Source organism: Diprion similis, chromosome 13 (assembly GCF_021155765.1).
Source record: "Diprion similis isolate iyDipSimi1 chromosome 13, iyDipSimi1.1, whole genome shotgun sequence".
NCBI lineage: Eukaryota > Metazoa > Arthropoda > Insecta > Hymenoptera > Diprionidae > Diprion > Diprion similis.
This window is the reverse complement of record NC_060117.1, coordinates 8,045,519-8,323,300: the sequence shown is the minus strand read 5'-3', so window position 1 is coordinate 8,323,300 and position 277,782 is coordinate 8,045,519. Positions and strand designations below refer to the sequence as shown.

General features: G+C 35.9%; 7 protein-coding genes, 1 long non-coding RNA gene and 3 other non-coding genes across 14 annotated transcripts in view; 4 read left to right on the top strand and 7 right to left on the bottom strand.

Moving 5' to 3' along the window:
• Positions 1-22,849: 22,849 nt before the first annotated feature.
• On the top strand, positions 22,850-32,289 carry LOC124414056. Its single transcript, XR_006929918.1, has 3 exons — positions 22,850-23,060; positions 24,704-24,710; positions 32,278-32,289. It is a non-coding gene; the product is annotated as an uncharacterized LOC124414056 (long non-coding RNA).
• A 66,058-nt stretch (positions 32,290-98,347) lies between these two features.
• Positions 98,348-104,903, top strand: LOC124413838. Its single transcript, XM_046894625.1, has 10 exons — positions 98,348-98,447; positions 99,461-99,660; positions 101,947-102,051; positions 102,135-102,299; positions 102,581-102,829; positions 102,906-103,048; positions 103,364-103,510; positions 103,613-103,896; positions 104,535-104,699; positions 104,800-104,903. Exons 1-10 carry the CDS (start codon positions 98,348-98,350, stop codon positions 104,901-104,903), a joined length of 1,662 nt encoding a protein of 553 aa, XP_046750581.1.
• A 5,059-nt stretch (positions 104,904-109,962) lies between these two features.
• On the top strand, positions 109,963-129,318 carry LOC124413812 (dynein axonemal heavy chain 6). The gene is made up of 51 exons (XM_046894592.1): positions 109,963-110,040; positions 110,900-111,028; positions 111,110-111,790; positions 111,875-112,021; positions 112,157-112,333; positions 112,616-112,936; positions 113,001-113,111; positions 113,212-113,348; positions 113,438-113,628; positions 113,686-113,801; positions 113,910-114,055; positions 114,169-114,314; positions 114,376-114,508; positions 114,604-114,742; positions 115,237-115,314; positions 115,433-115,567; positions 115,654-115,839; positions 116,014-116,215; positions 116,421-116,602; positions 116,714-116,937; positions 117,081-117,292; positions 117,435-117,690; positions 117,810-118,001; positions 118,352-118,576; positions 118,699-118,954; positions 119,020-119,182; positions 119,365-119,517; positions 119,587-119,770; positions 119,856-120,027; positions 120,108-120,269; positions 120,380-120,556; positions 120,638-120,834; positions 120,892-121,137; positions 121,217-121,454; positions 121,528-121,830; positions 121,905-122,090; positions 122,637-122,809; positions 122,899-123,259; positions 123,328-123,561; positions 123,637-123,777; positions 123,869-124,059; positions 124,139-124,581; positions 124,656-124,856; positions 125,876-125,974; positions 126,074-126,216; positions 126,426-126,596; positions 126,985-127,164; positions 127,245-127,340; positions 127,458-127,658; positions 128,767-128,884; positions 129,029-129,318. Exons 2-51 carry the CDS (start codon positions 110,972-110,974, stop codon positions 129,256-129,258), a joined length of 9,813 nt encoding a protein of 3,270 aa, XP_046750548.1. The 5' UTR covers positions 109,963-110,040; positions 110,900-110,971; the 3' UTR covers positions 129,259-129,318.
• A 146-nt stretch (positions 129,319-129,464) lies between these two features.
• On the bottom strand, positions 129,465-139,567 carry LOC124413814 (nurim homolog). Its single transcript, XM_046894597.1, has 3 exons — positions 139,322-139,567; positions 130,698-131,181; positions 129,465-130,513 (listed from the first exon to the last, which is right to left on the bottom strand). Exons 1-3 carry the CDS (start codon positions 139,452-139,454, stop codon positions 130,390-130,392), a joined length of 741 nt encoding a protein of 246 aa, XP_046750553.1. The 5' UTR covers positions 139,455-139,567; the 3' UTR covers positions 129,465-130,389.
• On the bottom strand, positions 132,337-132,455 carry LOC124414372. Its single transcript, XR_006930010.1, has one exon. It is a non-coding gene; the product is annotated as a 5S ribosomal RNA (ribosomal RNA).
• On the bottom strand, positions 132,545-132,663 carry LOC124414360. The gene has a single exon (XR_006929999.1). It is a non-coding gene; the product is annotated as a 5S ribosomal RNA (ribosomal RNA).
• On the bottom strand, positions 132,753-132,871 carry LOC124414289. Its single transcript, XR_006929934.1, has one exon. It is a non-coding gene; the product is annotated as a 5S ribosomal RNA (ribosomal RNA).
• A 290-nt stretch (positions 139,568-139,857) lies between the features above and the next one.
• Positions 139,858-147,491, top strand: LOC124413813. 4 transcript variants are annotated; one of them, XM_046894596.1, is made up of 5 exons: positions 139,858-140,232; positions 142,912-143,016; positions 143,243-143,551; positions 143,760-145,344; positions 147,259-147,491. In XM_046894596.1, exons 1-5 carry the CDS (start codon positions 140,050-140,052, stop codon positions 147,270-147,272), a joined length of 2,196 nt encoding a protein of 731 aa, XP_046750552.1. In that variant the 5' UTR covers positions 139,858-140,049; the 3' UTR covers positions 147,273-147,491. The 4 variants fall into 4 exon arrangements, with proteins under 4 accessions (XP_046750552.1, XP_046750551.1, XP_046750549.1 ...); XM_046894595.1 differs by having other exon boundaries at positions 147,228-147,491; XM_046894593.1 differs by having other exon boundaries at positions 143,760-145,490.
• A 4,109-nt stretch (positions 147,492-151,600) lies between these two features.
• On the bottom strand, positions 151,601-239,119 carry LOC124414148 (protein eva-1-like). Its single transcript, XM_046895094.1, has 9 exons — positions 238,964-239,119; positions 220,940-221,175; positions 186,965-187,003; positions 186,560-186,710; positions 183,689-183,838; positions 181,772-181,933; positions 171,002-171,211; positions 168,111-168,351; positions 151,601-152,108 (listed from the first exon to the last, which is right to left on the bottom strand). Exons 1-9 carry the CDS (start codon positions 239,034-239,036, stop codon positions 151,937-151,939), a joined length of 1,434 nt encoding a protein of 477 aa, XP_046751050.1. The 5' UTR covers positions 239,037-239,119; the 3' UTR covers positions 151,601-151,936.
• A 21,243-nt stretch (positions 239,120-260,362) lies between these two features.
• LOC124413837 (single-stranded DNA-binding protein 2-like) lies at positions 260,363-261,764 on the bottom strand. The gene is made up of 2 exons (XM_046894624.1): positions 261,366-261,764; positions 260,363-260,560 (listed from the first exon to the last, which is right to left on the bottom strand). Exons 1-2 carry the CDS (start codon positions 261,762-261,764, stop codon positions 260,363-260,365), a joined length of 597 nt encoding a protein of 198 aa, XP_046750580.1.
• A 15,902-nt stretch (positions 261,765-277,666) lies between these two features.
• The window catches only part of LOC124413836 (single-stranded DNA-binding protein 2-like), a 1,399-nt gene continuing 1,283 nt past the window's right edge, over positions 277,667-277,782 (bottom strand). The window contains exon 2 of the mRNA XM_046894623.1: positions 277,667-277,782. This exon is cut by the window's right edge and continues 82 nt beyond it. Within this exon, the coding sequence (XP_046750579.1) occupies positions 277,667-277,782 (116 nt within the window).

Below are 277,782 nucleotides of genomic sequence, written 5' to 3'. Positions count from 1 at the left end.
AAAAAATTGCAACAACAACAACGACATCGGAAACGAAAACGAAAACAGCAACAACGATAATAATAATAATTCCAGTTTCAATATAATTCTGACGTGCATTTCACAGAGCTGCGAATGCTTGCGAAATGTTAAAAAATTTCCAATACATTATCGATATTAACTTAGGGTTTACAGGGGAAAGTGAATCGTGTCAGTAAAAATCTGCTCAGCTCGTTTCTTTGCAGGGAGGGAATAATTCGACCCCCCCCCCCCCCCTCCCCCAGGCTCGTACTTAATGCCACCCTATACATGTATAGTATAAAATAATCCTCAGAGTTCTCTGGGATACTGAAAAATAGCCCCGGACTTTTTTCGTCCAACGGAAAAAGAACAAATCGCTTAGGACGTGCAGTTTTTTAGTCGTTAAGACCTTTGCTTTAATTAATTAACTAAGCTGACTGTTATACTCGCGCCGTTTCCGATAATGATACAAAAAAGCACTCTGAAAAGAATCAGATTGAAAACTTCGAACTCAATGTTTCAAGACTTAATAGGGGTGGGGGTCAGAACTTGGAAGGGTCAATATTGCGAATGACTGATACATATATATATATATCGAAATTTCAAACACGTGAAAGTAAAATAACGAAAGATGAATTGTTTGAAATCTTAAGTCAGTGGTGAGTAGTCATTCCAATCAGCGACACTTTCGAAAATCAAGATTTCGAACAATTCATCTTTCGTTATTTTCAAGTTTTGACTCCCACCCTTTATTCGCTCTTTCTTTCACTTTCCTATAGCTTTATTCTCATTTTATTTTCACTTCGGGAGGGTTAAAAAATATTCGTACGTCAATCTAACTGTTGGAAAAAGAATATTTTCAATTTATGGAATTTGAAATTCGAATCGGTTCCAGAGAGGAATTTAACGCGTACATTTGTTTTTTTCCCCTCAGTTTCTAGTATATTTTTCCAATAATGTACAAGAAATTTTTGGGATTTGGGTTTTCGCGGTCAATAATGTAGAATTTAAACTATCTTTTTAAAAATTTTATTGTTTAATATTACAAAATGGCGCCTGGAGGCTTAACATATGGGCAGAAAAAAGTCGTGCCACTTTGGACCCATGACACATATGTGGGCATTCGAAAAAAAACATGTTTCTACTACATTTATTTTTTAAACCGCCGTTTTTGAGGTCGCTGAATCCGAATCTGAAATCGGATTTCAAAAATTCAAAATGGCAGATCCAAATTCGAAAAATAGTTTGAGTTTGACGAAAGTGAGTACCTCAAAGTTCTTGAGGTCCCTGAATCTGAATCTGAATTCAGATTTTCAAAACCAAAAAACTATTTCCTCACATTTTTCAGTGCAAATAATTCGTCATAAATGGTTTGCTAAATTTTTGTTTGTCATGATGGATCCGAGCTTCAGATACTTAGAGTCAGTCACTCAAATTCGGAATTCGCGACCACAAACATCTAAAGATAGAAATTTTTGTTGAAACTCAACTACTTTTCAAATTTTTTCCCACCATATTGGATCCGGAGTTGTAAGTTTTGACATTCGATATCAGATTCGGATTCAGCGACCTCAAAAACCATTACATACTCGCTTTTGTCGGAATAAAACTATCTTTCAAATTTAAATAAAATAATTGAAACTTTAAAAATTACGTCAAACAGCAAAATAAGCAAATTTTTTACCCTATTAATCCTACAGCCGTCATTTTGCGATATGTTGCAATGAAAAAATTTGGCAATACAGTTCAAATTCAATATTGCTGCCGACAAAAGCCCGTATCTCAAAATCCTTTGCAGACTTTTAGAAAAAAAATTCTAGAAAATGAAGTAAAAAAAACAAGCACTTGCACTAGAACCCTCCCTTAACTCAGAAGCTATGCAGCAAAAATTTGCAACCAGTTTTTCAAATTTATATTGCAGTAGCTTCTTTCTTCTTGTACAATATATGGGAGAGTGGGGCAAAGTGGGCTCCTTATGAAAATAATGCTTAAAATCAGAATAAAATGTTCAGTTTTTATATGAACAATTACGTTAAACTATTATCTAGCTTTTCCCGAGAAAAAGTAATCATAAATTCAAGTCCAAAAAATTACTTGTCTTCGACGAGTTGAGAGTAAAGCACAACTTGAAACATTTCGCGTTATGAAGTCTGCAATTACTCGAGTAAATGATTTCCGAATAATTCATATTTAATAAAAAGTTTAGGTGGTTGATTTTATCCGTAGTTATTTAAAAAACATCAGGGATCCACTTTACCACCAGATTTTTTGACATATCAAAAATTTTAAGGTGCCCACTTTGCCCCACTCTGCCCTACATGGTGTTGTATTTTTTTTTTTTTTTTTTCAACTTTCGGAAAAACGTGATAGATCATCAGATTCTATGCCAAAAACACGAAAAACTTCCCCTTGAATTTCATGCCAGGAATTTTAACCTCGTCGAGTACAGACAACCTGAGAGAACATTTCGATTGAGATTAGAAGATAAATAAAAAAAATTGACGATGAGTCATTACCGATATTCGATACATGGAATACCTGTATTATAATCATGAGCATAAATTGTGATGACACATAACTTATAAGAACAATGTTTCGCTTGAACTATGCAGGTAAAATGTGCGTGAAATTTGCTCTCGATTATATTTTACGGCGCCTTTGTCAGTCTAGGTAAGAAACCCTTTGAGAAAGTTTAAGTCGAAGCGATAAGTTGAAAAGCGTTGCATTACATCGTATAGATGATATTCTTCCTCACCAGGCTATGAAAACTCCACAAAGGTTTAATCCCAGTGAAATACGTTTGCCATTATAATTTAGTCGCTTTGAAAGAAGATTCAAATTCAATTGCGTAGCAAAAGATGTGCTGGAATTCTGCAAAAGAATTGCACCGAGTGCAGTCGGTAGATTATAAATGGCAGGGATAAAAATTACTAGACACTTAAAAAGTTCATTTTGAAGCTTTATGAAGCTCTTTGAACACCGTCAAATATTCGAATAATACTGTATACATAATCCAAACAAGTTTTTAAAAGTTGAAAAAAATCTGATGACTGAAATTTTGAACTCAGGGTAACATGATTTAGACTAAAAAAAAACAAACAGAGAAATAATGAAACGTTTCTTTGAGTGCTGTGCAGAGGCTTCTGTCGGGAATATTTTCGATCGAGAATAATTGAATAACATTTGTTTAACTTAAGTTATTTTATCCATAATTGATCGAGTTATCAACTACGTCCCACAGCTGGTTTGCATTACGTTGGCAATTTAATGCGTACACTCTGAAGGTTGCAATTTTGATCTGAAACCAACGAGATTAAACTTTTTTTACTGTTTATATTATTTCTGAGAACATGAACCTACTGTTGAGATAATTGAGTTGTTTAAAACACCCTTTTCTGATTGCAAAAAGCTGTTAACAAATTGTAAAAAATTATACTTTTTTAAAAACACATGTGAAATACTCAATTTTAAACTCTAATGAGTTGATTTAGGTGGATGTTCATAGAGATAATTTAAACAAAGACCGGCTGGGGGACTTAGTTGATAACTCGATCAACTATGGTTCAAGTGACTTGAAAAAATCACCATATGTAGTTCGAACGATTCACAATATTAAATCATGTGAATTATTTTTCGGAAACAGTATATATATATAATCGAAAGTCATTCTTCTGTATAAATAAAAATATATGAGAACTTAGCATTAAAATACATTAAGTATCATCGCCTTGTTTTTTTCTCGTTGCGTCATTTCAATTTTCAAAATCTCGCTCATGATCTCTTATCATTTTCCAATAAATCTACTGTTGCAAAGGTTTTTTGAGGTCCTTTTTAGATTTTTCACCTCAGATAACTTTTGAAAGAGTAGATTTATCGTAAAATAACAAAATACCTTTTTTGTAGAGCGCTTTATTCCCTACAAAAATATGCCATTGAAGTTTCTGTACAATGCGTCGATAGCTAGTTATGAAAATAAGAAGGAGCAAAAACCATTTTTCCCATGTTTTCTTATAAAAAATAGAAAACCACGATGAGGCACCTCTAAATATTAATATTTAAAGCTAAAATTTGGACGGGATTCTTTTTTCCTTATTTGGAACAATATTTTTAAGATATTTTTTGAAAAAAAAAATATTCGATTTTTTTTATACAACATTTTTTTCTAATTTGATTAGTATTTTTGGGAGGAAATGATTTTTCATTTTTTCTGTGAATAGATAAAAGATAAATGAATCCACATGTCAAATTTCGCATTGATCAGTTGAATAATTTCTTCGCCAGAAAATTAGAAAAGAGCGATAAACTTAGCGAAAGAAAAAGTAAATCCTCCCTTAAAAATTCACGAAAATCTGTGGAGCGGATTTCAAGATTATCGAATAACAAGCGACCAAATGGTCTCTCCTTATAACGTTCCGGAACGACTTTTCACACTTTGCGAGTCTCAATAACCGAACGCGACAGGGCAAATCCGGCTGCTGAACCATTTTACACAAAAGGTTGTAACGCATTTGCGTGTAACCGAGTGCCTGCAGATTGGCTGTTGGTATAGAGACATGCAGTAATGCGAACCCCGTAGGATCGCGGAGACACGGGTGTCGTTTTCGAGGTAATGGAGTTCACGTGTCGTATGTGCCCGACACCGCCTAAATGTTTCCCATTAACTCGCATTGCTTAGCCAGATTTTTATCTATTCACACGCTGCTGCAGCACGTGCGACGGTCACTCGCCCGATTTTTCGTAATTTCAATCCCACCCTCGTCGTAATCCGCGAATCCTTCGTTCTGCAGACGCCGAATTACCCCAACCGCAGATAATCGCGAAACGGTAATATGCTAGCTTCCTCTACGAGCGTTCATGGCTGGAGGGTTTCTTCATCCCCCGCGGATGAAACTTGCCTCTGATAATTTCCCTCCAGAATATAATTTCGCAAAATATCCTTCGTGCGAACATCCTCCATTTATGGGGGAAACAAAAAAATTAGCCGGATTTTTGGACGACGAATTTTTGTGATTTGTACTCACTTCTTTTCAAGAGTGGAAATATTTTTTAGCTTGGAACTATCACCGTTTTTCATTTTTTTTATTATACCCACACGTACGGATTAAAAAATTTTTTTAGCGTGATGATAGGTTGATTTAATTGTACGGATTTCGTATTCGTCGCTGAAAAAATGTCTTACTCGCGTGAAATTGATTTATTTATAACAAATTGGAAAGATAATTGATGTGATTAAAATTTATTTCGTCGGAAAAAAAACTTCGAACAAACAGTTTTCATTTATTTAACATTTTGCAAAAGTTTAAATGCAACTGCATGATAAATGGTCCAAATATTTGCAACATTCGGAAAAATCCGAAAATAGTTGTTTAGAATCAATACAATTGGGGAAAGGATCCTGGAGACTGAAAAAAAAAAAACACTTAGAGAAACCAATCAGCAATTTAACAAATTTGAATGAAAAAATTTTGATGAATATTTTTACACTGCTCTCAAAACTTGACTGATTTTCTGAGAATTTTTCGTGCACATTTTTTCTCCTTCGCTTAAATCTATTTCTGTATATTTGCTGAAAAAATTTTCACCGTCAGCTGAAAGATACGTAAAAACCATTTGATTGATCGATTCTCGTAATTATTTATCTTTTATACGTACACAGATGGGATTTATTGATCAAATATTGGACTGTTTATTTTTCATCTTTACATGTTATATGCATTTCGTGTAGGTACAGGATTTTAATATTTATTTTCTGTTAGGATTAGGCGAAAGCGTGTTTTATTATTAGTCTGTAGAATGCATAACTCATTTATGTATCCAGAAATATTATATTTCATGAAATTAAGATTTTAAGTTAATTGAGATTAAGAAGTTAAAGATTCGCAACGTATTTCGTCTAATTCTGTTTAGCAGGCTTCGTTCACAGTAAAGCTTATAATTTTTTTAGGTAACTAAAAAATGAGCGAAAATGTCTTTTTAAACTAACAATGAAATATTATATTGTTTCAAGTTCAACTGACGATTTCCGAATGATTTGTTCGTTTCTGTGCCATCAAGAATTCCAACCATTCATGCTTCTCTGGATACTCAAAATTCTTTCTCCTATAGCCCGATAAAATTTTTTCTCGGCTATACGAAGTTTGGGCAAATTTATGAAATTGAACTTGCAGACGCGTACGTAAAAAGAAGCGATGAAATGAAATACTTCAATAGAAAATTTCTGATGCAAACCTCGCGGGGCTCCCGCTCTCAGTCTTTTGATTTGAAAGTGTGAATTTACCGCAAGCTGCCTCTCTCGCGCGTGCAGACATCAGTTGAAAGAACTTCAAAGCAGGTGTAAAACCTTTGACGAAGTTGAAACTACATATCCGTGCAGTTGTACGTATGTGCAGAATCATGATGTCGGCAGGTTTCTGATGGAATATAACCGAGAGCTGTGGCTTCGCTTCGTCGACTTTTAGCCATCTTTTACCCCATACGTGCATGAGCCAATACATCAACTTCCGGCCAACTTTTTAGGGCTGAAACTTCTATTTGGCAGCAATTTTTTTTATACCTTTGGCATTGTCGCTTACGAGAAACACGATGATCAATTTTATCACGTTTTTGAAACGAAGCTTCGCCTTTAAATTTTTAGCATTTAGTGCTGTCGGAAAATCTTTCCGAATTTGAAACTATTTTGAGGTAGATTCCCAGAAACTGAAAAGGAAACACGTGTTTCGGTAACAGTTTCAGTTCTGTGCATGCAAAATGAAGTGTTAAAAAGTATCCATTTTAGAATATAACCTGAAAATTTTATCGTTGAATTAAAATGGGATGATAATTGAATTCATGTAAATATTTCAAGGATATAGAATAAATTTAGAAAATTTAAGATCGCGGAATATTTTTATCAATTCAATTATGATCCCATTTTCACCCCACTTTAAAACTTTCGGGATATACTCCAAGCCCCTGCTTACTCTTCTCTTCCACCCTTACGCTGGTATTTACAAACATAATCCTAATAAATAAAGTCTACAGTTTCCATTAAAAGGTCTACCTTTTCGCACAAACAGGACCGATATTGAAAAATATGTTTCTGAGCAAGTATCTGAGATCTACTTCAAAAAGAATTTCGTATTCAGAAAGATCGGACGTTTTTACACAGATAATACATCAGGTTAAATTTTTTGCCTCCGACAGAGGGTATTAAAAATTCAAAGACTACTAAAATGTTCAATTCAGAAACGTGATAAAACTGGCCAATGTCTTTCTCGTAAGCTTTGAAGCTCAGTGGTCTGAGAACTTGAGGATTTTCAAAACTTAGTATACGTCAAGACATATATAAATTGCAGCTAAGTCGTAATTCCGAGCGTAAAAGGTTGGCTGGAAGCTTGTGGGTCCAAATCGAGTGGCAAGAAGTTTTTCTCCGTGAGGATAGTGTGACCAAATCGTTATTTACACAAACATCCCGCTGCCTGTACATAAATAAGTACAGAATGTTTCCAAGTGAACGCCGCAGTATGTTGGGTTATCTATCACTAAGGGGAAAAGATATCGGTAATACAGGTCTACCGAGTTATCGGTAAGTAGCGCACTTAAAGTTCTCGCAAGTGAGTTGGAACTGCTCGTGTTGCCAAATTGTATGGGCTTGACCACGCAGTTGTTTCGTTCTTTATAACCTATTTTAAAACGTTCAGTGATCGCCTTCCGGAATTACGTTGAAGTGATTATATGACTTGACTTGACTGCAGTGATCATGACTCGTAGATCTGTTTTACTGATATTTATTTCCCCAATTGGTATACAACCCGGTATACTGTGGTGTTTACTTGAAAGTATCCTGTATAGCTGAGGAAAGAAAACGAAAACCAACAACTTACTTACCCAGCGCTTTGTTGGGTTTGTCACGTCGCTTCGCTTTGTCATCGCCGCATGGTTAACCTTCAACAATACACAAAGTCCGCTTATGCACATACACACATCCATTTGCCCGGTGAGGATGGGGGCATGAGACTCCTCGCGAAACAGCCATTAAGATTTCACACTTCATATATCAACGCTGCCGGATATGTAACCACTAAATTATACTCTCTCAATGAGAGTGGAACGCATCTGACTCAATTTACTCACTGGAATGTAACTGTGGAGTTCATTCCGCAAACGTGACGTGGAGAAAAGTATTACTGAAGTCGTGATCACCACGTGCATTAACCATCCTTTCACCATCGGCCAAAAGCCATGGATCTGAACAGTGACGTAAGTTAGATGAGCAATTGGTGACTCTAAGTAAGCAATGAACACCGCAATAATTCATTCTCTGAAGGTAACTTCCTGTGTTGGTTAATTGGTGGCCTCACTCTTTTGATAGCTTATGTAAGCACCAACGAATCACCACTTTTAAGTAAAAGGGACCATGACTCTACTGTCTTCAGGTTCCGAAGACCGTGTAACGTCAGGTGAACAGCTTTGCTGAACCGGCTGCTAGACATTGGGTTCATAAAATTTCTGAAATTACTTAGTTGTTACGTTACAGAAGGTCCCCGACAATCCCCAAGAGCTTGGAGCAAAATAGGCAGCAATAAACCCCCAGGGGAGAGTACAAGGGTGCAAACTATCCTACTCGTACCTACGAACCTCATAAGCTTGGGGGAATCCGAGAAACATACGTGATTTAAGATCGTATCCTGAAGCAGTTTCCGGAATACATACACGTTTTATACACAGGGTGTTCTATAAATCCCGCATAGTAAGCTTGTAGAAAAATAAGCGTCGTAGATCACTTTATAGTATCTGGAATCAAAATTCAGAAATTCAAAATGGCTGACTCTGGACTTGTAAGTTTAAGTTTTTTAAGTATAGTTCACACATGTAATCAACATTCTCACAAACTCCCGACTACCAGGCTGTGACCTGACCAAGAAGTAATTTCCGCCATTTTAGAACATCATGGTGGATTCGGTATTTTGAATTCGAATTTCTAATTCTCTGGCTAAAGCTAGCTCTGATGGATCATATGAGCTTCGTCTATATGTGCTGTAGAAAAATTTCACTTAATCTTCACTTTCCTCGTTTTTAACGCCCTGTATATCGGCCTCGTTCCATTTTACGATTCTCCAGATTTTCTAAACGTTTACGTGGCACATGAACGAATCCAATTTTTTTTGCTGTTCATCTAAGCCAACCTTCGACGTAAAATACGTTATGGATTAAAAAAATGTTGAATGCTTTTCCCGGGTAATTGGATATATTTTTAATTAGATTACGATGTTTCACTGCAGTGAGGAGAGCATCGAGATGAAATAAGCCGAGTCCATTATTTACGATCAATTGAACTTCAGGCTCTTACGCTTCTGCTGCAGTAGCTGCGTGGGGAACTGCGATGCGAGTAACTTCTGTACATGATTTTTCAATGGCGCATATCAGCTTGAGTGATAGCAACCCTGCCACGAGCACTGCACAAACTCCCTGCATCGTTATTTCGATATCGAAATACATACCTTGATTCTGGAAATGCAATGTGTGCTCGGTGACACGTAATGACTAACGATGACAGGATACGAAATACCCTCGAAGTTAAAAAGTGCCAACTCCAGCTCTGCCTTGAATGTTTCCAACTAGCTCGTTCGCGCAACTTCTGTGCTCTTTCGTAACTGTTATTTTTTTTTTTATTTTTTATTTTTTTTAACGCAGCTGTCGTTCTATCGGGTCTATTTTCGACGTTAATTTGAAGAACTATAAATCTCTAAGCAGCTCATTACGAGCTGATCTTTGGAGACTTGAAACCATGTCAGCAAATAATTCGGTAGAAACGCAGCGTTAAGTGCTTGTGTCTCATGAGTTTTCATCTCATGTCTGATATCGAAAGCGTTGAATGTAAAGGAAATGGAAGGTACGAGAATTCAATCGAAACTGAATATTATAAGATGCAAGCATCCACTTTTTCCTGAAATATAATGGATTTTGACGATTTTGAAAAAAATCATTGATCTTGGCTGTTCAATCGTCAAAAACTACGTTTTACGTAATTAGTTCGTCTGTCAGCACATGGGTACGCTTTTCCGAAAAATTAGTTACATGTCGCCATGTTGAAGCTACAATCTTAGTCGAATTTGACCCAGCAAGGCACTGTCCACTTCAGCGAACATACCATAAAAAATTGATTCCAAAGAATACATGTATTATGGAGAGAACAATGCCCTACGAAGTCAAATTGCACGAATCTTCGACCTTCCATCTGGCGACAACTGACTGGTTTTGCTGGAAAATAAGTCTTCATGTTGACCATGAATTAATTACGTAAAATGTAGTTTGTGATGTTTGAAGAGTAAAAATCAACTACGAATTTTCCAAAACCTCTCGAAAATAGAGAACTCGAATAATAATAACTTCATAAGTTTCTACGACATTGCGATCTCCTTAAGCGTTCCTTTCTCACCTGTCTCATCTTCTTCACTCAACTTTTGTGCACTGTCCGCGCAAACATTGTGAGTCCATTTGCAGAAAATTTTATTCCTCGCAACGTCAAAACCGGTTCAACGCTCATCGTTCAACTTATAATAAGTTATATCCGTACCTAAATTCCCATGAAAAACTTTTCCAATGATTGCGGTATCAATGCTGTATGAGAAATATGATTGGAAACGCGAGAAAAAAAAAACTCCATCCACGGATGGAAAGCAATTTCGTCTCGTATATGAACAAGTTACATTGATTACTATTTCCTAACTTTTCGATTGAACTTTACTGGAAATATTACTGTATTCAGTGGATCTGAACGTGGTTAATAAAACGGTTTGATTCACACTGATACATTATTTTCAAAGTCATTCACGAGAGCAAAATATTCCGTGTTTGAAGAAATTCGTACTTTATGATAAAAACTGATAATGCAACAGAAGCAAATCAAGATCCGAGATACTTACTTCTCCGAAACGGAAAGTGTATGAGTTGTCGAGTCTTAAGCTGGAATTCTATTGTAATTGAATGAACGCAATGTGGAACGAGCTTGAGTCAGCCATTCAACATTTCTTTTTGAACACTTGGTGGATGGAACAGAGGGTCATTGATGATTAGCTATCGGTCATTCCACGTAAAACTCATTTTTGTCTGTAGGCCTCCACCTCAAGAGAGCTTTGATTCCGTTGCTCCCTATGCAATGGTCATAGTCTCGTGATAACAAGCCTTACTTTGTTCCCAGACATTTCTTCCACAACTGCAGAAATGAAATCCCTGCGATTCGGATCATCGAGGTCTAATCAACTTGAGTTACACTTGAGGGTGCCTTGCGTCAAGTGGAGACATCTTGACATATCCAAGAGTTAAAAAAACGCGATAATAAGGAAAAAAATCCCAAGTGTGGCCCCGATATTTCCCCGCCTCATAAGTCAGCTCGGGTTTGTTATTTCACTTTTGCTGTTCGCTTACGTTTCGGTACCTATATTTTTCAAGGGAACCTCAAGCTGCACTGGAACGCTTACACTATCGCCTTAGTACTCGAACGTTGACCGCCATCATGATCCAATATTCACCCTTCTCATCAGTCGTCTTGGCAAGAGGATGTGAAATCATGGAACACGCGCATTCAGTGATAACTGTTCAGACAAGCCAGTCGCGGTCAAAAGGGGCACGCGGGACGACGAGTCGAGTATGTTGGGGGTTTACGGGATGGGCGAACGCGGAAGGACGAAACGAAGGCAAAAGGGGTTGAAAGAGGTCCAGAAGGGCGGTGTATGAGAGGTCGCAAAGGGACGGGGCTACTAGGGGGAAAGGGGGGATACGCAATTAGCTGGAGACAAAGGAGGTTGTCCCTCGTAGCTCGCGTGCTCCCTTGTCGTCTACCCTCTTCAGATAGAAGTGCTGGTTTGGTCAGCTACTCAAAATACACGGATGGTGCACACACGCGCTGCCAAATTAACGTCACGGCTTCAGGCGGAAATAGGTATAGACCGTATAACTTCGACATATAGAATTTCGGTGAGCGACCGATGCTTCGTTACATACCTCGCAGATATCAGTTTCGCGTGCCAAAACTCCTGCTGATCCTTTTCCCCCATTACTCTCAATGCCAATCATCCACTCGCATTGTACCCCGAGTTTTCTGTGGAACATCTCCGACCAGCACCAGCAGAGCGGCACCTGAAGTTACATTTTGTACGTTTGACGATAAGTGGTTTGGATTTCTAACGATATACAGGGTGGTTTGCAAGTAAACAGTACAGTACGTAGGCAGACTCATCTCAGAAGGCTACTTGGGCCTCCTAAGTCGCCGTTATACCTGTCAGTTATAATAAATGTTACGTGATCAATGTCTGAGCTGTGTTTCCAATTAATCAACCCATTTTGAGACGAAATTGCTTTCGTGTACCGAAATCTATGCTACTTCGTTATTCGTTAGGTAGATACAATAAAATGATAAAAGCACGTTATATTTATTCAATAGAATACAGCTCAACGGTTATTCTTGATGTGGTTTCATGTCGCAGGAATTAAAGTTCCCGTGAACTTTTGTGGAATCGTAACTTTGCCATTTGGGATCAAATTAATTTGTAAACTTGCTGCTCGGAAACTTGGGCAAAGAAGAATCACAAATTTACGTTGTGTTGTTCGAATTCCAAAATGTGAGACAGATCAGCTCAGAAGCAACTAGGATGAACACTAATAACTGAGGTATAATACAAATTAAGTTGCTCCGCAGAGAAATGGTGGGGGGAGATGTAGATTTATCTTCGCTATCAACCAGACCAAGGCGCTTGAGTTTGGACCAGATGCTGGAGGCGACTTTTTGAAAACCGAGCTCGTCCGCGTAAATGTGACAACGGGCACGTTTGGCTGCGAGAAGTCGGGTTTGAAAATCAACTCACGGCAATGGCACGAAAATTAATGGCGGCTTGTCTGTGATCCTGGTGCTCTTCCTGATGACCCCTGTGAGTGGTGACCAATAGAAGACCCATGATGGAGCGAAATATACCAGGTAGCTCTTCGTTAGGCAGTTTAGGAACACCTGCGATCACTGAATTACTTTTGACCTGACTCAGAGCAGCACGTTCCAGGGTCGTAATCCTGTCCTGAAGCAGGGATAATTCAGCGGCGTGAGCAGTTCGGCCCACCTGAAGTTCGTTGGTTCTTGCAGTAAGCTTTTGGTTCCGTGCAGTGAGAGCTTCAATCTTAAAAGCTCGTCAATTTTATTGTTCAACTGCGCGGAACTAGCTTGAACCGTTTCAACGATAGTGTCCATGCTGGGAGATACGGAGGGCAACAAGTTGGTGTTCTTTTCTCGAATCCACCCACGTCGATCACAAAACAGTGGGGTGACAGTAGCTCAATCGAATCTTATTGGAACAGAAGCGAAGGCATCGTAGCCAGAGTAGCAATAACAGCCATAGAAGTGGTAGGCAACATGGAAGTACTTGGACCAGCCGGAACATAAAGCAGAGAAGAGAGACCTACTAATCACGTTAGTATCAGTATCACCAACGGTAGCAGGGCTGACAGCGGCGGAAATAGTGGCACAAAAATAGCTATTTATGTGGCATGCTCGTAAACCGCCTGTTTTTTGGCAAGGATAGAGATTTCAGGACGAGCTGAAGGCGAGCCGGAAGCGAGTACTGAAATTATCCGAGCCAAAAAACGGTTTACGGGCATGCCACATGCAATATTTTATACGGTATGGGCATTGAAAAGCAAAACGAAGAGTGAGGTTATGTCGCGATCTGTTCGACGAAGCTACTTTATTCGGCAGTTTGGGATGCGCACTTCGAACTGCGCATCAAAACTGCGGAATAAAGACTTTATTCCGCAACTTTGTTCGCTGTCGTATAAAGCGTCACTTTACGGAACGAAAACTGCCACAAAAAGTGGACTTTTCAATATGCCCATGCCGTAAAAAATACTATTATTGATCTAAATTGCGGGAGAGTAAATTTTGTTGGTCATAATTTTATGTCTTTTCTTGTTCAATTCGTTATACGTGTTTCTCCAAAAATCGGACAACGGGTCACGTTTGTACTTCGTTCGTGCAACAATTCTCCACTGCGGGTATAAGAAAAAGAAGTGTGAAGGAACGAAAATGTTTTGGTTAACATTGCGTCAATTCCAAGCGATTACATACCTATTTTTTAATTTCTGAGGTTATACAACTGCAAAGGAATGCATCAACATAAAGCGTAAATTCGAAAGGCAATTCACATCGGTTTTGCGCATGCATGTATAATTCACGTCAAAAGGATTCGAAATTGATGATTGACATTTTTTTGGGTATGATAAAACGTTGAATACTGGAAGCACGTGCCTCGTTTCGAATACTACGAGCTGTTTTATCTGGGCTCCCTCAATTTGATCCTGTATACGAGGCCGAACTGATTTACTAGTTATCATGGCGCGGCAGCTCGTCCGCGTAATAATTACACCGTGACTGCTGTAACCCCTTCAACAAAAATATTGAGGGTGAATACAATTTCGCATGGAATCCGATCGTGATGAAAGGCACGTTCAACCACTAGCAATACACTAGCAGTGATGTGCGAACTCAATATTCTGTTATCCCCGCAGAAACACGTGGCCTCGATACTGTGATTGCCACTGGGATGATTTCTGCAATTGTTATTAGACTCAGCTTCCATGTGATGCTGGATATTTTTTGCTCTTTGATAAAAAGGTTTTATATACAGTGTGACCAAATCTTACTAAATGAAGGTGAATATGGTTGATTATTAGTAGAAGTGACTTAAGGGTGTATTCTGGTCTAGAGGTTTGATTTTGAGGTGATTAGACGCAAAAATAAAAGGAAATAATAAATATTGTTAGTATCAATTTTTTAATCAGTTTTTTTATTGACATTTTAAAAGTATAAAGAGATAGTTGTAAAAACAAATTCAAAACTGAAATTGGTACAGGCCAGCAAAGTGCGGACTCAAAAAAAAAAAAAAGTATGTCGTGGTTGACGTGATTCTAACCCTCCTGGTGATCTGAAACATAAATTTTTGGTGAATTCTTAAAAAAGAAGATGTAGAATTAGTTGGACGTATGCAATTTGAGAAAACAAAAATTTCTCGCAAAATGGCGTTCATGTAAAAAGTAGGTAATTTTTTTGCGTCATTTTTTTAACTTTGGGAGTATTTTAAAAATAGTAGAAACAAAAAAATTTCTCAAATCCTTACGTCGGACTAATTTTAATAGTATTAAGAAGGTATACTAAATATAACAAATTTCAAGTAAATCGGTTCATTAGAACTTGAGATATCATGTCATCCGCATCGAAAAAATTAGTTTTTAAAAAATAATTCAAATTTCCAAAAATCCTCTCAGAGACTTATTCTTAAAGGTTTAAACTTTAAAAATATGGAAAAAATTTATTTTCTCACATTTTTAGACCAGGACACCCCCTTAAAATGATTCTCAAGATCAAAGTAGAACAATAAAAGTAAATTCAACGTATAAGGCATATAATTTGTTTCACTCAAAATATATTTCCTTTATTTTGCCTTCTGATAATTTCCTATGCAGACTCGAGGTAAAATTGACTATAAATAGGTTAGCCTTTACGTTATAAAATACTAGAATCACACATTCATGACTTAAATTGACTCGTTTCATGTTCCTAGACTTATGTCACAGTTTTTATGTTTCGATTACGAACTCGTTTGACGGTAATAACTATCCGTCCATATGTCTTAACCCAAACAGGATGAATACATTTTTTATAACAAAACCGTCACTTTATGTATAAGAATAAATCATATAAAATTGTGAAAGGAATTACAACTAAAGGTCAAGTTGAGCGAACACGAGAAATTAAATTAACAGTCGGAAGTCTTCTAGTAGAGTGTCGTCTCAGTTAAATAGATTTCTCCTCCTACCTGCCCATCTTACTTCGGTTCCTCAACCCTAAATCCGGTTTGGCGTGATCATATATATTTTTTTTTTTTTTTGCTGAATGAACTGTCATTTTCTTTCACAACAAAAACAAAAACAAAAAAACAATGAGAACAGGAATTGAAATTTAAAAAAAAAGTAACCTATTTCCGTCGCTTGCATACGTTCAATCGGTAAATTTGGTCAACACAAAAAAAAAATCCTGTACGTAGCTGCCAATAATAAGAAAAGCGTGAACATCATTATGTTGCAATCCGCTTTGTATATAATCCTGATCATACACGAACAAGCAATGATGGACTAGACCACCATACCTACAACGTTTTTGGACATGCTCAATCCATCATCCCCAGATTTTCAGTACCCCTGCCTGTAACATTCGTTACGATTTCAATCATTTTATTGAGAACAAAGTATGATAATAAAAAAAATCGGTATCGTGACAAAAAAGATAAATTATTTTTGAGATATCGTGGGCACCATAGATCATGTCACCGAGCGAAATCGTTGACGGTATTTTCAATAACAAGTTTTCCTACCAATTGATTTTGATAAGATGATGTGCAAATGGAACCTGGCCTACTTAATTTTCAATAAAGTAAACCCCGATTTAATTAAATCATTGGTTATCGAGACTTTATTTCTCATGATTCCCTGACTATTTCAACCGTCTACCCGTGCATAACATATAACTTCGTACGTCAAAGTCGTTCAAGGTAAAAACTGCAATGTGCTTGACATGCTGAAAAAGTAGAAATAGCGTCGATAGCCTCTTGCTTAGGCTGCAACAGTCACAGTCACGGACTTGCAAACGATAAAAACAAAACTTGGAAAGTAATTTGTTGCTCCAGAAGGCTTCCGACGGTGACTTCAGCAAAAAGGTAAAAGACCTGAGTGTGTGTATCTCACGACAGGGATTCGTATGCAAGCTATATCTCTAGTAAAAGAAGGACAAAACGCACTTAGCTAAATGACGCAGTTTTTATGCGCTATCGGTGCCAGCTCAGACATCTTGGCGCTGAAAATAACAACCCCAAACGTGGAAATGTGCAAATATGCACCTCGGCAAGAATTGAGATTTGTTTGTTATAATAAAATTAGGCGAAGATTGAAATTTACTGGTCACTGAATTTTTCCCCACTTCCTACGCCGGCAGCTTTACGTCATGTGTATTTCACGCTTTACTCGCGGCGCAATTTTCTTGGCAATTTGGGTAAAGGATTAAGGGGACCGAGTACAGTAGGTACCAAAAAAACGTGGATTTTTTTTTGTCTTTTGTTCTAATTATATTGCAATTATATGTGAATCTACGTATCTTCACGTGTATATGCAAATTTTTTTATTAGCAGATATTCAAAATGGCGCCCATGGCAGCTGGTTGAATGAAAGTCCTTTTCTTGGCGGTCGACAGCCTTTCGGCTAAACGGCTTGTGTGAAACAAAAAAAATCAAACGTCATTCTGAGGTTGAAATACGAAACTAGAACTTCAATCAAACACATCTTTCATTTTCTGAAATTGAAAAAAATTGCGATCGTATAAACAAAAAAAAGGCAACAATTCATCACCTTTTTGCACATTCGAGTTAAAAGCGTGAAAAAAACATTTATCACAAGTCTGGCCGACTGAATTCCAAGATAAAGGAATGAAGCATATGCTGTCGAAATTTCAAGTGAATCAGTCAAATAGTTATCACGTTATAATATCCAGCGATTTGAAAAGCTTGGTTTCGAGAAAAACGCAGTTAAGGTTTCAGCTACTATGGGCGCAATTTTCAATATTTTATAATGAAAAATTTTTGTATATATACCTAAAGATACGTACATTCATATAAAAAAACTGATCGTATAAATGCAAGAGAATTACAACAAAATAGGAACATATCTATGTTTTTTTCAGCCTAGTGCACCCGTACCCCTTAACTAGACTAAAAAATTCCTACAGCTACTTGAAATAACCTGAATAACAATCATAATCTCCATTTAAAAGTGCAGTAAATTCGTCGCCGCGCCATTACCTTCTATCGATAAAATCGCATCGCGGTTACCTCCAATCGATAAAATCACACCGCGTTCAACTTAGCATTCGCCCAACCCTCTTGTGCGTTGTTTAATATGGGCAAACATACCTCGCTCGGAGTAGAAAAAGATATTGAAAACATAAATTCGCAGTTCGTTCTACCCCTGTCAAGCGGCCACATCCTGTGTTACAATGCGGTTTAATTTACTCTCCTCATACATACATGCATGTAATACAACTCCCCGTCTATACGACGGCCATGAACCAACCACCGGATGTAGAGCGACCGTTCGTCCAACCGAATTCACGGCCTGGGAACGTACCTTCGTTTACCCCACAACCGAAAACCGAGTAAATTATTACCGATTTTAATGCGATGTCTGCTTCCTTTACCGATACTCTTTACCATGGCGTATGGCGATCTCGCGTTCAACAACCCCTTATATCAATTACAAAAACGTTCAGTTTGGACAACCGAAATTGTCTTGCCGTGAGTGAATTTTCGGGTAAATTATCTTATGACCTGAGAAGCGTTGTGTTGGAGCGTCTCCAAAAAAATTGATTCAGACTATTTTGCACAGGAAAGGAAAATATTTTGGTTTATTATATGGAAAGTTTTGTACCACGATCTGGAAGATTTTGTTACCATTGCAAAATCAGATCCATAAAGTATGATCATTTTGCGCAGATTGCAAGACGATTGTAATTGAAAAAACTTCTTAAAGTAATTAATAAATCTTAAAGTAATTACTTGATTAATTTCGGACATTAGCGGCGAAACATTGTAACTCCTTGAGAATGTTTTCTGCAAAATTTATCTTAGCTTACCGCTGCCTTTTGCAACACACAATCATGCTGCACTACTTCATCTTCAGTGACCACGAACAGACTCTTTTCTCCTCCCTCTTTCCATCTTAGCTTTTGTGAAATGTACACTTTGTGATATTCGCTCCTCTGACAAAGGAACATACGAAGCACGATGAAATCGTGAAAACCTTTCTCCTCCTGACACTGCAAGGATTGAACTATATTGATGCCGATCGCTGATCGATCCTTAATCGAGTGTGAGCCAGGCTTCTGCCAGACGCGCATATATACCTTGTGATTCTTCTGTTTGTGCTCCAGATAACTCTCGACCTGCATCCCACTGACAGGTTCATTCTTGAACGTGTGTAACGAATGGAAAGCTTCGAATGTATAATGCTTCCGAAGTCGTTTTTCACGGGGCAATCGATCACCCTTCCATCATCGGCAAAAGTAAACCGGCTTTCAAAACTTGGTCACCTACACGGATAATAACATTAAACCCCGCTGTATTGGACTGCTGAGAAGTTTCGATGGCTTTTCAAAGTCCGTGGTCACTTCGTGAGCACAGCTAGCCGGATCATTGCTTTGAGTTTCGCGGCTCGAACGTGTCTTTGGAAGTTCAGCAACACTGTTGAAGGGGTGCCTGATGGAGGATAGCAGAGAACCCTGAGCGAGAAGGAAGTGGCGGGGATGCTTGCGAATGAGCTGGCTGTGGCCAACAGCTAGTTTACGTTAATGCGCTAAGTTTCAAGTGTTTCGGAAACAGGAGCCTGTGACACATTGTTGGCACGAGCCACCATCTCGTCGCCAATGTCCTCCGGCAGGCGTTATCTGACAATGAGCAACGGTCAACGGGAGACTTTCAGGATCCTTTGAATCTCGAGGCGTCTTAACAAGAGTCATGAGTTGACCCTGAACCTTTTGAATGCTCTGTTAACCGTATCCATTGTACGCATCTCTGGATATAAAGATGTAATAGTCTTAGGGTAAGTAGACGGTATTCAACTTCATGTGCTGGTATTTATGTCGGACTGCTTGGAATGAGCTTCAAGTGCTCGAGGACATTTTATGATACACTGCATTGGATTGCCGCTAGAAAGGATAGTTACAGGTACAATACTATCCTAGAACTAATGTTCAAGCTATACGTACGTATAGATAAAAGACTTTTCGGATATAAAAAAACCATCTTAATTATCTTCACACTTGGCAACTACAAGGTGACGATATCGATTTCATGGAATCACGCAATTGTCCAGTTGAAAATAGTGCCTTATGGGAATAGTGAAATTTTTTTTTTTTAAACCTAGTGCAATGCTCGAAACTGATGTTATTCTGATGATATAGATGAACACAAAGTACAAGAAATATACTTTGTACATTGATCAAAATATTGTTTAAAAAAAGTGAAAACTAAGAAGGTTGACTTACTATTGTATTAAAACTGGGGATACTACTGAAGTAAAAATTGAAGCACTTGAATGAAAATAAAATAAACTGATGTTTGTAGACGAGTGCAAACTATAAAAAACGAGTGCAAACTATAAAAAAGAAACTGACGTCCGCTATAGAGTTTGCAAGCAGTAATGGTGTGCCATCAAAACAACAAGTCCAGAGACTCCACCGCCATTCATCATTTTACAATGTAGGTATGTCTGTATAGAAGAACTACCCGCATATATTCTACTCCAGAAGATTGATCGAGATATGTCTGTCAGTTTCACCTCATCGTCAGACGGAAAAACGATCAGAGAACATTTCAACTTCCATTTATAATACCGACCTCCGATTTCAACGGTGAGAATTGTATTTTTTATTTATTAGCCACATTCCAACAGCTGGTGGGTTATAAAAATTTGAGTCACAAACCGCATCAGCGTAAACAACTTTTTTCTTTGAATTGTCAGCGTAAGCCGTCAGAACTTCCATCTGCTCAAGATAATCCTATCCAACTCTGGCGATGAAGAATATCGTCTCCACCTGTGAAAAATGTTAGATTCAGTAGAGGGTGGAACGTATCTTCGAGTTCAACTCCCGCACCCTGTTTATAATCACAACTTGTCACTGTGTCTCAACTTCAGACGCGTATTTAACCTTTTATCCGAGACACCTGAAGTATGTGTTCATTTTAATATGCAGATTTAGACAATTTTTTAAATCGAGGACAGTTGATTGCAAAAAATATCCATCATGCTTGCATATCTTACACTGTAAAAAAAATTCAATGTGATTTTCTATATTATAAACTACAATTTAGTGGCAATTAAACTCCATCTGATGTTAAATTGACTACAAAAATTGATCTACATTTCGGCCAATTTTGGTAAATTTATGGATGAACCAAACGAAAAGTACAGTCTGAGAGCTTCTGAGACAGAAATATGATGTATCGAAGGTTTGAAAGGGAAACTGAAGATAATCGAATTAAATTTTGTAGTTGAAACAATAATCTTCTACCACAACATTTTTTTTTAAGACCATTCATTTCAGCTACAATAGCACAATTATTGATGACTTCAAAGAAATCACATTATTTAATCATTTGTACGATAAAAATTCTCAAAGATTGTCAGAATTATGCCTTTTCAACATTTTACACTTTCAAAACTTTGAGCCTCGGGTTTCGGACCATTTGGACCTTCGAGATTATCTCAAAGTTTAATTTCTTTACTTTAAGGTGCTTATAAAGAGGCGTTGTACACCTCGAGAACGCAGTGATGCAAAACTCCTATACCGCTCAAGCGATCAGAGTGAAATTTGAGCAATTATTGCCTTATTTTGGCAAAAAGTGGATCGTCTTTTTACTTTTTCAAAATTTTTGAAAAAAAATTTACAGATTGGTTACCACCTACAGAAATTGGCCAAATTTTTACAGTTTCACTAAATGGATCGAACTATCCGGTATGATGCCACTCGGTGGTGATGAAACACATATTTTGAGCCCAGTGCCATGAGATTTGATAGTGAAATGACGAAATGGCAGCTGATCTGGTTTTCGATTACGAAATATACCGAAATCTAATTTTGGCGACATTTGTTACCGACCTTTCATGCATGCCGGTAATTTTTTACCGACATTACACGCATACATTACCGGCATGCGCGTAATGTCGGTAATAAATGTCGCCAAAATTAGATTTCGGTGTTTTTCGTAATAGAAAACCAGATCAGCTGCCATTTCGTCATTTCACCATCAAATCTCATGGGACTGGGCTCAAAATGTGTGTTTCATCACCGTCGAGTGCCGCCATATCGGATAGTTCGATCCATTCAGTGCAACTGTGAAAATTTGGCCAATTTCTGTGGGTGGTAACCGATCTGTAAAATTTTTTTCAAAATTTTGAAAAAGTAAAAAGACGCTCCACTTTTTACCAAAATAAGGCATTGACTGCCCAAGTTTCACTCTGATCGCTTGAGCGGTATAGGAGTTTTGCATCCCCGCGTTTTTGGGTCGGTACAACGGGTCTTTATAAGCACCTTAAGTTCCGCGACAAAAAAAAAATTGACAATTCGGCGTTTTGGGAATTTCAACCCACGTGTATGACGAGCACGATAGACGGATGCCTGCATTTTCTATGAGACGTGTGTTCCCGTCACATGTCGCGTTATCGAGTGATTGGACACGTCTCGGTGGGGTTGGTATCCATCAATACCAGACCCTCGATTGGGCTCGAAGACGTCTATTCACTCTGGACGGAAAATGACCCTCGACTTCCGTCATCCCCGTTTCCGTCTGGATTCGACAATGGTGAGACTTTCCTGCACACGAAGAAGAAATGGATAGGCATAGGAGTAAAAGAAGAGCGGCGAAGGAATACGACGGGATTTCCTCTGGCGGAAAACTGCAGATTATATTTCCGTCTCTGCGAATCGTTCAGCCGGTTTGTAAACTCGCGTCGATATTTTCCTTCAGGTGCATCTCCTCAGGTGTACAAGGTGTATGTCACACGTAACATGCCGGGGGATGGCCTGAATTTCAAATGAGAAGGCTTCGTGCTTGAAATTTAACCCTTTCGGTCACAGAAGCCACACTATTGGCACCGTTTTTTTCTTTTCCCTTTTTTCTTTCTCTCTCTTCTTTTGTCATATTTTTTATATTCCATTCGAAAGCCTGATTTTTTTTTCTATTTTCAGGTGAAAGAATATTTAAAATTTGGAATGATTGGCGATTTTTTGTGAATCTATGATTGTTTACAATTGTTATAAATGAACATACGGAAAAAAGGTATTATTGTGAATGTAATTCGTTAGCGGAGAAATTTGATTGTAAACGTATATTAAAAACCTTTTGGAATTCATTGGTTGACAAACAGAGATCTCAAAATGGCCATTAGATTTTCAAAATTCAATGCATAGGGGTAGTTTTCACCCTCTGTAGCGGTGCGTTTGCACCTATTCTCGAGCCTAAAATCGTACTGTCTGAAAATAAATATTCATAAACATCTCATTCAAGAACACTGTCTAAAACAATGTTGATAATTCACCCCGTTTTCACCTCTTTTCAGGGGTTGGTTTTTACTTTAAATAAGTTTTTAACATCAGATTCGCATTCAGTATCGGAATGTTTATAGGAAATGTTTAATTGTAATTCCATACCGAAAAAAAAACTCAATTGCGTGACTGAAAGGGTTGAAACGTTGATAAAGTCGAAATGTTTATTTTTTATTTTCTAATAAAAAAATAAAGAAAATGAAACTGAAGAAAAACTTATTACGATTCACTGTCAACAGTTCTAATATGGCAACCGCAATAATTTATTGCTGTTTTTCCTTTTTCCTTTTCGTTATCGAATAAAAGATTGTTGACGTAAAATACACGCGTTCGCCATATTTGATCACAATATTTGGGATGGTCAAATAAATATCAGTTGCCTGAACAAATCTTTTCTTTTCCTGTACATACGCTGAATCAGCAAAACAGAATTCTTTAAACCCCAGTTATTTCAAAAATTTTCGTCAAATACGGTCTTTGGATTGAAGAATCAATGTTGAAATTCGAAAAGTAGGCGAGGATTCAAGTCTGCAGTAAAAATCCGGATGTGTTATAGAATTGTTATACTTGTTACTATGAAGCGAAATTTCTGGCGTCAATTGTTCAATTTATCACCCAACAGATCCATAATTGCATGTACAATCAGACTGTCCCAATTTTAGGCAATTTTTTTATTTTTTTATTTATTTTGCTGTTGGAATAAAGTTTATTTACTATTTTTTTTCAGAATTAAACCAATGCTTTGATCTGGTTCCAAGTGAAATACAAAAACTATTTAAATTTTCCAAAGAAACAATCTATTACAAACGTAACGAAACCTCGACCTAAGAAATCATCATTTTTGAGCAATCTAAAAACGATTTTCAAAAAGTTGGCAGTTTTCAAAATTAAAGTATATTTTGTTTATACATATAATGATTCACAACGAGATGCGAAGTAGCGATTTTTCTTAAACATCTATGAATTATACAGTAACGTCACTAACTTCATCCTCATTTTTTATATTCCTACATACCTACGTTACAAAAAAAATAAAAATATGAAACTTAGGCTTATAACAATTTTGATTACATTCAAGTCGAGCAATAAAGTAGGTGATAGACGCCCCCTAAAATATGACTTTGAAGACCCCCAGGCCGAAGATAATATCACGCCTGAACTAACTTTCTCCCGATCTACATCCCTTCATCTTCTCCCCCCGCCCCCTTCTCACTCTCTCTTTCTCCCTCTCTCTCTCTCTCTCTCTCTCTCTCTCTCTCTGTCTCGTTTACGCCCCGTGACTTTTCTCCATCAGCGAAGCGACAAACTCAAATATTTAACAATTTAACAGCAAGCCTCAATTTCAATATTATACCTACATCTTCTGCCATTTGTTTAGTCGAACCCTGAACGTGAGTGCCCACGCAATGTATCTCATCTTCGTCTGCACACACTTCCAGGCTCTCCGGCCGTCCTGAAATCCACCACAAAGAGTCGGGGAACCGAATCCTCAAGACGTAATCAAAGAGCTTCGCATCGATGCTTCGAGTGTAGCAGATATCGGGTTACTTATGTTCACCGGAAGATCCTCGTAGATCCCGTTCCGCACAAGACTCTGGCACAGATACACACGTTCCCTGTTAACATGTGTCGCATTCTTATGGGGGTATCGAACGTACAGTCAATTCGAAAAGCTGTTCCCAAGAAAGTGTGGCTGTTTAGAGGTTAAATCGAAGACGATCAAATCGAATTTAGATTAGAAGTTTGTCGTTTTGAATAGGAACACGCGGCTTCGAACTGACCGTGACCCAGCATTCAAACTTCTTAGTTCACGGAACAAAAAAACATTAATATGCAATTCGAATTTTTAAATACAAATTCAGATTCCTGATTGACGATTATTACATGGAAATATTAGGATTTTTTTTTTATTTTGAAACACTATAATGGATCATAAGTTTTGGAATTCTGACCTTGGATTCGTTATTGGCGACCCAAAAAACCTCCGACTCTTAATTTCCATAAAAATCTGAATAATTTTATGTTTTTTCCACCATATTGGATTCGCCATTTACGATTTCACAATCTGAATTCAAATTCGTGATTGGTGACCCAAAAAACCTGACTGTACCAATTTTCATTCACATCCGTTCATCCATTCTCAAGATACCATTTTTATTTGACTTTTTGGAATTTTGTTACTTAAACAATTGAAAAATTACTTTACCGATCAAAGCTTAAATCTAATCAGTTCTAAGTTTGGAAAAGCCACGTCAATCGAGACCAAAATCATTAAAATCCAATCATTACATACATACATACTAGGATAGCACAAAAAAAACCGACTTTTTTTTCGAGTATCGTGTGACAAAATGTTAGTTTTTGATGTTTTAAGAGCCCACTCCAAGGGACAGCTCAAAAAAAAAAATTTAAGAGGTCGCTACAAATTTAAAAAAATTTCAAAAATCGTCCAAAAATTAAATTCAAAAAATTATACTTCCAGTATTTTGTTTGATTTTTAATTCATGTCGTGGTGTATTTTTACTGATTCCTTCTTACTAAATTAAAGAAAAAAAATTTATGAAATTTTAATATGAATATTAAAAGGTCGCTCGAAAAGATCTAAAGAAATGCACCAAAAAATTGAAAAGAAATTATGAGCGACTTTCCAAAATTCAAATTTAGAACTGAAACTTTCGGAAACTTATTTTTTTTTGTCTATAAAATTATACCATAACGAGAAAAAAATTTAAAAAAAAAAATCGATTTTTGACGATTTCTGACGTTTTAAAAAATGTGGAGCGACCTCTTAAGATTTTTTTTTTGAACTTTCCTTTGGAGTGGGCTCTTAAAACATCAAAAACTAACATTCTGTCACACGAGACTCAAAAAAAAAAAATGTCGGTTTTTTTGCGTCACCCTAATACATACGTTCATACACATGCAGAGACGTCCATCCAAAAGTGGTCGGAGGTGAGTTTCTAGATCTTGAAACGTCGAGATCTAGTGAAAACTCAAATTTTCATTTTCGGAGTGATTGCAATAACTTTCTCTTTTCTCCGAAAACGGAAAAACGGGAAGTTATAAAAAAGTAGAACCGTGAATTTCAAATGGAATGACACAATTATTGCGATATGTAAACGATTATTTGAGTTTCATTTAAAAAATATTTCAACAATGGGTTTTCTTTCAAATCAAAATTCATTCTTTTCTCGGAAAGAGGGCATTGTTTTAACTCGATGCAAATCGATTAACTTCAGGTTCACTCTTGGACCCTTCATCTGATCGATACGACTTGTCATGACAGCTCTTGGATTAGGCTGTATGTTTGATAGATTCTTAAGGGGGAACATCCACCGTCAATATTTCGAACCGCCATAGTTTTCTCCATAATTTATGATACGTAGAAATAAATCCACACTCGAAAAGACTCATTTTTCTCTAAATGAGCAATTCCACCGATTATTATTAGCAAACGATCCGATGCAAAAATTACGGTTTTTCTGCAATTTTTATACCTTAAACTATGTAAGTATCAAGATACGGAAATTCTCCAATTCTGCTTATTTCAGCTATCTCTTATGGCTTAGAAAAAAAAACATTCATCAATTTTCACACTGAAATCTTAATCGTAACTTTATCGCAAAAAAAAAAAATAATAAACAAAAGACTCATCTCTCCTACCACGGAATCCATTTCACATGTTAGATCCTCAGGAATCATAGAAGAAAGATGTTTTACTTCGTAAAAAAAAAGTTTCTTCAATGGTCCTTAATATATGTTTCGACAATTTGATCTGAAGGCTCACATTTTTTTTTTTTCTCTCGAAACTCGTACTTCTATAAGGTGATGAAAATTGGCTGATGGGGTTAGCTGCAATTAATTTTACAAGGCATGACGTTTTCTTTCTCTACGAAGTCTGATAAAATAAAAATGGCACAGTAGTCAGCCCTTTCAATAGGGCCTCTCTCAATAGGGCGTCTCACCCTAATCCTCGCTTGAGCACTTTACTCACTACTTTCCATTCACGAGTATTTTTTCAGTACCCTCTGCACAAGGCCGCAAATCGCTTTAAATCACTAATTTATAATCCATCATGTGATTTTTGACATATTTTGTTCAAGCTATTCTCGTACTCGTAAACATTTATTCTCAGAATCGTATTAAGTAACTTGAATTATTTCACTCACAAATAATGAAATTTTGAAAACCTCCAAACACTTTTTATTTAACGCAGGCTATTATTATTGTACGGATACACGAAAATACAAGTGAGTTCGAATTGAATTGATTCGTTTCGTTTGATCAATACAAAATATATCGTCCTTCGTTCGAATATATTTTCTATTTTGATTTTCTTATATGAGACGGTTAAACACTCGAATTTTATTGCGCGTGATATTTTTATAGCTTGAAGCAATAATTCTTACATGAAATTGTATACCCATTCATTCACTCATATCAAAATATCAATTATCTGTTCAAAACAAAACGTATTTACAGTTAAAACTGAAATTTATTGCGATAATGGTGTAACTTGACTTGCTTAATTTTGCGCTGCTCTTCTATCGAAGAACTTCAATGGCGATGGTTTTTACATTTTCGAAGGAATTTTATAACCTTTGAAATATCACTAAACCCTTTATTTTATTATCTTGAAGATACTTCGTATAAACACTTTATACTAGAGAGTTGTTATAGTTAATATTCAAATTATAATTCAGCAAGAAATTTCAGTAAGAAATGATTCAGCACGTCATGCTTCAAAGACAGCTTAATAGAGAGAGAGAGAGAGAGAGAGAGAAAGGGAAAAAGAAATTCGGTGAAGGTGTACTCCATCGGCGATCGTGGTGTGCCTAGAACTCCTACGATAAGCCCTTCTCTTCGCGGTCAAAGCCTTTAAGTGAGACGTCTAACAACTGTCTAAAGAAATCCCTATATTTTTAGGGAATTATTTTTCTGTTGAAGGCTACCCAGCGCAGTAATGCCAACATGTATCGTTGTGTTGTGAGTTGTTTAAAGTCTCGCTTATTTTGTCCCTACGCAAATACAACGTCACGACAATTAATCACCACCGATCTAGGGTATTTTGCCGCCGTTGGTACACATCTTACTTAAGTCCAGTCCAGCGCGAGAAAGAAACTTTTTTGGAGAAAGAAGCTACACTCCGAGGCACACTACGCTGGCGATTACTGTACTTCGGTGTCCCCTAATAAAATTCAGTCAACTTTAGAGAGGCCGATTACAAAATGCCTAACTTTGGCGTGACGATTATAATCCAAGTAATCCTAGGGATCCTGATGAAAATCGTCGCGCCAGAGTTGGCTCTTTTATAATCAGCCTCTCTAAAGTTGAATGATTTTTATTAGAGAACACCGATTTAGTTTTTGACTCAAAGCTTTGATGTATGGTCGAAACTACATCGAAGTTCGAAAATTGGGAACTGAAATAGGCGCAGGGTAAACGTAATCGCATAATGCTAAATGCACTGTGTTTAGACTGGGAACCGTACGTTGGAGCTCTAAGGTTGTCACAACTCGTGCAGCTCGAAAGGCTCCCGGGCTGGTAGCTTAGCCAGAGGCAACGACCCATTTCCAGACACACCCGCGTCGCAGGAGGTTCGTACTTCGTTTGAACCTCCGTCTAACTGATCCTGACGCACATAATACCGTACGTCTCGATCGGTTTAACTCTACCAACAGTAAAGCCGGAGACTTCGCTTTCCGTGAACCAAGTCTAACGATGGATATGAGACGAATCACTCGAGCCGACGTCACAGCGGTTGTTTCAATCGGTTCTCCAGAATTTCTTTCACATCTGATGAGTTTTATAAAATACTAAGCTCAGTTCAAAATAACGATACGCAGAATACTAAATACACACGTTTTTTTATGTCTTATATACCTGTGAAACACGTGCCACGTGGATAAATTGTAGAATCTTGGAAACGTTTGACATTGAAACGCGGCCTCAGCTATTGAATATTTACACAATCCAGATAACAATAGATGTTTGAGTCTGGTGCTAGATGCTTGATACAGATGACAATAAATTGAATTACACCGCCATCTATGAGAAATTTATGGAACTCGATTGATTAACTCACAACGCCATCTATCAAAAACTTATGGAACTTGTAAATGAATTACAACTCTTTGGATATTAGCGTTAACGAAGCTTATCCTCCAATTGGAAAATGTCCTCAGGTCGTCAGAGCCTAGTTGTCGCTGCCATTTTATGACCACATAACCTAAGTTTTCAATTTTAATGGAGGCAAATCATAATCCTTGGGGTTTAAACTACTCATGTAACATAAATTGATGAAAGGTACTCAATAATATACCTGCTGTATCATCCACACGTGAAAAAACACGATCAACGGTCAGCTGTCGGCCTGGTTGCATTAGTTTGGTTTTTTCCCACCAGATGACGCATTACGAAATGATAATCCGAACATTCGCTTATTGAATCAAATTTATCTTGTGTCACTAAATTTTTAGTAAAGGCTTGCAGGGGCGAGATTGATGTTCCGAATTTGAAAAGTTTCGAAAGCACCTAGTTCCGAATTATTTGGTGGCCAAACCTGAAGTAAAGCAATCAAAATTTTACGAAACAACAAAGTTTCGAATTTTCAGAAACCCGACGGTTCAAAGTTCCGAAATGCAAGATTCTTAAAATTCGAGTTTCGTGAAAAATCATAAAAACCGAATATCAGAATGACCAGAATCCCGAACGTAAGAATGCGGAAAATCGAAAAAAAAAACTCTCCGATCATTCGGAATGTCGACGTTTCAGATTTTTAATTTTTCTCATCTTCGAATCTTTCGAAACTTCCATGTTACGTCAGAGTTTAATTTTTGTACCTTCAGTTTGTCTATAAAAAATTCTGGAATTCGGCGCTTTCGGAACTTTTCAAATTCAAAATTTCAACCGCGCCCCCATTCGCTCAAACAGAGTTTCAACGTTATAAGTTAGAGAACTTGCCGATCTCGCGAGATTCTGCGATAATTGTATACCTATGTATAACAATTTTATAATTTCCGCGTCTATTCGACAAGGGTCGTTGGATTCCTCGGAGGCACGTTACGCAGTAAGCCGCTCGCCATCTAATTAATTCGTAGCGCGCGCGAGAAAGGATCAATGAGAACAACGAAACAATTCACCCCGGAGGCATCCCTCGGGAAAACGTATTCCTCCGCTAATTAGAAACTAAATCTGGTATCTCCAGGCTGGATTGACCCCGGTTGTCTCGAACTCTAATTGCTGCAGACTTGTAGCTACTTGGAACAATTCGGAAGTATATATACTTATGTCGGAACGTAATCGGGGGATGAAGCCAGGATTACTGGAACCATAAAAGTTGAATGTAGCAAGCACGCACGTTGAATCTTATTTGCGTCGACTTGATTGATCGATAACAGCTGTAATGACTTCAGTCCGAATCCAAACACGTTAGGAAGTTTCTAATGATAAGGTCGATTTTTTTATGTACTTAGAAGAATGTTTCGAAATTTAAAATTGACTTTTTGTAACGCCTAGCGCAGAATTTTTACAGTTTAACCGATTTCTTTCTCTCCGATCAACAGTTGTTCTTTTACATATACTATTACGTTTTCTTCGGGTAAAAGCACTATTTTTAGAAAATTTTTGTACAAATGTATAAATTCGTGTTAAGATATAATGAAAGATGGTTTCTTGTGAAATTCAGTCAAAGAAATCGTGCGAAAGATGTGATTATCGTCAGTTCCATCGGTGATAATCGGAAAGTCAACGGTAAAAACGGGAGATTTTTAATAAGCTGGAAAAAAAGTATCGCTGATTAAACAAAATGTTCGATTGCATATGACGTAAAATGTGTTTTTGCCTCGAAGAATTTTTTATTGATGCCAAAAAAAATGAATTTTAAACAATGAAAGATTTGGCAAGACAAACTGAAAATTATTTTGAGCAACCAAATATATTTTATAGCTATCAGTAGAGAAATATTTGTTTAATTCAAACAATCCTTTCTTTCAGTTTAGTCGATCACGAAGAGATTTTTTCATTTTTGTTGAATTATTTATTTTCACAGTCTTTGAATCGGAATAAAAGATAAAGATAAACTACAGAAAATTCTAGACGAAAATAAAATATGAACTAACCTCACGTTATCTTTATAAGATGACAGATGAGGCTAATTTACCTCAGATAATTATCCTGAATTAAAATGATTTAGATCGCGCAAAATACTAATAATAATACATCTTAGGACCCAAGTTCAAGCACTTTAAGGTTTCACCTCATCGTTGAGGAATTTTAAATCGTTTTGCCTGCGTAAAACAGACCAGAAAGCATTCCCCAAGGTACGATTGATGGGCTAATAACCCCGTTATATAATACATAACCACTCGATATACATATACGTACATAAGTATAGGGCATGCATGTACATGCGGAGGGCAATGCTGACGGATGGGCCACCGGGAGAAATAAAGGGTTTATCGAACCACAAATGGTTTCTGGGAAAGAAAAAAAGCCTAAATAAATTCTCGCATCCCCCGGCGGTTCCTTCTTTCCTTCCTTCCTTCCTTTCTTCGGAGAAATAAGGGCGTCAACGAAGGGCGTTGAAATATGGAAATGTCTGGCAATCCGAGTCAAAAACAAGACGGGATCTGGATAGTTATGCATAATGGCCGAGCCATATCCCACTTTAAAAGTTATCCTTATTTATTGCCCCGTGCACTTTACAGCTGATCTTATATTATTCGTGATACGACGTGTTTATCACTCGGGTTGAATAAGACCATTAGCGCATTATACTCCGTTCCATAGGATTATCCGATTTGAAACTTTACGAAACTACGAATCTAGTTACTAGCTATAAAATTGCTTGGTCAGATGTTTTTTCTTTCGAGTCAACAAGCTCGGAAATCATCGTTCTTGATTGTCTTCTCTGAAGATCATGGCTTCATTTTATTCCTTTGGAAATATTCAGAAGGAATTGTACCTAGAGGTTTGATCTTGACATTTTTTGAGGAGGTTGGTTGCCCAAAAATTAACAGTTTTTAAGAATTTTCTTACGAGATAGTTGTACTTAGAGTGTGTATCTAATTTTTATATTTCTTTACGAGCTACAAGGATCTCTTTACAAGTACTGAAATCGAAAATGTTAAAATTACAAAAAAAGTCAATTTTTTTTTTTTTTGATCGCTTAAAAATCTAATAGATTCATTCAATTTCATTCTACGTTTACTTACTTTATCATCAACCAATCCAATATTGTCGTTATAATTCTAGTGTTTCTATTGTCCTACCTGAAACGTGATCTTCGTAGCTTACAAATATAATAATTTGATCAATAATCAATTTACAACTATCTTCAAATAAAATTATCAAAGTGTGTCGATACGTGGTAAAAGAAACTTTTTAAAATTCATTTGATGAAGTTGTCTAATGTGAAGTACAGAAGATGTGATTCTGTTCCAACCGCCAAATTGCCAGAAATTTGTAAACAGAATGAATATGAGACACTAATTGAATCCATCAACTGGCTACCAAATGGTTGAATAAATTTTCTCTACAAAGAAAGAAACGGTTGACTAAAATACAGCAGAATCTTCTATCGGAAATTTTCTCCATCAGATTAGAATTAACATTATCGTTGAAGAAGCCGGGTGCATAAAAATGATCTGAACTGAAACTAGATTCCGTGAACCGTTGCTGCTATCTGTATACAGACTCGCAAACATCAACCTTTACGACGTAGTAAACATGCAAATCCATTACTGTCTACCGCTGTGGCACATTTGATAAATCTAGCTACTGTAATACATAATCCTCTCAATAACTTGATGATATTGTGAATGTGATACATCAATGCAGACGCAGACATCCTTCAGGATTCACCATCGCTTAGTCAAATAAGTCTCGCTCGAAAAATGATAAACCAGAGTATCGGAGGATGCGATTGTTGCATCAAATTGACGTAAAACGGACTGAATGTCAACTCTTGACTGTAAAAAGAATTTTTGATCCCCAATGGGTTGTACAAGGTATTTATAATAAACTGATGCTGCGCTCATTGTTAGTCATCAGTTGCCACTTTAGAGAGATGTTAGAGTGTGACGATCTTTTTAACGTCAAATATATCACACAGTTTGCGCAATTTCGCCAACCACATTCAAACTGAACACCTTAGACAATGAAACGCATAAAGGTACATTTAAATATGAAAACCTTGAAGAAGAACTTCAAGAAGAAATTGTATGGTACAAAAATTCCCAAATGAAATTTCATACTATTGCAATGTTTCCCTCATCCTTTCACCACAGGCTATGTAATTTGGCTCGTGAATAGGTCATAAAAACTTACCAGGTTCACAATTATCCCAGATGAGACCGTACCTTTAACATAAACTCTTTGAGTCTCTTAAAAGATAAAAACATAATAACCCGAAATTGGAACACTGAAAAGTATTGAAATTCTTACTCGTGTGGCATTCAGTAAAATTTGAATAAGCCATAAGTATTTACAAGCAAAGAACTAAAGCTGACCAACCCTTGGATCTGATCCCTTGGAAACTTTCTTTAATGACCTTGAGGTGTAACTGCTGGTACATTCTTTGTAAATTTGATTATTTCACAAGACGTGTGTGATGACCAGACCACGTGAGAGAGTATTTCGTTCCAAACATTCAAAGGACGATGAGCGCCAGTGGCTGAGAGACATCCGTGAGGTAGACGGAAGGATTGATTCCCTTGTTTCCGGCTGTATAAACACGGGTCGCATTACTCTGGCTTCAGGCCAACGAGGTAACATTGTGTTGCTCTAATCACTATCGAGTTCGAGCCAGTCAGTATTGTGGTTGCTACGTGAGGATAATAATTATCCAACTCTGACAACCTGGATCTGAGGCATCGGATCCTCGGATCATTTGCTCAAAGACAAGGTAACCATCAAACAGTGCGGAATTGAGCCAAGCAAAGCACCGATATCGCTTCTCGATGTGAACAATTGAATAGCAATATACTTATAATTTCTGTAATAAATTATTTCGATACTCGGTCGTCATTCTGATCCTCGTCTTCTTTAAAGTTTGTGATTTCCAAAACCTATCCTCCTCAAACTTGTAAGTCCCAATACTGATTTTTTTGTCCTCATAAACATAAGAATAATTCACTCGTTATGAACTTTATTATTTAAAAATTGGTGTTTTTAATTGGAAAAACCACATGATTATCCGAGTAAAATGAATAATTAAATTAAAAAGGATAGGAATTTCTTATTTATTAATTTTCTACGAAGCATGCCTTACTGGCCTTATTTATGTCCTGGAGATCACCTTCAGGATACTTTGTGTCCCATGAGTTTTGGAAAAAATAATTCTCTCACCTGACTGACTCCTTGTTTGCAGCGATCAAGAACGTACCTATTTTCTGCGTGAAGTTGACAGATTTGCCACAAGGGGGCGGGCGGGAGGGGTAAGATTTACGTGTCCAGGTTGCCGATAGAGACCAATATTTGTGTAGCGGCAGAAAGAGCATAGATATTTGTTCGCCCTCTAACTGGAGTCGTCGCGAATGTTACAGCAGAAAATCACAGCGCTCGTGAAGGGAGATTCGTGTGTGGTTGTCGGGCTCTCGCACCCTTCGCAATCGTATTCTCGATCCTTTATTTGATTTCATATGGTCTGGAGGTCCGACCCTTATAAATATGCGGTATCCTTTCGAGATTTAACCTAATTGTTGGAGAGGGAGTTTAAACCTGATGTGAGGTTAGGATCGTCGTATAAAGAAGCCAGCTGCTGCTTTTCCGATTCCGGATTTTCTCCGCGGACGTGTAAATACTCGAGATTACGAACCGTTGGAGGAATCGAGGAGAAACTTTATTTCAACGATCACAAGGAGGGTCCAAGCGTGCGCGAGACGCCCGTTTTGACAAAACAAATTTGACACACTCTTAGGAGAAAACCAAGAAACGTTTGTTTCGCCGTTTCGCTGAATGGACGTTTAGCGGAGAGAAGGAAATATTGAAAATCAGTATTTCACTTTTTTTTTGTTAACGTTTGTTATCTATACATATATCTATTACAGCGGTAGCAATATCTCACGAAAAGAACAACCCGTGACCAAAAGTCTTCTATTTTTATCGAAACTTCCGCAGATCACTCTGAACCCATTAAGATTAGTCCTACTTTATCGAATGAGGTGACCCTACATTATCCAATGAGGTGAGGTAACTCTGCATTACCCAATGAGGTGAGATGACCCTACATTATCCAAAAACCTGAAATGAAATTATCTGACATACATTTATAATTGACACAAACCATGTCAAAAGTAATAATATCAAATTAATGTGAAAATCGTGTTTATTATCCTTTTCCAAAGGTCTCAACGTCCATATCAATTATCGTGGTTTTGTACCAGAGGTCCACCGGTTACAGGATATGATTGATAACCTCACTGGCCAGAAATTTTCGGTACATGCAAACAAACCGAGCAGATAGCTAATTCGTTTGAAAGGAAAACCCGAAGCCAGAGAGGTCGTTATGGAATTACCAGATGCACGAAAAGTTCCGACGCGACGGGCCTCGCAGCTTGCCTGAGAATTAGTGTCTCCGACCTCGACGCACTCGGGCGTGCGTCTTTTGTCTGATAACGATTTTCCCTCAGGCCTAGCGGTACGCACCAAACGAAGAAGAACGGCAGGCATATCGCGCGAGTAATCAAGTATGTATATATTTTATGCCACCCCGCAGAAAAGTTCTTAATGAAGTCTTTTGTGTTCAAAAATGAACCTTCTGCGTCACTTTAATGCGCAGGGAGGGAAACAAAAGTTTACCAGAGCTTGATGCATGTTCAATATAATCGGTAATAAATTATTTATTACATCGTGCTGTTATACAGCTTTGAGTTGAGTGCGAGAAATGTTTATTAAGTTGTTAAAAATTCCACTTAATATAAGTCACTTGATGAGGTTAATTGATTTCCAAAAACTGTTCAAGTTTTCACTCAAAGCTTATATCACACATATAACCTATAAGTTCAAAAATGATATTTCGTAGTTTTAAATCAATCTATTTATAGCTAAACTCGACCGAAAAATTGAACCAGAAAATCCGTTATGTGTTTTGTTATATGTGACGTGTGAAAACGTGAGAGGAAAAGTTTACGTGGTTTCATTTAATTTAATTTCTTGTCCCATCGTCAGAATCATCCGAGCTTCGTGCTAAACAATTTCATGTTTAATTTCAACGACGGTACGTGATGTAATAACTCAACTGCAATTCACCAGAGGAAATTACGAATGATAATTATGTCCCCTATAATGTTCGTCCTATCCTTATTTATCCTTAGCTCCGTGTCTCGTTACTCTTGATAAAATATTATTCGCTTCAATTATTGCGGAATGGTAAAAAAATTTATGTTCTGATGACTTTTTTTATTGTTATAGGTATCATCCAATTTTTTTTCATCCAACCTTCTTAGGCTTTCCACAATAATTAAAAGACGTATCGTTTTTATTTTCTACCATTTTTATAGTAAGGATATTCTACTATAATAATAAAATAATTATTACAGACCATTGCAATAGTACTTTTATGGGGTCCCAAAATTTTTTACGGGATTTAAAGAATTAATAAGTAGGTCTTGCATCGAGATTTGAGTGAAAGTTATTGTAAAGTATTTCTATGGATCTTTATTGGATTTTCGGAATTTTCATAGGAATTCCTATTGCAAATTCCATGGGGTTTCAGGAATTCTCACGGGATTTGAAAAATTGATAAAAACGGTTTTTATGGGGATTCTGTACCGAAAGTTACGACAGGGTTATTCTTACGTTAATCTTACGGGGTTTCTGGAATTCTTATGGTAAAAGAGGTATTCGTAGGAATTTCTATGGAAAGTTGCAACAGGGAATGCTTGCGTAAATACTATGGAGTTTTTGAAATTCTTATGGCTATCCTTCATGAGAAAACCATAAATTTTCAGGAATATTTATGGGGCTCGAAAATTGAAAAGTTGTGTTTTCCATGGAGGTTTTGGCCAGAATTATTGCAAAGAATTTCTATGGTAACTTTATAAGGTTTTTCGAATTGTTATGGAAATTTCTTATGGAAATGTCATGGATTTTCTGCAATTTTTACGTGGCATGAAAAGTTGCGAACAGAGATTTTCATTGGAATTCCGCGGAAAGTTCTGGCAGGGTATTCGTACGTTGATCTTATGGGAAAATCACGAGATTTCATCAGGAACATTTATGGGGTTCAAAAAATGATGATTGGAGTTTCATAGAATTCCTATATCATCTCGGATCCCAATTTCTTTGCACAGTCATACCTCCCATGGAAATGGTTCTCCTTACGTTGTTCACCCTTAATAACAACCACGTGCTCGTTATTGCATGGGGTTTATACGCTTCTGCGGTAACCACTGTTTATACGTCTTAGGCATTAACATGTGTGCGGTGCCGTCTTGCTTCCGAAAATTTATGTCGCAAAGTTTTCACTTTCAATTTCCGGAGCCAGGGCGAAAGGGCTTCTAGTGCCAAGATTGAATGTCTTGAAATTAGAACAAAGACCAGACCGCCAAGCCTGTGCAGCATGTAGAAATCAATGACGCGAAGTCTGAGTGTTTTCTTCTTTTTCTCTTTTTTTTTGTGTAGCTAACAATAAATTACTAATTTGACCTAATATTTAAATTAATAATACAATATAAACGGATTTGCAATTAATATTTCGTCTCTATAAGATTCTTTCGACTTATTGTTTTCGATTTATTCAATGAATTTCAATTCCAGTAACACGTGACCCCACAAACGGGGTAAAATCAGGACAATTCCCAGTGAAGCAGAATTGCACTTAGTGTATGAGAAATGACGCTTCGTTTTATTTTGCAATTCTCACCTAAAATGATTGAGCTATAACATAAACCAGCGATTTTCAGCTTCCCGATAAAATGCCCATTCCATTGCCTGCTGAAGCGCACAGATTTCAATCATAGTCTGGATTGGAAATCTCGAGGGGAAAACTTTGTTTGATTCTTTTTTTTTTCTTCTTTTTATCTGATCCGTAGACCATGTTTCTGGAAATTGCCGCTCGTCTAGGAGCACATCGATGTGTGATCACACGTTATTCAACCATTCGCTTTGACACAGCGGTTCGTTTTGAACGTTATGTGCCGCATTGATCGAGAGGCGCGAATAACCTCCGAGTAACGTTCCTTTGATGCAGCTTGTGCTTGATTTTACACCATTGACGAGTACTTCCTAAGTTCCCCTAATTTAACGCTTACAGTGCCAAGTAAAAAAGCTGAACCCTTGAAGAATTGAAGAAATTCCAAGTATCCACGCCAGTATTTTTGTTCGATTTTTATCACAGGGCTGATTATCTTTTTAGATTTTATTCAAATGTAGAATTATAGGAAAAATTTATCGAATTAGCAGTCAATCTTTCGTTTTAAATTAAATGAAAATGTATTCATACAGGCGATATAATTCCTATCGTCAGATGAAGTATAAATCGTTGACGAATCTACTTTGCATGCACTCCGGCTGATGCATATCGCGACTGCATATAATCATACCACCCATCCCGAGTTTGCGAAAATACCAAATCATGCTAATGCATACAAAGTATCGGATTATCTTCACCTTAAGTCGTTTCGGCCACGTCGAGACGAATCGACGTAATGCATGCAGAGTTCCCAGCGACTCGATCCGCCCGATGACGGTGAGATGGGAAAACGTGAAGACCAGAGGAGAGAAGGAGACGGATGGAGATGCTGGGATTCTAACTCATTACCTGCAGAAGTACTCCAGGATTTTGAATAAAACCTGATAAAACGCACACGAGATTATCACGATGTGTACTTACAAGCTTTAAATTATTTCATGCTTTATACGATATATTTCAAAGATTTCACGAGACTTGGCAGAATGTGATAACAGATTTTAGCCCAGTCGAATTAGGATTTGACCCAGAAAAAATTGTGAGTAGCAATTTTCTTTTGGAAATCGTTGGTGGGGGAGGGGGGGGGGGGGCACTGGCAGTCTACATTTCAGTTTTTGGGATTCGCACCCTATGTTTTCAGCCGCCATCTTGAATTTGCTGAATAACTCGTTTATTATCAATTTCCCACAAAAAATGGTAATTACCAAATTAAATTTCATACAATTTTGGTTCTTATCAATTTTTCTCTAGAGTCGATATTTTTTGATTAAGGCCCGAAAAGAGGGGGTAAAATTGTATTATTGCATTATCGCGTTTATTTTCAATTTTATATGAAAAATGTTTATTAACGAAGTGGTTTGGAATAAAAAAAATTCATTCGGAAAAAAAATTCACCCCCTCTTTTCGGGTCTTAATCGAAAATATCGATTCTAGGGAAAAATTGATCTGAAACAAAATTGTAGGAAATTTAATTTTAAACAATTTTAGTGATTACCATTTTTCGTGTGAAATTGAAAATAGACGAGTTATTCACTAAATTCAATATGGTGGCTGAAGAAATGGGTTGCCAATCTCGAAACTCGAATTCTAGACTGCCAGTGACCCCCCCCCCCCCCCCCCCCCCCTTCTCCACAATGATTTCCGAAGTAAAATCGCTGCTTACAATTTTTTCCGGGTCAACCCCTTTTTTGGTATAATTCGACTGGGCTATTCATGCGTTTTGTGAAAGTTGATGCGATTTTATGATATTTCACGAAGTCCCAAAGGTCTGATACGCGGTCTTCATTAGCTTTATGGGACTTCAAGTACTTGTACTTGTCCTACTTCAACTGGCAACAATCTTGAATTTTATTCTTGCCGTCAGTTTTCATTCTCCTAGCTGCAGGTTGTGATAATTTTGAGAATTGGAATCATCCCCGCGTGCTTTTTGTTTGTTCTACTGCTTATTATATTTTTATGGCAAGTGAACAAGTAAGAAAATCTGTGTAAGCTATGCAAGTTTAACAAATTTTCATAGTTACGCCTTTGTGAAGTTGGACAATTGTAGATTGAAATTACAACACTCAGGTTTCTAGAAAGAATGCAGGCATTGGGCGAAACGAGGTCAAGCTGGGCTTTGTGACGCACAACAATGCAGCAACGATCGGACTGCAGCGTCGAAATGTGGTAGAAACGACTCTAAACCGAATTAGTGACAAAAGGCCGTCAACGAAGTGAAAAGATTAAGACACAGTGGATATTTTGAGGCAGAATTTACTACTTTCATGAGAATGAACTACATACTTAACAGTTTCGCGAACATTTGCAGGGTCGAAAAATGGGAAGAAAGAAATGAAAAGTGCGAGTCAATGGTATTCAATATGTTAAACGACCTGAATTTAATAATAAGACGGACTCAATTTTTGCTGGTATTAGATTTTAGTCAATAATTGGATCCACGATTCGATAGCTTTTGGAGGAGTAGTAAATTGTTTAATAGGTTTAAAGCGAATAGTCTGGTATCATAGAGACTCAGAAGAATTATTTTTTTATTATGTGTGAATAATTTATCCCTGATTAGTATTTATTTTATTCATCATTCATTCATACAAGGTGCTACCAATTCAATGCCGCAGTATGTTGGGTTGCCTACCACTCAGGATAACAAATGTCGGTAAAACAGGACTACCGATTATCAATTTAGTCAAGTCAAGTCATATAAGTACTTAAATCCTTTCATGCGTACATTTTTCCTTACATGCGATTCACTTGAAATTTTGTACATATGAGCTTTCGAGCTTAGTGATTATGAATCTGAACTCGAAATTCTAAAATTCAAAACTGCAGTCCCAATATGGTGGACAAACAAAAACAACGAGAAAAAATTTGGCGTGTATTACATTTGTATAAAAATTGGCATTCGGATTATCATGCTAGATTAGCGGAAAATGCTTTTTTTCGTGAAAAAAGTACGAGTTTCGACCATTTGTTCACATGTGTTATTTTTACAATATTTTTTTTTACTCTTGGAAATATTTCAGGGACCATGTGGAACCAAAGAACTCGGCAGTTGTTACCAGAAATGTAGTTTAATAAATAAAAAGTAGTGAAAAAAGGCGGGACACACTACTTACCGATAACTCAGTAGGTCTGTATTACCGATATTTGTTCCCGTCAATGGTAGGCAACTCAACATACTTCGGCGTTTACTTGTAAACATCCAGTATGTATCACTGCAAGTATAGGTATGTTGCATTCAACTGTGTATCGTAATTGATTGCATAGATTTAGAGTTTCCATTTTGAAACGATAAGTAACAAAGACGATAATGAACGGATGAAATATATGAGGTGAATATAAAGTGCACGTCGTTCGTAAATAAAAATGATGCCAGTAAAATAAATAAGCAGCAAAATAAAATTTCTGAACGCCCGGATGTCGAGCACCGTGTACAGAACCCGGAAATGACGAGCCATCAAACCCTGAAGCTTCACGCTCTTAAAGATACGACGCGACGGTGGCAGGTGTTTCGAAGGCGGAAATAATGCTTGTCACGTTTTCTTCGACGCGTCGTCAGCTACGTAACAGAATCATTTTGCATGCATTGCAGGTATGTGCATATATGCATAAAACACGCCCGTTATCATTCGAAAAAATTATATTTCCATACAAACTTTGGACAGCAGTTTCTACAGATGAATCGCATTTATCTTAATATCGACGATATGACAAGTTTAAAAATTTATTAAAACTTCAACAGTTCATTCGAAGAAAGAAATTTATTCCATTCTTGTGAAATTTGCGGAGATCAGTTAAAATCTGAATTTTTATATTTATCTTCGTAAAGCCATTTTTTCTTTTTTTCAATATGAGGTGATCGACGATTTATTGCAAAAAATTTGTGAAACGTAGCCTGAAGAAATCCAAGAACATCTGAAATTCGGTCTATTTTTTCACTTGTTGGAATAAACCAAATATAAAAGACCACGCCCAGTTTGCTTAGCTGACAGCTCAGCTTGTGTCAGTTGATTAATTGCTAATGAATTCCCACCGCCGCGAGTGTAATTATACAAAACCGTAACGTCCATTACCGCGTGAATACCCGCCGTTGAAGACACATGAATCTCTATGTTATTGTAATTACTCCGTCTGCCCAAAGCCATGTAGTTATAATTATAATCAGTTAGTGATGTAACGAATGTGAATTTTTTAGTATTCAAGAATGCAAATACACATTTTTGAATCTCGCGCTATTTCTCTATGGCTAAAAGTTGACAATTGATTGACTTAAATGGCTGACACCATGCAAGTCGCACGCACAGATTAGCGTCGATTGCATCTTATTCTAGAAATTGCCGAGCTGATCCGAACTCAGGAGATTTTTTGTTTGATTATTTAACGACAAATTGATCACAGAAACAAATTCATTTTGAGGTTAGAGTGTGATTCAAACGTGAGGACAAATTCTTATAATAAAAAGTGGTTATCAAATTAATGTTTATTGTCTTATTTGATATTACATTCACAATTTTTGTAAGCAAAATATGAAGCATTTTTGACAGTAACATTCGCAAAATATTCGTTACATAACTATTACCAGTACGCGAAACTCTGATAAATTCCTCAGGTCCCTACATTATTTCAAATTTTATTCTGCTAAAATGTGGTTACTTTGTGTAAATTGCCACATTTCTTTATGCAATAAACAGCTGATTTTCAATCACGGAATTGATACTGACTTCCTAGCAATCGATTCAAGCGTTTCCAACTACTTGAACGTTACGTGATTTAATTACACGATTGCACTTCCTGAAACTCGATAATTGAAACGCGTTTGCTAGCTTCAAAAGCTGACTGAAACGACATTGAAAGTGTAGTCGAAATACAAACTAGTCAATAGTTTCATTACAGCAAATCTATATGTTTATTAGGATGGACCGAAAATCCGCTGTTTTAGAAATTCTTTTATTAATACCGAAAATTGTGTTCATCATGCTTGGAAAAATATAATATGTGCAAAAGCGGAAAATTTTGGGTCAAAGTTCTTACTTTGTTACTGCTAAATATTTACTTAGTTACTTTTACTTTACTAAGTAAATAATATTTACTTCTAAAAAAAAAAAAAAAAAACAAACTGTTATTAGTCGTCTGCATTCTGTTAAATATCTTAGAACCTTTATAAAATTAAGCTCAAGAAGTCTTTTGTAGAGAATTTTATAGAAAAAAAACAATAAGAAATTTGAAATAACCATTTTCAGTAAAATTGAGATTATTTAAAAAACTGTCAATGTAACGTGATTTGATGCGAGGACTTTTTTTTTAATAGAAAACGAAATTTTCTAAATAAAACGCAATTTGTTAATTCATTTTCGGCTGTAAAAAATATATTAATTAGCGGATTAAAATCGCAATTTTTTCATTAAAATTGCGATTATCACAAAAACTAGCAATAGTAAACAATTTTATACGCCGATGATTTTGTAGATAATTGAATTTCTTATAAAATGAATTATTTTTCCATTATTTTGCACCCATGAATAATATATTTGTGAACGAAAATGACAATTTTTTCACTAAAATTGCTTGATCAGTCCGACATGATTTGATATGAGGACTTTTTTTTATTATAGATAATCAAATTTCCGATTGAAATAAATTAGGAAAAAAATTTTAGAAAACACTTTGAACCTCGATAAACTTTGGCGAGCCTAAGATGTCGACCCAAAATTTTTCGCTTTTGTACAGATTTTTTTTTCAAGCATAATGAACAACATTTTCGACATCAATAAAAAAATTTCTCAACAATTGGATTTCCGGCCCACCATAGTGTTTATTTCCAATTGTTTGAATTTTTCATGATTGCACCCTAACTTTGTCGTTAAATATTGTATTTTTCTTACTCGAACTATCACTCAACAGGGCGTGAAAAAAAGTTTTCGAAAACTTTTTTTTACACGTTAATCAAATGGGAATTTTTACTTTTTTGGAAAACTTTTTTTCACTTTCGAAAACCTTATTTTTCTTTCTAGAAAACTTTTCCTCATTTTCTGAAAACTTTTTGTCCCACCCTCTTGTGGCGGAAATCGGAACTAAATCCAGAACCGCCGAACTGCCCTACGTATCTCACTATTATTAGTCTTTCACTCGATTTGTTCCTCGCCAACGTTCCCCAACACAGAAATACACGTCACACTTTGTTCCTTCGCAACTGGTATCGCGACAGCTTAACTAATGACAATCTAATCCGTTACACGGTTCGATAAATAATTTATCGATTGAGTGAAAGGAATCGGAAATAAACTATGTGTTAAATTTTTCTCACTGTCCAAGGTTACAATAAAGGCAATCCAATAATGTCAGTCGAATGCCTATAAAAGCGGTTTTTTCCTTTTTTCTACCCTCCCCCCCCCCCCTCTCCGCCCCTCCATCCCTTCCCTCATTTTATCCGCCCTTCTTTAGTTACAGCTCGATAAATACCGGAGGTGGAATAAACAAGAAAAAAGCGAAAATTAATGAATGAAATCAAGCTTTAAAATCACCGATTTCGTAGACTACTTTCGATTCGAATAGTTCTTTGTATTTTCTCATCGGTTTTCGTTTATTTCCTGTAATATACACGGAGTGAGAAGGAATTCTTGAACGAAGAAAATAGATTTTTTTGGAATATTCACTTGAATCTGGTATCCTTTATTTGTTCTAAATATGATTTAGTTAGTTTATCAAAATGATTTGGTCAAGCGAATTCCTTGATTCAACGAAAGTCTTTCTCGTCGCGAACGAGTGAAGTATTGATTCGAGTGAACGAGATTTAATGTGTTTCCGAAATTGAATCAACTAAACATTATTTCATTTGAACTTTATGTATTGTTTCACAACAAACTCGCATGTTCTGGTCCAGAGGCCTAAATTTAAGGTATTTTTTGAAATAAGATAGAAAAAAAAAGGAAGAACATTTTTACCATCCATTTTTTTATATAATATTTATTGACATTTTAAGCACACAAAAAAAAATCAAAAACTTGCTGAGTCATAGGATGGTGAAGTGGGGGGTATAAAAAAAAGTAGTTTGCAGTAGCCTGGAACAAAAAAATTTGAAAAATTCTTAATTAGTAAAGAGGTGGCTATGGTTCATTCCTTGGGAAAAGAAAAAAAAAGAAAAATTCACAAAATGGTGACAAGATGAAAAAAAAATTTTCTAAATCCTAGGGTCAAACTATAGAGGGATATGTGAAGAAGATTTCCACCAAATTTCAAAAGAATCGTTCGAATAGAACTTGAGATACCATGTCGACCAGTTCAAAAAAAGTAGTTTCGAGAAAAACGTGTTTAAAGATTTGTTCCGGCTGGACCGATTTACTTGGTGCGTCAGAAAAATAACTTTAACTCCGAAAATAATTTGAATTTCCAAAAATCTTCTCAGAGGCTTATTCTCAAAGGTCTAAACTTTGAAAATGTGAAGAAAAAAAAACGGATTTTTTTCAAATTTCTATTTTGTCAGCATTTAGTTGAATCAAACGACTATAAGTTGACCGAAATAATCCCATTCCTTCGTGTTTAACTGATTAACGGTTTTTTTTCTACTACAAAAATCATACGACATTCCAAGTTGCTGAACAAGTACGAAACAAGCATTCGGACTTGTCAAATTTCGCGGTGGATTCAGCTACCGAGGGTTCAAAGTTTACTCTCAGAAATTATACTTTGAATATTTTTCCAATTTATCTTACTTCCCGGATGTAGAGTAGAGCTCTTGATCCGTGGACGAGACCGCTAAGGTTACTTCGAAACGGGGGCTTAAGGGATGTTTGCGGCGTTTCTGACCACGCCGGAAAATCCCCATGACTATATACATTCACGTGTGTACATGTGTGTTCGGCCTGTCAGTGAAATATAAACTGTGTTGCATACACACGTAAGGTCACGTTTATTCTTAATCGCCAGTCTTCCCTTCTCGTGTTTGTATTATACGTATGTGGCGGGTACCTACAAGGTTTGAACCTTCTCTAAACCCTCGCTCGACTGTACCTTCAGAAGATCAACGACCCCCGACGAGTTTTTTACCTGCCAATTAGCTTTTGATGTGTTTCTACTTCGAGTTTATACCCAACCAAAGCCTTGAACTCACTACACAAATCCAGTGAGATTAAACGTTTGTTATACCGAATGAATTCGGGACACATCTTTTCAAACGATTGCTGCGCAATATTGAAAAAACATTATTTCAAACAACAGATTTCTTTTTTTGAGGTTATGAAAATATTTTTATTTCTGTGATGGATGGACAGTTTTTTCTATTCCATTCGAGCTACGAATGTTGGTGGAATGTATGATACTCGTATAATCCTTAGAGCAAACGCAAAACTCTGGCAATTAGATCTCTGAGCTTGCGGAAATAGGAGAAAATCCAAAGTGAAAAACTTGCGTGAATAACTTTTCATAGAATCCTGATTAATAATAGTTTGCTGCAGTAAGTTTTCAGAAACTTTCGTTGATTAGGTTTTTCTATAAAAATAATTACCGTAAATCTCTAATTCACGCGGTGATCCCGCGACATCCACTCGTCCATCCATCCATCCACCCATCCATCCATCCGTCACGTCGCTTAATCAATTCCTCTGCGGTTCGTGTCACGTTGGTAAACCATTCTCAGTGTAAACACTGTCGCCACAACAAGCAATAAAGTGACCAAACAAACAGACGATCAGGATATTTTTCTTCCTTTCCCTCTCTTTCCAAGGATTGAGCTTTTTAAGGCTCGGCTCTGTTCGAATCTACTCGAACTTGATATCATTGCCATGGGTTAGAGGCCTGTATCGACCAAAACTATTATATAGCATTTTGTTTTTCTTAATCTGGATCTATTTTTTTCCTAGGTCGTTAATCATAGTTGTTAATTCTAGTGTCTTAAAAATATTGTTAATATTTTTGGCTAATTAAGGGGTAACACCGCTCTAACGGCCATAAAAAAGGCCTAAATTTGACCATTTATTCTAGGAGTATGGAAAAAGGAATGGGATTTCATATTGAAGTATGGAAAAAAAAAATTTTCTTCATCATTTTGATGCAAAATCGCGCTGACAGAGCCAATCTGTGAAATCGCTTTTTTTCAAAACTCTTTCACGGAAGGACGGATTTCTCGTAAAGTATAAGACCTGACAAAAGAAACAAATAAAATAATAATCCATGTACTGTTGCCTATAAAAACTACGTAGCGTTTTTTTTTTTTTTTTGTAAATCTAATTTGGTAGAAATGGTGCAATTTTCAAAAAATCACTCGATTTTTGGCCAAAAAATAAGCGGTAAATTGTTTATAACAAAAAAAGTTTACATCAAATAAAAAAACTGCTACCTAGTTTCATAGAGAATGTAAGCGTTAAGCTACTGTAGAAAATTTAAATCGATCTATCTAACAGGGTTCAAGTAATCTGTCCTTCCAGTTTCAAAAAAAGTGATTTCGCGAAGTGAGCCTTTTTAAAAAAAACTTTTTTCACTATAGGATCAACTGGATATTGTTTACATCACATTAAAATATTGTTGCAGCAAAAAGAATAGAATTTTCCAAAATCCTAGAGTCGTATTACCCCTTAAACCCAGATGTATATCAAGTGTTTTGTTACTGTCTAACTATGTTTAATAGTGATATCATGAAATGGTCATGCTATTGACTAGTGTTTTGTATTTGTTACGTATTGTGATCCATGGTACAGTGCTTAATACGGGAGCTTATTTAATTGAGTCATTTTGTACTAGGAAAATTATTAAAAATTCAAGTTTCAGTGAAAAGCAAAAGTAGTTATTATCTAGTATTCTAGTTCGTCATTACTATTTCGACTAATGGTTCTGTTATTATTAATTTAACTGCATATTTTGTAGCACTGTTTTTAGGTTAAGTACTGATTTTTGTACAGGCTCTTTCAGTTTGCCCCAACGTTTACTAGTAGGGCATAAAATATTGTAGTAGTACAAAGTAAGTCAATTAAAACACCGGAAATGGAAGGAATGGACATCAAAGTAAGGTCAGAAGTCTAAATGTAGGTAACCACTATAAATGAGAAACAATAATGAAGATGACAAGATGACAACAAAGGACAGACGACAGCACAAAATGTCAATAACTAGATTCGTTTTGTCTTGTCTTGTCATCTCTCACTCGTTGTTATATCGAGACTTCATTTCTCATTACCACTGAATAGCTGTATATATGTAGACTTCGAACCTTACTTTGATATTAAGACAACTAAGCTCCTCCCATTCTAGGAGTTTCGATTGACTCACCCTGTACATCACATCATATCTCTCCTCCACGTTTCTTGTGGCACTTACAACTTGTTAGTTGTTCGGAGAGACAAAATTGTTGCCAAGATCCAAGCCCGCAGACTGCAATCCATCGGGTTTGACAGCCTTCGAAGTCACGGTAACTCATACCCTCATACCAAAGTTCCGCAAACTTGAACTATGCAGGTCAGAATTACAAGCATCTGCTACTTTGTGGCAAAATGAACCATGGAGGTATAGATATTATAGATATCTATATAGATATATTTTTTACAGACAATCTACGTTACCTGAATTTCAATTTTTTTTTTTTTTTTTGTCACTTTACTCGCTGGTTTTACTCGAGGTACACGAAACCTCATGAAATACTTGATTTGGTCTTGAAAATATAATAATTTGGAAATTTAAATTTCATGAAATTGTCTTATGAATTCTGTAACGTTTTGTACAATTTTAGAATTGTGGACTAAACGAGTCTCATGAAATCTTTGTAACACAGACGGGTGACTGAATTCTTTCAAAATACCTTCATTCAAGCATTCAAGTTAAAGTAATGAAATCTTACGATACATCGTCTGAAATGTTTTGACGTAATTGGTATTTTGAAATAAACTGTGCGAAATCCAGTGAATTACACATAAATATTTTTACTCAAGTGCTTTCGGAATTCTTCGGAAATTAATTAAAAGTCGTTGAGTTGACATTAAAATGGGAAATTCTGCTGTACCTGAGGAGTTTTTCTTTTTATTGTAGGCACAAACGACACTCAAATCCTTTCACTTTTTGTTTCTATGATTCATTCGAAAGGGATGCAAAATATCATTAGAGGTGATCTGAAAACGAGAGTGTAAAATTGGACATAAAAAATGTTTTTTTACCGTGATTCTTAAACCGTTTAAAAACGATTCGTAATGAAAAATACAATTTTCATATTTCGCTCGCTTGAATTCTTGGTGAAGTAATCATAGCTTGCGAGAGTAAAAAAGTAATCAAGTAATCTTGAAAGCTCGACTACCAATTGACTGATTAATTAACTTTAACTTCGAGGTTTCAAAAGACAATGATTTTCGGTAATTTTTTAAATAACGGCATTGAAACGGGCGAGGAAAATAAAAATTTGGTAAAATTTTCAATCTTTATGAATACGCGATAATTTCACTCGCTTTGTACGTATGGAGGTGAAGTATGATTTTGAATAGAGTCAATCACGAAACGTTATTAATACCTCCATGCAACATCGGCATGCCTCTGGCGCCAGTTGAGTGAAACTTTTTCCCGTTCCAATTCCGCGTCAAGCGAACAGTTTCGTAGTTTCACTTATCCCCGTCTCGCAAAACCGGACTCAATAAATTCCCCCTGGAACGAATTTCGATCCCTGACACGCGCGATTCCTTCAAGTAACGTGAAATCCCCAGGTGCACGCCTGGCTGACACTTGCTCTCCTCTGAGATGTACGTCTATTCGATGTTCCAATTCCGATTTGGTCTAATGCCCATACGTATTGACACAAAATTATTTAATCGTGTGAAAAAGAATGTTTTAAATGTTTTCAAAATTTTTGGATCTTATTTTGTGGAGTTTTTAAAATTTTAAAATTATCCCGAGTACCGTTATATCTTGAAAGTATACGTAGTATTGAGCAGAAAAATGTTTCAGACAAAAAAGGTTTTAGTTTTATATAAACTTTGTGAAAAATGTTGTTTTTTAATTTTTCGAAGTGAAAAAATAACCATTTCCATCAAAAATATACGAAAATAATTTTTTTCGGTCGGTATGTCAGTTTTGATTGATCTAAAAAAATCACAAATAATACTCTGAAGTGTGTACAATAGTTACGTTTTTTTTTTAGATGGTTCGATTAGTTGTTCCAAAGCTATGCTCTGTTTTGTTATCATGATTTTTTTTTCAGGAAAATCAATTATTAGTAAAAATTATTCTCTCAAAAATTTTCAAAATAATCGAGCCACCTAAAAAAATACGTTTCTATTGTACACACTTCAGAGTATTTTCTGTAATTTTTTTAGATAATTCGAAACTGACATACCGACCAGAAAAAATTATTTTTGTATGTTTTTGATGAAACATTTTCACTAAGTTTATGTTAAACTGCAACTTTTTTGTCTGAAACATTTGTTTTCAAGATATAACGGTAGTTGGAAAATTTTTAAATTTTGAAAAACTCAAAAAAAAAAACGATCCAGAAATTTAAAAAAAATGTACACTACTTTTTTATATATAAATAAATAATTTGACAAAATTTCAGTTTTTTTGAGAGTGGACAACTTTTTTAACCGTTCAAAACTGCATGGAAGCCTCACCTACACTGCCGTCAAGTAACGAATCACTGTTTTTTGGATCCGAAATGAAATCTGATACAAAGCGAGAAGTATTCAAAGTGAGTACTTCATACACTTGAATCAATACTTTTCTAATTCATTCCATACGCAATAATCGCATATTATATATCATTGAGCTAAGAGAATTTCCTCTAAATTTTTCGAAAACAAATCGCCAAATTCACAAACGATAAGTTAGATATGAATTTCTCATTTCAAAGTGTTCAAAAATTTTTTAAAATCCATCAGATTCGATCAATTTCATTGTACCAAAATTTTTTTTACAAGTTTTTTTTGTCCAATATTCAATTGCCTAAAATTAAATGCACATCGATTTGTATAAAAAAATGGCAGTGTTTAACCGAGCATTGGAAGAAAAATTAATTGTTACTGTGAATTTGTAGAAAATAGTTGGCTAAACAAAATAAGTCAAGGCATAGCGGAACCGATCAAATCTGATGGATTTTTTCTTTATTTCAAAACACTTTCAAACGAAAAAATAATATCTAAGCTACTGCTCATAATTTGAAGATCTTTTGTCACATTGTTATTTATATCGAATATGCGATTATCACGTATGAAATTAATGAAAAAAGTCCTGATTCAAACGATGAACTGCGTGAAAAACAAAGGATGCTGCCAAATTTGCAACTAAACGATTTTTAAAAGATTTTCACGCTATTCTTTGAATACCTCTTTTTTCTATTCAGACTCTTTCACGAAAATCTTACAGACATGAGTCACTATAAGAAAATCAATTTTAATTATGCGTTTCACTTAAACAATATAATATATAATAATATCTGAAAAAATGTTTATTTATTGGCTCCATCAATTTTTTTGATTTTTTTTCTCCTATTTCTATTTACTTATGTGTGTTTTAGATGCGACGTAGATAGTGAAATGTGACTGTAAAACACTGTAATTCCATGGGAAATAATTAAAGCTAACTTTTCTAGTTATAACGTTTATTAGACCTCGCACCAGTGCTGAGCTTCGCTTTGATTATAAAATATTATCAGTTACTCTATAATCAAACCTAGATTGCGGTTTAAGAAACAAGATCACCTTTTCACCTGGCAAAAATATTACTCTAAAATTTTCCTAAAAAAGAAAAACTCTGCATACGTTTTTAAAGATTTTCAGAAATAATTACGGAAATGAAGAGAAGTCTAGAGAATATGGCACAAAATGTAGAATTCTTTGGAAAATTCTTGCAATTTCTCTGCACTCTTTGGTTAAAATTTCTCAAAGTATCTGTGATTTTCACGAAAATTTACTGAAACAAATTCATACTGCAAGCATAGAGTTTCCTGTCAACTTTTAAAATTCCTTGTAAATATTTTTCCTTTTTTTTTTCTTGAAACTTTTTAATTTTTCATACGATTGTCTGAAAATTTCTAAAAACGATAAATCATCGCCATTTCTCTGGACTTTTTTGAATCTTATAGCATGAGATGGTTTTTGGGGTGGCTGATCACCAATCTCGAGTCAGAATTTGATAATTTCTAAATTCAAGATGACGGATCCAAAATGGCTAATGTAAAATCGAAAAAACTCTAAAAATTTGATGATCCTGGCAGAAACTCGTTACTTAAAGATTTTTAGGGTTATACGAAGTAAAAAAGGTCATTTAAAGTTTTGAATAAACTGTGATAAGACTAGGCAAGGAAACGTTGATTGAAAGGGTTAAACGTTCTCCATTACAGACAGAAAAATTCGGAAGTGAAAGCAAAGCGATAATGGAATAATCGTGTTTTACATCCACCCCAATTGTCAATGAAAATCGCCTCAGCAGCGTTTATCCTGCATTTGTAGCACCCCTGATTCCCACGAAATATGAATTCCCGGAAGCTGGAAGACGAACCAGGAACAAAAGGCGTCTGAAAATGCAATATGCGTGTTTACACGTACAGCTGGGGCTGCGTTTTGCCTGCAGCCACTTACGCTGAGCGTAGAAAACGAAGGAAACTGATTGTGAGATGCGAACCCTGGGGGTTTCTCGCTTCCAGGACGGTCCCTTTGCAGCTTCGAATCCGGACATATCTCTCCTGAATCCGGAACATATTGCTCCCGAGGGAGGCTCGGCAGTCCCGACACGAGATCCATGGGGTTGATTACCCCAATCCCCCCTTCCTAGCCACCCCCCCCCTGTTTTTCTTGCCATCGTCTATCGTCTCTCTCTCTCCCTCTTTTACGGAAAGACTGCAGCAGGAAACTTGTTCAGTCTACACCACCTGCCCGACTCGCTGATCGTGAGCCAAGCTTAAGTGTTTCTCACGACGAACCGACTGATTAATCGATCGAGGAGACCGGATCTGATTCACGCCGAAGAAAGGTTCGACGCTGGATATTGCTGAGAGTATTTTTCAACCACCGGAATATTAATTGGGAAGTATTCTCTACCTCGTGCCAATCTCGTTAATGATCTTCTCGAAGTATGCCTCGTAAGTACCACAAGGCTGAATGAGCCGTCTGAATCAAGAGTTAAGGATAGACAAGAATAGCTATTTATGTGGCATGCCCGTAAACCGTCTGTTTTTTTGGTAAGGATAAAGATTTCAGGACGAGCTGGCGAAGGCGAGTACTGAAATTATCCGAGCCAAAAAACGGTTAACGGGCATGCCACATACAATATTTTTTACGGTATGGGCGTTGAAAAGCAAAACGAAGAGTGAGGTTATGTCGCGATCTGTTCGACAAAACTACTTTATTCGGCAGTTTGGAATGCGCACTTCGAACTGCGCATCAAAACTGCGGAATAAAGACTTTATTCCGCAACTTTGTTCGCTGCCGTATAAAGCGTCACTTTACGGAACGAAAACTGCCACAAAAAGTGGACTTTTCAATGCCAATGCCGTAAAGACGATATGTTTATGCTATAATAGTAGCGGACGGCAATAAAACAATATCCTTAGTAGGGGAGGTGGGTAAAACGGGGTACTTAGGGGGGGGGGGGGGTAAGGGTTTCAGCGCAAGAAAAAACACTTTTTTTGTGAATTTTTTTTGAGAGTATCGATTGAACAAATGTAATTAAACCTTTTGTACATTATTAAGCATACTTTTAACAATATTCTGTAATTTTTTCATGCAGAAATATTGCAAAACAAGCCGGTGACAGAGCTTGCCCCCGAACGTCTTAGAAAAAAAAACCATTTGCGGTGTTCACTATATCTCGGTCGGAAATCATCTGAAATCAAAAACCATTAAAATTCAGTCAAAGTATTATCAAATCCCCCCCCCCCCCCCCTCCCAACGTTCTACGATTTTTTTTTTTCATTTAAAAATATTTGGTGGCCATCTAAATTGTAAACTGCTATTTTCCACGAAAAATTCCGCTATTTTGTGGGTGAGGAAACCTCTTAATGTTAAAAAAAAATTTCAACTAAACGTTGCGGGAAGGTATTTTATATGTAGAAAATGTGTACCAAGTTTGGAATGAATCGGTCAAGTAGTTTGTAAATGGCAGTGAACACGGACGCGTTTTTCTCAAAACTACTTTTTCAAAGTCCGTGTTCACTGCCATTTACAAACTACTTGGAATCTGGTGTTTTTTATCCGATTTTAATGTCTTTGGGACTATTTTTATTGCTTTCCAAGTCACCGAGAATTGTATGCAAAATATTAAAGAGATCTTTCATTATTCTATTATTATAACGCGGTAATTTATTAGTTGAAAAACATCTGTTGTACAGTATTTAGACAACTCCATTTTTATTCACTCTAGGGACAACAATTTGCGACATTGTTTTCAAGCAATCTGTGCAGATTTCTTTGGCGTAGATAAGAAATTCAACAAAACTAGAATTGAATATAAAAGAACAGAGTTAAATTATTTTTAACGATCCAATTATAAGACCTTTTGCTGTCAGGTGTGCAAAAAAATTGGGGATTTTGGAGATTTTTTTACCTTTAACCCTCAACCTTGAGTACAGAATTTTTTAGAAATGTCTCACGATTAGTTTCAATGAATAACTAAATCAGAGCTCAACGAGTATGATGCTCAAGTTATGTCTGCCTTGAATTTTATCAAAAGAATCTCTCCTCAATATATAAAAAAAAATCAACAACAAAAATATTCAATTAAAAAGGTTCGCAACTTAGCTATTTCAAAAAGGGCACATTAACGGTGTAATTTAGAAAGGAATTCAAAAACGGTATCAAAAAAAAAGCAAATTATGAATACGATATCTTTTCATGATTATCGTCAAAGAAAATTACTTAACTGTAATTAACAGTCTTAGATTTTTTTTCTTATTAAGGAGAAATTTTTTTCGTAAGATTCAAGTCAATAAACTTGAGCTTCACTTTTGAACCCTTGAATTTATCATTTTTTTATCTACACAAACACTCAAAATTTGTCGAGAAAAAAAAATTCTCTTCATCGCGGAGTCTTTCAAGGGTCTGAAAGATGAGCAATTAACGCCCTGCGATCGATCTCAGTGCAATTACTGAGCGTCGTTTGTCGAATTTTTTTCCTCCCATCTATTGAGGTTTGAAAAAATTGCTCCCTATCCAGAGCATTTCCTCCCTAATGCTAAGGGATGAAGAGACAGTTAACGGCATGATACATCCCTGCAGGACTCGTGCCGTTCCCAAGATTACCTATTCAATCAGATCCGTTTCGGAATCGCTGACTCGGGGATTTCTTGGGCTTTCTTCCCTTAGACTCAGCTGTCCGGGCGGTCAAATTTTTCAATATCCACTTTACTGCTCGGAAAAAAATATACCGTATCCCTACGGTGATGATAACTAAGTATGAACAAGCATAAAAATTCACTCATATTGATCTTCCACCAAAATATTGCGGGATAAAAAAACCAATATAGTTGCTCAGGCTCCAAATAGTTGGTTAAGAGTCTTCTAAATAAGCTTTCAAAGATTTGGAAAATCGAAGGTATATAAATTTTTTTAAATCACATTTTCGTAGCTAAAACTTGATTCGAAAAAAAATAAATTAATATTCCGACAAGTTGGATACGTTTTTTGTTTTCTCGTGAAATTCTTTGGGAATAGTAAATAATTTAAAGTCGTTATTCGAAATCGTATCTTTGATGGTTGAGAAAAGTAACTTTTTCAAAGACTCTAAATCACCATTTATCTTTTGTTGAGGATTTCAAGAGACAAGTGCTTTTATCTTTGTATCCTACAAATATATGTATATACGTCAAAAAGCCTCCTTTACTAAGCTTTTTTTCACTCATCGTCTTATTTCATCGGGTACAAATTTCAGGATGAATTTACTGTCGGTATAGTTGATCCATCACGTGTGTATAACTCGCAAGAAACGTAATACAAATGTTAATATAAGTAATAAAAGCAAGAGTCACTCAACTCAGTCGATAAAACAGCACTATCAGCTAATTTCGGCAGGGTGTTAATTCTTCATCACAGAATTTCAAGAATGAGTCATAAATCAGTACGTCATAAGAGAAATGTATGTCTTCTGCTACGTGTTACTCATATTTCGCTATTCCTGGATTTTTTAGGGAATAAATCCCATATTTTTGAAACTATTTTCCGGATTTTATGATGACAAATCAGTCCTCCACCAAAATTTCAACACATTCCATATAATAGTCTACCAATAAAAACGAAAAATCAGAGTCAGTCGACTCAGTCGATAAAACAGGACTATCACACACCCTTAAAGTCGACTCCGAGTAACTTCCTGCGCGTAACTTTCCACCTTGACACAGATTCGTGGTTTCTTACAGAAAAGGGGTCCACCCCGGTTGCAGGAACTTAGACGGAGTCAAGTTTATTCGGCTGTAAAAAAGTATATATGGAATTTGCTGCCGATATACTTGATCCAGCTCGTGTGTATGATTCGCAAAAAGTATAATACGAGTATTAAACTTCGTGCTCGTCGTTCAGCAGCTGGAAATATTGCTGACATACAACAAGGACTGCGAGCAGATGTAGGCGCATCGGCGAACAACTTGGGAAGAATTTTTGTCTCTTTCCCGAAACCGGTATAACATTGGATCCCTCATCTCCCAACTCGGGAAAGGGATTACTCACGCCCCAGATATTCATACATCGAAGACAGAAAAAGGATAAGGGATTGTTCCTGTAGCTACCCTAATTCGATTTTCTCCGATCCGTTTGTCATTTTTTTCTCCCCTCTGTAATCCCTGCTGAACATTTTCCGTAAAATAATTCTCCGGAAAAGCAATTGGACATTTTAGTCTGAATCTTGTGATTTCAGGAGGTTTCTTTTTGGGAATAATATCGTTGTACAAATTTTCTACTTTTTACTGTAAAAGATACATTCAAGCTATGACGATGAAATATTTCATCATTTTCGATAAAAAAAAATTTTCAACATTTTTTGCTAACGCAGGTTTTACCTTTGAAATGTGAAAATCGTCAATTCACCGCAATTTTTACGTTCTTTGAATGAAAGATATTTCAATAACGAATCAATTATATCGAAAGTTTGACCGACTTTATGGTACGATCGTGGTTAATTTTCGATTGCATTAATCTTCTTATACATCTCTTTTGGAAGGCAAGCGAAGTATATTGAAATTGGCTAATTTAGCGATTAACTGACCCGAGGGATCGAGAGGCCGACCTGAATCTAAAAACAGACGTTTAAAACGTCCCCTAGGGGTTTCGCTCGATTAGAGGCAGCCCGTCACGTCAAATACAGAGAGGAGTAGTTCTTCCCCAAAGATAAAATAAAAGATATCTCCCCGTGTCCCGCGACCTGAAATGCGATTCAAATCGTCGAGGTTTGCTTTTTTTTTTTTTGTTTTTTGTTTTTTTCCCTGCTCTTTACCGTTCTTTTCTTTTATTCCCTTGGGAGGAAAACCTCGCCGAAAATGCAGATAGTAGGAAATGGGACGGAGGGATAGAGAGGAGAGGGAAACTGGCAAAGATAGCTCGTCGATCGGCAAAAGCCACGACGCTATGTATGATAAGTATGCAAATCTTCCATTAAATTCCTGGCATGCAGATCAAATCTCGTGGTTCAAGCTTATAGCTGCTAGCTATCTCTCCAGTTGGCGTTTCACGATCGTATCCTCATCTTACAATATATACGATTTCGATAACCGGTTAAGGAGATTCGTGAGTCAAGAATCAATACTTTTTCATTCCTTTTATTAAGGGGTCTATAAGCCAACTGACGAACAAAAAAAAAGGTTTTTTCAACAATTTTTTTAATAAGTTTTAACTGTGAATGTTGATATAGGGTTTATAAGGCTTAATGAATACACTCTCGAATTATATGAAAAAAGTTTTTTTTATTGAATTTAATCACTTTTTAAATACGAAAATCGTAGTTGAAAATCAGTCTGAAAAAATGTAGGTCTGCGGTTATTGATATTTGAAAAATTATCAAAATGGAGGCCATTCCTCGAAAAAGTTGAAAAAGAGCGCGTTTTTTGCCGTTTTTTTTTTTAAATATGGTTTAAATCAAAATTTCAAAAAACGTGTGATTCATTCCAAGGCCATTAACATTCTGAATCGAAAACCGTTCGATTTTTTGTTTTCAGGTTAACCATCTCTGAAAAATCATCAAAACCGCAAACCTACCTTTTTTTAGACTGATTTTCAAATACGATTTCCGTGTATAAAAAGTGATTAAAATCAAGAAAAAATTTTTTTCGTGTAATTCGAGAGTGTATTTACTAATTCTAACAAATCCTGTATCAATATTTACAGTTAAAAATTGTTAAAAAAATTCTTGAAAAAACTTTTTTTCTTGCTTGTCAGTTTGGTAGACCCCTAGAGATAACCTCGCACGGAGTATTTATCAAATTATTGTAATAATCAGCTGCAAAGATTTCTTGACATCGATGCTCCATCTATTAAAAATTATGAAAAATAGTTTTCCGAACAAAAATCGAATTAATTTGAAAGCGATTCGACATACAAAATCAATATCAATACTCTTACAATGTTTATAATTTTAAGATTATTTGTCTCGTATGTTTCGGAAAAACCTTGAACTAACGGATACGTGTGTATTAATTTGGAGCATTATTTAAAAAAATACCAAACTTTTGCGTGCTTTTTCCTTTATAATTTATCAACTGTTTTTAGTGAACACGTTTAATGAAACTGAAGCATTAAAAGTATCCATCTTTCTCTGTCGTTTATAGAATACTGTGCAAAATAAAAAAAAAATATTTCTATGATATTTGTTGACAAAAATCGAGGTCAAATATATCAGAGAATCGTAGTTCAGAATTTCCTAGAATGCCAGTTTTTCGAAAGAATAAAAATGAACGCATATATCTTGAGAAAAAATTGTTGCAACGAATCGTCACTTGATTTAACGAATCCTTATTTTCAACCAACTAAATGCGACTATTCTCGTTAAAAAAAATTCTATACTCTTTTCTTCTGTTACGTAAAAATGCAAAGTGAAATCTGTAAATTTTCCTTACACAAAACAATTTCATTTTACATTCTAGAATTATATCAAAGCATACATATATGCTGCATGTGGTATTGAATTTTATGAAGAAATTCTTATACTCTGCAAATTCTTGAGACATGAAGGTGCGAAAGAAATATATCAAGAATGCATGTAAAATTTTTTTTCAACAAATTATATATCCTTTAACGAAATTCTTCACGTCCCGTCAAAGTGCCAGGTGCTGGAATATATAAATAGCAATGATTCGGAGCTGCTTTTCAACCCTCCCATCTATTGTATATGTATGAAATACATACATGTATGCGATATCAGAGCGACCCAGGAATACACATTAGATACCGTTTTATCGATCAGGACAGTATTTCAAATTTTCAAACAGTCATACCGATTTATACATTCTGTGAAATTCATTTGATTAGTTTGTCATCGGAAAACTGAATGGAACTTATTATCTTTGATTTTTTATCTGTTGTGTTCAGAATTAAACAGTCTTATTTTCAACAATCGATAATGTATTCGATCAATGAAAACAATTATTATTAAATTTTTGTCTAAGAAAGAAATTTTTCTCCACTCGAATATATTTCGGGGATACAGGGTGACAGAAGGGTAGAAACGAGAGATTAAATATCTAACGGAAGAACCGGGTTGACAAGAATTATGTAAAACATATTTTGGGTCATTTTTTTTTTTTTTGTTAAAACAAAAAAATGTCAAATTTTTATGAATCACAGCTCGATCTATTTGTAAGTAAATCTGCTCAGTTTCTCGGTTGAGAATGATGAATTCCAGTAACAGTTTCTAAATCCACGTTCATCGGTTTTTCGTTTCTCAAAACTTCTTGAGCTACATGCAAAAATCGTATGATCAATAAAAAAAAATACAAATTAGTTTTTTCCGATCCCACGTGTAATGCATTCAACGAGAGTTTTTAAAAATTTTTGAGTATGTAGGTGAATCATTTCGTTCGAATCAGAAATTATCTGAACGTGCAATTCGATCTAGTATTATCTATAATTTTTATAATTGTAAATTATTTTACTTATTCTAAAAATGTTTAGTGTTTGATTTTCGCATCGTGTGAAATGCGCTCGCGTACAAAACGTATACCTGCAAATATAAATGAATATTATTGATATTAAAACTGTCGTTTTTATACATGGTATGTAGAGTATATATGTATAATACGCCTTTACGTACGTTATAACAAGTTAAGAGTATCGTAAAACTTTATCGCAATGTGCCTTTATTACACCAAATGTAAACGTTACGCGTACAGCTATACAAGATATTTATATACGTATAATATATATGTATATGTATGAACGCAGGCAAGCGTGACACGGAATCAAATTGTAAATTTTATGCCGGTCATAAGAATATTATCACGTGCCAGTGCGAAATGAGCGGCATTCATCTTGACGAGGTTATATCTCGACTCATCCCTTCGATTTTCTCATCCCCGGCGCAGGCAGTTGTTCATCGGAACTTCCTTTTCCCACTCATTTTTACAGTGGTAACCCTTTTCTTCACTTACCATCAGTCGGTAAGAGTCGGTAAGAGAGTTTCAACACATTTTTACAACGCGTTGCTGTATTGGATTACAAATTTGTTTTTCACGCTTAATTCTCAATGCTGACGACAAGTGTGAACGATGAGGCGGAATTATGGGGGTGTGAAGGTCCTTCTTTATCGATCGAGGCCGCTGGGTTCCATTTGTCGTTATCATCGAGGAACTGGTGAATAGATCCGTTCAAAATCGGCAAAGTGTTCATTTTTCGTTATACAATTTGAAGAATGAGTCATAAAATAGTACGTCATAAAAGAAATGTATGTCTTCTGCTACGCAGTACTTATATTTCGCTATTCCTGGATTTTTCAAGCAATCAATCTCATGAGTCAGAGAGTTTCCGTAATTCTGGGTATCGTTAAAATCTAATCCATGGCAAAAAGCAACACATTTTTCAAACTACTTACAGAACTTTATGATGACAAATCAACCCCCCAGCAAAATTGCAACACATTTCATTAGGTAGTTTACCAATAAAAACGTAAAATCATAGTCAGTGGATTCAGTCGATAAAACAGGACTATCGTATACTCTTAAACTTGACTCCGCATGACTTCCTACGCGTAAATTTTCCACTGTGACACGTTTCCTCGCCATCCAACGTCCAGAATCGTGGTTTCGCACAGAAAAAGTCCGTCCTGGTTCCAGGAAGTTAGACAGAGTCTAGTGTATTTGGCTGTAAAAGAGCATATAAACAGCGAACAGCGACTGAGTTGTGTAAAAATCGTTTTCATACAACTCGCTTCGAACATCAAACGAATGTCCGGAGTAAATTTCCGACTTTATTATGTACAGCCTGCGGAATACCAGAAGCAGTACTAACTTTCAGCTTCACTGACTACTCCGAGTCAGATCTAAACTTTTATCGAGATACTCAAGCCTCCCTTGATATCGCGCCGTTATTACAAAGTCATTTTACTCCTTACGATGCTTAAATCGAATCGGTCTCGTCGTATATATGAGTATATATATATATATATATACCGTATCATGTTTTTATTCATCCGTCGAGATATCTCACTTTTGGAGACGTAATACTGAAAGCAGCTGCAAATTTTACCTTTGCAAAATATGTTGTTGTTTTAAAAATATTATTTTGCGAGATTAATCCGACTATTTGCCAATTTCATCCAACTGTATAGACTATATTAGAGACTGACTTCTTCGACAATGAAACGCTGAATTAGTAAGCCACTTGAATATTGGACATTTTTACCGTTAAATTGCATTCGTTTATTCATTTTATTCATTTACTATTTATTTGAGTTAAATCGATGAATTGGTCCTATTGAAAAAAAAACAATTACTAGTTAATAAACTATTACATTACGTATTATACTGAGGAGTTAATCACTGATCGATTTGATGTACACTGGATTTCAAGATAACAAGGATTTCAAAAGATTACAGAGTTCTCAATAAATTTCAAAAAATTACAAATAATAACAGAATATTCAGGGGATTTCAAAAGATTTCAAAAATTACGAAAGATTTCGGAGGGTTCCGAAGAAATTGAGCTTGTCAGCACTGTAATTATTCTTATGCCAATCATTAGACATTTGAATGACAATTTGGAAAGTACCATTTACATGAACAACAGTAAGCCAAAAATCCGCAAAACAGATATTTTGGTGAGAATGGTCACAGAGATATCTAAATTTCAATTCTCACCATCCTTGATCCTATAAAATTGGAATCATTATAAATTTGGTTGATTGAGGGATGAAACTTGCTAATGAGTGTGACCATAAAAAAATTTTAATCCTTGATGTTTCGTTACGTTAACGTTACTAAATTCAGCCTCCTTTAAAGAATGATTAATTATCTAGCTAACGTACTAAACAAAACTATAAAATCTAGATGTCGGAGAATATTTGGTCCTGACAATAATAACAATTGGAATTTAGACGATGAAAATAATTTGTCATGTTTTATTGCAATACCGTTTGTAGCAGAGTTGTTTGAGTCATTAAACAGAACTTTCAGGAAATATAAGATCCAATGCATGGGTAAAAGTTTGAATGACTTGCGTTCGTTATTCGATTCTGTTAAAGATATAATACCTAAAGACAAGCATTCTGATATAGTTTATAATATTTCTTACAAGGATTATAAAAAAGCCATACATTGATCAAACTAGTAGACACCTTTCTGTAAGGCTGAATGAACATATAAATAACATGAAAGATTACGATGACCATTATGCGGCTTTAAGGTGCTTATAAAGACCCGTTGTACACCTCGAAAATGCGGGGATGCAAAACTCCTATACCGGTCCAGCAATCAGAGTGAAACTTGGGCAGTTAATGCCTTATTTTGGCAAAAATTGGAGTGTCTTTTTACTTTTTCAAAATTTTGAAAAACATTTTACCAATTGGTTACCACACACAGAAATTGGCCAAATTTTCAGAGTTGCACTGAATGGATCGACCTATCCGGTATGATGCCACTCGGTGGTGATGAAACACACATTTTGAGCCCAGTCCCATGAGATTTGATGGTGAAATGACGAAATGGCAGCTGATCTGGTTTTCGATTACTAAGATCACCGAAATCTAATTTGGCGACATTTATTACCGACATTACGCGCACGCCGGTAATGTATGCGTGTAATGTCGGTAAAAAATTACCGCCACCAACAAATGTCGCCAAAATGAGATTTCGGTGTACTTCGTAATCGAAAACCAGATCAGCTGCCATTTCGTCATTTCACCATCAGATCTCATGGGAATGGGCTCAAAATGTGTGTTTCATCACCGCCGAGTGGCATCATACCGGACAGTTCGATCCATTCAGTGCAAGTGTGAAAATTTGGCCATTTTCTGAAGGTGGTTAAATTTTTTTTCCAAATTTTGAAAAGGTAAAAAGACGCTCCACTTTTTGCCAAAATAAGGCATTAACTGCCCAAGTTTCACTCTGATCGCTTGAGCGGTTTAGGAGTTTTGCTTCCCCGCGTTTTCCAGGTGTACAACGCTTCTTTATAAGCACCTTAACTAAAGATGTTGTTCAATTTCATCACGTGTTTGATTATGATGATGTAAACATTTTGCACGAAGAACCACGTTATTAAAAACTCTTGATCCTGGAACTGTTTAATATCGCGAGTCATGTTGGCTCGGTAAATCTAAGACAAGATCTAGAAAAATTGAGTGACACTTACGTGGAACTCATTACCCATGCTAGTCCTTAGGATAAGTTACCGACAGTATCTGTCAGCTTACTTTGATCGTATATCGACAGTTTCTGATCTTTGATCGTATATCGACAGTTTCTGATCTTTCTTCCCTTGCTTCGTCTTCTTCCTCGTACTCTTTTCGCTTACAACCTCGTAACGAGCGACGTATTCGTTTTCTGGTGCCTTTGATTCTATAAGTTTAAATTAATTGCGGATGGAGAAATGGATGAGAAGGAGGATGAGAGATCGGAGAGTTCTCATGTTCGATGTTCGCAATTAATAATTATAAAATACTAATTCCAGGCATGGATTTTGTGACATTTTTCTTCGTTAAAAAATATCAATATAAAAAATAGCGAAGATACCCGAATTATTTAGTCCACATGAGACATCATTTTTTATCCAAAACTATTCTTCACGCTTCGTAATCCTCTTCGTTTCCTCGTACAAATTTCACTCGATTCGTCGGAAAATGCGATTCGGAGGTCGAAGAAAATGACTGTTATTGAACATTTTATATCAAATCCAATTCACTTGATGTGTTGTCTGCTCAATTTTCTCAAACCATATTTCTGTTCACATTCGAAAATCAAAGCTTTTCTGATAAAATTCGATTGAGATCGATTTCCCGGAGTTTTAATACTCTAAAACTCGATCTTTTTATCCATTTTCGACTATTCTTCACGCTTGGAAATCCTCTACGTTTCCTCCTACAAATTTCACTCGATTCATCGGAAAATGCGATTCAGGGGTCGTAAAAAATGACTGTTATTGACTATTGTCAGCTGACGCATCAGGCGGTGTTCGTTTACACGGTCACAACGCGGTGCACCCGAGTTGGGGTTCACTTTGCAGGACGCACCCCTGATATTGACAAATTGATACACATCGTGGAGATCGCAGAGCGGGGTTGCGGCGCGCACGCAATCGTTCGCAAGTTAACAGTTACGCGCCCCGAGCCCCGACCAAACTTGAGCTTTAAATGTTATTTACGATCGGATCAGGGTGCGTAAGCGATTGCCGAGTGATTTGATTCGCCGGTTTCTCATTTTCCCGGATTACGCGAATCACGCCACTACGAGAGAAGCTTTAATCCGGCGTCGCGACGCCAAGCTACCTCTTTAATTATTCCGCTTCCGCGGAGCCGCCGATTTTTCTTCAATCACTAATCCGCTCAGCCTGATTGGAAAAAAGAAAGAACGAATCAGCTTGAAATCGTTGCTCTCGTTTAAACTGGTTGGTGACCTGAAAATCAGTACCTTTACTTCAACTTCACAGCTAAGTATAGTCACGAGGGTCCTTCGTTTGAGATGATTATTTATTTATTTTTTTTATTTTTTTACTCCCGACCTAAAATTTTATCGAATATGTTGAAATAAAAATTCCTGCGAAAGTTACAGCCCTCAAAATCAACATTTAGTATTTTTTCTTGGCGTGAAAGAGTTTACCATCTAAAAAACGTGAAAAATATTTTCAATAGTCACACTTCGATTGTTTATTAAATTATTACATTTTTAAGCTACGATCGTTTCCTAGAAAATTCAAAAACAGAGAAATAGTAGAATTTTAACTTCTAGCTGGTACCTTCGGGTCATTCGTGTCTTAAGGGTTTTTTCATCGAGACTTTCGTAACTTGAAAGTTTGAAAATTTGACTTAAATATTACAACCTTAAAATGAAAAATCATTGCTACGATCTTTTTTATCTTGTATAAGACACTTGAGTGAATAGCCAAGAAAAAAATATTTAAGTCAAAATATTAAATTGCTTTGTTACAGCAAACAATTTTCAGATGGGGTCCTTAACGACCCCGAGGTGCCAGCTGAAGATTAATCTTTTAAATTAAAGCTATAAGTATGTAAAAAATGAAATACAAGACCTGATATAATCACTTCAAAATTTTCAAAAAATTTTCTACTTACTTAATTCATTTGATTTCTTTCTGCAATTATTAATTTCATTCAGAAGATTGTAATTTCTTACGATCTCGCTAAGACACTTTTTCTACCATCTTGGTATCGATGAATATTCTATATTTTAGGATCGCACCGAAATTCATTTAAATCAACAATAATTGATAGGGCAACGTCGAATCCATTATTTAGAAAAAAAGATCATTTTCATCGAATTTGTAAAAACAAATGTTTCAAAACAAAATCAGTCAGACATCGTGGAGTCGAATCGATCAAATCTGCCAGACTTTCAACGATTTTAAAATGGTTCGCAAGGAAAAATCGATATCTCAGTTAGTGCTCATAGTGTAAGTATAATTTTTGATGTTTTCTTAAGGAAAATCATCGTAGCTCCCTAATATATTTATTCAATACATACTCGATATACGACCATCTCGTACTAAAATCAACAAAAAGGATATTCAATGTTCAATTCACGGACCTCCGGAATTTGATTCAGTCATTGAGAATAAGATGTGTTTCGATGGGGACTCGGTTTAATTCAACAAATTTGTTTTTCTCTCATGCGTTTACATTATGATAGAAATCGCTGACCACACACTTTCACAATTGTAGGATTGAACTAGAGGATATATCAATTTTTTACAGCATGATCAATGAAAATTGACAAATTTTCTTACGAGTACCGATCAATCATTGCTTTCGGAAATTTCACACATAATAGTATTTAATTTAAACACCTTGTGGAAAATCTAAATTTGGTAGAAAACTGGATCAATAGACGGATTTTTTTTCCAAATTCTAAGACCCGTTGCATCGAATCCTAACCTATAGATCTCAAATTCTTTTTCAATACTCAGAAAATTATGAGACGATTAATAGTTTAGAGAGGTGTTTCTTTGTGAATGTTGGACTGTATAAATAAAACCACTCGTAACTGGTAAAATAATACATGAAAAACGTTTATTTTAGTCGTTACATCCTTTGGTGTCACATAGCAGCCATATTAAGGTCATGTAGTTCTCCTACCCTTACCGACCGAGCAAACTCACGCTTTTTCTTCCTGTATTGAATAAACAAGCGAACAGAAAAGGTTCAATTCTCGACGGTGCATCGATTTTTCGTAGACATTTGAACCCTTTCCGTCAGTTTGTTTATTTAATGTAGAAATAAAAGGGATGAGTTTGCTCAGTCGGTAGGTCTGAGAGTGCTGCATTACTGATCGATCGAGTGTATCGATATGCGTTCGGTGCGCCATCTGCCAGCAGCAGAGAAGTGACGTGTTGACCCGCTTAGTTTGAAAGCACGTCTTCAGGCAGTTTCTAATTTCACTCGGTAAGATTTAACAGTGAATCTAGATTTTCATCTTCCATCTGTTTCAAATGGAACGAAAATCACGGTAAAAAACTCGGGTGAAACGAGGCGAGCGGAAAAACTGTGAGAGTCAGTTTTCTCGGCATTAAACGTTCTCTCGTCGATCCGTCCGGATCCTGAATACGATTATAGCCGTGCCCCAGCGCTCGTAATTCATCCGGATGCCCAGTTGGATAATGGCCAGGATTATACGTGGCGTGAAATATTATGACATTGAGGATTCCTCTCGCGAAATGACGCCCCTCAGCGATCGATAGTTTCATACTTTCATCGCGGACACGGATTACTAGTTACATGTTTGATTCATTTTTTTCTCTTTTCATGTTATAAATTTACTTTGAAAGTGATGAGAGTCAGTGATAATGAAGCGCGGCTTAAAGTCCGATTTTGAAAAGTTCTGAAAACGCCCAATTCCGAATTATTTGGTGAGCAAACTTGAAGTAAAGAAATCAAACTTTTATAAGAAAAAAAAAAAAAACAAGTCGATATGCAAGATTCCGAAAATTCAAGTTGCGATAGAGTAAAATTTCTAAAAATAAAGTTTCACTAGCATAAAATTCCGAAAGTTAGAATTTACTCATAGCATAGTTTACTCAAAGAGTGGATGTAAGAAATCACAAAAACCAAAAACCGAAAATCGGAATGACCGTGATTCCGAACGTAAAAATATCTAAAATCCAAAACAAAAAAATATTAAAGTGGTGAAATCTTACCAAGCCAGAAATCCATCGCACTGAGAATTCTCGATCGTTCGAAATTTCGACGTTTCAGATTTTAAATTTTCTCATTTTCGCACTTTTGGAGCTTTGACTTTTCGGAGTTACGTCCTTATGGAATTTTGTCCTTTCGAAACCTTGCACTTTAGGAACCTTAAGCGTCTGGTTTCGGACCATTCGAAACTTCGATGTTTTGTAAACGTTTGATTTCTTTACTTTAAGTTTAGCTACCAAAAAATTTAGAATTTGGCGTTTTGGGAAGTTTTCAAATTCGGAGATTCAATCCCAGCCTGTAATAATGACTTCTCTTAAAAACTATCGATGAAGATTGATGATGAAACTGATTTTACAATGTAAAATATTACAAGTCCTGGTCTTTGGATAAAAATTATTGTCTGCAATTAGGAAGCTACCGTTCGATCAGAGGCCAGTGTGACTAATTGTGAGTTTATTTTCATCAAACTGAAAAATTGCACTTTCAGGTATTTTGCTAACAGTTCAGAAATATATTGTTTCGAAAATTTATTTCTCTCAAATTTTTCTAATGCAATTAAGGGAATCATAATTTGGAAGTCTTATTCCAAAAACACTCTTCTTACTTTTTAATTTCTCAGCTATTTTGGAAAATATTTGCTAATTCTCAAGATAAAATCCTTATATTTACTACAGTTTTATTATATATTGAAATATTCTCTCGTACATAGTTTTTTTTTTTTTAAATAAATTTAAAGATTCCCAATTCAAAGAATTTTTCTTGTTTTGAGTTTTCCAAATGATTTCAGAAAATACTGTGCTATTCTATGTATAAATTACTGATTGAAAAACAACGGACAAAAAATAATTAATTTCGTAATAGATGTATTGTAATACCATTTTTTGAGAAACCCAGTAATTTTGGTATGCTAAAATTGTCTGAAAATTATTTTCAGCCATTCAACCACCACGCTGTACACAAAGATGTTTGAAATTTTTTTTAAAGTTTTCTGTATGCAGCCCAGATTTCAAATTTGAACGCTACCTCAACTTTGGTTTTATATATCGTACAAATCTTTGCTGAACCGTTGATAATTCAAAAACGGTTCGGTAATAAATTTAATGACTAATTAGCACAAGGCTAACCCGAAAATCGAATCGAACCTACTACACGTTACAAGGGGCAAAAACGAACGCAGGCCGAGGAGCATGTATAGCGTAGGTATACGATAGGTGAAATAGCTGCGTTCGACGGATATCCGTTTAATTGCCCGTATATCAGTGCGGTGGTAATTCACTTGGCAATATTACTCTGGCGAGCCGAGCACATATACACAGACACGTGGCACATATACACAAGGAGTAATTCACCTCAAAGCGAACCAATCCTGGCTCTCACCGTCTACGAATCGATTTTCGATTTTTTACACCATGTATGTTGGCGACAGGAATAAGTCTCTGTGGACTATTAGAGATTTTTTCTGGCTACCGTTACACAGCCAATAAATTTTTAGGCCGTTGTACAGTATGTGAGAAACTTTAATCTTAGTCACATTGATTCTCAAATTCCAAAATACCAGCTGACTTTGGTTTACGTAAGGGCCCTACCCAACTGACGAGCCAAAAAAAAAGGTTTTTTCAAGAATTTGTTTGATTAGTTTTTATTGTAAATATTGATAGGTTCAATGAATACATGCTCGAATTACTTACAAAAATTTTTTTTATTGAATTCAATCGCTTTTTATACGCGAAAATCGTATTTGAAAATCAGTCTGAAAAAAAGGTTGATCTGCGGTGTTGATGATTTCTCGGAGATGGTTAATCTAAGATCAAAAAATCGAACGGTTTTTTATTTAGAATGTTAATGGCCTTGGAAAGAATTCGATTGATTGAAATTTGACGATTTTGTCACCGATTTTTTCAAAAATAAAAATTTTCTTTTCAAATTCACGCTGTTTTTGTAAAAATCAATATTTCTAAAAAATCTTACATACTTCACTAGATTTTGGCATCTGCTTTCAAAATCATCTTCGTTTTTTGTTCTAGATTGAAAATTGCAGCCTGCAGGTAGTCGCCGGTGGAGATCATTCAAAAAAAAGTTTTTCAAAGTATTTAAAAAACTATGCCCTTCAATGCCCTGCAATGATATGCAGGACATATTTTGATTAAAAGCAAAATAAAAAAAATACGGTTTTCGAAACTATCTTCTGAAAGTTTAATATCAATCTCTGCAACAGGTATTAAGAAAAAACTTTTAGATTTTTTAAAACTTTTTGCTTACAGATGGTGCGGCAAAAAATTATATCGTTCTTTGAGAATTAACGTGAAGATAAGTGGATCATTGCGGTGATTTGATATTTCATGTCCAGTCCTGGTTTGTTATCTGATTCCTGGAAAATCTCGTCGAAAATATTTTCAAACAGATGGATCTTGGCCTTAATCTTAAAAGCAATGTGCATTGGTGGTGCTTTCGAACCCATGTTTATGGCTTTGAGCTTTCCTCAGATCTTAGGGTTGTATCAGTCGTTGATATCGGTGCTCGAATTTAATTCCACGAACTTCGTTTGATTCTCCTTCACATTTTATCGTCCTCGACGTTGGTCTTTGCCATTATTTATCTTATACTCATTTTTATTCTTATTTTCATTTTCACAAGGCGTAATACGTTGAATTTTCCCCTTCCCGTTCGTCACTCGAGGGGAATCTTTATTTTATACCAAAGCTGATTTCTCCCAAGTCTCAAATCTGAAGTCATTTTTGAGTTGCGTACCCTTGGTATCGAGCAAACGGACAAACTTGACATTTTTTCCAATTTTCATCAAAAACAGCTACTTATAAATAAAAAATAACTTGACCATCGTGTAGAGCGGAAAATTCTACATTGAATTATGTCCTTATATGACGGGAACGGAGTTGTATTAAAAAATTAAGAAAAAAGAAATTATTTCACCAAAATTCCCCAGATTCCATCGATAAGTAGAAGTCCTTTTTTTTAGTTTGTTAATCTGATTCGTTTCCGATATATGAGGGAATAATTCGATGCAGCATTTTCTGCACTACACGTTGGTTAAGTCACTTTTCATCCATCGACAGCAGTTTTTGGGAAAAAAATGAAAAACAACAAATTTGGTTGTTGTTAGTGAACTCATTTGCGCGAACTCACCTAGAACACTAGAAGACTTTATTTAAAACTCTGTATCTTGACTTCAAAATATTGTAAATAATCCTGCTAATAACACAAGCTACTGTAAGATATCAACAAATTTGCAAAAGATTTTATAATGAGAACGTTCAAAATGATCAAAGTCTGATGTTTTTTATTCGATTCCTAATATATTTTGGGCTCATTTTTCTCGCTGATTAAATTCCGAAAAACTGTCTGCAAAAAATTCAAGAATTCATTCATGAGTCTATTTCTTATCCAATCAGAATTTCACTCTTATGTGAATTTTTTTATAGGTGTTTTTGCAGATTATTACAGAGATGAAAGTGAGCCTAAAAATATTAGAATTGTACAGAAAAACACGGGAGTTTAATTATGTTGAGTGTTCTATCGACGAAAACTGTTCTCAAATTGTTGGTTTATTAGATTTTGTCGTTCGAATTTATTTTTAACTAATTTTATGGGCCAATGACTAACGACGCAAGTGACAAAAAAAAAAAAAAAACGATACGTTTATCATAAACTGAAATAAAATTTCTGTATCAAGAAAACTCGTTTCGGTTTTGATTCCAAGAAAAAGAAAAAAAAAATAGCGAGCCACTGTAAACCTATAAATGAACATTACTGTACACGTGCACATTATACAAGATATTTTTAACGTTGGCAACGCTGAAAATAATTCCTTACGCCAGTCGGATCATCGACGCGTGCTGAAGTTTCGGAGGGTGGCGTTGAAACTGCTGGATGGGATTTGAAGAATGGGGAATTCAGGATCGGTTTCAATGGCAGAGCGCAGCAGGCGCGAACGGGAGCTTCTTCACGTTACGCAGCGCGAGAGGAGGTGGTGAGTAGGGGGGGGGGGGGGGGGGCTGAAACTCGGCGAGCTTTCATTTACCGCGTACTTTACCATGGATATTGCGAGCCGCGCTTTGTGCAAACGATGAAGAGGACTCGAGCCGGGGACCAGGGGATCATCGGAGTGCCGAAGAACCAGAGAGGGAAAGCTCGGGGCCGGATGTGACAATAGACACCTGCACTCAGCCCCGTCGGTAACTCACCCGCAGAGCAAGAGGGCGCGACGCACCTCGGCTCCTCTTGAATACATTTTTATTTAATGACCAAATATGAGCGTTCAAGCGTCGTCTGGAAGTAACAAGGATTCCAAGCAGACATTTTTAACCCGTGTCAGATGTATGTACATACAAGCAGCCCGCCGCGGCTCAGTCCGTACACAAATTCAATGGAATCAAATTTAAATACTATTTAGATAAAACAATCTTGCTTACAGTGAAGAATATTTGAACGGATATGAATGATATCTAACCTAACCTTACTTAACCCCGTTTAACCTAACCTAACCACTTCTTTCGGGAGTGGAAATCTCCAAAGACCTAACCTAACCTGATCTAGTCTCATCTAACTATTTTCTTTCTTAGTAGGGGAAATCTTAAAAAAAAATAACCTAACCTGACCTAATCTGGCATAACCTAAACCAACTTCTATCTATGAGAGTTCAATAGGCGTTCGTATAAGTTTGTGATGCCGTTTAGACTTGGCTTACAAATATCGCTATCTCTCGAAAACTATCGATCTACATGTAATCCAATACAGCTTAAGACCTGGCCAGCGTTTTTAGCTGTCCACAGAGACACAAAGAATTAAAAGCGGTTCAGTAGTTCTGGAGTTATAAGCGAACATACGTCAGAAAGACTTGATATGTCTGTATCTGTCGGTAGAGACGAGACCTACAAGGTGTTATAGGTACGTGAGAACGCGGAAACGGTTTAATTAATCCGGCGCACTTCAAATATGAATACCCACAATGTGGTTGGGTTTTTGCGCCCAGTGTGGGTATAAACCTGTGATGATGTGCGAAGGTAGGGTATTTCTCGCGGTAGACTCCATTGTTTATTGCGGGGGTGAAAAACCTTGTTACCAAGATCACTTCTGTCAGCTTTACCGGTAGACACGTGCAGGGTAATTATTTATTATCTTTGAGTGGTCGTAACCAGTCGACACCCTTCAGAATCTCTGCAGAGACTCGATCAGGCTACACTTTGAAACCGACTGGTACTTTGAGTATGTGTTGAGCTTAGAAAACACAGTATGAAAGATTGGGTGCGGGGGGTTAGGGGAGGGTGGGGCAAAGTGGGCACCTTAAAATTTTTAATCTCTTAAAAAATTCGGGGGCAAAGTGGGACCTCTGAAATTTTTTAAATAACGAGGGATAAGATTAACCAGCTCAACTTTTTGTTCAATATGTCATAACGCAAAACGTTTGAAGTTTTGGTTTACTCTCAACTCATCACAGTCAAATAATTTTGTGAACTTGAATTTATGAATACTTTTTCTCGAGAAAGCTGGATAATAATTTGACATAATTTTTCATATGAAAACTAAATATTCTATTCTGATTTTTGGCATCATTTTCTTGAGGGACCCACTTTGCCCCACCCACTCCTAATTGAAATTTATCGAAGGATAGGAAAATGGATGGAAGAGTTATAATACCGAATTTTCAAAGACGCGAAGATTTTGTATGTGGGATTTCGGAGGTCATAAAGTTATAATACATAGAAAAATCGAAATGTAAAATCGGAAAAATTCTGCGATGTTTTTAAAAATTCTCAGAATCACTCTATGATACACAGATATTGAATTGTCGATACCACGAAGGCTTATTTTATGAAATTTCATTGTAGAAATTCGAAGTACGAAAAAGTCAAAATGTGAAATCTTCAATATTCTACTACATTTCATGTTTTGATTTGCTATATTTTTATTCATTCCAATGATTCGATAGTTTTTTTCCATACTTTAACCTATCTACGATCTGATTTTTCGCTATTTCAAATTTCTGCATTTCAAAACACTGCAATTTAAACAATTCTGATCCTTCTGTATATTTCTACCCTCGCTCAATTTTACCATTAGAAATTTCAATTCATCCTATTTCTAACGTACAGATATTTCAGTGTATTGCAAAAATTGTCTCAACGCTACAAATTTCAATGCAATAAGATCTTTACGTGTGTTGATCGAAATAAAACAATATTCAAGATGTTGAATTTCAAATATCTATGTTTCATGAATATCGAACTATTTTTTCTCGAAAAGCAGACACCCAGTTCGAAATTGATCTGTCATGACTCACAAGGATCATCAGTTTGGTGTCCCCCTCAAATTTCGTTGAAACTCATGTATGTCGTAGAAAATTGAAAACTAAGAGACACGAATTTTTTTTTATCTGCGGAAAAACGGTTTGAAGGGGTGAAAATGACCCCAAAGATGGGCATCCAACGAGGTGATTTCTTGACGCGCTTGATGGATTTGTATGAAACCAACACTGAAATATTTTATTAATGAATAGAACCATTTCAGAGTTAGTTTCAATCAAAAACATCAAACGCATCAAGAAATCATCTCACTCGGTGCCCATCTTTGGGTGTCGTTTTCACCCTTTTAAACCGTTTTTCACAGATAAAAAAAATACGTGTCTCTTAGTTTTCAATGTTCTACAACATACATGAGTCTCAACGAAATCAGAGGAGAACACCAAACTGACGTTCCTTGTCAGAATTTTCTATGGTTTCTTTACATCACCGTGACTATATCTTGAAACTTATTTTTTTCAAAAATGACAGAGTTTCAAAATCAATTAAAAATTAGAGAACAAATACTTTTGCGTGTGTATAAAAAAATCACATTGAAGAACAGAATTCGATAAAGTACTTGGCAAAACTGAAAATTAAGAATACTTTTCTCGAATCTTACACATTGACTATAATCCATCTCGGTGTTTTTTCAAGACTTTGTCGAAAGCTTTAATCACCTGACTGGGAATTGAGTGAAAAATGAATTTCGTATCGCGAATCAAGTCCCCCGAAAGTATCTCCAATATCGTATTCCGATCGGGCGAACACGCGTAGATATGTACTATATATATGTATGTGTAGATACATACCTACGGGTATACATATATATATGCAGAGTATATACTTGTGCTAATTCAAAATAGATATATGTATTATGTATAATATTATACGTATAAGAAACGATACAACGAAATTGAAAGGAAAGAAAGTAAACAAGGCGGGACCCTCTCTGAATTTAAATCAGGGTCTTGTATTAGTATGGTTTTTGGGGATTTCTGACGTAAATGGATACACGAGCTCCAGCCCTAAGGGATCTCAAGCAATACGCGGAATCTCTTCTAAAATATCACCGAGATTCAGTGAATTTCTGCGAGCCCCGCATCATGTTATACCAATGAATCTCGAACGAGCTTGAAAAGCAATTAAAAAGTTCTGCGGCATCGACGAACGCGACAAAACGCTGCTGTTCATGACGTTTTTACGCGGAAATGAAAAAAATATTTATTGATAAATAAACAATTAAATGTATTACGAAAAACGCACGGCACTCAAAGCTTTCCTACACAAGCGCTACAGAATTTTTTAATTAAATGTCGGCAGGTACTGTTTATACGTGAAATTCATTTTCGATTGATTTTCTTGCCTCGTTTTTAAGTCTGCTGCTGTTAAAATTAATTTGTTTTGCTAAAATTATATTCAGATTATATTTTCTTGATAGATTTGGCTGAAGAACCTTTTCAAGAAGTCGGAAATTTCTTTATTGCAGTATTCGAAGTTTTTTAATTAATACAGAATAACCTAGAGTTTCATTTTCTAAAAAAATACTGCCACTGCTAACGATATCTTGATTCATTTATTTTTTTTTTTCTTGTATTTTTTTTCTCTCAAATCGGCAGACAAGATTGATAATTGTACCTGTAAAATTAATTGAAATCAGTACCTACAATTTAGACGTGTCTATATCGTGACTGGAAAAGTGTAAAATCACTTGAAATCGACAGGAAATGATCAACAAACCGAATTTGAGATAATCCGATATGACTCGTATTTAACGAAATAATTTTATTTCGTTCTAGAAATCAGCAGAACGAAAACGCAATCAAGGTTGAAATCTTCTGAATTTATTTGAGGATATCATAAAAATTTGAAGTATTTTCAAAACATTTAAAAAGTGAAGAAGAAAATGTGACAAGACGTCGAAATTGAAATTAAATAACTCAAAATTACAGCAGAAGAATATAGAAATCGAATTTTCAAATCGCAAAAACGATGTGAAGAATAGCAAAAATCGAAATAGTCAACTGAAAATTAAGCGAAATCGCTTGGAATGTGAAATTTAAGTTTTATGTGCTGTAAAATCGGAGAGATTCGGATTTCGCGAAATCTTTTGAAAGCTTACGGAATCGTCTGCCAACAAGATTGCCTGAAATTTCGAAATCGCGTGTTCGCCGTTAAGGGTATGTAGTACTCCTACTCTTACCGACCGAGCAAACTCACCCTTTTTCTCTTTATATTAAATAAACAAACAAACGGGAAGAGTTCAAATTCCGAGGGATTTTTTTTTATTCAATTATTTAATATAGGAAGAAAAAAGGTGAGTTTTCTCGGTAGGTACAGGTAGGAATACTACGTAACCTCAATATTTAAAGTGAATGGCCAGCAGCTAGTTAAATTCCACGCAGAGTGAAGTTTGCATCGGTACAATCGGTATTTTACATTCCAAAACCCCTGCCACTTAATGTAGGAAGAAAAACGGTGAATTTTCTCGGTCGGTAAGGGTAGGAATACTACGCAATCTTAATATTAAAGGTGAATGGCCAGCAGCTAATTAAACTCCGCGTAGAGTGAAGTTTGCATCGGTACAATCGGTATTTTACATTCCAAAACCCTTGCCACTTGATATAGGAAGAAAAAGGGTGAGTTTTCTCGGTCGGTAAAGGTAGGAATACTACGTAACCTCAAAACTACAAGTGAATGGCCAGCAGCTAGTTAAATTCCGCGCCGAGTGAAGTTTGCATCGGTACAATCGGTATTTTACACATATATGATTTTACATTCCAAAACCCCTGCCACTTTCGTATGCATTATTACTGGCCACCGCTATAACCTACAACAATCCGAATTTCGAGCGTTGAGCGTTATCTATTATATCACGCCGCGCTTTCGCGCGATAACGATTTCTGGTTTTAGTAAATGTAACGCCTGTGCAGCTATTGAATTTTTTGTGAAACATTACTGCGCGGTGGATTCCAGCGCTGCAATTACATTCGAAAATTTAACTGCAAAACGCTATCGGAAATAGCCTGAAGTTTTACAAATATATTGCAATCAATGTTTTTCCGATTCTACAATTAGAAAAATTTCGTACATTATTACAGATATACTAGAAAATTCTGGTGCAATCGATATTATCACTGCATCAATGGTTTATTTTTATATAATTTATTCTTTTATCAACTCTCTATTGTAGTATTGTAGCGACAATTTATTGGCGTTATGCAAAAAAAATATCCAAACATATTCATTTTATTTTTTTATTTTGTATCTAGAACTGTTGGAGCAGTCAACTAACCGATGAATTTTTTAACCAAACCAGAGAAATTCCTTTCGACTGTACAATAACAATATCGTTTTTTTATTATTAGGAACAAATTTCAGTTTTCTCATCCAGTCAGTGCGACGTCCAATCACTGCTCATCGTTTTCCAGAATCGTTGGAGAATGTTCAATCTCTCTATTCCGCAAGGATAACCGCCGTTATCAACTTAAATTTTCATGATTTTCTCCCTCGCACGTTTCACGCCATGAAACGTAAGCCCACGTAACCCCTTTTTTATAGAATAAATTTGCCGCATCCGTGTAGCCTCCCTGCATACCAAACTCCCTCCCTACTCGATGTTATTCGAATAATAAAACGCTTTTGAACAGTAAAAAAAATGAGCAGTGTTAAAGATCGTTTCAAAGCTCACCCGACTTCGTCAATTTTCGGTTTTTTTACTTGCAAAGTCCGCAATTTTTTTTCTTTGTCATTTTTTCTCTCTTGGAATCCTTCTCCTGTCGTGATGTACCTGCAGTTTACTTTAGCACAAATTTTGCCAGATTTTTTATTAACCGCATTTTTTAGAAATCAGCCAGGGCACGTGGAAGGAAGTAACAAAATATTTAATAATTTCGTATTAGTTGATTAGGAATGGATGAAAAAAATTCGCATGACTTGTTTGGACTATGCAAATGTGCGAAAATCAGCTCACATGTTTTGATTTTCTTAAAATTTCAGAATTTTTATGTAATCGATCTATTGTCGTATTGTACAAAATTGAAATCATACGAAATTCAAGTGTGATTTGAAGAAGCAGAAGAAATTGACAGGCGCGAAAGGACCGGTTCAAAAATTTTTACACAAAATTTGCAAAACTGACTGACGTAAAATTAAAATATCTGTTCGGAGTCAAACGAAGCCAAACCAATGGACCAAATGTCATCTAAATCAATTTTTCGATTTTTCAATTATTTCCGAAACAAGGTTCTGAAACAACAATTCTCACTATCTCAAAAAGTCATGTCTCAATTAGAATTGCTACTAACTTTGGATTGCAAAATTCCTGGAATTTTCCATGTCTCTCATTCCGGAAATTGCAATTTTCAAGTCATCTTCTGTACTTTCCAAAATTCAAATAACGAACAGAAACATTGAGATATTTGAAACGAAATAACTTTTAGTTTCGCATTTTTGTTTGTCAAAATATTTGACAGAATTCCCTGACTTTTCAACCACATCTTCGGTTTCTCGGATAAACAAGCAACCCTGAAATCAATTTGGGTCCCTGCTTACGTCTGTTTCGATTTCGAGTGAAATCGATAAACTTATTTCTAAGTTAATTGTAATGTAAAATATTTTTTGGCTTACCGCAACTCGATTTCACTTCTTACGTAATTTGGTCCTTTGACTTGAAATGATTCTATTCATTTTCAGAATCGATTGAATTTTGAGCAAAGTCGGTCGAGAAGATTGTCCGAGATTTTTTATTTACATCCAAGATTTGTCTATATCTAATCTGATGAAACAATTTCAATCCAAATATATCAATATTTAGATCTACGAATTGAATCTACATAGATCCAGACGAAAATCCCGATCTAATAGCAGATCGATCAATTTAATGCCGAAAAATATCAGCCGATAATGTACCGACTGTTCTTTTGTATCAAATTTTCTGCAATGTGAAAAATGATGAAAAAAAAAACATGGAAAAAAATAACAGATCTAATTAAATCCAAATTTTGTCTATATGTAATCTGATAAAACTATTTTAATCCAATTTTACCAATACTTAGATAATGACAGATCGATCAATTTAATGCCGAAAAATATCAGCCGATAATGTACCGACGGTTCTTGTGTATCAAATTTTCTGCAACGTGAAAAAATATGAATATGGCAAATCCACGAAAGCAATGCATTGCGTGGCTCAATTGCGAAGATGAACCAACTTGCATCTCGCATCTCGGTTGAATTCGCAGCCGAGTATATATAATTTATCAACATCTCCGCTAGACGCTTTAGGAATTTGCATATTATCTGCAGAGGAAGGAGAAGCAGTTCTCAAGGAGCATCGCTCGCCGCTCTGAGGTAAAAAAAATATGCGCCACTGCTATTGAAGCTTATCGGAGTGAGCAGAGATATCCCGCGGGAGAAGAGAAACCGACGGGATGAACTCGGTGTCGGGAATTCTGCCGCCGTTCTATATCTCAGCGCTTAAACACACCGACTCAGGGTATCAACGTGTGAGACAGACGCGTTGCCCATAATTCATAAGTATATCTGATCACATGCTCTCATGTTGAGCTCCCCATCTTTCGAGATACCGACACGTATCTTCGCGCATTTGCAGACACAATCGGCAAAAGAGTTTTCAACGCGGTTACGAGATTCAAATGTTCCGCGCTAAATTAGATTTTGGATCTAGGAGTTAAGGTGCTTATAAAGAAGCGTCGTACACCTCGAAAACGCGGGGAAGCAAAACTCCTATACCGCTCAAGCGATCAGAGTGAAACTTGGGCAGTTAATGCCTTATTTTGGCAAAAAGTGGAGCGTCTTTTTACCTTTACAAAATTTTGAAAAAAAATTACAGATTGGTTACCACCCGCAGAAATTGGCCAAATTTTCTCAGTTACACTGAATGGATCGAACTATCTGTTATGATGCCACTCGGCGGTGATGAAACACACATTTTGAGCCCAGTCCCATGAGATTTGATGGTGAAATGACGAAATGGTAGCTGATCTGGTTTTTGATTGCGAAGTACACCGAAATCTCATTTTGGCGACATTTGTTACCGACCTTTTATGCCTGCCGGTAATTTTTTACCGACATTACACGCATTCATTGAGAAATCGTCAGATTATCCCGAAGTAAAGACCCTGTTAAAATATGAGCCCTTAATATTATTACTTAAAAGTGGTGATTCGTGATTTTATCTTTTCTTTTAAATAACGTGGAAAATTTTTTTTTCCAGCTTTGGAATTTTATTACTCGTAAACGAATCACTGTACAATAATAAACAGGATGTATTTTTGTTGGAAATTGAATGGTCTATAAAAAAGATCTGAATCAAGATTTGCATGAGGCGAGTCGTTTCGAAGTTATCGAGCCTCAACCATTGAACTGTTTAAAATAATATTATTTCTTACAAAAATCTATCTTGCTTATTATTGTGCAATAATTCTTTAACGAGTAATAAAAATTTTCCCATGTTATTTAAATGGAAATAGAATATTAAAAATCGTCACGTTTAAATAATAATATTAAGGGCTTATATTTTAACAGGGCCTTTGTTCAGGGCTTTGACAATTTTTTAATATTCTTTTAAAAAAAAAAATTACCGATTTTTTTTAAACGCTCTAATCTCTATGCAGTGTCCGAATAAATTTTTTTTCACCCAACCCCGAAATCGGCTCCAAAGAAAAAAATTTCGGCTCACGTTTTCCTTGACGGGGGATGTTTTGTGTCATTCACTGGATTTTTTAGAATTTCAGAATCGACTTCAAATATTTATAAACAATAAACGGTTCAACAAAAAAATTTGAAAAAAATTCGGGGCACGTTTTTTACCGAGTAGAATGTTAGAAAAAAAATATGAAAGGATTTCGAGATGGTCAGGGTTTAACACTGGTTAAGTTGGAGTGGAATACCCCATATGTACATTGTACTTATTTTCACATTTGTTTTAATATTTTTTGTCAGATATTTTATTGCAGAATTAGGAGGGTGAATAACTTCGTCTCATAGAATTTATCAGAATTCTAAAAAAATCTACGTGTGTATGAGTATTTTATTTGTTATTAATCTAAACACAGTTTTTGCAACCCTAATAATTATAATACTTTGCATAATCAGTGCAAAAAAACTTCAATTTCATAAAAAAAAGTGCACTTACGTATAAACTGATGTGATTTTATTTCATGAAATCGCTAACTTTGAACTCACAATGAATACATGATTTATTAGAATAAAAAAAAAACATTTTTTAATTGATTTGACTGAATGAATCTTCACCAGATGCGTTATTTTTTGCAGTCCACAGTCGAATAAGTTTGCTCAGTTTGCTAAAAATTTTTCTTTTATATCATCTAACGAAAAAAAAGTGTACTTAAGAGAGAAGATGTTTACTTATTGTTTGTAGTTGAAGCTTTAATCTCTGATCTTTAATGAGCTTTTCATTATTTTCTTAATATTTCTAATTCGTAGGTAGGTAGAAGAAAATGTAACACTTGAATTCAGATATTCGCGTCCTTGAATCCCAAAATTATAATTCTTCAATTATTTGCAAGCTTCTTACTCTCATTTTCTTAGACATACTCGTAAATAACGTATAATACCTGCGAAATTTTTAGAAATTTGAAAATTTTTCACAAGAAATGCATACCTGAAACATCTTCACGTATAAAATATTCGAAAACAGGGAACAAAATTTGAACTGTGTATTGATATATCCGTCATGGTCATGGACATGGTCAACTGCACGATTCGATGGATTTTACGATCCCATTTGGTATAATGGGAGGTTTTTGTTGACCATAAATTGATTGATATCTCGAAATACAATTTCCGGGAAAAAGCCATAGGAATAACCTGGATCAAATCCATAACGGCTTTGGCTCAACTAACAATGGCAACGCGATCATCGATCGCAATCAAACCGGCCTGTAATATGCAGGATATCCACGGAGTTTACCAAGGAAGGGATATAAGAGGTTACACTCCATTCCAAAAGCACATTGCATCTAAGATAAAATATTTTTGGTAGAAAATAAAAAGATGAAGTGAATAAAATTAACTCCAATATAAATTAAAATACTTTCTTATTTTGATAAGATTTTTAAATTGAATTTTCTTACACGTTTTATTGGTTTTTCCTTTGTTTAGATTGATTTTTTCTTCAATAATTTTGATAAACTCTATAAATTGAATTTTTTTTGCACGTTTTATTGGTTTTTATTATGTTTAAATTAATTTAATATAAATGAACAATTAATAACAAAAATAATCTCGTTACAAGCTTCATCCGTTTACTCGGAAGTCTTCAGAGAAAACATTTTTCTACAAAAAAAACGAAAAAAGATTCGAGACGGTATGTAAAGAAAAATTCATAGTCTGTTGACTGACTCAATAATGGAAAAAAAAAACAAGCGGATGACATATAGAGATATTAATATCAAAATATTGTTCTTTCAACTTTGCATATGCCACTTTCATTATTGCAATACAGTCAGAATAATAATTTCACTTGTGCTTCAGGATCGTTATGTCCGACTTGTTTCTTTTCAATTGTCAATACACTTGACCAGAATTATCACATAACGATCTAAATTACAGAACTTCTGGTTTCTTCTTCTGGTACGGTTCCTTCTGATTGAATAAGGAGTAAAAAAAATGGTTAGAAAAAATTAAAAAAAAATGCATGTCTCACAAAAATTTTATTTTTCATAAATATGCATTTATAAATTGAAAATCGTATGTTTTGAATCCTTTTTCTCCTTCATTATCGACAAATTTGAAAAATCAAATTTGACTTGAGTGCGTTGTTTAGGCGATAATTTCAGACATTATTTGGATTCATTTTTTGAAACAAACTGGTTCACTGAACTAAATAGGGAAAATGTGAACAGAATAGACTGAATTTCATTCCACCCAAATAAGATTTTCAACCGACTTCGTACGCGCAGATTTTTTGGCGAAAGTATTGAAAATCCGCAATGGAATAGAATTCCTGTGAAAATTTCCCGGATTTATTTGCTCGTCTTTGTCTCTTCTTCCTTCCTTTTCTTCATCCAGAATTCGATTTGATAGCCCGCAGCTCGTAAACGGTTCTCAGCTCCATTGCGGAGCCCTTGAAAAGAAAAGTAGAATAACACCCCAGCTATTTCGCAGCCCTATAGATTTATGGCTAAACTGTCCAACCTGAATATCCAAAGCCCTGCAACTGAAAGGAGAGAAACGACGAGCCGAACGATTTTAGACGATTGGATAAATTATACCTACCGGCGCTGATGTCTGGAGGGGACTTTGCGAAATGGAATGGCGATTGGCGAGCTCCGGGCTACGAGGGGGAATCCCGAACGGAGTATCTAAATATTCAACGCCGATCATACTCACTCGATTAATTCCAGATTTTATACCACTGTTATACCCGAAGGTTTGTTCACTGTGCGAAAATTGCGTACACTGATTAGAACTACAAATATTACAAATTGATTACAATGATTACAGGGATTAAAAAAAGATTGCAGAGATTGCGACAAGGTTTTATACATAGATTGCAGCGAGATTACAAAAGATTGCAAAGGATTGCAGACATTGTAATGATTACAAAAAAAAAAAAAAAAATACAAAAATTGCAAGGATTACGTGCAGGAAGGTTACAGAGATAACAGCGAGATTACAAAGTATTGCAAATGATTACAGAGATTGCCTGGATTATAAAAAAAAAATACAAAAATAGTAAGGATTACAGGATGGTTACAAAGATTATAGCGCGATTGGAAAAGATTGCAAACGATTACAGTTATTGTAAGCATTATAGAAAAATATCTATCTAATATCTAATATAAATATATAAATAAATATAAACTGAATGTCTAAATACCGCTGTATTCGCAGATCATCTATACCGGAGAGATTAATCACTGTACGAAAATTGCGTACACTAATTACAACTCCAAATATTACAAATTGATTACAATGATTACAGGGATTAAAAAAAGATTACAAGGATTGCAGCAAGGTTTCATAGATTGCAGCGAGATTACAAAAGATTGCGAAGGATTGCAGACATTGTAATGATTACAAAAAAAAATACAAAAGTTGCTAGGATTACAGGATGGTTACAAAGATTGTAGCTGGACTACAAAAGATTGCAAACGGTTACAGAGATTGCAAAGATTATAGAAGAATACCAAAATTGCAAAGATTACGGGAAGGTTACAAAGATTACAGCGAGATCACAAAGTATTGCAAGCGATTGCAGAGATTGCATCGATTACAAAAAATACAAAATTTGCAGGGATTACAGGAAGATTACAAAAATTACACCGAGATTCCAAAAAAATACAGAGATTGCAAGGATTATAAAAAAAATTTTTAAATTGCACACATTACAAAAGATTACAGGCATGACAGAAAGATTACAGATATAACCTGAGATTGCATAGAGATTGCAATCAGATAAGAGAAAATTATACACAAGTTCACAAAGAATACACGAGTAACTTGTGTACACCAGATTACACCAGTGATTAACCTCTCGTCTTACACCTGAATTCTGTGTAAACGTAATCATTAAAAAAATTTCAAAGAAAATTTAGAATTTCTGACACATTTTTAGTACAAAATATATTTTTCACTAAACAAGCAAAACTTCTGTTACTAAAAAAAAATGCAACAAAATATGAATCGATTTCTGATACCTTTCTATGCCAAATCACCGAGTTTTGAAACCTTGTCATATACGATTTAATTTAAACTTTTTCAGGCTACGTAGTAGTATTTTTTTATTTCATTGCTTTTGTGTTATTGTACAACCAATTTTATTTGTGAATTTTTTAATCATTTTATAACCAATTTTTTTTTTGCAATTTGGCACTATTTTAAAAAATCGCATTTTGTATTTTTATTATTTGAGATCAACCCTATACGGTCATCTGATGGGTTCATTTTTTAACCTCACTTTAGAAATAGTTTGGATATTGTCAATTTAAAAACGGTCGCATGAGAAACTAAAATAAAATGAAACAACAGGGGAGGAATCACAGTTTGAAAATTGTGAGATTCAAAAATCGACGAGTCAAGGTAGTTCTTTAGTCAATCCAAAGACCTTGGCTGTAATTGAAACTTGGAATGATTGTTAATTGGAATTAAGTGAACCCCGCCGTTGAATATCAGACCAGATTACTGGCCAAAAACGGAGAGCTAACTTTTTAAAAATTAGATTTTGAACGTAGCACTTATGGCTGTTTCAAAGTTTTTTCGACGAAAAAGCTGTCACAGTTATTTCACAAAATCCATAGAAGTTGACTAAAAACGAAATCACATGATTGTTGGAATAATGATCTTTCCAAAAATACGTTGAAAAGTAAACGTTGCTGACCGTTTCGAAGTTTTTTATCAATCAGCACGACGTGTTTACGTTACGGTGCGGAATTCGAATATCATGAATCGTATTTTCACGTAACCTTGTAACGGATTTTTCTGCCCCTTAAACCTAACGCCGAATAATATAATATAATTTCTATCGTCACGATTTTTCCCCTCTTCGTTATCCGCTCCGTATTTACAGCTAAGCAACGTCCGAGTGTCACTTACCGCAGATTTAGGCGAACCAGCTTCAGTTTCGGACATATCATTCGACTCATATCGCATGTGTCGCGAATTCACGCAGTTCAATTTGCTGCGCTTTTCATCTTGCTCGAAAGGGGTAAGTTAATCATATTTTTCAAATCCATCAAGCGCATCAAAAAATCACCTCGTTGGGTGCTCATCTTTGGGGGTAGTTTTCATCTTCTAAACTGTTTAAATAAATGTAAATAAATAAAATCACTACAACCTGGATTGATTTATTACTAATAATTAAAAAATGAAGGATAAAACGTTTATATTTGATTGAAAGAAATCTATTAAATATTGAAATGGTAGAAAATAATGGAACTATACACTCGCTTTTAATTGTATCTGATGATAACGGTAGTCAAATGAAAAACTGTGATCAGAACTTTATCAATAAAATTATAATAAACTATGACCGAAAACGTTCTTAAAATTCACGAATTTGATTTTCTTGCATTATTCCAACAACTTCAATTTCTTGTAAGTAATTTTATAGCTATTAGTCCTATCCATGGGGTCTTATAAAACCATAAATATCTTGGCAACGCGTTGATGAAGAGTATACGTTCATTATTTCAGCAGATCTCCCGATTTCGATATATATGTTCATGTGTTTGTTATAAATAAATTGGTTGTCACGCGAAACTCAGAAATGTAGGATCCAAGTTTCCGTGGATTTACCTTGCTCCACACAATTTATTGCTGCTCGAACCAGTGCACGGTTGAAAACTAAAATCCCTTGGAAATTACTCCTTACTCATTTAATTCCCAATTTCCATGACTGCCGATACGTCGGATCGAAGCACCGAACTACAATTTGAATTTTTATTTACAACAATTTTTGTAAATTTCAAAGAACTTCGTACAACGTCAATTTTCTTCTCCTCAAAAAACCGCGGTTAAATTTCTACATTATAAATCGGAGTTATTGGAGTAGATGAAACCTAAATTTGAACACAGTGACACAGCTTACGAAGCAATTCGTTCAATATCAATCGCTGCCGAAAAAAGTGGTCTGTTTTAATTGACTTCCTAATTCGGGACTAATATCGCTACGATTTGTTAAAACGCTATAATAACTCAAAAATGAAAATATTACGCGATGAGTTGATTTGCAGTTAAAACGGGTCACAGAATAATTCGCAAAAAATTATCAATGGTCGAAAATTAGAGACAATTAGAATAGGGGACATTTTTTTTATTTTGTTTTTTGTCAAATTATCGTAAATTTGATGTATTTGCACATTTTAAGGCCAATGCGAGACATCTATGGCGTAATAAAACACCCAAAAAAATCGGGTCAAAATTTTTTTTCACGTTTTTTTCATTGTTGTAAAATCAGATTATTCATCCACTTCGGATATTTCAGGCCAATTTACCATATCCTGGGAAAAATGGACCTTTGAAACAAAAATCGTTGACAAAATTTTTTTTTACCATTTTTATTAGAGGGGCGCCATCGTGGCCCAAGAAATATTTTTTTTTTCTACAGTTTTGGTAAAATTTTAGTGAAATTGTTCAAAGTAGATCAAAAATGAATTAATTTGATGGTAAAAAACCACTAAAAATAATAACCAGCTCAGGGGCGCCATCGAGCCTCACCCTCTACTATAATCAAACTTGATTGTGTCAACTCGATATCTATAATAAAAGATAAATCGAAAAATCTGGTTGTCATTCGCTGATAAATGACAAATTTAGTAACCTCGTTATCGCAGACAGAGAATGTAATCGCATATCGATACTAGCTGCCATCCGTGATTGAACTATCGGTGCATAGGTGGATACTGGGAACCTACCATTGCACATTTAATTAGGCAGATCGCGTTTGATACATACATATGAGGCATTCCGTGTTAAACCAACGGGTCATCGCTCCCCCCCCCCCCCCCCTGCGATTTTGATGACCAACAGATTTTTTCGTCTGCTTAAGTAAAAAATTATGCCTTCAATTATTCGAAATTTTTCCACCTTTTTTCTAAAAATGTGGCGACCTAATGAAGTGAGAAATTATCTTTGACACGGAGATAGGTATTTTTAAAATCGATGTAACTTTTTTGTAAAATCAAGGACCTGAAAAGACATTTTTATGTCATGCCTCTAAAATGGGATGAGAATAATAAAAAAATTTTTTTTTCAACTTTTGTTGTTCAAAAAAAAAAAATCTAGGTATTTGTTCTTAATGATGGTTTTTTGTAGTAAAAGATAAAATGAAAAGAAACTCCATTAGGGTAAAATTCAATTTTCTTTTTGGTTCACGAGTAAAATGAAACGAAGAAAACGATGCTGAATTCAATGAAACACAATTCCGTAATTGATTACGTAGGTTTATTTTCATTTTAATTTTCACAACACGAAACCGCCATTTAAAGTAGATTGAAAAAAAATATATTACGAGAATTCAAATAAAACGAAAAAAAAAAAAATTCAGCAATCTATCCCATTTTCGAATCACAAGAAAAAGAAGTTTTTAAGTCCGTGATCTTACAAAAAAGTTTCATCAATTTAAAAAATATGTATCTCTTCATGTGGAAGATATTTCCTGACTCCGTGAGGTCACAACACGTTTACAAAACGGTGAAGACATTTCGAAAACTTGCAGGTACTATTTTTGTTCAAAACAAAGCAAAAATCCATTGAACTTCAGTATCCCAGGGGGTCAAGGCCGGTGACCCGTTCGTTTGACGTGGAATGCCCCATATGTATACCAATGCAAATTGGAAATTCCAAACTGCAAATTGGCGGATGATATGAGTCACGTGCCTTGTACAGGCGACCGTGATATTGCCGTTATCATTACTGTCGTAACCCTGTTGTTGTCTCTGCGGCACGTGACAAGGGTGAATGGGGGTGATTGATTAATGATTGCCGGTATGTACACCGGTATTCGCGTACGTCATGCATTCCCCCATCCACGACGAGCTTGCCCAATCCATCAGTCTGCACAAATTACCCAGATAATTTCTGTGTATTCAATATTTTTTCGATCATCTTTTGTTATCAATCCACTTTTTCCTTGCGGATGAGCCAATTTAACGACTTTTAAACAGCTTTTGAGGGTCAATATTCCATTCTAACTGTACTTCAGATGTGTTGGAGTATTTTGGTCTGAAATATGAAAATTCTCAAATTTTTATGCACCTTTTACTCAAATCTTTTACCGATCATGATCGTGCCTACTTATACTTACCGTTCGTACTTACCGTTTGTCGGTAAGTCACGTCCCAGTCGATAACTTACCGACGTTCGATTACCATTAGAGCTGCACATGCTCGTACCATAGTTTTAAGATCCATATCGATCTGGATCTAGCATCGACAATCTGCAACACACCGTCTGTTATTTCACAACCGAGGTTAAATTCGTGTATAATGCTATGCGGTACATATAATATTCATTCTTAAGTTCATATCTTTAACCTCAACCCACGCATAGAATACATGGTCTTCAATAGAAATTCGCAAAACTCAGGTTCGTTACCTCGCTGGCTGAACGCAAAGAATGTGAGAAAAAAAAAGATGACCGGTACACAAAGCGTCATTTTCAAAATGAGAAAAAGTATTCTTGCAATTAACTATCTTGTCAGCACTGCGCTGATTGGCCTCTTCAAGATCGATCGCCCTTCACTGACATAACCAAAGACCAATCAGGAGTCTTTCCGTAACTCCTACTATTGAAGATCCTTTACAAACGAGACTGATGCGACAGAGAATCACTTTGGATAACAGAAGAAACAGGACTAAATTGAACGTAGAATCAATTAAGACTTCAGACAATTCGGAATACATCAAAAATACCATAAACCGCTCATATTCAGAAACTTCGAACCTGAATGTATAACTAACGTGATTCTATTAGTGAATCACATATAAGTGAATAACACCAACGTGAAACCAAACCTAGAAAATCGATTGAAAGAATTTTTTATTTTTAATTAATGTGTACTTAAATTAATGTTTTGTAAAACGAATTGTTTTAATCACGCATAGTGATACTTGACACAACCTTCAACAACATAATTCCACATTGGGAAGGCTGAACGAGAAATCAATACGAGCGGATAATCGAAGTTCGTGAACCTGGACATAACGAGGTCTGTAAATGGAGCATCAGTCAAAAATCACCCAATGAATCAAAGATTTTTCACGACGTTCTTCCCAGAACGTATCAACATCAGCTTTTTAATTAAAATGTTGTTTTTAATTAAAATTCATGTCGTCGATAAAATTAATGTGACTCAATGCGTTTTATGAGGGAAAAAAAAGTTTCATCTTTTCAAATATGAAATTCGCTTTAAGGGGACACGTCAGTGAAACTCTAAACTTTTTTGATTTGCTTGAAACTTGAACCTATAATAAAACTCCATAAAACTAGTGGTTTTCACTTGGTTCCAATCGGTTGTGTTCCAAATGTGACCAGTTATTATATAAAATAACGTCAAAAAGTGGTGTTTTTTGAAAAGCTCCTTGCGTCACAATTCTCATCGGAAAAATCTGAAAAAATTCCACAGCCATTAGAGGAGCGTAGAGAAAGTTAAGTTAAGTAAAGTATGTATATCTATTATGTCCACTTCTCCAGGATAAATCAAAATAGTTCAGAAATTTTCCAGGACTCGAGGGGCAATTTTTGTTTCCCAGGATAATTCCGGAACTTAAGCATATCTAAGGATCAGAATATACCTTGTTTTTGGTAAAATTACGCAGATACGTACAATTACATCTGGTTATTATCACTGTTCTAAAAATTCGATTTTATTACGCAAAGATTCTTTTTTTTTCAATTTTCTCTTGTCTTCATTTCACTCGTAGTTACTACTTACTGAATTTTTTCATCTTCTTTTCTCTTACTCGAAAACTTGACGAAAACTCGAAGTGATTGCATATCTTGAAACCTCCGAATATTCTTCCTATACACTTAAATTGCTTGGCTATAAGCGAAGTAAAAACGTATTTCCGTTTTACGAAATCCCACACCTACCGACAGATACAGAACGCGTTTGGTGAAGGGGCTGAAATTAAGAAGGGACTTCGGTGAAATTTCGGTGATATCGTGTTTTTTGTTTTTTTAATGAATGAAAAAGATGCGATCAAAAATTCCTCCCAACAAAATTTAGATTATGGTAGTGAAATTTTTGGGAGCAGCACGGTGGAAATTTTCTGCCAAAAGTTCCTCATGCATACGCTTTCATCACAGGAGATTGAAATTTTTTTTCAGGACACATCTTTTTTAGTCATTTCAAAAATCAAAAAACTCGATATTATCAAAATTTCACTGCGGTCCCCCCTTAATGGTGCATTCTGGTATAGAAGCTCGATTTTGAGGTGAGTTTATCGACGTGATCTAAAAACAAAAATAAACATTTTTTATCAGTTTTTATTGAGATTTTAAAAGTATATAAATGTATTTAAGAAAAAAACAATCAAAATTGAAATTGATAAAGACTAGCGAAGTAGCGACTCAAAAAAAAAGTGTCTGGTTGATGTGATTCCAGCCCTCCTGGTGATCTGAAACATCTGGTGAATCCTTGAAAAAAAAGGATGTAGTATTGGTCGAACGTAAGCGATTTGAGAAAAAATAGAAAATTTCACGCAATTGCATCCACGTAAAACAGAGGTCTTTTTTTGCCTCATATGTTCAATTTTGAGAATTTTGAAAAAAAAGTGAAATTTTTTTTTTTTTCCGAAAATCCCTTCGTCAGACCAATTTTAGTAGTATTAAGAAGGTTTGTACAAAAATTCAAGTTGACCAGTCCATTAAAACTTGAGACATCATGTCAACCGTATCGAAAATAATAGTTTCGAGAAAAACGTGTTTAAAGTTTGGAGTCTCGTTTCGAGCCTGAGTCGTTTAATGGTATTTTATGCTTGAATTTTTTCAATCATCGATCCCTGTCTCATACAATATTCCTTCTTCCACTTCAAAAGCGACATTTTCTTTTTGGAGTTACTTGCCTTCTACTATTGATTCGTTCCAAGCGGACCGGTTTAGTTTGCGCGTCAAAAAAATAACTGTAACTCCGAAAACAATTCAAATTTCCAAAAATCCTGTCAAAAGCTTATTCTCAAAGGTCTAAACTTTGAAAATATGGAGAAAAATAGAATTTTAAAAATTTCTAGACCAGCATTCCCCCCCTTAAAGGCTAAAAAAACTGGACAATCGAGATTTTGAAACTCGGCTGGTTCAGATCGTCCGATGCTGAATGACCTTAAAGAAAGACTCTAAACGATGTGCAAGACGCGGAAACCTAGGAGGGATCCGAAAAAGAGATGCCTGGGGTAAATTATGGCGGGGTGAGTGAGGGGGAGGAGGGTGGAGCATTAGTTCTGCACTGAACACGGGTTGCAGGAATTGATTGAACTTTCAAGACCGGAGCTTTCTGAGTTATTGCCAAAATCAGGGAAATTAACGAAGTCTTATCGCTCCCTCGGTAGTGACACGAAAGGCTGCAAATATGTCTCTGAAAACTCTGAAAACGTGGACCTGTCGTGTGATTTATTATATTATCGAGAGTATGAAGGAATCGCATCTTTCTTATCTAGAATTAGCGTGACGGAAATTTTCGACGAAAACATTTCACCCTCATAGTTATTATTGCGATTTTTAATCATTTGAAAAACAGAAATTAGGCACGATTCGCGTTTGCAAATTTTTTCAATCCCAGCGATTGCTGCTGGCGGAAGGATCCGAAACCAGTAAAACAAATGATGTTTATTGCAATAACGGTTCCATGTTGTGGATATTTTATTTAAACACCCAAAACCTTTAGTGTAAGAATTCCAGCAAAACAATTGCACACTTTTGAGATATTACAAAGTATAAAAAATCTTGCTATATATTCCAGGAACGAGTGAACGAAATTTCATGTAATTCTCTGCTTGTGAAAATGCATTTGGTAACCAAAAGTCGATAATATTTATTGATCTGATTACGATACAGTCACTCATACGGTATTTTTCAGATTAATATATTTGTAAATTACGGAGATCTATTTTAAAATACAAATATTTGAAATACTAAATTTACTCAGCAATAAAAGCTTACCGCAAATCACTTCGATACGATTGAATCTACAGTAGATTGGTTCGATTCGGCTATTCTACAACGGCTGTTTTTATTAAAGACAATATTTTCTAAAAAGTGACCCAAACGAATTTTCATATCTTTTATCAATGAGTTCCATATAAGGTACCATTTATAGATTGAATCTACTAGATTTTAACCAATTTTGAACTATTTGAAACGAAGCATCGTTATCTATAAGCTTTCGTTCCCAACAGCAGTATTTTCTAATTTTCAATTTTTCAAGACATCATCGCAGCTTACAAATATATTAAATGATTGATATATATATATATGGGTCATTTCGCCAATTATTGGCACAAGTTGTACCGATTGGTCGATATTTTAGAAAACTAAATTTGCCTTTCAAAAGACAGTACTGAAAAAGATATCCATGATTTTTTTTTAAATTATTTTCGGCCAACAGTTTTTGAGCATAACCGATGAAAAATTTTCAAGTTTTCAAAATTATGGAATTCTCAACTCAACATATTTTTTTTTTTTAAAGAGATAGAAACAAACTTTTCAGACGTTTTTTTTCTTCGTAAAACTCTGAATTATTGAACAAAAAATCTATCAATCTCCACTATTATGATTATATTCTCCAAAATCGAATGTGAAATATGAAAATCAATTTTTCTGCCCTTGCCCCCAGGTTTTAGAATGTTTGGAAACATTTTTTTCAAAAAATTTTGAGTTTTTTTTACATAAAAAATGACCTGAAAGAACTTGGGATCTTCATAACGTACATACGTTGAACAAAAATTTTATTTTAGTAAAAATTATGATTTTTTAAAAAATGGCAACAATTTTAACAAAAAGTTCATTTCTTGAGGTGCTAAATTTTTGGTTTTTGTGCTATAAAAATTTTTTTTTTCAACAAAATTTAAAATCCTTCGTTCAGGCCCAAGCCAATACAACATACTGATAAAATTTTTTCACATTCTGAGTTCAGATGAACTGTTTTTCAGTTACGATGTCCACCGCAACTGATGCTCAAAAAACGGCGCTCCTAGAATATAGCTGTACTTCCGCCATTTTGGAATATTTTTCAATGAAAAAAATTATACAAGTACATGAAAACATTTACTAATCAATGTTGTTCATAGTTTTACAATAAACATTTATTATCTTGTCAAAAAAAAATCAAGTATATAACCCATTGAGACTCATGTATGTTGTAGACTAATATACCATTGAAAACTAAGAGACACGTATTTTTTTTTATCTGTGGAAAAACGGTTTAAAGGGGTAAAAACGACCCCTAAAGACGGACACTAAACGGGGTGATTTCTTGACGCACTTCATGTTTCTGAATGAAACCAAAACTGAAATGTTTTTTTAATGAGTAGGAAAACTTTGGCGTTAGTTTCATTCAAGTCCATCTAGCGCATGAGAAATCACCTCGCTGGGTGATCATCTTTGGGGGTCGTTTTCACCCCTCTAAACCGTTTTTCCGCAGATATAAAAAAATACGTGTCTCTTAGTTTTCAATGTTCTGCAACGTACATGAGTCTCAACGAAATCAGAGGTGAACACTAAACTGATGTTCCTTGTAAGAAGAATGAAAATTAGTACAAGATGTGAGATTTTTTCGTTGGCCGTAAAAGCGATCTTCGTTTTTGTAGAAAAAAAAGGGAAAACTCTCTCGGAAACCAGTTTGCGGCAATCGAGTTCCACTCAGTCAGCCGGAGGGCAGCGCCTCGGTTTCCCTGCGTATTAAAGGGCGTCGCGACGTCGCCTCCGGCGAGAACTTCGTTTCTTTCCATCTCCATCCTCTACTTAGCAGAAGGGGGGTAGAAAGGAAATCTTCTTTTTCTTTATTTTCAGATTGTGAAAGTGCTCAAGCTTTATTGCAACGAAGTTTTATACTACATTATGCCACGGCTTATCCCTCCTCGTTTTTCTCACTCCCATTTCACTCATTGCGTAGTTGTATGGAATTCACCCGCGTCGAACGCGTCCGCAGCGTTATTCTTCGTGTAAGTGAATCCCGTACAGAAGTTCTCCGGAAAGTTGCAGAAAAACTCGAGAACTCCAATTAAGGATGTGTTAGCCGTACAGTCTGGTCATAAAACTGTCAAAACGGAAACAGAGACTTAAAATCGATAAGTAAATTCAATACTTCCTTTGGTTTGGGGAAAATATTATAAACCACAAGTCTTACCCCTTAAAAGCATAAATTTTTCCTTGCACTCGAAATCCTTGAAAGTGAGTATATAAAAGTTCCCGAGGTCACTGATTTCGAAAATGAGGTCAGATCTGAGAAATTTTCAAAATTCAAAATGGCGGATCTAATATCAGCGGATAGGATCCATTTTTGTATTTTCAGTTCGCCATATTGGACCTGCAATACTGAATTTTGAAATTTTGACGCTGGATTCGTTTTTAGTGACCTCGCAAACCCCCGGGTAACAAAACACAAACGAATAGAATCAATTTTTATATTTTGAGGCCACCATATTGGATCCGCCATTTTGAACTTCTGGAATTTGAGCTCCAATTCGTAATCAGCGACCCAAAAACATCTCTGAATTACCACTGAATACCTGTATGTAGACTTCGAACCTTACTTTAATATCAACACAACTGATCTCCCATTCTCGGCGTTTCAATTGACTCACCCTGTATAAAGATTTTGCATAAGACTGCGTGTAAGAAATTTGCAAACCAAGTGAACAATATATGTTTTTCAGATCGTACCAATCCTAACCTTTCCCATGTCCGCGCGTACTTTTTATCCCATCTGATACCCAAAATGTCTACCGCTCGTACCGCTACCAACAAGCCGCGGTAAGTTTAGGCGCGATCGCGGGGGCACGCGATTGGGTGGATCGTCGTTAACCGCAAAGATGGCGCTGATCGTTGAAAGAATAAATAACTGACCGGGAATCGATGCTCGGTTAGTCAGTCTGATTCGAGTCTCCGGCCATTACAGTCGCGCTCGGAACTCTCTTGTTCTCTTCCTCTCCTCTTCAATTTAAACAGCAAATTCTCGCCAGCCGATCGAACCTCCGTAGATCCACGCCTTCGGCCTCTGAATCTCACGGCAGCTCTCCGCTTGCGAGACACAACCATTGATCGTACGCTAACACCTCATACACTCTTGACACAACTTTACTACTGTAATAATAAGGGGTTTTTATGCCTCAGCGGCTTTTCCCCTGTGAGCCAATAAATTGCAACAATTTCCCTTGGCTCAATTGAGTATTTAGACAAATTTATTTCGTTCCATATTTTATCCTCCGATCCTTATTTCTTTTCATATATAGAATCACGGAAGCCTTCCATGTTGAAAAGTTTTCCGACGCTATATATGTTTTTGTAGCTTCGAATAATTGTAACCTCATTGATTATTGACTTTATAACAACTTGTCAACATTAGCACGATTCATCTTTTTATTTTAAACAAATTACTTGTAATTCATTTCGTATATAATTCTATGTCCATAACCTCGTTCTTGATGTGTCACATGTTAAAAAAAAAGTTTGATATTTTGTTATATTAATATTATTAATTATCGTTAAATTTATCAAAGAAACATTTATGTCGACTAACTAATGTATCCTTAAAAAAAGTTAAGCCAGGATGAATGTCTAGTTAAACATTATATCTTTCTGTAGCCTGAAGATGGCCGGCAGGGTCCGGTCGAAACGTCAACAGTATTAATAAATAGTCATGGTTGATCAACAATCGATGAATTTTTTCTCAATCTATAACTCGATGATTGATAGAATATTGCGTCACGGAGTAAATTCCGAACAACTGCACGAACCGTTATCTACTAAACTTCAACGCACCTGCGCTATAATCGGAGAGTAATTAATTATTTACCAAGGCGTCCAACCGTCTCTAACCTCACAGATTTCATCAGTTACAAATCGAGTTCAACTGCCGTCTAAAGTTATGACAGTTGGTCGCCCTGGCTAAGAGCCACTCTCGGATAAAAGCGCGTGCTCTCAAATTTTATTAAACAACAGACCGTGCGGTTATTAGGAATTCACTCTGTCCGAGTCCCATCGCTTTCATTAAATATTCAAAACAACAATTGATATTCTTTGATTTTCTAAGTCCCGAAAAATTTAAACTGTAGTCGTGCAATCCTCGGAAGACAAAAACGATGGGAAAACACTGGGCGTTACCAAAATTGGATTCACTTGTACATACATACTTGTATAATAAAAAATGATCAAAAAGTCGTTCAGGGTGTTCGTCTCTCTTCATAAGCGACACTCCATTGAGATGAAGTAACGACCGGCTGACACTCTGGAAGAAGTTTTCATTGAAGGTACTATATATAGCTAACGTATAATCAACCCGATCTAACGAGTTTGTTATTAATCTTGTACCGGAAGAGAAAGAGCGGAGTCCTTAATCAAAGTTTGAATAACAAGATAGGCGGCGATGCGAACCTCCGACGCTACCCAGGATCCAACTGTGTAACACCACAGAGCCTAACTGACATCACGTCACGCCTCCGGCTGCCCCCGTCAACTTCACCAAGATTTATGCCAGGTATTGTCTCAACTCATTAAGCTTAGAAAGTACCAGACATTGACATCGACTTATTTATGCTAATTTATGGTAAGGAATCTGTCAGCCCAATCAGGTCGACCTGAGATGTTTGTATTACGAAGGTCCAACTCTATGCTGAGAAAAAGTTCAATTCATCAAGGTTACTAGAAAATTACAGTTTAACGGCTTAGTCTGTACAATAAAGGTTTGAATATTGCTGGAATCACAGAAAAATTTGATTTTTAGTGTGATTATAGTTGTGAATATGTACTATGTTTTCTGGTTATGCCAACGGCAAATCTGTTAGTTAAATTTGTTTTTGATGGTATCGGTGATCGCCACCAGGTGTCGCAGGGTGTTTAGTTCTCTCGCGATCGAAGAACTTCAGGTAGTGTAATAAACTCTGGGGACATCGGAGACGTGTCCACTTCTCAAAATCAATTCATCATGTAATATTATACCGTATCATAAACAAAACTACGAATACTTACGTCAACAAACATTAGCATACATACAAAATGAAGCAAATTCAACGAATAAGTATTAAAACCGTGTAGAATCCGTTGTAAAAGAACCCAAAAATCAGATCATTACCAAGCCTTGAACCTTGAGCCTTCACATGATCAGTCCAATCTTCATCTAGCATTGAACATGAATTCGAAGTTCTATCTCCAGACCAGAGACAAATGATTTTCTTAATTAAAAATTAGTTCAAAATATCGCAGATCCACGGTTTAACTTGCAGTTCGAATTATGTCGAGTATAAATTAAGATCCCATTTTGTTCTGCCAGAATTTCTTCAACTGTGTACGTAATACTTACCCACCGTTTACGTGTTGCGAAATTAGCAAAATGGAGAAGTGGGGATAACAAAAGCATGTTCAGAATGCAGAAACTCGATAAGCGTGCCATTATCGATTCACGGTGGTAAATGGTGACGTTCTTCACACCGGTGAGTTCAAGTGTCGCCTAACTTCAACCTCAGTATTTCGAGTTAACGTGCGTCTTATATACATACACATATATTTGTACAATCTGAGTTTTTATTTTAATGATAAAGAATAAGAAAAATGTTGAGTACGAAGAACATCAAAATTCATGGAATGAAGGACGAAAGATGGACGATTCGGGACAAGCTGCAACAGTATCGCGGGATCCTTAAGTTGTACGGTGAATGCACTGAACCTTTTGAAAAATTTTATCAAACATAATCAGCTCTCATCGCTGTTCATTATCAATACGAAATATTAGAAAAAGAATTATCATTCTGTTCACAAGAAATATTTTAGGACTCGAATCCCTCGAGTATTTAGAGTCGATACTGTATTTGCATGAAAGTGGAGCTTTTTGTTCGCCGGATATTTTATTCCGGGTGGTGCTGGTATATCAGCATTAAAACGGGAGAATTTTCAAGAACTCTGACCTCTCGAGGGAATTTCTTCGTAACGCAATTTTATCACCATGATTTACTTGTCTTTTGATGTATAACCGTGTTACATAACCGGGGTCTTGCAGGGCTGTCCCTTCTTCAAATTTAATGCTGTAAAAAAGGGCGTTATAACGTGATATGCTAACCGACTTTATCGAGTCCTTTGAAACTTCTGAAGAATATCCTGTAATTATTATATGGAATTACCGAATGAATTCAATCTCATACTTGAGAGTTCAATTTCCATTTTCCATCTCGCAATATACCTGCCTAATTTCACATCTACTGCTGTACGAGATCTAGGGAATATTACAGAAGAATAAATAAGTGCAAAAACTATCAAATTATAGGCTTATATTCGACATACAATTCTTTCTATTTAGCAATTCTTGAATTCAAAATGATTTGTCCAAATTTTATCACGAAGCTGAAAGATTGTTTGTTTGTTTGTTTCTTTTTTTGGAACTCATTTTTTCTTTTTTAACGGTAACTTTTCGAATGAGGTGAAAATTCCTAACGACAAGAATTTCGGTCGACCATCAAATAGTTGAAATTCAAATTCGGTTGAATTTTTGAACAGCCGAAATTTTTAAGGAACTCAATTTTCTGGGCTTACGTGACGAGTTACGATGAACCTTTTTTTTTTTTTTAACTATTTTTCGACTGACCAGCCGGATTCTAATTATTCGAAACATCATCCCTGACGCAAATTTTCATCTTTCAAACTCTTGTTCATTGGCCTAATTTTATATAGCCCGAGAGAAAAAGCTACAAGTGATAAACGCGTCGAGGGTTAAGAAGAAGGTTTCGCGGGACCTGAAAGCGTTGACTAAAGATGTGCAAAATTATCGAGAAATTACGAACGACATGGCGGAAGGTAACAAACGGCAATTGCGAACAATTATGCAGCGTCATCGGGACTACCAATTGGCTTTTCAAGACATGAAACCTGACGTACGTATGATAACGTAACAGCCGTTATTTATTATCATTGTTCTACCTCATTGCCATCAGCTGAAAAGCTGCGCTTGCCCATTGACCTGAAGAATTCGATATATTGCAGATATTTGCGCAAAGTTTTTATATACCTTTACATATGTACTATACATAGGTATATATATATACGGGGCATTCCAATTGAAATCGAGGAGTCATTTCCCTCAGTTCATCAGATCCTTGCATAAGTTTCCACTTAAAAAAAAAAGACCAATTTTTTCAAAGTATCTTTTCGTCACTCCTTTAGGTGGCGCGACGATCGTTTTTGTGTAAAAGGGGGATAACAGAAAAAAAAACATTTTCAAAATTCTGCAATTCTTTCCACAGATTCTGGGTCATAAATAAATGAGATCTATCATGATTAGAAAGTGGGATGCGGCTGCTTCACTTTTCTTTTTTAACATTCATGCAACATCGAACTACTGCAACATTAAAGTTGTCGATGGTTTGGAGTAAAAAATAATTTTTTCTTATCAATTTTGCACATTTATATTTTCCACAAAAAAAAAAAATAAGATTTATCTCATTTGTTTTAGAAAATATGCAAAATATAAAAATTTTCCCAGAAATGTTTTCTTTTTATTTATTTTTTTCTTTTCACTCCTGTGAGAACTGTTAGGAGCTAAAAAAAAAATGTTGAACAAAAATATGAAGCAGCCGCTTCCCACTTTCTAATCACTATAGATCTCACTTATTTACGAACCAGGATGCGCGGAAGAAATTGCAGAATTTTGAAAATAGTGTTTTTTTTTTGATACCTATGTTTCTAGACAAAAACGACCGTCGCACCACCTGGAGGAGTAGCAAGAAAATTATTCAAAAAAAAAATATGCCTTTTTTAAAGTGGAATCAATGCGAAAAAAAAGTTTACGCAAGGATCTGATGACCCGAGGGAAATGACTCCTTGATTTCATTTGGAATGCGCCATATACATATATACATTTGTACAGCCCTCCGGCTACCTTCCGGCAACATATTATTTTCCACCTCGGTAACTTCACCTTCCCGTATCGCAGTGACGTTCACCTGCAGCTGCACAATTTGATGACGGCTGCAGGTTGCATATAGTCATTGACTGTAAAGTTAGCAGCGAGTTGAATCCCAATTTTTTATAAGCTCAAAAAAATGTTTATAATTTTTACAACCAAATCGTTTACCATCACACCTTTCTGTTTTGATTTTAATATTCTCTCACTAAGCTCAAAAACTTGTTAATTGTTTTAACCTAACCTAACCTAAGAACCAAATTTTCCTTACACACGAATTTACAATTTTTACAAAAAAATTATACAAAACAAGTTTTATTACTTGATCGAGCTTAACTTCGTAAATCAAATGCGGTTAATTCGATTCAATTTTTAAGCGATTATATTCACTATAAAGTTCGAAAAATTAATTTTCTTCTACCTGTTTTTTTTATCCAAGTAAAGCGTATTTCCTGAGTTCTGTAATTACACTTGCAACGTATAGCGTGAAAATCTCTCGCTCATGCGGATCACCGATTTCAATACCTCTCGAGATTCGGTTCCAAGCCAACCCTCGACATCTAATCCGGAATTATATATATATATATATAACGTGCCTTGAAGTCGATTCATCTGGAAAATATCCGACTTCCACGATATGAAATAAGATTTCCGTGTGCGCCCGATTATATTCAAACCCACATATGTATAGATACATCGATATAGTTGTATGCCTCAGGGTCTTATTTCCAGTAAGATTTTGTCGAAAGTAGGTAATGCTCTTGAAACGTACTAAAATGGCGCGAAATATCTAATAAGATATCGTTTTTACCTTATTTTTAAAGCGTTCTTCAGGTCTTGTATTCCCCACAGAAATAAGCTCTACAATTTTTTAACGAAAATTCAATCTCGTTCATATATTAAATATTTAGTAAATTGAGCAGGTGTTCACACCCTCAAACTCGAGTTTAGTCATTTATAATGATTTTTCTACAAAAGTTTATCGGTTTTTTGGACAATGCATTCGGAAAAGTTCGTTAATATAAATTAACTCATTTCGTAACTATTTTTTCATGACTGATCAAACTTATTTTAAATTCTTAGATACTAGAAGATATTTCAGTGCTAAAGTTCAATATTTCCCAGCGTGGATGAATTATAATGGAAAAAAGTTGTGCTAGTAAAAATAAAAAAAATAAAAATAAAAAAAATGATACTCTGTAAGCATATAAATTATTATTTCCGTGACCGTGTCCAAAGATTTTCCTTTTACATTTAGGATGCCTACAGTGCGATTTACCATCGGAACGACGTGAATCGTAGACAACTCGACAAGTTGTATTACCTGAAGAAAAAGAAGATGAAAGAATTTTTCGATCTGAAGGTGAATTACCCTGAGCTTGATTACCAGTTGAATAATTTATAACACGACTAGATTCTAACGAATTTTATTATGAAATTATTCAGTTGGAATGCGCGTTATTGAAGGACAAATATGAACAGGAACGGCAATACGTGCCGGATTACGACCATCAGCATCTAACAAATCAGTTTCAAAACTCCATGGCGAAGCAAAGTGCCGCTGCAGCAATCAGGCGGACTTACGGCTACATATTGGACATATTGAAAAAGGTATACTGCGATTGGATGTCTCATTAGTTTCTGACCTCTTGAAATTTTTTTTTTTTTTTTGAGCTGTTCTTTGGAGTGGGCTCTTAAAACATCAAAAAATAACATTTTGTCACACGAGACTCGTAAAAAAAAAATATATTCGGTTTTTTGTGCGACACCCTAATGTCTCATGTCTGTGAGCAGTTCTTCACTTACAATCGAAGCAATTAGGAGAATGGAAAAGCGGTTCGATATCGGGGCGGAAAATACTTGGAGTGAATATAATTAAATTTTCCTCATAGGACTCGGTGTATTTCAACGCAGTTCTTGACGCCCTCGTCGAGGATCAAAAGTCGCAATGCAAAGTGCTTATAAAAGCGACTGAAATGGGTCAACTCGTGACCGAAAATTTAGACGACACAAGATCGAGGTACAAACGCTTGGAGCATGACGTTTGCGTGAATATGAAAGAGCGTGAACGCACCCTCGCCATCGTTAGATTCCAGGTCGACGATCTATGGTCGTACCTTCAGTCGCTAGTCCGAACCGAGGTAAACTGTCTTCAGCAGCAGATTGAACAAGACTTGGCACCGTTTACTTCCCGTCAATCTTCATTTTTTCTCGCAGAGTGAAGTGAACTTCACCGAGAAAAATGCGGCGATCACCAGCAGCGAAATGGTTCTTCAACAGGAGATGAAGGACTTGGAACAAGTGTTTGAAAACATCAAAGAGTCGATGCTTGTACGTTCTTACGAAGAAGTATTCCCCAGGTTAGCAACTGCGTTTCAAGTTTTTTCATTTTTTTATTGAAGCAGGTTTAACGTTTGCACCAATTAATGTCATAATAAATAATTTCTTCGAAGATGTCGAACATGATCAACAACCCGCAGAACACAAAACTAAAAGTCATCAAAATGATGGCTTGTAACTCGTGTTTTAACGTCTATGAGTCACAAAAGACATATTTTGGACATAAGAATGTCCTTTCGAGGTCATAAAACGGGTCGTAGATCATCTCTTCAACGTCTTTTTGACAATTTTCAGTTTTGTGCTGTTTGAGAACTGACGATATTGTGCATCCGTAGGTTTCAGGAACAAATAAAACAGAAGGAACGTCTGATAAAACAGTTCAATCACAACGTGAGGGAACGTGACTCGTTTCTGAACAAAAAAAACCATGCGACCCTGATCCTCGCGACCCTTGAGCACAGCATGATATCGACAACTGCACAGTAGGCAAAATATTCTATAGATAACATTTTTCCATTATGTGATAGCTGGATGTAGTTCATTCATAGTAAATACTCAGGCTTACATGAATAGGCGTGCAACAGGTACAAAGCGGAGAAAAAGGAGATGCTGGAGGAATTGGAGGTGCAAAAGAAACGGGAAATCGATTTTAAGAATATGAGAAAAGTCAGAGGCGAACTGCTGATGAACATAAGAGCAGCTCTGCAGAACATGAACGAAATGCTGACTTGCGTTAGATCAAGATCGATAAAGAGCAAATCGCAGAAAGCTGATGATGACAAGAAGGGCAAATTGTCCGAAGAACAGCGACTCCAAGATGAATTACAGGATGCCGATGAACCGCAAATAGGAAAAACTGAAACCAACGGTAATTTTTATCAAACACGATCGACAAAACCAACTTTTCTTCACTATTGATTAACGATTTGGTACATACTGAATTACAAGTACATCAAGTATTCGATAGAGTCGCGTGTCACAATATATTTGAAACTCTTACTACTTCCGGTTACGTTATAAACCTGAATTCCGAACAAACTGCCGAATCGATTCGAATGAACATATATTCCAAAACCTTTCAATTAACTATTGATGTTTTTTTTTACATGTGTATCCGTTTTTTCTTCGGTATCGTTCACCATTTCGAAATTTATCTGGTATAAAACAATTTCCCCGAGTCACTTCCATTTCAACGAGGGATTGTTATATATATATATTCTTTGTAATCTTGTGTATTCTCTGTTATCTTTTTACAATCTATGAAAATCTCTGTAATCTTTTTGTGATTCCAATAATTTTTTGTAATCTAGCTGTAATTTTTAAAATTCTCGTTTTTTTTGTGTGCAATCCTTGGAATCTCTGTAATCGTATTCAATATTTTGTAATCCCGGATGTAATCTTACTACAATCTTTGTAATCAATTTGTGAAAAATCTGAGCCTTATTATTCGTTCGCTTAGTGTAAACCAGTAATTACGTTCTGCCAATGAAAATGACAACCTTGCAGGTTTAGCCCTGCTGTCGAAGGTGAGCCAAAAGGTGGGAATGCTCTCTGGAGCTGGTGGCCCGGACCTTGATAAGGATCGGAAGGAAAGGGCGAGAGAGATGTACCAAACATATATCTCCGAGTACAAATCGAAGCTGAAATACGGCAAGGAAGCTGAGGTATCAGGTGAGTGATGGCAACCATGGAGAGAATTTGCGCTATCGTATTGAAAATATATCAGCTCGTAAACGTTCTTTGCTTATCCTCCGTCTTCTGTATTTATCAGGCTTTTTCGTCGAACACGAAGTCGTCGATGCGTCAATTCTAACTCGAACCGACATCAAACTGCGGAGCAGACATATTGTCGAGGCGAATCTCAAGCCCGAATAATTCACCTACGGCTGACAGTAGTCGCACATATGCTTTCAATACACGTGTACAAAATGCACCCTGGAAATATTATTTACTTTCAGATTTTTATTTGGACCATTTTATTCGCCTTGGGGTTCAGAAAAAAAAAAATAATGAAAAATTAATACTAGATACTAGTTTTTCGAAATTTAAAAATCCCCCCAAAATGCACCCTGGAAATATTATTTACTTTCAGATTTTAAGTTGGGCCATTTTATTCGCCTTGGGGTTGAGAAAAAAAAACAATGAAAAACTAATACTAGATACTAATTTTGCGAAATTTATAAATTCCCCCAAAATGCACCCTGGAAATATTATTTACATTTAGATTTTAACTTGGACCGTTTTATTCGCCTTGGGGTTAAGAAAAAAAAACAATGAAAAACTAATACTAGATACTAGTTTTTCGAAATTTAAAAATCCCCCCAAAATGCACCCTGGAAATATTATTTACTTTCAGATTTTAACTTAGTCCATTTTATTCTCCTTGGGGTTGAGAAAAAAAAACAATGAAAAACTAATACTAGATACTGGTTTTTCGAAATTGAATAATCCGTATATAAAGCGACACACAAACGTTCGTCAGATGTAAGCCTCGAAATTTAAACGAAACCAGCTTTTCAGATCTGTTAACGGGTCGCTTTATTTTTGTTTGTCAATCTTATTGTACACGTGAAATGTGATTATTCGCCAAAGGTGGCCAGTAGGCACGTAATGTCACACCATGCATGCATTTGAATTAGATGCGTTACATCGTCGCTTGTAGGCTTCCAGGTACATAATATTTGTGTACAAATGTACATGTCCAATAAAAAACTCTCATTACTTTCAATCTCGTTGGCTATGTTTTCATAAACTGGACGATAAAAAAAATAGATTAAACTGAAACATTTTTACCATGAATTGTGTTTCAATATTTGCAGCTGTATCAAATGGTCTTCCAACTTTAAAGTGAAGTTATCGAATGTCCGTGCTCATCTGTTAAATCAATATACGTACGAATCTATTATTCGATTAGCCTCTTTCAACTCTGAAGACTTTTATCTCACAAGTCATGAAGAGTAGCACCGTATTTAGTTCAGTTAGCAAATAGCAGGTAACCGAAAATCAACTTGTTTATCGTGTCTCGGTATTATCATTAGTGGCAATTATCCAACAACAGCAGCTTGGTACATAAATTGTTCAAAATTTCACGTTGAGTATATTTAAGGATAAAGCTAGCGTGAAAACTAAGCAGTAACTTTTCCATACTGCGTAAAAGCTCTCGAAGCAATTTTCTGGCTGCAAACTTCTCGTAGTGGAATTCATGTGTAACATTGTTGCTCGCGTTTCCAATTATGTTCCTTTGCAACGTGAACACGGCATAACTAAACTATTTTTATTATAGGTTAATTGCTCACTTCGTATAAGCACAGCTTTTGTACGACAGAGACTAAAGGCAGTGATATTTTTTAATACTTCTCGAGGAAGTTAGAACTCTTGAAAAATGGAGGAAAGTAAGAATAACACACCGAGCGACGACAGCTCCCGTAGAATATCTGCATCTTCAAAATTATCGATGGATTCAATCGGTCCATCTCACCTCAGCAGCCGACTAGTGAATGTTCCGGATGATGCTGAACCTGAGAGCATGGTGAATCACCTGATTTTCAAGCCCCCGAAGAGTTACAAAAGGTGAGCAGAAAATTTCGACCATAAAATATCCAAGTCGGACATTATTTGTAGACGTAGTTGTGCATGACGTGTGACCCCAGCGTCAAATCGCCTAACTCTGTTTTTGCAAATTATTCCAGAGGGCAAGGCGAAATACCGTTCCACATTCCCCATAAGAAAGTACTAGAAAAGATAGAACACAAGCGAGAAATACCAGAACCCCTTGTAAGACTTTTGAGATTTATCAAAACGCATTAAGCAAAGCACAGATCTTACTGATCTTAGATCACCTCCCTTGGTATCAGATTTGATTCGCCAAACTATTATTGATTGTGTTATTTGACGTGCATTATGACGGTAAAAATCCTTTTCCAGACCGGGTTTAGAGATCAGCAAAAAGCGATCTTTCAGAAAGTATGCTTGCCATATGTGGCTGTACCGGAAGTGGAACGAAAACCTAGCAGCACACCTGACGGCAGTACTCTCGTTCTCAAGACCGTCAAAAGTAGGTTAAAACTTTTGTGAGTGGTAAAAAAAAAATCTCATCCTTGTCTAAACTATCCGGTGACGATGATATATTTCAGTCGATGTGAGGCCGGTCGGTAAAGTAGTCGAAGAGACGGATGACGCGGAGTTTGGGAAGAGGAGTCCGTTGAGTCAACCACCTGAAATTGCCGACCAGCTGGAGCTAATCAGCAACTTGCGTAATGATCCTCAACTCGGTTTCTTTTACATGGTTTACGCCGTTGAACGATGTTCCGAGTTCTTCACCCCATACGCGTTGAAGTGAGCCAAACCATGCGTGGAAACAGCTCCGACGGACGTTCTGTCATGCTTGTAACTTTTTTCAGGATTGTCCCATACGACCAACTCAAGCGTACCTACATGACGATTAGTGTGAACGGCGTGACGCAGTACAGTCCCGATGAAATGTCGTTTACACCTATGGAATTGTGGGAGAGGGAGTATCGGTTCTACTTGAAGTTAATGAAGGCGAGTAAGAGTGCTTCGAGAAACCTGATTTCCAGGTGTTCACTTAAGCAATTTTCTCCTTTTCTACAGATAAGGACATTCACAACGTACCGAACGTGGAAGGCGCTCTACGTTTGGAGGAAGACAGTGTCATGGACGAAATTCCTTGCGGCCAGAAGCTACATGGAGCAAAACTTGTTCATATCTGATCCGATTTTGAGCAAAGCACTCCTCGAGGTGAAGGCAATGTGCGCGGTCTTCTTGGATTCATCATTCAACGACTTTTCCTCGATTGAAAAAATTCCCCTCTTCATGTTCACCGAAGCGCAGGTGATACAGTATCCTCAAGTTTCGAAAGTTTTTAAAAGTCGGCGAAATGGAACATCGCATCGACCAGACTGGACTCAACCGTGAAACGTTTTCAGTTCGCAAAACTAGAAGCCATACGGGGTAAATTGGACGAATTCAGGATGCTGGCTGTAAACATAGTGAACAACGCTTGCCTTGGTGCTCTTTTGAAGGAGGGATACACGCCTGAGGATTCGAATCTTACCATAGAACAAACAGCTTATGGGAAACTCGGTAACGTAGACTGAACGCTAAGAGAACAGATACCATAATTCAACACAAGCCTAGTATAATCAAGAATTTTTTGCGTACGATATCCTGGTAATAGGAATATTTTTGGTTATTTCGGAAGGTCAGTTCAGCGGGGCAAAATTCAAATTTCCGAAAGACGGAGTTTTGAAAATGAGCTACATAGAACAGGCTCGTAAGAGACAAAAATGTTACCGTCTCTCGTGGTAAGTATGCGGATCCATTACAATTCACGCCTGACAAATTCAATTTTAAGCAAGATATTTTTGCCCCGAAAAGTTTCATCCATTTGATCGACTACATGCAAACAAACATGATGCAAGTTCTGCTGCACAATACCTACAAAGAATTAGTCACCGTGTTGAGTGTGTACAGTCAGTTTTTACCATCAAAAGAGTTGTTGGAATCGTCCGATATTGAAGCTATTTTGAAGTCGCCAAATTCGAATGGAACGTTGCTGCAGGTACTAATTTTAACGTCAAAGACTGGAAATATTTAGAGAGACAAAATTTCACTCAACTCAAATGCTGCTGTTAGTGATATTAAATTGCTGCTGTACCAAATTCAATTTTCTTTCAGTGCCCATTTTTCATTACGAGTTTAACCGTGTCAATGGAAACCGGGTTGAACATTGATCCTTCTGAAGAGATATTTTACTTTGTATTGCAAACAATGTGCGACCTGTGGGAAGAGAATTTGGACGCGATAAAACCGCTTCTCTCCGATCCATTTTTCCATCCTTTTACGAGGTGAGAACTCTGTGATAATATTACCATCAATATTTATAAATTTTTCTCTTTGATATACGAATTTCAGGCCAATGATCAACCACAAAATTGGAGAACGACTCTCCGGCAAGCCACCAGATATTTTAAATGTTTTGAAACAAGATCCTCGTATAGGGTTTGTGAAAAAGGAATACAATAAAGTCCTTCGGCAGCATATAGAGGCTGTAAAATTGTACTCAAAACGGCTGGGACCGATTGAAGAATTTTACAAAGATGACATGACCTCCGACGATGAAATTATCCGAAGAGAAACTTTGTGTGAACAGTTTCGGAAATGGTTCATACGGTACACAGCAGAGATTGAAACCATCAGCAAAGTTGCGGAACATCAAAATTTGGGCATTTTTTACGTGACGTTAAGCAGATTCAAGGAAATGGCCCTTCTCGCACCGAACAAAAAAATAGCCGTGCTGGAATCAGTATTGCCTTCGTTAGTACAAACTTCGCCTTCTCACATTCACTAAACGCTAGTCATTGTATTCATTTGACTGTGAAATATACTCTGCTAGCTGAAAGGAAATTATGATTACATCTATCCGTATTTTCAGAATCGGCAAAGCCAAAGTGGACAGTGTTCTAATGGAGGCAATTGACGCGATAAATTATCTGGAGGCTGATCCGGTATCAACGGACGACTTTGTGGCGTACATAAAATTCCTGGACAAGTCGCAAACGAAGATAGACAGCATGGAAACCCAGCTTGAATACGCAAAAGAAATCTACGATATCATGGAAGAGTATCGGATTACAATCCCTGTTGAAGACATGGCGAATTATCTGGTAAGACTCGAGCTGCTGGAGTCCGATACGAAGCTTGGGCTGAGGATAATCAAGTTATGCATATCGTGTGGTACACAACCGCCAAGAATATGAATTAACGTGCACGGACTAAGAATTTAGATTAAACGCAAACGTCGCTAACTCACCACTAATTCATATTCATGTCTCCCTCGCAGGGTATTAATGTACAGTTTACGAGCTTACGTTTAGCTGTTGAGAAACGACTTGTGGCCAGAGACAACCTGATAGCAAGCTTCAACGTGCAGCTTCAGTCTGACATCAATGAACTGATCGACAAAATTTCGGAAATCAATGACGAAGTTGTTGTAAGACTTTCATATAAACTTTTCCTTTCGACGAATTTAAGTTAAGGTGCTTATAAAGACCCGTTGTACACCTCGAAAACGCGGGGATGCAAAACTCCTATACCGCTCAAGCGATCAGAGTGAAACTTGGGGCAGTTAATGCCTTATTTTGGGAAAAAGTGGAGCGTCTTTTTGCTTTTTCAAAATTTTGAAAAAAAATTTACAGATTAGTTACCACCCACAGAAATTGGCCAAATTTTCGCAGCTGCACCGAATGGATCGAACTATTCGGTATGATGCCACTCGGTGGTGATAAAACACACATTTTGAGCCCAGTTCCATGAGATTTGATGGTGAAATGACGAAATGGCAGCTGATCTGGTTTTCTCCTACGAAGTACACCGAAATCTGATTTTGGCGACATTTGTTACCGACATTACGCGCATGCCGGTAATGTATGCGTGAAAGGTCGGTAAGAAATTACCGACAAATGTCACCAAAATGAGATTTCGGTGTTCTTCGTAATCGAAAACCAGATCAACTGCCATTTCATCACTTCACTATCAAATCTCATGAGAATGGGCTCAAAATGTGTGTTTCATCACCGCCGAGTGGTATCATACCGGATAGTTCGATCCATTCAGTGCAACTGTGAAAATTTGACCAATTTCTGTAGGTGGTAACCGATCTGTAAATTTTTTTTCCAAATTTTAAAAAAGTAAAAAGTCGCTCCACTTTTTGCCAAAATAAGGCATTAATTGCCCAAGTTTCACTCTAATCGCTCCAGCGGTATAGGAGTTTTGTATCCCCGAGTTTTCGAGGTGTACAACGGGTCTTTATAAGCACCTTAAGAAAGCAAAATGATATTCCTACTCAACAGCAAGGTTGGTTACTTGACGCGGAAAGCAACACTGCGCAATGTTTTGCCACTCTACGTAACCTCAATGCACGGATGACTGAATGTGCAAACATTGCAAACACCTACCGAAATCACCAGAAGGCCTTTAAGGTACTGAAACCATGTTTTAGTCACCTTGATCGATGCAACCAAATGTAGGAATAATTTGTTATTCTGTGCGTGATAATGCAGGTAGAAGTGACGAGATTTGATATGCTTGAACAAGTAACGAATGAAGTGAAACTGCGCACATTGCTGTGGGAAACCGTTGACTCGTGGGCGGCAGCGGTTGAAGAGTGGCACGTAGTACCGTTCGACACATTGAATATCGAAGAAATGACGTCGTTTACTTCACGTAACGTGAAAAATATTGCAATGCTGGAAAAAGGCCTGCCACCGAACAACATCGTACCAAAGCTGAAGGAAAACGTTGAAATGATAAAGGACAAACTGCCGGTTATAGGCTTTCTCAGAAACCCAAACCTGAAGACTCGTCATTGGCAGAAAATAGAAAACTTACTCAACTACAAATTCACAGCAGATGAACAGGTCACACTGACTCTTCTTGAAAAACTAAATGTTTTTTCGTATCCTGCTGAACTGATGGAAATTGCGGCAGCGGCCAGCTCGGAATTTGGTTTAGAAATACTGTTAAAAAAAGTTGAAGAATCCTGGAAGACTCTAGAATTTATCGTCATCCCGCACAAGGAATCCAAGGATGTGTTCATACTCGGATCCTTGGAAGAAGTTCAGGCTATTCTCGAAGAAAGTAACATCAATATTCAGACTATCGTCGCGTCGCGTCACGTTGGTCCGATTAAGTCACGAGTGGAAGACTGGGTCAAGCAACTGGATCTATTTTGGAAGACACTGGTATCTTTACAATAATTATCCATCTCAGTATTCTTCTTCTTTCAATTTAATCCTGACAAACTATGCTACGATCCTGTATTCTAGGATGCTTGGCAGTACTGTCAACAGCAATGGCTCTATTTAGAGTCTATATTCTCAGCTCCCGACATTCAACGTCAACTACCCGTTGAATCGAAGCTTTTCATTGTAGTTGACAAATCGTGGAAAGACATAATGAGAAAAACAGCCAAGGTATTGAATCCCAACGAATTAGTACGCGTTTAGTATAATTCAATTGCCGTACAGATACTCCTGAATTTATGCTTGTACAACATTGTCACTAATGAAGAAGTTTCCCAACCGATTAGTAATAATCGTTCATTGCAGATGCCATTGGCCTTGGAATCGTGCTGCCAGCCGGGTTTGTACGAAAAGTTCCTGGAGAATAACAGAAACTTGGATCAGATCTTAAAATGTCTCGAAGCGTATCTTGAAACAAAACGTATTGCATTTCCACGTTTCTTTTTCCTATCCAATGACGAACTGCTTGAAATATTAGCACAGGTATGAAGTAGATTGAAACAACCATATTACACGTGTATGGATGCAAAGTTGTTTCAAGCAAACATGTTGATTGATTAGAATCTGGTAAATTCGAATCCTTGCTGATGTAGAACCTGCTTGATGGACTCCTGCGTAATATTCCTTATTTAATATGTTGGGAACGCATTGAATATGCCATCCGAAAATTGTCGAACAATGATATTCTAAAATATAGGAATCAATGTCACAATCGATGAAGATAAATGTATGCCAATTTATTACCCATTCACTCTCTGAATCCAGACTAGAAATCCCCACGCAGTACAAAGACACTTGCAGAAATGCTTCGACGCAATTTATCGTTTGGAGTTTGCCACAGCTGTACCTGAAGATGGTGCAGAGACAAGTGACACTATACTGACTACAGACATCAACGCGATGATATCTCCCGAAGGAGAAAGAGTTCAGTTAGGAAAAGGATTGAAAGCACGTGGTAATGTGGAAGACTGGTTAGGAAAGGTTGAGGCATCCATGTTTTTATCCCTAAAAAGAAGGATGAAAGCGGCAATAAACGATCTTCACAACAGAGGAAGAGAAATGTTTTTGGTTGCACATCCCTCACAGGTTACACGATTGACAATCCCGTATAAAAATCCATCCGTTTCAACGTCCGTGTACATTTTTTCAGATTGTTTTGACAGTATCGCAAATATTCTGGGCTCGAAACGTTCACTTGATTCTCGATGGTAAAGTCAACGTTGAAAACGCCATGCAATCGTTCGAACAAAAATCTTACTCGGTAAGTTAAGGTGAACTAATACTGATTAAAACGTTTTTATTCAATGCAATTTTGTTGGCCAATCTCGATTCATATAATTTAATCGCAAATTCCATGCTAGGACTTGAATCAACTTGCAGCTATGGTAAGGGGGGAGTTGCCGAGGCTGGTACGTGAAGTAATCATCAACCTGATAACCGTCGATGTCCACGCAAGAGACACCATAACGATTCTGGTTGAAAATAAAGTGAACAGCAGGTATGTCCAAGTCATTTGAAACCCTTTGATTGATCACTACGGACATGATCGGTGGATCCTGATAGGCTTAGTCAATTACCCTTAATCAGCACAAATTTCGAATGGATGAAAGCACTCCGGTACTACTGGGACGACGAAGTAGATAATTGCTTGGCGAGGATGAGCAGTGCAGAATATCTGTACGGGTATGAATACCTTGGAGCGCAGAGAAGGCTTGTCATCACCCCGCTGACAGACAAATGTTATCTCTGCCTTATGGGGGCTCTTCAATTGGATCTCGGTGAATGAGATATAATTTTCTGAATCTGACAAAGAGTGAATTATGATTCGTTTTCAGGTGGAGCTCCGGCTGGACCTGCGGGTACTGGAAAAACCGAGACCACCAAGGACTTAGCAAAAGCTCTTGCCATCCGATGCGTAGTCTTCAATTGTTCAGAGGGACTTGATTACCGGGTAAACGGGTCGTTATATGTCTTTTCGTGAGATCTTCGCAACAATTGTAACTGCAAAAAGAGATCTAGCATTTTAATTTTTCTCAAAAATTTTTCTTCAACGGCACAGATGATGGGCAGATTCTTCTCCGGACTTGCAACATCCGGTGCATGGTGTTGTTTTGACGAATTCAATCGGATTGATATCGAAGTACTTTCAGTAATAGCGCAACAGTTGATCACTATAAGAAATGCGAAGGTAGCTAGAGCCAAAGAGTAAGTTTCAATCGCAAAGGTCAACCTAATCGTAATCTTGTCTCATTGTCAAAACACAAAAAATTAAATACTGCTAAGATGGTGAAGAAAAATGCATACCAATTTTTTTTCAGATTTCTATTTGAAGGACGAAAAATAAAGCTAGTTATGTCATGCGCTGCTTTTATAACCATGAATCCGGGTTATGCTGGCCGTACGGAATTGCCAGACAATCTAAAATCCCTGTTCCGTCCCATATCCATGATGGTTCCAGACTACAGTAAATTACTGATCCTTAAATCATTCTCATCGGAGTAACTAACGTCTTCACACATTTATAGAACTAATTGCGGAGGTGACATTGTATTCCGAGGGTTTTGAGTCATCGAAATCGCTGTCTAAAAAAATGACATTGATGTACACGCTTTGCAGCGAACAGCTTTCCCAACAGGATCACTACGATTTTGGAATGAGGTAAGCCACGGCACTGTCTCAAAGCATTTGAATATCACTACAGATCCTGATACTGTCTTCAAGTCACTACTATGCGTTATATGTAATGTTTCAAGAGCTGTAAAAAGTGTCCTTGTGATGGCTGGAAGTCTGAAACGAGAAAACCCAGACAAACAAGAAGATGTAGTTTTAATAAGAGCTTTGCGGGACAGCAACCTTCCTAAATTCTTAGCCGATGACGCCGAGCTTTTTCAGGCAATTGTTTTACCTTAGACCAATAATCGTAGAATTTAATAATAGCTTTTTATGTAGCATGCCTGTGAACCGCCTATTTTTTTGGCAAGGGCAAAGATTTTAGGACGAGCTGAAGGCGAGCCGAAAGCGAGTACTGAAATTATCCGAGCCAAAAAACGGTTTACGGGCATGCCACATACAATATTTTTTACGGTATGGGTGTTGAAAAGCAAAACGAAGAGTGAGGTTATGTCGCGATCTGTTCGACGAAGCTACTTTATTTGGCAGTTTGGGATGCGCACTTCGAACTGCGCATCAAAACTACGGAATAAAGACTTTATTCCGCAACTTTGTTCGCTGCCGTATAAAGCGTCACTTTACGGAACGAAAACTGCCACAAACAGTGGACTTTTTCAATGCCCATGCCGTGAAAAACACAATATCGACATTGCCAAAACTCTATCAATTTTTATCTGTATTTTCGATAGAATAAAAGAGGTATCGTCTCATTGTAGGGCATACTTGGTGACCTCTTTCCCGGTGTAGTTATACCAGAAGAGGACTATGGCGTATTCCAGCAAACAACCATAAAAGTGCGTGTGATATATAGTCAAGAACGAATTACCTTTCAATATTTATCTTGGATTACATCCGCAATTCCGCTAGAGTGGTAAACTCGTATGAGGTTCTGATATCATTGTTTTTCCTAAGGTAATGCTGCAAGCCCGCCTTCAACCTGAACCTTGCTCGATAAAGAAAGTCATCCAACTACACGAGACTATGATAGTCAGACATGGAGTTATGCTGGTAGGACCCACAGGCGGCGGAAAAACAACTGTCTTAAAAGTAAATAAAATGAGAATGTGGGTTTTGGTTTTGGTTTTACTAGTGACTATTCGTTCCACCTTTTCAATGCCCTAACCTCTGTTTAGACGTTATGCGACACGTTGACGCGGCTTTACCAAAATGGCGTTGTTGGGCAACACTTTCAGCCAGTACACATGTACACCTTGAACCCCAAATCTGTGACAATTGGCGAATTGTACGGGGAAGTTAATACCTTATCGAACGAGTGGCACGACGGATTGCTAGGAATTATCGTTCGCAGTGCCTGCTCGGTTAGTAGAAGCCATTCTAAAGAAGACGAAGGCTCTTTTCGTACCTTTACACGAGCATTCAAACTTTAGCTTTTCTACTAGATTATTCTAATTATAAAAACACAATTCAGATCAAAAGTGTACTCGAGATACAGAGTAACCATAGAATGTTTCTCAATTTCTATTGGGTCTTAGGCCCAAAATGAGGACCATCAGTGGGTAGTTTGCGATGGACCAGTAGACGCCGTGTGGATAGAGAACATGAATACAGTATTAGACGATAACAAGATGCTCTGCCTTGCTAATTCGGAACGAATAAAATTCACCCCATACGTGCATATGGTGTTTGAAGTCATGGACCTGGCTCAGGCTTCTCCCGCAACAGTTAGCCGATGCGGTATGCGTATAAGAAAGATACTCGAATGAATGTTCATCGTGAACATTCTAGGTATTTTGAACTCGGGTGACAAAAAAAAAGAAAGAATTTTATACACCAAGTTGGGGTACAACATATGACGCGATTCGTGCTGAAATAACTTCATTCAAATTTATTCAAGTTTCAAATGCTGGGTGGCTTATGCTGATACGAATATTATTCATAGGTATGGTGTACCTTGATCCTTCCGAGCTTCAGTGGCTTCCATACGTTAAGACCTGGGTTTCTAAGCTTCCTTGGAGAATAGTTAATGATGATATGAAAGAGCAAATACTCGAACTATTCACCACTTATATGGACCCTGGATTAGCATTTTTTAAGAAAAATTGTGAGCACGCTATTCATCAGGTGAACCAATTTCAGAAAGTAGAAATATTGGATACACGGAACATGATATTACATTAAATCCTAAACTACGGATACACGGACATTCTAATACAGCTTTAATCGATTCAACAGGTTGACATAAGCAAGGCTAACATGCTATGTGCTCTGATGGAAAGCATTTTAAACGAACCCGGCTCAATCGACAGAACAGTTGAAAAATCACGGACCAAAAATTTCCTTACCCAAGCCTTCATCTTCTGTTTTATTTGGTCTGTCGGTGGAAATCTTATAGACACTTCGAGAGAAATATTCGAAACGTTCGTCAAAGATCAATTCGATGAAAATCCTGACGCACGGTAATGCACAACTTTTGAATTATCAGTAGTATAATAGGCAGTTGCCTCTATCGCTTGATCATAAGAATTTGTCTCCTCAGACGTAATTCTAAGAGATAAATTTTTTACATGCGTCTCTTACTCTCGTGTTAAAATAATTTTAGACTACCAGCTAGTGGGGATCTTTGGAGCCTCTATATCAATGTTCAAGGTCGACGAATGGATTTGTGGATAAAACTATTGCCAGTATTCAATTACAACCCAGAACAACCATTTTTCGAAATTCTAGTACCCACAATAGATACAGTTCGATTCTCTTACATCATGCAAAAACTGTTGGAAACCAACAAGGCCGTTCTATTCACGGGCGGTACTGGTTGGTACTTTTAGATTCATTTTTACAGATTATCTTCGTCATCTTCCGTTCAATTTTGATCAAATTATCAATCAAATTGTAATATTTGATATGATCCCAATAACAAAGGAATTCAATTTCAAGTGAGTTGACAATTTTGTAGGTGTTGGAAAATCAGTAATCGCGAAACTGGTACTGCATAATTTGCAGAAAACTGAATCGTGGGTTCCAGTTATACTGAATTTCTCAGCGCAAACAAGTAGCAGTCGTACTCAAGAGATTCTTGAACTTAAGCTAGAGAAAAAAAAGAAAGCTCTGATAGGAGCTCCGGTGGGAAAACGCGTTTGCGTGTTCGTTGATGATGTCAATATGCCGAAGCTGGATACTTACGGATCGCAACCACCGATTGAACTTCTTCGGTACGGTTTTTTTTTTCAAGTGTTCATGAATTCTTTAGTAATACTTCGATTTCCGCCAGTCAAAATATTGTCAATTGAGTACCGCAATTTTTATGCTGAAGAACTTGTTATTCCCGCAGACAATTTCTTGACTTCGGAGGTCTGTATGATAGGGAAAAGTTATTTTGGAAAGTAATAGAGGATGTGGTATTGTCGTGCGCATGTGCTCCTCCTGGTGGTGGAAGAAATATTTTGACTCCAAGGTTTGTCAGACACTTTGGAATGCTAGTCATCCCAGCCCCAACTGAAGGATCTTTGAAAGCAATATTCAGGTATTTCCATATCAGAAAATATCTATTTTTATCAAGTAGGTGTATCATAAGGGCATAAATTGTTCCGGTTAACTGATGAAGCGAATGGCTTACAATAAACTAGATGCTTCTGCAAAGTTGACCTTTCAACGCAGAATTTGAAACGTGCTTCCAAACAAAGTTTCTGGCGCTTTTAGTCTTTGTCCAGTGCAAGTTCAGTGCAATGATCGAGAAAACGTTTCCGAGCATTTTTTTACAGAGCAGAATCTTATTCCGCATATAAAAAACAACGACACGTAATGCAGTTAGGTCTGAAAGGTTATTTAGATCATGAGTTCCTCCCAATACACAGACCAACTGATTTTCCACAGAGCCATTATGAGAGGTTTTTTGAAAGATTTTTGTCCACCCGTTATGGACGTTGGGGACAAGATAGTTACAGCTGCTGTTGAAGTTTATGACAGAATAGCAATTGATCTGCTCCCTACACCTGAAAAGAGTCATTACGTATTCAATTTACGCGATTTATCGAAGTGCTTCCAAGGCATATTACAGGCTGACTCATCCGACGTAAGAGAAGCGAAACAAATCCTGAGGTAGATGATGATGATTTGCACTTTTGTTTAAGATGTTATCGAGTTGTTCGTTATTTTGTCGATTACTTAGCTTGACATACCCAAGCTCGGCTCTAACGAATTGTAAACCCTTTTTCTGACAGACTGTTTTACCACGAATGCTTGCGCGTTTTTCACGATCGGTTAATCAACGTAGAGGACAAGTCTTATTTTTATCGTCTGATGACGGATATGTGTAGACGCACATTCGGAACGGATGTCGTTCCATTACCAGAGGAGGAAATCATAGAACACCCACCAATCATTCTTTTCGGGGACTTCATGCAGGTTGGTGCTGCTAAAGAGAACAGGATTTACCAGGAAATCACAGATGTTGCCAAGCTGAAAGTGGTCCTACAGGTATGACGAGCAAACTTTTCTTGTCTCTTACGCGCCAGTTCATTCACCATGGTGATCTATTACAGGACTACTTGGACGATTACTGCTTAGCCACAGTGAAAGAGATGAACATCATATTCTTCATGGACGCTGTTGAACATTTGTGCAGATTAGCCAGAATATTGCGATCCGAGAGAGGAAATGGACTGTTAGTCGGTGTTGGAGGCATGGGAAAGCAGAGTCTTACGAAACTGGCGTCCCACGTTAATGGTTATCCGTTAGTATACTGTCAAGTTTTCTACTCAGATATCCACTTGCTACTTTCAAAGCTTCTATAATCGAGGTGAGAAAGAAAGTAGATTCCGAACAGGGAAATAAATTTTATAAACAGAATGAATTCCACTGTTTCAGGTGTTACCAAATAGAAGTTTGCCGCGGATATGACATAAATTCGTGGCACGACGATTTGCGGCGTTTCTACTTTGCACCGGGCTCTCTTGCTACCGATGCAACGTTTCTTTTCACTGATACTCAGATCGTGGTTGAAGAATTCTTAGAAGATATCAATAACACACTGAATTCAGGTATGTTGCAGATAATTTGAGTATCACAAAAATACCATTAAACTGCATTATTTACCGACATCGCATCAGGTGAAGTCCCAAATCTCTTCGAGGCTGATGAACTGGAAAAGGCCATAATTGCAACCAGACCTGCAGCCAAGATGGCTGAAATCGCAGAAACAGCCAGGGATGAAATATACCGATTCTTCATCGGCAGAGTAAGGAATCACCTGCATCTCATGTTGTGCATGAGTCCTGTTGGCGACGCATTCAGGTACACTGGAGATTTACACGATGATCCACATTGTTATAGTTGCAAATAACGTAACATGATATGCTGATGGAGGATTAATTTTTAGGCGTCGTTGTCGCATGTTCCCTTCACTGGTCAATTGCTGTACCATCGACTGGTATACAAAATGGCCTGATGAGGCCTTGCTTTCGGTTGCTGAAAACACTCTAGCCTCCATGATGGGGGCTGATGCTCCTATGCTCCCCGCTTTGTCTACGATCTGTGTATTTATGCACGAGGTACTTTCTTTGAATAGTTGTATATTCCATTTTGACTTGTGCATTCCGTTGATTTTCATTGAAACTCGATCGTTTCTCAGAGTGTAGAGCAAATGACCGTGCGGTTTTTCAACGAAGTTAGACGCAGATATTACACTACACCCAGCAGTTATTTGGAACTCCTGAAGCTCTACGCGTCCACTTTGGACACTAAGAAAAAGAAGACTTTGATGACGAAAGATAGAATATCGAATGGACTTAGGGTACTGACACCATCAATGAAATCTTCCCGTAAAACCATACATTTGTCAGGTTTTTCTTTAGACAATTCTTATGAGAAAAAATGCTGAATCAAAAAATTTTATACCCATAGAAACTGTCTGAAACGAATGAAACCGTCTCGGACATGAAAGCCCAGTTACTCGTTTTGGCTCCCAAGTTAAAGGTCAGCTCTGAAGAAGTGTCGAAACTGCTTGTAATTGTGCAAAAGCAGCAAGTAGAAGCCGATAAAGCAAGAAATATTGTCGCCGCGGACGAGGCCACAGCCAAGGTAATTCATTCATCAAAATTAATTTCACTGAACACAATCAAGCGTTCAAATCAAATTTATTCAAATCCATTTCACGTCTAGGCTAAAGCAGAGGCAATGGGAATATTAGAAGCGGATGCAAAGAAGGACCTTGAAGCTGCAATGCCAGCTTTAGAGGAGGCGAAACGAGCGCTCGAATCTCTCAATAAAAACGATATAAACGAGATAAAGGTTTTCAACAAACCACCACATCTGGTTCGCTTTGTCATGGAAGCTGTGGATTTGCTGCTAGGAGAAAAGTATGGAAAAATTGATGTTTTAATTATCATCTAACCTACAGTGCTCTTCTTCTACAGACTAGACTGGGCATCAGCGAAACTAGTGCTTTCAGACGTCCACTTTTTAGACAGACTACTGCAGTACCCTAAAGATGATATAAGCGACAAGCTATTAAAAAAATTGCAGGACTACGTAACAAATCCGGAGTTTGTACCGGAACTGGTGGCCAAGCAAAGTAAAGTCTGTAAATCCATTTGCATCTGGGTCAGAGCGATAGACGGATATGCAAAACTGTACAGGATCGTCGAACCGAAAAGAATAAAGTAAACATGTTTTAAACAACAGTACGTTTAATGTGATCTTGATGAAGATGAGGTGATTCCCGCTACATTTTCATGACAGACTGGTGCAAGCACAAAACGAACTGTGGGTGATTGAAGGAGTCTTGCAACAGAAGCAGAAACAATTGGCAGAAGTCGAGAAGAAGATCGCTAAACTACAGGCCCAGTTTGACGGTGCTGTGAACAATTTGGCGCAACTACAATACCAGATGGCACTTGCTGAAGCTAGATTGAATAGATCTGGACGTTTGACGTCCGCTCTTGCAGACGAGCAAATCCGATGGGAAGAATTAATGAAAGTGAGAAAGAAGAAACTTCCCCTTACCGTGACGTGAATGAACCAACTCTCCTGACTTTGTGTTTTGACTACAGGATTTTGACAGACAGATTCAGAATCTGACCGGCGATATCTTGATCGCCGCTGGAGCATTGGCATACCTTGGAGCATTCACCAGCGTCTATAGAGAAGAGTTACTCAGCAGTTGGATTGACAGTTGCATCAAGGGAGAAGTGCCCATCACCCCTGGTTTCAGCTTAATCACCGTCTTGGCTGACCCCTATGAAATTCGATGCTGGAACGGGTTCGGCTTACCAAGAGATCAAGTCAGTACGGAAAATGCGATACTGGTAACACAAGCTGGAAAATGGCCACTGATGATCGATCCTCAAGAACAGGTTTCTCAGATATTTTCATTGACACACCGATGCATGGTACGATTTTTAACATTTTCCGTTCATGACATGCACAGGCTAACAGGTGGATTCGCAACATGGAACGTGAGAATAATTTGAAAATATGCAAAATGACAGATTCAAACTTTATGCGAGTTATGGAGGCTTGCATTAGGGTTGGAGCACCGATGTTACTTCAGGAAATTGGAGAGATTCTGGATCCTAGTTTGGAACCCGTTCTCCTTAAGCAAGTTTATATAATGGTAAGGATACGTGACTATACTCTTAACTTGCTGATTATGGAATTCCATCATGATTTAAGGTACTCATAAAGACCCGTTGTCGGTACGCGCATGCCGGTAATGTATGCGTGAAATGTCGTTGAAAAATTACCGGCATGCATGAAAGGTCGGTAACAAATGTCGCCAAAATGAGATTTCGGTGTACTTCGTAATCGAAAACCAGATCAGCTGCCATTTCGTCATTTCACCATCAAATCTCATGGGACTGGGCTCAAAATGTGTGTTACATCACCGCCGAGTAGCATCATACCGGATAGTTTGAACCATTCAGTGTAACTGTGAAAATTTGGCCAATTTCTGTGGGTGGTAACCAATCTATAAGATTTTTTTACAAATTTTGAAAAAGTAAAAAGACGATCCACTTTTTGCCAAAATAAGGCATTAGTTGCCCAAGTTTCACTCTGATCGCGTGAGCGGTATAGGAGTTTTGCTTCCCCGCATTTTCGAGGTGTACGACGCTTCTTTATAAGCACCTTAAGACGCAGGGTTTAATCTGCAAATCTTTAGGGTGGACGATTGTTGATTCGGATTGGCGACAGCGAGGTGGAATACGACACAAATTTTAAACTATACATTACCACGAAAATGGCAAACCCGCACTACTTGCCGGAAATTTGCATCAAGGTAACAATAGTGAACTTCACCGTCACGCCGTCGGGTCTCGAGGACCAACTGCTCGCGTGAGTTATTTTGACAATGTGAAATCCTATCTGCATCTGCACTGAACCCATGTTTTGAAATCCTTACAAAAATGGAATTTTTCTCTCAGAGACGTCGTACGACTGGAGAGACCTGATCTCGAAAAATTGCGGAATGAATTGATCGCCAAGATTAACGCCGACAAGGGACAACTCCAGTTAATCGAGGACAAGATTTTATCCTTACTGTTCAGCTCTGGAGATAACATATTGGACAACGAGGAACTTATCGAAACTCTTAACGACAGTAAAGAAACGTCAGCAATCATAGCGACGCGTTTGATAGAAACAGAGGCTACCGAGCAAAAGATAACAGTTGCTAGAGAAAAGTATCGGACGGTATCAACTAGGGGATCGGTATTATATTTCGTGGTGGCTAATTTGGGGGAGATAGATCCGATGTACCAGTTTTCTCTAAAATATTTCAACCAGGCGAGTAGCGCGTTTGGTGTCCTCATTGTGGGTGAGTGCTAGATGATGTGACCACAAGACTGTTTCAGGTTTTTAACACAGTCATCGAAACAAGTCAGAAGAGTTCTGACCTACAAGAACGACTTCTGATTCTCTACGACGAAATTACAACGGCTATATACACTAACGTTTCAAGAGGTCTGTTCGAAAGGCATAAACTCGTATTTAGCTTCATGCTAAACGTCGCTGTATATTTAAACGCTCAGATTATTAAACCTGAAGAATGGAATTTTTTACTTTATGGCGCTGGACAATTTACAGCCGTGAGTATTTTGTGGACTTACCGATCTGGTGTTCGAGACTTTGAACCGTTTAATATATCGTATTCCGTTGGATAGCCTCAAAAGCCGGACTACCCAACGCTGACTGATCCCATGTGGAATGGCATTGTTTATCTAACACAGAATTTCGCGAAGTTCAAAAAATTGACAGACGATGCATTCACAAGAATAATCATTTCAATCGGTACGAATGAGCAGGTAAGATGTATTTCATGATTGACGGAAAATGTAGCTTCTGGTGTACATGATAAATTATCCTGTCTTCATATCGTGCATGCTTCGATGCTAGGAAATAAATATAATTCCCAGTAACAATACGAAAGCAGCAAATGACTGGAATTCAAGTTTGACTGACATGGAGAAGTTAATGTTACTGAAAGCTATGAAGGAAGAAAAGCTCATCTTTGGTATAACGGCGTACGTTCAAAAAAATCTTGGTCAACCGTTCATTGAATCACCAATGATTTCTCTTCAGCTTCTGTAAGTGCATGGTGATTTTTTTCTGAGCAGGTCAAACGCTCCAGCGAATATCATTGGAATAGTTTTGACGCTATTTCAGCTTTCCGGATACATCCAAGACAACGCCACTCGTCTTTGTCCTAAGTACTGGATCCGATCCTTTCGCTGCTTTTCAAAAGTTTGCTGCTGAAATGGGATTCATGGATAGAATAGAATCCATTTCACTAGGCCAAGGGCAAGGCCCAGTTGCCGAGGCGCTTTTGGCCAGAGGCACCAAGGAAGGCTATTGGATATTTTTACAAAATTGTCACTTGGCCACTTCGTGGATGCTGAGTATGGAGAGATTGGTCGTCAGCATAGCAGAGGAATCTGAAGAAGTACATCAGGACTTCCGACTATTTCTGAGCTCCATGCCGAGCGTTTCATTCCCCGTATCCATCCTTCAAAACTCGGTTAAAGTTACCAACGAACCTCCCAAGGGCTTGAAGGCCAATATTAAGAGATCGTTGTTTGAGCTGGAAGAAGACTTCTTTGAAAACCATGGTAACTCATCACGGTTCACCCTTTACAATAAATGATTTCAAGATCAGATATGTACTGATTTGTTACTTTCACAGCATTGGGATCACAGTGGAGGAAAATGGTATTCGGGATTTGTTTTTTTCACGCCATTGTTCAAGAACGAAAAAAGTTCGGTCCTCTAGGGTGGAACATATTATACGAATTCAATACTAATGACCGTGAATGTTGCTTGTTAAACTTACAAATGTTCTGTACGAGTGGAACGATTCCTTGGGACGCTCTAATGTACATTACAGGTTTGTGCATTATCGCGCCGATATTCATTCCTAGTATTTAAAGTAGTGCTTTACGATTGAGCTGGCTTAGGCAGTCAAGCAGTTACCTGGACTAATTAGCTGAAAGTTAATTGGTTGAAACAATTAGCCGGCTAACAGGCTTAGACACAAAATCAACAAGCAAATGAATTTTTCACGGTTCATATTCGAACTTGCACTTGGGATAAGTTTTATGATATTTACTTCGCAGAATTATTGTCATTCAATTGTCCAAGGTGCCTAAAAAATCGATCAATCAATAAGAATGAGATAAGCTAAGAAATAAAAATTAACGTCCGTCAAATCGTGATAGTATTTTGAGTCAACTTTTTACAGTCACTCACTAAGCTATGCATATTTTAGAATAATTTAATACGTATTATTTGTAACTGTAGTTAGTATAATATTAGTTATATCAGTCATACCAAAATTGGATTTGCTCAAAAACTTCTCTAATTGTAAGTAATAAACGTCTATCTATGTGGTATTTTAGTTAGAAGTTCCAATCCAAAAGCTAAAAAATTCATTTGCTTGTAGATTCTCTGCATTTTTAGAATTTACCAGTTAAAATTAGCTGATCAGGTATTTTTGGCCATCTTAGCCGGTTAACCATTTAACAATTTAGGCTGACTAATCAATTGCTTTAGCCAACTAACTTCCAGCTAATTGGCCAAGTTAACAGAAAGCTGAAGTTAGTGACGTTAGCGTACCGAAACGTCATGGAAAAAATCGTTTTTGTACAATTTTAGAACGATTTTCAAAGAGTTAACTTTTCGAAATACGAACATTTTTTCTTTGTTATTATTCACTAGCTGAATTCCAAACTGCTGATTTTTTTTCTGTAACACGCATCATTAAAGTAACGTTACTCGTTTCAAGCACAAAAAAATGGATATCTGGCCACAGTTGTTTACCAAATGGAAATCCAACGATTTCATGAGAAATATCAAACTCGATTGAAAGTCTTAGTATAACTTTTTATTACGTTCTGTCCGTTTAAGGTGAAATAACATACGGTGGAAGGATCACTGACAATTGGGACTTACGTTGTCTCAAGACGATTCTGGAAGGGTTCTTTTCACCCATGACTCTAGACCCTGGTTTGCATAATTAAAACTTAACGATTCTTCTTTCTTCTTCCAACAACCTAATCTAACCATTCGTTAAAAAAGAATAGATACTGATACAGCTATTTTCAGATTATACATACTCATTGTCAGGAACATATTATTGCCCTGACTACAAAAAACTTCAAAAATACAAAGATTTTGTAGAAAGCTTTCCAATAATAGAAGATCCAGAAATTTTCGGCATGCATGAAAATGCCAATATTGCTTATCAGGTAAGTTAACAGTGCTAGTGGCAAATCTCGTAATGGACCGAATAACCCGACGTCGTTCAATCATGGATTAATAACTGAACTTGAAATGTTTTTCAACCATATTTGGCAATGGCCGTTGTACAGAATGGTTGCAACATAGGAAAAGTACACAACACCGGCATTCTTAAACTTTAATTGACAGATAATTCCACTTGTCACTTCAATTTCAGCTCAGGGAGACGAAAACTGTTCTAGACACGATTATGGATGTGCAACCAAAAATCAGTGCAGCTGGCGAAGGCAAGTCCAGTTCAGAACTAGCCTTTGAACTGGCTGACATGGTGATGGAGAGGATTATTTTATCCATTGATTCGTCCGAATGCAACCCCATTCATCTTGAAGTAATTCGAACCATTACAATCATGCTATACAGAGTGATTACCTGAGGAAAGAATGGTCCGTCGTCTGCTGTGTTTGAATGCGCATGCGCAACAATCCGAGAGCAGTTGTTTGCCAGGGCGACCAACCGTCATTATTTAACAGGCTTCCAGTGACAAATGTCAAACTTTTTGAGGTTATGTTTACGACTGTTGGTCACCCTGATAAATAACTCCTCTCGGATTGCAGCGCATGCGCATAAAACTATAGCAAACGACGAACTATTCTGTAGTCAGATGATCACTCTATTATACATATAATTGCATAATGTTGATACGACTAAGAAAAGTACAATGAATTGAAGATCAGTAATTTTTCTTGCCACAAAAACTTTTGACATACTTCGTCCAGAAAGATGCGGCTGGTCGAATTCCGTCACTTACCACAGTTTTGCTGCACGAAGTCGACAGGTTTAACAAACTTTTGGCTAAAATTCACTCTTCCATGGACAATCTTCAACGGGCCATTAAAGGATTCGTTGTAATGTCTGACGAACTGGAAAAGGTCTTTAGAGCTCTTATTAACAATCAGGTATACTATCATTATCAACAAGCAAACACATCTTTTCTGATGAAGCAGTAAATAATAATCGACACTATCATACATTACAGGTCCCACAAATGTGGCATAATGTGAACGTGTATCCATCGTTGAAGAGTTTGGGAAGCTGGATAAGAGATTTGGAACTGCGAACGGACTTTATTTCGGTAAGTTGCACGATTTTTGTAAAAAGCGTTTGAAAAAAAATAATTTTTTCTGAATTCAAAATAAAACTACGACCTTTATAAAGCGCGTCTGTTTCCTCACACAATTATGTCTAACAGACTTGGTTGTACCACGAAATGCCGATTTCGTTCTGGATATCAGGCATGTCCTTTCCCCAAGGGTTCATAACTGGAATGTTGCAAACGTATGCCCGGAAGTACAACACTCCCATAGATCATCTAAAGCTAGATTTTGCTCCCACCAAAATTGTATTGGATCAAGAATTGATAGAATCTGCTCACCGAGAACATCGTAAAGAGGTAGCCATTTTTCATTCGATCACTTTAGCATATTTCAAAAGTATCTACCAATTTCACTTGGACTACGTTTTTCAATCTCTTAGAATTTTAACTGTTTTCTTAAATGTTAACTAGCAGTCATTGTCAAAGCCAGAAGCAATTCTAACAACTATTCACACGTCGTTATAACATTAATTCCAATTTTAAATCCTGATTTTACCTGAAATTTGGTGACCTAACATTAATTCGTGGGATTATGATTTACGAAAAGGCTGTCATGTGTGATTTATCTTTTTTTTACGGCATGGACATTGAAAAGTCTACTTTTTGTGGCAGTTTTCGTTCTGTAAAGTGACGCTTTATACGGCAGCGAACAAAGTTGCGGAATAAAGTCTTTATTCCGCAGTTTTGATGCGCAGTTCGAAGTGCGCATCCCAAACTGCCGAATAAAGTAGCTTCGTCGAACAGATCGCGACATAACCTCACTCTTCGTTTTGCTTTTCAATGCCCATACCGTAAAAAATATTGTATGTGGCATGCCCGTAAACCGTTTTTTGGCTCGGACAATTTAAGTACTCGCCTTCGCCAGCTCGTCCTGAAATCTTTATCCTTGCCAAAAAAAAAACAGACGGTTTACGGGCATGCCGCATAAATAGCTATTAAAGGTGTTCGATTTCAGTCTCGTTATTTTATTGCATTGGCTGATCAGCCCTGTATACACAATGAAGTATAAGTCACGATTTGTTAGACTCCATGTATCACCGTTTTAAATATTTGGTTAGCAAAATTAAAAGTTGTTGTCGCGAAGATACGAGTTATAAAAATCTAATTAAATTTCGAATCCACGAGTCTTTACTTATACTAATACTTATTACTTATACTAAATATCACCGTATCGGATAAAAATCGAACTAAAATTCGAACATTATTGTAGTTTGCTTTGAAAAATGTTTGCTTTAATCTAACGCAGACATTCTCATTTTGCAGTTAATATTTTTCCTGAAGGTCTCTCGAATAAGTTTTACTGTAGCTGTAACAGAAATCGGTCATAAAAAAATATTCATTCAATACACGAATTATTGAACTACGTGCACCATACAAAACTAATTGAATCATCATTTTATATCAGGTACGCAGTGCATACGGTAACGTGAGTCTCCCGCGTGATGGAGTTCTGATTCACGGGTTATTCCTCGATGCCGGTAGATGGGATTTTCAGTTTATGGTTCTTGTCGATGCAAACAAAGGTGAGCACACATTTAGTAATTGAAAACAAAATGCCAAAATAAATTCTTTGAAATTCCTTTAAAGTCACTAGATACCAATGTTAAATGCCCTCTACCCATTGCTTGGTCAATTAATGGAACTTTTCCATGTATATTCTGATCCAGGTGAGATGAATCCGCCTTTACCAGTTTTGCACGTTCTACCGACAGCATCATTACCGGAAAACGATCCACGCTACGTTTGCCCCTTGTACAAGACGAGCATACGAGCTGGAGTTCTTTCAACAACAGGACACAGCACGAATTTCGTAGTATCAATTTTGCTTAATTCGGCACGCAGACAATCCTACTGGATTTTAAAGGGAACGGCACTCCTGATTCAAATCACGAATTAATTCTGGGCCTGTGTCGGACAGAATATACTTCGGAAAGTCTAATGAATTTCCTTGGAAATGTTGAAACACGTTGTCAACTTTTCACTCGTGATAAGTGGGGTTATACAGTAATAAAACACTTCTACGATTTAATTCTAGTTCAGAAGTCGTGAGTACTGATTTAATCGACGAGCTAGTTGTACGGGTTTTACAAAACCTCAATTCAACCCATTTTTTATTTTATTATTTATTATTACAAATTGCAGTAAAAAATAATTGCACTATTACTACTAAAGTACTTCGCACACTGAAGATTATAACGTTATAGGTAGGTTGAAACTTATGATATAAAAACGATGAGTTAAGCTAAACCACTTGGTTAGCATCAGGACACCTTAGCGAAAAATTATTACTGAGAAATCGCTATTGCACCAAATCAGAAAAATTTGCGTCCGTGACTTGCGGAATTTTCTGGCATTCTGCACGGTTTTTGTCTCCGGTCTTTATTGGGATCCAATCGGATCCTATGCATATGAATCTGCTGTGAATAGATCCTGATACAGACTGGACAAAGAAAATAGATTCACCTATTCAGCATTTTCAACACGATATAAGAACAATTAAAATAATGTATTTTGCTGCTGTATTACACTAACATGTGATTGTTCTTTACATTCGCTAAGATAAGTTAGGATAAACTTTATACTATGCATGTGCAGGTAACGTTAACAAACTCGTAAAAGATAATATTTAAGTATAAAATAAGTCTATAAAATTAAATAAATAAATGCGACACACGTATTATAACTAAGGTATGGGTGGTCGATTTGGTGTACAGGATGAAATCGAACCATTAATGGACGAATTCCTTGAAACATCACACAGAATCAACTACTTAAGAACAGTTGAAGAACGACAGAGTGAAATTCTTTAGCCCGTTTGAAGAACTTGAAAAATATTCTGTTACACAAAAGTGAATGCCAATCAATCTTACATGTCATATAGATTAAGTAGAACTTTATGTTTCAAGTGATATCTATCGCTCGTGCTGGAAATCAAGGTATTGATCAATATAAAAACCAGTGGTTTTAGTTTGTAAGCAGCTAATTTACTGTAAAGTGCACCGATTCACCAAATTTCAAATTGGGGCGATTACAAGAGTTTTTGGTGTTTCATCTGCATAACCGATTTATGGTACTCATAATCCTTCTGGTCAACTGTCCACATCAGAATCATGTAGGCTGTGAACAATCCTGCCAGCAGACACCGATCAACGCTGTAAAATGAAGTTGATGATGTTAATAATAACAGTTATCGGTCGAACTTCAATAAGAGCTAATCTGATCTGAAGCTCAAACTCAACAAAGTTCAATGAAATAATCGCAGGATGGTGTTACATTTACTTTTTAAACTGAAGTAATGGAAGAACTAATGCTGATAGCAAATACAACTTTGCTCACCTCATGAACGGATGAATCCAGAAAATGATGAGGAAGCCTGTGAAGCTTGGATGTCTCATGTGGGAATACAAACGTTGGAGTTGCTCGCTCTTCATAATCAGCGGTTTTTGTCGGCCGGAAATTTTATAGTAAACTTGTTTCAGTCCCATAAGCTCGGAAATATCCATGACGACACAGCCGCCATAAATTATTAGCCAGGCCAGCATGTGAATGCTGGTAAATATCAGCCATAGCGATGTGCTGTGGAAGGTGTTGATGCTCCAAACCGTTGCCCAAGGCACGGGGCGCCAATTGCTGATTAAAAAATGGATCGCACCCGCGGCTGCAGTGTTATACACACTCCGTTCTATTTCCTCGAGGTCTAATCGCCGGTAAATATTCTTCACGAAGTCACTGGCCATCACGGAATGCTGCACCATAAATGTGCACAGCAGGCAGGTGTCCATCAACAATGTCCATATTGTCGAAACAACCAAAGATTCTTCTGAAGCATAAAAAGATAACTAATTTTTTTTCCAACACAATTACAGGAATGGCTTCATCACATTAGATTTTATCTATCGATATATGTATGTAGAATGAGAAAATAACCGTTAATTGTTTTCAAAATTCAAAAATTGATGGTTTTCAACGAACTGATACAATTTTCATGATCAATTTACTTCTTTTTTGGAAGGATAATGTATGATAACGGTATTTGTGCGTATGCTGGAGCTAATTAAAATTACTGAACGGAAATTTTTATGAATATACCTTTTAATTTTTATATTTTATACAGACTTCGATGGAATTTCGTTATTCATTCATCATATTGGGAAATGTTCCAATTCACAGAATGATGCAGAATTTTTCAGGGTAAAATCAACGTCAGAGTTGTACAAAAAATTCTTATCTTTTTTCCTGGAATGCCTAATGTTACTAAATGTTAAGATGTGGATTTCCTGTGTCAAAGGTTATTCATTCAAATTCTCAAGTCTTAATTTTGAGAATTTCTCGAAGTTTTTTCAAGTTTCAAAGTTTTTCAAGAACTTTCAAAGGAAACTTAAAAAAATTTCCCCGCAAATTAAAAAATAATTCTTCACCATCACGGATTGATAAAAAATGGAATTGATGAAATGGGTGTTGGGGATTTTTATGGTGGGTTTCGAATTAAAAAAAAAACTCCGAATCCAAATTGGGTAAAGACTGTTTAACGAAATTATTTATTTACAATGAGGGGTGTAGTGGAAAACAGGCGATGCACAGTTTTGAAGCACGTCCGAAGACAAAGACAGCTGAGAAGGAATTGACTTATTCCGGGCGCCATTCCCATCGCACTTAGTCCAAGACTTAGCTCAGGATTTTAGCTGGGCAATGAGAAAAAGTGCAAGATTTACAACCCTGGGTGCCCGGTAGTCAGTAAACAAACTCACTTTTTTCACGTTTTCCTCCGAATCAGACGCTTAAAACGTTCAATTTCTGTGAATAGTCGCATATTTTGTATATCTTAATATTATCACATGAGAATAGTGTCGTGGCATGCAATATTTTACACTATATTATCTGTAAATTCGCGCGAATAATGTAAAATAAAAACGGTACGCAAAAACCGAAGAATCTGGAGAATAAATCGACGACAATCAAACAATAGAAAAAAATTTGCCAACGGCACGCGGTGTTCCCAAGCGGTCACCCATCCAAGTACTGACCGCGCCCAATGTTGCTTGACTTCGGTGATCGGACGAGAACCGGTACTTTCAACATGGTATGGCCGTTGCCGAGGGAGATGAATCTCTGCTTCTTGAGATGCTTAAAGAAACTGGTAAATCCTTTTCCATTCTGTCTTCGGAAAAAAAAAAAAAAAAAGATGCCAACGGCACGCGGTGTTCCCAAGCGGTCACCCATCCAAGTACTGACCGCGCCCAATGTTGCTTAACTTCGGTGATCGGACGAGAACCGGTGCTTTCAACATGGTATGGCCGTTGCCGAGGGAGATGAATCTCTGCTTCTTGAGATGCTTAAAGAAACTGGTAAATCCTTTTCCATTCTGTCTTCGGAAAAAAAAAAAAAAAAAGATGCCAACGGCACGCGGTGTTCCCAAGCGGTCACCCATCCAAGTACTGACCGCGCCCAATGTTGCTTAACTTCGGTGATCGGACGAGAACCGGTGCTTTCAACATGGTATGGCCGTTGCCGGTGTTGTTAGAACATTACCCTCTGATCTCAAAAAGTTAAAAAATCTGCAGATGGACGAATGTTGTTGAATAGTATATTGTGTAACAATGGAACAAAGTCCAAGATTATTCCTGCCGGTGGGTTGACTAGTAGTCACCCGAAACAATAGTCGGATTTTATTCGTGTTTTACAATTAGAGCTTTATTTTCGACTCAACTCTGGCCAAATTATTGTCTTGAAAACAGGGGCTCGATATATCTTTCATAATATTGACTGTAAAATTCAAAACGCTGCTTGATAATTAAAAAATTCATTCTCAAAAATGTACGTAATTACTAATTAGTCTATATATATAAGTGTGGGTCGGCGGGAGCTGAGACGAGGAAACGGGTCCAGGGCCGCAAGCCCTGGTGGGGGCTTAGGGAGTGAAGCCCCCTCCCCCTTTCCACCTAAAAATATACTTTTTTAAAAATCAAATAAAATTAAAAAAAAAAAAAATCGAAAATACAATAAAAATAAAATAATTGTCCGGCATTTACAGAAGGAAAGGTGGACAGCTGTATCTTCTTTTCTTTCTCCCTCTCTCTCTCTCTCTCTCTAGTGTAAGCGACTCTGCTCTTAATTATGTTGCTTATCGTTAAATATGTATAAACTCGTATTGCTGGATTGCCCTTTGGCCCCACATAGGCATGAAAAATAAAATGTAATCCAATCTAATCTAATCTCTTTTTAAAGGTCATGAAAATGTTGATCTTCGCTGTGATCGCTAACACGCTGCAAAACAAGCGCCGACTATAGACCTTACCAAAGAATCCTGTTAATACAGTTAACATTATGATTGAGTCGGGAATAAAAAAATTACTGTTTTCATGGACATAGGACAGAAGTAAAACATTTTTTTTCCCTCAAATTAAGGTTATTAGAATTATATAATTCTAAATTACTTATATAACATGTCTCTTTTGTCTCTCGAATTAATTTGTTTATGCTCATTTACCGTGACATATATTTTTTAACAGAAATTAATTTTTCAATGAAAATAAAAAAAATTTCGAGTAATACATCCAATGAATGAAAATATGGACGAGGAAGTAGAATAAATTTATTCCAAGTGTAATGAGACCGCGATGTTCATATTATTCAACCTATTACTCATTTAAAAAAGCGTGAACTTCACTTGTGAAACAACTAGTCCAAGAGCTGACGATAAAAATTAGTCGTCTGATTTATAGTTCGATAATTCTCACCTTATTATACTGCCTTAACATCACTAAAAATTGATCGGGATGTCTGGCAGGTTTTTAGTGGTGGAGGCGGCTGCGGTATGGCAGTAAAGGGTTAAAAAAAAATCAATCGGACATCTGATTTGTGAAACGCTAATTTTTGGTGTGGTAGTAGTTCGTTATGTTTATCTATAATAAAAATTATGCCAGACACATTAGTTGGTGGAAAACTACCCTCAGACAGTAACATAAGTGCGCAAAAACGTCCCTTAATCGTCTCATAGATAAAGACTTGGGCTCGGACTTGGGTTGATGTTTTCTTGTCGAACAGACCGTCAATAGTATGTATATACAGTGCCAGATGACAATTTCAAGCCAAACAGCCCGCCAGACAATGACAAAGGTCGAAAAATTTGCACAGAACAGCCCTTGCTGAACGCGGTTGTAATGCTTGCCCCTCTGCCGCGGCCTCGTGAGACCGTTGAAAATCGGATGATCATTCCAAGTAGTCAGTCTATGCCATTTGGCCATTGCGAGCAGTTGTATGTACTCAGCTAACGAGATATTACTTGTGGATTTCTATTTGTATCACGTGAAAATCATGGTGTTGAGACGTTGTGTGTTTTGTCGTACCGAAAGTAAAAACCTGATATCGTTTAATCGTGATACAGTGAAGATGTGTAGAAATATAAAAAAAATACGTCTAAAAAAAAATTTTAAATATGGTGACCTTAAAATCACTTTTTTCCCCGCGTGCAAAGTAGGGTATCACTCTAGATGTTATGAAAAATTCATCACGTTGCCGGGTAAATACTACGAAGGAGACGCAAATGAAGAACCCGATGCGTCCTTGGTGTCATCACTTCCATCAACCTCTGCTGAAGCACGTGAGGTAACACAGCCGTCTGCGTCCTCACATAGTACCACAACGAGCAGTTCACAAGAGACTCGTGAGGTATGTATATTTTGTAAGAAACTTCGGCAAAGAGTTAAAGGAAAGGAACATATTTTACGTAATGCTGACAAAAGTGGTTTGGTAGATAGTCTAAAAAAGTAGGCGACAACACTAAATAATTTCGAATTGTTGGAAATAATTGAGAAGGCTTATTAAAGTAAGTTTCATTCATGTATGAACTCAAAACGCGAGAACATTATCTGGCGCGATAAAATGGAATTATGATAAAATAGCCTACGACGAACTATGTACAGTCGAACCTCGCTAACTCGAAAACCTTCATATGTCTGAGATTCAGTCTATTCCCTTGCAAAAACCTGTGTAATTCGAAGAAAAAACAGAGAATAATTCGAAGTTTCCCAAACGTATCAAAGTCCATTATTTTGCTTCTGTAATTCGAGTTCAAAGATACCTAATCTCTCCAAGTCAAAGGCTACCACTATAACTCGAAGCGCGACAGTTTGTCTTGAAATGATTTACAGACAGAACTTGATTTCATCGTCAAGTATCGATGAAAAAATTAGGGTGATTGAAGCAGTGAAGTCTGGTTCAAAAAAGAAGAGAAAATATATTTGGCGAATTTTTGCGAGCCTCTATGAGTCGAATATTGTCTTGGTCACCCTCTGTTACTTGAAAACTTCGATAAGACGAAACCTCTCTTACTCGAAGAAATTAACTCTCCCCCTGAGATTCGGGTTGGTGAGGTTCGCTATACTTATATTAAAGATAATAAAGTGAAACGTCGGAAATGATATCTTTTGAGTTTTTTATCCAGCTTACACGAAAGTACTGTGCAAAGATTACGAGAAAAGGACTCTGCGTTTAAGGATGAGGTGTTACCTCCACAGCATTTGACAGTAAAAATCGTGAAAACATTTGGTACGAAAATCTAAATAGTGAACATACATAATCACAATATAGTGACGCACGTAGATATCTACGTAGCTCACTCTGAGAGATAAAATTTTAAAATAAATAAAAATACTTCCCCAGATACTCCGGCAATAACTGATTTCCTACACGGCACGAAATACGCCAGAAATATTTCAGAAATGTAACAACATTTTAGATTCGTTACATAATTTCAGGAATATTTCTGAAACGTTTCTGAAAGATGTCAATTGTAATATTTACTTTCCAATATTGCGGAAACGTTTTAGAAATATTTCAAATGCAACATAACATCACCGGTACTTTCGAAACGTTTCAGAAATATCTCAAATGTAACATAACATTTTCGATAGTATAAATATATTTAAGAAATATTTCAAATGCAATGTAACATCGTTAAGGCGGTATAATTAAAGGTGAGAATTATCGATCTATAAATCTGGCGACTAATTTTGTCGTTAACTCTCCGTCTAAACGGCGCGGCGCCTGCGACTAAGTTCCAGCCTTCTCCTAACATAGGCCAGGAAAATAGTACTGTAACTTACACTTTTACTTTACTTTATCAACTTTATCAAGGTGTTGACTTTGCAAATCAACAACGTTTTGATAGTTAAGGTTCACTTTCTCGTATTAATAAGCCCCGTAACTCTGGCTGTTAGCTTCAGCTTTGTATGAATGAGATGATATTAGAGATGCTTTAACTGTGTAGCTAATGTGATATAGAACTTGGTCCAACAGCTGCTTTATTTCCGTTAAAAACCCGAATGTTAGGAGATATAACTGGAACGTAATTGTAGTATCTTGTCTCTTCTGTACCTTCAATATAAAAGGTAAAAAGTTACAGAGGCCACAAGTGATTTAATTTAAAAATACGATAATTTTCACTGAATTTTCACTGAATACTATACATTGCTTACTGATTTTTTTCAAATAAAAACCAGTAAACAAAAAAAAAAAGTGTTAACATTTTTTTTTGATTTCCCTCTTAAGTATTTTTACAAGATTTCATCACTTAGAGATAAGAAGACATGCGAATGAAATTCTAAACAATGAGGAATAATGTTACAACTTTTTACCTCCTGATATTATGTAACTTTTTTCATCAACTTGAGCAGTTGATCAGTCATCGCAATTTGGCTTAGGACATACTCAATTACCCTTACAGGTTCTCTAACTTCAGGCTTCCTCTGATTTCACCTCACCTCACTTGACCACATTAACGCGAATCGTAATATACCAATAGACCATTGAGAACAGCAGAAAAAGTTCAGTTTTCAAGTCTGAAGATTGAAATCTTCACTTTGTTACCAGTTTTTCTGTTTTTTGATGCAGAAACGTTTTCACTTTTGGTGCAGAAAAGTTTTATTCAAGACATGTTCAATTTGTAACACTCAATGAATCGCGTAAACGCAAAAGATATTTTTTATTGACAATGAATCAAGATAAATGTGCTAATAAATACACCGCAAATAATATGTAATGTCTAATTTTTTTATTTTTTATAGTGTCAAAACTTAGGCGTCTCAGGGGACGTAGCTATCAGCTACGTGGATAGCGACAGCGACGAACTACCAATCGATTCGAAGTGTGAATATCGTGAAGCACTTAAGGTAAATTTCTATTCAATCGATATAATTTAACTTGAGAAAGTGATCATGCTTAGATACAGAATTGCTTCAGATCTGTAGTAATCGCTCTGTAATTGTCAATTGATCTCGAAAGAAAAATTTGTAAATAATATGATTGTCGAGTAGACAATAAGTCGAGTCTTGGTCATGACTCGTGATTCACATTTTACAGTTTTTGCTTAAATAATATTTCATATTACTTGTACAGTTCGCCAGATCTGAAACCGAGAAGTGCAAGAATGTTCTGTTATCGATTGACAAGATGCAGAAGCAAGAATTATCAAGATGGAAGGATCTTTTGAAACAGTCCTCCCTGACTAGTGCTTGCGACGGATTGTTTGTTTTTGAAAAAAAAACATTCCCATTAACTACGAAGAACGAAATGGCTCCGATCCATATGACTGGGGTCGTCGGGAATGGCGGAAAACTAGAAGACACCCCTAAGACTAACTCTTGTTTCGCATCTTCATCATCTGAAAACGCGCCACCAGCTTGGTTCAGAAGTTATATGGATTCGGTAAACTTGGATCACACATAATAATAATATAATGCTTTCAAGAGTATGCAAATAGAAGGCTGAAAGAATGGGTGAAATTTGGGAATTTGTATCTTAACAACCAATAATTCAATTCGACTTATGTTTATTTGATTTCAAAGTATATATAAATTTCACGTCCTTCTTCCAACTACTCGACAAGTCCTTATTCATTTTTCGTCCTTTCCAGATGAAGCGTGAAGTCGTTGAAGAGGTTTCAACAAAAGTAACTTCGGATATAAAGGCGGTACTGGCTTCAGGTCCTTTAGAGACATGTGTTTCGTACATTCGTTCCATGCGTCACAATCGTCATTTTCGAGACTTAAATACAGAAGAGACGCAACGTCGTAACAAGAAAAAGCAACCCATCAGCGAAGCAGAATCAAGCGATGCGTTTAGCCCACCTCAACAGCTGTACACTCGAATACTTCGAAATCGAAAGAAGATCGAAACTTTTGCACATAATGTTCGGAAGTCAACTGTGAAGAAGCAAACGAAGTCGGACAAGATGAAAAACTCTTGTCAGAATGCTGCTCTGCTATAAGATTTAATCGATAAGCGTTCCAAAAGCGCTTTTGTACCTGTCTTACATAGGCTAGGAAAATAGTACTGTAACTTACACTTTTACTTGACATTACTTTAAAATCGATCTCCTATGGATCCCATTATATCGAGAAAAAATGTCTGCATTTCATGTTTGCAATCATTGACTAAAAGTTGTTAGACAGCTAGGTAAGCAGGGCCGTTTGATAGGTAGGAGAGTGACCAGGCAGAAAACGTCGGTACAGTAATTTCCTACTATCACCGCCTCAATTGATAAGGTTGATCCCACAACCGAGTCGGTAAGTTCAGAGCGTTGTCATTACCTGTTCGAATGAATACCCACGGCTGCTCGTCTTCAACCATTATAGTCGATGGTGCAATACACAAAATGACTCGGTCGGTAAGGGGTAGAACTGATGAGTTTCGTTAGTCATAGATAGCGCGCGCAATCTTCTATCTATAGTTACAACAGGTTTATAGCCTGTGGGAGGAACCAAGGCAACGCGTATTGCCCATTGTATGCTATATATAGGTATATGTATTATGTATATATATAGACATCATGTTTGCGTACGGGACGCGGCGTTTTGAGCCCATTTTGAGTCATAAGCCATGGCCCTCTACATACATACAATCGTTGTCAAAGTAAGATCATGCGATCTGTAACGAGCTAGTATATCAAATGATTACATTACCTTCGGCCGTACGAAGCATGGACTTTTGATTCTCGTTATGATTCGACAAGAAATATGTAAAATTGCATACGACATAAAACGTGTAAACGAAACTGCTCGCGCACACAACGACGCTAACCGCTTTAGCGATCATTTCGGCCAAGAATTAATACGATTAACCGTCAGCACTGTCAGAACTGAAATTCAGCTACTTTCTACATACATACACAAAGTACTTTAAACCGTGTCTATCTGACAGAATGGACCTTGTACAATGAACAAAATTATAGGATTTTTAAGTACAGAAATAAAGGTAAAGGGAAACCACGAACTTCACATGTAACTTCACAGGTTACAAAACGAAATTCCTGGGTACGAATACGCCTAAAACATCGTCTGGGGGGGGGAGGATGGTGGGATAGGAAAATAAATAAAGCACATCAGCGCTACGTAGCGGTAGAGACGTTTACTAGTAATCCTTTTAGTGACTGGTTGCTGCGTAGTTTTCATTGATCGAACCACGTCAACGACGGTGCATCGTGTGCGGTTGTTTGGCGCTTCACAGTTCACAGAGGCAAAGTCAGTCTCGCGAAGATGTGATTTTCCACCGTGCGGCTGTTTAGAGCTTAGACCGGTAAATTGATGCGACAGTGGTGTGGAGAAAGGAGTGAGAAGTAATATCCGAAAATAAAAATAACCCGAGAATAGATCAGAGGCGTGGAGTATAAATAGGCCGGTGCGTAATAGCGATGTCTTCGTCGAAGGGATCGCAGTCAGGGTCAGCAGACGGCGGCCAGCGCGAACTGATTTTTGAGCTCCAGTGCAAACAGGCGGCTAAATCTTCCGGGAAACGACAGGATTCAAAGGCTAGGATCGGCATCTGTGACCCTCCTGACCCCGCTCTTGACCTCTGGCTCTTCAAATCATATCTGGTAAAAATGCACAAGATTGATGCAAAGTATAACGGCACTGTTTTGTGCCGATCTGTCAACGCGCCACTCGATGGCGACGACTCGACGCCATCTCGAAATAAAAGCAAAGCTTTCTTGGAAAGCCCGAATATTCGTTAAATGCGGATCGGCAGCTCAGCTGCAAACCGCAAACGTTATTATCAACTCGTTTCCTTATCGTGGGCTGTCGCTTCCGCTTGTTTGTAATTGTTCACGACTGCTGTCTTCCCAATGTTTACATAACACGTTCGTTCTTCCTTGTTTCGACTCCATTTTGTCTCAGATGCGAGAGTGAAGTTTGTTACGTTTATTCAATGGGATAACAAAATTTTACATCAGCGACAAAGTTTGTACGATTATGAGGTTGTAACGGAAGATATTATTAGTTCACTACTTTTTGGGTTTATTTGAAATTCTTTGAAATCGGAACATTCTTGTAATTCAGATTTTACGAGTATTTTGCAGACTCGACTAACTTCAGAGTCAATCTAAGGTTGTTGATTAATAACGCCGCCATTTTGTGTATCATCGCAACAAAAAAAATTTCTTCTAAACTTGAATACTTTAATAAAATTATGTTAAAATTTGAAAATGATTAGATTATTTTATCACCTTTAAAAAAATTCTCGAAAAATACCTATTTTTCACGCTTCTAAAGGGATTTCTGATATCCTTAATGATATTGAAGTTAGTATCGTATTGAAGTTGGTAACTTATCGTAACGATTCATGCTGAGGAAAAACCGTTATTTCGTGATTTTGGAATTGTTTGAAATTCAGTAAACCGTAATGAAACAAAACACACTAATATTTCGAAATTTTAGGTCCTTCAAAATCGTCGTAAAATTAATAAAATAGTAATTTTTTCCACAACTCTTCGTTTCGATTACGTTTCTAATTTCAACCTTGTATGAATTAGTAAGTTTTTGTTTTCTGTTTCGTAACTAACTTCAACCTCGTAAATTTAGCCCCTACAAGTTAACAACTATATTAACAGATTCGCAGAAAAGCGATGAAAAAATGTCTGTCAAGTATGTTATCAGAACAGCATAGTTTACTTCTTTTATTATGTATATCTGATATCTTTGACAAATGGAGTGATTGAATATTTTTTTCTGCGATAATGCAGCGAACTTCAACCTCGTTGCAGTACCTACACATGTACGCATCAATAATGTTTATACAATTATGTTTATTTCTGATCTTTGATGGGATTTGAAGCGATTTAAAAACAGTACGACCTTTATTTTTTATCCTGGTTTACTTTTCACACTCTGCATATGTAAATTCTGTTGCATAGCGACTCTCGCATCGCTTGTAAGCGAACGATAAGCTCTGCGTTGAAGCCTAACGACTATTCTTGCTGAGGTCTTAAGTTTTAATGATCAATTTCATTCAGGCTTATCTTAAAGAATGACCATTATGTGAGCGTAAACATCTTTGAAATGCAGTAAACAGTAAATTGTGGCATAAATGGCACATAGTACATTCATTATCTTTGAGCTGTGGTCTCTAAACAATGATTTTTAAACCATTGGAAGTTGGTCATTTGTTAGTGATTTCTTCGAAACGTGAATTATTACGACAACATCACTAACTTCAACCTTGCCAAATATTTATGTTTGAGTACCTATATCTGGGTAGAGGTGAACAACCTAGTGTACACGGTCTCGGAATGTTTGCACTAGTCTCGCTTTGATATCCACTATCGCCAAGAATTGTTGGTAAATAATAGAAACTACGGAAGTAAAATGTATCCAGTCTTCGGTCGTTACTAACGCTGCTTTTTTTTATCAAGGAATATAAATCGTTCGTCATTTTCGTTCACCACTCGTGAATTTCTTGTCTTAATTACAGGTTACTCACAACCTGAGTTTTCAATTCAGTTTAAACCGCTGTACAGGCAAACTATTTTTGACATTAGAAGATAAAATACAGTCATTTGATACCCATAAATTTATCAAGGTGTTAACTTTCTCTGCGAATCAACAACGTTTTGATAGTTAAGGTTCACTTTCTCGTGTTAATAAGCCCCGTAACTCTGGCTGTTAGCTTCAGCTTTGTATGAATGAGATGATATTAGAGATGCTTTAACTGTGTAGCTGATGTGATACAGAACTTGGTCCAACAGCTGCTTTATCTCCGTTAAAAAATCGAATGTTCAGAGACATAACTGGAACCTGATTGTAGCATTTTGTCTCTCCTCTATCTTCAATATAAAAGGTGAAAAGTTACGGAGGCCACAATTGATTTAGTTTAAAAATACGAGAAAACTGAAACATCACAGATTATTTCATTTTTCACTGAATACTATGCATTGCTTACTGATTTCCTCTAATTTCACCTCACCTCACTTGACCACATTAACGTGAATCGTAATATACCAACAAACTATTGAGAACAGCAAAAAAAGTTCAGTTTTCAAGTCTGAAAATTGGCTTCTGCACAGTTTTTTACTTTGTTACCAGTTTTTCTGTTTTTTGATGCAGAAACGTTTTCACTTTTGGTGCTGAAAAGTCTTATTCAAGACAAGTTAAATTTGTAACACTCAATGAATCGCGTAAACGCGAAAGGTATTTTTTATTGACAATGAATCAAGATTAATGTGCTAATAAATACACCGCAAATAATATGTAATATCTAATTTTTTTATTTTTTATAGTGTCAAAACTTAGGCGTCTCAGGAGACGTAGCTATCAGCTACGTGGATAGCGACGGCGACGAACTACCAATCGATTCGGAGTGTGAATTTCGTGAAGCACTTAAGGTAAATTTCTTTTCAATCCATATAATTTAACTTGAGAAAGTAACCATGCTTACATACAGAATTGTTTCAGATCTGTGGCAATCGCTCTGTAATTGTCAATTGATCTCGAAAGAAAAATTTGTAAATAATATGATTTCAGAGTAGACAATAAGTCGAGTCTTAGCGATGACTTGTGATTCACATTTTACAGTTTTGGCTTAAATAATATTTCATATTATTTTTACAGTTCGCCAGATCTCAAACCAAGAAGTACAAGAATGTTCTGTTATTGATTGACAAGATAGAGAAGCAAGAATCATCGTCTGACAAGGGTCTTTCGAAACAGTCCTCCCTGACTAGTGCTTGCAACGGATTGTTTGTTTTTGAAAAAAAAACATTCCCATTAACTACGAAGAACGAAATGGCTCCGATCCATATGACTGGGGTCGTCGGGAATGGCGGAAAACTAGAAGACAACCCTAAGACTAAGTCTTGTTTCGCATCTTCATCATCTGAAAACGCGCCACCAGCTTGGTTCAGAAGTTATATGGATTCGGTAAACTTGGATCACACATAATAATAATATAATGCTTTCAAGAGTATGCAAATAGAAGGCTGAAAAAATGGGTGAAATTTGGGAATTTATATCTTAACAACCAATAATTCAATTCGACTTATGTTTATTTGATTCCAAAGTATATATAACTTTCACGTCCTTCTTCTAACTACTCAACAAGTCCTTATTAATTTTTCGTCCTTTCCAGATGAAGCGTGAAATCGTTGAAGAGGTCTCTACAAAAGTAACTTCGGATATAATGGCGGTACTGGCTTCAGGTCCTTTAGAGACATGTGTTTCGTACATTCGTTCCATGCGTCACAATCGTCATTTTCGAGACTTAAATACTGAAGAAAAGCAACGTCGCAAGAAAAAAAAGCGACCCATCGCCGAAGCAGAATCAAGCGATGCGTTTAGCCCACCTCAACAGCCGTACACTCGAATGCTTCGAAATCTAAAGAAAATCGAAACTTTTGCACATAATGTTCAGAAGTCGATTGTGAAGAAGCAAACGAAGTCGGACAAGATGAAAAACTCTTGTCAGAATACTACTCTGCTGGATAATATCCTCGATAAGCGTTCCAAAAGCGCTTTTGTACCTGTCGTCATTTCAGCACCGCCACAGGAAGAACAGGCCAAGAAATGCGATCTAGGTTCGAACATGTCTTCCTGCAGCGAGGGAAGGGCTCGAATGAATTGCTCCGTAACTGGACAAGAAATGCTCGAGAAGCCAACGGGCAAAGGAACCTCGTTCCAGGGCGAGTCGGACAGTGACAACATCAGCATGTTGGACGACAGCGATAACTCTGATAATCTTTCGGACGCTGAGCACGACTATAACTTTGAAATGATACAGACACCGCCCTGCTTCAATCTAGACAAACCATTGAACAAGTGCCACACGCAAGATTCAAAACTTCCCGAAACGTTTGACAACAGAGCTCGGCCAACGGTGGACAGACAGAACTTCAACGTCGTGTGCGAAGTAGAGAGCGATCGTAACAACAATCAGGATTCTCCGAGCTTCGAGGTGCTCTCAGGCCCAGTGTCTTCCGCCTCCTCACTTCATCTAGATGAGGACCATTTTCATGTGAGCAGAAATATATCGGAACAAACGTCGAACGCAGACCTCATCGATCTTGACCACGAGGATCGGGATGAGAAAAAAAGCGATGTGCTTATAGTCGACATGGAGGGAAAGGTAGTTGGAAAAAGTACCGATCATGAAACAAACGAATCGAGCGAAATATCTTTGGATAAACGACCCGGAGGCGCTTACGCTTTCGTCAATGAAACTTTACCAAGCCACGTCACCAAAGATGCTTCGCAAATGTCTAAGTCTGATACAAATTTGGGTGAATTGAACGACGAGAGCTGTAACTTGAATTTGATCATGAAGAGTTCTCATCCGAGTTACGAAACGAAGAAAGATAAAACAGCCCCTACCGTCACCCAATCGCAAACAGACTTCACCTCAGGAATGGCAAACGAGACAACGCACAGCTTCAGCTCTCATAGTTCTCGCGCCACGGGCAGCAGCGTTTACAACTTTACGCAAGTTCATACGCGAACGAGTCACACAGGTCCGAAGTACACGGTCGTTGATAACAACGCTTCGAAAGGTCTCGAAGAGACCAAGTATACTTCCTGCGAAAATAATCTCGGCGCAAGGGGCTGCCAATCGAAACGAACGAACGATACGAGCGGAAAATATATAAGGGAATTTACCAGCGAAGGTTCAGCCTGCGTTTTCACCGAACAACCGCAGAAGTCAAGCGTCGAAAACGGAACCCGTGAGTCGTCTCCAGATTTTGGTCGTGCGACTAACGACTCTGTACATATTTTGCCTGAGACATTGGTATCTGGCGCAGTAACCGTCGCATCAAGTGCTTACTCAACCGCACGCCGAGTTTTTGATCGGATTCGCAATATGCAGACGGTAATAATGCTCAAAGAATTAGATGTCCTTAAATTTTCCAATGCAACGAGAACCCTCATTGAGTTATTCAAGATGGAATGCACCCATGGCTGGTCCCTCTCCCCTAACGATATTGACAATGAAGTTTAAACAAAGCTACAATTACGCAAACCTTCAATTCACTAACGTTCATTTTTTAGACCTCGAAAATCCAGTGATAACAACGTACTCACAGAGAATCACTCAAGTCCGACAGATTATGCTTTATTTACATCCTTTATACGCCCGATTTTAATCCCTTCAATAAAATTATACATTCTACTTTTGTAATTGAAACTTGTTTTTTTATTCGATAAAGATCGTTATGGGCAGCCAGCCAAAATTTTGCAGTTGAAAAAGTAACGCTTTCTTTTTTTAAATAAATTCAACGCATAGGTCGGGTGTTTTGTGTCAATCATTTTTTTTTTCTCTTTTCATTCTAATTCAGATAACTCACCAGGGTGGAAAATCTTTTTTTACAAGTCAATGTCTTTTGAATTATACTCAAGTTTTTTACACATGAATTTTTACTCGAAACGTCTAGTTTTTGTATCAATTTTTCAATTCTGTTATAATTGCGATTGTGAGGATGTTGGTTAGCCTGTTATTAGCTGGGAATTTTCTGGATTTCAAAAAAAGCACACAGAACACAGAGAATTATGCACAATGCTAAATTTGTAACAATTTTGCCTTGAAAAACGAGACGATTAGAACATTTTTCAAATAGTAATATTACTTAAAATACACACTTTTCTTGTAATTTAGTATTTTTTGGATTTCTATTTCTCTGCAATTGTCAGAAATATCGATTTATGATTTTCTTCTACCGGTATTTGCTTATAATATATTTCCAGCTAATATTACTTAATTTTTACAATTCGACTCTTTTTTTTGTTTTCTTCACTTTTAAAATCTGAAACACGATCGCCAAAAACAAGTTCATCACTTCTTAATTATAACGTGTATCAACTACCTACTTGTGTGTTTTTGTTTTGTTTTCTTTTTCATAATAATAACTTGGATACAATTGACATACAGTATCGCACATTATTTTTATCAATAATGCAATTTAATAACGATAAATCGCCATTTCTTCTTTTAAATCGATCATTATAACGATCAGTGAGTCATACATATAGCTATTTCTAAAAAGTTATCTAAAGGTCACTTTATTTTCTTTAATTAATTCACTAACTTGTTTCAAGATTAGAAATTTCAAAACAACAGTTTTTGTTACTATTCTTCATAACTCACACATTCAAAATCCTCAGTCCAAGCATGCAAAGCAATGTTTTGACTTTGATATTGTCTTATGATATTCTATGTTACTTTAAAGCACGTCAGGTGATGTATATCAACCTATTATCACGTCGTAAAATGAGATTACTTGCCTTTGACTTACTTTATCTCGGTGTAAAAATATAGTCGGGCATTTGGACCTGAAGCATCATCAAGCTAGTTGAGAGTGATTAACAGAAGAAGCTTGATGACGCTTTGCTTCCAAACCCTTTATCATTCTTGCCATTCTTCTTACCATTCATTTCACGTCTCGATGATATTTATCGCCAGTTTTACTATTTTTGATTCCTTTATCTGTGGTATTATTCTTTAGTTATAAAACTAATGATTTGTGACGATTGAGTTGATTATCTATTCTTCGCTACATTCGTTGTTACGGAAAAATATATGCCACTCAGTTTTTCTTTTTCCTAACGAAAGAAAAAATAAATAAATTAATGTCGTCTTACAGGGAGATGTTCATGAAAATGTGGAGGACGACATTCATGATCCGGCCATGGTCGAAAGATACTTCGAAGTTCTTCAAGAAATGGGATTCACCAACGTTGAATTGAACGCCCGACTTCTCAACGAATACAAATTCGATATGTCAAGAGTGATAAGTGAGTTGTTACAATAAAATGGTAAAAAAATATGAATTATCAAACTAGTAGGTGATATTTAATAAATATAATGTATTAACGAAGAAAATTTCAATCCAATATGAATTTTGATTTGGATAAAAACATCCCTTTCGAACGATGTTACGATAAAGAGAGATAAAAAAAAAATTAAAAAAATAAAAAAATAATATCAAGTAGTATTACCTGGTTAAAAATCATTTTTATCAACAATTTTTATGATAAAAATAAGAATTTGACAGGTATGAATATCTACATACGTATTATTTAGGCTGGACAGGTGTTTTCAATAAAAATTGAGATATTTTCGCATAGCAAAGATGGTATATTGATAATCTTACTGGATTTTTAACGGATTATAGACTGTGAACATTGGCTCTGTTGAAAATTAGTAAATTACAGAAAAGTAAAAAAATTATACGCTTAATGAAAGAATGATAAATTTACCAACAATTAAACAAACTTCAATAACCGACGCAAAGTTGTAACTTGAGAACCATTATCTTTTCCTAGACTTCGAGTAGTTGTACAAAATATGTATTTTTTACTGGAACCGTACGTCAAAATTCTGTACGCCAATGAATGTTATTGAAACATTTAATTCATTTATCCCCGCATCTTTGTTTAGAACCATTGATACGTATTAAACTATAAATCACCATATAGTTGACTGAAAGTAATATAACTATTGCCTACAATCTTACAGTAAAACATTTTCAGAGTACCTAGGCTAAATCGTAAATACATTTACTAATTGCACTTACCAAGCCGCCTGGGTATTCTGCATCAAATTTTCTTAGTCAATTGTTAGTATTCTTGTTGTTCGCACCAACTGATTGCTAGCGCAACCATGTATGTGAAAAGGCCTTTTAAGTTGCACAGTTCACTGGCGCAATGCTGATTTTCAATTAAGCCGATCTTTGAATTCGAAACCTTAGAATAGCGTGATTAAACAGAGATAGTAAACACTGGTTTTAAAATAGAAGTATAGATATATAAATATATATATTATATATACTGCGTATTAATCTAACAAATTGAAAAAATAATAATTATTGTATCGAGTAGATAAACACTACTAATACTGTTACTGTAGCTAATTTTATCTATCGATGAACAGCCAACAGTCACTTTTGTTTGAAAATAAAAATCATTGATTCTATTGTCGTGGCGGAACGAGAAGAAAAAAAGAAAAAAAAAAAAAACAAAGGAAAAAAAGTGACATGAAATGAAAATGTTCAAACAGTAATTTTTTATGATTTCATAGCTTCTGCATCCTGTATTGTGGAAACATTGTTGTTCCGTGAAACGAATTCTCTTCGAAATGGACACAACTTTTTACGTTTAATGCAGGAATTACTTTTTATTAAAAAAAAAAGCTACCACGAATTAGCTGGTCCTTGAAGTAAGTCAAGTAATCAACGTAAACTGTTTCGTTAAATCTATACGTAAATGATTTTGATGTCAGCGATAGTTGCTATAATTTTCTCAATTTTTATTACATTTCATTTTATTTTCTTATCGTATCCAGAGAATGATTCGTGAAAATTTGGCTGTGTAATATGAGTCTATATTATATCTTATAAAAATAATTAAATATATTACATATACAATATGTATAATATGTATACTGTTATATACACGATTCTCCAACATGCTCTGACGTGCAGATTCAATAAAATATTCAATGCAACATTTTATTTGTAGTTAATTGTATACAAAATGTTTAAAATATCTTTACACTAATTTGTATGTCGTAATTTTTCAGAATTGATTTTTTTTTCGTATAAAATAACGTGTAAAGTGGCTTTTCAGGTTGCTGTTTTTCCATTTCTGTTATTATACCGTTGACTAAATGTGTATGAGGGGTATTCCATGCCAAATCAGCAAACGGCTTAGTCTGTAATCAGTTTGAAATAAATACGTACGAGAAAAAACCTCACGAGTCTCGATTCTCCGAGACTTGCACAAGACTTTTACCGCGTAAACTGGTAAATGGTAATTCAGTTATACAGGCATGGAACATATATCAGTTTTGCAAAAGCAGCAAGAAAAATTAGTCAACTTCTGCTATTTCGTTAAAATGTTTGTCAAAATAGACAACAACAATTTTTATTTCTTTATCAGCAAGTCAACTATTTCTAAGTAAAAAACCTGTAGTAAATTTGATTTTTGTTTGGTTTTCTTGGTTTTGCCAAACAATGATTTTTGTGATTTAGATTTGCACATACTTGCTTCTATTTAGGTGGGAAATAGTAGTAATAACTGCTGTATATTGAAATCTTTGGAAATGAAGGTTTTTTTTCTTTTTTTTTTTGAAACGTAGTTATTGGATTTATTGATTATACAGCATAAACATGTTACACAACAAACAAGGGTATAATATATTATGTACAGATAGTTTACAAACAATAATCGAGAACATTATATATTTTACTGTCAACATGATTCGTAAAGTACATTTATAAACGTAATAATCAAAGGTGTATATCCAAGACTTGGTGAATGATAGTAATTTTGACATTGATTAATAAAAATTTCATAAATTTTCAGGAAATTTTCACTAAACAGTATTTATAATGCCCGACATTCGCCAAACTTGAAGAATTTTCCAGTCACAAACACCTGTATTTACAATGTTTCGATGGGAATTTTTTGTGCAAAAGTACAAAATTGCGAGAATTACAGTCTGAAGAACGAAAGCTTGGACCAGTCGAACTTTCAATTTGGTATAACTATCAATGCTGAATAGAACCAATCAGCCCTCCATGTATCAATTATAATAAAACCAGTAAAAAAACTCGTAAATTTCGAAAGAATCCGTCAAACATCAAGTTGACCAATAGAAAATGAAATGTTGCGGTCACATTACTTTACGCAGCTAATCATTTTCAGAAACTGTTAAACTTTGTTTCAAGTATTTTCTCTCTTCATTTAATACCTTGAACCCCTTTCCATTTGAGGGTAACTAGATTCCTAAAACATTATCATTCCTGTGTTATAAAAGTTAAGATCATGTAGTACTCCTACCCTTACCGACCGAGCAAACTTACGCTTTTTCGTCATATATTAAATAAACAAACGTGCATACAACGTCGAAAATTGAACCCTTTCTGTTCGTTTCTTTGTCTAATATAGGAAAAAAGAGGGTGAGTTTGCTTGGTTGGTAAAGGTAGAAGTTCTACATGACCTTAAGAGTGTATCAAACACACAGTTCAGTCGTGACTCTGTCGTAAAAAGAATATTATGGAACGAAACTTCCCAATATGCAACTGATGTTAAACAATAGCCAATTAGTATAGAAAAAATTTATACCACAAATATCAACTACTACAGTACAATCATTTGAAACTTGAGAGAGCACACCATTGAATCATTTCTTGAACAAAAAAGGTGCGTCATTCGGCAAAGTTCAAACCATAGGACGTATTTTCTTGACAAATAAATTCTCTACAATTTGCTTGATTAATAACATGAATAGTGACAATAATGTGCAACTGATGTTTAATGCGAAAATACTTTGTCTTTGTAAAACCTTTTCGACAGGTCTTCGACTAAAATGTTCTTTTGTAAGATCCTACTTTATGAATGAAAGAATACTCGATAAGTCCGGAATTACTTAGACCTTCTCCATAAATAAGGACCATATTTCGCTGAAACGGAATTAGAAGAGCTGTAGAAGGATACAACTGTAAAAAAAAATCAGTGAACATTTAAAACGATTTTTCAAGAATTTCAACAAAGTCCGAGAAGATTAAAAATGAAAAAGCATCAATATTATCGTATAGAATTTTATTTTATCTATAATGTCACTGAAATGCAATTGTCAGATCGCAAAATATGCTGTACGACTTCCATTACGGATTTACATGCTTTGTTTTTTTTTGTGGCTGGTACACTTCTCGAAATCATAATTAATAATTTTCGATTCCTGTATGTATGAAACTATAATATATTGTGTAACAAAGAGGCGAAAAGACCGTTGCCTCCTTGTTGCACAGGATTCTTAACATGACAAGAGTATATATCACGCATTTTTTCACGAAGCATGAAATTCAGGTTAGGGTCAAGTAATGTCAGATTGGTTCGCGCAGCGCATGCGCGCAGTACATAAAAGACCACTTTCAACTCCTAGGACTTGATAGTTGTCTTTTCAGTCAGACTCAGTCGACCGTCATAGAAATGGGTACTTTGTGTACGGAAAACACGCATGGAAAAACGCGTAAAACATGCTCACGTCATTTAAAATACATTTCAAGTTTCAATATAGTCCGTTCTGAATCGAGGAGATTGATCAGTGCACTTTTAAAAACAGTACATCCTCGTGCATGATTTAGGCTGACCAATGACGTCAGATGACCTGACCTTTGGCCTCGGTCTGTTGTCATCGGGGCGCCCGATTCCAGCTGAGTAGCGGCCGTCTTCTAAATGGCAACGAGTACTGCCCAGAGTCGATGGCGATGGCGAGGCGGTCACGCGAAAGTCGGACAGGCGACCACCGCCCTGACGTCACGCAGGACAACAAAGGTTTTGACCATTCCGGAGGGAAGCTTCGACCAGGTCATTCGTCGTCACCAAAGACGTCTCCATGAGTCCCCGGTGCGTTGTCGAAATAGGTCGCAACGGGTACCGATTTTCCGCGGCGTTAAACGTCATGGTGTCTTCTACGACGTGAGGCACGCTTTACATGTAAAACAAGCAAAAAATTTTTATAGCCCATGGTACAAAATATCATAGAATGAAAAGAATGTGTTATTTTGTCATCGTACCACGTTTAGATTCATCGAGATCGTGTGTTTGAAATTTAAATGTGTAGGGAAAACCGAAGGGTGTTACAATACAGATATGCATTTTTCCCATTGCTTAACTTTCAAATGATTTGTGTGGTCGTGAGCGAGTATTCCACTTAATCTCGAACGCGTCCTCTTGAGAAACAATAAATTATGTCAGCATAGCATTTGAAACAACTGGATTCGAAGCTTTTCGAGATCGATTACAATTTCATGAAATGGGGTTGAGAGTTAAGCCTTATTTCATTTCTTTTTGGGATTTTTGGAGCAAAAAAAACTTCGAATATCTCCAGTGAAACACCCAAACTGCTGAGATAATTTGACGGATTTTTTTCTTTTGACTTTGTCTTTCGAACTATTCATCATTCATTGATGGGAAGACTTTTCATAATCGTTCTGTCTTGAGAAATTGAGTAACTTGTTAAGGGGACCACAGCGTCGAAAGAGCCGAAAATGCACTTTTTCCAGAATTTAATTAGGAACAAATGAATGCCGGTAAAAAAATCTCATTTTGCACAATGTTTATTAATGTCTTGAATAGTATGTAACAAATTTTTTTTAATTACACAAGGTTGATAATATGGACGGGATGTTGGGTCGAAGGTTAGGTAATTTTTTTTTTCATATGCGTCGTTTTGCAGCTCTATTTTCAGTTCTACTGGACGGATTTCAGTCCAGTTTCACTGGAATGCTCATAGAAATTGTAGTCCTCGTGCCATGCAGGAAGAAAAAAAAATATTGATAAAATTTTACCATTTTCTAAAACATATCAATTTTTCACTAGAACTCGAAGCTTTGATAATTAATAATTGAGGAAGTAAAATTATATCGGAAACTTCGGAGCATGGCTTGGTATCAAAGTTGCTAGGTAAATTTTATCTGTATATTTTGGAGCGAAAAAAATTACTCTTACAGGATATCCAAAATGTGCGTCATTTGGTAAATACTTGTATTTTATGAAAGTGGACGAAATTACATACAGTATTACTCAAAATCGTTTTAATCTTAGCCAGAGATCGATCTTAACCTTAAGGTTAACCTTAATGTTTTTGTGATTTTTGAAGCGAAAAATGTTTTGTTACAGAATCGATTTATATGAGCCGTTCTAGACTACTTGGACCCTTAGGAAATCTGAATGACAACGAAGAGAGCAAGGGACCAACAAAGAGGATTGCAAGACAGACGTTTGAAATGGCATAGGACCAAACAGATGGAAACATAAAAAGAGTATACGGGGAAATTGATTTCTTAAGTGTTTTTACCTCAAGTTACATGAGAAAGTAACTATATGATATTATACATATCGTTTCCTGTAGTAATACAATCTACCTGCGTGCAGGATAGAACTTGAACTATACTGACAAACTACAAAAATAACTATCTGACATGACATTTTTAATATTCTACGTAGACAAATGTATATTGCACTTCTCTTTTCTCATATTTTCTGTGTGTTTCACTTAAATACTATTAAGTGATTTGGTATGCTACAATACACTAATGAAAAAACACTTGTACTGGAATAGAGGTATGTTTAATAAACAAGAACAAAAAATTTCTGACTTGTGATTTTCCTATCCCGCCTGTTTGAGAAATTGGTGCAAATGTTATATTTTTCGGCTGTGTACTTTCATCCGTTGATTTTCTGGCGGAATTACGTCGAAGTAACGTCTGGATGTCTATGATATGGTATTTCTCAACTATCTCGAATAAGAATGAAAGAGCAAAAAGGGCTTAGAATTTACTTTCATTTCTCCGCACCCTTTGACTTTTAAAGCTGGAAACGAGTGAATCGGAGAAAAATCAGCCTGAGACTGCTCCTGGTGTCCGGAGTCCATGAAAAGTGAGAAGGTCGCTTGAAACAGACATTAATCCGTCCGTAGACTTTGTCGGTCATGCCAACTACCTGGGTGCGTGCCTGCTTACTAATGCAGTACTCACTTCTTACTTACATGCTATTTCGAAAAAATTTTCGCGAAAAATTACTCCTGGTGTCAGGAGAATATCTGAGCCAAGGAGGTGGACTAAAAACAGAGACTGCATGATTGATTGCGCATGATATCGATGCCGTGTGTTCGAGAGAATGCCTGCTTGCTTAGGAAAGCAAACGATGGCTTGCCTAAATGATATTTTGGTGAAATCTTAGCTGGAAATTACTTCTGGTATCAGGAGAACATCTGAGCCGAGAAGGTCGACTAAAAACAGAGACTGCATGATTGATTGCGCATGATATCGATGCCATGCGTCCCAAAGCATGCCTGCTTGCTTGAGAAGGCAAATCATAGCTTGCTCACATGCGATTTCGGAGAACTTTTCGCGAAAAATTACTCCTGGTATCAGGAGAACATCTGAGCCGAGGAGGTCGACTAAAAACAGAGACTGCATGATTAATTGCGCATGATATCGATGCCATGCGTCCCAAAGCATGCCTGCTTGCTTAAGAAGGCATATCATAGCTTGCTCACATGCGATTTCGGAGAACTTTTCGCGAAAAATTACTCCTGGTATCAGGAGAACATCTGAGCCGGGGAGGTCGACTGAAAACAAAGACTGCATGATTGATTGCGCATGAAATCGATGCCGTGCGTCCAAGAGAATGCCTGCTTGCTTAGAAAAGCAAACGATGGCTTGCCTAAATGCTATTTCGGTGAAATCTTAGCTGAAAATTACTCCTGGTATCAGGAGAACATCTGAGCCGAGGAGGTCGACTAAAAACAGAGACTGCATGATTGATTGCGCATGATATCGATGCCATGCGTCCCAAAGCATGCCTGCTTGCTTGAGAAGGCATATCATAGCTTGCTCACATGCGATTTCGGAGAACTTTTCGCGAAAAATTACTCCTGGTATCAGGAGAACATCTGAGCCGGGGAGGTCGACTAAAAACAAAGACTGCATGATTGATTGCGCATGAAATCGATGCCGTGCGTCCAAGAGAATGCCTGCTTGCTTAGAAAAGCAAACGATGGCTTGCCTAAATGCTATTTCGGTGAAATCTTAGCTAAAAATTACTCCTGGTATCAGGAGAACATCTGAGCCGGGGAGGTCGACTAAAAACAAAGACTGCATGATTGATTGCGCATGAAATCGATGCCGTGCGTCCAAGAGAATGCCTGCTTGCTTAGAAAAGCAAACGATGGCTTGCCTAAATGCTATTTCGGTGAAATCTTAGCTAAAAATTACTCCTGGTATCAGGAGAACATCTGAGCCGAGGAGGTCGACTAAAAACAGAGACTGCATGATTGATTGCGCATGATATCGATGCCATGCGTCCCAAAGCATGCCAGCTTGCTTGAGAAGGCAAATCATAGCTTGCTCACATGCGATTTCGGAGAACTTTTCGCGAAAAATTACTCCTGGTATCAGGAGAACATCTGAGCCGAGGAGGTCGACTAAAAACAGAGACTGCATGATTGATTGCGCATGATATCGATGCCATGCGTCCCAAAGCATGCCAGCTTGCTTGAGAAGGCAAATCATAGCTTGCTCACATGCGATTTCGGAGAACTTTTCGCGAAAAATTACTCCTGGTATCAGGAGAACATCTGAGCCGAGGAGGTCGACTAAAAACAGAGACTGCATGATTGATTGCGCATGATATCGATGCCATGCGTCCCAAAGCATGCCTGCTTGCTTGAGAAGGCATATCATAGCTTGCTCACATGCGATTTCGGCGAACTTCTCGCGAAAAATCACTCCTGGTAACAGGAGAACATCTGAGCCGAGGAGGTCGACAAAAAACAGAGACTGCATGATTGATTGCGCATGAAATCGATGCCGTGCGTCCGAGAGAATGCCTGCTTGCTTAGGAAAGCAAACGATAGCTTGCCTAAATGCTATTTCGGTGAAATCTTAGCTGAGAATTACTCCTGGTCTCAGGAGAACATCTGAGCCGAGGAGGTCGACTAAAAACAGAGACTGCATGATTGATTGCGCATAAAATCGATGCCGTGCGTCTGAGAGAATGCCTGCTTGCTTAGGAAAGCAAACGATGTCTTGCCTAAATGCTATTTCGGTGAAATCTTAGCTGAAAATTACTCCTGGTATCAGGAGAACATCTGAGCCGAGGAGGTCGACTAAGAACAGAGACTGCATGATTGATTGCGCATGAAATCGATGCCGTGCGTCCGAGAGAATGCCTGCTTGCTTAGGAAAGCAAACGATGGCTTGCCTCAATGCTATTTTGGTGAAATCTTAGCGAAAAATTACTTCTGGTATCAGGAGAACATCTGAGCCGAGGAGGTCGACTAAAAACAGAGACTGCATGATTGATTGCGCATGATATCGATGCCATGCGTCCCAAAGCATGCCTGCTTGCTCGAGAAGGCATATCATAGCTTGCTTTCATGCGATTTCGGAGAAATTTTCGCGAAAAATTACTCCTGGTATCAGGAGAACATCTGAGCCGAGGAGGTCGACTAGAAACAGAGACTGCATGATCGATTGCGCATGAAATCGATGCCGTGCGTCCGAGAGAATGCCTGCTTGCTTAGGAAAGCAAACGATGGCTTGCCTAAATGCTATTTCGGTGGAATCTGAGCTAAAAATTACTCCTGGTACCAGGAGAACATCTGAGCCGAGGAGGTCGACTAAAAACAGAGACTGCATGATTGATTGCGCATGATATCGATGCCATGCGTCCCAAAGCATGCCTGCTCGCTTGAGAAGGCATATCATAGCTTGCTCACATGCGATTTCGAAGAACTTTTCGCGAAAAATCACTCCTGGTATCAGAAGAACATCTGAGCCAAGGAGGTCGACTAAAAACAGAGACGGCATGATTGATTGCGCATGATATCGATGCCGTGTGTTCGAGAGAATGCCTGCTTGCTTAAGAAAGCATACGATTGCTTGCTTGAATGCTATTTTGGTGGAATCTTAGCGAAAAATTACTCCTGGTATCAGAAGAACATCTGAGCCGAGGAGGTCGACTAAAAACAGAGACTGCATGATTGATTGCGCATGATATCGATGCCATGCGTCCCAAAGCATGCCTGCTTGCTTGAGAAGGCATATCATAGCTTGCTTACATGCGATTTCAGAGAAATTTTCGCGAAAAATTACTCCTGGTATCAGGAGAACATCTGAGCCGAGGAGGTCGACTAAAAACAGAGACTGCATGATTGATTGCGCATGAAATCGATGCCGTGCGTCCGAGAGAATGCCTGCTTGCTTAGGAAAGCAAACGATGGCTTGCCTCAATGCTATTTTGGTGAAATCTTAGCGAAAAATTACTTCTGGTATCAGGAGAACATCTGAGCCGAGGAGGTCGACTAAAAACAGAGACTGCATGATTGATTGCGCATGATATCGATGCCATGCGTCCCAAAGCATGCCTGCTTGCTCGAGAAGGCATATCATAGCTTGCTTACATGCGATTTCGGAGAAATTTTCGCGAAAAATTACTCCTGGTATCAGGAGAACATCTGAGCCGAGGAGGTCGACTAGAAACAGAGACTGCATGATCGATTGCGCATGAAATCGATGCCGTGCGTCCGAGAGAATGCCTGCTTGCTTAGGAAAACAAACGATGGCTTGCCTCAAAGCTATTTTGGTGAAATCTTAGCGAAAAATTACTCCTGGTATCAGGAAAACATCTGAGCCGAGGAGGTCGACTAAAAACAGAGACTGCATGATTGATGGCGCATGATATCGATGCCATGCGTCCCAAAGCATGCCTGCTTGCTTGAGAAGGCATATCATAGCTTGCTCACATGCGATTTCGGAGAACTTTTCGCGAAAAATTACTCCTGGTATCAGGAGAACATCTGAGCCGAGGAGGTCGACTAAAAACAGAGACTGCATGATTGATTGCGCATGAAATCGATGCCGTGCGTCCGAGAGAATGCCTGCTTGCTTAGGAAAGCAAACGATGGCTTGCCTAAATGCTATTTCGGTGAAATCTGAGCTAAAAATTACTCCTGGTACCAGGAGAACATCTGAGCCGAGGAGGTCGACTAAAAACAGAGACTGCATGATTGATTGCGCATGATATCGATGCCATGCGTCCCAAAGCATGCCTGCTCGCTTGAGAAGGCATATCATAGCTTGCTCACATGCGATTTCGGAGAACTTTTCGCGAAAAATTACTCCTGGTATCAGGAGAACATCCGAGCCGAGGAGGTCGACTAAAAACAGAGACTGCATGATTGATTGCGCATGATATCGATGCGATGCGTCCCAAAGCATGCCTGCTTGCTTGAGAAAGCATATCATAGCTTGCTCACATGCGATTTCGAAGAACTTTTCGCGAAAAATCACTCCTGGTATCAGAAGAACATCTGAGCCAAGGAGGTCGACTAAAAACAGAGACGGCATGATTGATTGCGCATGATATCGATGCCGTGTGTTCGAGAGAATGCCTGCTTGCTTAAGAAAGCACACGATGGCTTGCTTGAATGCTATTTTGGTGGAATCTTAGCGAAAAATTACTCCTGGTATCAGGAGAACATCTGAGCCGAGGAGGTCGACTAAAAACAGAGACTGCATGATTGATTGCGCATGAAATCGACGCCGTGCGTCCGAGAGAATGCCTGCTTGCTTAGGAAAGCAAACGATGGCTTGCCTCAATGCGATTTTGGTGAAATCTTAGCGAAAAATTACTTCTGGTATCAGGAGAACATCTGAGCCGAGGAGGTCGACTAAAAACAGAGACTGCATGATTGATTGCGCATGATATCGATGCCATGCGTCCCAAAGCATGCCTGCTTGCTCGAGAAGGCATATCATAGCTTGCTTTCATGCGATTTCGGAGAAATTTTCGCGAAAAATTACTCCTGGTATCAGGAGAACATCTGAGCCGAGGAGGTCGACTAGAAACAGAGACTGCATGATTGATTGCGCATGATATCGATGCCATGCGTCCCAAAGCATGCCTGCTCGCTTGAGAAGGCATATCATAGCTTGCTCACATGCGATTTCGAAGAACTTTTCGCGAAAAATCACTCCTGGTATCAGAAGAACATCTGAGCCAAGGAGGTCGACTAAAAACAGAGACGGCATGATTGATTGCGCATGATATCGATGCCGTGTGTTCGAGAGAATGCCTGCTTGCTTAAGAAAGCATACGATGGCTTGCTTGAATGCTATTTTGGTGGAATCTTAGCGAAAAATTACTCCTGGTATCAGGAGAACATCTGAGCCGAGGAGGTCGACTAAAAACAGAGACTGCATGATTGATTGCGCATGAAATCGATGCCGTGCGTCCGAGAGAATGCCTGCTTGCTTAGGAAAGCGAACGATGGCTTGCCTGAATGCTATTTTGGTGAAATCTTAGCTAAAAATTACTCCTGGTATCAGGGGAACATCCAAGCCGAGGAGGTCGACTAGAAACAGAGACTGCATGATTGATTGCGCATGAAATTGATGCCGTGCGTCCGAGAGAATGCCTGCTTGCTTAGGAAAGCAAGCGATGGCTTGCCTCAAAGCTATTTTGGTGAAATCTTAGCGAAAAATTACTCGTGGTATCAGGAAAACATCTGAGCCGAGGAGGTCGACTAAAAACAGAGACTGCATGATTGATGGCGCATGATATCGATGCCATGCGTCCCAAAGCATGCCTGCTTGCTTGAGAAGGCATATCATAGCTTGCTCACATGCGATTTCGGAGAACTTTTCGCGAAAAATTACTCCTGGTATCAGGAGAACATCTGAGCCGAGGAGGTCGACTAAAAACAGAGACTGCATGATTGATTGCGCATGAAATCGATGCCGTGCGTCCGAGAGAATGCCTGCTTGCTTAGGAAAGCAAACGATGGCTTGCCTAAATGCTATTTCGGTGAAATCTGAGCTAAAAATTACTTCTGGTACCAGGAGAACATCTGAGCCGAGGAGGTCGACTAAAAACAGAGACTGCATGATTGATTGCGCATGATATCGATGCCATGCGTCCCAAAGCATGCCTGCTCGCTTGAGAAAGCATATCATAGCTTGCTCACATGCGATTTCGGAGAACTTTTCGCGAAAAATTACTCCTGGTATCAGGAGAACATCCGAGCCGAGGAGGTCGACTAAAAACAGAGACTGCATGATTGATTGCGCATGATATCGATGCGATGCGTCCCAAAGCATGCCTGCTTCCTTGAGAAAGCATATCATAGCTTGCTCACATGCGATTTCGAAGAACTTTTCGCGAAAAATCACTCCTGGTATCAGGAGAACATCTGAGCCAAGGAGGTCGACTAAAAACAGAGACGGCATGATTGATTGCGCATGATATCGATGCCGTGTGTTCGAGAGAATGCCTGCTTGCTTAAGAAAGCATACGATGGCTTGCTTGAATGCTATTTTGGTGGAATCTTGGCGAAACATTACTCCTGCCAGCAGGAGAACATCTGAGCCGAGGAGGTCGACTAGAAACGGAGACTGTGTGATTGATTGGGCATGATATCGATGCCATGCGTCCCAAAGCATGCCTGCTTGCTTGATAAGGCATATCATAGCTTGCTTACATGCGATTTCGGAGAAATTTCCGCGAAAAATTACTCCTGGTATCAGGAGAACATCTGAGCCGAGGAGGTCGACTAAAAACAGAGACTGCATGATTGATTGCGCATGAAATCGATGCCGTGCGTCCGAGAGAATGCCTGCTTGCTCAGGAAAGCAAACGATGGCTTGCCTAAATGCTATTTTGGTGAAATCTTAGCGAAAAATTACTTCTGGTATCAGGAGAACATCTGAGCCGAGGAGGTCGACTAAAAACAGAGACTGCATGATTGATTGCGCATGATATCGATGCCGTGTGTTTGCGAGAATGCCTGCTTGCTGAAGAAAGCATACGATCGCTTGCTTGAATGCTATTTTGGTGGAATCTTGGCGAAACATTACTTCTGGTATCAGGAGAACATCTGAGCCAAGGAGGTCGACTAGAAACGGAGACTGTGTGACTGATTGCGCATGATATCGATGCCGTGCGTCCCAAAGCATGCCTGCTTGCTTAAGAAAGCATACGATGGCTTGTAAATGCTATTTTGGTTAAATCTTAGCGAAACATTACTTCTGGTATCAGGAGAACATCTGAGCCGAGGAGGTCGACTAAAAACAGAGACTGCATGATTGATTGCGCATGAAATCGATGCTGTGCGTCCGAGAGAATGCCTGCTTGCGTAGGAAAGTAAACGATGGCTTGCCTAAATGCTATTTTGGTGAAATCTTAGCTAAAAATTACTCCTGGTATCAGGAGAACATCTGAGCCGAGGGGGTCGACTAAAAACAGAGACTGCATGATTGATTGCGCATGATATCGATGCCGTGTGTTTGAGAGAATGCCTGCTTGCTTAAGAAAGCATACGATCGCTTGCTTGAATGCTATTTTGGTGGAATCTTGGCGAAACATTACTCCTGGTATCAGGAGAACATCTGAGCCAAGGAGGTCGACTAGAAACGGAGACTGTGTGACTGATTGCGCATGATATCGATGCCGTGCGTCCCAAAGCATGCCTGCTTGCTTAAGAAAGCATACGATGGCTTGCTTAAATGCTATTTTGGTTAAATCTTAGCGAAACATTACTTTTGGTATGAGGAGAACATCTGAGCCGAGGAGGTCGACTAGAAACGGAGACTGTGTAATTGATCGCTCATGATATCGATGCCGTGCGTCCCATAGCATGCCTGCTTGCTCAAGAAAGCATACGATGGCTTGCTCAAATGCTATTTTGGTGAAATCTTAGCGAAAAATTACTCCTGGTATCAGGAGAACATCTGAGCTGAGGAGGTCGACTAAAAACAGAGACTGCATGATTGATTGCGCATGAAATCGATGCCGTGCGTCCGAGAGAATGCCTGCTTGCTTAGGAAAGCAAACGATGGCTTGCCTCAATGCTATTTTGGTGAAATCTTAGCGAAAAATTACTTCTGGTATCAGGAGAACATCTGAGCCGAGGAGGTCGACTAAAAACAGAGACTGCATGATTGATTGCGCATGATATCGATGCCATGCGTCCCAAAGCATGCCTGCTTGCTTGAGAAGGCATATCATAGCTTGCTTACATGCGATTTCGGAGAAATTTTCGCGAAAAATTACTCCCGGTATCAGGAGAACATCTGAGCCGAGGAGGTCAACTAAAAACAGAGACTGCATGATTGATTGCCCATGAAATCGATGCCGTGCGTCCGAGAGAATGCCTGCTTGCTTAGGAAAGCAAACGATGGCTTGCTTGAATGCTATTATGGTAAAATCTTAGCGAAAACCTACTACTGGTATCAGGAGAACATCTGAGCCGAGGAGGTCGACTAGAAACGGAGACTGTGTGACTGATTGCGCATGATATCGATGCCGTGCGTCCCAAAGCATGCCTGCTTGCTTAAGAAAGCATACGATGGCTTGTAAATGCTATTTTGGTTAAATCTTAGCGAACTATTACTTCTGGTATCAGGAGAACATCTGAGCCGAGGAGGTCGACTAGAAACGGAGACTGTGTAATTGATCGCTCATGATATCGATGCCGTGCGTCCCATAGCATGCCTGCTTGCTTAAGAAAGCATACGATGGCTTGCCTAAATGCTATTTTGGTGAAATCTTAGCGAAAAATTACTCCTGGTATCAGGAGAACATCTGAGCCGAGGAGGTCGACTAAAAACAGAGACTGCATGATTGATTGCTCATGATATCGATGTCGTGTGTCTTGAAGCATGCCTTCCCGCTTGAGAAGCATGGCGTGCTTTAATGCTATTTCGGGAAAGCTTTCACGAAAAATTACTCCTGGTATCAGGAGAACATCTGAGCCGACGAGGTCGATTAAAAACAGAGACTGTTTTTGATTGTTCTTGAGACTGTGGTCGATTGCTCCTGATATCGATGCTGTGTGTCTTGAAGCATGCCTGCCCGCTTAAGAAGGCATATCATAGCTTGCTTACATGCTATTTTAGAGAAATTTTTCTGAAAAATTTTCCCTGGTATCAGGAGATCACCCGAGCCGAGGAGGTTCATCAAAAACAAAGACTGCTTCATCGAATACACATGATGTCGATGCTGTGGAGCTTGATGCAAATCAGCCTGCTTGAAAGGGCATGTGATCGCTTGCTCACATGCTTCTCCCGGTTTATATAAGGTGACCCTCTGGAAACTTAGCCTGAAACTGCCTCTTTGTATCCGGAGATCATGCGAGCTGAGAAATTCGCTCAAAAACAGGGACCGAAGTAATGATCGCTCTTGATCAAGTCAATACTGTGTGTCTGCATGAATGCCTTCCTCCTCAAATCGAGGGCATAGGATTACGTATCCACATGCTTTTCTGAGTTAGAATTGAGCGAATGGGAAGAGTTTCAAGGTAAAACTGCGTTCGGTATCGGGAAACATTTTAAGTTGAGGCAGTTGCTTTGAATCAAAATTTTATCGATTGTTTCTTCGATGCTTTATTTCTAGTCGGATGCCTTCCGACTAACATAGTGCACAAGGCGTAGCTTTGGTCTTTTGCGTTGCTTATTACTGCTGTGATAAAACTCGAAAGCGAGTAACCGTTCCCTCTCGTCAAATTAGGTCGATATAATGCATCTTCGGAGTATTATGAATCGTTGAATTTTTACACCAAAAACAGCGTAGGACCATGACCAAAAAAATCGCGAGCCAAATTTGCAGTCTTTTGGCGTCAACTTTTTGTGCGTTCTTTGCAGCGTATTAGGATTGTGTACACTGGATTTCTCTATCCAAACTCATTCAAAAAAGTGCAAGGAAGAATTGCTTGCAGCATTTTTGAAAGTCTTCAAAATATAAATAAAAATTCGAAGGAATTAGCCTCACTTCTTTGAGCGAAATATCGTCTTTTTCAGAATCCAGTTGTACGATTCTTTCTAGACTGATTGAATCAAGAAGAGCATCTGACCAAAAGCAGACAAAATACGAACGAAATTTTCCGTTTTTTAGCCATAACTCTTGATTCACTGCTCCCAGCATATTTTGACTATGCTTAATCGAGTTTTCTCGTTAAACTACATAGGGTTGGAGTACTTGTCCCAGCAGTCTTCAAAATCGTTCAATTACGGACAGAAATTCTAGCTACCGAGGTTATCCCTATCGGATCGATTCAAATGGCCCTTCTCAGCATCAGTGGACTCGAAGGATTACGAAAAAGGCATTCAGAATATTATCGAACCAAAATTTCAAAAAGTACAACTAAAATACAGCGAAATTCATTTGTTTATTCATTTTAATCTGGGTTTCATACATTCACAAAAATACAACATACACATCGTACGCTACAGAGGTGCAATGCACCAGTACGTAGTCTAGAACTTAAACTATACTGACAAATGACAATGAAAACTATCTCATACAACATTTTTCGTACTCTCCTTAGTATAGTGTACGTTGCATTTCTCACATCTAGTATAACAGTCTGATATCTCATGTTATAGCCAATTACATTGTTGTAATTCTTTTTGTCTTTTGTTTTGTTTCGGTTTTTTTGGCAATTTGTTTAAGTAATATACAGTAATACATAAATACTTGCACTAGGATTAGGGCATACTGAATAGACTGAAAATGATCCGAAGCCAAAACCGTATAGCTTTGATTTTGTTATTTCTCCTTCTCACTTCTTCAAAAGCCCGGTGTAATTTCATGTTTTGCGGCCGTCACTTTTTATCCGTTCGCAGCGAGTCAACACTTTGCAGAGCGGGTTCCCCTCCCAAAATTACGTCCGTATAGTGCATCAAAGTATTGATTCCAGAATTATTCAGAATCGTTGAAATTTTTATCAAAAATACAAAGGGGCTGGCCTTACTATTTCAGCAAAAAATTTTCAGTCTCAGTATCAATTGGTTTGATCCTCTCCAACTAATATAACAAACCAAAGAGCTATTGAAAAATAACTGATACAAAAATTTTCGTTATAATTAAGCCTCAATTCAGCAAGTATAAAAATCAGTCATCATTGATCATAATTGTATTTCATAGAAGTAAACGCATCATATTTTAATCAGAAAGCGATGAACTTCTAAAACTAAAAAAAAAAGAAAAAAACTTTGATTTCAAGAAGTTTGATTTCGTAAAAATTAGAGAAACAAACAACTTTTATGATTGTATATGAATTCTATCCTGAAGACTTGCATCTGAATAACTTTTTTATTTTTTGAGAAAATCTTTTTCTTGTAAAAAATCATGTAATTAGACTTAATCAAATTCTTAAGTATTGGATTCATTATAGTGACTACGCCAGTGAATTAAAAATAGACAACATTTTTTTTCAGGGCATTGGCATGAAGAGATAGTTTATGTTTAAAATTCTTTTGATAGCTCTCAGCATCAGCTTTTTCTCACGTTCACAAACTGCCAATTCCTCTTGGGCAAAAGTAATGTTGCGGACTCTCATCTGTCGAACACTTGGTAACAAGTGGTCATCATCGCTAGTTCCGGTTTTTCAACACAGCTATTTCTCATTGTCCACTTCCATCTTACCGGAACTTTCGTCATGTATCATCTAACATTTGTCTTCGTGGTTTCCCAGCCATTCTTTATATTCTTAAATGCCACACCACACTGAGGTTTCCATTATTTAGGTCGCATCACAGTGGTGTGAATTTATAATTATATCAATCATTTTTCCTGTGTGCTAATCAATTAGCGGTGCCATGCCTTGTAGAGACTGAAATCCACGTTTTCTCCAGCTGCCATCGCTGGATGCTTTCAGATTTTTGTCGTCATTAGAATGTGAAGTTTCCGAGCTGATCCTTCCAGTCATTGATATTTTCTCAATACTATATGCAACGTTACGTATTTGTCCTACAATTATCTGGTAGGTGGTGCGCACGAAAGATGCTGAAGATCCATAAGTCCCCAAAATATCACGAGGCAGTCGTAACTGACTCCCATTATTTTGATTGCAGCACATATTTTAGTATTGATATCGTAAATGACATTATTTTTTCCTGTGATTTTTAGAATTTTTCAAAAATGGATTCGCCAAAATACACAGTCAGGATGCCAGTTGCGGAAAAACAAAACAGCATAAGATTTTCAACGCTTTGGTCCCCTTAAATAATCCGTATGAATACTATTCCTGCCAAACTCATTAACTTGTGTTCACTTACATACAAGTCCGTCTGCCTGAAAGGGCATATAGCGAACGCTTACTATCATATCATGCTCGTTCTATCCAGAATTAAGTTATTCGGAGAATTTTCAGCCTCAAATTTCCTCTGATATCAGGAGGATATCTGAGCCCAGACAGCATAAAACTTAATAACATCATCAAAAATAGGTCGAAATTATTACTATTGACTATCTCTTGCACTGTTTTTTAAGGAATAAAAGATATCTTTATATTGAAAAGATATCATCGTCCATGTCTTTGGAGCTTTATAGACGTCAGAAAATGATGCATAAGATATCCCTTTTAGACTTACATTCGTATTGATGACTTTAGGTTTTGTGCTGTCTTGGAGCCAATAAGGTGAGACAAAAATAGGGGGTGAACTCCGATTTGATACCAGCTTCATTGTGCATTGAACACTGACCGATTGTACACCGACATTTATTGGACACGGCTCGATTAAGCATAAACGGTGTTACGGACACGGCTCCATCAGGCCCTAAAGATAGAATAATTATATTTTTACGGCATGGACATTGAAAAGTCCACTTTTTGTGGCAGTTTTTGTTCTGTAAAGTGACGCTTTATACGGCAGCGAACAAAGTTGCGGAATAAAGTCTTTATTCCGCAGTTTTGATGCGCAATCCGAAGTGCGCATCCCAAACTGCCGAATAAAGTAGCTTCGTCGAACAGATCGCGACATAACCTCACTCTTCGTTTTGCTTTTCAATGCCCATACCGTAAAAAATATTGTATATTGCATGCCCGTAAACCGTTTTTTGGCTCGGATAATTTCAGTACTCGCCTCCGGCCCGCTTCCGGCTCGCCTTCAGCTCGGCCTGAAATCTTTATCCTTGCCAAAAAAACAGGCGACTTACGGGCATGCCACATAAATAGCCATTATTTATATGTACATAAATATTACTATATTTATTCAATTTTTGGGCCAGATCGGGCCGTATCAGCAACACCCGTGACGCTTAAGAATCCAATGATTCTTGGTGTCCAATCGGTGCCGTGTCGAACAAATCTTTATAATGTCCAATCAGGCTGTGCCCAATAAATCTCGGTGTCCAATCGGTCTGTGTCCAATAAATCTCGTGTTCAATACAGCTTCTATTATTTCGATGTCCAAGAACGCTGGTGTCCAACCGGGCCCTTACCAAAACGGAGATTCATAGATCGATAGCTTGCAAAGTTCATTAGCTATACATAGATATTGGTTACTTATATGGAAGCTGTAAGTGTTTTCCTACGGATGCCTGCAATTAGGCGTTCAAAATACAATGCTTGATTGCCTTCGATGAGGCACTTGTATTACGTGCACGTTCAGTTGCCTGTAATTAGGGGCATGAGTTGTGTATCTTAGGTTATCTCTGGCGAAATTACAATGTGTACGACTGTAATTTTTCTTCTGATGATTGCCGCCTTCTTCGCACGTGAGCTGGAACTGTCTAGGTTGCCAAATTGTGTGGATTTGGACAAGCAGTTGCTTCGTTGTTCATAGCTTATGATTAACAGCACAGTATGTTCGGTTGCCTATCACTAAGGATAATAAATATCGGTAAAACAGAGCTACCGAGTCATTATCACTTTAGTCAAGTCAAGTCGAGTCATATAAGCATTTTAAAGTAACTCCGGAACGCGATCACTGAACGTTTCGGCATAGCTTATACACAAAGAAACAACTGCTTGGCTAAATTCACACCGCTTGGTAACACAGGCAGTTCCAACTCACTAGTGAGGACTTTAAACGAGCTACCTACCGATAAATCGGTGGTTCTGTATTACCGATATTTGTTTCCCTCAGTGCTAGGCAATCCGACTCACCGCAGAATTTATTTGAAAACACACAGTATAACCCACCTTTTTTTCGTTGTGATCGGAAGCGTCGTCGTTGTCAGGTCGACCTCAGCCTCGATCGCAGCCAAGTCGGCTGGGAATTTTGTCCTCGGCGGTGTGTCGGGGGTGAGGGGACGTCCGGAGTTCAACTGCTGAACGACAACCCTTGCCAGAACAGCACTCAGCGTCAACAGGACACCCGAGCAGAGGCCAACCCAGACGTAGAACATGCCTTCGTCTTTTGAGCCGCCAAAACCCGCACCCTCTGTATATGTAACCAGCAAAACATTGCCCACTTTTTATCAACGCTTTGATCCTTAGCGTGAAATGCTCGAGTATAAAAATTGTGAAGGCGGAAATTTTTTCTGGCTGCCATTAGAATTGTTACATTTATAACAGAGAGAAGATTCTTTGGTCCGTCTTTACCAAAATCGTAAAGTATCACTTCATTTTTTTGACTTTATTATCAAAGCTAATCACGCGTCAATGGCGCGAAAAATTTATCCAGTTGCTGTTGAAAAATGAATAAAGCCTATCCTTAAAATGAGCAACACTTTATGCCATCGGTAAAAACTGGCTATCTAGTATCCCATCAAACATGCTTCTCTTTGAAATCATCTCGTAATCACATTTGAAAACATTTTAAAAATTGTACGATTTTGGAGAAACTTTCTAAACATTTACTTTTGTAAATGAAAATGACTAGCACCAGGTGAGTTTGCTCTTAAAAATGAACGAGCATTTTCAATACATTCTAAAGAAATGAATGAATCCTACCAGCATGTAAGTGGAAAGATTTGCAGTACCATTGACAAACGTGTCAGAGCAAATCAGAATGCATCTGTTGAAAAATGCAGTGAAATCACGAGGGATTTGAAAGATATGCGAAGAACGTATCAAGGAAACTCAAGAATTCTCTGTGCATTTTACTGAGCACTTTACACAGACCTAGACGTCCGGAAAGATATTCCGCGGAGTTATGTGATGAAATCTGTGGCGAAAAATTTTACCGGATAGATAGATATGGTACAAAGTGCTCTGCAGGTGGGATCGTAGCAGCTGCCGTTATCAATGCTTAGTCCATTTACAGCAGAAAGAAAAATTCATTCGCATCAAGACGACGTGAAATTTAATAGTGCTAATAGAGCGTATTTACTCAATTGGAGAGTTTATTTTTTGACAATATTTCTAATGGCATCAATTCGTAAAATTCCAAGAGCTTTCCATGACCAGAAACTAGTTCCTCCGGAATGTATTTCCCTTTCATTTTTATTTTTTAACAAAAACTGATTGTTTAAACATAGTAAAACGTCGGCAAAGTTAAGGTGAAACGGAACAAAAAATTTTACGAAAAATTTTTAAAGCGTTTTTTTTTTGCGATTGATTTCGAGCAAAAAAACTATAAAATTCCATTCCTCAACTCTACGAAGAGTTTGAAAAATGTTTGGAGTGCAATTCACCCAAAGTGACCGATTATAGGGTTAAACTAAAGTAATAACAGGTGTACACATTTATATGGTATTATTTTTTAGAGAGTCGCTTGTATTTTGTTTGTGCCGTATTGTTAGAATCACCCATTTCTTAGACTTTGTGAATTCTGAAAAAAAAAGATTACGTGGTATCGTTGAAAGAAATATTTTTATCTTAAGCGACTCTATGAACGAGAGTTGAAGAAGGTAAATTTAGTGGTGCAAATCGAGTATCTTTACACTATAAGCACAAATTATTACGAAATCAAAAAATATCTGATCAAGAGATCAATAAATTCGAAAAGTACCTTCATAAATCATTCAGAGAGATTTTAATTATAAAAATTCACAGGACACAAATAAAAAAATCCAACATACTTCTACGTAGAACTTTTTCAAAGAGTCTTAATTCCATGGATATTTCCAGGATTTACGTTTAAATAATCATTCGCTTACATGAAAAGAATTGCGTTAAATTGATGGCGTATTTACTCGCTAGATACATAATAATTTATCAACACTATTTAATTTAATTTATTTAAATCAAATTTATAATATTTCCTTCTCCGTGAATAGACGGTAGAGTCGCAAAAATTGCGCGAAAAGTTTTGATTGTCGAAGAACATTTTTTAGTAAATTAAAAAAAAAAAAAACATATCCACATGGTGGATGTAACGAAAATGAAAATTCTTCAAGTTTTCTGCTCTTACAGGCTAATAAATCTCAAAATAAATTTTAATATCTATATTCAAAACCCCTCTTACTTCAATTCTCAGTTCGGCTGCACAGCCTTGGAATATTTCCAATTGAATAAAAGGACTTCTGGCAGTTCGTAGTTAATTTTTCTTTCTTTCTCAAATTTCTAAAAAAAATTTTATCCACTACCCACGGCTAAAAACGAAAAATCTGCACAAATTCGAGATTAAGTTTAGGCAACACGTGGATAGAGTGAAGCTGTCAAAAATCCTGTACATTATTCAAATGGAAAAATTTTTCTTTTACAAAAATAAAAGCCTGAGGTTTTGTCCCAAGCTTTTACTTCTATTATTCGCCCATATTTTGTCCCGCGAGAAAAAAAAAAATTTGAAAATCACCGCATCAAGTGTGACCTAAGGAACCAATTCATAGAGTAATAAACGCTCAAAAGAGAACCGAGTCAAATGGAACCGAGTATATAATTATTGTAAATTTATCGTAACCAGTCGGTCAACATCGCCGATAATCTACAGCCATTTGCAACGAAAAAAAAAACTGTAATTGCCTGACAAAGCTTCTGAATTTATTCAACATCAAACGATTTTGCCGCATGCAAGCTGTGAGCTTTCGGCCGTCACGTTGCGACCACTCATCGTGGAGCGAGCTAATTTCGGGCGATCGATCCCCCGGGCATTCGCAAAAAATTGTCAAACGATTCACGTCCCTCAGAAACGTTGATTTCCCACTCACCCTTGGTCAGGGGTGGCGGAGGCTGCGGAGTCCGCGATGTCGAGTTCACGGTGTCGGAAAGCGGTCCAACCAGATTCGGGCTGGGGCTGAAGGCAGCTTTGAAGTCAGCCTTGTCAAAGCCCTCCTCGAGGACATCCGCCTCCTGGAGGTGTTCGTCCTCGTCGGGCAGCAGAGGCATTTCGTATTCCTCGGCGAGGACCTTCCTGGGAACTGTGGTGTAAAATTATAGGGTACAAGCAAGGTAAATTCTACGGTCAACTCGATTTCCGCATTAGTCAAAATCAGAGAAAGTCAAGGTTTGAATTTAGCAGAGCTATATATGTGGTACGTGTCTGGTAATCAAAGGCTTGAGGCATCGCGACCGCGAAGCAAACGGATGTAGCCTTAGACGGAAGCTTGCGGATGAATCACAGGTTTGACTATCTCCAACCCCAAGAGATTCATACTCGGCTTTAGGTTCGGTATCGTAACAACAAACCGCAACCCAATCAAACCGAAACCTCGTGTCTGCCACTGATTTATGCACGCGTAGTCATCACCGCTCCATTCCCACCCGAGCTCATTTGATTACGTTGGCCTTGTGTGCTCATCGGTTATCCTAACTCGATGAGTATATACCCGATATTCCCCCGGATTTATAGACCGGTATAGGGGTCGAAGTCGTTCATGATCGATTAATGGCTAACTGCGGTAGTTGCGGTTCATTAAATCACTGTTTCGATAGTAAATTAGCTTTACTCCTCCTTGTGCCTGATTCAATCGATATGCTTTCTTCGATAAATACGTTGGAAATAAAAGACGATCAGTGTAAATTAATCGTATCCATGCAACCAGGAAGATACGGAATAGGCCAAGTTGCGATAGTTCCTGTTTTTTGCAATGGAGTCTATCGAGGTCCCTATAGGAAATGGCTTGTCAGCAAATAAGTGTCATCTTGTGATGGATTGAACTACAGATCAAACTGATATTATTGGAAAAATTTGAATTCCATAGGATGATGAGGACATGATTAAAATAGGCTTTCAAGTTCAATGTATTTATGACTTTTGAATCGAAAAAGGTTAAATATAAGTGAAGAAATGAGAAGACCTTTGATGGTTTTAGATGAATCATCATGTGGGCTTTAGAGACATCAAGTAACCCGCGTGGAAACGCTTAATTGCGACGTTACATGAGAACTTATTAGTTTTTTGGAGCAGAAACAGGTTGAAGATAAGTTGCAATGTTGAAACCATTGATAGTTTCAGATAGAACATCATAGAAATTTTACCGAGCGTGAATCCCTGATTGCAGATTGCACCAAAATTGGACGATAAATTTTTTCATACGTGATATATCGATCATGATTATCGCCGTTGCCGGTTGATTTACGAGATTTTCTGTTCAAGATACAGATCAACAACGAGACTGGGGAACATAAATTTAACATTTATTTTTTGTATGAAAAGGCAGCGACCTATATAAATAACTATACGTACGAATGTATAGAAAATTCGTTCGAAAGGTGGAGAAAATCTCTCAGATACACCAGCCTCCTTATTCTTATTTTGTTTCCGATATTCTGCACCCATAACTACGGTTCAAACTCTGCTACAGCGTTTATTCCATCGACCATTAGGTATTCAGGTCGTAGACTGGGAATTGTATAAAGCCTCAGAAGCCGATACACGTCGATACGCCCGAATAAAGAACAAAGCCATAAAGTACTTCTGCACGAACACGAGGCGTGTGCAAATTTCTTTGGGAAGATCAGAAGAACGTTAAATCCTACAAGAAAAATAAATTCGGATCAAAACTGTACATTTTTTGACCATTTTTTAAACATTAATACAAGTTTCGATTTTTACAGTGAAAGACTAATGCTCGAAAATTTTGTTAACAAATTCCATGCGTTGATTTATCAATGACAAAAAATGATAAGAATCAACTAACTTCGACGATAGAGAACGAACTCTTACAACATCTCAAGTTTCATCGAAACATTTGATAAAATTTCGCCTAACCTGACTTTGGATTCTCTATTAAAACAAACAACAGAAAAAATGGAACGGAATTTTCTTAGATTGATAAAAAAAAAATTACAGATAAAAACATCTCTTAAGAATGATTTTCTAATCTTAATTGATTAAATTCTACTCCAGATTGATAAAAAAATAAATTACACATAAAAGCATCTCTTAAGAATGATTTTCAAATCTTAAAACTCATCTATTGATTGTTTAGTTTTTCACAAGGGGCTCTGTATAAAAATTCTGAGAAGAATATAATAAAATTTCAAATATAACGATGATGAACTTTTATTCCAATTTAATTCCCAAATTCCCGCAAATTCGATTTAGATCAATTATTTAGGCTCTTATTACGGCCCTGAAAAAAACTTCACGCACTGTATATACCAGTGAGCACGCTGATCACCTTATATTACAGCGATAGTATCATCGATTCCCGAAATCCGACGTTGAACTCGTCCGTCTGAATTATCGACGGCCTTTGGGAAATCAGAGATCTTCTCGTTCGAGATTTCGGATTCGCCAGCGCTGATTCGATCTTCGATTGCTTCTATCTGCATATTGGCGAGGGAGGGAGGGAGGGAGGCGAGTGATCCCAATTCGGAGAATTTACGATGACTCGAAATGAAATCGTCCCTGTCATTGATCACGAGATAGCAACTGCCCGTAAAAATACGTTGGTATAATTACATGAAGGGGAAAACGGGCATAATATACTGCAGTACACATATATAGATAGGAAACGGCCGATTTAAATTAATCACCGTAACGCGAGCGCTTGAAACTTCGTAATGAAATTTATACCTCGCGTTCAGCAACCGGAATTCAGCCACAAAGTACACTTTAACAAAAGTAATTACGTGTCTGTTCATTTGATCTTTGAATTTTTAAAGTCAATTTCATCATCCTGGGTGCCATAAATTATTTTTTGAGGCTATTTTTTACAAACTAATTTTGGAAAGAAAATTTTTATTGAATTTATTCAAGTAACTAGAAATTGTCTATTCTTTGAACAAGTTACTCATGCATCATGATTTCAAAATTATTAACCGCATATAATTTTTATGTAATATATGTTTCGGCGCGAAATAATTTCAAGCGATAGTGGGTATAAAACAATTAAAAACAGTATTTCAATTTCTATACAGAAAATAAGATTTTCGCATTATTAATTCATTTAGCGACAATACACAATAGCTGTTAATTCACCTTTCGATAAATAAAATATCCCATGAATATAAAACTTAAAAATTTGAAATTTCTACGTTTTGACATGATCTAAAATCTTTTGTTTCCAAAATCGGAATCCACTGAACTCTCGGACTGAATTTATAAATTTCAATTTAGCACATTCAGGTTACACTTGAAGGAATTCCATTTTCTGCAAATCGTGTATCATCTTGGCAGCATCGCGAACAGCCTGCTATGAAGGTTCGGTACTCAATAAGCTGGAGCTTAAATCAGAGTTGAAACTTCAACCAAACAATAGTAAATCCGAGAACATTCGACAGCTGAAAGCCAGTTCTGAATCGAGGAAAATTATGCGTAATGAGTTATCCGGTGAAAATGTTACACGTGCAATCTAACAGTTACAGTATAAAGCCGCCAGCATTTATGCGATTCAGGTAACAATTTACAAATTGACAGTTGTTTAATACCCTAGGATTGGATAAAATGAGGAGTTGGCTAAGCCTGAACAATGAGACGAATGTCGATCGGTATAGTGTATCCTAAATTTCATGAATGCAGGCGAGCATCGGTAAAATTTACACAGAATTGCATAAATGCAGGCGAATTTTGATCAAATGTGCACCGATTTGCATAAATGCAGGCGAATCTTGTTCGAATGTACGCTGAATTGCATAAATGCAGGCGAATTTCGATCAAATGTGCGTCGATTTGCATAAATGCAGGCGAATCTTGTTCAAATATACGCTGAATTGCATAAACACAGGCGAATTTCGGTCGAATGTGCACTGAATTACATAAATGCAGGCGAATTTTGGACAAGTGTATGCTGATTTGCATAAATGTAGGCGAATTTTGTTCAAATGTACGCTGACTTGCATAATTGGCGGCGGCTTTCGGTTAAGGGTGTTTAGCTACACGTTCTCAACCAAAAGTGAATCTCGTCGACAATATTGAATACTTTCTGATGAGATAAAAATCTGGAATAAATTAACTATAATAAAGACGATAAGAAAATTAAATTTATGTAATAATGATGCTGAATAGTTACTAACAAATTGCTTAAACAAAACATTATTTAACAAGTTTTCAGGTAATGTCATTTTTCTCATGTGAAATGAATTCGTTGATTTTCCTGAATACACGCGATTTTTTAAAGAATTTTCTCACATTTATGAAAGTGCCGTTTTCGAAACTTGGTGAAGGCTGTATGTTCGTTTCGTGCCCGGAAACTTTTCAATTGTAATACATAACGGTTCTACGAAAACGTATAACAAAGTCATGATTTTTTCTCCATTTTTCAAAATTAAAAATTTCCGAAAACGGAAATTTCAAAAATATGATAAAATTCTTCAAAAATACATGTGTATTCAGAAAAATCAACGAAATCATTTCAAATGACGAAAAATAACATTGCTTAAACATTTGTTAAACACTGTTTTGTTTAAACAATTTATTGATAACTTTTGGGAATTATTATTACTCAAATTTTATTTTCTTATCGTCTTTATTTTGGTTGATTTTTCAAGATTTTTATCTTATTATGAAGTATTCAATATTGTCGACGAGACTCACTTTTGGTTGAGAATTTATAGCCAACACGTCCTTAAATGTACGCTGAATTGCATAAATGCAGGCGCAGACTTACCCTGCTATTTTTAATTACCATGAGAATTTTTTACGGAATGACCCGCTATATAGATTCGTACTTCCTCATACTCTGAGAGCAATACAGAGTCGTGAAAAAAGTGCCGGCTTTACGAGTCATATTGCGATAACATTAATTTACTACCTGCGACGGCTGGAAGATGGATTAAGGGGTAGAAATGACCGGTGATATGTCAAAACGGCCCAATAACAAAGAAAACGAAGAAGAAGAAAAAACCTGTGATAGAAACGGCGAGCTAGAAGATTTCTCAAAATAACTTTTCTAAGTGAGTGATTGTACACTTGACCACAAAAAAGTCACGATTTGCGCAACGGCGAATATAAAGAATTGCTGGCAGTTGATTGTAAGGAATTACTTTATTTTGTAAAAAACAAAGACAAAACAATGTCGTGAAAAATTATTTAAAAATTACTAATAATCGATGAAAAAAATAAATAATGAGTAATTAGGATAGTTTAAATACTTTTCGTTTTATGCAAATTGATTCTTCATTCTCTTTCTCAATCAAGTGTTGACGTTTAAAGTATATCAGTGGTATTGAATCGTGGAGAAACGATAAAATTACTTCCTTCACATCGAAAGTGTTAAATCTCAAATTGCTTTACAGCATTTATTTAAATTAGTTTGACAACATTCTACATTTGCCAGAACCCGTTATTCGAGAACTGAATTTGGCCATTTTCCCATAACCTCTCGCCAGCGTGACAGTATACAAATTGGGGTACGGGGCAAACTTTCGAACTACCGAAATTCAGATTGACCATTAATACGTCGAAATTCATCAGTTGGAAGGGTCAAAACTCCGGATGTTGTGAACTTCCATAGGGTCAAGATTATGAATGGTTGTAATTTTCCCAAGCTTCTGATGTAAATTATCTCAACATATCCTGGCACGATTTTTTTTCAAATCATCAAAATGATTCGAGTTTAAACGCTTACAGGGAATTCGAACAGTGCAGAAATTCCCTTGCATTGGGTATTTTGAGCTTTCGGAAATTGAGTTAAAGGGTTATATACACTTTTAGCGGGCGAAGTGACGTGATTTTCGTGATTTTTTTTTTTTTTTTTTGACAAGATAATAAATGTTTATTGTAAAACTGTGAACAACATTGATTAGTACATGTTTTCATGTACTTGTACAATTTTTTTCATTGAAAGATGTTTCAAAATGGCGGAACTACAGTTATATTCCAGGAGAGCCTTTTTTTGAGCATCAGTTTCGGTGGACATCATAACTCAAAAACGGTTCATCTGCAATCAGAATGTGAAAAGATTTTATTAGTATATTGCATTGGCTTGGGCGTGAATGACGGATTTGTAATAAATTTTATTTTTCCAAAAATGGCAACAATTTTAATAAAAAGTTCATTTTTTGAGGTGCTAAATTTTCGGTTTTTTTTTTGGTACAAGAATTTTTTTTTTTAAGAAAATTTAAAATCCTTCGTTCAGGCTCAAACCAATGCAATATACCAATAAAATCTTTTCACATTCTGATTTCAAATGAACCGTTTTTGAGTTATGATTTTCACCGGAACTGAGGCTCAAAAAAAGGCGCTTCTGGAATATTAGTTCTAATATGGCGGACGAAAATTTCGAATTCAATCGATGCCGGAGAAAAAAACCTTGTCCAGGGGTTTTTGAGGTCGCTGATTACGAATCTAAAATCGGATTTTGAAAATTCGGTATGGCGAATCTGATTAGCGACCCCGAAAATCCTTGCATTGAGTTCTTTGACCGCATTCGATCAAATTTGAAATTTTCGTCCACAATATTGGAACCGCCATTTTGAATTTCTAAGATCTGATTTCCAATTCGTAATCAGTGACCCTGAAAACTCTTGCACAGAATTTTTTGACAGATTCAATCAAATGTCAAATTCTCGTCCGCCATATTGAATCCGCCATTTTGAATCTTCAAAATCTGACTTCAGATTCGTAATCAGTGACCCTAAAACTCTTGCACAGAATTTTTTGACAGATTCAATCAAATGTCAAATTCTCGTCCGCCATATTGAATCCGCCATTTTGAATCTTCAAAATCTGACTTCAGATTCGTAATCAGTGACCCTAAAACTCTTGCACAGAATTTTTTGACAGATTCAATCAAATGTCAAATTCTCGTCTACCATATTGGATCCGCTATTTTGAATCTTCAAAATCTGATTTCAGTTCGTAATCAGTGACCCTGAAAACTCTTGCACAGAATTTTTTGACAGATTCAATCAAATATAAAATTCTCGTCCACCATATTGGATCCGCCATTTTGAATCTTCAAAATCTGACTTCAGATTCGTAATCAGTGACCCTAAAACTCTTGCACAGAATTTTTTGACAGATTCAATCAAATATAAAATTCTCGTCCACCATATTGGATCCGTCATCTTGAATTTTCAAAATCTGATTTCACATTCGTAACAAGTAACTCCAAGACTCACAGAATACTGTCTCGTCATAAAAGCTGATTCAGCACAATAACGTATGACTCAAATGGTTGACTGTTGCGAATTTCGGCCAACATCCACAGCGAAATCAAGCAATCCGTAGAGTGTGATAAAGTCCTCAGATTCGAGGCAGTGGTAAGAACGACGAACTGGTCAGACACCATCCGACTTGTCACGTCGCCGAGAGAGAAGGGACCGAGGCAGTCTCAGGTTTTCCTTTGAGGGAATCGCGATTGAATCGAGCTTAATATTTCACGAACGACGGCACGACGCGACGCGGTCAGAAGTTTCGCGAGCTTTTTAGGGGTCGCAAAACTCCACGGAACTCTCTATAGTATATCTACCGGCATAATTTATGGCCGGCACAATCGGGTTTCGGGGTCAGTCCTCTTTTTGGTGAAGATGAGCCCGTGCATTCATGGGCAAAAATTATTATGTGCCGCGTCCCTTTCATTTCTGCACTGCTTTTCCCCGGATCCTTTTATTTTCTTCTCTTTTTTTCTTCTTCTCTTTATCATCGGCTCATCTCCAAAGCAGATTCCCACCTTCCACCCTTTGCGTATTGACCCCGGTTGATCCGACGGGGCAAAAGCAATCAGGAAGGTCAGCGAATGAGACCGCCGCACACGTGTGTCTCGTTTTTCCGCTTTTCCTTTCTGCAGCTTTTTTTCTTTCCCTTCTCCAGCGAGCCTTGTTTAAATACAAATTACTTACCCTCGTTTCCGTGTACCTGTGCAAGGTGTGTAACGTAAACTGTCCCTTCTCATTTACAGTCATTAGTTTAGTCCTTCTTGACCTTTTCGCGACTGGCAGAAGGTAATGGAAGCTATAACTATACTAGGGTGGGCCAAAAAAAAATTACTTTTTTTTTTTGTTAGTTACCATAAAAATATAGTTCAAGATGACGAAAATAAAATTCTGTCAAAGTTTGAGCTTTTAATATTATTTTCAAGAGATGCTTACTTGCGATTTTCTATTTCCTGTTTAAATAACACAAGAGATTTTTTTTCGTTTTATTTTGGAATTTTATTACTCAACAACGGATTGGTGTATCATAAAAAACAATACATATTTTTGTAAGAAATTAAAGGATCTACAAAAAAGGTCTTCTGTAATTTTTCCATAAATCTGTTGGTTCAAGAGTTGATAGAAATATAAATTTTGTACAATAGTTTACGTTAAAACCTTATTTCTTGTTACGGTAATCGGAAATATCGGAAAAATTTTGACGTTTCCGTACAGAAGATAACACGAACTTCAAGAAATATTATATTGTTTCCATTTTTCAATCATTATTTAGTAGTGGAAATGAAAAAAATCGTAACATTTGACATAACTAATTTTTAATCTGAAATAACTTTCGAATCAGTAGATTTACGAATAAATCGCAAGAGACCTTTTTTGTAGATCGTTCAATTTCCTACAAAAATATGTATTGTTGTTTACGATACGCCCAACCGTTGTTGAGTAATAAAATTCCAAAATAAAAAAGAAAAGAAAAAAAATTTCCCGTGCTATTTAAACGGGCAATGGCAAATCGCAAATAGGCACCTCATAATATAAATATTAAGAAATGAAACTTTGACAGAATTTTTTTTTCGTCATCTTAAACGATATTTTCACGTTAACTAAGAAAAATAAATTGATCATTTTTTTGACCCACCAAATAATGTGAAAGAAAATAATGTTCGAGATGATCCATTCGTAGTTTTACGCCATTTTTGTACCGGTTTTTGTACAAAGTATCTCTAATTTCAACATAAGAAACCGTGACTCAACCGTTTTGACACAGATTTTTTTCTACCAGTGTACATGACGCTGGGGTGGAAAATTTTGGGATCTTTTGAGTTAACCTAATTAAATAATTATGGCTAGAAGAGTATGAAGTTTTGAATAGGAATAAGAAGAGTAGATTTATAAATAATTGAATTTATAATCTAATCTAAGTCGAAATTAGACTAGAATGAAAAAGTAGATCGAAGAAGGTAGAAGTAAAAGAATGATATTCCTGCAATGCTTTAAAACAATGTCTGCAAGCGATTGAAATTTGGATTAATTACTTATATTCATGTTTCGCACCTTTAGCGCCGTTAAAAACAATTTCTATGCGTACAAAGTCCACATTTTCTTCCATGTGGAATATTTTTTTGCTAAAATTAACACGGATTAGAGTCGATTTTGCATATGGAGTCCCGTAACTCACCTGCAAGACCATTTCTAAAGGTCTGATCCCCGGGATCAGACATAATTAGAGTCGAGTTTGTAATTAGGTCGAGAAAAGGAAAGGCACTTTGGTACTTTTAACACCGAAGTAGACAGTGTTTTATCCTCTTTGTTTGCATAATGAAGCAAGGTGGATAACAGACTACTGGCTTCACGAGTAAAGTAAGAGTAATTGTTTGACAGTTGAGGGAACCAGTCCCTAAACGTACCCTTTTCCTACATGACACATTCTAACGCGGTAAAGTAAGTTACAACTTCATATATAATAATCTGAATGTGAAAAAATCTTGCAGAATGAACATCAGAGAGTAAATACAATGCGTATTTGAATTAAAATCATTTAAAAATTACAAAAGTTTTTTAATTACTGTTGTAAACTGTAATTTGTTTAATAACAATAATCGAAAAACAAACTCTTACAAAATTACTTCAGTTATTTGCAATTGAAACGAAATTGATTTTCAAGTAAGAATTTAGGAAATACTGACGAAAGAAATTGTTTTTGTAATTTGTAAGGAATTACTTGTAAGAAATCAATAACAAGTACAAAAGTATTTCAATTACTTTTATAAACTGTAATTTGTTTAATAAGTAATCGAAAAACAAACTCTTACAAAATTGCTTCATTTATTTGCAATTGAAATGAAATTGATTTTGAAGTAGGAATTTAGGAAACAATGACAAAAGAAATTATTTTTGTAATTTGTAAGGAATTACTTGTAAGAAATCAATTACAAGTACAAAAGTACAGAAATAATTACTTCTCTAATTAATTTTCACAATTCGTCATATTCCAATTACAATTGATTAAAAATGACAAAATGAATTATTTTTGTAATTACTTTAGTAATTCATTTTCTAAAATGTAATTAATTTCGTTTCAATGACAAGTTGAAAAGTAATTTTGTTGAAAGTTTTAATTTTCAATTAGAAATTAGAAAAATAATTCAGACCTATCTTTGAATCAGTTACATTTCTGAAATGTACTTGATAATTTCATCCAATCAATTACAATTTTTCAAAAATAATTGACAGTATTTCCTGAGTCAATTACAATTTTTTAATGTAGTTGACAGCATCGTCGATTCAATACAATTTTGAAAATATCTATAGATCATTCCTCGTACATATGATCGATGTCTTGCCAAATGCTCTTGTTACTTGTTGTAATTAATTTCGTTTTGCAAATTGTAAAACTTATACTAATATTCGGCGAAGCATAATGAGACAAAATGGCTTACCGCAAGTGTAGACAACGTAGAGATAAGGCTTTGTGTTCGAATGCTTGCACGGATTCGCGGTCGCTGGACGAATGAACAATTTTGGACTCGTGGTTAGCACGCAGCTTCTCCGTCCGTGACAAGCTCTCATCACAGTTCTCGTTCCTCCCTCGCTGACACAGGCTACCATGACGTGAAAAAGGGTCATAAACATCAATGATTATTAATGGTGATGTTGTCCGAAATAATTTGTTTCGGTATCGCGGATAAATCGTCTGTCAAAAAATCAACACGTTTTCATTCAACGATGTGTTCATTTTCAATTCTCATTCTAATTACTCGTAATTCATCAAGGATGATTACAGGATTTTTTTGATGGGATATTAATCACGCAAGAAGATTATGTAAAATCCTTGGAAAATATTTTTGCTGAAAATTTTCAAACTTCTAATACAGTGGATTGAATAATCGCTGGTTTTTGAATTTCGAAATAATTATCACTTGTTTTTATTTTTATTGCGGAAAATTAAGGGGGCACATTAAAAGAAAATCTTGATGAAGAATTGAAAATTCGATAACGTTTTAATCTCGATACGAAATAAAGTCTTCGGAACTGGACGGTTTTTAGCTTTCAATTGATTTTCACTGATCCTGACTCGTGATCTTTTGTCTTCAATCGACATCTTGATATTTTTTTTTTTTTTTGTTTTCATTCAAGTATTATAAAATTTACTGGTAAAATTACAGCTCATCAGCGTGAATAACTTGGAATTTTGAAAATCCATTTTCCTGCAACAAGCTATTCGTGACGTTGCGAGTGCTCAAAATCATCGATCTAAAATCCAAAATAATGGAATAAACGAGGATCTGCATTACTTGTTGCTATAATTATACCATGAAGTGAAACCCAAAAATAGTATCGAATTAGGTTTCTATGGATCTCCGGTGAATAAGAAAAGACGTGTTGAATGTTGAAAATATGATGAATGTTGTGTTGAAATATGTTGAATAAGTTGTCTAGTATATTCGTCTTTTCTTATTCACGTAAGGTTCATGAAAACTGAATTCGATACCTCTTTTGGGCTCCGTTTTTTCTACTACTTTTGAATAATTATTAGTTTTCATTATGGTCACTCGTAGTGCATATATTTTCTAGTCTCAATGGCGATAACTTGAATTTAGGTATTTGACGTTGATGCCTAATTTAAGGGGTTATATACAGTCAGGAGACCCAAAAAAATTGATTTTTAAAGCATTTTTCTTGAGAGGAAATTTTAATTTATTAAAATGAAAATTTGTAAAAAAATATTTCGTTAATATAATGTATTGTGTTGTAATTGATCGAAGGAATAAGTAAAATAATAATTGTTGATAAAATAGCATCTTTAGAAAAAAAAAAAAAAACGATTTTTCACAAAAATTTAGGACCTCAATTGTTTATAAAATGGAAAATATTCATGAATGAGAAAAAACCTTGGTTTAATTACTGAAAAATATACTTAAAAAGCTTGTGTTAAAATTCGAGACTGATCCGTTGAGCCGTTTTCGAGAAATCTTGCTCACCGACTTTAAAAACACAGTTTTAAGAAAAACGTAACAGTAGAAAATTTTTTTTTTTCAACTTATATCGATTTGTCAATATTTTCCAGATTGCCAAGAAATTTTCTGTACTTAAATATATGTGCATACATTACGAAAATAGAAGAAAAAAGAAATGGATTTTTTTGAAATTTTCAACCGTATATAACCCCTTAACTGAAAACATGTGGTAAACTAAAAGTGATGAAAAAATACAGTATCGCCAAATATATTCGCACTAAATAGTTACTTTCACAAAATCTTCTTGCAATTGAAGGAACGTTTAAACCGTTACAATATAACGATAGGAATTTTACTATGAAACTTTTTTTCAATGAATCTTATGGAGTTTCCGCTTACTTTCCTCCGGAACGCCAGGCGGCTGAGGGCAGTGAAGATTTTCGTATTCAGTCCTGCCGTAAAATCCACTGTATACGGCAACTCGGCTTCCGGGGTTGCAGGATAACGAGACTTTCTCACCGGCGCATGATAGTTTGCTCCGAAACTCGTCTGTGAGAAAATTTTACGTTTAGATCTTGGGGAAGAGGATTCAGCGCGTACCCCTGAGCTTATCTCTAGTTCGTAACCGCGCAGCTGCTACAGCGACGAGATTTCAGTGCCGTTCGTTAAGTTCCACTTCACCAAGCACTCCAACTCCGGTTCGAGATGTGGGCGAAACACAAAGCGATCATGGCCACATTAAGTGAGGAATCGTCGAGGAGGCTTCAATCTGCCTAAACTAACTTTACCTTCGACTATGGGGATTGCAGCGACGACGCGATTTCGTTACGTGCGACATCCAACTGGATGTAAAGATTACGGGGTTCGGTTTAATCCTACTTTGAAATTTCGTCGAAGTGTTTCAATCTAGTTGTGAAGCGATTCGTTCACGTTTATTGTAGGCACCTCTGCACTCCTCGATTTACTACAAATCAGCAAAATGTTCAAAGGATGAACTTGATATGCGGGTGCAAAAAATGGTTTCGTGAAAAAAATTTCAGTTTTCTAACCTACAAATTTAAACTTGACAAACTGGATGGAATTTTGTAACTTAGTGACGGTGGGTACACATGTGAAAATGGCGGATCCAATATGGGGGATGAAAATTTTGAATTTGATCCATCCTGGAGAAAAAACTTTGATCAGGGGTCGCTGATTACGAATCTGAAGTCAGATTTTGAAAAGCCAGTATGGCGAATTTAATTAGCAGCCCCGAACATCCTTGTATTGGGTTCGTTGACCGGATTCAATTAAATTTGAGATTTTCGTCCGTCATATTTGATCCGCCATCTTGAATTTTGAAAATCCGATTTCAGATTCGTAATCAGTGACTCTGACAACTCCTCTATAGAATTATTTGACAGATTCAGAGAAATTTGAAATTATCGTCCACCATATTGTATCCGCCATCTTGAATTTTCAAAATTTGACTTCAGATTAGTAATCAATGAGCCTAAAAACTTCTGCATAGAATTATTTGACGGATTCGATCAAATTTCAAATTCTCGTCCGCCATGTTGGATCTACCATCTACAATTTATTGAATTAGATTTCAGATTTGCAATAAGTGACTCCAATAATCTCAAAATACTCAGTTTAATCCTACTTTGAAATTTCGTCGAACTGTTTCAATCGAGTTGTGAAGCGATTCGTTCACTTTTATTGTAGGCACCTCTGCACCCATCGATTTACTACAAATCCGCAAAACCTTCAAGGATGAACCTGATGTGCAGGTTCAAAAAAAGATTTCGTGAAAAAAATTAATTTTTCAAACCTACGAATTTCAACTTGACAAGGTGGATTGAATTTTATGATTTACAGATATTTTAACCCTAGTCATTACGTTGGCAATAGCAAATTTCAATGTTCCTATGCTTCATAGGGACTCTAGGGAATTTTATTATTTACAGACATTTTATCCCTAGCCATTACGTTGGCAACAGCAAATTTTAAAGTCCCTATGTTTCATAGGGATTCTAGGGAAATTCATAAATAAAAATTTAACATAACCTCTGACTTGACTCGAGAAAGAATGAGTTGTTTTATAATCATTGTCCAGATGTGTACATCGCTTTATCATTTTTTTGTAGCGATAGAATGTGCTCTTCCTCGAACTTGAATGAATCAATGATCGTTGAATGTGTAAATAAATTCTTTGTAAATCGTGTTGATTGAATCCTTTCTCATCTCCTTGGTCGGTCAAAAAATGCTGGTGGAATCAGACCGAATCGAGTTCAGTTTCAAACATAAATCACGAATTTTTACATAATTTTAAAGATTTATTGGCAAATGAAACTTAAGTCATTCTATTCCATGCTAATCACCTACAGCTTGTCAAGTTGATCATTTCAAATTTGGCAAATTATTTCATATCACACAAAGCAACATAAATTATTACAACGATGTTTCAAATGTCTCCAAAAATTGTCGAACGAAACGAATCTTTGATACGATTTTCATCATTGGTTCAGTTTTCTTTTCAAAAGTTCGAGTGCAAAAAGCCAACATTTTAAACTGAGTCCTATTTTGAAAATTTGATTGCTTTTATTTTCCTAATTGTGACTGTCTATCGAGTTTACTGTGGATCATAGTTCTTATAAATAATCAATTACTTCCAAAAACGACGATAAAAAAACTGATATCGATTATTGTGCGCAGAATTGGAATTATACAAACTTTCTTGAACACAAAATTTATTGAAAGGCACTGGAATTTGAATAGACATCTAATTTTCATCAGGTTTCGCACATACCGATCAGACACAAGAATTTAAACAAATTTTGAAAAGCGCGTTTTACCATCCAAAAACTCGAGAATCACAGTTTCACAGAATTTCAAAATGTCGAATGGCAAAAGTGTAGGTATTTTAGAATTACAGGGTATAATAGAAATTTTTAACTTAAAGTTTTTCTTTATACTTCAACTATTCTTCTCACGATTTTGAATATTGACATTCTACGTTTGCACTTTTTGAATTTTCAATTTTTTCCATATTTTCTACCTTTATTCCAACGATTCTATAATTTGGCTTTGAAAATTTTCACATTTTTCTTCAAAAAATTATATGTTCTTAAAACTTTAACATCCTATCACGTGACGATTCTACATTTCGAATCTCACCTATTCATTCGTTCACCGTCATCCAAAAATATCCAAAAAGTTTCCTCAGGGAATAAAAATTTATCTCTAAAGGTAGATTCCAGGGTGAATTTAACTTGAAGCTCGACTCACAGGGGCGACATTTATAGGCGAGCTCCACGAGTCGGGGCCGACGTAGACGAGCGTGTAGAAGGCAGGGATCTCGTTCATTTTCATCGCCCGTCAAGACTCGACACTGTCTCTTCTTCTGGCAAGCCTCGACGACCGTCTGCAGCAGCGAGTACTGTCGCAGGATCCCCAAAAAAAGGAAGAAGATAGTAGAAGATGAAAAAACAACAACAACAGCGAACGAAAAAAAACAAAATCAAAATAATAATCATAACAATAATAATAGAAAAAACCGAGATAAAAAAAAAAACACAAAAAAAAACAAATACGATCGAGAAGAAAAAGCAGAAAAGACGGAGGGACTTTATTTCGTTAGCGCGAAGACAAAACGTTTGACCCTCCGAACCGTTTTCGCTTTTATATATCTACCCTTCCCCATGATCCGTGGTCGACGTCCCTCCACTTTGTCTGGAAGCAAAGAAACAACGGGAAATAATTAACTTCGGACTTTACTGGTGCGATAGATATATATGATGATAAAATTTTTGTATAGAAATGGACGTCTATGGATTGGAGATCGGAAGAAGGAATGTGGATGGATCGATGGATGGATGGATGGATGATAAAACAATCTTCCTATTAATGTTTCTGATCCATTGATCTCTGTATTGACTGGATTGGTGATTGGCGTTCTCGGCAGTGTTGCCAACCTATCGGACGAATGTTTATTTAAATGGAGCAGCAACAATTGTTAGGATTTCTTATTTAGATGACACCAAAAAATTATTTTTTGGATGTCGTAATGGCACCACAATAATTCTTCATTATTTTTATGTTTATTAGAATCGGACCAGCGATGTGGATTTTTTGGTGAATCAATGGTGGAATAACCCATGTTCTCTGACTTTGTTGATATTAAGTAATGGTTACGTTCAAGAAAACTCAGTGTTTAACAAATTTTTTTCTGTAAACCTAATACGGGTAGTTTTTTCTTTATACATGTAACTCGATGAGCTTGAATGACGTTGTGTAAGCATTTGTGTTATCACTTTTTCTTATAAGCACTTTTTTTTAGCTTGTCATCAACTACGGCTTATACATCCTTAATTATGGAACTGTCTGGCGTACAGTCAACTAAAAAGTTAATGAAATTGAAAAAATATTAAAATGGAGGTTGTAAAAGTACGTTTCAAACTGACTGAGTTTTTTTTTTTTTTTTCATTGAACGAACTGCTTTGCAATAAAGAGTAACTGTTATAAATGATAAAATTATACGGAGAATGTTCAGTTTTTGACAGCTTTTTGAGAATATCATGTCACTGTTACGTTGTTTTATTCTTTTTCTTGTTTTTGTTTTTTTTTTTTCAAACAACATCCCATTGTTTGATTAATTTTCATGAAGAGAAAATCTCATGCATGTTCAGAAAAACACGAAATATACATTAAATTGTTATAAAAACAAAAAAGTGACATTTTCTCTTCGCTGCTAAAAATATTATTCTAGTAATTTCTGGAATAAAAGTCAATCAAGGTGTAATTCAAAGATTCAGATAATTTTCAAGGCTGCACGCTTTATCAAAAAATCGTGTCAAAAAAAATGGCCGGAAAATATTTTCATGAGACAGTTGGAATTTCAATTTTCAGGAAATTTCTTGAAAAATATACATATTCCAACGAAACGTTAAAACGATTAAATTACAACTAAAACAAAAAAAAAAATCATTTTTACTGGATTGGAATCCAAACAAAGGATGAAAAAAATATTTCCTGAAAGTAACTTTACGATTGTCTGAAGTTTTTCAGGTGTCAAGTGAAAATTTATAGCCGATGATGCGGAAGAAATTTTATTCAACAAAACTTACGGATGGAATTCGAGATGAAAAAAATCAGTTCATTATTAACATTAAGCAAATTCTAATAAATGTTTCATCGCTATATAATTAAATCAACAATATTTTCAATTCAATAAAAAACAGTCTTGTTTATCCTTATTTATTTGACGCAAGCGAGTCGGTTTTTTATTTAAAAAATACGAATCATCGACATTACAATTAAATCAATTATTGTGATCGAGAGAAAGAAAAAAAAAGCTTATAATATGAGAAAAAATTTGATTTTTAGCATTTTGTGAATTCAAACCAAAACTTTGATTACTTTGAAAAAAAAAAAATGTTTCTTCACAGTGAACGAAGCTGGATAATAAAAAAAAAAAAAAAAAAAAAAATTCGTCACTCTACATGCAACTTCATTTCTGTATTTGATAATTTTTTTCTCGGTGCTTTGTCATTTTGCCAAAACTATTCGCAACTGTAGACAGTATTTCATCGTTTCTGAACGGCTGCTCAAAGCATCGGCATTATACCCTTTTTCAGCAGTAATCTATTGCTCGCCATTCCCCTGAAGCTTATGGCACAATTATTCCAGCATCGATTTATGCAGCGCTCTTTCATCTGCGAATGGTTAACGCAAGCATACAAACGCACGTGAATGTGCATTATAGGTAACGTTCATTATTTGTCGCACTATTCATCGGATTGCAATCATCTGCCGGTGTGCGTTAATCTCGAATATGTATATATGGGAAATTCCAGCTGAATTCGACCCAGGCTCGACCTCATTTTTGCCAATTCAGTTGTCAATTTTTTTCGGAATTCTATTAGCTCATAAGAAGACACTGATGTGTTGTTCAGATTTTTTGAGTATAACGTTTTTGAGTTATGATGTTTTTTTCAAATTACCTTTTTTTCATGAACGACATTTTTCGAGAGGACGTAACGCAGAAACGTGAGATTTGACACCGAAATTTCGTTGAAATGAAATACTTGATTTAGTTCGAAGTTTGATGAAGAAGGAAGTCAGGATTTTTTTCTCGGGAAATTACGCTCCGATTCTTCGTCGAAAAGGGAAAACGATTTCGATCCGATTCGGGAGAGTCATTGGGATTTGAGACTCGATAATATTTCATGAAAGAATGAATAACTCGTCTCAAATGACGTGAATGAGGTTCATTCATTCCATTAATTTTGTCCAGTGACATTTAAAAATGTTCTTTAAGGTTCTTCGAACTTCGAGAATACTCAAATAACTCCTGAAAACGTTCTGGTATTATTTAGAAACGTTCAGATTCCTCTGGCAACTTTTGCAAAAATTCAGATTCTTTTTTTTCAGGCTAATAAAATTCTAAAACAAATTGAGAACTGAATCTGAACAGATGAGGTCAAGCGTACGTCGAATTCGGCTGGAATGCCCTATACATAAAACATATAGTCATCAGTTATTCGCATTTGCAAAATCGATTCATGCAATATCGGTAATATTAAGTTCTCTTTTTATAAACTTTGTTTTTTGCGATTTTTTATATCTTTCTTCTCACATTAAAGAACAGTGATTGTTTTTTTTCTAGATTTTTCTGACACGGTTTGAATTTTCTACAATTTTTTGAAATGATCTTAAGCATATTGATGGACACAATTTAAAAATCTGAAGAAATTTTGAAAAATCGGGCATCAGATATCCAAATTCTTAAGCCTGAATACATCACAGGCCACACTGGATTTTGAAAAATTTTTTCAGTTTTTTTACAAGAGTTTTTTTTCTCTTTCTTCTTTATTTTTCTAACGAAAGTTTTTTTCAACCACGATCAATTGATAACAAGGACCTAATTTGATATAATAACAAAAATTCTCAAAAAGAATTCGGTGTTACATGTAAAAATATTTCAGCAATCATCTATAGTAAAATGACTTCCGCTTCGGATTTTTTGAATATTTTTTTCGGAAAAAGCAGTAAGAAGGAAAAATCTTTCCACTTCGGTTGTAGGCTTAAAAAGTTTTATATCTGACGCATGATTTAGCAAGATTTTTTCAGATTTAAAAATTGTGTCGATCAATGAAATCGTTTAAAAAAATTGTAGAAAATTCAAACTGTTTCTAAAAATTCTAAAAAAAAAAGTTAGAGCCTTTTAGTGTGAGAACAATCATAGAAAAAATCGCGGGCTAAATCCAAGAAGTCAAGAGTCGAACGCAGGTTGAAATAGAACAGACTGTCCGATACTTACACTTACGTGCTGATCGAAACATTAAATGCTGAAGTTGTTTTTGAACCGGTCAATTCTACTTGTCCGCGACAATTTTTAGAGAGTATTTTGTTTGCTTCAAAGTTACGTGGAAGGTGATTACTTTTCGAGTGATTTTTAGTATCGCAAAGTATACTTGGAAGATTTTGCATTTTTCATATTTCTAAAAGATTTTGAACAAACGTGATTTTAGATATATTTTATGTTTCTTGACCGTAGAATTAATGAAGAAGAAATACAAAATTTCGTGGCTATAAATGGTCAAGAATATTTATTCAAATTGACTGAAATTTCGGTCAAAGCAAAGGTTGACCTTCCTCAGAGACAAGAAAAAAAAATATGTATACACGTAGTTTTTAATATAATATTATATATGTTTTTAATAAAGTTTTCAGGCCAATAATTAAATTCACAATTTAAATTATTACATTTTCAACTAATTCAATGTCGAGAGAAAGAATAAGAAAGGTTTGGAGGTTATAATTTCACGTAATGGTTGTAAAGATATTTTCAATGCGAAGGACTACATTGAAACAATTGAGAGGTCTACCTAACTGACAAGAAATTTTTTTTTTTTTTGGGATTTTTTCAAGAATTTTTTTAATAAGTTTTAAGTGAAAATATTGTTATAGGCTTAATGAATACACTCTCGAATTACATTAAGAAATTTTTTTTACTGATTTCAATCATTTTTTGTACACGAAAATCGTAATTGAAAATCAATCTGAAAAAAAGTAGGTTTGTGGTGCTGATCATTTCTCGGAGATGGTTGACCTGAAATTAAAAAATCGAAAGAGCTTAGATTCAGGATATCAATGGCGTTGGAATGAATTATACAATTTTTGATATTTCGAAAATTAACGAAATGGCGGCCATTTTTCAAAAAAGTTGAAAAAGACCGCTTTTTTGTCGTTTCTTGCAAAGAAAATATGGTTAAAATTCAAATTTCAAAACACGTATGATCCATTCCAAGGACAATAACATGCTGAATCTAAAACCGTTCGATTTTTTTATTTCAGGTTAACCATCTCCGAGAAATCATCAACACCGTAGACCGACTTTTTTCAGACTGATTTTCAACTATGATTTTCGTGTACAAACGTGATTAAAATCAATAAAAATTTTTTTTTATGTAATTCGAGAGTGTATTTATTAAGCCTTTTAAAGTCTGTATCAATATTTACAATTAAAACTAATTAACAAATTAAAAAAAATTCTTGAAAAACCGTTTTTTTCTCTTGCTCGTCAGTTGGGTAGATCCCTTAAACAATTTAATGACACAAACCGAAATCCTTACTCTGACCGAAAGTTATTCAATTTGAATAAACAGTTTTGACTGTTCATTCTCACGAAATTTTGTATCTCTTGTTCGATAATAATTAGCAAGAAAAATGGCGGAAAGTGCCCGAAAAATTAAGAAAAATCAGAATTCGCCAAAAATAAATTCAGAAGATATAAATCCGTCCTTTTTTTTTTTTTCCTCTTCAAGTTCGCATTGATACTAAAAATTGCATCGAATTCGCAGGGATTTCAGAACTACGTGGGCATAAATATTCATCGCGTAGCGCGTGAAATAGGTCAAAAGCCGACGTGAATTTTGGTCGACTAGGTACAACAATGAGTCGTTTCGACGTTGAATGATCGCCTATTTTCGGCTTTTCAGGAATTATGATATACCTTTTAAGAATGTAAATTTATTTGCACCATCCCACTACATTCAAAGAACTTTCACCTCTCGATTTTCCGACCCACGTGATAAAAGTTCCAACAATTAATTTTGAGAGATTAATATTGAAAAGATGAAAGCTATTGCCGGATAAGAATAGAGATTTGGTCCAGTCAACCTTTTGGACTGATTATGGTTTTATTATGTTGGTACGGTATAAAAAAATTCCATTTCCCTCCTTCTGTTGGCTTTAGTATCCCAGAAAATCCAGTTTTTCGGCATTATTTCTTAAAACTTATCGCCAAGTCAACGTATCCTTACAAAAAAAAAAATACAGTGTATAGCGGAAGTAAAGTTTTTTCGCGTTGATTTTTTTTTTTTTGACCCTCCTTCAATTCCAAAAAAATTCCTAAATTGTTTAAACACATTTTTCTCAACAACTAAGGTATACGCGGATGTAAAATATCTACTTTAAGTGTGTTTTGACTCAAAAAATACTCTCTTTTTTTTTTTGATTTTCTTACAAATCGGTGAGACACACTGAAAATTACGAAAAAATCGTTATTTTCCTCATTTTCGGCTATTTCTACGCTTCGTTTTACATTGAATGATGACGAAGGATTTTTTTAACTGAAAAAAAATATTGAACCAGATATTTTCTACCCAATTTAATACTCACGCGATCAGGCCTAAGAACAATTTATGTATGTAATAATATGTTTACGTATTATTTTGAATATTTTGAAATACTACTATTGAACAAAACGTGACTTATATATATATATATATATATATTTTTTTTTTATATATATAATTTTTCTCACTTCAAAAAGCACGGGTTATTTTTTTTAGATTCTTTCGACACGGTTCGAATTTTCTACAATCTTTCAAAACCATCCTATCGATCGACACAATTTAAAAATCTGAAAAATCATGTTTCAGATATCAAAATTTTCAAGCTTAGAGCCGAAGTGGGAAGAATTTTGCTTCCTACAGTTTTCAAGCTTTTTTTGAAAAAAAAACTTCAAAAAAATTATAAGTGGTAGTCCTTTTACTAGATAGATGGGTGAAATATTTTCATACTTCACACCAGATTGTTGAGAATTTTTTCAGATTCTTAAATTGTGTCTATCGATGAAATAAAAATGTCTAACCAATTTGAGAATTTTTTTGAAAAGGAAGGAGGGTGAAATCGCTTCCACGATTACCTTGGAATTCAACAAGAAATCTCCATCATTTTCTCAAAAATTTAAGTACCTCAAAGTAAAACTTGGAGAGATTCTTGTAAAGATAAATTTCTCCCAGAATTTCGTTCTTTCCTTCATAATTATTAGCGCGAAAAATCAATGAAATCATCGAAGTTTCGAGCTTCTAGAAACTTGTTTTACTAAATAATTAATTAATTATTCATGATTGTGTATAGAAATGGACAAATTTTTTCAATTATTCCGCGTCTTAAAGTTCCGAGTTTATTGACGTGGTGTGATTAAAAAATGTTCGGGCTTTTCATATCTTTTCATATCAATATCGTTAGGACAAAATCGTGAAAATCGTTTCCACGATTACCTTGAAATTCAACAAGAAATCCCCATAATTTTCTCAAAAATTTGAGTACCTAAAAGTTCTTAATTTTCCGCCATTTTACGTGCATGTATCCCTTCAATTTCGTCCTCGATTAAAAATTTCACAAGCAACATAATACAGCCATAAAAATAGAATTTCTTCTTCTACGGAGTTAAATTTCGACAAGTAATTTATCACTTATATCGCTATACTTGGAATGAAATATTCGTCTTCTCTTTTCCTAATATCTCACAATATCTCCACGTCTGTTCTTTTTCACGTGAAATCGCAAAAATTTCACGTCATATATTTCACAAAGATACCGCAAATATTTTATGAAATTGAAATGTCTCTACTGTCAAGCCCTGCGATATTTCTGGTTCTCATATTTTTGTCCACTCTCATTCACCGGTTATCTTTCAACTTTTTTTCTGTCTTAACAAATTCTAAAAGGTCCATCGAAAGTTCAAGACTAATTTTAAAAATATTACTTTTCAACTATTTTTCAACCATTTTCTTCATATAAATGTATTCGTATTCCAATAATTTAATCAATACTTCAAAGTTTATTTCAAATAGTTTGCAAACAATTCCTGGGATATCAATTTCCACGGTTCACGATATTATTTGTAGTTCACCAAATCAATCACTGTACGCATCGAAAGCTTTTATTGACCAACAAAAGCTGTCATATCAATCAGCAGTTGTTTGCACTGGTGAGTTTCTGATTGCCGTTGACTCATGAGTCAGCTAAAATAATACAATACAGTTGGGTTATACGCCATAAAAGATTAATCAAAAACGAAAAAAAAAACCAAAAAATCGGCAATCTTAATTAAAATTAAAACTTAACAGCAATTATTAAATGCATAATATAAAATAGTAAGTTTATAATAATAGGAGCACGAATCGCAAAAAATTTAGTATAACGTTGAAATATCATTTCTTTGAATAGTCGATGGACATGAAAATTACTATTAATAACTATTTTAATTTATTATAAAATTAATTCATAACAGATTATTCGAAATATTTGATTGAGAATTTTAGGTACGAAATTCTTAAGGAGCAGATTCGATCGTTTGAATCGTTTCTGCGATCTTGACCGAAATAGTAAAAATCTACTATTCTTCCGAGGTGATCTAACTATTTGAATAATAAAATCGAGCAATTGAGAATTCGCTTGAAAAAATAACAAATCAAATGGTTAATAAAACGAAAAATTTGAGAACCTTGATGTGCTTAAAAAACTTGTTTACTTTGTTCTAGTCGCATAGACTCTAATTAGTCTACTAATCTAGTGTGATGATGTGTTTTTGGTAGTTTTCAATAGTTAATTTCATACGAAGCATCATTATTATGTTCAATATGTTTACCCCACGATTTTTTATACGAGTGTTCTCACATTAAAAGGCTTTAATTTTTTTTTTTTTTGAGATTTTCCGACACGGTTTGAATTTTCTACAATTTTTTTAAAACGATTTCATTGATCAACACAATTTTTAAATCTGAAAAAATTTTGCTAAATCATGCGTCAGATATAAAATTCCTTTATGCCTAGAGCCGAAGTAGAAAGATTTTTTCTTTTTGCTGTTTTCAAGCTTTTTCAAAAAAAAAAAAAAAAAAAGAGAGAGAGATTGAAAGCTGGAATCATTGTACTACGGATGATTGCTGAAACATTTTCACACACCACACCGAATTTTTGAAATTTTTTTCAATTTTTTTGCGAGAGTTTTTTTTTTTCCTTTTCCTTCATTTCTCTAATAAAAGTTTTTTCAATTACGATCAATCAATAAAAAAAAAATGCTCAAAAATCCAGTGTAACATGTGAAAATGTTTCATCAACCATCTGTAGTAAAATGACTCACGCTTCTAATTTTTTTAACCTCTTTTTTTTTATTTTTGGAAATAGTTCGAGTTTCAATGTGTCGCGCATTTTGAGATATATGAAGGATGATATTAGGTAAGTTTCGCGACTGCGAACTTCACAACTGGGTTAAGTTGAGCGGAGCTTTGCGAGCTCGCAAATGTATTCAGTGCTGAAAATGTATCCATGAACTGCCGTAGGTATACGAGGCTCATTATTACGGAGAAATTCTTGTCCTCGACGTAAAAGCTCCGACCATCGAGACGGCGACGTCGAGATTCTTCATCAAAAGTCGAGCATCGTGACCGAAATGCACCGCTCGATTCAATACTCTGGCTAACGAGCCTTGATTACGGTTCGAAGAGAACGAAGTAAGAAGCTCGATTTCAATCCTTCGCTTCCTCAGATTCAACGCAATCACCGGTATGAAATTACAATCAAATCTGAATTTCTGTGAATAAAATTTGTGGTCTACCCAACTGGCGAGAAAAAAAAAGAAACAGGTTTTTTTTTTTTAGTATTTTTTTAACAAGACTTAACTGTAAATATTGATTTAGGCTTTGTTAGGATTGATAAAAAACACTCTCGAATTGCATTGGGAAATTTTTTTTATTGATTTTAATCACTTTTTATACACGAAAATTGGAGTTGAAAATCAGTCTCAAAAACAGTAGATCTGCGGTGTTGATGATTTCTTGCGGATGGTTGAACTGAAACTGGCAAATCGAACGGTTTTAGATTCAGCATGTTAATGGCCTTGGAACAATTATACGTTTTTTGAAATTTTGATTTTGACTGTGTTTTTTTTTTTTGCAAAAAACGATAAAAAACGCGGTCTTTTTCAAGTTTTTTGAAAAATGGCCGCCATTTTGTTATTTTTACAAAAAATCGTATGATTCATTCCAACGCCATTAACATGCCGAATCTAAAACCGTTCGATTTTTTGCTTTCAGGTTAACCATCTCCAAGAAATCATCAACACCACAGACTTACCTTTTTTCAGACTGATTTTCAACTACGATTTTCATGTATAAAAAGTGATTAAAATCAATACAAAAATTTCCTTCATGTAGTTCGAGAGTGTATTTATCAAGCTTAATAAAGTCTATATCAATATTTACAGTTAAAACTAATTAACTAATTAAAAAATTTCTTGAAAAAACACTTTTTTTCTTGCTCGTCAGTTGGGTAGACTCTTTTTTGAAATTTATTTTCACAGTAATGTATGAGATGTATTTCCACCAGAACTAATACACACTCACTTAAATCACGAAATGGCATGTTAAAAACAAATGAAGGTTATGAGTACGAAATAAAAGTTCAAAGTTAACAATTATATTTTCACATTTTTTCTCCTAAATTGTGATCAACTGAACTTTAGTTCGGGAATTTCTTTCAGTCTCACAAATTATTTTTCTACCTTGAGAAAGTTTTCTCTTAAATTTGATTGATCTCGATTGATTTTAGTTCCCAGTTTTTCACAGTTTTTTAAACATATTTATGCCCTTGTTTTTGTTGAGAATGAATATGCATTATTACACACTTCGAAGAAACTGTATAATCCCTTCGGGACTTTGTCGTGAATGCAATTCTTGGAATGCAATTCCCGTCTGTCTGACAACATTGATTGCCTTCCGCATTAAAGTAACATATTTCCATAATGCAATGCTTTGTTTAAACAATTTATTGATCATTTTTCGGCATTATTACTATCCAAATTTAATTTTCTTACCGCTTTTATTGCGTTTGATTTTTTCCGACTTTTATCCTCTCATAAAGTATTTTATATTGTCAACGAGACCTTTTACAGATTTTTTTTAAATATAGAGCCCGTTTGAGTTCCATTTTCAAATTTTTACTGTTTTTTTCAGAACTCAAAAATATCAAGTTGATGATGAAAAATGTTGGAGAAATTTATAAACAAATTAATGATAATTCATTAGCGTTTAAAATAACTCAAGATCTTCAAAATCGATCTTCTGCATTTTTCTAGCAATTTACAATCGTGCATATATTTTCTTTGAAAAATATCGCAAATTTTTTTCGCGAAACACGTGTTTCATTCTTTCATGTGCAGAATGCATCCACAAACTTTAAAATAAATCGGAATCAGTGATTAAAATTTAGTGTCCGATTTCAAGTAGAACGAGGAAGAAACGTATACTTAACTAATATTAGCAATGGCTAAATTTTTATTCACACCCAATGAGATCGACATATTTGAGGCTAACAAGTAAAAAAATGTATTCAAATCAAATTTAGAGATTTTCATGTAACAAAAATATGAATTTATTAACTGTGAGGAAATTTCTTTACGCCTAGGCATTCAAATTCATTCTTTTTTTCAGTGTAAAAAACTGCTTATAATTTGATTATATTAAACCATGATATTCAATTTTTCATAGATATTGGTTTTTAAATGAGTTCAAAGGAAAATCATTCAAAAAAAATCCAGTTTTTTTTTTTATTATTATCAAATATGAAAGAAACTAATTTAGCAGTGGAATGTAGAAAAAAATCGATCAAAAGTCAAAGAATGAAAAAAAAATGCATTCGTCTTACAAAACACAGAGAAAATCTTTTTCAGGAGTATTACTTGAATTTTTAACACATTATACACAGTAAAATAATCTTACTCAAGATTGTAAAGCGTTTTCAGTAGCTTCAACGATTGAAAGACAAAAGTCTGAAGTAAGATTCTCCGATTCATCGAAGGAATTCGATAACTGCGCTAGTTTGAAGGTCGTGGCAAGTGTTCCGCTCGTTTCCGGAGACAATCGGAGAAAATTACGGAAGAAACGAGCCGAGATATTGTCGATGAACTTTTATGAAAACGAACAAGTCACGATGTTATCGGATGAAGCGAAAAGAAACGAAGACAATGTAGTGAAAAGAGGCACGTCAGTAAAAAAATGTCGGAAGTAAACTACGCTGTATAAATAATTTTGCCACTACACGTAGAGGAAAAGAATAAGAGCAGATTTTACTAAAAACTGCCGACACGTCAGAGTTTTTGGTAAAAAATTAGTCACGTCAACCATATTTTTTACGATAAATATAGCAAATTTCACTCCATACTTAGTGGTTTTCACTAATTCTGCATTTTACGAAATATATTTCACCAAAAAACCTGATTTGTTCCTCTTTTCCTGCAGTTTTGAGTAAAATCTGGTCATTCATTTTCTCCGTGTTCGTATGCAGGGTGAGTCTAACCTATAAGGTCCAATCTGCCATATTTTTGACGGATTTCGACATCATGCGCATGCGCCAATTTTTTTTGTCCGCTGAGGCAGGCCTGTTAACCTCAAAACTTGTAAGTGTTTAAGGTTAAGTCTATCGTTTATTCAACTTCGAAACTGAGGGTGAGTATAAGTTATAAGGTCCAATCTGCTACCTTTTCGACGGATTTCGACATCCTGCGTATGCGCCAATTTTTTTGTCTGCTAAGGCAAGAATTTTAACCTCAAAACTTGTGAGTGTTTATGGTTATGTGCATCGTTCATTCGACTTCGAAGCAGAGTACATTAGCCCTAACCACGGCGAACAATTAAGAGGTATCTATGACAGTATCGATCAATTCGAAAAGAACGTTCGAATGGAACAAGACCTTGATTCATTTTTTATACAGTTATGAAGCTACATTCCTAATATAACAAATAGGATCCGGTGGGTAAAAATGAGTTTACGTGTATAACAAATTCGATAATAGATATGAAAGACATTTTACTGAATAATCAAAGTTTTTCCAAAAATATCTAGTATTACGATCCAACCAATCACCTTGCTCCAAATTGGATGAACCCATGAACATAATCAGGTCAAACTGTCCTACCGTTCACATCTGGATTTCGTTGAGTTGCCGAACCTGAAGGAGCGGACGAAAAACAGTTTCAGTCAACCAATGATAGGTGAAATTATTTAACGCATGCGCAGTTGGATACAGAATTGTTTCTCAGACTGTGACGGTATAAAACGGATTGTAAGCCAGATCGAAGGTGAATCGGAAAGTCGACATCCGGCCTGGATTGACCTTTTCATTCTTTATTTCCGCAGAGGCGACATTGGGACGCGGTGGGATCTTGGATCCCCCCCCCCCTTCTCCCTCTCCCCCTTCTCACTCTCCCTCTTTCCGCTGCCAAATCTACAACCAGGGAACGACGATGGCTCTTCCAGGAGCTGCCATCCCATAATCGCTTAGTTACGTTTTTGTCTGTCTTAGGCTCCCCCAGGCGGCGATTGAGTGCTACCGTCAATGAAGGATATATGCCTGTTCTCTGGGGATCGAAGGGTGCGATGGAAAGTGGGGTTGGTTCAACCCCTTTATGCATACATTTTTCTTTACGTTCGATTCACTTGAAATTTTATATACTTGGGCTTTCAGGGTTGTTGATTATGGATCTGAACTCAAAATTCGAAAATTTTGAATGTTGGATCCAATATAGCGGACCTAAATTAAAAAAGTTATTTGATTTTGATGAAACTTTAGGTTGCGTGGTTTCTGGGGTCACTGATTACGAATTTGAAATCCAAGTTCGCAAATTAAAAATTTCGGATTCGATATGGCGGATGTACATACAAAAACTTATTTGGTTTCGATAAAACCTTATGTTACATGGTTTTTGGGGTTATTTATTATGAATATGAACTGGAAATTTGAACATTTGAAATGGCGGATACAATATGGTGGACCTAAAATCAAAACGTCATTTGATTTTGATAAACTTTAGGTTGCGTGGTTTTTGGGTTTGCTGATTACGAATCTGAACTCGAAATTCGAAAACTTTAAATTTCGGATCCAATATGGCGGATAAACAAAGACAACAAGAAAAATTTAGAAAAAATTCTGTCCAACTTTTTGGTGTGTGTTAAGTTTGTGTAAAAATTGGCAATCGGATTTTCAGGGTATATTAGCAGAAAATGTTTTTTTAGCGGAAAAGTAAAAATTTCGACCATTTGTTTAAATGTGCTATTTTTGCAATAAGTAAATATATAAATTTTATATTTTTTCAGCCTGGGAAATATTTTACGTACCATTTGGAACCAAAAAACTCGGCAGTTGTTACCAAAAATTAATTTAATCAATCAGAAGTTGCAAAAGAAGGGATGCTGAGCGTTGCAGCGTAAATTAAAGGGTTAAGAAGATGATTTTAAACGTGGTGATGACTTGGAAATTTTCTGATTCCATACTGTGCCCGAAGTCACTGAGAAAAATGTAATTTTTGAGAGAAATTTTCGGTTCTGATTTCTGGAACTCCCAGTAGCCATCTTGTATGTGGAAGGTCATTCATAAGATGTCTCAATTTACTTTGGGAAGTTCTTTTCACAGTAGAGAAATGCCTGTCGTCTGAATGACTTCGTATTATAAATCGATATGGTATGAAGAACTCAATGAAAATTAGTAGATTCAAAGTTCAGAATTTTGTGTTGGCCGTTTAACAGTTTAGAAATAGACATTAGAAAAAGAGAATCATGAATATGACAGAAGAAAGATCAAAATGTAGTTCTTTATATTCAACTACGATTCTATATTCTTGTTTTCTACTCTTCGATTTTTATCTTTTATTTTTTTGAAATTCTTGCGGTTGAAACAATCAATTTTTACAAAACTTTGCTATTGGAACTTGTATCTATTTTGAACCCTCTATAAAATTCTAACAAATTCAAAGCTCTGTTGACAATTTTAAGTAAATGACTATTAAAAAACAGTACTTCCCAAATAAACTAATTTTCCAATATTAATCGTTTCAAAAAAGCGAGTGCTTGCCTTTTCTTTTCTAATGGCAGTTATCAGTATTACCTTTTCAAACCACGTGATTATTGTCTCATCCTTTTTCCTTTTTTTATAGAAAGAAAAAGGGTGAGTTTGCTCGGTCGGTAAAGGCAGAAGTACTACATGATCTTAAGGTGCTTATAAAGATGCGTTGTACACCTCGAAAACGCAGAGATGCAAAACTCCTATACCGCTCAAGTGATCAGAGTGAATCTTGGGCAGTTAATGCCTTATTTTGGCAAAAAGTGGAACGTCTTTTTACTTTTTCGAAATTTGGAAAAAAATTTTACAGATTGGTTACCACCCACAGAAATTAGCCAAATTTTTACAGTTGCACTGAATGGATCAAACTCTCCGGTATGATGCCACTCGGCGGTGATGAAACACACATTTTGAGCCAAGTCCCATGAGATTTGATGGTGAAATGACGAAATGGCAGCTGATCTGGTTTTCGATTACGAAGTACACTGAAATCTCACTTTGGCGACATTTTTTACCGACCTTTCACGGATGCCGGTAATTTTTTACCGACACTACATGCATGCATTACCGGCATGCGCGTAATGTCGGTAACAAGGTTAATCATTAGTACAAACCATCAAGGAATGAACGTAACATGACTTCATGTTAGTTGAGAATGCAATCCAGACTCAAAATGAAGAAACGATCCTTTGATCTGGGATAAAATTCATTCAACAACTGCGTGGTTAAGCCAAACAATATTTTGAACAAAAAATAGAAAAAAAATAATTATATTCTTAGACATTTCAAATTCTTCAAACACATTTTGATCCGCATCTGAATGTTACTGCTGACATAAAAAGTATCCTGACTTCTCGGTGAAGTTTAGGTTTATGTTCCTGCAACTGGCGTGAATCGAGCACGTCGTTATTGAAGTGTATTATTCTCACAGGTTAGGAGCTTCTGCTTCATTGAAGCTGGTGAATGGCGTTTATATTTCGGCATAATTAGCACCCTCGGCTAAGCAAACTGTGTGAGATTCAACAGATTACAAGTGTCAAACTTCTGTGAATCAGACTCCACCAAACACGAATTGTTGCGTTGAAACTACTAGATTTAAGACAAGTAAAGATACGCGAACCGCAAACTTGCGTGTCGATTCAAACGAGCGTGTTCCTCGCGAATTTCATGTACATAATTATACCCGAGCACAAACGTTGGACAGCTTGAGATTCTCACGATTTTGTCTGTTCCTAATTGTGCTCAGGAAAATAATTTCGATTAGCCAAAAAAAGTTCAGAGTTATCGTTTTCTTTCTTCCTGAATTTTTCATCGCTTTTATTAAAATTTCTAAATCGCGTTACTAATGCCAAAAGGGCTCTGCATAACAAAAAAGGCGTACAAAATTTTTTTTTCTTCTCGAATCAACCTAAAAATGCGTATAATATATAAATCTATGGAAAAAATGGAAACCTTTTTTTTTTTTTTTTTATGTTTTGATACGCCTTTTTGGCTGTAAGAAAAACAAGTCTTAGAGCCAAAAGGGCGTATGGTTTTTTCATCTTATTTTTTATAAATTCTGTTCGTTTTAGGTGTCATTGCATTAAAAAAGAATTTTGGGAGCCATTCAAAACAATAATTTTGTTAAAATTATTATTAAAATATATCGATCTTAAGGATGTTTGTGATTCTAAAATTGCAATATCCTTTTCAAAATTCAACGATTTGAGTTATTTTTGTACGTCAAGCACAGTCTTAAGAAAGTATCATCGATATTACCAAAGTTTTACATTCAACGATGGTAATGTTTTATAAATTTAGTATACTATTGAGCTATGTTTTAAAAAGTTAACGATTACAAGTGAAATATACTCTATTTTTATTTTCAGAAACAGAAGATAATGATAACGCAGACGGCATTGGTCTAGTGCCCACATAATTTCATATTTTCAACGTTTTTTTTTATAGAAATAAATATTTTTTTTAAATAGATCGAATTGTGGAATCATTATTTTTACCACTCTTGTGATGTTTTTCGTCCTTTGACCAAATAATTGATAATAATTCAAGAAAAAAAAACGATAGGCTCTTTTGGCTTTAAGAATTTCTCTCCTTGAAGTCAAAAGGACTTATTCCAAGAAAAGAAATTTTTTCGTTTTTTCTCATAGATTTATACGTTATGCACATTTTTAAGTTAATTGGAGAAAAAATGATTTTTTGATACGCCCTTTTGGCATTAGTAACGCGATACGATTAAACGAAGTATGCTTAACACTTGCCAAATTTCATTTGTTCATTGTAGTATGAAATAATTCAATTTAATGATTTTTACTGCGCGGGAGAAACGATAATTTTTGTTGTTTGTTTTTTTTTTCTTTCATTTTCCGTTTCACAAAGAAAAAAACTTGTCACTTCGCAAAAATTGATAAAAAAAAACAAAAAAAAAACAAAAAGTAAATACTCAATTCCGAAGAAAAATTACTTGCACAATTATAATTAATTTCACTTTTTTCAATGAATGTTAATGAGACTGTGGCTGAAAATCATACCTAACGTATATATTACAGTGCTTAACTCTCCTGAAAATTATTCGGCCAGGATCCATTATAACAGACGAGGAATTTACCAGAATTCCAGAGGTGAAATTGACCTTCTGCAATGCAGGGTAATTTATTACCGTGCAACAGTTGGCGGCAGCCATTTCTTGCATCTGCCTTGCATGTTATTGTGACGGTGATGAAAATTTTGTAATTGTAGAGTTTTTTAGTTTTTAGGGTAATATTTTTTTCAAAATAGGTGAGCAAAGATATGAAACAAATTTGAACGTGATTTTGTTTTTTCACATCATGCATTGCTGGGGCAAAGTCAGTATCATCTTCTTATATATAAATAATTACAATGAAATCATAATAGATTTCAAATTATTCGTAAGTAATTTTTTTTTCATATCCAATCAGGGTTACAATTTTACCTTCACTAAAACCATTCACCCAGGAAATTCGCGAGTTATTTGGGTTTATGGAAAAGTACGATCTGCCCCATTTTCCTAGCTACGCGCATGCCGGTAATGTATGCGTGTAATGTCGGTAAAAAATTACCGACATGCGTGAAAGGTCGGTAACAAATGTCGCCAAAATGAGATTTCGGTGTTCTTCGTAATCGAAAACGAGATCAGCTGCCATTTCGTCATTTCACCATCAAATCTCATGGGACTGGGCTCAAAATGTGTGTTTCATCACCGCCGAGCGGCATCATGCCGGATAGTTCAAGCCATTCAGTACAACTGTGAAAATTTGGCCAATTTCTGTGGGTGGTAACCAATCTGTAAATTTTTTTTCCGAATTCTGAAAAAGTAAAAAGACGTTTCACTTTTTGCCAAAATAAGGCATTAACTGCCCAAGTTTCACTCTGATCGCTTGAGCGGTATCGGAGTTTTGCATCCCCGCGTTTTCGAGGTGTACAACGCGTCTCTATAAGCACCTTAAAGCTCGACATCTAGATGGGTCGAATCCACATCAGGTGTGTGCGCAGGATTCTAGTATATATAAAGAGTTACAGCGCCCTCGGGAAACGTAGAAGAAAAATCACCCTCTGCAGTCCGTGTACCACTATCAGGATGAATGTTTCTTCTTTGAGGAGAGGAGAAAAAAAAAGGAAAAAGAAAAAACGTCTACGGATGTATCCACGCAGCTTTTCAGACTCCTGCGGGACTCCGACTCGATATTTCCATGATTTCTCTGGGCTACGAGATCACTCGCCGCAGGATCGAAGGGTTCACGATGAATCGGCGGTTTTTCCCCCGACTTTTATGTACCGTGACATTCAAATTCTCCAATTCATGAATATACGTGTATCGCTCAACTGAAGCCCGCGGGCTCTAATCTCAGGCGATTCTGAGACTGTTAGATAAGTACACTGAGACGTGAATGCCTTGATTTATTTCTTGGTAGAGAAAAGCCAAAGTTCTCTACGAGGTCGAGTGTTGTTTGTTTTTGGTTTTTTTATTCTCCTTTTTTTTTACCATCACTTTTTTTCTTACCCTTTTCCGAAACGTCTGCTTGTGTTGTTCGTTCTGGTCTTTCAGTGCGGGTATTTTTAGTATGTGATGTTGTTTTTTACTTTCTCTTACTTTTCAAATCATCAGAATCGCAGATGCTTTTTTTCTTTGTAATTATTAACTATTTTAAATGTAATCACCATTTTTCTTTTGTAATCATTAGTTATTTTTAGGATAGTTAAAATTTGCTTTGTGTAATTAGTAATTGAAAATGGATAATTAACCATTTCTACAACCCTGTGAAAACGGCTGAATAAAATAGCGAGGATCTGAATCAATCATAAGTCGATTCGGTGGGGAATCCCCTGTACGTGAAAGTCTTGAAAAAATAACGGCAACTCAGCTGCTCGAGGGAGATACATTTTTTAACCGCAACTCCGACTTGCTTATACAAGCGTAGATTTGTTCCCCGCGGGATATTCACGAAGCCGATAAATACGGATGTCAGTGAATGCGGGAGGAGCGATAAATCCGGGGAAAAGGGTTTCGGGAAGATGGCTGAAAAATTGGTGAGGAACGAGGGCTGCGTTTATGGGGTATAATCAAGATCGTAAGGGGCTTCATTTGTTTATAGGTACATACACGGGATCTTCGAAATAAAAAGTTGCGAGTTTTACGGTAGCTGCAGCAAAGATCATTTTATTTTGTTATTTTATTGATTTGAAGAAATTTTTCGTCACCGAAAGACAACAAACACAAAAACAAGAGAAAAACTAATTACTAAAGTCACAGGTGTAAACTGTAAATAAAAATTGTTCAAACCAAAATTGTATTTCCAGATGTAAATCCAATCGATGTTGTTGTTTTGTTTTTTTTATATATGTATAGAAATTTCGAGTTTGAATTATCCTCTTTTTATCAAACCTCATTTTTATTTGACTAATAAATAAATCAGGGATGTATAAACGGTATAGATAAAATTATAAATTCTACCTATTTCTAATCATTAATTCGTCTATCTATTCATTTCAAAACTTTAATTTGAACCGTTACTAGGAAAGTCGTGAGCAAAAAATTAAAATTTTTTGAAAATTTGATATATTTTTCACAAGTAATTTAAAAAATCTCAAAATTTACCGGAAAGGCTCTTTTGAGGAATACTAAAAAATATCAAAAAATTGAGGAAATCAGACATCAAAATTTTTCAAACCGTCAAATTTGGCGTGGAACACCCCATACATATATATATAATGCTCATTGTCGAATGATTGTTTTTGCGATTTTTGCGATAATTGACTTTTATCTATTATACATTTTAGGCGCGCAGTGAAAACGGAAGCTCAATAAAGCTTCGACCAGCTAGTGCAGCGCTTTTGGAATCGAGCCTCCGGTTTTACCGGATGTTTACTCACTTTGAATTTAGCCCCTTTTCCGGAGGCTTCGCACTGTTGCGAATAAAGAGACTCGGAAACAATTCGGCAAATTAATAGCCGACAGTATAATGCCTTTTCTTTGTACAACGATTTCGGAAAGAGGCAGTTTATCAGCAGAAGACGTTTCTTCTAAGAGTTCCAGAACAGTCTTCTGAATAAATAACGAGCCGTTTATACGGCGAAATCGAAAAACACTTCCAGACTTTTAGCCATCGCAACCCTTTGAAGTATATACTTTTCCTTTAAGTCAAATTCCTTGAAACTGCCTTCAACCTTTAAAAATGGTGTTAGATCTCGGAAGTTTTTAAAATTCAAAATGTCGGATATAATATGAGCGAATAGCATCAATATTTATATTTTCAGTTCACCATGTTGCACACGCCATCTTGAATTTTGAAATTCTAACGTTGAATTCGCTTTCAGCGATCCCAAAAACCTCCGGGTAACAAATTTCAAACGAATCGGATCATTTTTTATATTGTCAGTCCGCCATATTGCACACGCCATCTTGAATTTCGAAATTCTGATGTTGAATTCGCTTTCAGCGACCCCAAAAACCTCCGGGTAACAAATTTCAAGAGAATCGGATCATTTTTTATATTTGCAGTCCACCATGTTGGACACGCCATCTTGAATTTTGAAATTCTAATGTTGAATTCATTTTCAGCGACCCCAAGAACTTTCGAGTGACAAATTTCAAGCGTATCAGATCATTTTTTATATTTTCAGTCTGCCATATTGGATCCGATATTTTAAATTTCAAAATTTTGACATCGGATCCGTTTTTAGCCACCCCAGAAACCCAAGATTACCAAGATCCAATTTTCTAGTCCCCATAACCTCCCCGCAATTTCATTCAATCTATAAAACCAGGAATTTTCAACACTTTTTTTATTTTTGTCATCATCTCTAACTTTTTTTTTTTACCAATCATCGAGGAGAATTAAGATCAGAATTTGCAAAAACCATTAGTAATAAAAGTGGTCAGGGTCAATCGCATGTTGCGAATTGGCTATGGAATATTCTATACATAAACTTTTCCAGAAAATCAGTAGACAGATCAAATTTTTTATTTTTTTTTGGAATCTCGATGTTTTTGAGAGATATTCGTAGTTTGCAAATGTAATGATCTGATGAGATTTGATAGATTCAACTTAACGACTATCTCTTTATAAAATGACTGAAATGTCTCGTTCTTTGATAAACCAACCCTTGAAGAATTAAAGTTTTCCTGCTTTTTCGCCCTTTCCGAGAAATATCGATTACGTCTGTATGGACGCGCCAAGACTTTTCCTGCACATCTTCATAAGACACAATGAAACTTTTGAGAAATTTCAGGAGATGCCTCGAATTCCATTTGCATAGCGGCGTCGAGGTGGCCGGGAATGTTGGAGGGGCGGGAAAATTTGAATATTCTGGCAAATTCCAAATGACACGCTACGGGGTGAAAATCTCGATATTGTGACACCGTCAGCCCTGATTATTTGACACCATAATAACACTGCAAATGTGAATATCATAAAACAGGAATTTTTCCATGTGTTTAACGAGATGACGACAAATTTGGCAAAATTTTTTCAAAATATTCATCTACGCCTGTGGAAATATCACGCGGTTGTAATTTTCTTTCCGCTAGGTGGCTGAAGCGTTCTCTAGGTTCTCGCGAGAAGAATTAGATGCACTGCATCATAATTCCGTTGCTTTTAATGGCTCACAAAATTGCATTGATAGTTCAATTTTTATTGATTCAAGTTAATAGCGATTTTTAATGAATTCTTTAATGACGTACTTATCAACCCACATCGAAAGTCATTGCGTAGAAACCAAGATACATATTCAAATACCCTGAAAAAATTCTTAGATGCTCTTCAACTACGATATTTCAAGGCAAATCAGTTATTTTTAATTGAATGAAATTTTGAAATTAGAAATAAAATTCAATAAACAAAAGCAATACCAGGGAATGAATCGTTCTACTCTAAAAACCATAACTCACCGAATTTCTTATACTTGGAACTAAAAATTTGAGATACTACGCGATACAAAAAAGGTGTTTATTTCGAGGAAAACGGTATTTATTTATGCTTTTTCCTGATGCTTGAAGAAAAAAAAAGTTTTGCAAATCAGTAAATCTGAAAATCGTTTATCCGAGAAAAAATTCACCGAGATTATATGTATTATATAACTAGGCAATATATGTATTACATTTTAGTAAACAACTAAGGTTTCATTAAGGTCATAATTTTAATATTTTTAGTTAATAATTAACTTTATAAACCGTATAATGTATTGGATTCCACCACACTTTTCAACTATTTTGAGACCTCCAAATGTCATTTAGAGCAAAGGAAACAAGATTTTTACAAAAAACCGGTTTTGTTCCCTTTGACCTTGAATGAAATAATTGAAAGATCTTACGAGACTTTTGAGTTAACTTATAAAATCTCAAAACAATGATGCATACATTCCGAGGTTGAATACCAATTTGACTGGACTACCTCATTCTTTCCAGAATTCCGCAAAGCATCTCAGCTTTGCATTTTTTGACCCCGGAAATAGTAACAGGTGTGAAAAGAGTACACATTTTTTTGACAATTATTGAAACATGAATAGCTTTTCGGAATTTGGTTAGAAAATAGCGATGCGCCGTTGAAATTTGAACCCTTTCCGTTCGTTTATCTGTTTGATAGAAGATGAAAAGGGGTAAGATTGCTCGGTCGGTAAGGGTAGGAGTACTGCGTGACCTTAATTGTAGCTAAGAAGCGTATAGCAACAGTGGTTTAAAATAAGATACGAGCGTCGAAACGGGGGGGAAACTAATCAATTTAAAAATCACTGAAATTCCCTGAGAAAACCGCGGTGGAAATTGAAAAGCAAGCATAAGAGGATTGAGAGAGCCTCTTGAAAGACGAGGATGTACAATGTTTGCGAAGGAGAAGAATTAAAAGCGCGCGGTGGTAGGTTCGAAGATAAACCAGCTTCGATCTCGAAATTGAACACCGCAGACCGATCGTAAATCGGCACGAGGAGGAGGAGGAGGAGGCGGCGCCACGTGGTCCGAATTTCAACTCCTCGGTGTGAGGCTTCTCCATCGGTTTACGTGTGTTTGTATTTCGTCACCAGTAGCGAAGAAACTATGCAGGGGGATTTGTACAGCGAGGAATCGCAGAAGCAAACACTTGACGCGGAATTGCCGCAGAGAAAATGCCGACCCGCGACGGATGGACCGTACTTGACGGGGTCACATCCGGTTTCGTCGAAACTGCTCTGACCATTTTCCCGGACACTTTTACCCTCTTTTTCGTCCCCATTTCTCGCCCTCCCCCCTTCCTCTTCCTCGCTCCGGTGTTTCGCTCTTCTTGATACCGTTATAGCAGATCCTGATCTTATCTTCTGGACAGATGATTTACCGGCCGCCGATAATGCAGTTCTCTACCAGCCTTTGGCGATACTGGAATTGATCCCTCCGGGCTTCGGGACGAATTGACACTCTCGTTTTTTGCGGGAAGGAGATAATGGATATGAGAATTACGAAGTGGACTGGACTTCGGAATATCCGGAGTAAAAGTGTCGAATTTTTCAACAACGTGATAATCTATTTTATAGAGTTTTCAAAATATCGAATCTCGAAATCAGAAAAGTCTGACAATAAACGTGCAAGAATAGTTTAGAATAATTTTTTTGCATTAAAATTATTCTCATTCTCAGCAATGCTCCAAGTCTAGGAAATATTTGCAAAACTCTTTTTTTCAACGTTATAATTAAGACCAAAATTCAGGAAACATAATACCTTACATAATTGATAAAAACATTTTGAAAATCGCTTGTTCATGCAAAATTTATTGCATCTTATCGGTTGTAATTTCGTTTTTCATAAACCCTTTGTAAATCCAATGACGTCAACCCTTAAAGGGCTGCTAATCCCAAATCCTGAGGCTTATCGGAAGCGTGTGATGTTTCATGACAAAATCAGAACAAACAAAGTTTCAAAGAATTCGTTTCACCTTTATCGGATGGTTTGAATTACTTCTTGTCAAAAAAACGGACGTTGATTTTTAATTTCCAAGTACAATCTCTGTGAGCTCAAACCTTTCACGTAAAATATTTCACCGTATAACTAATGTCAAAATTTTTTCTGAAGACAAAATCTGAGGATTTGCTTTTATGTTTTCAATTTCACACAGATTAATTAAGCGAATCGTCGAAAAAAGGTAGAATGAAATTTTCAATTTTAATAACCTTTAACGAGAATGAAAGCGTAAAGTAATCAACTTCGAACCCGTCTACATTCTTTTGACTAACCGATTAATCGATAAAAAATAAAACGTAAGTAAGTCGGTTGATTTTGTAAGTAGATTACTAAGAAATTGAAGTTGAACAGAAAATTTGAATAAATTTTAATTACACCGGTTTAAAAATAAAATGGAAATAATTTTACAGCTTCACAGTAATATATGTATATCTTATAGATTTACATGTAAAATTGATCGATAGATCAATTTTTTGTCGCGATTTAACACCTATGCGGATGTTTTTTTTTTTTTTTTTTTTTTATGCAAGAGAAATAAAAATTCTAATCAAGAACTTTATTAAGAATTCAATTACTGAAGCCGATGTAAAAATTTACACAAACCTCAAGCCACGTGAATTGAACAATTTAAATACTAAACATAATATATTCATATTATATATATATATATATATATGATATATATATATATATGGGGCATTCCACGCCAAATCGACCACTTTTTGAGTTTTTTTTTTTTTTTATCCTTATCTACCCTATGAAAAACGTTTCTCGGAATGTTTTCAAATTTTTTTACCCAACCAAACAAAAGTTATGAATTTTTGACGAAATAGCTACAACTTTTTCAAAAGACTTGTCGGGACGTTTTTTTTTGTTGCTGTAAATATTCGTTTTCAAATATACTTTTTGGAAAAAAAATACACCAAAATTATTCAAGCCTATTTCGATCGTTGTTGTTTTTTTTTAGATTTTTTTGAAAACATCGAAAACTGCTCGATGATTGCCACTTTTGATTTTTTTCTTTTTCTTCTTATTACATCAAACTTTGACATTTTCTGCAAATCCTCTAATTTATTCAGAGTGATGTTTTTTTGAAATCAAAATCAAAATAGAAACAAAAATTGACAGTAGTAATCAATGGAAATTTTTTTTTATCAATTGGAAAAAAAATGGAAATCAAAAAAATACCAGTCTGAAAAAAATTGAGGATTTGCAGAAAATGTCAAAGTTTGGTGTAATAAAAAGAAGAAAAAAATCCAAAACGGCAATCATCGAGTAATTTTCGATTTTTCTTGAAAATCTAAAAAGGAACGATGAAGATAGGTCTGAGCAATTTTTTTGTATTTTTTAGTTTCAAAACGTACATTTGAAAACGAATATTTCCGAAAACAAAAGCAAACAAAAAAACGTGCCGATAAGTCAAATTTTGAAAAAATTATAACTTTTCCATCAAAAATTCATGACTTATTTATTTACTGGGCAAAAAAATTTGAAAACATTCTGAGCAACGTTTTTCGTAGGTTAAAAAATGATAAAAAAAAAACTTTCAGTCAAATCGAAAGCGGTCGGATCCGAAGGTGATCGATTTGGCGTCGAATACCCCATATATATTAACGTGTGTAATAGAAATGTAACAATGTTAATGTCGTAATCGTGTACTGAATGAAAATTAAGGAAACGTCTGAGGAATGACAAACCGAAATTACGTTAATGAATCAAGGGTAATAGAGTTGAAATTATTTAGATTTTAGGAAAATTCGATCTTTTCGTAATAAATGTTCAAGTAACCGTGAAAATATACTTGGAATGTTTGACCTACATACTTATAACATTTCCTCAAGAATATTTTACATTTCAAAGTCTCGTTACGCGCCTTCAATGTATGTTCAACTTCATATTAATGAGCTGTTCTCATACAGTCGAGGGCAGGATTCTCGAGTAACGAATGTCGCCAGACGACTCTTTGCCGTCTTTTTGAAAAAGTGAAAAATTAAATAAAATCAACAGTGTTTTCTGTCGGAAAATTTTTCTGCAAACACTGAGGAATATTTGATTTCCCTTTCAATTATTATTCATAAGCCCACGTTTTTTGACCAAATTTTCGTGACGATTGTCTTGCAAAAAAAAAAAAGAAGTGAGAAAAATGAAATTCAAATCTTTTGAATTTTTCTAATTTATCTACATTTTTACGTATTCAAATCCGGTTTTTTGCACTTCTTAGTTACTTTAGTAATGAACGAACATAAAAATATAGTCTGATTAGCGTAATTATTTATAAAATAAGATTTATTTGATTTATATATATTACATTTAAACTTATGAATAAATTTACAGATTTATATTTAAACAAACTTAAAAAATTAACGTTTTTTTTCGGAAAAATTTATATTTAAAGAATCTATTCGATGAAATGACTTCGAATTTAGTGAGAGTGGGTTTTTGGGATCGCTGATTACGAAGCCGAACTCAGATTTCCAAAATTCAAAATGGCGGATTCAAGATGGTGGTGAAAAATTTAGGAAATTGTTGAATTGTGCTGAAAATGACACCTGGGAGGTTTTTCAGGTCGCTGACTAAGAATCCGAACTCAGATTTTCAAAATTCAAAATGGCGGATTCAAGATGATTGCGAAAAATTTAGGAAGTTGTTTAATTTTGCTGAAAATGACACCTAGGAGGTTTTTGAGGTCGCTGATTACGAATCTGAACTCAGATTTTCAAAATTCAAAATGGTGGATTCAAGATGGCGACGAAAAACTTGGGAAAATCGGAGTTCCGATTCGTAATCAACGACCCGAAAAACCCCCGTGTCAAAACGTGTCATTTTCAGTAAAATTCCACAACTTCCTAAATTTTTCGCCACCATCTTGAATCCGCCATCTTGAATTTCGCAAATCTGATAGCGGATTTGTAATCAGTGACCCCAAAAACCCCCGTGTGAGAATTTTCACGATCATACGATCATTCAAACAATGCATGCTTCAATTTGGTGAAATTGGAAAAAAGATATGATATCGCGTAATCGAAAATTGTGTGATATAAATTTGCGTTCATTGTTTGCGTCAGAAGTTTTTACCGAAAAAAATTTCAATTTCATCTCATCGAAATAATAAAAGTCAGTGACCGAATGAATATATTTATACATTTATTTGAATAGAAATATTATATTTTTTTTACAGTTTCAAGTCCATTTTACTTTCCATGGTGATTCAAAATCTATTCACAAGTTGGTATTTGAATTAATGGTTTCTTGAAATATTCTCATCAAGAAATTCATGGTTTATTTTACGCTGGAACTTATTGTTCGTAGACTGACCTACCGGAACTGTGTCAATATAGCGGTGATTCCATTTCATGGTCAATGTATCGTCATAGCCCTTTCTAAATCGAACTTCATGCCTTCGTGCCAATATGCTATCATAGACATTGGATGAAAATAATCTCGTAAAAACCGGAGGAAAAAACTTGAATACGTTTTCTTTTTTTTTTTTTTACTGTTTTTTTTTTCTTCTACACATTTTCAAAACCCACAAGAAAATTGAAGTTATGTAAATTTTCCGAAGACATTTGAAAATTGTCTAAAGAATAATTTGAAATTGTCAGGTGAAACGGAAAATTCATAATTTCATTTTATCATTTTCCACACGAATCCGTATTTTCTTTTCATCAACGAAACACCGAGTTTCAATTCACGGACTTTAAGAAACGTTTTGCAGAATTGTGCTGAGAAATTTCATTTCCACGAAGCTATAAGATTGTATTGAACAAAGGGGGAAATCCTCCGTAGCAAATTTGGATTAATCACCGCAAGGATCATTTAATCCGTGAAACTTTCCTCGGGCTTATTTGATGGCAATCATCAAACTCTCGCGGAAATGTCAACGCTTCTGTCTGCTGCAATGACAGCGTCGCGAAGTCTGGCTAATCTGCTCTCAGAAATCTCAATCACCCTCCTCATCTCGCTCTGCCGACGATACAGTTAAACGAGTTGCTCTTTTTCACGAGGAGAAAAACACGCCCGATTCACCCAGAGACTGGATATAATTCTGATGTAACCGTTTGGCACCGTTTCATTTTAACTATCACATCGGACAACAGGAAGGCAAACGTTTCCCTTTAATCCACTTACTTTCCGTGCAAAAAAGTTATTCATGGCCAAAGAATGTGCGTATGTGTGTGTTTTTTAAGGGGTTACGTGGTTTTCGAAGGTTACAAAAAAGCATATTTTCTCTCTTTTTTTTTCAATATGTAATAAAAAAGTTAAGGTGCGGAAGGGGGGGCTACGGAAATACTTAGTTTTTGAGTACGCAAATACGCTGAATCTTTTTTTTTTCTTCTAATTGTAACCAAAGAAAATAAAAATAGTTTTCGGATGTCAGGGATTTCTTTTTTTTTTGTGTTTTTTTTTTTGGGCATAATGGGGTAACCCCCTAAAAATGTAAAAAGAAAAGAAAATTCTGAAAAGAAAATGAATTTGAATTTCCTTGTAAGTAATTTAAGAAAAATTGGATGCGAGGGTTAAAAAAGAATTTTTGAAAATTTAAAAAAATTCAAAATAATGCTCAAAAAAGTTTACAGAAGTCGTTTTTTACTTTTTAAAAAACAGCATATTTTTATAAAATTTTAAGGGTATCCCGTTTTGCTCGCCCCTCCCCTATTTTATTCAAACTTAAAACATATGAAAGAACAATATTTGAAGAATATTTTATGAAAATTTTCATTCAAAAACTTCATAAAAATTAGAAAACAAAAAATATATTCTGTTAGTAGGTGAGTATAGCTAGTGATTGAACGAAGGATTTAGAAAAAAAATTGAAATTTGAATTTTTTCGCAAAGTCTCGTGCAAAAACATACGATTTTTTCGGTACAATTTACACCATGTATTGTCTATTGTACCTTGTAAAATAAGTTGTGTCGAAAAAAAAAAAAATCCTTCGTTCGAATTATTAGATATACTCAATTACTAAGAGCAAATATTTGGTTTTTTGATTTCAGATTTAAAGTAATTAAGGTTTATTTTTTTTCAATCCATATCACAGAACGCAAAGAAACAAACATTCACGGTATAAAAAGGTTTTAGGTGATTTAAATTAATAATTCTTCGTTCAAGTTATTGGTTTTATCCTCTAAAAATAATAATTTCCAGAACCAAAAAACTGATTTGGTTACGCAGAATGAAGAACACTAAATAATATATTTAAAATTAAATAAGAATTAGTTTGATTTCAAAAAATTTCATTGAATTTGAATAAACTTTCCTTGTCAAATTCGTGAGAAAAAGAATTTTTTAGAAAAAAAAAAAAAAAAAAACGGCATAACGGTCCAAAAAGTGTGTTGAATATCGCCGAGGAATTACTTTAAAAAAAAAGAAAAAAAATGCAATATGAGTTAAATTTGTTTCACTTAATGATATATTGTAATAATTGTTGGAGATTTTTTTGAACGGTTTCTTAAGACCTTTTTTTTATCAATAAATTCCGATCCATCCTTAACTTGATTTACAATAAAAACTTCTAGTGTCTCTGAGTAAGTGAGTGAGTCACTCTGAGGATTGAAGAAAATTTTTTATACAAGTGGTTAAAATTGACGCATGATGGGGAATGTTTTCCGCGGCTTTCAACTTTTCTACTGGGATTTGTAATTTGATATCACGGCTCAAAATGTAAGACCTGACGAAATGTGAAGCAGGGCTCAGGGCGAAGGATTTATATTTCATCCTCAAGTTATTAAAATAAAACCCACGCATTCAACAGCTTATACAACGAAAATAAAAGCTGACCAGCGGCTTTGCTTTGTCAGATCCGTATAGAATTTCTGTCCTTATCGATTGGAAAATCGTTCGATTCGTATAGCTAGCGGAAAAAACTGTTCAATTCGATGATTTTTATCGTTAAAAAATAATTTTCCAATACATATTTTACATATTTTTTCGTAATTTTTTTATGCCGGTAACAATACGAAAACAATTCACATTCAAATCAGCTCAGTTAGGTCAAAATAATAAACTTTGATGTGGCATTTCTGGCGAACGGTAAGTCCTAGAAGCTTAAAACTTGGTGAAGTTTTCAATCTTAGTACACACTATAAAAGCGAAAAAATTTTCAGACAAATCAATTTTTTCACGTCCAAATCATTCGTTAATAATTGCTGGATTGGCCTATACATAAATCATTTTTTTTTTCATCTTGGAACACCCTAATATAAATATATGTATACAGGGTGACACAGTACCCGCGGACCACCGGGCACTGACGGATTCCTTGCAACAAAATAAGACTAAAATTACTCTTGACAATTTTTTTTTTAAGCAACGGTTTTCGAGTTAGAGCCGTTTGAATTCCACCAATCACGGTGCAGATGGAATCGAGCGCGCGAGCCTTGCGCGAGGCTAGTGTAGCTGAACCTCATGCAGCGTACGCTAGCCTCGCGCAAGGCTCGTTCGCCCGGCCTTATCTGCGCGCCATGATTGGTGGACTTCAAACGGCTCTAACTCGAAAACCGTTGCTTTAAAAAAAAATTGTCAAGAGTAATTTTAGTCTTATTTTTTTGCAAGGAATCCATCAGTGCCCGGTAGTCCGCGGGTACTTGGTCACCCTGTATAATTATACTGCTGGAATAATTTAAACGGAATTAAGTATCTTTGGTCCATTTTCTCATTTCATTATCAATTCCTGGTGCCCAGATGAATATTTTCTGCGTCCGCCAGTTCTCGTTTTCTATTCCCATCATGAGCCCATCCTTATCTCATCCAATTTCGTTTAATTTCATTCAACGCCTCGACCGGAATTAATTATATCTACTCAGCCTTGCACCGGTTTCCGTCGGGAATTCTATCGTTAACTTTTCACGAGTAAAAATTATTGTACCACGCTCTTTTATTCACTTCTGTTTTTTAACAGCTAAGAACCGGAAATCTTTCCTTTCGCGTTAAATAATGCTGCAGCTGTGTATTTTCATGCATCTCACTTCATCATCCGTTCGGATTTGAATATTAAACTTGAACTCTGTACTCGAAACCCTCATATTTCTGCTCGACCAATTTCAAGTCTACATTCTTTTAGAATCTGATAGAAAAAAAACTTCTGTATTCACCTTAAGATTTTTCAAAGCAATAAAAATATGCACTAAACGAAATCGCGAACCGTTTAGAATGAAAAAAAAATTCTTTTGGATTCCATTAGAATTCTGTAGAAATTTTTTAATTATAAACAAACGTTTTTTGTGAAAACAATCAATTAATTGATTAATTTTATTCGACTATTCGAAATTCTTAGATTTTTACACATCGGTAGGTTTATTTACGGAATAAAATTCTTAGTTGATAAATTATCCTCACACACACACACGCATACAGAATAAATTATCTAGCAGTTTCGTGTTCGAACGAATCGCTTAGTTTGCTTATTACGCAATACGGAAAAACATGTGTCGTAATAATAGAAAATAATCTATCTATACTAGGGTGGTGCAAAAAAACCGACTATTTTTTTTTTTTTTTTCGAGTCTCGTGTTACAAAATGTTAGTTTTTGATGTTTTAAGAGTCCACTCCAAAGGACAGCTCAAAAAAAAAATTTTAATAGGTCACTCCAAATTTTTTAACATGTCAAAAATCGTCAAAAAATCAAAATAAAAAAAATGTATTCTCAGTATTTTGTTTGATTTTTAATTCATGTCGTGGTGTATTGTTATCGATTCTTTCTTACCGAATTAGAGAAAATTTTTTTATGAAAATTGAATATGAATATTAAAAGGTCGCTCGAAAAGATCTAAAGAAATGCACCAAAAAATTGAAAAAAAATTATGAGCGACTTTTCAAAATTCAAATATTGAACTGAAACTTTCGGAAACTTATTTTTTTTGTCTATAAAATTATACCGTAACGAGGAAAAAAAAAAATTGATTTTTGACGATTTCTGACGTTTTAAAAAATGTGAAGCGACCTCTTAAAAAATTTTTTTTGAACTGTATTTTGGAGTGGGCTCTCAAAACATCAAAAACTAACATTTTGTCACACGAGACTCAAAAAAAAAAAATAGTCGGTTTTTTTTGCGCCACTCTAATCTATACGTTGTATTTTTATAAATGGGGGGGGGGGGGGGGGGGGGAATTTTCTTATCCTCCCAATTTTCTCTCGTTATTTATGTCCTCTTCATTGATTATGCGTTTTCGGTTTTCTGCAGAGGCGTAAGTGTGCTTCAAACTGTCACTTTCTCGCGGCGATCAATTTTCATTCCGAGTTTTCAGATTCTCCTCGAAACGGCAATCGTAAGCTTAAATTTTGACGTTGACAGGACTGCGAGACCGAGGCTCTTCTCATTACTTAAATGTTTTCTTGCTTCCAGAAAATTAAATCCCTGCCCATTCTTCTCACAGCCTTAAGCACTACGCTTAAAGTCGTGTGGTACTCCTACCCTTACCGACCGAGCAGACTCACCCTTTTACTTAATATATTAATGAATTCCGCTACAAAAGAGCGATGAACCGTCGAAATCTGAACCCTTTTCGTTCGTTTGTTTTTATAATATTGCAATTGGAAGAAAAAGGGTGGATTTTCTCGGTCGGTAAAGGTCAAGGCGTAACACATCACCTTAATATGAAGCATCCTTGAAGCTTGCAGCGCAAGATATCGTTTCAGCTCAATAACAACGAAATCTACCTCAATCATTGTGGATTCAATTTTCTCGTTGCATGCGAATTATCTACGCTTTCACGTATGATTGTTATTAATTTGAAACAACCTGTTATAATTCCATTTTATGCCCAGCGGTGAAATAAATTTCGGTAAATGAAAGAAAAGTGAAGTACAAGTTCTCCAACAAAAAAATGAGAAGAATTTTCCGGCAGAGGGTAGAGTTATGATTTTTTTTTTTCTACTTATGCAAATTGACGGTGGACAAGGAAATTTATATTCATTATTACGATAATTTTTTAATTACCATTCATCTACACTTGTGAATTGCATGTGATGAATGTTTGAATAAAATTTTCCGTATCTCGTAGATAAATCTTTTCATTATTTCAGACCAGATTTTTATCGAACGATGAAAAATTCTTAAATTAAATTCAGTTCTTTAACCCGTTAATTTTCAAATTTTTCAATTATAGTTTTACTAAATATCTGAACTCGGGAGTCTTGAAATATTTAAATTTTTTTTTGCAAATTTGTTTCGCTTAAAAATATCTTACGTGGCGCAAAAATGAAGAAAAAAAAAAGATTTGAAATACAAGCGATTTAAACATAAGGCAGGAAACAAATAACTAATAAATTTAATTTGCTCAACTTAATTAATCAATATTCTTTCCATGTCAACTTCTCCTGCATCAAAAAATCGATTCTAATCGATGCATTTGACACCTGATTCGTTTAAATATCGTTTTTGAATAACCAAACCAAGTCTTTTCGAGTTTCTAAAATATTGACAATTAATTCTGTTGTTCAATGTTCAAACTGATAGCATAAAAAATTGCATAGAGAAAATTCGACGAAAATGATTGATCAACAAATTCAATTAAACCAAGCCTCAAATATATTTCAAAAATTCATAACAAAAATTTCACTTCATCAGATTACGTTTTCAACGGAAGTGTTTTGTCAACAGTTTCAATACCCATCTGAAAAAATATATTCAAGACTGTCCCTTCATTCATTCACGTTTCATAGTCTAAAAAATATGCATGTAACTTTCGTTCTCATTTCGAATTTCATAGTCTATTGAAAATTAATTTTTTGTCTTACAAATAAAGAAAAAAAAGAAAAAAAAAAACAAGTTTCTCGAATAATTTTTACTGTCATGAGAAAAAAATTATGTTATAAACTTGAAAAGCATTACTTGTCTACTGAAATGGGTATCCTTACAACTTGTGATATAAGTTTCAAAAAAAATTTTTTTTTTCTAAATCAGGTGATCATAATTGATAAATAAACAAACAAATTCCGTTGAAATTTTTTTTTTGTAGCTCGAGGTTTTTTCTTTCATTCAGATTAATGAACGACCAAAAAATAAAGAAAAAAAGACATGCCGATAGCAAGTATTGACTTACCTGCACGTTGCTGGTACAATTTAGGCTGAATATTTGATCAGGTGTGATAACCGGCAGCGGACATTGAGGAACTTCTAGAATGCCCAAGGAGGCTGTTGGATTGTCTGTGTAGTGCGCAAGGGTGACGCTTATTGTCGTACCGGGAGGGCAGCGAAGGGTCAGAGGAACGGATGTCGCCGAAGAGGAAGCCGTACATCCAAGCAGATAACGGGTGCGCAATGTTTCCGAAAGAAGAGCTGAAAGCAGAAAATATGGCGAAGATGCCGATGATTTATGCAGAGAAAACAGAAAGAAAAAAAAAATCGGAACAAGTAGCATTTTCATAAAATGAAAGATGTCTGATTTCTTTTTCTTCCAGTAAGCAAGTCAAAAGTGGCCTCTCTCGAAATGGATTCTGCAAGTGACTTATAATTTTCTGTTGGTGAATGACTGACACGTACCAAATTTTAATCTACCAACTCCACTCTGCGCAATGTTATAGCAAAAAAGAGGTTATTTTTTACTATTCTCACGATAACTCCGCTATTTTCACGTACAAAATTATTTAAAAAATCGCAGATCCAGCAGACATTAGTGTACATATCAAAGATCTTTTTTAGATATTTCGGTGCCAAATCCACCTTCTGTAAATTTTTAAACATTCAGATCGCTGATTTCCGGTGGATTTTAAAGAGTCACTACACTTTTTTTTTCACAGTGTAAATATCTGGTGCCAGGTGATTTTCCATAATTTTTTCAGATTTTTCCCGATGGTTTGTCATCGTTAAAAAAATCGAAAACCGATATTTTTCACTGTTGTATGAGTATGACCTCAAGATCACTTTTACCACGAACAGAAATGACACTGAAAACTGAAATGTGTAATCAGTTTGAAACAACTTGTTTCATTCAACGTTAGTTTCGAAATTCTTTACCATAAAACTGTGTAACATAACATATTTTGTACAAGTTAATCTTGTGTATTGTTCGTCACTATCAGCTACTTCCGCTTTCAAGTTCTCACACCGTTCACATCGATGACTAGAAAATATCTCCACATTCGGTTAGTTATTTCCCGAATCAGTACCGAAGCCTCATCCGCTTGACCGGTAGCGGTGTGAAGCAGTTAATTTGGGTTATTTATTGGCATATTTAGCCTTCGATTGTTACAATATTTTTGGACTGATAAAAGTCTTTTTCTTCTTGTTTATCACGTGTAACAAAACGCGGGCCGACGTTAGAATATATATCAGAGTTAGATCTAACAACTGAATTACAAAACTTGAACCTCACTAATTACTGGCTAGATAGTTTAAACTGGAAAAACTTTCAGTCGTGTCGGTACAACAGTTTCCGACAACAGCTCTTAAGAAAGTCCCTCTTACTTCCTGCTACGCGCAGAGAAAAGAGTAAAATATTCAATGCGGGTATTTTTCGGTTTCATCAAAGATCGCTTTTTCTGTTTCACTGCGAAATTCGAAACTATGACGAACCTGTAATGCAGTCGATACAGTACACGGTAGTTAGAAAAATGAAAGACAACATTGTTACAATATGTTTGGATTAATAAAAGTCTTTCTCTTCTTATTTATCACATGTAACAAAACGCGGGACGACGAGAGAGTATATATCAGAGTTAGATCTAAGAGAAAAGAGCAAAAGATTCGATGCTCGTATTTTCCAGTTTCATCAAAAATGGCTTTCTCCAAAGCAGAATTCGGAACGACGATAAACATGCAATTGACGTAGTAGATCGAACGATACTTACCATTTGCTGTATCTATACATTTATATCAGCTATGACATTCAAAACCCACTTTCCTTTAACGGTTCGATAAATTGTTGACAAGATTATTATATCACAATATACACGTTTCATTTATTATCCTATAATATCCACGATTTCGTGTTTTCAAATTACATCGGCTGGTCGAGTTACTCGGTACGTACCAGGCGGGCCAACGTAAGCGTATTACACTTCGCGATAGAAAGAGCGCTCGGTTTTCTATATTTGTGCGAATTTTACAGGCTTTTCTTCATATTTCATTGGATAAACCTTTATTATATTTACATTACATCACAATTCATTTGTTATATTTCAATAAATTAATAATTCATCGGTAAAGACTGACTAGACGACTAGAGAATGCTTTTAACCACGCGTAAAGGTTACACGCGTTCAATTTGTCACGATGTTGTCAATTTGAAGTAAACATCGAGGCTAGAAGGTCGCAGTCGATCAGTAATCCCTCAACACCCGAAGGCGAGAGTTCGATCTTGAAATGTGTGAACAAAACTCTGCGACGCGTGATGGAAATAAATCCTGATCAAGTAATAAACCGAGAATCAACTCGCGACGAGAGTTAAAACAACGAATGTAAAAGTCACGTGATTAAATAAAATAACAAACTCACTCAAGTATTTACATTCAACCTCTCTCTCCAATATCTGTATATACAACTTCTTCTAACTGCTTAACGTCTTCATATACATTTTAACGACGACGATTTTTCTTTCCTCTCTTTTCTGAAAATTTTTCCCTGAATTTTATGTTTATTTTATAAACATTGTACTGTTTATTCTCGTTCAATTTAAGCTATCATGTCAAGCTCGTTGGCCTGTGCCCAGTACGGGGGTATTAATCGTCTATTCTATTATGAATGTGTCGTATGGTTCGTCGATTACTATATAAATAAACGAATTATCTGTTTTTTCGTCACCACCTTCAACTATATATACTCCGTGTATTTTTCTTTAACGGTCTATTTTATTTCATATTTAATGGTTATGAATTTCTCTACATTCATTGTAACGCAAATAATACTCGTAGTCAGTCGTAAACGCTCATACGATATGCGACGTGTTGATATTGAGAATTTAGAGTCAAGTGTTATCGTACGTGAGTGAAGGTGCGTAATAGTGCGACGATTGATGTGACATTCAAACATGGCGGTGAGCAGTTTTGCGGACTTACCGACAACTGAAAAGGTAACGAACTTCTTTATCATTTCAGTATATATACCTTCATCTGACGTCATTACTCGTAATGTAGAAACATTCTTCATCTCAACGTTGATGAACAAAATGATTGTTGGATATGAAAGTCAATGATCACGATACACGTTGACGTTTCGACCCGAATGGAAGCCCCTCTCGAAATGATATTGAATGAATTTTGATCTCCCGAAATCAAAGACAAACTGTAACTGATAATATATTTACCACAGGAACCGTAAACTCAATAACAGCATCGCTGTTGCCAAAAACTGCTAAAGAGCTATTCTGAACTTGTTTCACCTGCGTCAATCCAAGTATGTATGTATAGGTTAGGTCTATTTTTCTATGATCATTATTGCTCGTGTTATGAATATTTCTTCGTCTCTGACACGTAAAAACTGGCTCGTTAGTGGCTCTGGACGCCCGTTTCGTCACACCATAGCTTTTTATTGTGTTAATCCTGAAAATACCATAATCTAAGGCGTCACTTGTTTCCAATTCAAATATCTTGCTGCGCATTCAATCGTACTTTCTTGCTGATGTATTGCAGTTTGGTTAGCCATAGCCATGGCCATGTCTTTCATTTTTCTGACTACCGTGCACTGTATCGACTGCATTACATGTTCGTCATATTTTCGAATTTTGCAGTGAAACAGATAAAACGATTTTTGATGAAACCGAAAAACACCTGCATTAAATCATTTACTCTTTTCTCTGCGCGTAGCAGGAAGTAAGAGGGAATTTTTTAAGAGCTTTTGTCGGAAACTGTTGTACCGATACGACTGAAAGTTTTACCAGTTTAAACTATCTAGTCAGTAATTAGTGAGGTTCAAGTTTTGTAATTCAGTTGTTAGATCTAACTCGTGATATATACTCTATCGCCGTCCCGCGTTTTGTTACACGTGATAAACAAGAAGAAAAAGACTTTTATTAGTCCAAAAATATTGTAACAATCAAAGGCTAAATATGCCAATAAATAACCCGAATTAACTGCTTCACACCGCTACCGGTCAAACGGATGAGGCTTCGGTACTGATTCGGGAAATAACTAACCGAATGTGGAGATATTTTCTAGTCATCGATGTAAACGGTCTGAGAACTTGGAAACGGAAGTAGCTGATAGTGACGAACAATTCACAAGATTAACTTGTACAGAATATGTTATGTTACAGAGTTTTATGGTAAAGAATTTCGAAAGTAACGTTGAATGGAAAAAGTTGTTTCAAACTGATTACACATTTCAGTTTTCAGTGTTATTTCTGTACGTGGTAAAAGTGATCTTGAGGTCATACCCATACAAGAGTAAAAAATATCGGTTTTTGATTTTTTTAACGATGACACACCATTGGAAAAAATCTGAAAAAATTATGGAAAATCACCCGACACCAGATGTTTACACTGTGAAAAAAAACTGCAGTGACTCTTTAAAATCGACCGAAATCAGCGATCTGAATGTTTAAAAATTTTTAGATGGTGGATTTTGCCACCGAAAAATGTGAAAAAGATCTTTGATATGTACACTAATGTCCGCGATTTTTTTAATAATCTTGTACGAGGAAATAGCGGAGTTATTGTGAAAATACTAAAAAATACCTTCTTTTTTGTTATAACATTGAGCAAAATGGAGTTGGAAGGTTAAATTTGATACGAGTCAGTCATTTACCAACAGAAGACTGTAGATCACTTACAGAATCCATTTTGAGAGAGGACTCTTTGGCATGCTTACCCGGTTGTGACCTTCAGCGAAACGTTTGACATAATTAATTCTTGTCGACTTAAAGTGTTTTGAAGTAGATAAAAAAAATTGTTCTAATTTCAAAATGATTGGAAGAAGATTAAATTTTTGTGAATTTTACAACAGGAGGAATTTATCGAAAAAACAGTTCAGATCTTCGTAACTTGAACCGGATTTTTCACACGAAGCTAGAGTTAATAAACAAATCGCAGGTTTCAGAGATTCCTTTAATTTACTTAAAAAGGATTAAAGGAAATCCAAAAGTTTGGTTAGGGTGAAAATTGGTTGATTTGGCACGGAAGGTCCTAATGTCTAATTTCCAAATTGAATCCTGGAACTTGTGTTGAACGTGATTATCTTCTAACGAACTTTATTCGTTGAACTCTCAAACTCCATGCATAATTCAAATCAGTGACTAAGTATGGCGTAAAAAAATCTTGGCGTTAATGTATTTTAATTTCGATCTGCTTCACCGCTAATTTTTTTCAAAAAAAAAATCAAAATTCGTGTGCTGGGGTGTGAAAAAAGAAATTAAAATCGATTATTGGAACGATGTTGTATCTCCTGTAGGATTTTTTTTTCAAAGCCATTATATGCGATTCACAATCAGATTAATGTAGCGTGATCAATTCCCCCCCCCCCCCCCCTCCCGCCCTTCCTGAGTGATTGAGAGATTTTAGCCCACGAGATAAGAATATATATATATATATATATATATGTATGTATGTATAGGGCATTCCACCTCAGATCAAATCTACTTATCCCTCAATATTTTTTTCCTCTGTTTCTCTATATCTATAAGATCTATCTATAAGAATTTATTTCTTTGCAGCCTGATACATTTCGTTCGCTTATTTTTAGAAACGACGAGTTTCAAACGAAAATAAGTAAAAATTGATGTAAATTGATTGAAATTAGTTTACCGATTCTTTTCTAATAAATATATTTTACATCTACGATTACACGAAACTGAATAATTTATACAATATCGAGCGAAAACAGTAAAACATAAAAATTTTCGAATACAATTTCGGTCATAAAAATGTGTCAGTGTTAGAAATTCGGCAATAATTTCATCGTTTTTTCACACTGAATGTAATGTAATTCACGTTTTCCTAAACGTTGTAATAATTTTTTGGGTATTTGGGAAACAGAGCGAATCAAGCATCTTTCTCTAATTTTTAAAAAAAGAAAATACAAAAGGGTGATTATATCTTTCGTGTGAAATCAATACGCCAAAGCGATTAGAACAGACATTTTCAATTGTATAAAAAAAAAAAAAACAAACGAGTTTTCAATCTGTTCCCCACACGATGCAAATACCTAACCACTAAATGAAAAAGAAAATTATTTTCTTTCCTAACTGCTCATTAGAGACTGTTCAATTTCGAAAAACCGGATTTCTAAATGTAAGTGATCGTTAATTACACTTTTTAAATAACTGTTAATTGTGAATGTTGAAAATATTGTTAGATTTCGAAAATGTTATAACTAAATAGACATTATTATTTATTACACTTTGTAATCACCTTACAATTTTTAATCTTTGAAATTTTGGTAGATTTTCAAAAACGGGTTATTAAATGAGGCAGTCCATTCCATTTCGACCTGTTTCTGACCCTTCACCTCTCGGATTTGGCCCGCGATTTTTTACACGGTTGTTCTCACATTAAAAGGCACTAATTTTTTTTTTCAAATTTTTCCAACACGGTTTGAATTTTCTACAATTTTTTAAAATGATTTTATTGAACGACACAATTTAAAAAAAAATGCTTAAGAATTTTGATATTTGATGCCCAACTTTTTCAAATTTCCTCAGATTTTGAAATTGTGTTGATCAATAAAATAATTTTTCAAAAAATTGTAGATAATTCGAACCGTGTCAGAAAAATCTAAAAAAAAAAAAACTTAGTGCCTTTTAACGTGAGAACAATCATATAAAAAATCGCGGGCAAGTCCAAGAGGTCAAAGGTCAGACTGGGGTCGAAATGGGATGGACTGCCCCAAATACACATAATTATCGATTACATTTGGTAAACATTTATCAATTCCGAATGTTTGAAACAGGTATTACAAAACCGAAATTGATTCGATTAAATTCGTAAGTTTATCCCAGTCATAGATACAAAAAACTAGACTAACTACTATGACGAAAAAATCCGCCTGACGAAACATTCAAAGCCGAGTCAGAAGAAGCGGATTTCGCTAATTGCCAATAACCGTATCCACCGTTTCGAGTCTGATCCTCGAAATAAGAATCGGATATCAGACGGCCTTATTCGACCGTGGAATTGAAATTGAAGATCTTTCGGACAGGGAGGGAAGGGGTGGTAGAAATTGTTCGAATCCTTCTGGGTTATATTGGCTGACGGAGAAGGTGTCCAATAGCCGTTAACAATTTTATTAAATTCGGTGAGGATTTACGCGGATTTGGATACTGTATTTCGTTATAAATTTGTCGAGCCCTGCAGCAGGATGAGGGAGGCAAAGGAAAGCCTGGAGATACCCGCCCCATTCAAAGGGCTCTAACGGCCCTATATTACCCTTATATTAAAATACACACCCGGGATATATGAACCCGTATTTCAACCCCAAATCGACCCCCGAAAGCGTTGTTGTGCCAAAGCAAGAAAACGTCACACGTATTATATTTCTGCGTTTGGCTTCCACGAGCAATTCTCCTCTGTACGAATGATTTGTTTTTTTTCTTTTTTTTTTTCTTTTTTTTCTCTCCTCTCTCTCTCTCTCTCTCTCTTACTCTTATTTTCCTTCTTTGTTGCTCAGTTTATTTGCGGAAGCTGCTTATCTTCTTCCTTTGAGGAAAGAGACGGAGATACTCCGAATACGGGGTTGAAAAAACATGGAGATCCGAGATTTGATAGTCTGTTAAACCAACTTGGTCAAGCTTATACGTCACCAGTTTTTTATTTTTTATTTTGGCGACATTTTTCGAACATCTATCTAGTAGAGCATGCAGTTTTGGTCAAATTTTTAATCGACGGTTTTTGAGTTACGGATATTTAAACGTTTTTACGGTTCAAACTTTTTGGAAAACTATATATATATATATATAGAATGGTCGAGAATTTTAAGATTTATGTCGATCATCGGATTTATTTTGTTTCTCGTCTTATTCTTGTAACGTTGAAGAAATTTTTTTTTTATTTTTAATAATCTATGATCGATCGTTTTGAGAATTTTGAAAAAATTCTTTGATATGTTTTTTTGACTCCGTAAGAAAAATTTTCATTTCCAATTAATTGACATTCGATTGTTTTGAGAATTTTTGAAATATTCTGTGACATTTTTGACTTAACGAGAATTTTTTGGAATGAAATTATTAATTTTAAATAAAACTTTACTTCAGAGATACGATAATAATAGTGAATAAGATAAAATAAATTCATCTTTTCTATAATTTTAACAAGTTTCTTACGGAGTAAAAAACATTCAACAACATTTTCCAAATTTCAGAAACGGTTAGAGCATCGATTTGCGTAAATCGGAGGTATTCAAAGTATAAAAACAGATGAAAGCGTGAAAATTTTTATGTATTCACAACTCAACTGACACCTTCACCTGGAAGTCTGAAAAACAATAAAAAACGTATAATTTCAAAAACGTGAATATAATTCAGCACCTAAAAAGCTTCAATCAAATGGAGAATTTGGTAGAGTTGGCACGGAATACCCCGTATATGTGTACGTAGGTATATATTTTGCAACCTCTGACCTTTTGCCATAGGCCAATTTAATTTCTCTCCCTTTTTCACTCTCGTATGCCAATTTCCTCGGGCTTTGCGCGTTCTTCTCGACTGTCTTTTGTTTCGATTCTTCGCTTCTGATACACCGCGAGATCAGTTTATTCGCTTGATATTCAGTATTCCTTGCTTGTTACAATCTTTATCCTTCAAATATACACGTGATCCTGTTCGTTATACCTTCCGTCCGTCTTTATATTCCTTTCATGTAATCCGATGAACATCTTGAACTCATAAACCGTAACTTGAATCTTATCTGCAGAGAGCTGAGTTTGATGGATTTATTCGAGCTGACCGAACTATCGGAATGGTTCTTTTTGCGAGAAATGAATTTCACGATGTTGGGGACGAATACGAGAATTTTCAAAATTAGAATTGCCTGAAAACCTGTAAATTGTGGCTTTAAAGTTTTCAAACGAAATCAAATCATTCCCCGATTCCTAAAAAAGTTTTCCAAAAATGAAAAAACAAGTTTCCCGGAAAAGAAAAAAAACGTTTTCCGAATGCGAACAACATGTTCTTCAAAAATGAAAAACAAGGTTTTCCAAAAACAAAAAAAAAAAAAAAACGTTTTCCAGAAATGAAAAACAAGTTTTCCGAAAACGAAAAAAACCTTTTCCGGATGTGAACAATGTGTTTTCCAGAAATGAAAAATAAGTTTTCCAAAAACGAAAAAAACGTTTTCCAGAAGTGAAGAACAAGTTTTTCAAAAACGGAAGAAAGTTTTCCAAAGATGAAATACAAGTTTTCCGAAAACGAAAAAAACATTTTTTGGACGCGAACAACATGTTTTCCAGAAATGAAAAACAAGTTTTCCGAAAACGAAAAAAATGTTTTCCGGAAGTGAAAAAGAGTTTTCCAAAAACGAAATTCACATTTGATAGACACGTAAAAAAAAATTTTCCGCAAAAAACAATAGAATAAAGCATTTATAACAACTTATACAAAATCATTTTTAAATTAAGAGTGATGATTTTGAGTGAGGATAAAAAAAAGTTCGAACAAGAATCGGTGATTTTCGATGAAAACTACGAGTGACGAGGAAGCTTTGTTTTCTTTAATATCGGTCAGATAATTGAAAACTTGGAAAAATTCAATTTCGTAAGCTTCTTTGTATTATTTGAACGCGTGATTTTGAACAAAAAACATAGATTTCTGTAAATCTCTGAAATCTAGAGATCTCCTGTGCGTTTTTGAATAAATTTGGAAAAAAAAATTAAAGTTCGATTTTCACCCTCATATATATTGCAAATTGGATACGAACTCACGTTTCTTATGGTATTATATTAAGCTATAAAAAGTATAGCTGACGTGGAGTATAATAATGTCATAATTTGAATGAAAAAATTGTAACGCAAGGATTTTTTCGACAACCCAACTCTCAAATCGCTACTTGAAACCAAGTTCCGAAATTTATTTCACACAATTGTGATTTAACTGAATGTACAATAAACCCATAGAATTTTGGAAATGTATTCTTCGTAAAACTTGATTGATAAATAAAATTAGACGTCAATCAAAAAAAAAAAAAAAAAGGTTAAAAATTACACTGATGAAAAACTTCCCTAACAGCGAAACTATTTCGATTCCATATCCTAATTGACTGACGTTTTTTACACCATGAGAATATCAAGTTAACCCTGTGATATATATACATTATACATATAACGCATTATATTATACTAACTATTGTTTTCACAAGGGACGCAGGTCCCAGGAAACCAATAAATATCTCTCTCTCTCTCTCTCTCTTCTCTCGCTTCGTCTCTCTCTCTCTCTCTCTCTTCCTCTTTTCCTTACCGCAATGCGTATAGGACTTGGAGTGTCGAAAATGTTTTTTTTTTCTTAGTTAGAGTTAGGAAAATTCTATCCAAGTACTTTTTTACGGAGGGTATAATTTCCCATACGGAAAAAAAAATTCAAAGTTTTTTTTTTTTTTTTACGTGTCATTTAAATAGAAAATAGAAAGAAAAAAATTGGCACCTTCAAGTTTCAATATTAATAACTCATGTTTCGCTGAGATATGTTATTTGAGAGGCTCTTCCAAAATTTTCATTCGCGTTTGAGAAAAGAATTTTGTTTTCTTGGTTTCGTCCGAACATTCTAGTATAGGCACAGAAGCTACACGTATCGTTGCTCTAGGAGAAATAAATCGCCTTAATAGCGAGGGTATCGATGTGACAGGTGAGAGATTAGACTCCGTGGATGGGCACGTGCAGAGGGAGTGATCCACTTTTCCTCTTTCTCTTTGCAACGTCAAGGCATGCAAACCTTGATCCTCATTTAATGGACCCTCTCACGTATCCGGAGACCCTTTAAGCCGACGTTGGATCACTTTTGCCTCGATATCGTCGAGTGAAAGTGAAAAGAGTAAATAAAAGGGAGAGAATTCCGCGCCAATATACTCTCTTCTTTTATACAGTGTATAACAGGGCTTATCTTTTGTTTTTTGTTCAAATTTATTCATTCATTCGATTTTCGCCGCGCATGAGATTCCGGGGCGTGCAGATGCGAAGATAAAAATCCTCGGTTTGAGTACATTTTTTTTTTTTTGGAAATAAAATGAAAACGGTGATATATTTGAGGTTGTAAAAAAGCATAAGTTTTGGGAATTTTTAGATCGCTTAAACAATTTTTGAGTTGATCAAAAGAATCAAATGTGCGAAAAAATCGAAAAAAAAATAAAAATGCAAGAAAAAACCAGTCTATCATGGTTCCGGTGTTGAAATGTTTGGAAAATAAAATACGGTTTTTGAGAATTTTTCGAGAATTTTGGAAAAGCTTCTTTACAAAATCAAGCTGAATATTTTTAAATAATCACGAGGTTCGACAAAAAAATCTAAAAAAATTCAGGGTACTGTTTCAGGATTGGGACAACTGCTGAAAATGTTTTTTAACAAAATAAGAAATGGTGAGTCAGTAGGGTAGATATGACAGTTCGGGGACAAGATGGTGGCATTCCGACAGGGGGTTATCCCCGATACCTAAAAAAGTTTTCCGAAAACGACAAAAAGTTTTCCCAAAATAAAATTCCCATTTCCAAGTTTTCCGAAAACTTATTTTCATTTCTGAAAATTGTTTTCAATTCTGGAAAACTTTTCTTTTCGTTTTCGGAAAACTTGTTTTCCATTTCTGGAAACCTTTTCTTCATTTTTTGGAACCTTTTTTTCCTTTCGGTAAAACTTTTTTATCATTTCTGGAAAGCTTTTTTTTCGTTTCTGGAAAACTTGTTTTTCATTTCTGGAAAACTTTTTTTCGCTCTCGGAAAACTTGTTTACCATTTCTGGAAACCGTTTTTTCATTTCTGGAAAATTTTTTTCGTTTTCGGAAAATTTGTTTTTCATTTTTGGAAAACTTTTTTACGTTTTCGGAAAACTTGTTTTTCATTTTTGGAAAACGTTTTTTAGGAATACTTGAGGATCAGACGTTGGTTGGGTTCGCATAGAATTCATTCCTCACATACATACAAAGCTTCGTAGGACAGTAGAAACTGTTTCGAAATCACAGATTTAAGGTTAGGTTTAGAAAAATAAACGCAGTATCTTGAAATCGTTGAATATTCGCGAACCTTCTCGTATCCAATATCAGCGATTCGAAGCCGACTTGAAAACCAAACGCAAGAGGAGGGCGACCACCCCCTTAATGTCCGTTTCCAATAAGTCTGCTTCCTCTGCGTCTCATTATTATTATTATTATTATATATACGATCATTAAACTTCGCGCAATAATAATATTCAAATTTTATGCGATCGCGGGCTCCGCAGAGACGGCAATTCGTCCAATTCCTTTTCGTCTCATATTTTTCAATCAAACAATCATTCTCCTCATCACAACTGCGAAAACCGTCGTCTCTGGCCTTCCAATCAACCCTCCTGGATCTGCACTTGAATACGCCAATCTATTTCTACGGGAAATATTCTGCGATCCTTTTTACCCTCCAATTCCAGAATGTAGGTCAAGTGGGAAAAGACGCGAGTGATATGCCGGGCTTAACAGGCATAGAAATAACATTTGTCATTTTGGCTACTGTAAATTTTTTGGACTCTTTGGTGATCGATCGATTTATTTTAGACTTTCATGATTTTTCGTCTTATTTGAGAAAAATTGATCCGATCTTTGGATAATAGATTTTTTCGAATAATCGAATTCACCGCCGATCAATCGGTTAGTTTTCTTCGATTGATCGATCATTTGGTAAATCAATTAAACGAAGTCTACGATCAACCGATCACTCGTAAATTATTTAACAGATTTTATTTATCAAATTTTTTAAACAATCATGGTGTGACGATTTTCTAAGAATAAAACATTTTCCGAACGAAATTAGTTTCGCTAATATGTACGGAAAAGATATATATTAGTCAAAAAATTATTTAGGAATATTAAAATTAACAAAATACAGTTGTACTATCTGTAAATCTGCATTCAAAATTCTATCAACATCGTTCAAATTGTAATCCTATGATTTGTCGACTTAGGAAAAAAAATGTTTTTTAGTTACTAAAATAATCAATTTCTCGTCAACTTTTTGCTATTTATTCCAAAATTTTATATTTTTCTGAATTATAGACTTTTTCGAGTTTATATTCAACAATCTATAACAAGATTTTAATTCTTTGTTTGTACTTTGGCTGTTGCGAGTAAAACAAATTCCATTTTCTGTACGCTTTTAAAACTGTTCAATCCAATGAAATGCTCGCAAAATTGTAACAAACCGATAAAAATCTTCTCTTTTGAAAACTATCGTCAAAAGTTCTTTTTCCAGCTTATTTTTTCAATTTATTTATATCCATTGCGATATTTGAGAAAACTATGAAGCTTCAGAAAAAAAAAACTAAAAACCAATGTTCATAAAAATTTTATTCTTCCAGTCAAATAACTGTACATAAGAGTTAAAGCTATTAGTTGTTTTGAATTTATTATCTTTTTTTTTCAGTCCATCTTACAAAAAAAAAAAAAAAAAAAAAAACACAAAATTTTTCGTACGCGGAGTTAAATTTCTGCATAATGTTCTGAAAATTTAAATAATAATAATAATTCACTTCCATCAATCGAATCTGCAGATTATTCGTGAAAAATTTTCACAATTCTTTGTCAACTTTGAAAAATGCAACAACAAAGTGAGACAAGTGAAGCTTTTTTCGTACATCGTGTTTTATTTTTCTGAAACGAGTCTTTCAAAGTCTCTTAATAAATATTAGTGAGACTGATTGACCAAAAATCCAAAAATATTCCCGACCGTGAAAGCGATTTTCTTTCATCTAATGGAAAATGTAATTTCCCATCATCATTGAACGGAGTGTAAATTAACCGAATGGTGTTTGGTTGCGAAAATTCCTAATTTTTAGCAAACAAGGGATGGAAAAAGCTTGCCAGGTGGGCAGTTTAATATTACATCCCCGTACGCTCAATTCCGCAGGGCATCAATCAAACGCGCGAAAAACCAACCGATCAAATTGCTTTTTACATTCCGCGGAGCAAATCGCTTGGCGCTTTCTAGTAACCGGATCACACGTGTGTATTTATCTTCATTTGGGAGGGGGGAGGGGGCGGAAGTTCCAAATTGAAAACATTCCAAATAATTTGGAATGGCGAAAGTTGGAGTAAAGAAATCAAACTTTTACGAAACAATAAAATTACGGAATGCAAAATTCCGAAAATTCAAATTACGATAGAGCAAAGTTTTTCTTTCATCCCTAACTTTTATCCGGATATTTTTTCAGAGATTTCCATCAATTTTTCATTATTTATTGCGAAGAAAAAAGCATTTCTTGCTAATCTACATTGAACATCTGAATGAAAATTTTTGCACAAACTTAATACGTGGCAAAAAATTTTACAGAATTTTTCAAAATTTTTCTCTTTCTTCCTGTTTATTCACCATATTAGATCCGCCATTTTGAATTTTAGAATTTCGAGTTCAGATTCGTAATCAGCGACCCTAATAGCGCACGAATGCAAAGAATTTGAAGAAGCGAATCGCTTGTAAGGAAAAATGAATAACTGCATGAATATAAAGGGTTAAATTCATTTCGTTGCATCAGTCAATCGAAATAGATTTTTATTTCGCCAAAATTCCCTCATAAAATCGTAAGAAAAATTCTTTGTCGAAAATTTATACTTGAGTGATTAAGAATTTTCTAATCCTTCTCTTAAATCCTCGTTTCATTTATATCGAATTTGTAGACTTTTGACATTATCTCGAAAATTTCGTACGAACAAAAAAAAAAAAAACAAGAAAATCAGTAAAATTCACCCTAGACATAGAAATCATAAGTCAAACAAAATTCGTGGAATTAAGGGATTATATACGGTCAGAAAGCCCAAAAAAAAAAAATAAAGTTTCAAGAAATTTTCTTGAGAAGACCTTTTAGTTTATTAAAGTAAAATCTTTTACACATATTGCGGTAAATTTTAACTGTATTTTAATATTTTTTAGGTGTAAAAGAAAATTATCTCGGAATAAAGAATAAGTAGAATAATAATTTTTGAGAAAATGGCGGCTTCTCAAAAAAAAAAAAAAAAAATAAAAAAAATAAATAAATAAATAAATAAAACAAACAGCTCAATTATTGACAAAAATTCAGGCCTTACATTGTTTAAAAAATGGAAAATATTCATCCGTGAGAAAAAACGTTCGATTAATTACTAAAAAAGCTTGTCGTTAAATTTGAGACTGATCGGTTCAGCGCAGTTTTCGAGAAATCTTGTTCATCGACTTTAAAAACACAATTTTGAGAAAAATGCGTTTAGAGTTTCAAAATTCTCAATTCAACAATCTTTTTGTCTCTGTACATTCTTCAAGTAGACTGGCATTATAGACCCTCACAACGTTGATTGACGACCGTTTGCGGCGAGCTTACAGCTTTCTTTCACCCCGTTAATTTTCCACGGTTATGATTTACCCTGATTTTACGACAAATGCACTTTTTCTGCTGCATGTTAGTCTTACTTAATTACCCTGCTCGTTAATTATACTCTCGCATTTCAACTTCGCATGCAGAGTCGAATAGCTTCAACAAACTACAAGAACTCACTATTATTGTTAATGCATAATAATGGTATCATTATTATCTCACCACTAAAGACACCGGAATACTGATATAAAATTTTTTAAATAACGCTATTCATTGATAATATTTTTATCCATTCAATCCAATGCAAAGCTTGACACAATGCAGTTAATCAAAATTACACAAAACTTCTGAATTTTTAAACGATATTTTCAGCCGGATGGCTTTATTTTTATTTTTTTATTAATCCACACTCATACATAAAAGTAATTTCGAGGTAATCATTCACCGGATTGAAGTTAGTAACGAAATATCAAAACGAACATTTTTGTTTTGAGGGTAATCCACCCCATTTCGACCTGTGTCCAACCCTTGACCTCTCGGATTTGGCCCGCGATTTTTCGTACATAATTGTTCTCGCATTAAAAGGCTCTTTAAAAATTTTTTGCGGAAAAACTTGAAAACGGTAAGAACAAAAAATCTCCCCACTTCGGCTTTAGGCTCAAAAATTTTGATACCTGACGCCCGATTTTTAAGGGTAACCCATTTTGCCCAGCCCTCCCCTACCTATAATTATTCATAAAATTTTTATGATTACTTTATATTTTATTCGGTGAAAAAAACCGCAAGTACCATTCGTGAGTTCAAAGTTGCGAGAATTTTCTGTTTTACGCTTAAAATAGGCTTATTATTATTATTATTACTGTTGTTGTTGTTGTTGTTATTATTATCATTTTTTTTTTTTTTCTTCATCACCTTCATTGAGAAAAAATTGCACGCATTCTCAGTGTCAGAGTTGATTGGAAATCGCGGCGAGAAATTGTATCCTCTGAGACCTTCGAGGTCCATTTTCCTCTGATCGGTAGTCCAGACACGATTCAACAACGAGGCAAAGTATATATACGAGTAAGAAAAACTGTCGCTCTTATTAAGCCAGCGCTACGTTATCTTCAAGGGAAAATGAAAATTCGTGATATGAATAAAGGTTCAGCCTTGACAATCCTTCGTCTTGGACGATTGATTGTTTTCTGGATTCAACGGTGTTTGAATCTTTTTTTTTTTCTTCTTCTTCTTATTTTTCTTTTTTCTTTTTTTTTTTTTTTATGCCTCAAACCAACTCGGAATTACGAACGAAAATTCGAGTCAAATGTCGAAAAGATTTTTTCCCTCCCTGCCTTTCGTAAAAAAAAAAAAAAACAGAAAAAAAAATTCACCGAAGCGTGTCTCTGATTGAAATTGTATAGAATATTTGTTTTGTTTTCTTTTTTTTTTTTTTTTTTTTTTTTTGCATTTAATTGCGTGACGAGAAAAATTTTGTTTTCGATTTTTTTTTTTTTTCTCTCAATCTTCATCGGAAATTTTTTTACTATAATTTCTTGTGAGTATTTATTATAATTTGTTATTATTCGGCTATCGGAAAAACAACATTTTTTTCCTACAGAATTATACTTGTGTTGTATTTTTGAGATATCGAATATCATTCTCGGGATTATTTTAATGTTAAAGAGTTTGAGAAGGGAAAATACATTTTGAAAAATAATAAAAAAAAAAAATTTAATCGATACATCAACCTACAATGGTATTTTTAATTTCTTTCGATACGTCTTGTGAACACCATTTTTATAAAAAAAAAAAAAAAATTTTATCCTACTGATTAGAAAATAAATTGTTTTTTTTTTTCTTTTGTATCAATTCTTTTGTTCTCATGCCACACAACTTTTTGAAAGTTCCATTTTTTCACGGCATTGTTCTCTTGTTGATGTTTAAAATTGAATCGTAAAAAGCGACTAATTGAGTAACGTTAGACAGTGTAAAGAAATTAACCCCTGAATTTTTTTTCACCCTTCTCCTAGAAAATTTTCACAAAAGTACCGATTTCAATGAAGATTTAGGACAAAATTGAAAATCGTAAAAATTGATATGATATGATGATTTTCGTTCACTAAATTTGAAAGAAAGTTGATTTTTATTCAAAAAACTGAAACAATCAGTTTTCTATTACGGGAATTAAGATGACTTTTTGTAGTTGATATTTTTCTCAAGATTTTTCTTCAATTCAAATTTAATTTATAGTGAATAAAACATAACCTGAAAATATCAGTTATCCATTACGGGAATTAAAAACGATTTTTTGAGGTACTAAGATTACTTTTTTCATCGAGAAACCAAATTGGCTTAAAATGATTTTTTGTAGTTGATATTTTTCTCAAGATTTTTCTTCAATTCAAATTTAATTTGAACCAAACATAGAGTCAATAAGCTGAACGATTCAGGTTTTGATAACTTACTAGAACTGTGAAAATTTGAGAAAAACCTCAAGTTTTAGTTCATGGAAAACCTGTAAAAGTCGTGTAATTATTGTTCTAAAAAACGTGTAACCACGCCGCTTAACGAACGGCAACATCAGGTTTTGATTCATTATTAAAAACACAAAGTTGCTGTATCGTATGTCAATGCAAAGTAGCTTAGGTTAATTGCAATTAAGGAAATCAGTTTTGCCACTTACAGATTAAAGCTCGAGAAAACTTTCAGAGACTTACCCATATAATCCATATCAGCACGAATGCTCGAGAGGTGAGCCATTATGTAAATCGTGGCAATTCTCCAGCACATGCTTGCACCTTAAATTCACTCACTATGGTCGACAGGTTCCATTTTCTCACGGTACTCTTAGCCACCTTCTATCCGCTCAATGCTTCATCAGGCAGAAATTTTTTCCCTCCTCGAAAATATTTTTACCTCACCCCGCTGAATATTTTACAAAATCTTTTTTTTTTTTTTTACATCGGAATTCACTCTTGGCCGTTTAATATTGTTAATTAATTCTAATCAATGTTTGCGACGTTATTGCGGTAAATGTGTGGAGAAAAAAGAAGACAAACAGAAAAAAAAAAAAAACTAGTATCGAGAGAGAAGAGATGAAAAAAAAAAAAAAGAATTTCACACGACGGTAGAAAAAAAGAGAATGTGTAATAGAGATGAGAAAATTTTTATTTCGTAGATTTAAGTTTAAATAATATTTAGCTATTATTATATCGTCAAGTGTAACTGAAATTTATTTTCGAATATTTTGATCTGAAGTTGGGAATATATTTTTGGATCTAAAGTCAAAGATCAGAGGCAAAACTCACAGACTCTCTTCTTTTTCTTCTTTTCACTAATTTTGTGAAGAGTTTCGAAAACTTTGGAGACTTTTAACATTGACGGAAAACACGTGAAGCTCAAAGTTGACTGAAAATATGATGGAATCGATCGCCTGAAGACAAAAACTGCGATTGAAATTGATTGAATCGAACTTTATAATATAAACAAATTCGGGTGGAAAAAGTTCAGTGTTTGTTAAACTTTGGCAGGATTGAGTGATTCTTTCGTTTTTTTAATACAAACATCCTATTGTTTGTACAATTTTTATGGATCCAAACTGAGAAATTACTTCTTTTGCTATTTGGTTCTTCAAAAATTTTCTCAAATGAATAATCAATCACCTCGATAAGCTTACTGCTGAAGCAAAACTTGATTAATCCAAACTGACATCGATTTTGCGTGCATTTTTTTTTTTTTTCATCAATTCAAGAACTGTAATGGAAAAATCTAAGATCGGCATATTTTTACACAATTCTTTTACGAAATCATAACAATCAGCTGTAATTAATCGAAACCAAAGGATCAGTGCTTTTTAAGTTTCAAAGTTTTCTGGTTTCAACTATAATTCACTGTTCAACAGAAATTTTTCAGGAATAAATTCAACTTTCGTTCCTCAACTTTTTCACTTCTTTCTATCAGTTTGAACACCCTCTGTGCTTATAAAGTTTGTTTTTCATCGCGTCCCACGTGCAATGATATACCGGGACCATCTCTAGAAACTAAACAGGAACTGCGCATGCGCCAAATGATTCAATTTCATTGGTCAGCAAAATTGCCCCGCGGAGTAATTTTCGTCAGCTAACCAAGGCGACCAACGTACACGAAATGTGACAAGACTCTGAATATTTCGCGCGTAAAGTAGCGTATTGAGGTTATGTTGATATTTATTCCTACTTATCGTGAATTTTCTAAGAAAAGTGTCATTCAGCAATACCGTAGTTGATATTAGCAGATATTTAATCGACACAATAAAGGCGTCAATGGAGAAACAAATATCAAAAGCTACAGAAATTGGATCAGTTATTTATTGAAAGAAGAAAACTGAAATCAAATGTGGAACGTCATCAACGAGTGGGAGTCTAGACAAACTGAGGCAGGTAAGTAAAAATATTGTTTATTTCAAACAGATTCTTTATTTACATAAAATTAAGAATAAATGGATTGTTGAAACCCAGTAGAAGGTTGCTCCAGAGTAGATTTGTTACAGTGCAGTGCTCCGGAAGCCAGTAATCAGTGCCAATGAACATGAAATATTAAAATAAAATCAGTAACAAGGAATAAAAGAAATAGTGTATCTTGAAACACAAAGCTTAGGAGTACAAAAAGTAGCAATTCGTTTTTCTGTCGCAATTTATTGAAAATTAGTGGTATTCAAAACAATTAGAAGCGCTTGTCTGATGATAATATCTTTTAATATTTTCAGGTGGGAAACAAACATCATCGAAGCGAGACTAAAGTTGTCAGGCGTTGAAGCGTGTAAGTAAATTTCTGATACTATGATATTTGCATATTACAATATTTTCACATGTATTCAATGATAAAATTCGTTTGTTCTGACAGACTTGAAGTTTCAAGTTTGGATAATAGGATGAAAATCATACCTTACCTGATGGTCAAAACGTTTTGGTGGGTAGGACCCTAATTTCTCGATTGGTGCCACCGTTCCAACCATCGAACCTGGTTGTTCCGTTGTTCCATTAGACAACAGGTATCCGAAGGAATTTCTCCTGGTCATCGCCACCTTCTGAACATCAGTCGTGGCAAAATTGAAGAGCACGACACACTACAGATCATGGTGTTTGAATATTCCATCATTTTAGATCTATCGAGCCAATAGTAATAAGTTTGTTATTCAACAATTGCTGCTAACTAATTTTACAGAGCAATCATTCCGTGCACCATTGTAATCCAAGCAGTATTATTGGCCCGCATTATTTTTCAAATTTTATTTTCGGCAGTTTTGATATTTTATTTTTCACTCTCTTGGTATTCAATTCAGATGAATAGTGTTTCAAGTGTTAAATCAGATTCCAAGGATGAATTTTGATGTGTAAACTGAACCAATCTCAATCTAAAAATGTTGGATAACTTCAGTTGAAAATGTCTTTAAAGTCAATATTAATCGACAGTATCATCTGACTAGCTAGTTGCAGCTATCATCCGTGCTTGAGCCTCGTTCAACCCCAGCAAGGTCTAAGGAATGCATTCACTTACTAGTACACATTACAAATGATCACTTTGTCTACAATAGGACTTACTTGCTGGCTAACTTTTTTATGATGAATCTTTATCAGGGAGTCATCCGGTAACTTATTGAAAGCTTGAAACCAGATTCAATTTTATACTCTTACAATGGTCCTTCATTGAAACTGAGAGTTTGTGAATCTCCATTTATTACAATTAATTCTGCATCCCATGTTAACACTGTTCGAAACAAAAAATCTCATCCTAAGATTGGAAATGGAATCTGCAATGCAAAAGTTATCTAGTGGCACAAGTTAAAAACAAAGAACCTTATAACGGTTTCTGCGACAGAGGGATTCCTTCCGGATATTCATGTTACTGGATGATGTTCGGAGCACTATGAACAAGATATTGTATTGGATTTAGGTTTAAGTAAATATTTTCATGAACTTCAGTGAAAATTAGATATTCATTTGTTTCAAAGGAACAAGGGGTACAATGTTGAATCCGATAAGTCAATATTTTCATATGAATGTTCTGAACATTACTCTAAAACATGATTATCCTTAAAGTTAATTACTGAGGCACATTTTGAAAATGTTGATTTTTAACTTGTGTCACAGAATGTTTCTGAGTTTTACTCTTCGGATTAGATTTCTTTAGATTAGATTTGAAATTGAAAGAAACCGTAAGATCTACAACTTCCTTTTCCAACCAACAAAAGTGGCCGATGATCTCTGCATGTGTCACGAATTGAATGGGAAGAGAAGACATCAGCTAACAGCAGAGATGCTATTATTTTGGCTGTATTTTCTGTTGAAAGAAAAAAATTTCATTGTTATTCTTAATGTATGAAGTAATGAAAATGATTGAATAAATTGTCCCCACCTACCTGCTTCGTTTCTTCCAAGCACCCAACATTTGAACAGATTTCTTGTTTCAATCGAATAGGACGAATTTTCAAAGAGCATCAGCATTAAATTCCGACCGTTCTTTGAACAATCTATTTTCAATAACAAATGCTTCCCAAGTCTTCCCGAGTGACTATCTCAATGACTTGAGATTCTAACCTCAAAAATGCATGTGAACTACATCCCCGACAGAAACAGAGTTTGACAGCAGGGTCTCGGGGTGGCCAGACTGCACGGACGGCGGATTTAAATTCGCGCAGGCGCAGTTCCTGTTTAGTTTCTAGAGATGGTCCCGGTATATATATAGCAAAACTCCACGTCGAGCACGTCATGATGGTCCATCGAAAGGTGTATCAAGTCCTCGATACATACTTTGACATTTCCAAAAGCTTGTCGTACTACGTGTTTCTTTTTCCACCCTTACTGATTCTCTCTCTCTCTCTCTTTCTCTCTTTCTCTCTCACTCTCGCGGTCGGTTCTCAACTTTCCAACTTGCAAACTGAGTTAGAATTGAAATGTCCTACGGGCCTAAAAAAGAAGCGGAACTTTGCACCGAAGTATTATCATTCCATCCGACATAATAATCCCCAGGGATAAAGCAAAACTTTTATTCACCTTCGGAAAGTCGAGAACCAAAAACCGAAGAATAGAAAAACATAAAAGAAGAGATGAAAAAATATCAAAGAGTCACGAAACTTGAAGGAAAGTTAAGGACTGAACCCTACTATCTACACTGCAGTACTTTTTTCACTAGCCAAAAGTGATATCCGGAATGTAGCCAAATATTATCATCCAAGAAAGTACAAGCTCAAAAAAAAAAAAAAAAAAAAAGCGACTGAACAAAGATCTGAAATTCCGTATCAACTGTGTTTTCGAATAAAAAAAATAATAAATCAAGTATCAAAGTAATGCGTTAAAATTTCAGTCACTTTCCAAAAAACATTTCAGTACCATTTAGAGAAAGAATTTTCATAAAATACATTTTATCCTCACTAATAATCACTCGCACTAACCACTGTCAATCGCAAATGTCATTTCGGGTGCATTGCGACGCTGCATTTAAGCCAGTCGGTCCAAGCTTTTTCAACTCCCGGTTTCAGGCCCGATCAGTAGTTATCATTTCTCCACTTTTCTCCGGCGGCGTGGAGATCCTGCTCGAGGATCAAGGAAGCGAACATCGACATCGCGAACCGTTGACCCGACGGCGCCGAGAGCTGACGGGTGACTGTTCTCTCTCTCTCTCTATCTTTCCCTCTCTCTTGCCGTCGACGGAGCCCCCCCCCCCACTTTGCGCGAGGACCACCCCCCCCCTTCCCCCCGCCGGGCGCTCAACATCGTCGCAAGCTCCTGTTTTACCAACTTCGTTCTCCTTATAGCCGCTGCGCACTACAAGTCTGGAAGGAGGAACGACGCGACGTGATGCGACGTTGTTTTCATCCCCCCCCCCCCCCCCGCCGCCCTTCCTTTTCGTCGAGGGTTGCTGGCGTCCACCGTAAAAACGACGCCCACAAACGTATACCGCGATCCCAATCGGAAACTTTATTATTGTTATTCTGCCGCCCCGGATTGAGACGCTTTTTTAACCTTCAGACAGCCAGGATTTGAGAGTTGAAATCGCCATTGAAAAGTGGTGAAATTAGTGTCTGGTGTCTGGTGTCTGGTGTCATGTATCAGCTATATGCATACGAAGTTCATATCACAGGGCGAGCTGATATGTAGGTCTTTTGGTTCTGTAGAGGTTGATGAGGCGGTGATTCTGGATCAGATTGATCGGCAAGTCTGCAAAATTAACGTCCCGATACGTTTCAAATGCAGAAAATGTTCTTTTGTTCAATTTTGATTTGGAAGACTGTTGGATTGATCGAATTCAGAATGTAGACGGTTTTCAGGTGGTTTTAACCCTTTGAGGGGCAGCGGTACACATTTGTACCATCTTTTTTCCTGCAGTTTTTTCATTATTGCCGTTCTATTTTCCAATACCTTTATACTTCTAAGTCGGTTCTAGTATTTTGAAGGTTCAAGCTAAAAGATACTTGAGGAAAAACATGGATATTTGTTTATTTACACTTAATTATACATAATTCAAATGCAAAAAACTCGTTTTTTTCAGAATAAATTCAGCTGTTCTCAAACGAAGTGTCGAAACGCATTGAAATTTTTTTCATATATTTTCCAGGTCTATTAGTAACTTATGAAATTTTTTCAGATTTTTCGGCAGGCTCTGATTTTCAAAAAAAATTATCGAATTTTCTAAAAATCCAATTTCGAAGAAAAAAGTTTATGTTATACCTACATCAGCCATCAAAATCGTAATCAGCGACCCCAAAAAACCCTCTATACCAAATTTTGTGCCGATTGAACGAAAAACCATGAGCTTAACCTAAAATAGTCGCCATTTTGGGTCCGCCATCTTGAATTTTCTAATTCTGATGTCAGAATCGTAATCAATGACCCCAAAAACCTCTGGACCACTTATGATTTTGAAAATTCGTTCCATAGAAAAATGTGCCCCTCAAAGGGTTAAAGACTATTGTCGATTGAGAGAAAAGTCATCAAGATCCGTATATTCACTCGTGAGATAAGATCGGTTGAATTCGTCTTGCTGACTTTGTTATTTGGGGATAAGTCAGAAACTGTTTTACCACCCAAATTCAGAATCTAAACCAGTTCTGACTTCAGAAGAGCTGCATCAATTGAGACAATTCACAATTCACTCTCGAGATAAAATCGGTTGAATTCGTCTTGCTGACTTTGTTATTCGAGGATGAATTGGAAACTGTTTTACCAGCCAAATTCAGAATCTAAACCAGTTCTGAGTTCAGAAGAGCTGCGTCAATTGAGACAATTCACAATTCACTCTCGAGATAAAATCGGTTGAATTCGTCTTGCTGACTTTGTTATTCGAGGATAAATCGGAAACTGTTTTACCAGCCAAATTCAGAATCTAAACCAGTTCTGAGTTCAGAAGAGCTGCGTCAATTGAGACAATTCACAATTCACTCTCGAGATAAAATCGGTTGAATTCGTCTTGCTGACTTTGTTATTCGAGGATGAATCGGAAACTGTTTTACCAGCCAAATTCAGAATCTAAACCAGTTCTGAGTTCAGAAGAGCTGCGTCAATTGAGACAATTCACAATTCACTCTCGAGATAAAATCGGTTGAATTCGTCTTGCTGACTTTGTTATTCGAGGATGAATTGGAAACTGTTTTACCAGCCAAATTCAGAATCTAAACCAGTTCTGAGTTCAGAAGAGCTGCGTCAATTGAGACAATTCACAATTCACTCTCGAGATAAAATCGGTTGAATTCGTATTGCTGAGTTTTTTATTCGAAGATAAGTCGGAAACTGTTTTACCAGCCAAATTCGGAATCTAAACCACTTCTGAGTTCAGAAAAGCTATGTGAATGGAGACAAAATCATGAAAATCCGCCTATATTTATTCTCGAAACATCGTCATTCGAATTTATTATTTTTATTCTGTTATTTGAATGACTTGGAAACTATTGTACCGATTGAATTCGAGATCTAGCCAGTTTGGAGATAAGAAGAGATGTGTCGATCGCGATAAGTCATCAAAATTCGTCTCATCATTATCAAGTTTAGTCTATTCTTCTATTCATCATCGAGTTACGGTCGGTTGAATTATTCGTTTGAAAATGGTTGGACGTGATTTTCTAGCCCGAGGTTAAAATATCGAAATTGAAATCGGCATCAGGAAAAGTTATAATCAGATTTTCTCATCGTTTACATTTTGTTACTGAATTTAACTCGATACTCGTTGTAGACTTGAAACAACAATTTTCCAATTCAATTTTGTCAGTATTTGATGGAATAACAAATTTTGTGTTAATCAAACAAAACTTATACTGGAAAAACTTTTTATTCTCCCTATATTCGATCAACAAATATGAATTGATGAAAATTCGCTGATGTATTTATAATAACTGAAAATCAATGAGTTATCTACCCTATCGGCAAATCTTGACTAATTTACACAGAGAAATAGCGAGCTAATTTAATCGTGACTGGAATTTATCGTAGTCAAAGTCAATGGAGTGATTGATTGTGTACTCAATACTTCTAATTAAAGCTGTCGAATACCGATGGTAATTGTGTTTATAGATAGGAATTGTCACGAAACCAAATAAACGTAATCCTCAGTAATATTATATGGTTTGTTAGAAGAAATTTCCTATTTCAATTTAGAGCAATAAATATGTCAATTTCTTAAAGCTTCTCACGTGGACTTAACAAGCTATCAGTTCTCGGATAAAAATGGCAAGATTGCAAAAATTTAGAAAAATAACTTCTCTGCCAATCTTGTTGGAGTTTTCACAAATAATATACTAATTACTGAAGCATTGAAGAATTGTAGTATAAATTTTCTGCAGAAATATCATAACGTGAGGAAAAGATGTCAGAAAAAAATGAGGAATAATACTTTCAATGAAAAAAAGCTTCTACACTGTTAAAAAAAATTTAACTCTACGTAATGTAAATATGACACTAATTATTGTCATTTTAATATTCAAATTGTCATATCAATATTTAGTTTGTACTTTTTATATTTTTTTTTTCACTTAGTAGCGGAGGGGGGGGGGGGCAAAGTGGGACCCACAAGAAAATAATGCCTGAAATCAGAATAAAATGTTTAGTCTTCATATGAACAATTATGTTAAATTATTACCTAGCTTTCTCGAGAAAAAGTAATCATAAATTCTAGTTCAGAAAATTATTTCATTTTGACGAGTTGAGAGTAAAGCACAACTTCAAACGTTACTCGAGTAATGATTTTCGAACAATACAGATTTAATCAAAAGTTCAGGTGTTTAAGCTTAACTCTTGTTATTTGAAAAATTTTAAGGTGCCCACTTTGCCCCCAAATTTTTGAGACACCAAAAATTTTAAGGTGCCCACTTTTCCCCCAGGATCCCACTTTGCCCTCAATTTTTTTCAGATATCAAGCATTTTAAGGTGCCCACTTTGCCCCCAAATTTTCTGAGACTCCAAAAATTTTAAGGTGCCCACTTTTCCCCCAAATTTTTTAATATCCCAAAAATTTTAAGATGCCCACTTTTCCCCTACATTTTTTGAGATATCAATAATTATAAGGTGCCCACTTTGTCCCCAAATTTTTTAATATCCCAAAAATTTGAAGGTTTCCACTTTGACCTCAGGGGCCCACTTTGCCCCACCCTCCCCTAATACATTAAAAAATGGTTAAATCAAGCTTAAAATTTTAGTAGACCTGCTGGGACATTTTTTTTCTAACCGTGATACATTTTTCGCGGAGAAGTGTAGAATTCAACAATATACACGTACCCTCTAAATTCTAGGTCGCCGAATAAGATTTTGCAAACTACGCTGTAAAAACAATTTTGATTCGCCATAAATTTGCTTAACAGTGCTGCAGAATTTGAAATTTCAACGCTTATACGTGAGAAATGTACAGAAGGTGAAGTGACGTCACTGAACTGGAATCACAAGAGATTTCGTTTAAATGGCAAGACTTCCCGATGCGCCTCGCAGTTTGTCAGCATAATTTTACGCTGGCACAGCCTTTGTTGGGTTCAACAAAAAAGCGTCGGAAATCACAGTTCATCAACTTATATAATAATACAACCCTGCAGTGGATGTAATTTTCGGGGGAGAAGAAAGTCTCGTTCAGAAACCCAATTTCTACCCACTGCGCGCTTTCTCTGAACACACAAATTCTTATATCGTTTAATTTTGTTTACGATTGGTACTAATGATGTTTAATATCCTTCTTATATATTATATGTATGTATGTTTATTCAGAAATTGCGTACGAAGTCGAGCAAAAATTAGCTGCCTAATAAACTAACCATGAATTATACGGAAACAGATTTAAGAAGTGAGAAAGAGAGATTGGACATTTTTTTCGTCCAAAAAACAGATTTATGAAATCCAGTCCGCCGTAGAATATAATTTGTGTGCAAATGATGTTGCACGTATTTTTCGAATTTTCATTTTAAATTTCAACATTAAGTAGTGGAGGGGTGGGCAAAACGGGACAGTGGGGCAGAATGGGATACCCTTAAATTTTGATAAAAAAAATTTTGTTTCTCAAAATAATCTTTAAATAGTAAAAAATTCTTCTTTAAACATAATTGAGCATTATTTTAAATTTTCCAAAATTGTAAAAAAAAAAAATTCTTCCCCTCACATCTGAAAATCATTTTCATTTTCTTTGGTTTCTCCCCTAAACCAATTTCACCGATATATCCAATCGTTAAATTGGGGTCGTAAAAATTATACACTCTTAACCTATTTTTGCATGTCATTCTCAAACACAAAATACTCAAATGTTTACAACTTCCATATAGAAAATCGATTGTGAACACTTTTTTACTAGACTGTTGTATAATCGTTCTTGATGAATTAGGAAAAATTTACGATACGTCATGAATTAAAAAAAACAAAAACAAAAACAGTCATTGAACGTCTCCGAAATAAAAAGCACAATTTTCGTTATTTTTCTCAACGCAATCACAGCTTTTTTCAACTCCAAGTCCGCGAATAAGTAGCTATAATTGATATTAAAATTTTCCTGTGAAATATAACGGTGCTAAAAAGGCGTACAAATTTTTTATGCAGAGAAAACTGCAACAAATTTTGATTTCTTCCACGTAACTAATAAAGGAAAAAATAGTTTTGTTAAACAAGATTTGCTTTTGCAAAAACCAGAATGATATTTTGGATTTCAAGAAGAGTTAGCTACTTTCTTAAATAATAATATAATAATTAAACAAACTTCAGTCTCGCATTTAAATTTTCGAATAAAAGTGAATCAAATGCAAAACCGAAGTTTGTTTAATTGTTATTTACAATAAACGTTTGAGAAAATAAATAATTCTTCTTAAAATTCGAAATATCGTTCAGATTTCTACAAAAGCAAACTTTATCTAATAAAACTGTATTTTATTTTATTAGTTACATAAAAGAAATGAAAATTTTTACATCTAGTACCCAGGCTCAAATTTCGTGTTGAATTTATCAACGCAAAAAACACAAAAGCAAACTTCATAAGTAAGAAAATGAAGATTTTGGTTATTATTCGATGTACAGAATCAAAATCTATTCACATAAATATAAACTCATGAAAAAAACATTTTCTTTTTGTTCACCTGTGTAATTCGTTCGCGTTTTGTTTTCTTTTTTTTGCCCTCTCATATGGAAAAATGAGTTAAAATGGGATACAGATATATGTATGTGTCATACCTGCATATTCGCGGTAACCGTGTTTCATTTTTTTTTTTCAAATTTTTTTTTTTTTTTGTTTATCAGGTATATATATGTTTTCCAATACTACCCGCACATTCGGGGTATATCGTGTGGGTTCCTATTATCTCTGCCACAGATATGCGTGTATGTAGATAAACGAGGGGAACACGATCCGCGTCGTTGGGGCTCATTTTTTGCTCCACTGCCCGCGTTTCGGTTCGGCTCCATTGTTTTGGCAAATATTTTCCCGTCACTTACGAAAAAAATGTCGCTTTGTACATCAAATGCTCGTATTGCAAATTGATTTTAAATATTTATTATATTTATGTAAGATAAATTTAATTTAGCTATGTATGTACATAGTAGGCAGTTTAATTAGGGTCAAATTGTAATTGAAAGAAGTTAACTGCAATCAAAGGAAACTCACATTTTTTGTTTTCATAACTTGAGGCAAAATAAAATACAAACCATATTTGTTGAAATTTGTAAAGTCGTTGAAATTTCAGATCGCATGAAGTGTTTGTGGTGAAAAATTATTATTATTATTAGATCGAAAAAAAATAGAAAATCACTGCAAAGATTCTTTTCAAACTGGAATTAATTAATACTAATCAAGAATATAATTTGCATTTTACTTTACTTCACAATTGAACTGCTTAATTGTTTATAAATATTTTAAATGATTTTGAAAATTACCTTTTTTAAAATTCTCAAAAAATTCTCAGAAACTTTATTTTCTATTCCAAATATTTTAAGACCGAGCCTCTGATGGGCCGAATATTTTCCATTTTTTCCAACACTTTGAATTTATTTTGGACAGCTAAAAAATTGTTTGGATGGTCTAGAAATTCCCAAAAAAACTTTAAAAACTGCTATTTTCCAGTTAGAATATTTCTAGACCGATTCTTCTTGATTCCTTTGGCACATTCAATTTTTTTATACCAACTTTATAATTAACCCGATCTAGAAATGCTCTACGTGAGGAACAGAAGTTTTTTGCAATTTTTCGGGAATTTTCGTACCGTTTGAACAACGTATTCGTTGATAAAAAAAAATTAAAACAGCACGCGGTGTTGAAATTTTCGGAATAGAAGATAAACTTTTCGAGAACTTTTTGAGACTTTGAAAATAGATTCTTTCCAAAATCCCTCTAAGCATTTATAAATAATTAATCAGTTGAATAAATAATCTGAAAAAGTTCAGGGTATTGTTTAATAGTTGGGATAATTGCGATAAAAAAAAAAAAAAAAAAAAAAAATTGGAACAATATCAAAAAAGGTGAGGGTCAGACGTAAACGTATAGTAAAAGGAATGAAAAATTCTTGTGATTTTTTGTGACGACAAAAAAATTTCACTTATGCTTCGTTATATGCTCACTTTTCATCGAGTTTTTCATGCAAGCGACTGGCTAGCTATGCGATAGTAACAAGCATCGTTGTACAACATATTGGCTTTGTCTATTTTTCTAGGATAGCTATTCGCCGCTGACGAAAATAAATAAAATTCCTGATCGATTGACGAGATGAAAAAATCGCGCACACAGTTCCGCTCTTGTAGGCGTCCAAACAGATGTAACCCCTTAATAAATTTAGCATGAGGGCTCCGTGCCACGCGTTAACCGGCCCTCAAAAATGTCAGCTATTCCAATATCTGCCAGTGGAATTTGCGCTGGGGAAACCGGACCGTTTCATCTCGGAAATACGCGATGGCACTGCAGATGTGGGGATGGATTTCAAAAAATTCAGACATGAAAACGCCCGCCGTCTATGAGAGTTCACTTCAGAAAATAGAAGACAAAAGAATAGAAAGAAAATTTTTTTTTTTAAATTTGCGTCAACTCGGATAAAAATTTTTGCATAGTCAATTTGAGTTACGTCAAATAAGCCGGATTGACAATGAGAAGTTACAGCGTCATAGAAAAAGGAACTTCGACAAAGAAGAACCTTAAGGGGGCACATCCGAGTAGATGTCTAGAAAAGTTGGTGAATTTTGAGAATTTTTATCTAGCAAACTGTTGATTCGATTCAATCCATTTTTTTTATTTCAAAGTTTATACATTCAGGAACATTCAGTGATTTTTTTCATCATAATTTATCCACTTATAGCGTTGTTGCAGTGGTCGGTGTAAAACATATCTCGTACTGACACGGTTTGCGGTGCCTAGGATTTTGGACAGTAAAAAATTCAAAATTTTTTTTTTTTTTTTTTTTATCAACGAAACGTAAAAAGTTGAGCGGTAAAAATATGGCATTTCGTCCCATTTTTTAGGTAAAAAAAAAAAGCTAACGTTACGGTTGAGTCGGGAATAAAAGTGTTTTTCTTTGTTTTCGAAAAGTAAAAAGTCTTTACAGACGTAAGAATATTTTTTTTTCTCGATTCAAATGGCTGTGCGATATTACTTCTGCCAATTGGGTGGCGAGTAAAACATTTCGGAAGGGCCCTTGAGAGCCCTCGAGCGCAGCCTGCAGCCGGTAGATTAAAGGTAAGCTGGAATACGTTCATGGAATTTTCTCGCAAAACTCGACTCACCGGGCCAAAAGATTCGACGCCCTCCTTCGAATAGCGCGAAAGTTCCCCCTTGAAAACCATTTAATGCTCCCACAGGTTGCCGACTAGATTGATCCTTTTCGCAGAAGTAACCTGAAAAAGTTGCTGCTGGAAAAATTGAGTTCCACTTAACAACTGCGCTCGAAATCGCTAATAAAACTAGACAAACTCCGAAGCTGAAAAGTCCACCCCCCCCCTTTTTGAAAAATTTCAATTGCCACAGTCAGTAGAAAATTCTAGTGAATTCTAGAGAATTAGACATTTGAATAAGGCTTTGATATCAATTTTTTGTTTCATCAACATCGCATTATGGCAAAAGTGACGTGAAAAAATGTGGTATAAGTGACGAAAAGCGAAAAAAATGTTATATTTGCTATATTTTTTGACTGCAGCTACACAATTCATTTTCATTTTTTACACAGAACTGTATTTTTCAATTATAGTGAAGAGTGGAAATACTTTTGGGCTGTATGGTTGCTAAAACTAGAAATTTCATGGGTCGATATTATGAAAACCTAGATAAAATCTTGAAGGATTGAGTGATTTTTGACCAAATTCGTACGTGATCCTTTTCAGACTTGATTGCTATTAACGAATCAGATGTCAAAATACTGAAATCCAAATTGGTAAATCGACAACATGCAAATAATTACATAAAACAAAGTACCACGTAGTTACAAGAAAATTGGAGATTTCATCAAGGATTTTCAGGTTTTAGATCTGAGTTTCACGAATAATTTGTGAAAATGGGGATTTTTTCCTAACTGTACAGAATTTTTCTTAATCCATTGTTGTGATAAATCTTTGGAATATTTTTATCTTTTTTAACATTTTGAATTAAGATATTTGAATGAAAGTTCAATTTTTGAAACATCGAGAAACTTTCTGTAAGATCTGAGATAATCAGAATTTTTAAATCGTGCCACACATCATCATTTTTCATATATTTGTTTAAAAATAGTCGGAAAAAGGTATCTCTTGTAGGTATCGGATGAAAGAACTTTATGCATTGATTCAGAATAATATTTGAAAGAAATTTTAATTCCAATATCAACTTGCCGATTGAAAATCTGAGTTTGTATTTACAGAAACTATTCGAATCAGAATTCAAAACAGATTTCTAACCCTTTGAAGCGTACATTTTTTCTTGCAGTCAAATTCCTTGGAACTGAGTATGTAAGGATTCTCGAGGTCACGAATTTCGAAAATGGGGTTGAATGTGAGAAATTTTCAAAATTCAAAATGGTGAAAAGGATCAATTTTTATATTTTCAATCCGCCATATTGGATCCGCCATCTTGAATTTTGAAATTCTGATGTTAGATTCGTTTTCAGCGATCTCGAAAATACCCGGGTAACAGATTTTAAGCAAGTCGAATTAATTTTTATATTTTCAGTCCGCCATATTGTTGCACTTTCCAGTCCCCATAACCTATCCACAATTACGTTTATTGTTTAAAAACAGGCATTTTCAACACGTTGTTTATTTGAGATGCTCACCATATTCGCTGAATCATCATAATGCCTCTTGAAACATCAACATCGACATCTTAGTAATCCAATTATGCGAAAAAAAAATCAAATCTATAACCTCGATATCTAAAAAAATTCAATATAAATCTTGAACAACCGATTCAAAAAAAAGTTTTCAATATACGAGACATTATGTGCCGCAAAAAAGGTTGATAATAATTTACCGCATATATCCGTCAAATAGTATATATATAGCTATAGAAATATTTTTCTAGTATAAAGATCTGGCAGATTTTTCCCTCAAGCGCATAACACTTTTTCTGGAATAATCGCGAGGCGAACGAGGTTCGCTCAGAGCCGGTGAAATTGGGTTTAAAGTGCGTCTCAGCATAAGTATATAAACGACGAGTTCGTCGGTCGGACTTGAACCACTAGAAAGCAGCTGCAGGCGGCTGCCGAAAAGCTTGCGGCTTGAGACGTCGCGCGTTTATTGGCGCTCCGAGTCTCGCCGGATCTGACGTAATCTTGTCGACGAGCGCCTAGACGCCACTCCTCCCCCCCTCCCTCCTCGCTCTCTTTCGCCCTCTCTCTCTCTCTCCGCAATTTCGCCCGACGCATCGGCGACATCCTTTCACCCAGTGTCCTTATACCCCCCCTTCCTCTCTTCTTCCCTCTCCTCTCCAGCGAATCTGGCAACGCAAATTTGTCTCCAACGCTCATTTTCCCTCTTATATACCTAAACAACACTTCACGTGGCAAAGAGCGCGCGATTTAAAAGTTTGGACGAAGCTTTTGCCGCGCGCGGGAAAAACGAAAGAAAAATATATTTCATTTGTAAGGCACGTCTTTGTCCCCCCCCCCCCCCCCCCCCCCCCCCCCCGTTAATATGGCATTGATATATCGCATCTTGTAACGTGTTTGATGAACTTTTTATCAGAGAATTTTTACACAGTTTTGCTACTTCGAGAATGTGCTGGGTTTAAAGCTACATTATTTTCAAGAATCAAACCTCTGTGTTGATCTTGTTTTTTGAAACAAGTATTCAAAATGTCTGATCGAAATTCGAACCTCGATAAAAGAAAAAAAAAGATTTAGCAATCTCGAGATACACGAACGTTAGGTTTTGTCTTTAAGTTTGTTATCTCGGACGTGGATAGATATTAATTTCGAGACGTATTGATTATTATTGTCATAATCGTGTAACGTGAAAACTGTAGATCACTTGCAGATCAAGTAAACAAAAATGTGTGTATAAAAAACGATTTTGAACAGGTTCAAAGTGATTTCGAGCGCTTTGAAGTGATTTTCAAATTGTTACAAACGATTTCAAACCGATATCAACGAATTCGAAACAATTTGAAAGTGGTTTCTAGCAATTTTGAGCACTTCGAAATAATTACAATAGATTTTTAAATAATTTTGAGTGGTTTTGAGATACTAAAATTTGGTCGAAAAATAATACCAAAGAGCTTAGAACAATTCGAAAGTAATTCCGAATGGTTTTAAGTGATTTTGGAAATTGTTACAAATGGCTTGAAACTAGTTTTAAGTAGTTGGAAGAATGCATAAGCGATTTCAAGCGGTTTCAGGTTGATTACAAATGGTTTGAAACTAGTTTTAGGGAGTTTCGAACAATTTGAAAATGGTTTTCTAGCCACTTCAAGCGTTTTGAAATAATTACAATGGATTTCAAAGATAGTTTGAATCGTTTCAATATTATAAAAACTAGTTTCAAACCACCGATGTATGACTTTCGAGCAATTTGTAAGTGACTTTGAACGATTACAAACGATTTTGAAATTATTAAAAATGGTTTCAAACTAATTTCAAGGAGTCTTAAAATATTTGAAAGTGGTTTCAAACGCTGTCAAACGCTTTGAAGGAATTATGATGGATTTCGAACTGATTCCAAACAAATTCAAGCGATTAATTGAAATTCTCAATCTAATCAATTCTAATTTAAATGGTTGAATAACCTCTTCCGGTCAACCATTTAAAGTGGAAAATATTTTTACAAACAAACCGTATTTTATTTCTCTCTTTTTACTAGCACTTAGATTTTTCAGATTTGTTTTTTCGGTTATTCGTTTACCAAGCGGAAAAATTTATTAGAAATCAAAGGGCTATGCGGTTTGTCATTTTACTTAGAGGTAACAGAAAATCTACAGTAATCGATCGTGAACAAAATCAATATGTTCATCGAGCTACGCGTGTCAATTATAATCAAGATTCGCTTGCTTTTCGAGTCTATTCTGAAATCCAGAGTCTAATATACAACAAAAAACGAAGCAAAGCTTATCATTACTCGCAGTATTGCAGTAGCTTGGTTTTGTTTCAATCAAAATAAAAGTTTTTGACACAAATTGCGACTCGCATCTCTATAAAAAGACGCGAATAAGTTGAAAAATAATGACAGACTTTTAAAAAAAATTCTATCTCAATATGTTATTTGTATAAAAAAATTAAGGACATCATGAGGATGAAATTTTCAACCTAGTGTAAAAAATTCCTCAAAAGTAGATTAAAGAAAATCTAAAAAAAAAAAATTGTTTTCGTATTCGTTGAAAAGTCAGGATGATATTGGGAATAATTTACAGTAGATACGCGTATTCGGAAAAGTTGCCTTGTTGCAAAATATCATCATTAATTAAACGTGGAAACTGAGAGCATGAGGGCGATTCCTGAATCATTGGTAAAGACAAATAGTTCCGTTTTTCGTATCCCTGGTGAAAACCGAGCGCCATTTATCCGCTTTGTGTATACCAAAATAGAGTGACGGTATCCATTCGACCCTCTGTCAGTAACAAGGGCGCAAAAAGGGGCGAATATAGTCCGAATCAAGGGAGGATAGATTTTCGGTGTTCCCTTATCAGTTTCGGGCGTAATCGATACGCTATTGTGTGCAAAATTCGTGCGATGCACGTACAGAGATGTGATCAGTTCGTAATACATTACAGGCATTACACGATACATTTTTTATACATTTTATTATAAATGTATGATAAACCATATAACTAATATTATAAATCATGGGATTAATTCCACAGGTGTATATATACATATAAGGGTGGCGCAAAAAGACCGAATATTTTTTTTTTTGAGTCCTGTGTGACAAAATGTTAGTTTTTGATGTTTTAAGAGCCCACTCCAAAGGACAGGTCAAAAAAATGTTTTAGAGGTCGCTCCAAATTTTTCTTCCGGGCACGGGTTAATCTTGCTATAAAAATCTGAAAATATTGAGGAATTATTTTTTACTTGTTCGGAATTGATTTGAGGGTTGGACCAGTCGAAAACGAAAATGACCTTTTTAAAGAACACCCTAGTGAACATAATAGGTCCACAAAAATAACTCATGACCGTAGAATCTAACCTAAAAATACAATATTCATGGGTCATGAGTTATCTTATGTTCACCAACGTTGAGCCAGTTTCGCGAACCTAACCCAAAAGTATGAAACTCGAGGGTCATGAATCTGTTTTACCATCAGCCGGCAGTGGCGCTGCGGGCTGATTTAGCGTTGCCAACGTAACGGACTCGTCACCGTGGCCAAGTGTACCTACCTATAATGAAACGACTCACAAGGCAGAAGCACGTGTTACACGTGCTCAACTGGTCGCGTATTATTTCACCGATTACGGCTAATGGTCCGCCATTTTTTACCTTCAGATCTCGAACGGATATCTGCAGTGGATGCCCCGCCTGATCCGGGAAAACTTTCGAGTTATGCTCCAAGAACCAAAACGGTAAGTCTAGATAATCTTATCTAAAGACTGAGAGGTATTATTGATTCTTTGTTCATTGGAGTGTGACTCCCAATTATTCTGTACCGTGCCTCAATTTTGAGGAACATATCACGTGTCTAATGATGTGATAACGAATGTGCCGAAAGACGAATTTTGCTGGTAACGGGCCGTATAATTTTTTTTTGCATTTTTTTTACACATAATGTGTAAATTTTTTTAGGCAAATTTAGTTCTATCGACATTAAAACATGACTATATTTAAAAATTTGCTTCAAGACTTTGGCCAGCTTTTTGACAGATGTTTTTGGATCCGAAAAACATCGACGCATATTTTTACGATGATGAATTATCGCAGGATTGACGCCTTCGAAGATAAAACGCGTAGATTCGTCAAGTTTATCTTTTTTCATCACATTCCATTTTTTATTTTTAAGAAGATTTTTTTACAGTAAATCAGGGATGGATTTGAAAATTCACTTTGAAACAGCGGAAATATTTTAAATTCGAATTTCATTCTGTGTCGAGCAATAAATTATTTACTCCAAATTTAACGCATAAGATAAATAATTGTTGATATTATTTTGGATCCTTAAATGCGATTTGGAACTGACTATTGTAGTTAAAAATGATCTATTCTCAAAAATTGTTATCAAAAAATGTCAAGATCCTGTTTCATCAAATTCGCACACATTTTCCGAACTCGTTTCGTATTTCTTCATACAAAACAAAAGGAAAGGAATAGAGTGAAAAAAAGGTGCGACGTGACTGAAAGAAAAAAACTGAAAAAAAGGAAAATTGTGAACTCGCGACGATTTTCACGTCGAGGGAATAGTGTTTGGAAAGGATGGTTGGTTTCGACGCTGAATCGAACAATTTTTCTTTTCTTTTTTCTTACCCATCGTTTTTTTTTTCTTTTGTTTAAAATACCTTGCAAGATGGCTACATATTTGTCGTAACATACGTATAGATCTGAAAAAGTCTGTCAGCGAAAAGCTCGACTATGTTCAAGGACTAAGAAAATATGCTTTTCAGTGTAAATGTACCATTTGACAAAGACGTCATCGTTTGAAGGTCCAGCTAATTCAATTGGACTTTGTTGAGCTTGATTCGATTTACGAAGTGAAAAATATTCCTCATTTGAAATAAAAGATCTCAGTTATTGACGATTTTTTATAATAAGCTTGAGTTTGATTCAAAATTGTATTTGAAATTATCAGATTTTTATTATTATCGTACTTCTCAGGTGATTGATTTATTGGTAATTCGTCAGCGTATGAATTTAGCTTCACCTCTTAAATATTTAACGGATTATCATATTGATAAATGAGATGTCAGACCTTAAATTTCTTCGAAATTCGTGGTAAAGATTTGTTCAGTCGATCTCAGGTACATGTGTTATTCTGTATCACGATTTTTGCTCTGATTTTTTTTGACGAGACCATGCGCCGATTAAATCTTCACAAACTGTCACGCAGAGGTTCATTGGTCAAGCTGATGCAGTTGAATTTGACAAAACAGTCCCTGCTTCGTTAAGGCAAAAATCAGAAACTAGCAGTATAAACGTGAAAATTGAATGCATTAGGTCGAGTTGATTCGTAAGGTGAAAAATATAATATTGTTGGTCTGGTTTTGGTAAATGATACAGATTATTTATTCAACTTCATATCAAATTTTAAAAAAATAATACATTTAACATTTTTATAGGTGACAATTATTATAACATTTATGATTAAGAAAAAAGTACGTAGATATGATCGCACAAGTCTAGGAACTTCATTGTAGTGAAACAAATCGATTGCCTCTCGTATTCGTTAAAATTGTCAAGTAAAAATTAGGGAAACGCTGTTGGGTGGTTACATTATACTGATAACTGAGGAGCCATGTTCACCGAAAAATTGAAAAAACCTTACACGACTTGCAATTACAACATCAGATAAAACCACAAGGAATCGATTCGGGTTACTAAAATCGTTGGAAATCATTGCGAATCAGTTGAAATGACACGATATAGATCAGTGCAAATAAAGAAATCCTTGGCGAGCATTGAAAATCAAGAAAATCACTGCGAGTCGTGCGGTGAACTGCAAATGTTTTCAATTCGTCAACATCCTGCGAACTCTTACGTTATGATAGCCTTTCGTTTATTTCTAGATCACCATTTGATTTCCATTGAATTCCAATGATTTTCCAACGTTCAATGTGATTTTGAGTAATTTCTTATGATTTCCTATGATTCTATCCATCTTGAAAGTCATTTCAAATCGCCTACAACGGTGAGAGATCTTTTGAAATCAGGCGAAATAACATAACGAATGAATAGAATGAATCACTCGGTGAATTGGAATTAACGAAGGTCACATGATAAAGCAAAAATCTGTAGAAATGAGTCCAACAATAGCCGTGTTCTAATTCTAATTAATTCTAATAACTAATTCTCCTTCTCGCGCATGCTTTCCTTGATCTTGCGAATAGTTGCTGACTCAATGGACCCGTTTTCGTTCTATCGGCAATGGTGCCGAAGCTAGAAAACGCGAGTGTCTCGGGACTAATGACACGAGTCGCACGATGATTCTTGCTTCACAAACCGGTACGAATTTCCCACGCTCCCTGGATCCTGTGAACTCTGCGTTGCCTATGCGCTGGAGCCTGAATCGCCGAACGATAACTTATCGACCGAGCCGGAGGCTTACTAGTCGTTCGACGGCCTAGCGAAGGGCCGTGTCGAGGGCCTATCAGCGGGACCACGCCGGCGCCTTTGGCGCTGGCGCATCGGGCCCAATTGGCGGGTCGTTGAGTCCCACGCTCCGTTCCACGGTATTGGCATGTTAACCCGTGGCTGACCGCCGAACTGATCGCCCGTGATCTGAGCACTCGTCGCAGCGGAAACCTAATCAAAAGAGGTGAAAAAAATGTTTGTTAAGTTGAGTACTTATGGAAAAGATCACGAGGGGACTGTTCGGAATCGTTTATGGCACTTCAATTAGAGTGAAGAACTGCTTTCTTGTTGATCCATATCAATAAGTCGTAGATCATAAGAAAGTTTAATTTCAAGAAATGCTTATTAGACAAATTTGAACGAGGGCATTTGATTCTTATAATTATTGTTCTTGGAACGGGGTCAAATTGTGAGTTTTTGTGGAAGTAAAAATTTTTCCGAAGTATCGAAGAATTTTTCATCCAAGTCTAATGTAAGACCTGCCGTATTACATGTGACTCTTTCTCATCTGAATAACATGTGTAAAAGTATACTAATTCCAATTTCTACGAATAATTTTACGAAATAATCGCACAGTAGTTATTGACAATTGGATCAACTTCGTTTTTATATCAATGATAACGTATTTTGTTTTCGTAGATCTATAAAGGCACGCTTCGGCCCGTCATTTCAAACAAAAAATATAAGTCCTTAATATACGGTTACTGGTTACTCTCCAATAAAAAAAAGCTTCCATCATTTGTTAATATAATTGAATTTCATAAACGTTCATACTTATATAATACTGTGCTCACGATTATTCTGCAAAATTCTGCGGAGAAACTGGACTGAGTTAAGTTTTTCAACACCAATTCCAATAGGAAGATTCAAAAGTAACAAAGTATAAAGTTGTAAACGAGATTTACCCTATTTGGGAGACATCCGACATCCCCTGAAATAGGCAAAGTGACTCGTAGTGAGATAAGTTTCTAATTACCTGTTGAATCACCGGCATTTGGGGGCCCGTGCATTGGGCCGGCACGAACCGCGTCTGCGCGTGTGTCAGCTGACCGTCGTTCGCACTGGATCCAGCGGGGAGTCCCGGCATTCCCTCGGACCTTGCACCGTCGGTAACGTAATTGTCGCAGTTCTCGACGGGCTCGCAGCGGCTGGGAGTCGCCCCGTTAAGATCCCTAATGTTATTCCACCACGAATTGAGAAAGCCCGGTGAGTTGCCGAGGCTGATATCCTCCCACTTAATCTCCGACACGAAAGAGCTCGCCGTCTCCTTCGCCCCAACGTGAAGGAGGTACTCCCACACGTAAAAGGCCAGTTTTTGGCGAGCCTCTTTTTCCGCTGCGACCGTTGTCGAATCAGGCTGGCTCTGTGCGTCCATATTATCTCCTCCAATTATTTAAATCGTATTGCACTTCAAAGATTTCTCGTTCTCCTCTCTTGGCTCACAAGCTGTGGTTGATTGCTTTCTACGGCTTGGGCCTTACTGACCTGAGTTCGGCTGGGGTCCCGCTTTTAACCCTGATGGGGGTGGGGCCTTTTTCAAATTGCGTATCTATAGCTGGCCAATCGGTGAACGGGAATTTCATGCTGAAGGAATAATCACCGCCCTATACCTACTCCTCACTTGTAAGTCGTTTGTACAATAATGCTGGAGTCAAACTGCCGTTCAATTAGGTACCGATATTATACCTGTGAAGAAAATTCCCCGGATTTATACTGTATGACTCAGTACCTGCACTTAATTATAATGAACGACGTTGTTGTGCGGTTGTGTAAAAGTGTTAGTTTAATTTACAGTTTTGAAGCCATAAAATAGAATTCGTTTTATACTGAACAGTTTTGATGTATTTTCATTTATTGGTTACCATTGATAGATCGAAACAAGGAAACGATGTCGAGAAATTTTCTATAAAATTTCATAGCGGTAAAAGGTACAGCCGAGTTTGTATGGGAAATCTGCCCCCGCGACTTTTGTGACTTACACTTGGGGGATCGATTCGACATCAGATGAAAATAATTCGGCCAAATTTTTAGCTCATCATCTCAAGCGGTTTTCGAGATTTTCGAAAAAAAAAACCTTTTTTCAATTTTATTTTCTTTTTTTCCAGTAGTAAAATTCAAAATTAATGAATGGTGATGGTTTTTCCAATTCTTAGGAGTAAATGGGATAAAAAAATACTTTCATTACAAATGTCATGTGGAAAACCGATTTTTAAAAACAGAAATGAAACTATAATAATTTACTTGTTGTTATTTAAAATCGTTATTTCAAATCGTCCAGCGACAAACTTTGTCGGAAAATGTCTTCCATTCCCCTTTACACTCAGGAATTTTTCCATTTTGTTTCAAGTGGTGGAACATTATGAAAAAAAATTAGGAATTAGGAAATTTTTTGTTCCAAAATTTCGCGTTACGATTGACCGTTTTAAACTAAACTTTTATACGAAAAAAAAAATTCAAGATACGTGTCCGAATTCCTAGATTCACATTTCTAAGGAATCAAATTCTTTACAGACTTCCTCTGCACCCTTCACCTTAAAATTTTGCTCACAGCTATAAAAAGTACTTGCTGAAATCTAAGCCTCAAACTTTCAGCACGTCAACGCAATCGTGGAGAAAAATATTGCCGACGAGAATTATAACTGAAATTTTAATCCATCTCTCAATCAAAATTGCAATCCCTGAAATAGATTCATCTTTTATGGATAATTAAGGTTGACGCCGACTGGAGCACGGCGATGCACAACGCAGCGTATTTTAATTCTTGCAGTGTTTTCTTAAGCAGGTGTTCACACTAAGCGGTAACGCAGCACCGCAAATCGCTGCACAGCACTGCAAACGCCTCCAAATTCTACAGCGAGAATCCTTTTTTAATGCGGCTTGCAGCGCCGTGCAGCGCCGTGCATATGGAAACTCTAAGCCCTCAAGAATATGCAGTATTCCGTTGTGTTCCGGTGTCCGTTATTTACCAAATCAGTTTTTTTTGCTTGGTTATCGTTGACATCCTTAATTAATAGCTTAAAAACAATTTTGAAAGAAAGAAAAAAATTTCCCGATGCCATTTAATCCTGTCTAAATAACGATACTTTTACCATTCATTCAACATGGAGTTTTTGGACTTTTTAGAAATAAATTTTTTTCATGCTTATTGTATTCAATAACTTACCAAATATCGCTGATTCTGCTCCGACTTTGATCCTTTTGAGTAGAGAAATATCGATATTAGCATCAAAAACTTAGTTCGCAAATTTTTATAAGGTGAAAATTCAGATTTATCGTTTTTACCAATAATTTTGTTTCATTTACTGATTACCCAATATTAATGCTGTATTTAATGATCAATTTTTTATTACACGCTCTTAATAATTGTTCAGATAATTATTAAAAATTTCAAAACGCAAATCGTTATGCATCTTATTTTTATAACAGTTTCAATTACGAAAAGTGAACAACGGTTTGTTTTTTTAAATAATCTTTTTTTGGCTTACAATTATCATTTTATTCGAACACTCGAAATGAAATAATTATGATGCAAGTATAGTGTAATCATTGAACTCAAATTTTCTTTGTCAGGCATTCTTTGGTTGCACTTGGAAATTAATATATTCCTTCATCACCTGCAGAATATACTGCTTCTGATTCTCATCGTCAATTAGCACAGTGATATAATCCTGAGTCGATTGTACTGCTGTTTCTGCAACTTTGAACTTTTTCAAGAAGTTTAAATATCAATGACAACTTTTTTGAACCTGATGTAGAAACGTGGCACGATAATATTAATTATTAGGAAGGTTTAGAAATTGTTAAAAATATGAAAGTTGTAAATGAAGTAATCGAAAGAAGTATCGTCTTCAGATGATAAAGAAATGTAAAAATGAATTTTCAACTGCAACCAAAGAATGCCTGACAAACAAAATTTGAGTTCAATGATTACACTATACTTGCATCATAATTATTTTATTTTGAGTATTCAGGTATAATGATAATTCTGAGAAAAACAAAGATTAGTTCGAAGAGAAATAGGTTTTTACATTTTTGACAATTGAAACTGTTAATAAAATGAAATAAATAATGATTTGTGTGATAAAATTTTTATCAATTTTCTGAATTATTATTTAGACCGTATAATAAAAAATGTAACATTAAATACCGCATAAATGTTAAACTTTCGGCAAATTAAACAAAATTATTGGTAAAAACCATAAAACTGAATTTTGACCTTATCAAAATTTACGAAACAAGTTTTGACGCCAATACCAAAATTCATCCATCCGAAGAGATCATAATAGAAACAGATTCAACAACATTTTTAAGTTATTGAATGCAATAAGCAAGAAAAAAACTAATTTTTGAAACCTGCAAAAGCTCCATGTTAATTGAATAGGAAAATTATCTTCATTTAGACAGGGTTAAACGCCATGGGATTTTTTTTTTCAGACTTGTTTTTGCTATAAATTAACAATTACACGATACCCAAGTAAAAAAAAAACAATTTCGTAAATAACGGACACCCTAATATGCAGTGTACCATGTGGTTCGATATGCTTGGCAGCCTGCACTCGTTTGAAAATACGGGCCATTTTGCGACTTGGAACATCCTCATGATCACAAGAAAATACTTATTAAGTGATAATTATTTTATTTAAAAAAATCATAACTACAAAAGGGTGGGTATGATTCATCACTAAATATCCTTACCCGTTTTGAGAACTTGGATAACAACACAAAACCTTACCATTTCCACTTCGAACCGTGAGTTTTTGACCAATTGTTCTCGAGTTATGTTTTGTGACTCAAAAACTGATGACTTCTCGTAACATATTGAAAAACTCACAAAAACTCACCCACATAGGACGTACAACAGTATCTTGCTTTTAAAAATGTGACCTTTCAATTATTTTTAATAAAAATCAATTTTGTGTATTTTTTTAATAAGACAGTCTTGATATATATTTGATTTAATTCAAGAGTCTTGTAATTCGGAAAAGAAAAAGTAGTTTGTGAACTCAAATAATTATCATATGATCAATTTCAATACCTTGAAATTTATGAATAATTCTTTTAATGGAAAAAATTAGTATCGAAATTTCCTCACATTTCCAAAAAAAGAGAACTATTCTAGGCCCTCAGTAGGATTATTGGAATTGTTTCAGATTGTACAAAATGCTTCTAATTGAAGAAATGAAAGAAAAAATCACTCGAAAAGGGTTGGACAAGAAATTTTTTTTTTTTTTTGCAGCTAGTACAGGTAGGCTAGTGCAGCTAGGAGCTAGTCTGGCGAAGTGATGTGGACAGCCGTATTTAGTTAAATCAAATGAGAAGAAGTAATTCTACCTCGGCGCGCAAAGTCGTGTACTCGACTGCTATTTTTTCAAATCTTCTTCGATACAAATGTTCAATCTGGCTCTGATGACATGAAACGGTTGGCAAAACCTCACAAGAAAACTCGCACACAGCACATTTTTCCAAATCAAGGCTCTCGTATTGAGATTGAGTTCAGTATTCTTTTGCATACGAAGTATAGTCTATATGTCGTGTTTGCAAATTTTTTGCACTTTTTAGATTTATTAAAATTGACTCTAAGACTCAATGCTGGTCGGCGTGCAGTGCTGCCGGCTGCAACAGCGGGCGCAGGGTTCAAAAAGAGACCGGTTTTTTCAAAATCTAACTCTTTTCTTAAATTTGAAAACTGAATAATTTCTTTCACCAAACTGACGTTACCTTAACGTAGGTATTCAGATACAGATTTCTAGTTCATAAATTAACGATATTTACGTTCAAAACGTGCTAAATACACTCGTAACTTGTATATATATATATATATATATATACATGACCATAAAGCTGCTTGACGAGAGCCGTGAAATGTAGAACGTTAAGTTGTGCGATTTTTCCATAGACAGGCATATTCTGCACGTATAATCCAACACAGCGAGAAGTAATAATGCTTCAAGAACGGTTGAGCAATAAACCAACAATCCCATACTGCAGCCATATAAATATAGGTATAGCCTCATATACCTGAGTATGTGACACCGTAAGCTCGACACCAGAACCACTTGGGTCGAAGGTATTCAAATCCACGTGCAGCTAATCCCTCGAATATAATGACAGCCTCAAAGTCATTTCAATATCGATCATATATTCTTCACAAGAATATCGTGATTCATAGATCGGTTTTACCGTTGGATCGATCAGGCCTCGGTGTGTCGAATTTCGCATGGTTTGACGTTCAGCACAGATTTTTGTCGCAATCGAAAGTTCTTCCGGGTTATTGAACGATGAAAGATTTTTAAAAGCGTTTAACTATACGTAGTTAACAGGGTGTCGCAAAAAAACCGACTTTTTTTTCGAGTCTCGTGTGACAAAATGTTAGTTTTTGATGTTTTGAGAGCCGACTACAAAGGACAGCTCAAAAAAAAGTTCTTAAGAGGTCGCTCCACATTTTTTAAAACGTCAGAAATCGTCGAATTCGATTTTTTTTTCTCTTTCTCGTCGCGGTATAATTTTATAGATAAAAAAAAAAACAAGTTTCCAAAAGTTTCAGTTCAAACTTTGAATTTTGAAAGGTCGCTCATAATTTTTTTTTTAATCTGTTGGTGCTTTTCTTTAGATCTTTTCGGGTGACCTTTTAATATTCATATTGAAATTTCATACATTTTCTTTCTTTTATTTAGTAAAAAAAATCTATAAAAATACACCACGAAATGAATTAAAAATCAAACAAAATACTGAAAATATAACTTTCTTAATCTAATTTTTTGACGATTTTTACCATTTTTTTAAATTTGGAGCGACCTCTTAAAATTTTTTTAGTAACTAACATTTTGTCACACTAAAAACTAGACTGAGATTAGAAAAAAAAAATAGTCGGTTTTTTTTGGCCACCCTAGTAGTTAGTTACTGAAATGATGCTGCATTGAAGATATTTTGATTATTACACGCGAAAATATCGCGGATTTGGAATAACAAAAAAATAAAGCGTTTCTCTTTCGTTAGAAAATGAGATTATTTTATTTTGATTACTGTTACTCAAGTTCTTGTAAGTTCATCGCAATTTGAGATTCGGTTGCAATTTGGTAATTTAATTTCACGTATTGATTAACTTAAATTGAGGATTTTTTTTTCTACGATTTAACAAATATAGAACAAAAGAATTAAATTCGACGTTAGAGTTAATCAAATTTTAAATTCTTCCTTCTACCATGTATGAACATTCCATATATTTTCAAAAGATTGATCTAGAAGCTCTAATAATTATAGGATTGAAAATGTACTGCAGATTGTGAATTATTCTAGCCTTCGTCACTAGTTTCATTATTGAAAAAAAAAGAATTTTGAAAATCCGATCAAATCATTCATCGGAAATATTTTTTCTTTTATCCCGCAACAACGTTTCTGAATTATTCCTGGGACTTTAGGACGAATGAATGAAAAATCAAAAAAAAAAAAATTGTCGAAAACCTATGCCAGAGAACTTTTTCAGATTGCCAAGTATATTTGCATACTCAAAAGTTGCACCAAACGTCGTGACCATATTATATCGAATTTTGGAACTATAATAATCCAACGAAAGAGCTGCTAGCTATAAAAATAGACTCAAGACTAAGTTGATCCTTTAGACTCGGACAGTTGTCTGTATTCGTTGTAACCAAAACGCCATGCTATCGAAAAGGCTAAAGTAGACGCCGCTAATCGTATCAGTTTTGGCTTCTCGCTTTATAATCTCGTAATAAATAGATCCGGAAGCTTAAAGTGTCTCATAAAAGAAGTCCCGTTAATCCATTTTCGGAACATGAAATACGTATACCTGACGATTTGGCATTGTCACGGAATATCGTATAAACGGTCAATGTTTTGTTCTAATAACTACCGAATTTGTGGGTCGCATACCCGCAGGTTTCAGGCATTCTTAGTCACCTTTCCAGACACCTGCAATTAGGCCAAACGGCCTAGGGTGGAGGTCAAAACTTGGAAGGGTCGATACTGCGAATGGCCGATATACCGAAATTTCAATTATGTGAAAATAAAATATCGAAAGATGAATTGTTCGAAATCTTGATTTTTGAAAGTGTCGCTGATTAGGATTACTATTAAACGGTGATTTATTTTATTCTCCCACCTGATGCTCAGTTCGTTATATTTTCGTCTCAATCCTCTGCCATCCTTTGAAATGGGAGGTTTAATAATAATTTTTTGGAAATTTCCAGCCGTTAGGGTGATTTACAGAATTTTTTTTCCTTTATGCATTGTTAATTGATTCCACAGATTAATAATCTGTATTTATGGTTGATTAAAGTATCTGAAAAACTTGTTCGTGAATGAAGAATTAAAGACTTGCTGTTTTTGAAAGTTTGCAATATTTTTCAATGACTTTGTAATATTTTTTGCACCTCAGTTTAAGGCAACAGGTAAAAACAGACAATTTTTCTACCTCTGTCATATTTGTATGAATATTAATTTATCGGGTAGATTTCTACTATTCTTATTTCGAAGTTCGAAATACTATTCTTAGAATACGTAACTGAAAAAGTATCTTCTTTGCACTTTGATTATATTGATTTTTATAGACTTGATATACATTTTTTCATTAACTTTCCGCAGAAGAAACGAAATTTTTTTTTTATCATCAGCGTTTTTCTTTTCACTTCGCAATAAAGTGACGCTAAGAAAAATCTCCAATTTCAAAAAATTTAAACAAACTTTGAACAACTTGTCCGATCAAATCTTTGTACAAAATTTCGAAGACTCGTTTTCGCACTAAGGAGCTGCGTATAAAAAATAAAACAAAAAGACAAAGAAACACAGGGAGAAAAAAATCGAAACGCGATCGAGTGAGCGGAAATGAAACGATTCGTTGTAGGGTAGATCGTTCGTGCAGAGGTTGAGTAGGCAGCCAGTGCGGCGTTGTAACCGAACGGACGGAAAAAGGAGGAAAAAAGCAGGACGAAAAGCTCGCTTCCATGAACGCTGGAAGGAATTTGGGAGGTGAATTGAATTCGCGGAAATATTTCGCACGTGGGAACCTCTCGCAAATATTCGAAATGACAATGTTTCGTGCACTTACACATCACGTGTATTTATCTGGTATATATATGTCGAGGAGAAGCCTCGGAAAGGCGGTGAAGACGGAAAATGATCTTCCTGATTTAAATTACTCATCTTTAAGCGTAACGATCCCGACACGTCTGGTCAACTCTCTCGTTTTCCCGTGACTGTCGATTTCGTTCAAGCGTAGTTATCAACAACCCATTTGTTTGTTACTAAGGTCCATCGCTATGCTATATTCATAGCTTACCAAAATAACGCTTGACGCTTGATATGGCAGACTCATCAAGAGTTCAAATTCTTATTTATTAATTTCAATGTGATAAATGAAACAGGGATTTGTAAAAGAATACATCAACACGTATTTGAAATACTCCGACATATATGTATATTGGGGTGACGCAACAAAAAAAACGACTATTTTTTTTTTTCAGTCTCGTGTGACAAAATGTTAGTTTTTGATGTTTTAAGAGCCCACTCCAAAGGACAGTTCAAAAAAAAAATTTTTAAAAGTCGCTCCACATTTTTTAAAACGTCAGAAATCGGCGAAAATCGATTTTTTTTTTTCAGTTTTTTTTCTCGTTACTGTATAATTTTATAGACAAAAAAAAAATAAGTTTCCGAAAGTTTCAGTTCAAAATTTGAATGTTGAAAGGTCGCTCATAATTTTTTTTCAATTTTTTGGTGCATTTCTTTAGATCTTTTCGAGAGACCTTTTAATATTCGTCCTAAAATTTCATAAATTTTTTTTCTTCAATTTAGTAAGAAAGAATCGATAACAATACACCACGAGATGAATTAAAAATCAAACAAAATACTAAAAATATAATTTTTTTAATTTAATTTTCTGACGATTTTTGACATTTTGTGAAATTTGGAACGACCGCTTAAAATTTTTTTTTTTTTTTGAGCTGTCCTTTGGAGTGGGCTCTTAAAACATCAAAAACTAACATTTTGCCACACGAGACTCAAATATATATATATTAGACTGTATCAAAAAAATTGACTATTTTTTTTTTCCAATGGTATACTGAAAATATTGTTCAAGATGACGAAAAAGAAATACCATAAAAATTTCAGATTTTAATATTGATATTTAGAGGTGCCTCATCGCGATTTTTTACTTTCCATAAGAATAACGTGGCAAAAATGGTTCTTGCTCCTTGCGATTTTTATAACTAGATAACGACGCGTCGCACAGAAAATTCATAAACATGTTTTTGTAGGAAATTGAACGTTCTACAAAAAAGGTCTCTTTTCATTTTACGATAAATCTATTCTTTCAAAAGTTATTTGAGGTCAAACATCAACAAGGGACCTATATATATATATACCTATATATATATTGGTTCAATATTGATTCACCTCTAAATATCAATATTAAAATCTGAAATTTTTATGGTATTTCTTTTTCGTCATCTTGAACAATATTTTCAGTATACCATTAAAAAAAAAAAATAGAAAATTTTTTTGATACAGTCTAATATATATATATATTATATATGTATATATATATATATATATATATTCTGTCTAACGGAGATGAAATGCAAATTGTTTCAGAGAACGTGTCTCACGGAATATGACTATCAATTTTGAAACGAATTTTACCGATGAAAATAAAACGCCTTTTGCACGCGGCTCTCTCATATTACGTGATATATTTCTCATAGTCTAACCGCGCAGGTTTATTGACGAGAATTTTATGGAGCGTTGGTGTAGATTGCGCATAAACTAGACCGTGACTCTTCATTCATATCCTTGTAAACGTCTTTTGAAAATCAATACTATAAACGATAATAATTATAAAAACAAGCGGTAGTTATTTCGATAAAAATTACACGGTGAACTCCGGAATTTTAACTTGAAACATAATTATCAGCATACGAGTTTAATCAAGCTGACAAATTTTTTGGAAATTAAAAATCAGAATGTTTTTTTGTTCCAAAAAATGAATCTCAATTTTTCAACGAATGTCCTAAAAATTTAATAAAATATCATAATGAAAATGGAGTCGGTATTGTTGTTATAATTTATAATGCTATATACGGTGTATGAAAAATTATTTTTCACTGACGATTGTGAATAAAAAAATTATGAACGAGGGACATGCATGGAACTTCAAGAAAGCAGAAATAACGTATTTATTTATACGCGCATAATTGTTTACACACGGACCGTATCCTCGGCAGTATATATAAATGTATAATTATTATATGCTTTGAAAATTAATTAAAGTTAGAGAATTTACCCTCAGAATGGAGGGTAATTATATAAAGTGCGGCAGCAAAGTGGAACATTGGAATGCACGCTTACGTGTAATTCAGTTTACGCTAAATTTCAGCTTTGAGGAAGCTCTCTATAAACTTACAGCCTAACGTGGAAACACTTGAAGGAAAATCCTTATTCAAGAATTTAATGTTAGGCGTAATATGAAGATCTCAGGATTTTGAAAATTTTCGGAATATTCCAGGCTTTCGGAGAAATGTTTTAAAATATCTGAAGAATCTTCGGTACAACGGATTAGTTGTTTGGAATATTTCCGAGGATTTTTCTAGAGTTTTGCAAAGTAACTACGATTCATTTCCCTGAAATACGATGATTCGTTTCAAAAAATTCTAGAGTGATAGATTTGGGAATTTTTTTTTTTTTTTTTAGAGAAACACTTTATTCGTTTAGCAAAGAAAAAATTATTGTTTTGATTTTTTTAAGTATTAAATTTCTGAGAAACTAGGGGCTCAGCCCCTGCGCGCTTCGCGTCTTGCACTTTTGTGCGTTTCATTCGTTTATTGTTCAGGGAGTAAGAGATGTACTTTCTGGAGTTTCCCACACTAACCTTGTCACCCGATTGAATAGAGTGAATATAAGAGATGTCCTTATTTAGTGTTTTATTATATTACTTTCATCTTTGGGCTGCAAAAGTCCCCTTCTGTGTTTCTAAAACATCGCACCTTATATCTTGATTACTGAATTCGTATTACCGTCGACCTGGACCACGAATGCTACAGAACGGTGGTTCTGGGCGACGCAAAACATCGTCCCTGCGACATGTACCGATAAGTACCTTATCAAACAGTTCGTAGCGCTGCCCCTGGACGATAAAAAACATCGTCCTTCTGAATACGCTTGTTCCGTCGACCTCGACCACGAATACTACGAAGCGCTGCTCCTGGATGACGAACAACATCGTCCCTCCGACCTGGACGACGAATACGAAGCGCTTCTCCTTTACTATGAAAAACATTGTCCCTCTGACCTGGACCACGAATACGCTGGTTCCTTCGACTTGGGCAACGAATACTACGGAGCGCTGCTCCTGGACGAAGGAAAATACATTCCCGGTGACCTGGACCACGAAAACTACGGATCGCTGGTCTTAGACGACAATCAACATCCTCCTATCCACCTTGACCACGAATTCTACGGAGCGCTACTCCCGGCAACCTGGACCACGAAAACTACCGAGCGCTGGTCCTGGACGACAAACAACATCCTCCTATCGACCTGGACCACGAATTCTACGGAGCGCTGGTTCTGGATTGTGGAAAACACACTCTCGGCAACCTGGACCACGAAAACTAAGTGGCGCTAGTCCTGGACGACGAAAAACACATTCTCGGCAACCTGGACCACAAATACTACTGAGCGCTGGTCCTGGACAACGTAAAACACCCTCCCGGCAACCTGGACCACAATAATTTAATAGACTACGGAGCGCTGGTCCTGGACGACGGCAAACACCTCCTCGTCAACCCACCTTCATGCGTATTACAATTTCAATCTTAAAAACGCTAACTTCATTAATCTTAAAAACGTCAATTTTAAAAACGTTGACTTCAAGCGATTAAAACCTTTTTTTATACATAGATAGATAGATAGATAGATAGATAGATAAATAGATAGATAGATAGATTATCGAAGCGCATTTATTTCTATTAAAATTTTCATTCCACACTTCAAAAGTCTCTAATCAGCTGAATTTTTCCAAAGAACACTAAATTAAAGACGATTTTAAGACAATTTGCCATCTTCTCTTTTAAAAATTGTAAAATTTTTTGAAAAACATGATTCAAAGATTTTATTCCACACTAATAACTGCCGTTTTTCACCAAACGGAAGAAGTATAATTCTGGCTACACAATTAAAAAAAAAAATTTCGCAGCTTTAACCAGAAAATCTACTGTTTTCTTGCAATTTCAAAAATTCTCAAACCGTTATTGTAACAATATCCATTTTTACTAAAATTTCTGATTAACCACAGATATTGAAATTTTTTACAGCGCAATTGTCAGAAACCGCTTTCACGACAAGATTTGTGCTTATCAATTATCTGTTTCCATGATCCAACCTTTGCTTCCGAGTGATCTTGACGATATAAACACGCATTAAACGAATACGACCACCAAGCAGCATAGTTGTATCAGCAAGATATGATTTGTTCAGGTTGGAATGGCGCCGGCATTGAACCGTGAAGAGAAGATAACCATTCGCTGCGGGCCAATTTTTTCCCACGTACACTTGGCGGCAGTGATTCTGAAATGGTTAATTTTCTCGATGAGTCAGTTACGTTTGCAGTTCCGAATCAGACCGCAGCGCCACCGTCGGTCGCCTGTGAAACGTACGTGATCTTTGTAAACATATTGTGGTGGCTGTGCATTTCTTTGGTATCAAGCTGTGTGTGATGTGTGTGTTCATTAGGGTGGTTATCAAAGAAATAATTTTTGAATTTCGACCGACTCACCCTCTAAGTCAGCTCCAAATAATTAAGGAATAATTCCCGCATTTTTTCAGGTTTTTATCTCAACTCTAATTCGTGCCCGGTAAGAAATTTGGTTTTAGAGGAGTTTTTTGGGTCGCTGACTACGCATCTGAAGTCGGAATTTCAGAATTCAAAATTGTGGATGCAACATGGTGGATCAAAATCCCAGAAGTCACTTGATGTCTCCATACTGGATCACCATTTTGAGTTTCGTCATTTCAAGCTCAGATTCGGTATCAGCGATTTCGAAAACCCCCGAGCACTGAGTTTTATCGAAACCGAATGACGTTTTGGATTTTGGTCCGCTATATTGAATCCGCCATTTTGAATTTTTGAATTTTAAGTTTAGACGCGTAGGCACCGATCCAAAAAACTTCCTTAAAACCAAATTTTATCGATATTCGTTCGGGTAAATCGGGGAAATCCACATTCTTCCGGGCACGGGTTAAACTTGATATAAAAATCTGAAAAAAATTGAGGAATTATTTTTTAATTGTTCGAAATTGATTTGAGAGTTGGGCCAGTCGAAAACGAAAATGACCTTTTTAAAGAACACCCTAGTGAACATAATAGGTCCACAAAAATAACTCATGACCGTAGAATCTAACCTAAGAATACAATATTCATGGGTCATGAGTTATCTTATGTTCACCAACGTTGAGCCAGTTTCGCGAACCTAACCCAAAAGTATGAAACTCGAGGGTCATGGATGATGGGTTACGTTATGCTCACCAAGATTGAATCTGTTTTACCATCAGCCGGCAGTGGCGCTGCGGGCTGATTTAGCGTTGCCAACGTAACGGACTCGTCACAGTGGCCAAGTATACCTACCTATAATGAAACGACTCACAAGGCAGAAGCACGTGTTACACGTGCTCAACTGGTCGCGTATTATTTCACCGATTACGGCTAATGGTCCGCCATTTTTTACCTTCAGATCTGGAACGGATATCTGCAGTGGATGCCCCGTCTGATCCGGGAAAACTTTCGAGTTATGCTCCAAGAACCAAAACGGTAAGTCTAGATAATCTTATCTAAAGACTGAGAGGTTTTATTGATCCTTTGTTCATCGGAGTGTGACTCCCAATTAATCTGTACCGTGCCTCAATTTGGAGGAACATATCACGTGTCTAATGATGTAATAACGAATGTGCCGAAAGACGAATTTTGATTGTAAAGAGCCGTATAATTTTTTTTACATTTTTTTTACACATAATGTGTACATTTTTTTAGGTATATTTAGTTCTATCGAGATTGAAACATGACTATATATAGAAAGTTACTTTAAGACTTTGGCTATTTTTTTAATAAGTGTTTTGGGGTCCGAAAAACATGGATCCATATTTTTACGATGATGGATTATCGGGGGATTAACGCCTTCGAGAATGAAAAGCGTAGATTCGTCAAGTTTATCTTCTTTCATCACATTCGATTTTTTATTTTTAAGAAAATTGTTCTACAGTAAATCAGGGACAGATTAAAAAATTCACTTTGAAACAGCGGAAATATTTTAAATTCGAATTTCATTCTGTGTCGAGCGATGAATTATTTACTCCAAATTTAACGCATAAGATAAATAATTGTTAATATTATTTTGGATCCTTAAATGCGATTTGGAACTGACTATTGTTGTTAAAAATAATCTATTCTCAAAAATTGTTATCAAAAAATGTCAAGATCCTGTTTCATCAAATTCGCACACATTTTCCGAACTCGTTTCGTATTTCTGCATACAAAACGAAAGGAAAGGAATAGAGTGAAAAAAAGATGCGACGTGACTGAAAAAAAAAAACTGAAAAAAAAGGAAAATTGTGAACTCGCGACGATTTTCACGTCGAGGGAATAGTGTTTGGAAAGGATGATTGGTTTCGACGCTCAATCGGACAATTTTTCTTTTCTTTCTTCTTACCCATCGTTTTTTTTTTTTTTTTGCTTAACATACCTTGCAAGATGGCTACATATTTGTCGTAACATACATATAGATCTGAAAAAGTCTGTCAGCGAAATGCTCGACTATGTTCAAGGACTAAAAAAATATGCTTTTCAGTGTAAATGTGCCATTTGACAAAGACGTCATCGTCTGAAGGTCCAGCTAATTCAATTGGACTTTGTTAAGCTTAATTCGATTTACGAAATAAAAAATATTCCTCATTTGGAATAAAAGATCTCAGTTATGGACGACTTTTTATAATAAGCTTGAGTTTGATTTAAAATTGTATTAAAAGTTATCAGTTTCATTGGTCAAGCTGATGCAGTTGAATTTGACAAAACAGTCCCTGCTTCGTTAAGGCAAAAATCAGAAACTAGCAGTATAAACGTGAAAATTGAATGCATGAGGTCGAGTTGATTCGTAAGGTGAAAAATATAATATTGTTGGTCTGGTTTTGGTAAATGATACAGATTATTTATTCAACTTCATATCAAATTTTAAAAAAATATTACATTTAACATTTTTATAGGTGACAATTATTATAACATTTATGATTAAGAAAAAAGTACGTAGGTATGATCGCACAAGTCTAGGAACTTGATTGTAGTAAAACAAATCGATTGCCTATCGTATTCGATAAAATTGTCAAGTAAAAATTGAGGAAACACTGTTGGGTGGTTACATTATACTGATAACTGAGGAGCCATGTTCACCAAAAAATTGAAAAAAGCTTACACGACTTGCAATTGAAACATCTGATGAAACCACAAGAAATCGATTCGGATTACTGAAATCGTTGAAAATCATTGCGAATCAGTTGAAATGACACGATATAGATCAGTGCAGACAAAGAAATCCGTGGCGAGCATTGAAAATCAAGAAAATCACTGTGAGTCGTGCGGTGAACTGCAAATGTTTTCAATTCGTCAACATCCTGCAAACTCTTACGTTATGATAGCCTTTCGTTTATTTTCAGATCACCATTTGATTTCCATTGAATTCCAATGATTTTCCAACGTTCAATGTGATTTTGAGTAATTTCTTATGATTTCCTATAATTCTATCCATCTTGAAAGTCATTTCAAATCGCCTACAACGGTCAGAGATTTTTGGAAATTAGGCGTAATAACATTACGAATAAATAGAATGAATCACTCGGTAAATTGGAATTAACGAAGTTCACATGATAAAGCAAAAATCTGTATATATTATTATAGTATATAATATTATATATAATAAGTAAGTATAATTCTAATTAATTCTAATAACCAATTCTCCTTCTCGCGCATGCTTTCCTTGATCTTGCGAATAGTTGCTGACTCAATGGACCCGTTTTCGTTCTATCGGCAATGGTGCCGAAGCTAGAAAACTCGAGTGTCACGGGACTAATGACACAAGTCGCACGATGATTCTTGCTTCACAAACCGGTACGAATTTCCCACGCTCTCTCTCCACGATCCAGAGGATCCTGTGAACTCTGCGTTGCCTATGCGCTGGAGCCTGAATCGCCGAACGATAACTTATCGACCGAGCCGGAGGCTTACTAGTCGTTCGACGGCCTAGCGAAGGGCCGTGTCGAGGGCCTATCAGCGGGACCACGCCGGCGCCTTTGGCGCTGGCGCATCGGGCCCAATTGGCGGGTCGTTGAGTCCCACGCTC

What these genes read in the sequence shown, in the direction of transcription:
- LOC124414148 (XM_046895094.1), bottom strand. Translation starts at nt 239,036, where the DNA reads ATGTGCTGGAGAATTGCCACGATTTACATAATGGCTCACCTCTCGAGC. An exon ending in ACCACGGATCATGGGGAAGG is followed by an intron (nt 186,711 to 186,964) that starts GTAGATATATAA and finishes ATCCTGCGACAG; the next exon opens with TACTCGCTGCTGCAGACGGT. An exon ending in CTACGTTGTCTACACTTGCG is followed by an intron (nt 171,212 to 181,771) that starts GTAAGCCATTTT and finishes TTTACACCACAG; the next exon opens with TTCCCAGGAAGGTCCTCGCC.
- LOC124413814 (XM_046894597.1), bottom strand. Translation starts at nt 139,454, where the DNA reads ATGATCGCTAAAGCGGTTAGCGTCGTTGTGTGCGCGAGCAGTTTCGTT. An exon ending in CATGCTTCGTACGGCCGAAG is followed by an intron (nt 131,182 to 139,321) that starts GTAATGTAATCA and finishes TTTATGCTTCAG; the next exon opens with AAGAATCTTTGGTTGTTTCG. An exon ending in TGGATTCATCCGTTCATGAG is followed by an intron (nt 130,514 to 130,697) that starts GTGAGCAAAGTT and finishes TTCATTTTACAG; the next exon opens with CGTTGATCGGTGTCTGCTGG.
- LOC124413837 (XM_046894624.1), bottom strand. Translation starts at nt 261,764, where the DNA reads ATGGACGCACAGAGCCAGCCTGATTCGACAACGGTCGCAGCGGAAAAA. An exon ending in AAATGCCGGTGATTCAACAG is followed by an intron (nt 260,561 to 261,365) that starts GTAATTAGAAAC and finishes TCTTTTGATTAG; the next exon opens with GTTTCCGCTGCGACGAGTGC.
- LOC124413838 (XM_046894625.1), top strand. Translation starts at nt 98,348, where the DNA reads ATGTTGAGTACGAAGAACATCAAAATTCATGGAATGAAGGACGAAAGA. An exon ending in TATTGGACATATTGAAAAAG is followed by an intron (nt 102,300 to 102,580) that starts GTATACTGCGAT and finishes TTTTCCTCATAG; the next exon opens with GACTCGGTGTATTTCAACGC. An exon ending in CAAGGAAGCTGAGGTATCAG is followed by an intron (nt 104,700 to 104,799) that starts GTGAGTGATGGC and finishes TGTATTTATCAG; the next exon opens with GCTTTTTCGTCGAACACGAA.
- LOC124413812 (XM_046894592.1), top strand. Translation starts at nt 110,972, where the DNA reads ATGACTGAATGTGCAAACATTGCAAACACCTACCGAAATCACCAGAAG. An exon ending in TCGAACAAAAATCTTACTCG is followed by an intron (nt 113,112 to 113,211) that starts GTAAGTTAAGGT and finishes ATTCCATGCTAG; the next exon opens with GACTTGAATCAACTTGCAGC. An exon ending in TCGTTCGCAGTGCCTGCTCG is followed by an intron (nt 115,840 to 116,013) that starts GTTAGTAGAAGC and finishes ATTGGGTCTTAG; the next exon opens with GCCCAAAATGAGGACCATCA.
- LOC124413813 (XM_046894593.1), top strand. Translation starts at nt 140,050, where the DNA reads ATGTCTTCGTCGAAGGGATCGCAGTCAGGGTCAGCAGACGGCGGCCAG. An exon ending in GGCTCTTCAAATCATATCTG is followed by an intron (nt 140,233 to 142,911) that starts GTAAAAATGCAC and finishes TATTTTTTATAG; the next exon opens with TGTCAAAACTTAGGCGTCTC. An exon ending in AATTTCGTGAAGCACTTAAG is followed by an intron (nt 143,017 to 143,242) that starts GTAAATTTCTTT and finishes TTATTTTTACAG; the next exon opens with TTCGCCAGATCTCAAACCAA.